This window comes from Somniosus microcephalus, chromosome 18 (genome assembly GCF_052327205.1).
Source record: "Somniosus microcephalus isolate GS21.2 chromosome 18, FLI_Smic_1.0, whole genome shotgun sequence".
Taxonomy (NCBI): Eukaryota; Metazoa; Chordata; class Chondrichthyes; order Squaliformes; family Somniosidae; genus Somniosus; species Somniosus microcephalus.
The window spans coordinates 17,371,315-17,659,672 of record NC_141004.1 but is presented as its reverse complement, the minus strand read 5'-3'; the positions used below and the strand labels follow the sequence as shown (position 1 = coordinate 17,659,672).

The 288,358-nt window shown below is 47.0% G+C and overlaps 1 protein-coding gene across 5 annotated transcripts; it reads left to right on the top strand.

The window, feature by feature from the left end:
* The first annotated feature begins 78,757 nt into the window (after positions 1-78,757).
* Positions 78,758-269,561, top strand: LOC147105059 (transcription factor SOX-13-like). 5 transcript variants are annotated; one of them, XM_086011115.1, is made up of 15 exons: positions 78,759-79,082; positions 203,782-204,007; positions 211,066-211,168; positions 220,397-220,483; positions 223,603-223,775; positions 238,189-238,257; positions 239,413-239,521; positions 244,158-244,234; positions 246,951-247,116; positions 250,883-250,921; positions 254,555-254,670; positions 257,845-257,941; positions 258,216-258,383; positions 265,532-265,748; positions 268,041-269,561. In XM_086011115.1, the coding sequence occupies exons 2-15, from the start codon at positions 203,783-203,785 to the stop codon at positions 268,324-268,326; spliced, it is 1,932 nt and encodes a 643-aa protein (XP_085867241.1). In that variant the 5' UTR covers positions 78,759-79,082; position 203,782; the 3' UTR covers positions 268,327-269,561. The 5 variants fall into 5 exon arrangements, with proteins under 5 accessions (XP_085867242.1, XP_085867241.1, XP_085867240.1 ...); XM_086011114.1 differs by having other exon boundaries at positions 239,413-239,530; XM_086011118.1 differs by lacking the exon at positions 78,759-79,082 and adding an exon at positions 208,619-208,692 and having other exon boundaries at positions 203,917-204,007; positions 239,413-239,530.
* Positions 269,562-288,358: the final 18,797 nt, after the last annotated feature.

Sequence of the window (288,358 nt, the reverse complement as noted above, 5' to 3'; positions counted from 1 at the left end):
ACGGCTGCTTTGCTTCAACAGGAATGTCCAGGTTTAAAACCCCAAACCATCGAGCAGTTGTATCCATTGTCAGGGCCGCGCCAGTCGGATTTCCTGAAACCCATCTTTCAACTGTGTTATACACGGAGGTGAGCGGATTCTGAAAGCAAACTATTCTTCTCTTCAAATTACATCCAAAGCCTAAACTGGGATATGGAGATCGGGCGGGAAAGTGGAGTTGAGGTGGAAGATCAGCCATGATCTCATTGAATGACGGAGCAGGCTCGAGGGGCCGTGTGGCCGACTCCTGCTCCTATTGCTTATGTTCTTATGCACGAATCAGACCACCTACCTATTATAGAAACATAGAAACATGGAAGATAGGAGCAGGAGTAGGTCATTCGGCCCCTCGAGCCTGCTCCGCCATTCAATGAGATCATGGCTGATCATCCAAATTCAGTACCATGTCCCTGCTTTCTCCCCATACCCCTTGATCCCTTTAGCCTTAAGAAATATATCCAACTCCTTCTTGAATATATTTAATGAATTGGCCTCAACTGCCTTCTGTGGTAGAGAATTCCACAGGTCCACCACTCTCTGGGTGAAGAAATTCCTCCTCATCCCTGTCCTAAATGGCTTACCCCTTATCTTTAGACTGTGACCCCTAGTTCTGGACTCCCCCACCATCGGGAACATCCTTCCTGCATCTAGTCCTGTTAGAATTTTATAAGTTTCAATGAGATCCCCTCTCATTCTTCTAAACTCCAGTGAGTATAAGCCCAATCGCCCCAATCTTCTTAATATCACCCGTCTTTTCCCTACCTCACCCCACCTGCTGCTGAAACCCTCATCCATGCGTTTGTAACCTCCAGACTCGACTATTCCAATGCTGTGCCGGTGGGGCTCTCGTCATCCACCCTCCCTAAACTTGAGCTCATCCAAAGCTCCAGTGCCTGTATCCTAAATCGCACCAAGTCCTGTTCAGCCATCACTCCTGTGCTCGCTGATCTACATTCCCAGTCCATCTACGCCTTGATTTTAAAATTGTTTTTTGAATCACTCCATGGCCTCCCCATTTCAGTAACCTTCCCCAGCCCTCAGAGAACTCGACATTCAGCCCTGGGCTCGCTGACCCATATTGGCTCCCGAGAACCCTGCGCTCCTCCAATTCTGGCCTCTTGCACAACCCCCACTTTCTTCGCCCCACCATTGGCGGCTGTGCCTTCATTTGTCTCGGCCCTAAGCTCAGGAATTCCCTCTTTAAACCTCTCCGCCTCTCTCTCTCCTCCTTTAAGGGGCTCCTTAAAACCTATCTCTTTGACCAAGCTTTTGGTCACCTGTACCTTAGATCTCCTTCTCTGGCTTGGTGTCAAATTTTGTTTGATAATCACTCCTGTGAAGCATCTTGGGATGTTTCACTACATTAAAGGCGCTGTATAAATACAAGTTGTTGTTGTTGTTCAGTTCACCGTGGTTATGTTGATAATGAGCAATTAGAGATGAGTCTTGCGATGCCGGTTTATGGCGCACTCGCTGATCACGACGACCATTTCACACCCGAAAACGAGCCTAAACAAATTTCTCCCCCCATTTCCCATATCCAGACTAATGGGAGCATGCACTCACCCCCGCCAGAGTACCATTTTAAGATAGATCTCAGACTGAATTGTCTTTTCTTGAATGTAACTCTGTGTGTTTATTGGATAACCTTCTCTATCTGAATGTAACTTCTATGTTTATTGAATAACAGTCTCTGCCTAAACGTCACTCACTCTGTCTGTTTGGTAATGGACCCTCCCTGAATGTAACTCTCTGGCCTAGAAATTGGGTTGGGGCGCCAAAGTGGCGCAAAAGTCGCCTGAGCGCAGGATTTAGCGCAGCGTTCGAGGCTTTAGCGATCGTCAGATATTCAGTTCCATTGCCCCTAGAGGGAGACGGGGCGAGGCTCGAGGCGCTCCGCGTCCCTCTTAGGGCGCTGAAACTGAATATCGCAGCGCAACGTGCCGCAGCGCCACACGCTGCGGCACGGCACGCTGCGGTACTGCAGGCCTTCCTCCCATTGTTAAGGGGGAGGGGCCTGCAACAGCGCGATCCCCGCTCGCGAGTGCCGGCAAACGAGCCCGGCACCAAGGAGAAGTGCCGGGCTCTCGGGAAACAGTCAGCAATGCCACGGGGGGGGGGGGGTTAGGAGGCCGGGGACGGAAGTGCTGGCAGGCGGCCGCCGAAAAAGGCAGCTGCCCCGCACCTCCACCTTAACTTGCGCCGCTGCCGGCACAGTAAGGCCCTGTGAACCGGGCGCGGGTAGCGAACGGCGCAACTGCGCCGTTTGCTACCAAATATCGCAAACGGGGCGCGAATGGGGCGTTGCGCACACCGATGACGTCATCGGTGGCGGTGCAGCGCAAATGGCTAACGCCACCATTAGCGCCCCTGCTGAATATTGCGGGAGGCGCAGCCAGTTGCGCTACAGCCACTGACTACCTCTTTAGGCGCTAACAGGTGGCGCTACTCACCCAATTTTTCCCCCTCTGTGTTTACTCGATAACGGTTTCTCTTGAAATTTTACTCTCTGGCCCTGAATTTCCGTGTGGGTTGTGATGGTCTCTCACTGTAGTTCTGGTGGGCGAGTGACTGAGCCCCAGGGAAATTACATAAATGCTTGAAAACTACCAATTCCACCCCGTGTCCTCCACACTCACCTCATCGTCACTGGGTCAAAATCCTGGAACTCCCTCCCTAACAGCACTGTGGGAGTACCTTCACCACATGGACTGCAGCAGTTCAAGAAGGCGGCTCACCACCACCTTCTCAAGGGCAATTAGGGATGGGCAATAAATGCTGGCCTTGCCAGCGACGCCCACATCCCATATGGGCAGCACGGTGGCATAGTGGTTAGCACTGTTGCCTCACAGCGCCAGCGACCCGGGTTCGAATCCGGCCTCGGGTGACTGTCTGTGTGGAGTTTGCACATTCTCCCCGTGTTTGCGTGGGTTTCCTCCGGGTGCTCCGGTTTCCTCCCACAGTCCAAAGATGTGCGGGTTAGGATGATTGGCTATGATAAATTGACCCTTAGTGTTAGGGGGATTAAATACGTGGGGTTACAGGGATAAGGTGTTGGTGTAGGGGTTACGGGGATCGGGTGGGATATGTGTCGGTGCAGGCTCGATGGGCCGAAATGGCCTCTATCTGCACTGTGGGGTTTCTGTGATTTCTGTGATACGAATAATTTTAAAAATAACAAGTGCGAGGAGCTCATGGACTTCTTTGTCTCTAAGATTAAGAATAAAATTTCAAGCATCCATTCAGCTGCCTCTGCCACTTCCCTTCCTTCTCCTAGCCCACCGGGCCAAAGTTCCTCTAAGGTTCACCCCTGCCCTAGCCCAGAACTCACATCTTTCTCCAGTTTCTCTCCGATCTCCCCTCTTGACCCCTCCACGCTCATCCTGTCCATGAGACCCACTTCCTGCTCCCTCGACCCTATTCCCACCAAACTGCTGACCACCCAACTTCCTTTTCTGTCTCCCATGTTAGCTGACATTGTTAGTGGTTCGCGATCCTCAGGTACTGTCCCCTTCTCCTTCAAATCTGCCATCATCATCATCCCTCTCCTCAAAAAAACAACCCTTGGTTCCATTCTTATCTATCTAATCGTAGCCAGAGAATCACTTGCAATGGCTTCTCTTCCCACTCCTGCACCGTTACCTCTGGGGTCCCTCAAGGACCTATCCTTGGCCTCCTCCTATTTCTCATCTACGTGTTGCCCCTTGGCGACATCATCCGAAACACAGCGTCAGTTTCCACATGTACGCTGATGACACCCAGCTCTACCTCACCACCACCTCTCTCGACCCCTCCACGGTCTCTAAATTGTCAGACTGCTTGTCCAACATACAGTTCTGGCTGAGCAGAAATGTTCTCTAATTAAATATTGGGAGGACCGAAACCATTAGTTTCGATCCCCGCCACAAACTCAGTTCCCTAGCCACTGACTCCATCCCTCTCCCTAACCTCAGTCTGAGGCTGAACCACACTGTTCGCAACCTTGGTGTCATATTTGACCCTGAATTGTGCTTCCGACCACATATCCGCGGCATAACTAAGACCGCCTACTTCCACCTCCGTAACATTGCCCGTCTCCGCCCCTGCCTCAGCTCATTCGCTGCTGAAACCCTCATCCATGCCTTTGTTACCTCTAGACTTGACTATTCCAAAACACTCCTGGCTGGCCTCCCACATTCCACCCTACATAAACTTGAGGTCATCCAAAACTCGGCTGCGCGGTCCTAGCTTGCACCAAGTCCCGTTCGCCCATCACCCCTGTGCTCACTGACCTACATTGGCTCCCGGTTAAGCAACACCTCGATTTCAAAATTCTCATCCTTGTGTTCAAATCCCTCCATGGCCTCACCCCTCCCTATCTCTATAATCTCCTCCAGCCCCACAACCCCCTGAGATATCTGCGCTCCTCTAATTCTGCCCTCTTGAGCATCACTGATTATAATCGCTCAACCATTTACTTTCTCCTGCAGGCTTCCTTCCTTCAGGTCTCGGGAGTCCCTCAGCTCACCGGCACAGAAAGCAGGATGGCTGCTGAACTGTCAAAAGCTGCAGCCTCTGCTTTCTGGTCTGGAGAGATCTCTAACTGAGTCTGAGTAGAAGGTGTTATGTATTGTGTGTTCTATTGTGTGTTCTCCTCCCACCTGTGGTGGCGCTGTCACAGGAGATAAATGATTGGGTGTTCTCTGTTAAGTTTTAGCTCTCTTTGTTCGGAACTTGCCAGGACTTCCTTTCCTTCCAATAAAGCACTTCATGTTTGAATCTCTGAGTTCTGAGTCCTAAATTGTGTCTAGGTAGAAAGGTACCGACACAACAAGTGGCGACGAGGATGGATCTGTTCGAATCTGCGGGGATTTTAAAGTGACTATTAACCCAGCGCTGTCTGTGGAACAGTACCCTCTTCCCCTCATTGATGATCTTTTTACGGGCCTGGCCGGAGGGCAAAAGTTCAGCAAAATAGACTTATGCCAGGCTTATCTACAAATGCATGTTGATGACAAATCAAAGGAGCTGCTGACAATTGTGACACACAAGGGGCTATACAGGTACTGCCGCCTTCCGTTTGGAATTACACTGGCCCCTGCTCTATTCCAAAGGGCAATGGATCAGATTTTGAGTGGACTGCCAGGAGTCCAGTGCTACCTGGACGACATCCTTGTCACTGGGACAAATGAGGAGGATCATCTTCTGAACTTGGATGCGACACTACAACGACTGAAAGAGTACGGACTCAGAGTTCGTAAAGACAAATGTGAATTCTTTCAGTCTTCAGTTGAGTACCTGGGGCACGTGATTGATGCTACTGGCCTGCATAAGGCGCCGCCAAAAGTCAAGGCGATCGTGGAGGCCCCAGCACCCCAGAATGTGAGCCAGTTCCGTTCATTTCTGGGGCTACTTAACTACTATGGGAAGTTTATTCCAGACTTAGCAACATTGCTGAAGCCGTTACATCAGTTGCTATGTCAAGGCAAAACATGGAAATGGACTGAACTGTGCAACGAAGCTTTCGCCCAAGCAAAGAAAGCATTGCTGAAATCGGAGGTCCTGACACACTTCGGCCCAAAGCTACCCATGCAGCTAGCATGTGATGCATCACCATATGTTGTGGGAGCAGTCATATCCCACATCATGCCTTCGGGTGAAGAGAAACCTATCGCCTTCGCATCACGCACCTTGAACAATGCCGAGAGTAACTATGCGCAGATCGAGCGCGAGGCCTTGGGAATCGTTTTTGGAATTCGAAAATTTCATCAGTACCTGTTTGGAAGAAGGTTCACACTCCTGACGGACCACCGTCCATTGACTTCAATCTTCGGGCCCCACACCGGAATTCCGTCTCTCGCTGCAAGCAGGATGCAAAGGTGGGCTTTACTGTTGTCAGGACACACATACGACATCAAATATCGCAAATCAGACTTGCACGGCAACGCAGACGGTCTCTCGAGGCTACCCTTGCCTGTTACTCCCCCAGAGCCTCGTCAGATAGACATCTTCTACTTTAGACAAGTGGAGGGAGCACCTGTCACCGCAGTTCAGGTGCGAAGGTACACCCACAACAATCCAGTCCTGTCTGAGGTAATGGACGATGTCATTTGAGGGAGAGCGATAGGAGATTCTCCTAGTTTGAAACCTTACGTTTCAAAAAGAAATGAGCTCTCCGTCCAGGCAGGTTGTCTTCTTTGGGGACGCCGTGTCATCATTCCGCCACCTCTGAGGGAACCTATACTGCAACAACTTCATACAGGCCACAGTGGGATGGTTCGGATGAAGGAAATGGCAAGAAGCTACTTCTGGTGGCCAGGTCTCGATGGGAATATTGAGGAGAAAGCCAAAACATGTTCCCCATGTCAAAGGGTCTGGAATGTTCCACAGCTGGCAACCCTACACCCTTGGGATTGGCCTGCAGAAGTGTGGCAGCGAGTACATGTGGACTTCGCCGGTCCTTTTGAAGGGAAGATGTTTATGGTGGTTGTGGACGCTCGTAGCAAGTGGCCGGAGGTCGCTGTGATGAGGTCTACCACGGCAGAGAAAACAATTGAGAAACTTGGTGAGATGTTCAGCCGTTATGGCTCACCAGAACAACTCGTAAGTGACAACGGTCCACAATTTGTATCACAGGAGTTTGCAACCTTCCTGCATGTGAATGGTGTCCAACACATCAGGTCTGCGCCCTATCATCCCTCTACTAACGGCCAGGCAGAAAGGTTTGTGCAAACTTTGAAGCACGCCTTGAAGGCATCGCAAGGTCAGGGCTCAATCCACCAACGTCTGAACAGCTTCCTGTTGTCCTACAGGAACGAGCCGCATGCCACAACCAAAACTTCCCCCGCTTCGCTCATGATGAAGAGGCAGTTGCGGACAAGTTTTGACTTACTTAAACCTCCAAGGGCAGAACAGGTTGTCCATTGTCAACAACAAGCTCAAGTTGAAAAGAGAGAGAAAAGAGCCAAGGAGAGACGGTTTCATCCGGGAGAGCACGTCCTAGCTCAAAACTACAACACTGGACCGAAATGGGTTCCTGCTACGGTGATCGCGCAGGCGGGCCCTGTGTCTTACACGGTTGAGACTGCTGAGGACGTCGTCTGGAGAAGACACACAGATCAACTGTTGCTAGGAGCAGAGACAGCCACAGAGGCTCCAACGGCTGGTTGGCCTGAACTGTTTCCGGATGATACCGCAAACCAGCATCCTTTGCCACAGTGCTCTTCTCCAACACAGGAAGTCAAAGAGACTGTTCCACCTGTGCAAACTCCTGACTTTCAACTGACACAGGCACCTTCTCCATCCAGGCCTGTGTCAATGCCTACTGCTGTGGAAGCCAGCGATGACCGCCGGTATCCTGTCAGAGAGCGGCAGCCTCCAAGACGCTTGGATCTGTAGGCTTAGTGACTTACCCACAAGACTGGGGCAGAATAAACCCCAGGGTAAAGTCAGGGGTTGAGGCAGTCTACCTCTACTCTTGGTTAGTTGAGTGCATTGAAAGTAACTTACCTGTTGAGGAATAATGTGGACCTTCCATTTAAGAGGGGAGGAAACGTTATGTATTGTGTGTTCTATTGTGTGTTCTCCTCCCACCTGTGGTGGCGCTGTCACAGGAGATAAATGGTTGGGTGTTCTCGGTTAAGTTTTAGCTCTCTTTGTTCGGAACTTGCCAGAACTTCCTTTCCTTCCAATAAAGCACTTCATGTTTGAATCTCTGAGTTCTGAGTCCTAAATTGTGTCTCGGTAGAAAGGTACCGACACAACAGAAGGACTCAAGTTAGAGGACAGATGGTCAGTGTTTGACAGCTTCACAGAGCTGTCAAACACTGATTTTTCTTCTGTCAAAAGCTCTTGACAGATGAAATGTCAATCGCTGACGTCACCAGTAACCACGTGTCCCTTAATTGGCCTGCTGAGCCCGCTGGGTCAATCAAGGGAAAGTAGCGTGGGTTGGCCACAAGTCAATGGAAGTGGGACTACACCCAAAAAGTGGGAGTCCCACCTCCAAAAGCTCCCCATTGACAAAATTGAGCCCATTGTGTTTCTCTAGGGCTTGTGACAGGTAATATTCTGTATATTGCTCCTTTAATTCTGTCTCTACTCTGTTTGTAGCCTCCTGGGCATCCTCCAGTTCCTTGCGCAGACAGTAAACCATTTCCACTAATTCCTCGCATCCCTTATCCTTGTCGGTATTTCTCTTTACTTAGTGTTAATAACCATTCCGCTTTGGCTTCTTTCTTTTTGAGTGACCCATCACCTAACCATCCCACCGCCCTGTCCCAAGCCAAGACATTCTGGGTTACATCCTTCCTATCTCTCTCCCTCTCTCCGATGTGTTTTGCCAGTTAAGTTTTAATAGCCTCCTCCATCTTAGTTCTCTGTCAGTTGCTACGTATCCGGTCAGTTTGCTCTACTCTACGAGCTCCGTTCTATCACCGCAACGTCAATATAGGTCAGCTACTTTAATGTAATTTAATTCTCCGCTCCACTCCCACTCTGACCTCTCCATCCTCGGCCTCTTACACTGTTCCAATGAAGCTCAACATAAGCTCAAGGAACAGCACCTCAACTTTCAATTAGGCACTTTACAGCCTTCCGGATTCAACATTGAGTTCAACAATTTCAGATCATCACCTCTGCCTCCATTTTCTCAGACAGCAGCTGTTGTTGATGATTCTGCTATTTCCATTTACACCTCCTCTAGACCCGTCTTTTGTTTCTTTACTTGTCCGATTACCATCTCCTTTCATCTTGCACCATCATCCCTTTTGTCATTTAATCTCTCCTGCCTTCCGCCCTATCACAGACCTTCCCTTTTGTTCTTTCCTCCCCTCCCCCCTTTTCCTGCCTCTGTACTTGCTTAAAACCGGTTACCTCTCTAACCTCTTCCAGTTCTGACAAAAGGTCATCGACCTGAAACGTTAACTCTGTTTCTGACCTGCTGAGTTTTTCCATCATTTTCTGTTTTTATTTCAGATTTCCAGCCTCCGCAGTATTTTGCTTTCATTGTAGGTCTGCTACTCTTATCCAAATGTATCTGTCAGAGTCCCTGTTCGGGCGCCAAGCTTTCCATCGGGTTTGTCTACACAATCCAAACACCAGACCTTACCAAAGGGTTGGTGAACTCTGGACGGTAACTTTGGGAAAGCACTACACAAACAAATCGTTTTAAGGCTAAACATCTTTATTTAGATGATTGGCAGAAGTTCATACAACCTTTCCAAAGTAGAGAGTGGTCTTTCAGTTCTACTGGGTGATCAGTCCGTCGCACTCAAGGCTGTTGCTTCTTCTTCGATGTTGTCCTCCTGCTGAGGCCATCTCCTGTTCCTCTGCCCTCCGACTGCAGTGCTCTTTTCTTCCAGATGTCCTCTTCTTATGCATTCTTCTCGGTTGGGGTGTGAGCACCATTTGTTAGGCCTCAATGATTGGCAGTTTAGGCTTCGATCATGAGCTTACTTTAAATGACTGACAGGTAATTCAACTGAGGCTAGGTGCCCCCATCTCATGTGACTCACCAGACCGATATGTCCTGATTTTGTTTCACGATTCTATTGTCCAATGATTCTTCATAATCACCTTGTTTGACAGACTCTACCACCTCCCTGGCCTCTTAATTGTCACTTTGTCTGATGTCGGATTCAATCACTTTGTCTATTGTCAGATTGAACTGTCCCCGCAATCTCTTAATTGCTTTGTCTGCTGGCCCGCTTTGTCGACGACATCAAACCCTGTTTGGGAACTTCTGGCAGTTTCTGTTGGCAGTTTTGAATTGACTGTAGCCTTTAGGCATGTCCCATCTTCAACAGCATTGTCTGGTTTCGAGATGGCTGTTCCTTTGTTCAATCTCTGTACCAGAAAATCAGTCTGCATGCAAGCCATTGTCTATTGCCTCTTAATCGTCTGTAAGTAGCAGGGGTTTGTACCTTGGAGAGTTAGAGTTCGAGTTATAGAGCTTTTTGAGGTTGTAACTAGCAGGATAGATAAGGGGGAACCAGTGGATGTGGTGTATTTGGATTTTCAAAAAGCATTCGATAAGGTGCCACACAAGAGGTTATTACACAAAATTAGGGCTCATGGGATTGGGGTAATATACTAGCATTGATTGACAATTGGTTAACGGACAGAAAACAGAGAGTAGGAATAAACGGGTCATTTTCGGGTTGGCAGGCTGTAACTAGTGGGGTACCGCAAGGATCAGTGCTTGGGCCTCAGCTATTCACAATCTATATTAATAACTTAGATGAGGGGACCGAGTGTAATGTGTCCATGTTTGCTGATGATACAAAGTTAGGTGGGAAAGTAAGTTGTGAGGAGGATGCATAGAGGCTGCAAAGGGATGTAGACAGGTTAAGTGAGTGGGCAATAACATGGCAAATGGAATATGATGTGGAGAAATGTGAAGTTATCCACTTTGGTAGGAAAAATAGAAAAGCAGAATATTTTTTAAATGGTGAGAGATTGGGGAAGGTTGGTGTTCAGAGGGACCTGGGTGTCCTTGTACAAGAATCACAGAGAGTTAACATGCAGGTACAACAAGCAATTAGGAAAGCAAATGGTGTGTTAGCCTTTATTACAAAAGGATTGGTGTATAAAAGTAAAGAAGTCTTACTGCATTTATATAGGGCCCTGGTGAGACCACACCCGGAGTATTGTGTACAGTTTTGGTCTCCTTACTTAAGGAAGGATATACTTGCCTTAGAGGGGGTACAATTAAGGCTCACCAGACTGATTCCTGGGATGGGGTGTTTGTCCTATGAGGAGAGATTGAGCAGACTAAGTCTATATTCCTTAGAGTTTAGAAGAATGAGAGGTGATCTCATTGAAATGTATAAAATTCTTACAGGGTTTGACAGGGTAGATGCGAGGAGGATGTTTCCCCTGGCTGGGGAGTCTAGAACCAGGGGTCACAGTCTCAGAATAAGGGGTCGGCCATTTAGGACTGAGATGAGGAGAAATTTCTTCACTCAGAGGGCGGTGAATCTTTGAAATTCTCTACCCCAGAGGGCTGTGGAGGCTCAGTCGTTGAGTATATTCAAGACAGAGATCGATAGATTTTTGGATACTAAGGGAACCAAGGGATTTGGGGACAGGGTGGGAAGGTGGAGTTGAGGCAGAAGATCAGCCATGATCTTATTGAATGGTGGAGCAGGCTCGAAGGGCCGAATAGCCTACTCTTGCCCCTAATTCTTATGTTCTTATCCTCTTGGGTTGACGTTGCTTAATCTGTAGCAGCATCAGTTTTTGCAATGGTGTCCAAAAGGTTTAACTTTTCAAATTTCACAAGTGTAAAACGGGTGATATCGATTCAGCCATTGAAGTCAAAGCAAATGATATATGGGAGAGATGTATAACTGGCGGCTGAATCGATAGCGCCCATTTTACATTATCACCCGGAGTCAAAATTATCCCGAGATCCCCCTGTCATGAGAGGAATCAAGTAACGCTATTCATGTAGCCAAGATAGTCTTCCAGTGAATGAGTCTGGAGCCGGTTGCCCATTTTATGAAAAGTCTTATGATGAGGGAAGACATTGTAGACAGATGTCATGGAAGCCGTGACTGAGAAGCAGAAGTTGGTATTGGCCAACAGCAGGAGATCGCCCATGGTTAGTCTGACTGGCAGAGGTCGCTGGCGCATCTGGCACTGGTGAAAATAGCTTTTTCAAACTGAAACCTCAAAATTTTTTTATTCGATCCTGGATTTTGTCACTGGGGAGCTTTTGGAGGCGGGACTCCCACTTTTTGGGTTGTAGTCCCGCCTCCATTGACTTGTGGGCAACCCATGCTATTTTCCCTTGATTGACCTTGTTAAGCCCGCCCAGCGGGGTCAGCAAGCCAATTAAGGGACACCTGGTTACTGGTGATGTCAGCGATTGACATTTCATCTGTCAAGAGCTTTTGACAGAAGAAAAATCAGCGTTTGACGGCTCTGTGAAGCTGTAAACACTGACAATCTGTCTTCTAACTTAAGTCCTTCTACTCAGACTCAGTTAGAGAACTCTCCAGACCAGAAAGCAGAGGCTGCAGCTTTTGACAGTTCAGCGGCCATTCTGCTTTCTGTGCCGGTGAACTGAGGGACTCCCGAGAACTGAAGGGAGGAAGCCTGCAGGAGAAAGTAAAGGTAAGTAAAACTTATTAAAACACTTTACACTTACGTCACACACTTATCTCTGCACACATGTACCCATCACTCACCTGCACAACGGAAATCTCGACCCCTCCAACCCCTGCAGACCGACGCTCCGCCTCGCTAACTTGGCGTGGTTCGGAGCTGTCGGGAAGCCCACACTTCAGGGCTAAAAATAGGGATTAGGCAAAAAACTGCCTGTTAACTACCTGTTAACAAACAGGCAGTTAATTGGCACTAATCCCCTTCCCGCCTCGGGGAGGCGGCTCCCAGCACAGGTCGGATAACCGCCTCCTGGGACGGAGGCGGGTTGGGGGCGGGATGGGTTCCTGCCCCCCGATTCTGCAATTTTCCCACCACTCCCACCTCCAAACCTGCCTCCTCGGGGCTTGGAAATTCGAGCCCTCAATGTCTGACTAATATAGAACAGCAATCAACAATCCTAATAGAATATTGAACTACATAGTCTTAAATAGTCAAAAAAAAGTGAAAGGAAGTTGCGATCAAATTATACAGTGCTCCGATGAGACTACACCTGGAGTATTGTGCCCAATTCCAGTCGTAAGACACGAAGGAGACATTCAAGCACTGGAGGCAATACAGAGAAGAGCCAAGAGGATGATCACTAGTGTCAAGGGCCTGAATTATAAAGAAAGATTGGACAAACCTGAGCACTTCAGCCTTGAAAGGAGGCCTCTGAGGTGATCTTATAGAGGTATATAAGCTAGTTAAGATAGATCCAGAGTATTACTTTAAATTAAAACATTTTAAAAATTAGTTTATGGGATGTGGGCGTCGCTGGCAAGGCCAGCATTTATTGCCCATCCCTAATTGTCCTCGAGAAGATGGTGGTGAGCCGCCTTCTTGAACCGCTGCAGTCCATGTGGTGAAGGTGCTCCCACAGTGCTGTTAGGGAGGGAGTTCCAGGATTTTGACCCAGCGACGATGAAGGAATGGCGAGGTATTTCTAAGTCAGGATGGTGTGTGACTTGGAGGGGACCTTGGAGGTGGTGGTGTTCCCATGCGCCTGCTGCCCTTGTCCTTCTAGATGGAAGAGGTTGCAGGTTTGGGAGGTGCTGCCGAAGAAGCCTTGGCGAGTTGCTGCAGTGCATCTTGTAGATGGTACACACTGCAGCCACGGTACGCCGGTGGTGGAGGGAGTGAATGTTTGACGTGGTGGATGGGGTGCCAATCAAGCGGGCTGCTTTGTCCTGGATGGTGTCGAGCTTCTTGAGTGTTGTTGGAGCTGCACTCATCCAGGCAAGTGGAGAGTATTCCATCACACTCCTTAAAGTGCGAGAGTAGAACAAGGTTCAAACTAGTACAAAAAAAAAGACTTGCATTCATATAGCTCCTTTCACGACATCCCAAAGCACTTTACAGCCAATGTAGTACTTTTGAAGTGTATTCACTGTTGTAATGTAGGAAATGCGGCAGCCAATATAGACACAGCAAGCTCCCACAAACTGCAATGTGATAATGACCAGGATAATCTGTTTTAGTGATGTTGATTGAGGGATAAATATTGGTCAGGACACCGGGAATAACTCCATTGCTCATCTTCGAAATAGTGCCGCGGGATCTTTAACGTCCACCTGAGAGAGCAAATCAGACCTCGGTTTAATGTCCCATCTGAAAGACGGCACCTCCAACAGTGCCGCACTCCCTCAATACTGTACTGGAGCATCAGCCTAGATTTTTGTGCTCAAGTCTCTGGAGTGGGGCTTGAACCCACGACCTTCTGACTCGGAGGCGAGTGTGCTACCCACTGAGCCACAACTGACACATCGTCTCACGGTCAATTTACAAAGCAAATTAAGGTTAGGGTTACAAGTTCTTCACACAAAACGTGATCAATACACAGAACATATGAACTCCCAGATAGAGTAGTCGAAGCAAACCTCCATTTAAGAAACAACTGGATTTTTCAATGAGGAGACTTTCAGATCATTCTTGGTGGATTAATTAATATAGTTGGCTTTTCTCATCTATAATTATTTGGGGAATGAAATAGTTACTCTGTTAGGTTCTTGTGTTGAACTAGTTTTAGTGATGAACCACAACTGTGTTGTGCAACTGCTGCTCGACTGTTTGGGAGTCTAGGGCTCGATTTTGTCAATGGGGCGCTTTTGGAGGTGGGACTCCCACTTTTTGGGTTGTAGTCGCGCCTCTATCGACCTGTGGTAAACCCATGCTATTTTCCCTTGATTGACCCTGTTAAGCCTGCCCGGCGGGCTCAGCAGGCCAATTAAGGGACACCTGGTTACTGGTGACATCAGCGATTGACATTTCATCTGTCAAGAGCTTTTGACAGATGAAAAATCAGCGTTTGACAGCTCTGTGAAGCTGTCAAACACGGACAATCTGTCATCTAACTTGAGTCCTTCTACTCAGACTCGGTTAGAGAGCTCTCCAGACCAGAAAGCAGAGGCTGCAGCTTTTGACAGTTCAGCGGCCATTCTGCTTTCTGTGCCAGTGAGCTGAGGGACTCCAGAGAACTGAAGGGAGGAAGCCTGCAGGAGAAAGTAAAGCTAAGTAAAGGTAAGTAAAACTTATTAAAACACTTTACACTTATGTCACACACTTACCTCTGCACACATGCACCCATCACTCACCTGCACAACGGACATCTTGACCCCTCCAGACCGACGGTCCGCCTCGCTAACTTGGCGTGGTTTGCAGCCGTCGGACAGCCCACACTTCAGGGCTAAAAATAGGGATTAGGCAAAAAACTGCCTGTTAACAGGCAGTTAATTGGCACTAATCCCCTTCCCGCCTCGGGGAGGCGGCTCCCAGCATAGGTCGGGTACCCGCCTCCTGGGACATTGGCATGGAGGCGGGTTGGGTTCCTGCCCCCCGATTCTGCAATTTTCCCACCACTCCCGCCTCCACGGGGCTTGGAAAATCGAGCCCTAAATCTGTGCGATTGGCTAATTGCTATATTGTCAGATATTGGTTATTTTTTCATTCTTCTTGATGTGGGCGTTGCTGTCAAGGCTGGTATTTATTGCTTATCCATAGTTGCCCTGATAGTAGTTTGATTCAGCTGAGCCACTTCATAGGGCAGTTCAGTGTCAACCACCTTTGTGTCGGACTGGAGTCACGTATGCGCCATGTTGGGTAAGGCCAGCTGGTTTCCTTCCCTAAAGGACATTAGTGAACTAGTTGGGTTTCTATGACAATCCGATAGCTCAGTCCGCCCTCCACCCCCCCCCCCCGAGATTTTTAAAACTGAATTCAAATTCTCAAACTGCCGATGGTGGGATTTAGAACATGCAATCCGCTGAGTTACTAGTCCAGTAACATAACCACTACACCACCATACCCAGTTCTTAAATATAAATGTTTAAATGACTTACTGACACTGATCCTTAATAAAGGGATCTGTGATGAAAATAGAGCTTTAGTCCCATGACAAATAAGGAACATTTCTGTATTATAATTGTCATAAATCTCATCCTCATAAAGAAACTATTCATGAAATAACGCTGGACGGCCAGCTGGTGGAGCCGTCCAAGGAGTATAAATACTCAGGCGTGGGCCCAGCTTGCCCAGGGACATTTTGTAAGACAGGAACTAGTGAAGTACAACTAGACCTCCATGCTCTGAAACAAGTTGATTAAAGCCTTGCTTTATACTCGAACCAAGTGCGTAGTGAGTTTTATTGCGTCAATAATTTTTTAAGTCTTTAGATAGGGAGAAGGTGATTTAAAAATTGGCTTCAGATAACTGTATTGTTAAAATGGTCCCTTTGTCTATGTCAGGGAGTGGCCCATACATGCAACTGACTTGATTTATCCCCATTATCAATGAGAGTCAATGGCCTTTTCCATTGGTGTAATCAGAGACAAGTTTACCTGGTGGCTGTGCAGTCTTTCTTCAAAATGTTGATGGGTGCGAACTTGCTGACTGGGCAAGTAAGCAACTTTATTGGGGGTGAATTTGGTCTTCGCCAGTAAGGTGATGCGGGCTCATAGCGAATCGCCAGCCCGTTTTACATCACACCCCATTTAATTTTCTATTTATGTCCCCAATCCTTTGTCAGCTGTGGCTCAGTGGGCAGCACCCTCGCCTCTGAGTCAGAAGGTTGTGGGTTCAAAGTCCCACTCCAGGGACTTGAGCACAAAAATCTAGGCTGACACTCCCAGTGCAGTGCTGAGGGAGTGCTGCACTGTCGGAGGCGCCGTCTTTCGGATGAGACGTTAAACCGAGGCCTCGTCTGCTCTCTCAGGTGGATGTAAAAGATTCCATGGCACTATTTCGAAGAAGAGCAGGGGAGTTGCCCTCGGTGTCCTAGCCAATATTTATCCCTCAATTAACATCTAAAAAAACAGATTATGTGGGAGCTTGCTGTGCGCAAATAGGCTGCTGCGTTTCCTACATTACAACAGTGCCTACACTTCAAAAAAGTAATTCATTGGCTGTAAAGTGTTTTGGGACGTCCGGTGGTCATGAAAGGAGCTGTATGAATGCAAGTCTTTCTTTGTTTCTTTCTCGAAAATTAGGTCAAACTCATGATTTTCTCAATGTCGATGGGTAATTCAGGCTTCCATTCCTCGTTTGCTGCTTTGCTGTTCAATGCTTGTCTAAGTAACCAAGTATATTCTTTTATCCACTTGCTCCTTGATGTTACCTTTTTGTGTCCCTATATCATAGACTCATAGGGGAAAAATTCAGTTGGTTTGCGCCTCCTGTTAGTGCCTTAAGAGGGCGCTAATGGGGCGCAAAGCAACTAGCGCCCAGGCGCGGCGATGTTTGCGACGCTCACGAAATTAACTAGACATTTTGCGGCGGCACTAAACACTACCGCCACGATCTCCTGTGCCGGCAGATCGTGACGTCAGTCGAGTGTGCAATGCCCCGGTACCGCCCCGGACTGGATATTGAGTGGTGCCTCCTGCCTTACTGCCTGCCGCTAGCAACGACAGGTTGAGGGGAGCGTTTTGCAGTCGGGAAGGGACTGGTGGAGCGCTATTTAAAGGCGACCGCTTCCTGCCTTTTTTTGTTGGTGACGTTTTTGCACCACGCATTCTGAGAGAGAGAGAGAGAGACTTCTGGAGAGATTCAACGCTGTGTGAAGGAGTTTTGGGTACTGAGCAGCACTTTGCAGGTTTATTTTGATTTGCCCTTCTTTGTATCGATTTAGAAGAGACTGTGGGGGCTGCACTCTGAGCTCTTTCCCTGGGCCTCTCCATTGATCTTTCCAGCAGATTTGATGTACAGGTCTCTCCAGGCCGAGATTCAAGGCTGCAATGAGCAGGATGTGGATGGAGAGCAAGATCGACCTCCCCTTTAAGAACTGGCCGGCGCCAGTGTGTCTGTGTTCCATCGCTGACTGACATCACATGAGCTTCGCCAGCGCTCTGAGGTAGCGCCTCGCTCCTCGGCCTTTGCACCTTAAGACAGGTGTGAAGCGCCTGATTTAGCGCTCCAATCACCTCCAGGGGCAATAAAAGCCAAGTTTGCAGTCGGAGGTGATAATTAGCGCCAGGCGGAAATCTTTGCGCCCGGCCGATAATCGCGCCCCAAACGGGGCGATACTGACTTTTTCCCCCATAGAATCTTACAGCACAGAAGAAGGCCATTCGGCCTGTTGTGGGATTTCTTTCTGCCCCAAAGCAGATGGAGTCGAGCGTGTACTGGTTCTAAGCGATCTTTATTCAAGCACATGCTGGGAGAGGCCCTCTCAGTCTGAGCTGAGACGGGAGTCTAATTTTTACATTCGAGCAGTTGGCTTATATACAATCTTACATCTTGTTTCCTTCAAATCTTCGGGACTTGGCCAATTAATTGTCCAAGTCACGTACACTTAATCACATCTCCACAAAACACATTTTGTTTATCTCATTTGCCCCGTTTCCACCTCTGCCATTGTTCTATCCAATTTACGTACGCTTAACCTCATCTTCGCAAATCACATCTTGGCAGCCCATTGTTCAATGTATGGCCTCCTTGATTCTTTTATTCCCCCAATCATCATGTAATATGCTTTTTCCCACTGTCTTTGTTCTGCCAGACTTCTCCTTTATTACATCAGCCAGCGAGTCAGTTAAGCCGCTAATCTAACTTATAGAAACATAGAAACATAGAAGATAGGAGCAGGAGTAGGCCATTCGGCCCTTCGAGCCTGCTCCACCATTCAATGCGATCATGGCTGATCATCCAAATTCAGTACCCGGTCCCTCCTTTCTCCCAATACCCCTTGATCCCTTTAGCCTTAAGAAATATATCCAACTCCTTCTTGAATATATTTAATGTATTGGCCTCTACTGCCTTCTGTGGTAGAGAATTCCACAGGTTCACCACTCTCTGGGTGAAGAAATTCCTCCTAATTTCTGTCCTAAATGGCCTACCCCTTATCCTTAGACTGTGACCCCTGGTTCTGGACTCCCCGATCGGGAACACCCTTCCTGCATCTAGTCTGTCCAGTCCTGTCAGAATTTTATAAGTTTCAATGAGATCCCCTCTCATTCTTCTAAACTCCAGCGAGTACAAGCCCAATCGACCCAATCTCTCCTCATACATCATTCCTGCCATCCCAGGTATCAGCCTGGTGAATCTTCGTTGAACTCCTTCCATGGCAAGAACATCCTTCCTCAGATAAGGCGACCAAAACTGCACACAATACTCAAGATGTGGTCTCACCAAAGCCCTGTACAACTGCAGCAAGACATCCTTGTTCCTGTACTCAAACCCTCTCGCTACGAAGGCCAACATGCCATTTGCCTTCTTAACCGCCTGCTGCACCTGCATGCTTACCTTCAGCGACTGGTGCACAAGGACACCCAGGTCTTGTTGCACTTCCCCTTCTCCCAATCTATTGCCATTCAGATAATAATCTGCCTTCCTGTTTTTGCCACCAAAGTGGATAACCTCGCATTTATCCACGTTATATTGCATCTGCCATGCTTTTGCCCAATCACCCAACCTGTCCAAATCATCCTGGAGTTTCTCGGCATCATCCTCACAGCACACACGCCCACCCAGCTTTGTGTCGTCTGCAAATTTGGAGATATTACATCTAGTTCCCTTGTCTAGATCATTAATATATATTGTGAATAGCTGGGGTCCAAGGACCGATCCCTGCGGTACCCCACTAGTCACTGCTTGCCACTCGGAAAAAGACCCGTTTATTCCAACTCTTTGCTTTCTGTCTGCCAACCAGTTCTCTATCCAAGTCAATACCTTGCCCCCAATCCCATGTGCCTTAACTTTACACGCTAATCTCTTATGCGGGACCTTATCAAAAGCCTTCTGAAAGTCCAAATACACCACATCCACTGGTTCTCCCTTATCTATTTAACCAGTTACATCCTCAAAAAATTCCAGTAGATTAGTCAAGCCCGATTTACCTTTTGTAAATCCATGTTGACTTTGTCTGATCCTGTCCCTGTTTTCTAAGTGCTCTGCTATTACATCTTTTATAATGGACTCTAGCATTTTCCCCACTACCGATGTCAGGCTTACCGGTCTGTAATTCCCTGTTTTCTCTCTACCACCTTTTTTGAATAGTGGGGTAACATTAGCTACCCTGCAATCCATGGGTACTGTTCCAGATTCCATCGAATGCTGGAAGATGATCAGCAAAGCATCACCTATTTCTAGGGCCACTTCTTTAAGTACCCTAGGATGTAGATTATCAGGCCCTGGGGATTTATCGGCCTTCAATCCCATCAATTTCCTCAACACCATTTCCCTACAAATACTGATTTCTTTCAGTTCCTCCCTTTCATCAGACCCTATGTTCCCCGGCATCTCTGGGAGGTTATTTGTGTCCTCCTTTGTGAAGACAGAACCAAAATATGTATTTAATTGGTCTGCCATTTCTTTGTTCCCCATTATAAATTCCCCTGATTCTGACTGCAAGGGACCTACGCTTGACTTCACCAATCTTTTTCTCTTCACATATCTATTAAAGCTTTTACAGTCAGTTTTTATGCTCCCTGCAAGCTTACTCTCATATTCTATTTTCCCTTTCTTAATTAATCCCTTTGTCCTCCTTTGTTGAACCCCTTCAGGCCCATTGTGCCTGTGCCAGCTCTTTGAAAGGGCTATCCAACTAGCCCCATTCACCTGCTATTTCTCTATAGCCCTTCAAATTTTTCCTTTTCAAGTGTATATCTAATTCTCTTTTGAAATTTACTATTGATTCTGCTTCCACCACCCTTTCGGGCAGTGTATTTTTAAGGCACACTTTATCATCAAATTTCAGTGCAGGAAGACTGAATGTTCTCTTGTAGGGAATCGAGAAGAAACTTCTTTACCCAGAGAGTGGTGAGATTGTGCAACTCACTATCACAGGGAGTGGTTGAAGCGAATAGTAGAAATGCATTTAAGGGGAGGCTAGACAAGCATATGAGGGAAGGGAATATAGGGTTATGCTGAAAGAGTTAGATGAGGAAAGATGGGAGGAGGCTCGAGTGGAGCATAAACACCGGCATGGACTGGTTGGGCCAAATGGCCTGATTGGGTCTTACACTCCTTCCCATGAGGGTCTTATACTCCTTCCCATGACTAGTTCTCCATGGCCTCACCTCTCCTTGTCTCTCTAACCTGCTCCAGCCCTACAAACCTCCAAGATCTCTGCTCCTCCAATTCTGGCCTCTCGCGCATCCCTGATTTTTAGCGCTCCACCATTGGTGGCCGTGCCTTCAGCTGCCGAGACCCTAAGCTCTGGAATTCCCTCCTTAAACCTCTCCACCTCTCTACCTCTCTCAGGTAGAGAGGCCTGAGAGGCCTCAGGTAGAGGGAAAGTCATCGCAAAAATCCTCCTCAATCGCCTTCGCCCAGTGGCTGAAGAGCTCCTCCCAGAGTCGCAATGCGGATTCCGCCCACTAAGGGGCACAATGGACATGATCTTCACTGCACATCAATTACAAGAGAAATGCAGGGAACCGCACCAACCTCACAAAGGCCTGCTCTCCTTTAAGATGCTTCTTAAAACCTACCTCTTTGACCAAGCCTGTCCTAATATCTCCTTATGTGGCTGGGTGTCAGATGTTGTTTGATACTGCTCTTATGAAGTGCCTTGGGACGTTTTACTAGGTTAAAGGTGCTAAATAAATGCAAGTTGTTGTTGGGGAAAGCCCGCTCTCTAATGGAGTACTGCAGTAAACTTGGAGACTCTTACACACGCCAACCAATCCCACTGTCTTGTGACTTCTTCATAGGATTCTTCACAGTCCTTACATGATTTTTCCCTGAGTCTATTTAAGCATTATGCACTGGCTTTGTATATTATGCATTGGCAGAATAGTAGTCAGGAACTATAAAATGCTCCTTCCCCGACCACACAAATGAATCAGTGCTGACATTTCTGGTACGATCATTATGGTACTGGGTGAGGTTAGTGGTTCTGCTTGTTGGCTTGGCAGATATTTTATACCGAAGGAGCAATTTGCTACAACATGAGAAATCTCCTGGTTTATTCTGGGCTGGTACATGATCTCATGCTTGTTTAAGTTAAAAATACTTTCTATGCCCATATGTTGGTCGTGAAACTTTGGCTGTTTTTCTTTATGTAATTCTAATCCTACTCCATTTGAAACTATTTCAGCTGCTACTGGTAATTCCTCTTTATAGCTCAAGCACTCCTGAATATCTGGACAGCAACCTTGTTTTACTTGTGTTTTTTTTCCCTCAATTACTATTTATTTGGGAATCCCATAGGTCTCCTACCTTTCAGTTTCAGTTCTGATTAACTTCACCCTTCAGGTGTAGTACTGATCCATTCTGATCCACTGCTCTTACATAGCATTACACGGTCTAGTGTCAGCCAGTGGCTCAGGTGGTAGCACCCTCGCCTCAGAGTCGGAAGGTTGTGGGTTCCGCTCCAGAGACTTGAGCACAAAAATCTAGGCTGATACTCCAGTGCAGTGCTGAGGGAGTGCTGCACTGTCGGAGGTGCCGCCTTTCAGATGAGATGTTAAACCGAGGCCCAATCTGCCCTCTTCAGCAGGATGTAAAACATCCTATGGCACCATAGAAAAATAGGAGCAGGAGTAGGCCCTTCAAGCCTGCTCCACCATTCAATACCTGATCCTCTATCTCAATACCATATTCCCACTCTCTCCCCATACCCCTTGATGCCTTTTGTGTCTAGAAATCTATCTCTCTCCTTCTTAAATATATTCAGTGACTTGGCCTCCACAGCCTTCTATGGTAGAGAATTCCACAGGTTCACCACCCTCTGAGTGAAGAAATTTCTCCTCATCTCAGTCCTAAATGTCCTTCCCCGTATCCTGAGACTGTGACCCTTGTTCTAGACCCCCCAGCCAGGGGAAACATCCTCCCTGCATCCAGTCTATTTCGAAGAAGAGCATGGCCTTCTGACCAATATTTATCCCTCAATCAACATCATTATCATATTGCTGTTTGTGAGAGCTTGCTGTGCTTTTCCTGCATTACAACAGTGACTACACTCCAAACAGTACTTCATTCGCTATAAAACGGTTTGGGATGTCCAGTGGTTGTGAAAGGCGCTATATAAATACAAGTCTTTCTTTATCTTTATATAGAATATACAGCACAAGAACAGGCCATTCGGTCTTACTAGTCTGTGCTGGTGTTTATACTCCACATGAGTCTCCTCCCATTCCATCACCTCATCTCAGCCTTTCAGCATATCTTTCTATTCCCTTTTCTCTCATGTACTCGTCTAGTTTCCTTTCGAAAGCATCTAAGCTATTTGCCTCAACCACTTCCGGTGGTAGCGAGTTCCACATTCTAACCACTCTCCGACTAAATAAATTTCTTCTTATTTCCCTATTGGATTTATAAATAACTATCTTGTATTTATTTTCCCTAGTTTTGGATTCTCCCACAAGTGGAAACATTCTCTCCACATTGACCCTTTCTAACCCATTCATAATCTTAAAGACCTCTATCAGGTTTCCTCTAAGTCTTCTCTTTTCTAAAGAAAAAAGCCCCAACCGGTTTGATCTTTCCCGATAGCTGTAATCTCTTGATAGTACACGAGCTATGTACACAAATATGTTTGGTGTATACGACATCCTTAGGTCACATTTCAGCAGTCTGATTATCATTATTTGTCTTTGAAAAGTAAAAACATGCAAAAATGTAACACATAGAACAAGATTGCAAGATAATTACAGATGAGGAAGGCCATTCAGCCCATGTTAATTCATTCATCCAGAAAGAAAGAACCTGCATTTCTATAGCGCCTTTCTTGACCTCCAGATGCCCCAAAGCACTTTACAGCCAACGAAGAACCCTAATGAGCTACCATTGCTGCATCTAATCGTTTCTCAAATGACCTCAAGGCTTTCCCTCCATCACTTTGTCTGGGACTCCGTTCCAAGTGTTGATCATTTTTTGTATTAAGGGGAACTTTCTGATATCCGTCCTAAATTAATCTTTTGCTAGTTTGAGCCTGTGGCCCCTTGTCCTACTCCTGCAATTTAGTTTCAAGTTGTATTCCTGATTTGCCTTTTCCATTCTCTTAATTAGCTCCTTGGCAACTGTCTGAGGCTGAACCACACTGTTCGCAACCTTGGTGTCGTACTTGACCCCCAAGATGAGCTTCCGATCACATATCCGCACCATAACTAAGATCGCCTATTTCCACCTCCAGAACATCATCTGACTCCACCCCTACTTCAGCTCAGCTGCTGCCGAAACCCTCCTCCATGCCTTTGTTATCTCTAGACTTGACTATTCCAACGCACTCCTGGCTGGCCTCCCACATTTCACCCTACGTAAACTTGAGGTCATCGAAAACTCTGCTGCCCGTGTCCTAACTCACACCAAGTCCCGTTCATCCCTGTGCTCGCTGACCTACATTGACTCCCAGTTAAGCAGCGCCTCGATTTTAAAATTCTCATTCTTGTTTTCGAATCCCTTCATGGCCTCGCCCCTCCCTGTCCCTATAATCTACTCCAGCCCCACAACCCCCCGAGATATCTGTGCTCCTCTAATTCTGGCCTCTTGAGCATCCCTGATTTTAATCAATCCACCATTGGTGGCCGTGCCTTCAGCTGCCAAAGCCCTAAGCTCTGGAATTCCTTCCCTAAACCTCTCTGCCTCTCTACCTCGCTTTCCTCCTTAAAATTTACCTCTTTTGTGTCAGCTGTGGCTCAGTTGGTAGCACACTCGCCTCTGAGTCAGAAGGTTGTGGGTTCAAGTCCCACTCCAGGGACTTGAGCACAAAAATCTAGGCTGACACTCCAGTGCAGTGCTGAGGGAGCGCTGCACTGTTGGAGGTGCTGTCTTTTGGATGAGATGTTAAACCGAGGCCCCGTCTGCCCTCTCAGGCAGACATGAAAGATCCCGTGGCACTATTTTGAAGAAGAGATGGGGAATTCTGGCCAATATTTATCCCTCAACCAACATAACAAATACAGATTATCTGGTCATTATCACATTGCTGTTTGTGGGAGCTTGCTGTGCACAAATTGGCTGCCGCGTTTCCCACATTACAACAGTGACACCACTTCAAAAGTACTTCATTGGCTGTAAAGCGTTTTGGGACTTCCGGTGGTTGTGAAAGGCGCTATATAAATGCAAGTCTTTCGTTCTTTGATCAAGCTTTTGGTCATCTGCCCTAATATCTCCTTATGTGGCTCAGTGTCAAATTTTGTTTTATAACGCTCCTGTGAAGCGCCTTGGGACGTTTTACTTCGTTAAGGGTGCGATATAAATTCAAGTTGTTGTTGTCTTATATTTCCAGACAGGGTGTGGAGATGCCGGTGTTGGACTGGGGTGGACAAAGTTCCTCAGAGTCCACATCACGGAAGACCTCTCCTGGTCCCTCAATACCTCCTCTCTGGTGAAGAAGGCCCAGCAGCGCCTATATTTCCTATGGAGGCTGAAGGGATGTAACCTGTCACCCCTGATCCTCTCTAACTTTTACCGCTGCACAATAGAGAGCATCCTGACGAACTGTATCACAGTATGGTATGGCAGCTGTAGCTACTATGACTGGAAAGCCCTGCAGCGGGTAGTCAAAACTGCCCAACGCATTACCGGCACCCGGCTACCGACCATAGAGCACATATACCAGAAACGCTGTTTACGGAGGTCACGGACCATCATCAAAGGCCCTACCCACCCCAGCCACAGTCTGTTCGCCCCCCTGCCATCTGGGAGACGCTACAGATGCATTCGCACCCGTACGACCAGATTTAGGAACAGCTTCTTTCCCAGGGCTGTCATCCTACTGAACTCCACAAATAAACTCTAAAGCCTGCACATCTGCCAATGCACTTTATTATGGTTATGTTTATGTTAATGTATTACAAGCCAAATGAATGTTGAATATTTAAATGTCTTAATCTAAATGTACACTCTCGGGAGCCGCAAGCCTACATTTCGTTGTACTGCACTTGTGCACTAACAATGACAATAAAGTTGATTATGATTATGAAATGTAAGAAGTCACACAACACCAGGTTATAGTCCAACAGTTTTATTTGAAATCACAAGCTTTCGGAGCGCTGCTCACCTGACGAAGGAGCAGCACTCCGAAGATGCAAAGCCTTTATCCTATCTGTTGATGCATTAAGCAAATCTTTATTGATCTTTCAGGGCTGTAGAATTTCAGTCCTTTTACATTGTTCTGTTTCTTCCAGTTCATGATTCCAGATCCATTCAGTAATCTTTCCTAACAGTTTTCGAAGAGATGATTTTTTTTTCTCCAAAAGATGTTTTTTTAACGAACTTACCCATATAATTGGCAATTTCTAGGAGCCTGTGTACATCCCTCTTGCCCTCTGGTCATGTCAGGTACTCAGTAGCTGAGACTTTCATCTTGTTGAGCTTAATCCATTCAATAGTGAAGATTTCAACAACAAATACCAGCTCAGTGACCCCAAATACACATTTGTCTTTATTAAGTTTCAATTTGAGCCTTCTACTAAATTCAAAAGTCTGATCTCATGTTCCTCTTTAGAAGAACCCTATACTATTAATTATGTTGTCAATTGACATATCAACACCATTGTTGTGCTCGGATATCATGTTTGTGATATGCTTCTAAAGTTAAAGCAAAGCCAAAATGAAACTATATACTTCCATTAAGGAGTATTGTATGTGTCGATCTTAAAACTTCATCCAGTCTCAATGAGTGAAACCTAAGCATGCATCTAACTTGCTAAAATATTTTGCATTAACAAACTGTGCCATCATTTCCACATGAGTTGGAAGTTTGGAATGTTCCCCTTTAATAGATTAGTTCATTGGTGTTCAAGAAAATTCTCAACTTGCCATTCTTTGTGTCAACAGTTACTAATGGTTTCACCCATTCTACTTGATTCTTAACCCTCCATTCTATCTCTTTTTAATTTCTCCCAAAGTACAACATTGTACTTGCTTATTAACGCCAACCCAGTTTTCCCTTGGAAAAGAAATCAGGCTTTGAAATAGGTTGTTATATTTCTGTTCAGGTATTCCACACAATATGGGGGCGATTTTCCCACTGGAGGCGAGATGGAGGTGGGTTTCATAGAAACATAGAAACATAGAGATAGGAACAGGAGTAGGCCATTCGGCCCTTCGAGCCTGCTCCGCCATTCAATGAGATCATGGCTGATCTTCGTCTGAGATCTTAGCTGATCTTACCAGTTCAGTACCCCGTCCCCGCCTTTTCTCCGTAACCCTTAATCCCCTTAGCCTTCAGAAATATATCCAATTCTCTCTTGAAAATATTTATTGAATTAGCCTTCACAGCCCTCTGTGGCAGGGAATTCCACAGGCTCACCACTCTTTGAGTGAAGAAATTCTTCCTCATCTCTGTTTTAAATGATTTGCCCGCTATTTTTAGACTGTGGCCCCTGGTTCTGTGCTCCCCTGCCATTGGAAACATTCTCTCTGAATTCAGCCTGTCCAGGCCTGCCATAATTTTATATGTTTCGATGAGATCCCCTCTCAATCTTCTAAACTCCAGTGAGTACAAGCCCAAACTATTCAATCTCTCCTCGTAGGTCATTCCCGCCATTCCAGGTATCAGCCTGGTGAATCGCCGCTGCACTCTTTCCATGGCAAGAACATCCTTCCGCAGATGGGGCGACCAAAACTGTACACAATACTCCAGATGCGGTCTCACCAGCACCTTGTACAGCTGTAGTAAGGTATCCCTATTCCTATACTCGAACCCCCTTGATATGAAGGCCAACATACCATTTGCCTTCTTAATTGCCTGTTGCACCTGCATGCTCTCCTTCAGTGACTGGTGCACAAGAACACCCAGGTCCCTCTGCACTTCCCCATCTCCCAATCTATTGCCATTTAGATAATAATCTACCCTCCTGTTTTTACCCCCAAAGTGGATAACCTCGCATTTATCCACATTATAGTGCATCTGCCACGTATCCGCCCATTCCCCCAACCTGTCCAAATCGCACTGTAGCCTCCTGACATCCTCATCAGAGCCCACCCCTCCTCCTAGTTTAGTGTCGTCAGCGAATTTGGAAATATTGCATCCAATTCCCTGATCCAGATCATTTATATATATTGTGAACAGCTGGGGTCCCAGGACAGATCCTTGCGGCACCCCGCTGGTCACTGCCTGCCACTCCGAAAACGAGCCGTTTATTCCAACTCTCTGTTTTCTATCCGCCAGCCAGTTCTCTATCCACGTTAATACTTTGCCCCCAATCCCATGAGCCTTAATTTTGCATGATAATCTTTTGTGTGGAACCTTATCGAAGGCTTTCTGGAAGTCAAGGTACACCACATCCACTGGCTCTCCCCCATCTATTTTACCAGTTACTTCCTCAAAAAATTCCAGCAGATTAGTCAAACACGATTTACCCTTTGTAAATCCATGTTGACTCTGTCCGATCCTTTCCCCATTTGTCAAGTGCTCCGCTATTTTATCCTTAATAATGGACTCTAGCATTTTGCCCACAACCGATGTAAGGCTTACTGGTCTATAATTCCCTGCTTTCTCTCTACCCCCCTTTTTAAATATTGGGGTAACATTAGCTACCCTCCAATCCACGGGTACTGTTCCCGAGTCAATGGAGTTCCGGAAGATGATCCTTAGAGCATCTGCTATCTCCAGGGCCACCTCCTTAAGTACCCTAGGATGTAGTTTATCAGGCCCCGGGGATTTGTCGGCCTTCAGTCCCCTCAACTTACCCAACACCATATCCCTAGAGATACTAATTTCTGTCAGCTCCTCCCTCTCATTAGTCCCTATGTTTGCCGATATTCCTGGGAGGTTATTTGTGTCCTCCTTTGTGAATACAGAACCAAAGTATGAGTTTAATTGGTCTGCCATTTCCTTATTCTCCATTATATATTCTCCCGAATCGGACTGCAAGGGACCGACTTGGGATTTTACCAGTCTTTTCCTCCTGATATACCGATAAAAGCTTTTGCAGTCTGTCTTTATGTTTGCTGCAAGTTTACTTTCGTATTCTATTTTCCCCTTCCTGATTAATCCCTTTGTCCTCTTTTGCTGTATCCTGTACTGCCCCCAATCTTCCGGTCTGGTGCTTTTTTTTGCCAGTTGATATGCCCTTTTTTTTGATTTTATGCTGTCCCTAATTTCCCTCGTTATCCACGGTTGAGCCACCTTTTTAGGTTTATTTTTATGCCAAACCGGTATAAACATGTTCTGGAATTCTTCCATTCTATCTTTGAATGCTTGCCATTGTCTATCCACTGTCAATCCCCCCAGAAACACCACCCAATCAATCTTACCCAATTCCCGTCTCATACCCTCGTAATTCCCTTTATTTAAGTTCTGGACCTTAGTCTCTGATTCAATTTCCTCACTCTCCATCTCGACTGAGAGCTCGATCATATTATGATCGCTCTGACCCAAGGGGCCTCGTACAAGAAGATTGTTGATAAGTCCCTTCTCATTGCACAATACCCAGTCTAAAATGGCCTGATCTCGAGTCGGCTCCTCGACATATTGGTCCAGATAACCGTCCCGAAAACATTCCAGGAATTCCTCCTCCTCAGAATTTTTACTAATTTGGGTAGTCCAATCAATATGTAAATTAAAGTCACCCATGATGACAGCTGTGCTCTTATCGCACGCTTCTCTAATTTCCCTTTTTATGCCTTCCCTCACCTCCATATTACTATTTGGAGGCCTATATATCACACCCACTAACGTTTTCCTCCCCTTGCTATTTCTCATTTCTACCCATACAGATTCCGTTTCATCCGAGTTAATATCCTTCCTTTCCATTGCATTAATCCCCTCCTTTACCAGCAATGCTACCCCACCTCCCCTACCTTTTTGCCGATCCTTCCTAAATATTGTATATCCCTGGATGTTAAGTTCCCAGCCTTGCCCACCCTGCAGCCACGTTTCTGTAATCCCAATCAAATCATACTTGTTTACCTCTATTTCCACAACTAATTCATCCACCTTGTTCCTAATGCTTCTAGCATTAAGATACAAAGCCTTCAGGCTTGCTTTTTTCACACTCTCATTATGAATTAGTTTGGCCCTTTGTGTTTCTCTCCTTTGCTTATTGCTTCTCACCTTTCTACCATCTATTTCTGACTTCATATGACTTCCCTCTTTTCCACTATCTAGGTTCCCATCCCCCTGCCAAATTAGTTTAAATCCTCCCGAACCGCCCTAGAAAATATTACCCCGAGGACATCGGCTCCCTCACAGTTCAGGTGTAGACCGTCCCCTTGGTACAGGTCACTCCTCCCCAAGAACTGGTTCCAATGCCTCAAGAATTTAAATCCCTCTCCCTTGCACCACTGCTCAAGCCATGTATTTAGCTTATCTATCTTACTCTCTCTAAACTTATTAGCTCGTGGCACTGGTAGCAATCCAGAGATTACTACCTTTGAGGTCCTACTTTTCAATTTAGCTCCTAACTCCCTAAATTCAGCTTGTAGGACCTCCTCCCTCTTTTTACCTACATCGTTGGTACCTACATGTACCACGACAACTGGCTGATCCCCCTCCCCCTTCAGAATGCTCTGCACCCGCTCCGAGACATCCTTGACCCTTGCACCAGGGAGGCAACATACCATCTTGGAGTCTCGGTCTCGGCCACAGAAACTCCTATCTATCCCCCTTACAATTGAATCCCCTATCACTATAGCCCTATCCCTCTTTTTCCCACCCTTCTGTGCAGCAGAGCCAGTCATGGTGCCCTGAACCTGGCTGCTGGTGCCTTCCCCTGATAAGTCATCTCCCCCAACAGTACCCAAAACGGTAAACCTGTTTTGGAGGGAGATGACCGCAGGTGACTCCTGCACTACCTTCCTGCCTTTACCCTGCCTTTTGGTCACCCATTTACTGTCTGAGCTAGCCTTTACCTGCGGTGTGACCAACTCACTGAATGTGCTATCCACAACATCCTCAGCATCGCGTATGCTCCAGAGTGAGTCCATTCGCAGCTCCAGCGCCGCCATGCGGTCTGCTAGGAGCTGCAGCTGGACACACTTCCTGCACACATAGTTGTCAGGGACAGTGTCCCTGATTTCCCACATGGCACAGGAGAAGCATGACACGGGTCCGAGCTGCCCTTCCATGACTTAACCCTTACAATACCCTTTTATTTACTACGATTTAGCTTAATTATTGAATTCTACTTAGAATAAGTTTGTGAAAGTACTCACCAACCAGTCACCTACCTGTTTTCTGGTGTTGTATTTTCACTGCCGCCTCCTGTCCTGGAACCTTCTCCACCTAGGTTAGGCTCCTGAAATAAAATAAATTGAACCTACCTTTTCAACTTCCCCTAACCCCTAAAAGGTTAGAGGAGGTGGAAGGGTGGGAGACACTACACTGTAGTGTTTCGGGTTTAGCAACAGCTCCACCTATATAAGAGTTACTGGCCTCCTGCTCTCCCGACTGCACCAGCTGTGAAAGAAAAAGCCCGCGAAAGGTGAGCTTTTAAACTCACCAGTTACTGGCCTCCTGCTCTCCCGACTGCCCCAGCAGTTACTGGCCTCCTGCTCTCCCGACTGCCCCAGCAGTTACTGGCCTCCTGCTCTCCCGACTGCCCCAGCTGTGGTCTCGGGCCTCGCCTCTCTCCGGTTTTTATACCGGGCTCTGACTCACTGCTCCCGACTGGTCTCGGGCCTCGCTGGTCGCCGGGTTTTTTCCCGAGCTCCTCCTCGCTGCTCCCGCTGGTCCCGACTGGTCTCGGGCCTCGCCTCTCTCCGGTTTTTATACCGGGCTCTGAATCACTGCTCCCGACTGGTCTCGGGCCTCGCTGGTCGCCGGGTTTTCTCCCGAGCTCCTCCTCGCTGCTCCCGCTGGTCCCGCTGGTTTCAGTTTGGGTGGGTTTGAAACTCGCCTCCACTGATAGGTTTCAAAATTTTGCGATTTTCCCCTGATTGTCCACTTGATTTCAGAGGTGTGGGATACCCTTGGTCAATTAGTGTTTTGGGACTGAAACTCGCCTCTGTTGACAGCACTTTTCCAGTCTGATTTTATGGCTTCTTGCTCCCTTGGCTCATTCCACAGCATTCCTACGTCTCCTGCACCACCTCCAACATCTTTTGAGAAACCACTATGTCCAATTCCAAGGCAAGGGCCTCCCCGAGGCTCTCGGATGAGGCGCTGCAAATGTTGTTTGAGGGGGTGACTGCTAGCATGGAGGTGCTCTTCCACTCATCTCGGAGGAAGAGGCCTGCCAAAGAAACCAAGGCTGTGTGGGTACAGCTGGCAAGGGATATACTGTGGCTACAAGAGCAGGCCAGAGGCTGGGAATTCTGCGGCGAGTGTCTCACCTCCTGACTCCCCAAAGCCTTTCCACCATCTACAAGGCACAAGTCAGGAGTGTGATGGAATACTCTCCACTTGCCTGGATGAGTGCAGCTCCAACAACACTCAAGAAGCTCGACACCATCCAGGATAAAGCAGCCCGCTTGATTGGCACTCCATCCACCACCTTCAACATTCACTCCCTCCACCACCGGCGCACTGTGGCTGCAGTGTGTACCATCTACAAGATGCACTGCAGCAACTCGCCAAAGCTCCTTCAACAGCACCTTCCAAACCCGCGACCTCTACCACTTAGAAGGACAAGGGCAGCAGACGCATGGGAACATCACCACCTACAAGTTCCCCTCCAAGCCACACACCATCTTGACTTGGACCTGTATCGCCGTTCCTTCACTGTCGCTGGGCCAAAATCCTGGAACTCCCTTCCTAACAGCATTGTGGGTGTACCTACACCATATGGACTGCAGCGGTTCAAGAAGGCAGCTCACCACCATCTTCTCAAGGGCAATTAGGGATGGGCACTAAATGCAGGCCTAGCCAGCGACGCCCACATCCCATCAATGAATTAAAAAAGAAACTCCAGATCTGTGTGCAGATTGAGAGAATGTTTCTGTGTATTGATGAAATGCCATCCCTGTTGGAAAGCATTAAAATGATTTGAAGCCAAAATGTTGGCGTTATGGCATCTGTTCTTTCACCTTAGGCAGCTCCACATTGCGGGCTCCGCCACACTTGCGTTGTCAGGTTGGTGGCCTGAGTGAAAGGACGCCAGAGAGTCCATTGTCAATGATGTCTTAGGATGGAGCCAAGGACATGTGCCAACTTGGGCAACCTATGCAAATCTGGCCATGATATGTTCATCCCTTGCATCCTGGGCAGCCATGTGCTCACGTGCTGCTACTGGGCGATACACCGGCACTCTGACCTCCTCCTCCAGATCCTCCTCCTCCTCCTCAGCCTCCTCCTCCTCCTCCAGATCCTCCTCCTCCTGCTCCTCCTCCTCCTCTTGCTCCTCCTCCAGATCCTCCTCCTCCTCAACCTTCTCCTCCTCCTCATCTGAGGAGGGCTGCAACTGAGCCACTTGCTCATCATGAAGCTACAAGCCATGGCGCTGTGCGATGTTGTGCAGTATACAGCAGACCACAACCATTCTGGAGACCCTGTGTGGTGTATACTGCAGGGCTCCACCTGATCGGTCAAGGCAACGGAAGCGCATCTTCAACAAACCAATGTGTGATGGACCTGGTCAATGTGTGGCTGGTGTTGTAGCGCTCCTCAGCCTCCTTAGCTGGCCTCCTGATCGGCATCATTAGCCACTTCTTCAGGGGGTAGCCTTTGTCATCAAGGAGCCATCCGTTAAGTTGGTTTGGTGGAATGAAAAATGAAGGAACACTAGAGTGCCGCAGGATGAAAGAGTCATGGTAACTACCACAGAACAAGGCGCAAACATGCAAGAACTCCTTCTTGTGGTTACACACCAGCTGAACATTGAGGGAGTGGAAGCCCTTTCAGTTGACAAAGATAGCTGGGTTGTGATGGGGTGCCCTAAGGGCCACATGTGTGCAGTCTATGACGCCCTGCCCCATTGGCATGCCTGCCATATTTGCAAAGCCAGCCAAACGGGCGGTTACACTTGCTTGATCCCTTGTGAACTGGATGTAATTTGTGGGCCTTAGCAAAAAGGACATCGGTAACCTGCATGATGCAACTGTGGGCGGCTGACTGGGAGATGCCGCTGATGTCTGCTGATGATCCCTGGAAGGAGCCTGAGGCAAAGAAGTTGAGCGTGGTGGTGACTTTGACAGCTACTGGTAAGGGGTGTCCACCCATTCCTCTGGGCACCAGGTCATGCTGCAGCAGGCCGCAGATGTCTCGGACAACCTCTCGCGAAAGTTTCAGCCTCCTTTGGCACTACTGTTCACTCATGTTGAGGTAGCGCATCCTTTGTCTGTAAACCCTCTGTCGGGAGTATCTCCTGCGGCAAGGTGCCTTGAAGCACTGGTGCTTTCTGCCCTGTGCAGCATCAGGTGGCTGAGCAGGAGGTTGGCGCTCCTGCTTCTGTTGCTGCTGAGCTGCCTGGTTCTGCTGCTGCCCTGGATGATTCCCATGCTGCTTGTAGATGCCTCCTTTGGGGAAGCGCTCATTGCAAGCAGGGAGAGAGTCTTCCAAGGAGGTCCCACAGTTGATTGACTTCGGAAGGCCTTCTAAAAGTGCTCAGAGACCTTTTAAAGCCAAGATCTGGCACCTGCAAGTAATCCTTGCTGCAATAAACGATGTCTTGTTAGACCTGCAGCAGTGAGGAGGCCACCCACGAGCGCGTGGAGCCCGTCGAAATGCTGGGAAAAATCACGAGGGCCTCCCGAAATAGGCTTAGAGAGGCCCTTAACGAGCATTTAAGGATGTTAAATAACGCAGTGGGCAGCTGGAGGCGGGAGCGTTTCCCGACCTCCAAAACCAGCACCGGCAAAATCCTGCGGAGGCAGGTTGGGGGCGGGTTCTGAACCCGACCTCATTGATCCTGATTTTCCCGCCTTACCCGCCTCCAAACCCGCTTCCTCCGACGTCAGAAAATCCAGATCCCCCGCCCCGTGTCACTTTTATCTCTTACAGGAGTCTTCTTTTGACTAGATCAGAATTTCCCACAAGCACTCAGATGTAAAATTGGCTGGACATCTATTGGCTACAACACAAATGAAAATTTATATTTGATGTCCTTACATGTGACACAGGCGAGGCATGCTAGCAGCACAGCTTCTCTTCACTTGTATGCTCCTGACTATCCCAACATTTTTACCTCAGTCTAGGTGTATTCTATAATCTCCAGTCATTTCACTCAGACATTACATTCACTTCTGCTCCTTCCCCTAATTGAAATGATATGACTTTTCCATTCATTACTCACAGAAATCACAGAAATCACAGAAACCCCACAGTGCAGATAGAGGCCATTTCGGCCCATCGAGCCTGCACCGACACATATCCCACCCGATCCCCGTAAACCCTACACCAACACATATCCCACCCAATCCCCGTAACCCCATGTATTTAATCCCCCTAACACTAAGGGTCAATTTATCATAGCCAATCAACCTAACCCGCACATCTTTGGACTGTGGGAGGAAACCGGAGCACCCGGAGAAAACCCACGCAAACACAGGGAGAATGTGCAAACTCCACACAGACAGTCACCCGAGGCCGGATTCGAACCCGGGTCCCTGGCGCTGTGAGGCAACAGTGCTAACCACTATGCCACCGTGCTGCCCTACTCATTCAGTTTGTCTCTTTTGTCTGATTTGCTGCTACTACATCCGCATAAAACTTCTCAAGTGACTTTTCTGCCACAGTGACTGTTTCATTTTGTGGTACGTTATTTGTCCGTGAATTGGGTGATCTGTCATTTTGGTAAGTGTCAGCCAGTGGCTCAGTGGGTAGCACACTCACCTCTGAGTCAGAAGGTTGTAGGTTCAGTGTCCCACTCCAGAGACTTGGGGGGGGAAATTCAGTATCGCCCCCTTTGGGGCACCATTATCGGCCGTGCGCAACGTTTAGCGCCCGGCGCTAATTATCGCCTCCAACGGCAAACTTGGCTTTTATCGCCCCTGGAGGTGATTGGAGCGCTAAATCAGGCGCTTCACACCTGTCTTAAGGCGCAAAGGCTGAGGAGCGAGGCACTACCTCAGAGCGCTGGCGAAGCAAGGAAGAGCAAATCAAAATCTACCTGCAAAGTGCTGCTCAGTACCCAAAACTCCTTCACACAGCGTTGAATCTCTCCAGAAGTCTCTCTCTCTCTCTCAGAATGCGTGGTGCAAAAATGTCACCAACAAAAAAAGGCAGGAAGTGGTCGCCTTTAAATAGCGCTCCCCAGTCCCTTTCTGACTGCAAAACGCTCCCCTCAACCAGTCGTTGCTAGCGGCAGGCGGTAAGGCAGGGGGCGCCATTCAATATCCGGTCCAGGGCGCTACCGGGGGTGTTGCGCACTTGACTGATGTCACGATCTGCCGGCGCAGGAGATCGTGGCGGTAGTGTTTAGCGCCTCTGCAAAATGTCTAGTTAATTTCACGAGCGGCGCAAACATCGCCGCGCCCGGGCGCTAGTTGCTTTGCGCCCCATTAGCGCCCTCTTAAGGTGCTAACGGGAGGCGTAAACCAACTGAATTTTTCCCCCTTGAGCACAAAAATCTAGGCTGACACTCCTAGTGCAGTGCTGAGGGAGTGCTGCACTGTCGGAGGTGCCGTCGTTCGGATGAAATGTTAAACCGAGGCCCCGCCTGCTCTCTCAGGTGGACATAAACGATCCCGCGGCCCTATTTTGAAGAAGAGCATGGGAGTTCTCCCCGGTGTCTTGAGCCAATATTTATCCCTCAATCAACATCACTAAAACAGATTATCTGGTCATTATCACATTGCTGTTTGTGGGATCTTGCTGTGCGCAACTTGGCTCCGTGTTTCCTACATTACAACAGTGATTACACTTCAGAAAGTACTTCATTAGCTGAACAGCACTTTAGCGTTCTGATGTTGTGAAAGGCGCTATATAAATGCAAGTCTTTCTTTTTCTTTCATGCACACGTGGCAAGAGTTATTTGGTATTCCACAAATGATCCTGTCTGTTACTAATCATTCTGTCCACGACCAAATTCACAGGTAGTGAATTTCCTTACTGCCTCGACCGGTGTCCAAGCTTTTGCCAAATGTTGTTCTTCCCGGGACTGGCGAGCTACCTCTGAGGTCATGACGTGAAGCTTGCAAGCAATTGCAGCCGACGGTCAGACTTAGCGTGGCGCTGCCACCACCGGCCTCATTAGGCATGCGCAGCGTGCGCTACACCAGGCTCGCGAGCCAATTTCTAGGCCAATGACTTTTGGTAACAATTTCTGGCCTGTGCACACACCAAGTTGGGGTCGTGGGTGGGGGCGGGAGGAATATCTGTGTTTACTCAATAATAATCTCTGTGTTTACTACTGAGCAACAGCAACAACTTGCATTTATGTAGCACCTTTAAGGTCCTAAGGTGCTTCATGGGAGCATAATCAGACAAAAATTGACACCGCACCACAGACAATCTCTGAATATAACTCTGTTTACTGAGTAACAACCTCTGAATATAATTCTGCTTACTGAGTAACAATTTCTGAATATAACTCTGTTTACTGAGTAACAATCTCTGAATATAAAATAACAACAGAAAATGCTGGAAAAACTCAGCAGGTCAGGCAACATCCGTGGAGAGAAATTTGAGTTGACGTTTCGGGTTGGACCCTTCTTCAAAACTGGAAAGAAAAGAAACTAGATCGGAGGCAGGGCTGCGATCGGACAAAAGAATAAAAGAAACAAAAGAAGTAAAAGAGATTAGAAGCTAGACGAGATGGTAATAGGCTGGGATTAGGTGTAAAGTGTACTGGCAGGGCAAAAGATAGCTGCCAGGTGTGAGAGAGAAACAAAAGGAAAGCGGGGGGGGGGGGGGGGAAAGGAGTGGAACAATTACAAGAGAATTACAAGAGAAAAAATCCCTGAATATAACTCTGTTTACTGAGTAACAATCTCTGAATATAACTGTTTACTGAGTAACAATCTCTGAATATAATTCTGTTTACTGAGTAACAATCTCTGAATATAACTCTGTTTACTGAGTAACAATCTCTGAATATAACTGTTTACTGAGTAACAATCTCTGAATATAACTGTTTACTGAGTAACAATCTCTGAATATAACTGTTTACTGAGTAACAATCTCTGAATATAACTGTTTACTGAGTAACAATCTCTGAATATAATTCTGTTTACTGAGTAACAATCTCTGAATATAACTCTGTTTACTGAGTAACAATCTCTGAATATAACTGTTTACTGAGTAACAATCTCTGAATATAACTGTTTACTGAGTAACAATCTCTGAATATAACTCTGTTTACTGAATAACAATCTCTGAATATAACTGTTTACTGAGTAACAATCTCTGAATATAACTCTGTTTACTGAATAACAATCTCTGAATATAACTTTGTTTACCGAATAACAATCTCTGAATATAACTCTGTTTACTGAGTAACAATCTCTGAATATAACTCTGTTTACCGAATAACAATCTCTGAATATAACTGTTTACTGAGTAACAATCTCTGAATATAACTCTGTTTACTGAGTAACAATCTCTGAATATAACTGTTTACTGAGTAACAATCTCTGAATATAACTCTGTTTACTGAGTAACAATCTCTGAATATAACTGTTTACTGAGTAACAATCTCTGAATATAACTCTGTTTACTGAGTAACAATCTCTGAATATAACTGTTTACTGAGTAACAATCTCTGAATATAACTCTGTTTACTGAGTAACAATCTCTGAATATAACTGTTTACTGAGTAACAATCTCTGAATATAACTCTGTTTACTGAGTAACAATCTCTGAATATAACTGTTTACTGAGTAACAATCTCTGAATATAACTCTGTTTACTGAGTAACAATCTCTGAATATAACTCTGTTTACTGAGTAACAATCTCTGAATATAACTCTGTTTACTGAGTAACAATCTCTGAAGATAACTTGGAATATAACAGCATGTTTACTGAGTAACAGCCTCCCCCCTGAGAGTAATTCCATGCGGCCAATTTTCACCCATTGTTTTAAGTCCATTTTAAGTGGTTAATAACTGGTGCATATCTTGCCTGAGTGGCAATTTGCTAACCATGCACCATTTCTGTGGGGCAGCCTATTTACATAATTATTCACAGCAGATTTGGACATGCGCAGCGAGCACACTATTGTGGGAGCAGAAAATTGCATATTATGTACAATTTAAAGAGATATTGACAATTAAAGGGAAGTGGTAAGATGGGGGACAAAAAATCCTTAATATTTTTTAAAAACGTGAGATGGCATCTCAATCCACTGACAGTCCTTGCCAAGTGAGAAAGAAAGACTTGCATTTCTATAGCGCCTTTCACGACCTCAGGACGTCCCAAAGCGTTTTACAACCAATGAAGTACTTTTTGAAATTTGTAGTCACTGTTGTAATGTGGGGAAAGCACAGCAAGCTCCCACAAACAGCAATGTGAGAATGGCCCGGTAACCTGCTTTAGTGATGTTGATTGAGGGATAAATATTGCCCAGGACACCCCGGGAGAACTCCCCTGCTCTTCTTCAAAGTAGTGCCATGGGATCTTTTACGGCCACCCGAGAGAGCAGATGGGGGCCTCAGTTTAACGTCTCATCCGAAAGACGGCACCTCCGACAGTGCCGCACTCCCTCAGCACAGCACTGGAGCGTCAGCCTGTGCTCAAGTCTCTGGAGTGGGACCTGAACCCAGAACCTTCCTTGGCACAGGCGGTGAGGGCACTGTCCACCGAGCCACAGCTGACACATCATTTCCAATCCTATAGAGCACGGCAAGAACGTCATACTACTGTGAAGGCCAGAGGAGATACAATCCACAAACGCATATTTGACTGCTAAGTGGTAACATTCTGAAAACTCTTTTAACCGGCACCTAAATAACCGGAAATCTCTGTTAACCGACAAAATTCATGAGTAGGTTCAGGTAAGTTTTACTTCATATTAGTGGCAGTTCCTGGATCTGTGGCTGTGTAACTGGGGTTTGTGCACTTGTTGCTAAGCAACAGGGATGCTTGGTCTGTGGCCGAAGTTCCTGCACGGTGGCATAGTGGTTAGCACTGTTGCCTCACAGCGCCAGGGACCTGGGTTCAAATCCGGCCTCGGGTGACTGTCTGTGTGGAGTTTGCACATTCTCCCTGTGTTTGCGTGGGTTTCCTCCGGGTGCTCCGGTTTCCTCCCACAGTCCAAAGATGTGCGGGTTAGGTTGATTGGCCATGATAAAAATTGGCCCTTAGTGTTAGGGGGGATTAAATACGTGGGGTTATGGGGTTACGGGGATAGGGCTCGTGTGGGATGGCTGTCGGTGTAGGGACCGGGTGCTAGGGTTTGGATGATCAGCCATTGAATGGCGGAGCAGGCTCGAAGGGCCGAATGGCCTACTCCTGCTCCTATCTTCTATGTTTCTATGTTGCTAAGCAACAGGGAAGCCTGGATTTGTTGCTGTGTACGGAGCTCTCATACTTTTTAAACTCTACCTCTCTGTAATCCGAACTTTTTGATAAACAGGCACCACGCCGGTCCCATTGGTGCCGGGTAATAAAGAGTTTCCTGTACCAGACATGAGTCTGCATGGAAGTGATGGAGAAGCCCAGCACCCAACCCCTGTTTGGTGACTACTGAAGTACCTTGCCCATGGGTCAGCACACCTGGAGCGAGGCCTGAGGCTGCAGCTGACCAGTACGGCCATCTGCTGTGTTAGCCCTATGCCGCACGGCGGCTGTGTCAAGCAGGTATTGGCGTGGCTCTGTATCCGACTCAAAGTGCGGGCCGCCGCCAGCCTATGTAACAAACGTCCGCAGGGCTCATCAGAGAGCTGGAATCGATTGTGGGAGCTCCCAATAATGTAGCTGGAACGTCTGGAGAACACTCATGTTGCTCGGCATCCGTTTCAAACGGGCAATTCAAGGGAAGGCTTGCACAAAAGCAAAATGCTGCAGATGTTGGAAACCTGAAATAAAAACAGGAAATGCTCAGCAGGTCAGGGCAGCATCTGTGGAGAGGGAAACAGAGTTAACATTTCAGGTCGATGAGCTTTCGTCAGAACTGGAAAGAGTTAGAGATGCAACGGGTTTTAAGCATGTGCAGGGGCTGGGAAAGTGGGGAGAGAACGGGAAGGTCTGTGATAAGGTGGAAGGCAGGAGAGATTAAATCATCTTTGGATAGTCCTTTCTTCAACCGGGCACGCCCTTCATTGCTGAACTTCCTGATGGACTTGGCTCTTCTTCTCCCAGCTAACATTGTTACGGCTTTAAGAGCAGCCAACAGCTTTTTAATAGCTGCTGGGGGCCCACTAATCCAGCAATGAGAGCATCACAAAAATATTTAATAAGCTGACCCTGTATTATTGGGGAGGCGAGATGAGCCCTGTGGGTGGAAGTGTAGGCAGTGCCTGAGGAGCAGTAATACTGACTGTGCTACATTTGATATGTAACAGTCTCTCTCTCGGTCATTATTTTTGAAGGACAGTCTTGCATTAACTGGGCATTCCATTCATACATACTTCAAAGCAATTTTTATGACTTTGTTTACATTGAGTTTTATTGGGTAACAACCTCCATCTGAATGTAACTCTCTGTTCACTGGGCAACGTTCTCTATATTTATTGGGCGACGTTCTCTCTCCAAATATAACTCGCTGGTTTATTGGGTGAGGAGCTCTCCCTAAATGACCTCTCCCTCTGGGCAAAGGTCTCTGCCTAAAACTTGTCTAAGAAAGGCAAGACTTGATTAAATCACAATAGGCCCTGTATAGGAAACCTCGGAGATCGTGTGATCTGTAACCACACGAGACTGAGCAGGAAGTTCCAATATTGTTGTGGTGTGTGGGCACCAACCTAGATTTTGTTATCTATTGTCTAGCACATTTGATTGTCTCACTGCACGGCTTTGTGCTCAAGCTGCAAGTCCAAGATCAGCACCACAGTGTTAACACAAAATAAAAACCACATCAGTCCGAGCTGACGCCAACCCTCAGAATCTGAACATAGCAACCACCTTGGAGCGTTAAGTGAGATGCAGAATAATGTGCAGAATAATGTGCAATACTAGTTAGCTGGGAACCTTGTGCTCTGCATGGGGATTGGTCAGACCCTCATACAGGATGCACAAACTGCCCAAATTAACCGTGACATATTTCAATCAAAACCAGAGCTGCAGATGCACAAAAGCAAAATACTGCAGATGCTGGAAACCTGAAATAAAAACAGGAAATGCTCAACAAGTCAGGCAGCATCTGTGGAGAGAGAAACAGAGTCAATGTTTCAGGTCGATGAGCTTTTGTCAGAACTGGAAAGAGTTAGAGATGCAACGGGTTTTAAGCAAGTGCAGAGGCAGGGAAAGCGGGGAGAGAACGGGAAGGTCTGTGATAAGGTGGAAGGCAGGAGAGATTAAATGACAAAAGGAATGATAGTGCAAGGCGAAAGGAGATGGTAATGGGACAAGTAAAGAAACAGAAAATGGGTCTAGAGGAGGTGTAAATGGCAATGGCAGAATCATCAGCAACAGCTGCCATCCAAAAAATGGGGGCAGAGGTTATGATCTGAAGTCAACATGGATTTACAAGAGGTAAATCGTGCTTGACTAATCTACTGGAATTTTTTGAGGATGTAACTGGTAAAATGGATAAGGGACAACCAGTGGATGTGGTGTATTTGGACTTTCAAAATGCTTTCAATAAGGTCCCGCATAAGAGATTAGCGTGTAAAGTTAAGGCACATGGGATTGGGGGCAAGGTATTGACTTGGATAGAGAACTGGTTGGCAGACAGAAAGCAAAGAGTTGGAATAAACGGGTCTTTTCCGAGTGGCAGGCAGTGACTAGTGGGGTACCGCAGGGATCGGTCCTTGGACCCCAGCTATTCACAATATATATTAATGATCTGGACGAGGGAACTAGATGTAATATCTCCAAGTTTGCAGATGACACAAAGTTGGGTGGGCATGTGTGCTGTGAGGAGGATGCCGAGAAACTCCAGTATGATTTGGACAGGTTGGGTGATTGGGCAGAAGCATGGCAGATGCAATATAACGTGGATAAATGCAAGGTTATCCACTTTGGTGTCAAAAACAAGAAGGCAGATTATTATCTGAATGGCAATAGATTGGGAGAAGGGGAAGTGCAACGAGACCTGGGCGTCCTTGTGCACCAGTCGCTGAAGGTAAGCATGCAGGTGCAGCAGGTGGTTAAGAAGGCAAATGGTATGTTGGCCTTCGTAGCGAGAGGGTTTGAGTACAGGGACAAGGATGTCTTGCTGCAGTTGTACAGGGCCTTGGTGAGACCACATCTTGAGTATTGTGTGCAGTTTTGGTCGCCTTATCTGAGGAAGGATGTTCTTGCCATGGAAGGAGTGCAGCGAAGATTCACTAGGGTGATACCTGGGATGGCAGGAATGACATATGAGGAGAGATTGGGACAATTGGGCTTGTACTCGCTGGAGTTTAGAAGAATGAGAGGGGATCTCGTTGAAATTTATAAAATTCTAACAGACTAGATGCAGGAAGGGTGTTCCCGATGGTCGGGGAGTCCAGAACCAGGGATCACAGTCTAAGGATAAGGGGTAAGCCATTTAGGACAGAGATGAGGAGGAATTTCTTCACCCAGAGAGTGGTGAACCTGTGGAATTCTCTACCACAGAAGGCAGTAGTGGCCAATTCATTAAATATATTCAAGAAGGAGTTGGATATATTTCTTAAGGCTAAAGGGATCAAGGGATATGGGGAGAAAGCAGGGACAGGGTACTGAATTTGGATGATCAGCCATGATCTCATTGAATGGCGGAGCAGGCTCGAGGGGCTGAATGGCCTACTCCTGCTCCTATCTTCTATCTTCTATGTTTCTATGTTCCTGAAATTGTTGAACTCTATGTTGAGTCCAGAAGGCTGTAAAGTGCCTAATTGAAAGATGAGGTGCTATTCCTCGAGCTTACATTGAGCTTCATTGGAACAGTGTAAGAGGCCGAGAACAGAGAGGTCAGAGTGGGAGTGGGGCGGAGAACATAAGAACAAACGAACATAAGAAATAGGAGCAGGAGTAGGCCAATCGGCCCCTCGAGCCTGCTCCACCATTCAATAAGATCATGGCTGATCTGATCCTAACCTCAAATCTTCTATCACTGTGCATCCACCCGAACCCATGTGATCTCCCGGGAGAGGCGAAAAACCAGATAAAGACCCAATGGCCAATTTGGGAGAAAAAAATCTGGGAAATTCCTCTCCGACCCATCTAGGCGATCGAAATTCTTCCAGGAGATCACTCTGTCCCTATATTTTCTACAGTACTTACCTTCTGTAAAGGCGATCTCCACCCCAGCCAGGAACAGGAATAAAACCATCTCCTGAAATCTAACACAGAATTAGAACACAAGAAGTAGGAGCAGAACCAGGCTACACGGCCCCTGGGCCCACTCCACTACCCACAGGGCCATGACCATTCCGAACCTAGACTCATGTCCAATTTCCTGCCCGCTCCCCGTAACCCTTAATTCCCTTTACTTCTAGGAAACTATCTATTTCTGTTTTAAATTTATTTAATGATGTAGCTTCCACAGCTTTCTGGGGCAGCACATTCCACAAACCTACCACCCTCTGAGTGAAGAAGTTTCTCCTCATCTCAGTTTTGAAAGAGCAGCCCCTTATTTTAAGATTATGCCCCCTAGTTCTAGTTTCACCCATCATTGGGAACATCCTCACCGCATCCACCCGATCAAGCCCCTTCACAATCTTATATGTTTCAATAAGATCGCCTCTCATTCTTCTGAACTCCAATGAGTAAAGTCCCAATCTACTCAACCTCTCCTCATATGACCACCCCCTCATCCCCGGGATTAACCGAGTGAACCTTCTTTGTACTGACTCAAGAGCAAGTATGTCTTTTCTTAAGTATGGACACCAAAACTGTATGCAGTATTCCAGGTGCGGTCTCACCAATACCTTGTACAACTGCAGCAATACCTCCCTGTTTTTATATTCCATCCCCCTAGCAATAAAAGCCAACATTCCATTGGCCTTCTTGATCACTTGCTGCACCTGCATACTAACTTTTTGAGTTTCGTGCACCAGGACCCCCAGATCCCTTTGTACTACAGTACTTTAAAGTGACAGGCGACCGGAAGCTCAGGGTCGCACTTGCGGACTGAACGGAGGTGTTCCGCAAAGTAGTCACCCAATCTGTGTTTGGTCTCCCCAATGTAGAGGAGACTGCATCGTGAGCAGCGAATACAGTATACAGAATTGAAAGAAGTACAAATAAATCGCTGTTTCACCTGGAAGGAGGTGTACAACTGTGGCCCCATTGATTCCAGCAGGATTCACTGGATAGTGTGTAAGAATTGTGACTGACATTTTCCATTCCCTAGCCCAGAAACACTCATGTGAACTGTAGCAATCGACATCCTTATTCCTTCATGCCCCCTCCACCCACTCACCTCAATACAAGACCAGGGATTGGACATGTGACCTGGTTTCTCATACCACATTGGCATTTACTCACTTGACCAATCTTTTTGAGTGAGTGTTGGATAGCATATCTCAGTTGGTTGAGTGCTGGACCTCAAGCCTTCAACCTCCTGAGGTGGATAAAATGTGTGCCATATCTTAGAATATGGGGAAAAGGCTGACTGCAGTGCTTGCTACAGACAGGTTCATGGTTGTATCAAATGTCCCGAGCTACTTTATCAGGGGAGTGGTATGAATTGAACAGAAAATAGGAGATGGGTGACGTAAGAAAACTACTCGGCACTTGGTCTAAGCGTGAAACAAAGCTTTAATCAACTGGTTTACAACATGGAGGTCTAGTTGTGTCCTTCACTAGTTCCTGTTAAGAATGTCCTGCGCAAGCTGGGCCTGTGCCCGAGTATTTATACTCTCCTTGGACAGCGCCACCCGCAGGCCGCTCAGTTGATTCATGTCAATGGGTATGGGGAAATGATCGAAGGGATGGTCAACGGGTTTTGAAGAGAGGGGGAGCCCCATAGTATACAGACCAGTGTCGGAAGATTGAAGGTTTGTGCTGGGCGTAGGGCAGGATAAGAATCCAGAGGTGGAGGGAGACCTTCAGAACTTGGGGCAATGTTGGCGGAGAACCAGTGGACCTACTTCCCCGGCAAGGATGGGGCGATGGTTGTGTGGGACTTGGACATGAATGGCAGGGGTCCGGAGGTGTTAATGCTTGTGTAAAGATAGAACTGGGGAATCCAATGAGGAGAGCATTGGAAAAATTGAGCATAAAGATGGAGACGGTAGGATGAAGGTAGCAGCGGGAATCGGGTGAGGTAAGGGTATAGTCGAGCGATGTTCCAGAAGGAGAAGTAAGGGCCCTTGCTGATGGACGGGATGTCTGCTCAGTTGCAGTGGATATTACTGAACTGATCAGAAAGGTCTCACATTTGATCCAATTCTGTACTGAGTCAGCTAACTAGGACAGCATTGCAAGTGCTACTGTCAGCATCAGCACCCCTTGGGTAAGGAAGGCAAAAATGTAACATTAGATCCTGCTCTTCATTATCATGTAGTGACCCATGTTGTGTATATGTGTCAGACGGGAATAGGATTGAGCTTGACGAAAGCTCATTGACCTGAAACGTTAACTCTGTTTCTCTCTCCACAGATGCTGCCTGACCTGCTGAGTATTTCCAGTTTTATTATAGGATTGAGCTTGACTGTATTGTCACCCCAACAGCTGAATAAACTGCTAATGGTCACTGCTGGGTTCATGAAAGAAAGAAAGTACTTATACAGAAAGTGCTCGCTGACCTACATTGGCTCCCAGTCTGGCAATTCAAACGTTCACCCTTGTTTTCAAATTCTTCCATGGCCTCGCCCCTCCCTATCTCTGTAACCTCCTCCAGCCCTACAACCCTCCACAGTCTCTGCGCTCCTCCAATTCTGGCCTCTTGCACATCCCCTATTTTAATCGCTCCACCATTGGCGGCAGTGCCTTTAGCTGCCGAGGCCCTCAGCTCTGGAATTCCCTCCCTAAACCTCTCCGCCTCTCTACCTCTCTCCTCCTTTAAGGTGCTCCTTAAAACCTACCTCATTTGACCAAGCTTTTGGCCACTTGTCCTAATATCTCCTTCTGTGGCTCGGTGTCAAATTTGATTTGATAATCGCTCCTGTGAAGCGCCTTGGGATGCTTTACTATGTTAAAGGTGCTATATAATGCAAGTTGGTGGAGTTATTTATAGCATCTTATCAAATCTCTGAGAATTGTCACAAAGCGCTTTGAATGAGTTACTTTCTGAAGTGATGTCACGGTTGCTAGGTAGGGAAAGCTAGTTTGCACACAGCAAGGTTCCACAAACAGCAAATAAGATGAATGAGCAGTAAATCTGTTATTTTTTGTTGATATCGCTTGAAGAAGGAATATTGAGCTCGAGGCGGGCTGAGTTCCATTCACTTCTTTGAACGGTGCCTTGGGATGACTTGAGTCCACCTGTACTGGAAGATGGGGCCTCGGTTTAGCATCTCACATCAAAGACAGCACCTCTGACAATTCGGCACTCCTTCCGTACCTCACTGAAAAAAAGGCTACTTGAGTGAGGTGGAGGAAGGCTGCCAGCAACTTGGATCTATCCATCTTCTTCTTCATCTTCGACAGTCCCTCGGAACTGAGGATGACTTGCTTCCACATTAAAAATGAGTTCTCAGGTGACTGATGAGTCCAATGCGGGACCTACAGTCTCTGTCACAGGTGGGGCAGACGGTGGTTGAAGGGATGGGTGGGTTGGGTGCTTGGGTTGACGTGCGCTGCCTGCGCTTGGCTTCCGCTTGCTCCCGGCGAAGAGACTCGGGGTGTTCGGCGCCTTCCCGGATGCTTCTCCTCCACTTTGTGCGGTCTTGGGCCAGGGATTCTCAGGTGTCAGTGGGGATGTTGCACTTTTTCAAGGAGGCTTAGAGGGTGTCCTTGAAGCGTTTCCTCTGCCCACCTGGGGCTCTCTTGCCATGTCGGAGCTCCGAGTAGAGCGCTTGTTTTGGGAGTCTCGTATCGGGCATGCGGACGATGTGGCCCATCCATCGGAGCTGATTGAACGTGGTCAAAGCTTCGATGTTGGGGATGTTGGCCTGAGCGAGAACACTGACGTTGATGCGCCTATCCTGCCAATGGATTTGCAGGATCTTGCGGCGGCAGCGTTGGTGGTACCTCAGCAGTGCTTTGAGGTGCCTGCTGTACATGGTCCATGTCTCTGAAGCATACAAGATAAGAGGAAAGTGGTGGCGTAAAAAAAAATCAGTAGCATGAGAGAATAGAAGATATTAAAGTGATATTTATTAATGCAGATTTCACTGAATTCGTCGGATAATAGTCAAAATGACACTCGGTGATTCCTGACACCAGCCAGTTGTTTTTTTACATGTATGGAGATGCTTCCAGTGTGGAAATTTTCATGCTGATTCTGACATATCCTGTTGTTTGCATAGTGTCATGACTGGAAAGTCGTATGCAAAAAAAAGTGCACGCAAGGGAAATGCCAATGAGAGAAAATACTGACGGCTTCGCAGGCTTCGAGGGACACCAGTCTCTGAAGACACAGCTGGTAATGTCCTAGGAGCAGAGTTTCTCCTGGCAGGCACCGGGAGTTGGGGTCCCGCCACGTGCCCCCATAAATCCTTCACAGCCCAACCTGGTAAAGACAGAAAGACTTGCATTTATACAGCTCCTTTTCACGACCTCAGGACGCCCCAAAGTGCTTTGCAGCCCATGAAGTCCTTTTTGAAGTGTGGTCACTGTGGAAAGGTACCTGAGTGAGCATATCTCAGTCACTCCTGATGCACGCCCGGATACCAATGTGAACACGGCAGACCTCCAAGTGGATACTTTGACTGACTGTACTAGAGGTGTACCTGGTATAAGTGTTAATACGTAGTGCAAATGCCAACCTGAGAATTTTTTTTAATTGCATTTATATAGCGCCTTTCACAACCTCAGGACATCCCCAAAGCACTTACAGCCAATGAAGTACTTTTTGGAGTGTAGTCACTGTTGTAATGTAGGAAACGCAGCAGCCAATTTGCGCACAGCAAGCTCCCACAAACAGCAATGTGATAATGGCCAGATAATCTGTTTTAATGATGTTGATTGAGGGATACCAGGGATAACTCCCCTGCGTGGGATCTTTTACATCCACCTGAGAGAGCAGACAGGGCCTCAGTTTAACATCTCATCTGAAAGGCAGCACCTCCGACACTGCAACATTGGAGCATCAGCCTAGATTTTTGTGCTCAAGTCTCTGGAGTGGGATTTGATCCCACAACCTTCTGACTCAGACTGAGCCACTGGCTGACTCTATATACTGCAGTCACACACTGTACTGATGTAAACCTTCACACTGCATGCCATGGCTGTGGCGTTATGCTTGGTCCTGGGTTGTGCATTTGCTTATGGCTATTTTTACTGACAATGTTTTTGCAAGGTGTGGTTAAATACTTTCGTATTGACGTAAGGGTGCAACCTTTAAAAAAAAAGAGAGCGGCATCGCACAAATGTGAGGCACGTGAGACCTGGCCACAGTAAGAAGGCATGAAGGTACTGCGCTATTCTAATCCTGTCTGCAATGGCTGCTGTCCAGAGCTCGCAGGGAACACTGACTCTCGGCCAATCGAAACCCTGCAGCAATGAAGCAGTTAAACCTAGTAAAAATAATGCCAGCGCACAAATCAAACAAAAGGACACTAAACAAAGACTGAAGAGACAAAAGGGTTGGGTTAACAATCGAAGAGAGACAAAAGAGACCATGGACAAAGGAAATAAAACAATAGATCTATTGGCAATGGGGGGGGATTACAAAGGGCCCTGTGACAGCAGGACAATGGTCCCACTATATTTACTCCAACATTATCTCTTTACAGCTGCTGGCTGTTCCATTTTTGCTGCTTCTATTTTTAATGGCTCCTTTGTTTGACATTGCCAGCTTTTTCTTTTGTTAGCTGCCTTTGTCTGTTTGCAGATAAACGATTTCTGTTCAACCAGGAATAAATTGAGGGTTTATTCAAAACATACTAATAGTTTCCACAGTGAAATATTTCAGTCCATTCTCTGTCTCTCCACCTCTCTCTGTCTCTCTACCTCTCCGCCTGTGTTTTTACTGTTATTCTGCATTTGTCGCACCTATTTAGGGTTCCACACAGGATTCGGGGGACTGGGATGTGAGCGGTCTCACATTAAAAGGATGTTTCAATAAATACTATGGGCCTGTGTCTGCGCTGATGATTCTGGTAGGGTGGTTTGAGCAAACTAAGGCCAATCGGTAGGGCACGGTTTGAATTGTTTGATTCATTTGAAAGATGAAAATGAATTGTTTCTTTGATGTAATTAGCAGACATATTCCTTTGATGGTGAAAAAACTGTTATGTTTAATTGTGAAGATTTGTTTATTTGATGCCAATTTGAGCAGTGTTCACATCTTCAAGGATATTCAGCCTCTGTTCATTATTGGTGCAATCTCTTTTCACTATTGTTAATTGTTAAGCGTTGTTGACACGGACAGGGAATTGCTACATCAAAGGAGTTGATTTTTGACAGCTAGAGAGATAAAAACAGGAGTTTGAAACAGTGCAAGAGTTCCACTGTGATCAGAGCAAAAGAGTTTTTATTCCCTAATTTGCAACGGGAATTTTATGCAAAGGCAAAACAGATCATTTTTGCCTTTCAGGACTGAACTTTGTTCATCGAATGTTCGGAAACTCTTAAATTCAATCTAAACTCTTGTTACACTGATACTGATCCAGCATATGGTCACTGTCCTATTACAAACATTCTGATAGATAACATGCTTTCTTGCCTCATTAAGGTGAGGGTTGTTAGTGCTGGGGAATAGAACACATTGGGGGAAAGATTCAGTATCGCCCCGTTTGGGGCGCCGTTATCGGCCGTGCGCAAAGTTTAGCGCCTGGCGCTAATTATCGCCTCCGACAGCAAACTTGGCTTTTATCGCCCCTGGAGGTGATTGGAGCGCTAAATCAGGCGCTTCACACCTGTCTTAAGGCCGAGGAGCGAGGCGCTACCTCAGAGCGCTGGCAAAGCAAGGAAGGGCAAATCAAAATAAACCTGCAAAGTGCTGCTCAGTACTCAAAACTCCTTCACACAGCGTTGAATCTCTCCAGAAGTCTCTCTCTCTCTCTCTCAGAATGCGTGGAGCAAAAATGTCACCGACAAAAAAAGGCAGGAAGTGGTCGCCTTTAAATAGCGCTCCCCCGGTCCCTTTCTGACAGCAAAACGCTCCCCTCAACCTGTCGTTGCTAGCGGCAGGCGGTAAGGCATGGGGCACCACTCAATATCCGGTCTGGGGCGCTAATGGGGCATTGCGCACTCGACTGACATCACGATCTGCCAGCGCAGGAGATCGTGGTGGTAATGTTTAGCGCCACTGCAAAATGTCTAGTTAATTTCGCTAGCGGCGCAAACATCACCGCGCCCGGGCGCTAGTTGCTTTGCATCCCAATTGGCGCCCTCTTAACGCGCAAACGGGAGGCGCAAACAACTGAATTTTCCCCCCTTTGCATTTTAGGCATCTATTGTCAGAATTAAGCACCTCCAGGTCTGGTATAGCAAGCTCGAAGCGGAGTAAAGCTCCCCGTACTGTGCCCTAACAATGTGCCTCAGCCCCATTCTCAAAGGAACAGCTTCTACTGCACCAGCATGGCATTTGTTTTCCATTTCCCACACTGTCCATCCTTAGGCCTTTCTAAGTGATACTGACAATTATTGTCAAATTAAGGTCAGTTTTGTACCATTGACCCATGCTCATCAGGAACTTGATTGAGATTGCCCGACTCTTATAGCCAGCAGACAGAGAAGACTATCATCCTACCTGGACCAACCACATAAATACTGTGGCAACACGAGCAGGTCAGAGGCTGGGTATTCTGTGGCAAGTGTCTCACCTCCTGACTCCCCAAAGCCTTTCCAGCATCTACAAGTAAGGAGTCTGATGGAATACTCTCCACTTGCCTGCATGAGTGCAGCTCCAACAACACTCAAGAGGCTCGACACCATCCAGGACAAAGCAGCCCACTTGATTGGCACCCCATCCACCACCTTAAACATTCACTCCCTCCACCACCAGCGCACCGTGGCTGCAGTGTGCACCATCTACAAGATGCTCTGCAGCAACTCGCCAAGGCTTCATCGGCAGCACCTCCCAAACCCGCGACCTCTTCCACCTAGAAGTTCCCCTCCAAGTCACACACCATCCTGACTTGGAAGTATATTGCCGTTCCTTCATCGTCGCTGGGTCAAAATCCTGGAACTCCCTCCCTAACAGCACTGTGGGAGTACCCTCACCACATGGACTGCAGCAGTTCAAGAAGACAGCTCACCACCACCTTCTCAAGGGCAATTAGGGATGGGCATTAAATGCTGGCCTTGCCACCGACACCCAGATCCTAATAACGAATAAAAAAAATGTTGGGTTTGAATTTGAACCAACAGGTCAGTGTCTGAGCCACTGTGCCATCCAATTCTCCAGATAAGCTTATTCTAAGGGAACCAAGGTAATAAACACCACAGCTCTGTTGGCAGGTGTGCATGTCACCAGAAGTGATATGGTGCTAGCCACGATCACAATCTTCCAAAATGAAAAGATAAAGAACAAGAAAAACAAGGCTGAGGGAAAGACACTTAGTATATTGAAGGTCATCTCTCTAGTGCCTTAATTCACCCAGCCGATCATCCAACTGTATTTTGAATCCCCCTTTTAACATCTAGGACGCTACAGCCTGTCCTGGAAGATTGTTCCAAATGTTTATCAGCCGTTGAATAATACATTTCTTTCTAATATCTGTTTTAAATTTATTCAAATTTCATTTAAATTTACATCCTTTGGCCTTGATAGCCTGACCCTCGTATTGCCATGAAGTAATAATCTTGGTACGGCCTCTTTTAACAGTTTCTCTTGCCAGGAGGCGGGTAACCGGCCTGCGCCGGGAGGCGGGAAGGGGGTTAATGCCAATTAACTGCCTGTTAACAGGTAGTTAACAGGCAGTTTTTTGGCTAATCCCTATTTTGAGCCCTAAAGTGTGGGCTTCCCGACGGCTCTGAACCTCGCCAGGGTCAGCGAGGCGGGCTGTCGGTCTGCGGGGGTTGGACGGGCCGAGATGTCCGGTGTGCAGGTGAGTAATGGGTGTATGTGTGCAGAGGTAAGTGTGTGAGGTGTGTGTAAAGTGTTTTAATAAGTTTTACTTACCTTCACTTCTTCCTGCAGGCTTCCTCCCTTCAGGTCTCGGGAGCCCCTCAGCTCACCGGCAGAGAAAGCAGAATGGCCGTTGAACTGTCAAAAGCTGCAGCCTCTGCTTTCTGGTCAGGAAGGCTTTCTAATTGAGTCTTGAGTAAAGACTCAACTTAGAAGACAGATTGTCAGTGTTTGACAGCTTCACAGAGCTGTCAAACGATGACATTTCATCTGTCAAAAGCTCTTGACAGATGAAATGGCACTCGCTGACGTCACCTGTAACCGGCTTTCCCTTAATTGGCCTGCTGAGCCCGCTGGGCGGGGTTAACAAGGTCAATCAAGGGAAAGTAGCGTGGGTTGGCCACAAGTCGATGGAGGCGGGACTAAAACCCAACAAGTGGGAGTCCCGCCTCCAAAAGCTCCCCATTGGCAAAATCCAGCCCTTTGCGTTTCTCCAGTTTTACTCAGACCTCATCCCACTTACATTTAGAATCAATCGAGCTGCTCTTCTCTGTTCCCCATGAAGGTCCTCCACCTGTAACATTAAACTGAAAGGTCTGTTCCAAGAACATTAACCTGCCTATTCTCTTTACAGACGCTGGCCTTTAGCTGCCGTGCATTTCCAGAATTTTTGTGTTTGTTACAATAGATGTGAGGGATTTAAAACTTGCTGCCCTTGTGTAATACTGGCCATCTTTTAAAGAAATTGCCCAATTTTCATTTCTATTGATTTTGATGGAAATGAAAGTCCAGAACATTCTCCAACAGGTGGCTAATCCACAATGCCAGGTTTACGCCCTGGCACCAAGCTTAAAATCTAGCCGTGACTCAGTGGGTAGCACCCTCGCCTCTGAGTCAGGAGGTTGTGGGTTCAAGACCCACTCCAGAGACTCGAGCACATAATCCAGGCCAACACTCCAGTGCAGTGCTGAGGGAGCGCTGCACCGTCGGAGGTGCCATCTTTCGGATGAGACATTAAACCGAGGCCCCGTCTGCCCTCTTACGTGGATGTAAATAAATCCCATGGCACTGTTTCGAAGAAGAGGAGGGGAGTTATCCCCGGTGTCCTGGCCAATGTTTGTTGCTCAGCCAACATCACTAAAAAACAGATGATCCGGTCATTCTCACGTTGCTGTTTGTGGGATCTTGCTGTGCGCAAATTGGCTGCCATGTTTCCTACATGACAACAGTGACGACACTTCATTGGCTATACCGCGCTTTTGGATGTCCTGAGGTCGTGAAAGATGTAATCCTAATTCCCTTTCTTTCCCTTTCCCTTCCTTCGATCCTTTTCCTTTCCTTCTCCCCATGTTCTCTTGAAACTGGAATTGAGAGCTCCTATATCTGATTTTGATGCTGATGCTGATACTGAATACCAAAAGTAGAAAATTGTCCCCTTCTGACATTTCTCAATTTCCTGATGTGCACAAGAATTCAGCAAGAAATAATAATTGTAAATAGAAGCCCTGAAACTCCTTCGCTCTTCTCCTTGCAATGTAATTTGGGTGGTAGGGAGGAATGTGAGGCAGAATCCAGTTCCACCAGGTATTCATGCCCTTTCTGGTCCCGATGCAGAATCCTGGCAGGAGGAAGAGTGGACGATTCTTCTGCCCAACTCCAACCCCCCTCCTATTTTGATGTTACTGAAAGAGACAGAACTGGCAGGATGAGGTATGATGCTTCCGTCAGTTCTCTCTATCGTATGGACCAAAATACAGAACGCCTGCTTGATATGCTACCAGTGAGCCAATGTCAGCCTTGCCTCAGTGGTAGCACTCACCCTCTGAGTCGCATGATCATGGGTTCAAGCTGCACTCTGGAGCACATAATCCAGGCTGACACTTCCATCCAATACTGTCGGCGGTGCCGTCTTTCAGATGAGACGTTAAACCAAGGCTCCATCTGCTCTCTCAGGCGGACGTAAGAGATCCCATGGCGCTATTTGAAGACGAACAGGGGAGTTATCCCTGTGTACTATCCAACATTTATCCCTCAACTCCAACACAACTAAAATTAGATTATAGTCTTGACAAAGGGTTTTGACCCAAAACGTTGACTCTATTTTCTCTCCACGGATGTTGCCTGGCCTGCTGAGTTTTTCCAGCATTTTCTGTTGTTATTTTAAAATTAGATTATCTTGTTATTTATCTCATTGTTGTTTGTGGGACCTTGCTGTGTGCAAATTGGCTGCCGCTGTTCCCTACATTACAACAGTGACTACACTTCAAAAGCATTACTTTGGCTGTGAAGTGCTTTGGGATGTCCTGAGGCCATGAAACATGTTATATACAGGAAACTCTTTTTACCGGCACCTAACCGGCACTTAACCGGCAAAATTCAGGAGTCGGTTCAGGTAAGTTTCACTTCATATTAGTGGCCGTGTAACCGGGGTTCCTGCACCTGTTGCCATGCAACAGGGACGCCTGGATCTGTGGCCGTGTACGGGGCTTTCGTACCTTAGTAAGTATACCTCACTGTAATCCGGACTTTTTGATCAACGGTCCCGTCGGTGCCGGGTAAAAAAGAGTTTCCTGTACATGGAAGATCTTTTGTCCTTTCTATGATACGGCTGCACTATGTGGTGCCCACAATGCCATTTCCCAATGGTGGTTGATTGGGCGGAGATGATCTACCATCAGGAAAGCAGCAGGAAGGTAGTCTGTGGCTTATATTCGTTCTTTTGCCAGTTCAGCCAAGTCCCCTACCTCCTCATGCTGAAATTCTTGACCCCACCATGCAGTCACCCGTCCCTCGTCTGCCGTCCCCTTTATGGTAATGATCCCATTTCCAAGATTCAGGAAGGGGTCTGTGCCAGGCAATCCAGATGGCACAGTGACAATGCACAGCTGCAGGAACATCTAGGCCAAAAGAGTCAATTAGGCAGCAACTAATCTCACTGGTTGTTGGAGTGTCAGGTGGCTTTGCTGCTTTTTAAAAATGTATTTATGGGATGTGGGCGCTAATGGCAAGGCCAGCATTTATTGCCCATCCCTAATTGCCCTTGAGAAGGTGGTGGTGAGCCGCTTTCTTGAACCGCTGCAGTCCTTGTGCTGAAAGTACTCCCATAGTGCTGTTAGGGAGGGAGTTCCAGGATTTTGACCCAGCGACGATGAAGGAACGGCCGATATATTTCCAAGTCAGGATGGTGCGTGACTTGGAGGGGAACTTGGAGGTGGTGGTGTTCCCGTGCGCCTGCTGCCCTTGTCCTTCTAGGTGGAAGAGGTCGCGGGTTTGGGAGGTGCTGCCGAAGAAGCTTTGGCGAGTTGCTGCAGTGCATCTTGTAGATGGTACACACTGCAGCCACGATACGCCGGCGGTGGAGGGAGTGAATGTTTAAGGTTGTGGATGGGGCTGGATTACATAGAATTTACAGCACAGAAACAGGCCATTCGGCCCAACTGGTCTGTGCCAGATTTAGCAGTGTAAATGCCGAGAGCCAGATTACAGATGCTGAATTCCTGCTCCTGGGACCGAGTATAAAAGTATAAAAGTGGCTGGTGGCGATAAATAGCCCCTCCCTAACATTGTCGCGATCCCCATCTCTGTAATCTCCTGCACTGCTGGTTGTTGTGCAGCCACTTCCTGTTGTCACACATTAAATAAATATACAGTCTGGTGAAGGTTCTTATCATCATCTAAACTTGACATCCTTTTGCTAAATTTGGTTACAGCTATAACAAAATCCATCTGCTGTGTTATCTTTATGCTTATCCTCAGTTTCAAGTTTTAAAAAAAAACAACTCATTTTGACTGCAGTCTACAGCTGCCGCAAAGGAAATAAAATTAATTCTATTTTACGTTCCTGGGCACATGTTTCCAACCAGTTGAACCCTGTTAGACGGCTACCTCGCTCCATAGAAAATCTGCATTTTCTCACGTTGGATTTAGGCGGCCTGCAAAAAGTTTGACACGGCAAAATTATATTATAATATGTGAACTGGAGCAAAGGTCCCTATTCCTCCATATCTGAGGTTTGAGTATTGTGCATTACTCTGCTGAAACCCTTTTTATTCATTCACGGGATGTGGGCGTCGCTGGCAAGGCCGGCATTTATTGCCCATCCCTAATTGCCCTTGAGAAGGCGGTGGTGAGCCGTCTTCTTGAACCGCTGCAGTCCGTGTGGTGAAGGTACTCCCACAGTGCTGTTAGGGAGGGAGGATTTTGACCCAGCCACGATGAAGGAACGACCGATATATTTCCAAGTCAGGATGGGGACCCTGGAGGTGGTGATGGTGTTCCCATACGCCTGCTTCCTTTGTCCTTCTAGGTGGTCGAGGTCGCGGGTTTGGGAGGTGCTGCCGAAGAAGCCTTGGCGAGTTGCTGCAGTGTATCTTGTAGATGGTACACACTGCAGCCACGGTGCGCCGGTGGTGGAGGGAGTGAATGTTTAAGGTGGTGGATGGGGTGCCAATCAAGAGAGCTGCATTGTCCTGGATGGTGTCGAGTTTCTTGAGTGTTGTTGGAGCTGCACTCATCCAGACAATTTTTTCCAACCTAGTGGGGTGTGTTCTAAAACCATCCTTTACCTTGCAGTTTACAGACCCTATTGTACAATGTGTACTGATGACTGTTTCTTCTTGTAGACTACATTGGAATAACACCATTAATGCTTTACTTTGCAATCTACAGTCCCTGTTTTATGTGCAATCTCCAGACCCGATTAGTGTGTGTGTTTCAGATATATCAGTCAATAAACCCTACTGGGGTATGTGTTGAATATTTTATATTGCTGTCAAAACATTTATTGGAGTGGGCACAAATTGATAAGTTGCATTGGCGTCTGTAGTCACCATTGAAGTGTGCGTTGATGCAGTGTTTTGCATTGCAATCTATGGGGCTGAATTTCCAGTCAGGCCTCCATCAGGTATTAGTGAGGTAGCGCGTTATTCGCACCCACCCAATATAAACATAGGAACAGGAGGAGGCCATTCAGCCCCTCGAGCCTGCACCGCCATTCAATTAGATCATGGCTAATCTGTATCTTAACTCCATCTACCCGCCTTGGTTCCATAACCCTCAATACCCTTACCTAACAAAAATCTATCAACCTCAGTTTAGAAATTTTCAATTGACCTAGCCACAGTAGTTTTTTGGGGGAGAGAGTTTCAGATTTCCACTATCTTCTGTGTGAAGAGGTGCTTCCAGACATCACCCCTCAATGGCCTGGCTCTAATTTTAAGGTTATGGCCATTTGATCTGGACTCCCCCCCACCAGAGGAAATAGTTTCTCTCTATCCACCCTGTCAAGTCCTTTAACCATCATAAACACCTCAATTTGATCACCCCTTAATCTTCTACACTTTATTTTTTACACAGCGAGTGGTTAAGATCGGGAATGCACTGCCTGAAAGGGTGGTGGAGGCAGACTCAATTTTATCTTTCAAAAGGGAATTGGATAAGTTTCTGAAGGAAAAGAAATTGCAGGGCTACGGGGAAAGGGTGTGGGAGTGGGACTAGCTGAGAGTCGGCACGGGCTCGATGGGCCAAATGGCCTTCTTCAGTGCTGTAACCATTCTATGATTCGATGAAGGGAATACAAGCCTAGTCTATTCAACCTGTCCTCATAATTTAACCCTTTTAATCATTGTTGTCCTGATTTTGCAGGGCCAACTTCAATTATGTAGCATGAGGCTCAAATTGGGCCCTGGTGTTGGGAGACGGCTGGAGAGGGGGCAGGAAATTGTATGTAAAAGGGGTGACAGGTAATTCAAATTGTTGCGGCCACTTAAACGTAAGTGGCCACATACAGGGACAGATAAGTTGGTGGCCTTTGCAAATGCTGCTAGTATTATTATTTTAGTATATATTTCAGCATTCGCAAAGGGTGTTTGGGTAACATAAATTGCCTGCCACATTCAATACCATGACAGGAGGCCAAGTCTGTGGCCAAGTGGAAATGCCACGGGTTTCAGCCAGTGGCTCAGTGGGTAGCACCCTTGCCTCTGAGTCAGAAGGTCGTGGGTTCAAGACCCACTCCAGAGACTTGAGCACAAAAATCTAGGCTGACACTCCCAGTGCAGTACTGAGGGAGTGCTGCACTATCGGAGGGGCCGTACTGAGGGAGTGCTGCACTATCGGAGGGGCCGTACTGAGGGAGTGCTGCACTATCGGAGGGGCCGTACTGAGGGAGTGCTGCACTATCGGAGGGGCCGTACTGAGGGAGTGCTGCACTATCGGAGAGGTAGTACTGAGGGGGTGCTGCACTGTCGGAGGGGCAGTACTGAGGGAGTGCTGCACTGTCGGAGAGGTAGTACTGAGGGGGTGCTGCACTGTCGGAGGGGCAGTACTGAGGGAGTGCTGCACTGTCGGAGAGGTAGTACTGAGGGGGTGCTGCACTGTCGGAGGGGCAGTACTGAGGGAGTGCTGCACTGTCGGAGGGGCAGTACTGAGGGAGTGCTGCACTGTCGGAGGGGCAGTACTGAGGGAGTGCTGCACTGTCGGAGGGGCAGTACTGAGGGAGCCCTGCACTGTCGGAGGGACAGTACTGAGGGAGTGCTGCACTGTCGGAGGGGCGGTACTGAGGGAGTGCTGCACTGTCGGAGGGGCGGTACTGAGGGGGTGCTGCACTGTCGGAGGGGCAGTACTGAGGGAGTGCTGCACTGTCGGAGGGGCAGTACTGAGGGAGTGCTGCACTGTCGGAGGGGTAGTACTGAGGGAGTGCTGCACTGTCGGAGGGGCAGTACTGAGGGAGTGCTGCACTGTCGGAGGGGCAGTACTGAGGGAGTGCTGCACTGTCGGAGGGGCAGTACTGAGGGAGCCCTGCACTGTCGGAGGGGCGGTACTGAGGGAGTGCTGCACTGTCGGAGGGGCGGTACTGAGGGAGCCCTGCACTGTCGGAGGGGCGGTACTGAGGGAGTGCTGCACTGTCGGAGGGGCGGTACTGAGGGAGTGCTGCACTGTCGGAGGGGCAGTACTGAGGGAGTGCTGCACTGTCGGAGGGGTAGTACTGAGGGAGTGCTGCACTGTCGGAGAGGTAGTACTGAGGGGGTGCTGCACTGTCGGAGGGGCAGTACTGAGGGAGTGCTGCACTGTCGGAGGGGCAGTACTGAGGGAGTGCTGCACTGTCGGAGGGGTAGTACTGAGGGAGTGCTGCACTGTCGGAGGGGCAGTACTGAGGGAGTGCTGCACTGTCGGAGGGGCAGTACTGAGGGAGTGCTGCACTGTCGGAGGGGCAGTACTGAGGGAGCCCTGCACTGTCGGAGGGGCGGTACTGAGGGAGTGCTGCACTGTCGGAGGGGCGGTACTGAGGGAGTGCTGCACTGTCGGAGGGGTAGTACTGAGGGACCACTGCACTGTCGGGTGGGCAGTACAGAGGGAGCACTGCACTGTCAGAGGGGCAGTACTGAGGGAGTGCTGCACTGTCGGAGGGGTAGTACTGAGGGAGTGCTGCACTGTTGGAGTTGCCATCTTTCGGATGAGACATTAAACCGAGGCCCCGTCTGCCCTCTCAGGTGGACGTAAAAGATCCCATGGCACTATTTTGAAGAAGAATAGGGGAGTTATCCCTGGTGTCCTGGCCAATATTTATTCCTCAACTAACATAACAAAAACAGATTATCTGGTCATTATCACATTGCTGTTTGTGGGAGCTTGCTGAGCGCAAATTGGCTGCCGCGTTTCCCACATTACAACAGTGACTATACTTCAAAAAAGTACTTCATTGGCTGTAAAGTGCATTTGGGACGTCCGGTGGTCGTGAAAGGCGCTATAGAAATGCAAGTCTTGCTTTAGCATTCCAATGTGACTGATGACTGACAAAATGCAGAATGATGTGGTAGCGAGGAGGCTGACCCTGCTTGGCCCGCCAGGGCACCTCCCTCATAGGGCAGGATTGAAGCCTGCCTGGAGGGAGGCAGAGGAAGAGGGTGCCACGGACTCTTACTGCTATTGCCACTAGTAACGCCAGCTTGTGGCGCATGCTTGCTGCCCATGTCCTTACAGGAGATGGAGCAGACCTGCATCTGGCTGTCTGCTGACTTGGAACCTGTGTAGCCAGTTCAGCAACAACAACTTGTATTTATATAGTGCCTTTAATGTAGTAAAACGTCCCAAGGCGCTGCACAGGAGTATTTTAAGACAAAAAATTTGACACCGAGCCACATAAGGAGAAATTAGGGCAGGTGACCAAAAGCTTGGTCAAAGAGGTAGGTTTTAAGGAGCGTCTTAAAGGAGGTAGAGAGGCGGAGAGGTTTAGGCAGGGAATTCCAGAGCTTAGGGCCTAGACAACAGAAGGCACGGCCACCAATGGTTGAACGATTATAATCAGGGATGCTCAAGAGGGCAGAATTAGAGGAGCGCAGATATCTCAGGGGGGTTGTGGGGCTGAAGGAGATTACAGAGATAGGGAGGGTCGAGGCCTTGGAGGGATTTGAAAACAAGAATGAGAATTTTGAAATCGAGGCGCTGCTTAATCGGGAGCCAATGTAGGTCAGCGAGCACGGGGGTGATGGGCGAGTGGGACTTGGTGTGAGTTAGGACACGGGCAGGTGAGTTTTGGATGACCTCAAGTTTATGTAGGGTGGAATGTGGGAGGCCAGCCAGGAGTGTGTTGGAATAGTCAAGTCTAGAGGTAACAAAGGCATGGATGAGGGTTTCAGCAGCGGATGAGCTGAGGCAAGGGCGGAGACGGGCAATGTTACAGAGGTGGAAATAGGTGGTCTTTGTTATGCCGCGGATATGTGGTTGGAAGCTCATTTCAGGGTCAAATATGACACCAAGGTTGCGAACAGTGTGGTTCAGCCTCAGACAGATGTTAGGGAGAGGGATGGAGTCAGTGGCTCGGGAACAGAGTTTGTGGTGGGGACCGAAAACAATGGCTTCGGTCTTCCCAATATTTAATTGGAGAAAATTTCTGCTCATCCAGAACTGGATGCCAGACAAGCAGTCTGACAATTTAGAGACCGTGGAGGGGTCGAGGGAAGAAGTGGTGAGGTAGAGCTGGGTGTCGTCAGCGTACATGTGGAAACTGACCTCAGTGTCGTTGCCCCCTGTCTGTAAATGTGGGTGGAAAGGTACTGCCACATGGGCACAATCTGCTCCTGGTACAGCTTGAGCTGCCTGGCATCCCTCTATTGCTTTTCCTCTTCAAAAAACATAAATAAGGAGGCATATCATTGACAGACCCCAAAAATGACCAGTGCCCAAACCCGTGGTACAATGCCTCCTGACCAACTAAGTAGAAATAGGAAAGTACCATAAAAGCAGGAAAAAGGTTCAGAACTGGCTTCAAAATTGCTGCCACAAACCTTAGTGTAGAGCTCTAAAAGGACACCACCGCAAACAGCACACCCTAGTAGCCATGGGCGCCCACTTTATATGGTTGGGTAGGGGACTGAGCACTGCATGAGTGCAAATTCCAGGCAATTGCAAGGGCATCTGAATGATGGCATTTGTGCTAATTTCGAGACCATTAACTGCAAGCTGGCTCAAAATTCTTGTGCCAGTGCAAAATCTAATGTCAAAACTGGATGGGATGCTAACTGGGCATAACTCTAGCATAACAGAATTTTCTGATTGGTTACCTCCACTTTATGCCTGTTATTTGGGTGTAAGCGATCAGAAAACCTATCCCTCTACGTCCTGTTGTACTGAGTGCTCAGTGATTTACATACTCTATTTGAGATTGTGGAGATTTTCTATAAAGGGTGTTGAATTGGTTATTAGACACCAAGGGTGTGTAGGGGGTTTTGTTCCAGGGGCTTATTGTAGGTCAGCCAGTTATGTTTTCCTGAGCTGCCCTGCCCGCTGTGCGGTTGCGAATCGCTTTCCCCTTCCTGATTCTGAGCTCAGGACTTATCGAGTGGTAACAAGGACAAACGAACAGACCAGTGGATTGGTGCAAGGAAAACCAATGTTTATTAATTAGAAAAGCTAACACTACAAGAAAAACAGTATTATACAGAAGATAAAAGAAATCGCTATGGATGCAATACAGTTTTACACTTAACGGGAGAAGAAACGGACACAACGAGGGAAAAATTCTAAAATCACAATTTTGTAATACCCCTTTAACTCCCACCCTTACACCTAGCTAGGTTGTCTTGTGACAGCCAGAAAGATAATGCTCACCGGTGAAACAGATGAAAAGGCCTGGCCCTTGTGCCCCGCTGCTGCTGTCGAAATGTGCTTGCGATGCTTTCTAGATGGTTTTCCTTCTTGGTTGCTAGCAGACAAACAGGACGCTGGGCCGAGGCGAAGAGAGAGAGAGAGAGAGAGGTGCTGGGCCGCCCCAGTTATATCCTCTCCTCTCGGCAATGGGTCATTATCGCGCCTCATCAGTCCGTTCCATTGTCCGATTTGGGCTCGAAAACGTAAGACAAGAGGACCTTGATTTTGGCCCATTTACGTTGATGGCACCGATCAGTACCACAACTGCCTTTCCATTGTTTTCTGAATGTCCTTAATTGTTCTGAATGTTCCTCAATTGTTCTGAATGTTCCTCAATTGTTCTGAATGTTCCTCAAGCAACTGGGACTATCTCCGCCCGAACTTAGATTGTGTCGGCAAACAATTGATAACCTGCCTCAGGGCGTGAATACAACGGAGCTTGCCTCACTGCATTGTTCAAATTAAACATGCAGTCTGTGAAGCTATCAGAAAATCCATATGGATGCCGCAGGCCCTTTGGCCATGTGTCTGACCGCAGCCATTTTGAGAGGCCCTGGATTTTTAAAACACAGTCACTCCAAGGTTTCTTTAATAACTCCAATTAATCTTCGGGGGGGAGGAACATATGAAATTTTGCGAATCCCTTCAGGTGAAATTCTTCCTGAGGGTGACTTGCATGATTCCAATCTTTAAAAAAAAAATCAGAAGGATGACCTTGGGAATTGTTAGCCTGATATCTACAGTGGGAAAAGTATTGGCGCCTATTATAAGAAGGTTATTCTCGAGCATCTAGTCAGCGTTAACACAAAGGAGCAGCAGCAGGGAATCTTGCCCATGGACAGCACATCAGAAAAATGTTCATATGCTGCCCATGACTATCATATATGAGCTGCTGGTTGGTGAGGTTCCCTGTGCCAGCTTGCACCCAATAAATCCAAGCCATCCTAGAACCTTGGTGTTGCATTTGACCCCGAGATGAGCTTCCGACCGCATATCTGCTCCATCACCGACACCGCCTACTTTCACCTCAGTAACATCGCCCGACTCCATCCCTGCCTCAGCTCATCTGCTGCTGAAACCCTCATCCAAGCCTTTGTTACCTCTAGTCTTGACTATTCCAATGCTCTCCTGGCTGGCCTCCCATTTTCCACCCTCCATAAACTTGAGCTCATCCAAAACTCTGCTGCCCGTGTCCTAACTCACACCCAGTCCCGTTCACCCATCACCTCTGTGCTCACTGCCCCGTGTCCTGACTCGCACCCAGTCCCGTTCACCCATCACTCCCTGTGCTCGCTGCCCCGTGTCCTAACTCGCACCGAGTCCTGTTCACCCATCACCTCTGTGCTCACTGCCCCGTGTCCTAACTCACACCCAGTCCCGTTCACCCATCACCTCTGTGCTCACTGCCCCATGTCCTGACTCGCACCGAGTCCTGTTCACCCATCACTCCCTGTGCTCGCTGACCTACATTGGCTCCCGGTCCGGCAACATCTGAATTTTAAAATTCTCTTCCTTGTTTTCAAATCAATCCATGGCCTCGCCCCTCCCTATCTCTGTCACCTCTTCCAGCCCCACAACCCTCAGAGATATCTGCACTCCTCCAATTCTGGCCACTTGCACATCCCCCATTTTAATTGCTCCACCATTGTGGCCTTCAGTTGCCTAGGCCCTAAGCTCTAGAATTCCCTCCCTAAACCTCTCCGCCTCTCTACCTCTCCCCCTTTAAATTTCCTCTTTGACCAAGCTTTTGGTCATCTGTCCTAATATCTTTATGTGGCTCGGTGTCAAATTTTGTTTGATAACGCTCCTGCGAAGTGCCTGGGGACGTTTTACTACGTTAAAGGTGCTGTCTAAATGCAAGTTGTTGTTATTGAGGTCATCCAAAACTTGGCTGCCCGTGTCCTAACTCGCACTAAGTCCCGTTCACCCATCACCCCTGTGCTCACTGACCTAGATTGGCTCCTGGTTAAGCAACACCTCGATTTCAAAATTCTCATCCTTGTTTTCAAATCCCTCTGTGGCCTCACCCCTCCCTATCTCTGTAACCTCCTCCAGCCCCACAACCCCCCGAGATATCTGCGCCCCTCTAATTCTGCCCTCTTGAGCATCCCCGATTATAATCACTCAACCTTTGGCGGCCGTGCCTTCTGTTGCCTGGGCCCTAAGCTCTGGAATTCCCTGCCTAAACCTGTCCGCCTCACTACCTCTCTCTCCTCCTTTAAGACGCTCCTTAAAACCGACCTCTTTGACCAAGCTTTTGGTCACCTGGCCTAATTTCTCCTTATGTGGCTCGGTGTCAAATTTTTTGTCTTATAATCCTCCTGTGAAGCACCTTGGGACGTTTTACTGCGTTAAAGGCGCTTTATAAACACAAGTTGTTGTTGTTGAATTATGAAAAGCAAATTAAGCCTCACTAGTTTATTCCATGTGTTTGTCGGTAACATCAAACTTCCTCTGTGTATGATGACCTTATCAGGGACTGTCCCCCACTTCTCCCCACACCACTGCCACCACTTCCCAGCTGTAAAGAACATTGAGCTCTTTCCCCCACTTCCCCTGGAAAGAAAAGTATCTCGTGGTGCTGTTTAATATCCCTTAAATCCCCTTCTCAATAGATATCGATTCACCTCCTTTTTAAATGTGTCACATAACCCTGAATCTACCGAGTCTCTGGACGTTTCATCTACATCGCTACCATCCTACGGGGCAAAGTGGCTTTTCCCAATCTCTAATCTTGTTTGAGGCTTGTGAATTCTGTACTTATGTCCCCATGTCCCCGAGTCATATGCCCACTGTCCACGTTAAGCAGCTTGTTTGCTTCGATCTTATCTAAACCTTTCACTATTTTAAAGAACTGGCTCACGAGCGTCTCCCTCCAGTTTTCTTTTCAATCACAAAAATAAGTGTCTTCATAATTAACTTCCCTAAGGTTTGAGTTTGTTCTAGTCACTCCTCGTTATCTTTCTAATGCAATCCTTTTTGAGATAGGGTCACCAAAACTGCCCTGAACTAGAAAATCTCATTCGCTTTGCTTCCAATTTCCACCCTTCCCTCACCTTCACATGGTCCATCTCCGACTCTCCCCTTCCCTTCCTCGATTTCTCTGTCTCCATCTCTGGGGATAGGCTATTGACAAACATTCACTATAAGTCCACTGACTCCTACAGCTACCTAGACTACACTTCCTCCCACCCCGCTTCCTGTAAGGACTCTATTCCATTCTCCCAGTTTCTCCGTCTCCGCCACGTCTGTTCTGATGATGCCACCTTCCATACTAGTGCTTCCGATATGTCTTCCTTTTTCCTCAATCAAAGATTCCCCTCTACTGTGGTTGACATGACCCTCGACCGTGTCCATTCTTTCTCCCGCACTTCTGCTCTCACCCCTTCCCCTTCCCTCCCAGAATCACGATAGGGTTCCCCTTGTCCTCACCTGTCACCCCACCAGCCTCCACATTCAACGGATCATCCTCCGCCATTTCCACCACCTCCAGCATGATCCCACTACCAAACACATCTTCTCCCCCCCCCTTTCACCATTCCGAAGGGACCGCTCCCTCCGCGACGTCTCTATCGCCCCAACTCCCCTTCCCCTTCCCACGGCACCTTCCCGTGCAAGCTCAGGAGATGCAACACCTGCCCTTTTACCTCCTCCCTTCCCACTGTTCAGGGCCCCAAACACTCATTCCAGGTGAAACAGCGATTTACTTGTACTTCTTACAATCTAGTATACTGTATTCGCTGCTCATGATGCCGTCTCCTCTACACTGAGGAGACCAAATGCAGATTGGGTGACCGCTTTGTGGAACACCTCCATTCAGTCCGTAAGGGTGACCCCAAGCTTCCGGTCGCTTGTCACTTTAATTCTCCCCTCCACTCCCACCCAGTCATCACTGTCCTCGGCCTCTTACACTGTTCCAATGAAGCTCAACGTAAGCTCGAGGAACAGCACCTCATCTTTCGATTAGGCACTTTACAGCCTTCTGGACTGAACATCGAGTTCAACAATTTCAGACTATAACCTCGGCCCCTATGTTTTCTTTTTTCTCTCACATGGCAGCTGTTGATGATTCTGCCATTGACATTTACACCTCATCGAGACTCATCTTTTGTTTCTTAACTTGTCCCATTACCATCTCCTTTTGCCTTGCACCATCATCCCTTTTGTCTTTTAATCTCTCCTGCCTTCCATCCTATCATAGACCTTCCCTTTTGTTCTTTCCTCCCCTCCCCCCTTTCCCTGCCCCTACACTTGCTTAAAAACTTGTTACATCTCCAACGTTTTCCAGTTCTGACGAAGAGTCATCGACCTGAAACATTAACTCTGTTTCTCTCTCCACAATGCTGCCTGACCTGCTGAGTATTTCCAGCATTTTCTGTTGTTGTTTCAAACACCATTGGTTACTTTTTGCTAGGCAGAGCACGTTCCATTTACTACCACCCTATTTGCTCTTCTGTTGTTGAGATCATTCTTAATCCATCTCGACAATTTGCCGTTCTGGTAAATGGCCTGGGCCCCAAAGAGGAATAAACTTGATAAAATGGTAACAACAACAATTTTTCTCCAGCCTAAAGTAACAACAACTTGTATTTATATAGCGCCTTTAACGTAGTAAAATGTCCCAAGGTGCTGACTTGCTTGCTGTTATTGGCTAATTGCAAGTTTTTGTGGTTTGTTGCTGATTGTTGCATGCTATTGCGGATGGTTGGATACAGTCACAGATTGTTGCATGCTATTGTGGATGGTTACGTACTGCTACAGATTGTTGCATGCTATTGCGAATGTTTGCATACTGTCACAGATTGTTGCATGCTATTACGGATGGTCACATACTGTCACAGATTGTTGAATGCTATTGTGGATGGTTGCATACTGCCACAGATTGTTTTTTAAAATTCATTGATGGGATGTGGGCGTCGCTGGCTAGGCCTGCATTTAGTGCCCATCCCTAATTGCCCTTGAGAAGATGGTGGTGAGCCGCCTTCTTGAACCGATGCAGTCCATATGGTGTAGGTACACCCACAATGCTGTTAGGAAGGGAGTTCCAGGATTTTGGCCCAGCGACAGTGAAGGAACGGCGATACAGGTCCAAGTCAGGATGGCGTGTGACTTGGAGGGGAACTTGTAGGTGGTGATGTTCCCATGCGTTTGCTGCCCTTGCATGCTATTGTGGATGGTCACATACTGCCACAGATTGTTGCATGCTATTGTGGATGGTCACATACTGTCACAGATTGTTGCATGCTATTGTGGATGGTCACATACTGTCACAGATTGTTGAATGCTATTGTGGATGGTCACATACTGCCACAGATTGTTGCATGCTATTGTGGATGGTCACATACTGTCACAGATTGTTGAATGCTATTGTGGATGGTTGCATACTGCCACAGATTGTTGCATGCTATTGTGGATGGTCACATACTGCCACAGATTGTTGAATGCTATTGTGGATGGTTGCATACTGCCACAGATTGTTGCATGCTATTGTGGATGGTCACATACTGCCACAGATTGTTGCATGCTATTGTGGATGGTCACATACTGTCACAGATTGTTGAATGCTATTGCGGGTGGTTGCATACTGTCACAGATTGTTGCATGCTATTGCAGATGGTTGCTGTCTGGTGCATGCTGCTGCAGATTGTTTCTGACTCTCCATGCTGTTATGAATTGTTGCTGACTGTTGCATATTGTTGTAGATTGTGTGCTGCTGCAGATTGTTGTTGACTGTTGCATGCTGTTAACCGTTTGTTTCTGCCTGTACTAGCTGTTGTGCACTTTAGTGCATCTTCTAAAACTTCGAACCAAAGCTGTAAAGTGAAGAGTTGATAGTGGGAGACTGAATGCAGTTGTCTTTGAGAGAAATACTTGATGAGTGATTGCCACACTTCCCACTTGGGTGGCTGCAGCCTTAGGAAAGCATCTGGGATCCTGGGTATGGAGCTGTCTAGAAACTGGTTAAGATCAACACTGAAAATGTCACATTCGACTCAAAGCCAGAGGCAACCCATTTTCATGCCCCCTCCATGGGTGAAAATCATTTTCCATTGCAAAATAGAATCCATAGCTTTTTCAGACCACTTGCTCATGAAGCTTCACGTAGACATTTTCATTATCCCTGGCATCCTGGCCAATATTTATCCCTCACTCAACATCACAATAATCTGGTCATTATTACTGTTATAAATCTCATCATCATGAAGAAACGACTCATGAAATAACACTGGACGGCCAGCTGGTGGCGGCGTCCAAGGAGTATAAATACTCAGGCGTGGGCCAGCTTGCCCAGGGACATTTTGTAAGACAGGAACTAGTGAAATACAACTGGACCTCCATGTTTTGAAACAAGTTGATTAAAGCCTTGTTTTATACTCGAACCAAGTGCGTAGTGAGCTTTATTATGTCAATTACATTGCTGTTTGTGCGCAAATTGGCTGCCACATTCCTTACATTACCACAGTGACCACACTTCAAAAGTACTTCATCAGCTGTGTACGGCGCTTTGGGACGTCCTGCGGTCATGAAAGGCGCTATAGAAATGCAATGCTTTCTTCCTTTATTAAAGGCAAAACAGTGAACTCTGTTGGCTATTTCTAGTCAGGCCTGGATTTTTACGATTTGCATAGAATCAGTTTAAAGACTTCCAGGAAAATAGCATCTGGAATATCCCAGTCATGCTGTGGGAGTCCTTCAAAGCATTTGTATGGGGCGATGTTACAAGCAGTGGTCAAAAAGAAATTTTTAAAAGCCCAATGCAACAGGAGGAAATAGGAAGGCGTGCAGTTGTCTTTGAGCGTCAGCACAAGCACAACAGGACCTCCCCTGTGGTGCAAGATTTAGGGAAGTACCAAAAGGAACTTGAGGCCCTGCACAAAGACAAACACAGAGGGTTCTATTGCAGTTCACAAGTGGAAGAAGAGTAGACTACTTCCTTATGTATGCCCCGAGACAAAAAGCTAGTGGGACAATCCCAGTGACGAAGCTTGTTTAGCATAGACTAAATGTTCATTAACTAAAAGCTGTGGATCCCATCAGAAGGGCCAACTCACAAACCCAGGGATCTCCTGACCGCACTCATTCCAACGGGCAGTATTTAAAAGTGACAGCATTTCAATCCATGTGTCAGCTTGTGAATGTTTCACTATATTTTTTTTCATTAGATTGAGAGGTTTTCAGTGTCAACCCATCAGACTTTACTTTCTGAAATAAAAACAGAAAAATGCTGGAAATACTCGGCAGGTCAGGCAACATCTGTGGAGAGAGAAACAGAGTCAATGTTTCAGGTTGGTGATCTATCATCAGAACGGGAAGAAGTTTGAGATTTTAAACAAGTATAGAGGCAGGGAAAGGGGTGGGGCCCGGGGGGTGGGGTACGACAGGAGGGGGGAGGAAAGAACAAAAGGAAAGATCTGTGATAGGATGGAAAAAAAGGAATGATTAAATGACAGAAAGACCATCGACCTGAAACGTTGGGGGGAATTTTCCAGGGTTTGGGGGGGCGGTCAGCGGGCGGGATCAGTGGCGGGTCGGGTGGGAAAGTGGGGTTTTTTTGGACAGCGGGTCGGGACCCCGCTGTCAACCCGCCGCCACGTGCCTTTCCCAATGTCGGGACTATCAGCGCTGAGCAGACCCAACAGGCAGCGGTGGGCGACCCACTTAAGCTCATTGTTGCCTTGTTGACAGATCATTAACAGGCTTTTTTAACTTACCTTTTCCCTTTAACTTCATGGCCAGGGGAACCACGCTGTTCTGGGACCACTGAGACGGGAGTTCAGTGGCCATTGCTCCAGCTGATTCCATGACAGCTTCAAATGTACAGTAAAAGTTCCCACCTGACAGATCTTCACTTTCCTCAGCCACAAGCTGTTTCTCAGTTCATTTCCAGCACAGATTCTGCAGGCTTTCCACTTTCCACTCCATCCAGTATCAACTCTTTGGAAGAACTCTCTCACCATTGACAGAATGCTTCTGTCATCTCTACTTCACCTGCCATCTATTCCATCAACATGGGTGCCATTTATACTGTCTCACCTTGGTCCTCAGAATCCAACCACAATCAGCCCCAACAACACCAGGCACACCAGCAGCACCAACAACAACAACAACCTTCTTCGCAATCACCTGATGCTGCACAGGACACAGGGCATCAGCACCCGACCACATTGCTGCCCAGGAGGCCAGGGATGGCCTCACCATGGCCAGATTTACTTCACCTGACACTGTACACCCTGGCTGCCACATGATGCGCCAGGTTGGCATCACCCCACACCAACACCATAAAGCATCCCCACAATGCCCAAGCCATTCCTTTCACACTCAGCACCACTGCGGGGTGGGGAGGGTGGGGGTGGCGGGGGGGGTGTCATCCATTTAGGGAGTTTGGAGTGGCGAGAGGCATGGAAACAGATCCTCAATGCTGGCACCTGTAGCAAAATGCTCAGAGACCAACTCGAGATTACACAGCGCACATACAGCATCCCACCCAAGCTCCACTAACGCCATTGCTCCATTCTGGGGGGGCTGCTTCCCTGACCGGCTTCATCCCGCACATATCCTGTTCTCCTTAGAGCCGAGAAGGTTAAGGGGAGATTTAATAGCGGTGTTCAAAATCAAGAAGGGTTTAGATGGAGTAAATAAGGAGAAACTGTTTCCAGTGGCAGAAGGGTCGGAAACCAGAGAACACAGATTTAAGGTCATTGGCAAAAGAACCAAAGGGGAGATGATGAGAATTTTTTTTTCCGCAGCGAGTTGTGATGTTCTGGAATGCACTGCTTGACAGGATGGTGGAAGCAGATTCAATAATAACTTTCAAAAGGAACTTGGATATATACTCGAAAGGAAACATTTACAGGGTAATGGGGAAAGAGCAGGGGAGCGGGACTAATCGGATAGCTCTTTCAAAGAGCCGGCACAGGCACGATGGACCGAATGGCCTCCTTCAGTGCTATGTCATTCTATGATTCATATCAACATAATCAGCATACCTTCAATCTGAATAATACCTCCCCCGGGGACTGGGACAAGGAGAGATTGTGTCTTATGACCATAGAATGCACTGGCAGTCGGGATTATTGTAGTTGTAAAAGATTTCAATTGACAAATTGTATCTGGGGTTAGGATCCCAGCGAAAGGAACTACATTGAAGTTCCTAAAATTTATTTTCCTGATTAAAACATCTAATGATTCCATTATAAAATATTTATGGCTCGAAAGCTAGAATTACTGAAGCGTGAACAGGGTGCGGAATTATTTTCCCGGGCTCCCCTAGAAAGGAAAATTCTCACCTTTAGCGCTCGCATCGCCATTCAGTAATTTCTAAAACCTCTACTGCTGCAAACTGCACTTTTGCGCAATAAATCTATACCTCGCCTTACATTTGTCCCACCACACTTTCAGTCTAACTCCTTGCCTTCACATGTCATGAGGCCGTAGTCGGTGCTGTTTTCGAGTTGGGAGCTGTGGCATCTTTCTTTCCCAGCTGTTGGGCAACGGTTGCTAATTTCCTTGGTTGACATGTCCGCCCCTGTCAGGCAGACCCGCCGAAACAATTCTCCATATATTCTGCCTGATCTTCATTCCCAAGGAGCTCCCCAAAAGAACAGAGAGGGAGGTAGGGGGAGAAACTAACACAGGTGAAAGAACAATGCCCTTTTGGATCTCGGTTGAACCCATCCACTCACTGAATAGAGACACTGAACATGACTGCTGCGCTTTGCAAAGATCCTAGTTAGTCTTTCATAGATTACAGATGTAAATCTGTTTATCATTAGGACCCATCATAAAACCAGTGGGTTGTAAATCTGGTACTCCTATAAAGGAAAAAATGTGGACCTCACTGCCTCTGACACTTCCAGTGTGCCAACTAACTTACCAAGCTTAATACTAGTTTACTGGATAGTCCTGTGATTTACCATAGGTGCCCTGCAGTTTAAGGGATTCTATGGCTAGAGTCTTGAGGTTTACTTATGGTGACGGTGGCAGTTCTGTGGTTTATTGAGGACCTGCTGTTTACTGTGGGCTCCTGTAGGCTTGTTATAATAAGCCTCTGGTTGCTGCAGTGTCTGTGTCACCAGTTGCTGGAGGGCCATTTTCTGTTTCCTGGATTACCTTAACCTCTAGTTCCTGAAACAAAGTTCATTCGTTGTTTATCTGCTTTTGATTCGAGTTTATAAGTAGCTGCCAGGAAACAAATTGAAAAGAAAAATACAAACACTCTCCGACTGCCACATTGCCAATGTCAATGAATCCCAATTCCAACCTCAATTCCAAGTCAGGCACACCCTTTGCTTAAGGAACACATTCATTGTATGTATATTGATTGTAAATTTTCAACACTCGAAATATGCTGGCGTAGAAGAGAGAGAGAGAGAGAGAAAGGGAGAGAAAGAGAAAAGGAGAGAGAAAGAAGGAGAGCGAGAAAGAGGGAGAGAGTGAGAAAGGGAGAGAGTGAGAAAGGGAGAGAGAAAGGAGAGCGAGAAAGGGAGAGAGATAGAAGGAGAATGAGAAGGAGGGAGAGAGAGAAAAGGGAGAGAGATAGAAGGAGAAGGAGAAAAAGGGAGAGAGAAAGGAGAGCGAGAAAGGGAGAGATAGAAGGAGAGCGAGAAAGGGTGACAGCAAGAAAGGGAGAGTTAAAGGAGGAGAGCGAGAAAGAGAGAGAGAGAGGGAGAGAGAAAAAAGAGAGCGAGAAAGGGAAAGAGAGAGAGAAAGGGAGAGAGAAACATAAAAAGAAAGGAATGCTCAAAGACCTAGATAGACAATGCCATGCACATATATACATATATGTACAAATAAAGAGGGACACAGACAGACAGGCACGTGCACATATACACACACAGAGATAGAGAGAAAGAAGGCAAATGGATAATTCAGAGAGACAGACTGTGTTTATACAGATATAACTTACACGGCATCTGTCCAATGCAGTATAGTTCCCAGGCTGTATGGAAAAATGTAAACATGTCAGCATGTCCTTGGCATTTGTTATTTATTGTCTTTAGGAGGTAGCCAGGATGGAGAGGTGGCCTGACCCAGTAAATGTAGTACTGCCTGTTTGCCAGGTGTACTATTTTCATAAACCCTCACAGACATATTTCAGAATCAGTGACATTACATTTACGATTCTGTTGACAACATAAAAGGAACCTAAAGGACTCGGAAGGTGCACGTGCTCCCGATTCTATTACCAATTCTTCTCAGCTCCTGTGCGTTTATATCTAAAAACTAGGGCTTGTCCCTATTGAACACTTCACTTTCCACTCATACCTACCATTAAAAGTGTCATGCGAGGAGGGGAGAAAGGCGGCACTCTTAGATCCATGGGAACTGAACAAACCAGAGCTGACAAGCCCAATATCATTGAACCTTATTAGATGAGCAGAGAGGTCCACACACTGTTGATGATGAGGCTTGTGTAATGACTTCTGTTGAATTCAAAGACGCTCATCTTTTCTGACTTAATATTGCTAATGGGTTTGCTTGTTGTCTGTGCAATTGTGTCATTTGTAATGTAAGAGGTGTTTTGAGGAGAATGAACTGTTTCAACTGAGGAGAAAATAAAGGTTTCACTTTCCGCTGCTTGACTTTGCTTACTCTAAAACGTGGAGTCACCTGGGAAAGAGTCACCCGGGACATCAGTGATGTAAACGGCAAATGAGCAACAACAAACAGAACCATTAAGCCAGCTTCACGTTAACTGGTTCATGCAGCTTGTTACTGAATAAGTGATGCAGAGATTGGAGCAAGAGTAGCCAAGTAGGCTGTTGCAACAGTCGAAACCAACTGTGCATCGTGACAGGTTGCTGGGGTGCTGTGTGATTTCCCCCAATGCTACTGAGTTGCATCCATGTGCCATGCGCAAGAGCTGGCACTTCCTCCAGGGTAATAGAATGATACAGCACAGGAGGAGGCCATTCGGCCCATCGTACGTGTGCGGCTCTTTGAAAGAGCTCTCCAATTGGTCGCACTCCCCTGCTCTTTCCCCGTAGCCCCCCAAATTTTTCCACTTCAAGTATTTATCCAATTCCATTTTGAAAGTTACTATTGAATCTGCTCCGCCACCCTTTCAGGCAGCGCATTCCAGATCACAACTCGCTGCGTCAGAAAATATTTCCTCAGGTCACCTCTGGTTCTTTTGCCAATCACCTTAAACCTGTGTCCTCTGGTTACCGACCCTTCTGCCACTGGAAACAGTTTCTCCTTATTTACTCGATCAAAACCGTTAATGATTTTGAACACCTCTATCAAATCTCCTCCTAACCTTCACTGCTCTAAGGAGAACAATCAGAGCTTCTCCAGTCTCTCCACATAATGGGGGGTTGGTTGGAAATTAAAGGGAGAATTTGAGGAGAAGTGCAGAGTGAAAATACAGAGATCTGCACTCTTCAAAACAAATGCACTGCCATGCTCTGCCCACTGGCAAAATGCTCCTGTGCACCAGGCCATAGTGCGGCTTATAAGTCATCCAGAAAGATCTCCAATCACTTGTGCCAGCTGCCAATTGCAGATGCTGCAGGAAAACCTCCTGGCCGCAGTATTCCACGCAGGGCGAGGCTGGCACAGGTGTCTGGAATGGATCAGGAGACCGGTAAGAATAATATGAGGTGGTTCGCCCACACTGAGTTCCTGATGTGACCTGGAAATGTCTGAGCAGGGGGCCTGTGGTGTGCAGCAGAGATACCTGGTGAGTGGGGTTGGGTGGGCCAAACCTGCATTATTCTCGTCCATCTATTTCAGGGCAATGTTGGCAGAGGTGTCGGTGCCAGTCGCTGGTACTCTTTATCGATGATCCTGTGGTATTTACAAAGCGGGAAGGCAAGAGACATACAAGAGGAAGGGAATGAAATGTGAAAGAAAAACTCTTGTAGTTGAACAGAGGATACAGCCGGCCCATCAAGGGGCGGAAGGTACATTCAAAGCTAATCTGCGGAAACAATATTTCAAGTATTTATCCAATTCCCTTTTGAAAGTTACTATTGAATCTGCTTCCACCACATTTTCAAGCAGCGCATTCCAGATCATAACAACTCTCTTGCGTAAATTTTTTTTTCCTCATGCCTCCTCTGGCTCTTTTGCCAATCGCCTTAAATCTGTGTCCTCTGTTTACCGACCCTCCTGCCACTGGAACCAGTTTCTCAGTTTCTCCACCAGCTATCTCCGCTGCACGAGTGAGCGACTGGTCAATCTATGGCGCAGGCTCCCCAGGTGGAAGCTGTTAGTTGATTCATTCAAAAGCAAATTCGATAGATATTTTTCCAGAAAATAACATTTTGGGGATACGGTATATGTGTAATTTCAAGACCTGACATGTGGGGGAGTGTAGCGAGCTCGGGAGCAACAGGTGACTTTGGGTCTGTGGTTCCCCAAAGCTCTCCACCACTGGGAGTTTTCCTTGAATCATGTCTGGGTCTGCTGTAGACTCATTGATCGAGATTGATTGCTGTGATCAGTCAACAACTCCATTGTCGTCGTATCGTGCGACTACCAGGATGGTAGACGGCGAACTAGATGGACCGTGGACTTTCTTCGTCTCGTGATTCCTATGTGCAAATTAGTAGCAGTTGTGACTGGATTTCACCTGAGGCTACAAGAGTTTTAATTAGCTTTACTACTGTAAACTGTGATTCTAACCAATTAATTTTAATGAAAGATGAGTGCAGTTAATCAAAATAGCTAGCGATGTTTTTGATCCCTGTAGACAAGTTGTCTATAGATCAAGGAGCTGCGCTCATCCCTACAGACAGGTTATCTAAGGCATCATCACGCTAAATATTAGAGACCGGTTGTTGCTAAGAGCCAACGCCGAGCTGCCAGACTTGAGTTATACTGCCAGCGCTGCATGCTTTTCCGAAACATCGGGGCTTTGCACTCAGCCGCATCCGAGTGTCAGTTGAATTTTAAAGTTTGCGGAGTCCGTCCCGCTGACAGCTCGCTGCCAACATTAAAAAGTTTAAAAATGAAGTTTTCGAAATCGGTCTGCATGCAACTCTTATCTTTTTTAAAATGCTTTGCTTTGCGCCGGTTGCAGTTGTACAAGGCTCGGTGTGGAAACACTGAACCGCAGTAAGACTTCCTGCTGCTTAAATTGTCAGGCAACTTTGCATCCAGTATGATTCACTTGGCCTTCGTGTGTACTACCTGGTCTGAGTGCCAGCTGTGGCTCAATGGATAGCTCTCTCATTCAGGGTCAGAAGGTTATGGGTTTACGCCCCACTCCAGAGCACATAAAAATCTAGACTGACACTCTTAGTGCAGTGCTGCAAGAGTGCGGCGCTGTTGGAGGTGCTGTCTTTTGATGAAATAAAAGGAAAGACTTGCATTTCTATAGCGCCTTTCACAACATCCCGAAGCACTGCATAGCAGGTGAAGTACTTTTGAAGTACAGTCGCTGTTGTAATGTAGGAAACACAGCAGCCAATTTGCGCACAGCAAGCTCCCACAAACAGCAATGCAATAATGACCAGATCATCTGTTTTAGTGATGTTGAGTGAGGGATAAATATTGGCCCAGGACTAACTCCCCTGCTCTTCTTCAAAATAGTGCCATGGAATATTTTTATGTCCACCTGAGAGGGCAGAGGGAGCCTCGGTTTAACATCTCATCTGAAAGACAGCACCTCCGACAGTGCAGCACTCCCTCAGTACTGCACTGGGAGTGTCAACCTAGATTTTTGTGCTCAAGTCTCTGGAGTGGGACTTGAACCCACAACTTTCTGCTCCTGAAGCGAGAGTGCTGCCCACTGAGCCACGGCTGACACTAAGGTACTGCCTGCTCTCTCAGGAGAACATTAAAAACCCCACAGCATTATATCAAAGAAGAGCAGGGGAGTTATCCCCGGTGTCCTGGCCAATGTTTATGCCTCAACCAACAATCACGAAAAAACAGATGATCTGGTCATTATCACATTGCTGTTTGTGGGAGCTTGCTGTGTGCAAATCAGCTGTCGCGTTTCCTACATTACTACAGCGACTACACTTCAAAAAGTGTTTCATTGGCTGTAAAGTGCTTTGGGACGTCTTGAGGTTGTGAAAGATGCTGTAGAAATGAAAGCTGATTCCCGCCCTCCTGTATGCCTCAAAGACATGGACCATGTACAGCAGGCACCTCAAAGCACTGGTGAGGTACCACCAACGCTGCCTCTGCAAGATCCTGCAAATCCATTGGGCAGGATAGGCGCACCAACGTCAGTGTTCTCGCTCAGGCCAACATCCCCAGCATCAAAGCTTTGACCACGCTCGATCAGCTCCGATGGACGGGTCACATTGTCCGCATGCCCGATACGAGACTCCCAAAACAAGCGCTCTACTCGGAGCTCCAGCACGGCAAGAGAGCCCCAGGTGGGCAGAGGAAACGCTTCAAGGACAACTCAAAGCCTCTTTGAAAAAGTGCAACATCCCCATCGACACCTGGGAATCCCTGGCCCAAGACCACACAAAGTGGAGGAGAAGCATCCGCGAAGGCGCCGAACACCTCGAGTCTCTTCGCCGGAACAAGCGGAAGCCAAGCGCAGGCAGTGCAAGGAGCGCACGTTAACCCAAGCACTCCACCCACCCGCCCCTTCAACCACCGTCTGCCCCACCTGTGACAGAGACTGTAGGTCCCGCATTGGACTCATCAGTCACCTGAGAACTCATTTTTAATGTGGAAGCAAGTCATCCTCGGTTCCGAGGGACTGCCTAAGAAGAAGATTTGTTTTCCATATCAACCCTCTCAGCAATTCAACCAAGTCCTTGCAGAGAGGTGGACTGCAGTGTCCCTACAGACTGGTCTCTCAGACCTATAGTACAGTGAACTATGTCTAACTACACATTTAAATGAACAATTCATAGCAGGGGGAGAACTAGCTGAACTGTTAATTCTCATACAATGTGCAGCGCTAAGTTATTTTTCAATGTACTCATTTTTTAAATAGCAAGCTGAAACAAGGAATGGATTGAATGACAAATATTCCTGGGTGGTCAGTATGGGTTTTTTTTGTTGTTGTTGTACGTTTCTTCCTTGAATGACAGTAGCAATACCGCGCCTTTAATTAGATTGCTGTCGGCCAAAGGTTCCGAGGGCTGCGGACCTGCCCCTTTAAGTGCCGCCGCTGGGTTACAATGGGAGAGGAGCCGGGCTCGGAGCAGACTCGCCGCCGACAGCAGCAGCTTTGATTTTTTTGTTGTTGTTGTTATTGCTGCTCCTTCTTCTCCCCTCCCTCCTTGAGCTGAATCGTGTGAGACCGCCTGGCTGCTCCCAATCCCGGGGAGGGAGGAAGGACCCAGGGCTGCTGCTGCTGCTGTTGTTTCTGAACCGGCACCAACCCAGCCCGGAGCCCAGAGCTAAGACGCCCGAGTCAAAGGGAACAAAAGGACAAGAGGAGGCGAGGAGTGTCCGCTGTAAGTGGGGCTGGGACCCGGGGGGAAGGGAAGGGAAGCGGGGGATACTGACCGGGGGTCTGGGGTCTGGTTCTTGGGTCTCTGCTGCTAAAGTTGCTTTAATCCCTTTCTGCACTCCCAATACTGGCTCCAGTGTCCTGTACATTTCATTTTCACTTTCACTGCCCTGTATTAAAGTTCAATGCAACACTTGCCTCTTTGACAACATCTGCACTTTTTAAATTCCCCCTCCTTCCCCTCTCTCTCAATACATGAAATTGTGTGTGTATGTGGGGTTTTTCTTAATATATAGAGATTGTTATTTTGCTTTTTGCATCTTTACCAATCAATGTAGTTGCAGAGTGAAACCTGACCAGTGGCTGGTCAGTTGCAGTTTAAGGGTTTAAAAAAAAAATTTAGACAAAAAGTTCTTCCCTGAAAACTTCTGCTGAGCAAAATATTTTTTCAGCACTCACGCACATTTCGTGAGTGGAGTTGGAAGTTGGGAGGATCTGATTATAACTGGGAGCCGTCAACAATTTTAGAACGGTAAATATTTTTTAAAATATTATTATTTATAAAATAGGCGACTTAGAGTGGGGGAAAAAAACCTCAAGAAAGTTGACAGGACGCTTGGCGCCATCATTAACTACAGGAACCCATTTATTATTTATATATTACAACTTTTTTTCTCTCCCTCTCTATAAATGGAACGATTGTTAGTGTGTTAATTCCTGTTCGTCTATTGATAGACCACAGAGTGACTCTGTTTCGACAGCACATTCCCGCCTGTTTTGGGGGTAATTATATATGCTTTCAGTTGATTTTAGTCCAGTGCTGTGTGTGTTGTCCACAAACACTGAACAAGTAGTGCCACCGTATTAATCTTCTGTTTTTTAATAAAATAACCAGGTGATTCCTGATCGAAGTTAGTGTGACAAGATGGAACTGCAGGGGATAAATCGCTGTTCATTTTTGTAGCTGAATTTGGTTGCCTTTTAATCTTGCCTGCTGTTCCCTTATTTATTTTACTACTTGCAAATTATTCATCTTAGAACCACACCGGTGATCAGTTTCCCTTTAAATTGGCAGACTGCTTAAATTCTCGACCAAACTGGCTTGTAAGTGAGTGACTTATTTTATTTAAAGGTTCCCCCTCTCCATTAAGCAGTGGTCCCTCTTCAAGCCTGTCTGTCCTTCTCTCTCTCTCTGACGGACGCTCCATCGTGTCTGATAGAAACTATTGTTTTACTGTAGGCTACAGTATAACCTTTTTAGATGGGGAAACTTGGAAGGGACTGTGAATATTCTCATGCCTCCGTCTCCCTGCTTAATCCCGCACATGTACAACAGATTACGTTGGGTTTAGATCCATCATTGTGCCCCAGATTTGCTCTCCGTGTACTTTCCCTTCTCTCAAACAGGATGTGCCCCGGACAATATTGTGTTCCTGTCGGACATGCTGTGGTATACGGGACCTAAACCCACACAGCTGCTTAAAGCCAGTTCTTTTTAAAAATATTATGAGTGAGTGACTGAATTTGTTTTATAATTTTTGCAGCTGATTTGGAGTTCTGCCTTTTAATTTTTTTTTAGTTAACTCTAGGGCCAGAACAGAAAATTCTTGCCATATACGCTTATGCATTCACTCAAAAAAACGTCTTCTATAATAACTGGGGGGGGGCCAGAAGTGACCAGTTCACCGTCCAGTGGGAGCACCTATCCAATCTCCTCAGCCTGACTCGAGTGTAGGGAATTTCAGGAAGAGCTGTGTCCCGCTCGGATAGTCACACCACAACGTGAAATACTCCTGTTGTCATGACCCCCTCTGCTTCCTTGCAAAAGGTTACTCGATCAGACAGAAATGTTGATTTGTGTGTCTTTTAGTCAGTCAGTGTTTTATTTGTCTAGCAAGAGTGGGAGTGGATTCCTCATCCCAATGCTTTGTGTATAACCCCCCTTCTCTGAAAACAACCCCAAGCCCCCCAAAGAAACAGGATAAGGGACATCAATTCATTTTAAAGCAGAAAATCTTTTGTAATCAGCGGCCAGTTTAGGGGAAAATTGAAAATGACTTGAAGTTAAGTGAGATATTTTTGAATGCTTTTCAAAGCTGTGAGTTTTCCTGCTGGGCACAGGAGTACCATGGAAGCCAATATTGGATTGAACACATCAAATATTGGAGCCTATACTTTGAAGTTTGTAATATCTGCTATAATGGTTGCTACGTGTAAAAAATAATCACTACTGTTTTCAAAATCACAATACTTTTCTTTGTAAAAAGTTTGCTGAGAGCATTCTTGTACATCTGGACTCCACTGGGACACGTTTCCGACCGTAAAGCTCCCATCACCTACAACAGAGAGTTTTCTGTAAATGTTTCCATTTCTGAATATCATTCTCCGAATTATTTATTTACAGTTTACACAGGGCCCCTTATCCAGTTCAAGTAGAGAGTTGCTAATCCAGCTAAGCTTCCAGTGGACAAACGAGTCTCAGCCATGGACTTCTTTACAACAGGGCTCCAACAGCAAGGGCCTCCTTTTTAAAAAAAAAAAAAAAAAATATATATATAAAACAAGAATTAGAGGAAAATAAAAAAGGACCACAATATGCAAGTGTGTGCAGAGCAATTGGGGGGCGGGGGGGAAAGGCACTCGTGGCCTACTGAAATAAAGAATTAGGTTGTGTGAGTAAGGCTTTGTTGACTCGTTTAAAAAGGGCCACAACTTAACAAATTGCAATGCTGTCTCTGAGTCCAGCTTCTGCTGCTCTGCCTTGGGATCTGTGTGTTTCGATGCTCTGTCCTCTCTCTGTGCCTCTCTCAGCAACCTTGAAGCTTTGGAGGGTGGGAAGGAGTTTCTTTATAAAAACCCTGGAGTTTCCGCGATTGATTGCAAACTTTTATTTTCTACTTCAGTGTCGCTGAAACACGGCTGCTTCATTTCGCCATCCTGTGGCTGGGAAATGTGTCTTTAAAAAATAAATAAATAAATATAAATATATATATATTAATTGTCACTCAATAAGTGCTCTAAACAAATATTCTGCAACTGATTGCATTACTGGCTGGCAGGCTTTTTAGTTTCAAGGCTGTGGTGTGATTACTTCAGGACTTTTTTTTCTCTCTCTCGTTGAAAAGACCTCCCTATTGTGGAAATCAGTAGGTGTTGAAAGAGCACAGGGGGAATGGTCTGAAAGGTCACGGAGTAATCTCGCTTCAGCACTGAGAACAATAGCCATGGGATTGTACATTCTGTGCATTTCTGAGACCTGAATGCTCACAACTGTGGCAGTGGCGCAGGATTCATCCGCCTCGCGACACTGGTCAAATTTGGAGCCTTGTAGCTTGTGGTAAACAACGACTGATTTTTTTTTGTGATCATGACACATTCGGAATCCAGATTAAAATGTCACCTTATTTTTAAAATTGGGGTTTGGGGGGTAATTGCACCAACGCACCCTCCCTGCATGCAGGTGCTGTGAAATCTTGCACTGAGCTCTGCTTTGAAAATAGGGATTTGGTCGTTAGAATGTTTATGTCTGGAGTTGGGATTTGGTTTTAGGCAGGTGCTGGATTGGCAAACGGCACTGAACCGAGAAGGATTTAAAAAAAAAATTTAAAAAAAATCTAATTTTATTTTTTTAAATTTAAAGACCGATCTGAAGTCTGTAGGTGGATTCAGCTGCTGTTTATAACTTTGCACCTAATTTGGGTTCATTTTAAAATGTCACCTTTCCCCTTCTCATTGATGATGATTTTTGACAATCCCAGTCGGGCTTGTGGTGTATCCTTCCTTTTAACCGGCAGGACTCCCTCTGCAGCTGGGGGCGAGCAGAAGGGTTTTGACTTGTCTGATGGAATATTGGAAAGTCTAGCTGGGATGTCATTGAGAGCCCTGAAAGGCGCAGGCTGGTTTTAATAAACCTACCGTGGGTTGATTCTAATAGGGCACCACTTCACACAGCAGGTCTCTTACCCAGCACTGAAATTAGTCCAGGTGGGGGTGAGCAGTGTAGGAGAAACGGTGCTTGTGTGTGCGATGTTGTTATTCCGACTTGTTTCAGATTGCGGGTAGTGTTAATTTTAGCCTTGCGATGTTGGGCTGGTGCTGTTGGGCGAGGGTAAAATGCATGGGCTGGCATTGTTGGGAGTGAAGGGGATTTAAAGCATGCAGGTTGGCACGGGGAGGGGGCTGCTCGGGTTGGAACTGTGGGACGAGGGGATGAGTAGTGTGAATGGGGCAACTGGGGTAAAATGTACAACAGGACAGACACTGCTTGGAAAGGAGAAGTGAGTGGGCTGGGTGACCAGGCTAAGCGCTAGACAGACAAGGCGCCGAATGAGTTTTCTGTTGGGGTGGAGATGGAATATGTATAGGTCAGTGTGTGGTGTCGCCAGAAAATCGATGGAAACTACCATAATGATATATAAAGTGGTAGGATGGAGGTGGGGCTCTCAGTTTGTCCCTGAGAGTTGGCTGTAAGTATCTGATTTACCACTGCTAGTAGATTAATATTGAAAAATACTATTGAGTCAAGTGAGGCGCTGAAAGTCTTGTTACTGTCTGGCGCTGTTACTGTGCTATACATTGTATACGGTGGCGTTCTGTTTACAGTGGGCAGGTATCGTGTGATCAGCGCTGCTCTTGATACTTGGGCAATAAACAATTTAGCTTTCGGGCGACACAAAAGCTCACTCGGCCCTTACTTTGCTACTTTTTGCATTGGGTGCGATTTGTTTCATTTGTAAAAAAAATAAAATAAAAACTCGCCATGTAGGGGCTGTCAGTACCCACACCAGTCCAGTTAAAAGGGGTTAGCAGATGATCAGTTGAATCCATCAAGCAATAAATAAGGAAGAACTTCAAAGCCAACTTGCCGGTGCTCAGAACTTAAATTTAGTGTTGTGCCGTGCCGTGGACTTGTCGGTGAGCAAGCCGGGGCTGGGGTGGGGGCTTTGCCAGCAGATTTTAGATTGATTTCAAGTAGTTCTGTCCCCTGATTGACTGACTAGCTCTGTTGGTTCAAAGAGTTGAAATCCTAGTTGGGAGAGGGTAAGATTTTGAGTAGGTTTTTGTTTCCATCCGATGAGTCCTGTTCAAATGCATCGACGGTGGAACTGTAAATGATTAATAATAATATCCTGGTATTTAACTAAATTGTGGTGCTTTTTCAACTCTTAATTTGTTCCTAGATGAATTTGTTTCAAATTAATCTTCTAAATTTTGGGCAACTGAATTTAAAAAAAAAAAAAAAAAAATATCTATTTCTACATCAAAAAGGGAACTTTAGATCCTGTGTTCACTTGAAAGCCGCTTGCTCCGAGTTGCGACCCACCGACGATCATTTTCAGCTTTTATTTTCTCACCGTAGACTCGACCGACTGTTCTGGAGATAGAAATGCCGTTATCGTAAGCGTGACCCGGGGTTTGATCTCGGCTGCCTGTTAAACCCGCACCTCTGCAGAGTTGGCCTGACGAGAGTTTTCCGGCGGGGCTGAGGGAATGAGTCATATCTTTAATCCCTTTGGGATCTACCTGTAGTAGCGACAAATGATCTGAAGCAAATTTGTCTTTTTTTGTTTATTTAAAAAAAAACCTTGCCTGTTTGCTTGCATATAATGTCGTTTGTGGTATTGCTTGACTTGCCTCTTGAGTCAAGTTTACAACTGGGCCTGCTGAAATGTGAGGCCAGGCTAGCGCTGTGTAGGAGTCTGAGGTAGAGAGTGCTGTTAAAAGTTAGAGGCTGAAAAATGTCCGGACCGCTTCCTTCTGGAGTTGAAGCTGTACGTGCAAGGAATCCAGAATACATAATGTAATGATTTTTTTAAAAACAGAAGCATTGTGGAGCATACAATGAAAGAGGTCCGCAGTTTGAGCTTATATGCGTACATTATTTACATGGTATCCGATACGGCCTCTTATCAGCAAAGTTCATTTCCTTTCAGTTATTTATTGGCTCTTCAATTTTTTTTTAATGCGTTTCAATTTTGACTCTCGGGGTGACAATGGCGGTGCGATTGGCACTGGTCGAAACCACAGCTGTTTGTATACAGTGCCGTGCGGGTGCAAGGGACAATATTTTTGTTGCTGTGTTCGTGATCCAGTCGGAAACAAATCCTAAGCTTTTATTTTTAACAATGAAAGTGAATCTGATTAACTTTGCTGACCACTCAAAACTATCCAGTTCCCCTTTGCAAATGGGGGGAGGGGGGAATAACCTTTTCCACAAGGAGGGTTTTTTTTTGGTCTGGGGCCTAGTGGCGCCAATTTTGTCTCCAATAGCTAGATGCGCCATTCTACTTTAAATTGTGTCTGCGTGCATTCTCCGCGGTTGGTTGGAATGGACGCAGAATCTGTCATGCTTCGATTAAAATTAAGCAGCACCCCGTTGCAGGAGCAGAGTTTTAAAACTCTTGCTTTGTTTAGAGCGGGCGTCAATGATTTGGTTTCTGGTGACAGCAGTCGATACCAGCCCAGCACACGGGTTATCGTCCTTGATATTCACCTGCACTGGGAAACCTTTGATTTATGTCGTCTTGACTTTGTTGAGGGGGGAAGGCTGGCACTGTGGAAACACTATATTAACTCTTCACCATCTTTAACCCCAACTTGTGTCTACACAAATTCTACGGCAGTTGTGCAGCTCGGTGACCTGAATTAATATTGAATGGGCGACTTTGATTTTTTCTTTCAAAAAGGAACAATGATCGATTATCATACACACAAATATAATCACACTTCTAAGCTGATACGAGGATTAAATAAACTAATTTCCCTTCACCCTCCTCCCCCACATTCAGTGCTAGCGTGCACTGCAGGCGCTTGCTGTAGTCACTTAGGGTCACGCTGTCTGTGTCTGCATGCGCTTCGAGACGTCTAGCCGCTGCCTCTTTGAACAAGTGATTTTTTTTTTTGTTGCCTGAAAGGTAGTTGTTTCAGTTTATTTTTGTTATTTTTTAAAAATTTGTCGTCATTAAGAGGAAATGACACCGTTTTTATTTGTCGGGAGCGTGGAGTGTTTTATGTGCCTTCGAAGCTCTGAGCCCAGCACGCGGAACAAACAGCTTTGAATAAACCAGTTCAAATTTAACATCGATTTTATTTGTCGCATATCGCCAGACGTGTGCCGAATTTTTTTTTAACGTTCCCCTTGCCCCCCCACCCCACGGCCCAAAATTGTGCTCTTCGTAAATCATTTTTGACCGCGCGGTGGAGACAGGCAGGTTGTGCATTAAATGAAGCGTCGCTCCGGAGCTGATATCGCTCCCGGTCGGATCGCGGAATCCAAACAAACAGGACAGGTTGACGGCGCTCGTCATTTCTCCGTACATTAAGCATGAATTTTGTGTTCTGAAGGTGGCAGCAGTGATTGTGTTGCTAAGCACGGCAAAGAAAGCAAAAGTTGGAATTTGTTGGAGCATGGAATGTTTTGTTACCGTGAGTCGCTGAGGCAGAGGCCGTTGCATCTTTTATCGGATAAATTGGATAAGTATTTGGGAGAGGGGGGGGGGGACGGAGGCTTTGGAGAGAGACTAGGACGGTGGGATTCATTTTTGGATTGCTCTAGCAAGAAAGCAGACGCAATGGGCCGAATGGCCTCCAGCTGTGCTGTAAACTTCCATGGTTCTGATAATGGCGATGGTTGTCATTTTGCTCCAGTTCGTGTTTCCGAAACTGTTGCCTTGGTTTGAATGCTGTTTCCCACAGCCCAAGTACTTTTGCTGTCGTTTAATGTTTGTTTAATCCTGTCTAAATATTCAGTAATTTGTGTGTACATACATGTACGGTAGTATCGCAACTTATTTATCTTTCTTAGCTTTTGCCCCCAAAATGTTGGTCGCTCCATATCCCAACCTGTTGTAGGAGCATGTAGTCGTTCAGATGGTGCGCATCCTCCTGAGGCATCACTGAAGCAGCTGATCAGATTCCAAGAGCCTTGCTGGGTTGTAATATTGTATTTGAAAGCAAGCTCACTTTCAGCTGATTAAACCTGATGTTTCACAGGTTCAGCTGTTTTAATTTACACTAATGAGATTCTGATTTGAGCGCAGGTCAAATTTGACCTTTTGCTTTTAAACAAATGTGTTTATTTATCCTCAGCTTGGATCATCTAACCTGTAGCTTCACAGCCTTTGTGACCTGTTTGTCCACAGTTTGGCAGCACCTCCCAAACTCGTGACTTCCATCACCTAGAAGGACAAGGACAAGGGCACAGGTGCATGGGAACACCACCGCCTCCAAGTCCCATCCAAGTTGCACACCATCCCAACTTGGACATCTATCAACATTCCTTCATTGTCGCTGGGCCAAAATCCTGGACCCCCCCTACCTAAACGCACCTTCACCACACGGGCTGCAGCGGTTCAAGAAGGCGGCGGCCCACCACTTCTTTCTCGAGGGCAACTAGGGATGGGCAATAAATGCCAGCCTCTCCAATGACATCCACATCTCCAGAATGATTATTTTTTTAAAAATGTTGAGTGTCCCCAAGTCATGTTCACCTAGAGTCTCGAGCAGGCAGAGATGAATTGTGGTTAAGTTACGAGGAGAGATTACACAAATTAGTGTTGTATTCTCTAGAATTTAGAAGATTAAGGGGTGATCTGATCAAAGTTTTCAGGATATTAGGGTAGATAGCGAGAAACTTTTTCTGCTGGTTGGGGATTCTAGGACTAGGGGGCAGAGTCTAAAAAATAGAGCCAGACCTTTCGGGAGTGAAAGGTGGTAGAAGTTTGGAAAAAAAAGAAAGACTTACATTTATGAAGCCTTTCACAACCACCGGACGTCTCAAAGCGCTTTACAGCCAATGAAGTATTTTTGAAGTGGAGTCACTGTTGTAATGTGGGAAACATGGCAGCCAATTTGCGCACAGCAAGCTCCCACAAACAGCAATGTGATAATGACCAGATAATCTGTTTTTGTTATGTGGATTGAGGGCTAAATATTGGCCAGGACACCGGGGAGAACTCCCCCTGCTCTTCTTCGAAATAGTGCCATGGGATCTTTTACGTCCACCTGAGAGGGCAGACGGGGCCTCAGTTTAACATCTCATCCAAAAGATGGCACCTCTGACAGTGCAGCACTCCCTCAGCACTGCACTGGAGTGTCGGCCTAGATTTATGTGCTCAAATCCCTGGAGTGGGACTTTAACCCACAACCTTTTCATTTTGGAGGCAAGTGTGCTGCCCACTGAGCCACAGCTGACACCTTGGAACTCTCTTCAGCAAATGGCAATTGATTCTAGATCAATTAATTTTAAATCGGAGATTGACAGCTTTTTGTTAACCACAGGTGGTAAGGGATATGGGCCAAAGGCGGGTATATGGAGTTAGATCGTAGATCAGCCATGATCTCATTGAATGGCGGAACAGGCTCGAGTGGCTAAATGGCCTCCTCCTGTTCCTATTTGGCATTTAGGAATTAATCTGGATTTGGTGTCTCTTCTGCCTCTGTACTTGTACAGCTCCTAGCGTCTGTGCCAGAACTACACTGTGCTACTTACGCCCTCTCTGAATCCTCAGTGGCCCTTTGGACATGAGTTCCTGGGTGATTTCAGGTAACGACCTGCAACATTACAGGTCTGAAGGGCCTTATCCAGTAAACACAACACAAGGCTGTTGTCCCTGTTGTGGCAGCTACATGACTGAGCTTCATTTGAATCGAGCATAGGGAGGATGCCTGCTTTGTATCTGTCTGTGCGAGCGAAGCAAAGGTCTTTGTCGCATCGTTGAAATGAAAAATGTTTTTTGTACCTGCCTGTGCCTTGTAACCACTAAAACCATAGTGTAATGAAAGATAGTATCCTGTAGAGATAAGTGCAAGGACTGAAGTGCCAAAGGAATGGTTCGGTGCTAAATATGAGCAAGTACTGTTTGCTCCAAACCACAAAGGTGAGAATTACATGTAGAATTTCTGGGTTGCAAGCCAGAAATTCCAGGTCATGGATGGTGGCCAATTCCGGAGAGTGAAGAATGACATCTGAGTCTAGGAGTGCAGCATGTGCACCGGTGTTATGGGGGATGGGTTTGTGCTTGTGATGCTGCTTTTAAAACCCTCATTTCTCCCCTTCTGCCCCATAGAATAGAATCATAGAATGGCCTCCTTCTGTGCTGTGACCATTCAGCCCGTGCTGGCTCTCTGCAAGAGCACCTCAGCTAGTCAGACACCCCCGTCCTTTCCCCGTAGCCCTGCAAATTTTTTTCCCCTTTGCGTACTTATCCAACTCCCTTTTGAAAGCCACGATTGAATCTGCCTCCAGCACCCTTTCAGGCAGTGAATTCCAGACCCTAACCACTCGCTGCGTTTAATAAAAAAAAAAAAAAAAAAAAGTTTTTCCTCATGTCACCTTTGGTTCTTCTGCCAATCACCTTAAACTTGTGTCCTCTGGTTCTCGACCCTTCCACCAATGGGAACAGTTTCTCTCTCTACTCTGTCTAGACCCCTCATGATTTTGAACACCTCTATCAAATCTCCTCTCAACCTTCTCTGCTCCAAGGAGAACAGCCCCAGCTGCTTCAATCTATCCACGTAACTGAAGTCCCTCATCGCTGGAACCGTTCTTGTAAATCTTTTCTGTACCCTCTCTAAGGCCTTCCCATCCTTCCTAAAGTGCGGTGCCCAGAATTGGACACCATACACCAGTTGAGGCCAAACCAGTGTTTTATAAAGGTTCATCATAACTTCCTTGCTTTTGCACTCTATGCCTCTGTTTACGAACCCCAGGATCTCGTATGCTTTTTTTAACTGCTTTCTCAACCTGTCCTGCCACCTTCAACGATTTGTGCACATATACCCCCAGGTCTCTCTGTTCATGCACCCACTTTAGTTTATATTGCCTCTCCTCGTTCTTCCTACCAAAATGTATCACTTCGCACTTTGCTGCGTTAAATTTCATCTGCCATGTGTCCGCCCATTCCACCAGCCTGTCTCTGTCCTCTTGAAGTCTATCACTATCCTCCTCACTGTTCACTATGCTTCCAAGTTTTGCATCATCTGCAAATTTTGAAATTGTGCCCTGTACGTCCAAGTCATTAATCTATATCAAGAAAAGCAGTGGTCCTCGTACCGACCCCTGGGGAACACCACTGTATACCTTCCTCCAGTCTGAAAAACAACCGTTCACCACTACATCTGTTTCCTGTCACTTAGCCAATTTTGTATCCATGCTGCCACTGACCCTTTCATTCCATGGGCTTCAACTTTGCTGGCAAGCCTATTATGGGGCACCTTATGAAATGCCTTTTGGAACTCCATGTACACCACATTAACCAAATTGCCCTCATCAGCCCTCTCATCTCATCTAAAAACTCGATCAAGTTAGTTAAACACGATTTGCCTTTAACAAATCCGTGCTGGCTTTCCTTAATTAATCCACACTTGCCCAAGTAACTGTTAATTTTGTCCCTGATTTATTGTTTCTCTTCTTCTTCTTCTTCTTCTTAGGCAGTCCCTCGGAACCGAGGATGACTTGCTTCCACATTAAAAATGAGTTCGCAGGTGACTGATGAGTCCAATGCGGGTCTACAGTCTCTGTCACAGGTGGGGCAGACGGTGGTTGAAGGGGCGGGTGGGTGGGGTGCTTGGGTTGACGTGCGCTCCTTCCGCTGTTTGCGCTTGGCTTCCGCTTGCTCCCGGCGAAGAGTCTCGAGGTGTTCGGCGCCTTCCCGGATGCTTCTCCTCCACTTTGTGCGGTCTTGGGCCAGGGATTCCCAGGTGTCGGTGGGGATGTTACACTTATTCAAGGAGGCTTTGAGGGTGTCCTTGAAGAGTTTCCTCTGCCCACCTGGGGCTCGCTTGCCGTGCCGGAGCTCCGAGTAGAGCACTTGTTTTGGGAGTCTCGTATCGGGCATGCGGACAATGTGACCCGTCCATCGGAGCTGATTGAGCGTGGTCAGAGCTTTGATGCTGGGGATGTTGGCCTGAGCAAGAACACTGACGTTGGTGCGCCTATCCTGCCAATGGATTTGCAGGATCTTGCGGAGGCAGCGTTGGTGGTACCTCTCCAGTGCTTTGAGGTGCCTGCTGTACATGGTCCATGTTGTTTCTAAAAGCTTCTCCACTACCGACGTTAAACTGACTGGCCTGTAGTTGCTGGGTTTATCCTTGCACACTTTCTTGAACAAGGGAGTAACATTTGCAATTCTCCAGATCTCTGGCACCACCCCTGTATCCAAGGGGGATTGGAAGATTATGGCCAGTACCTCTGCAATTTTTACTTCCCTTAGTATCCAAGGATGCATCTCATCTGGTCCTGGTGACTTATTTACTTTAAGTACAGCCAGTCTTTCTAGTACCTCCTCTTTATCAATTTTTATCACATCCAGTATCTCAGCTACCTCCTTTCACTCACTATGACTACCCCCATCATGTCTTCCTGGAATCGAGGATTGCAGTGTTGTCCTGCTCTTACTGGTGTTTGGCTTCAGAAGACGGTGCATGTGAGGTCACCTGCCCCTTCCCTCCTCTCAATGGGGGAGAGTGCATGCTAGAGAGAGGCATTCACTGCTCTGGGCAGTGTGTGATGGAGGGAGGCCCTCGTAGATGGTTATAGTATCAGAGGGGGAGAGACCCCACTGAGAAAAGAAGCAAAGGAAAAGCAGGGTTCAGCCATAAGAAAAGTGGACACTTTGCTTAAAACTCCCTACTACTCAAAAGAAAGTTCATTTTAGCAGGGTACGGATTACTCCACGTGTAACTGTACAGAAGGTTCAGGGTGCTGTAAAACTCTGTGGTTGTTAGTGGAGTGAGAGTTAACTGTTAGGATGGGCCAGTAATGCCAGGCTCCATGACCTTGGTGGGAGGGAGGAGGCGGGGTTGCGGGGAGGAGGAAGTGGCCTATAACCTGAGAGTTCCACTGTTCGTATCGTAAACAAAATGGTGCCCAACTTCAGCGGCGCGAGTGTGATTTTTTTTTTTCTTCTTCTTTGGTCATTGTTCTGAGGGAAGGGTTCATGGATAGACCCAATCAATCTTGTTCCTACTGCAGGCATCCATCTTGTCTCCTGACAGCTGTCTGTACAGACAGAGTGACAGCGGTATTGTCTGAATGAGCATGTTTTACGCTCCAGTTGGGGAACAGCGAGTGAATTGGAAGGGGCGCAGATATAGCTGGGTGCATATATTTTTTCTCTAAATGGAGTTTTACACCTCATTCTGTGTGCAGCAGGGAGAGGGGGCAAATCAGTTGGAGAAGGATCTGGGGCCCGGGTGCACCCGTCCTCCCGAGAGTCGCGTCACCACTACTACCTGGGCGATGACTGTATGAATTCACATGGGAACAGAGGACAATACCAAGAATAAGTTGGGTACAAAGCATGCCAACTCCAGTAAAACCTGAAATTAAAAGAATTAAAAATGAGCTGTAAAATAAGGAATTTGGAAAGAAGTGGAACAGTAAGGGAAAACTGAAAACTCTCTTGTATTTTTTTGGCAATCAAAATAAATTGTAGCCACTATAATGCAAATAGGGTAAAGGAAGAGGGGCGTGGGGTTATTCTTTGTGTTGAGCTTTGAAAAGTTTGCATTAAATTTTATGAATCTATTGTACTGTTTGAATACACTACATGTATTGGGCAGGGGAACATTATATTAAGGTTTAAGAACATAAGAATTAGGAGCAGGAGTAGGCCATACGGCCCCTCGAGCCTGCTCCGCCATTCAATAAGATCATGGCTGATCTTCTACCTCCACTCCTTTCCCGCCCGATCCCCATATCCCTTGATTTCCCGAGAGTCCAAAAATCTATCGATCTCGGCCTTGAATATACTCGAAGATTCAGCATCCACAGCCCTTTGGGGTAGAGAATTTCAAAGATTCACAACCCTCTGAGTGAAGAAATTCCTCCTTATCTCAGTCTTAAATGGTCTACCCCTTATCCTGAGTCTATGCCCCCTAGTTCTAGACTCTCCAGCCAGGGGAAACAACTTCTCGGCATCTACCCTGTCAGAATCTTATGTTTAAATGAGATCGCCTCTCATTCTTCTAAACTCGAGAGTATAGGCTCAATCTCTCCTCATAGGACAGCCCTCTAATTGAGTGAACCTTTGTCGCACCGCCTCTAAGGCAAGTACATCCTTTCTCCGATAAGGAGAGCAAAACTGTGCACAGTACCCATGGTGTGGAGATGCCGGTGTTGGACTGGGGTGGACAAATGTAAGAAATCACACAACACCAGGTTATAGTCCAACAGCTTTATTTGAAATCACAAGCTTTCGGAGCGCTGCTCCTTCGTCTGACGAAGGAGCAGCGCTCCGAAAGCTTGTGATTTCAAATAAAGCTGTTGGACTATAACCTGGTGTTGTGTGATTTCTTACACAGTACCCCAGGTGTGGTCTCACCAAGGCCCTGTACAATTGTCGCAAGACTTCCTTACTCTTATACTCCAACCCCCATGCCATAAAGGCTGACATGCCATTTGCCTTCCTTATTACTTTCTGTACTTTGGCTTTGAGTGGGTTGAGCATTTGGGCCTCCGTGTCTAGATTTCAGTTGCGTTGGCGGGAGCGTCCTGGGTGCTCGTAAATGTTGTTGGTTGGAACATAGGAGCAGGCCTGGGCTATTTAACCCCTTGAGCCTGTTCCACCATTCAATTAGATCATGACTGATCTGTACCTTAACCCACTTTACCCAGCTTTGCTCCATATTCCATCATTAGTCTTGAAAACCTAATTGACCCAGTATCTGTGGGAGAGATTTCCAGATCTCCACTATCCTTTGTGTGGAAAAAGTGGTTCCTAATTTGACTCTTAACTAGCCAAGCTCTGATTTTAAGATTATGCCCCCTTTTTGTTTAATGGATTTCCCCCACCAGAGGAGATCGGTTAGCTACAGAGAAACTATTGATTCCCTTTCTCATCTGGAAGATCAACCTTCTAAAGTCAAGGGGAATGCAAACCAAGTTTACACAACCTGCCCTCCGAATTGGTTGGGGTTGGCTTTGCCTGTCTACGGGTGGGTCATTGTTGATGCTTCGCATTGTCCTCCTGAGGTGGTTTGGGGGTAGGGTTTCCGTTCAGTGAGGCTCCAAGAATGGACCTGGGACCTCTTGGTCTTTCTCCAAGTGGAGGTTTTTCTGTTTTTTTTATTGTTTTATCCATCTCCTTTGTGGAACTCTTGAAGGCGCTGCCCTTGGGTCTGACTCTTGAGGTGCCAGTCAGTCCAGTTCGCCTGGCAGTGCCAGTTTTTGGGCTGTGCCGTGAGGTGCCACACTTTATCCGAGGCAAAATAACCGGCAGAGCGAGCGTGTGGCTGGCCAGCGGCTCCCGCGTAAGGGGCTGAGTGGGGATCGGATGGGAGTTCAGTGGGACGCGAGAGACTGTTTCACAGGCGATGTGTCTGACTCTGGTACAATCAATTTTTGTAGAAGAGCAGCGTAGAAGCGGGCAGAAAATGCACAAGCTCCCAGACCGAATTATGGGATGTCTGTAGGAGTATGGATTGCTTGTCGGGTATTTTGCATTCAGTGACTGACTGGGCTCTCTTCCGTGAGAACGTGGTGCATGCATTCTAGGTTTCTTGGCACGAGTGCAGAAAAGCCAGTATCCCTACACAAGTCAGTTATGCAAAATTTTCGGGCTCAAAATGAGTATGAACAGGAGGAGGCCATTCAGCCCCTCGAGCCTGTTCCGCTATTCAATTAGATCGTCGCTAATCTGTACCATAAGTCATCTATCCGTCTTGGTTCTGTAACCCTTAATACCCTTAATTGCCTAACAAAAATCTATCAGTCTCAGTTTTGAAATTTGCAATTGCCCCCCGGCCTCAGCAGCTTTTTGCGGGCAGAGAGTTCCAGATTTCCACTGCCCTTTGCGCGAAGAAGTGATTTCCCGACACCACCCCTGACCGGCCTGGCTCTAATTTCTTTTGTGTGTGTGTGTGTGTGGCCTCCCGATTATTTGAGCCTCACTTGAAATGGTAGGTGAGGCGGTACATAGCCGTGCGATCCCATTAAAGGGTGGGTGTGGTGGAGGTCGTCTGAGCAATCGCAGTGCGTGGAGCAGACAATGTGAAACCGCAGTGTGGTCATTTGCATTTCTTTAGCTGGGGTTACGGTTTACGCAGGTGGATTGATGAGCTCGATAACCGACCACCGAAGGAGGCTCTTTGGGATTCATTTGGTGAGCACTGAGGCTGTGTGTCAGTGGTTTTACTGATTGCACCACTCTGAGTTGTAAAAAGAAAGACTTGCATTTATATAGCGCCTTTCACGACCTCAGGCCATCCCAAAGCGCTTTACAGCCAATGAAGTACTTTTGAAATGTAGTCACTGTTGTAATGCAGGAAACGCGACCGCTAGTTTGCGCACAAGCAAGGTCCCACAAACAGCAATGTGATCATGACCAGATAATTTGTTTTAGTGATGTTGGGTGAGGATAAATATTGTCCAGGACACTGGGGATAACTCCCCTGCTCCTCTTCGAAATAGTGCCGTGGGATCTTTTATGGCCACCCGAGAGAGCAGACAGGGCCTCGGTTTAACCAATCAACTGAAAGACGGCACCTCCAGAGAGTGCAGCACTCCCCCAGTATTGGAGTGTCAGCCTAGATTTTTGTGCTCGAGTCTCTGCAATGGGATTTGAACCCACAACCTTCTGACTCTTCTTAGGCAGTCCCTTGGAACTGAGGATGACTTGCTTCCACATTAAAAATGAGCTTGCAGGTGACTGATGAGTCCAATGCGGGACCTACAGTCTCTGTCACAGGTGGGGCAGACGGTGGTTGAAGGGGCGGGTGGGTGGGGTGCTTGGGTTGACGTGCGCTGCCTGCGCTTGGCTTCCGCTTGCTCCCGGCAAAGAGACTCGAGGTGTTCGACAGCTTCCCGGAAGCTTCTCCTCCACTTTGTGCGGTCTTTGACCAGGGATCCCCAGGTGTCGGTGGGGATGTTGTACTTTTTCAAGGAGGCTTTGAGGGTGTCTTTGAAGCGTTTCCTCTGCCCACCTGGGGCTCTCTTGCCATGTCGGAGCTCCGAGTAGAACGCTTGTTTTGGGAGTCTCGTATCGGGCATGCGGACGATGTGGCCCGTCCATCGGAGCTGATCGAGCGTGGTCACTGAGGCACAGTTGTACCTTGAGTGTTTCAAAATATATAGAAGCATACACAAGTGATGGGCAGTGAAATACCAGCTGGTCCATCAAGGCTGCCCTGCACCATGATGGCCGGAGTTTCATGGCTAAACGCTTCCTCCCTCCTCGTCCGCCCCTTCCCCTCTCCAACCATGTAATCACCCGAGAGAGGCAAAAAAACAAGTTACGAGGAGGCTGAAGACCTTTCTAGTGAGCAGGGTAGCGTGTTAGTGTGAAATTCTGTCGTGTATTTTAATCATTTCCTTCACACGTATTTGAAGTAATCAAATAAGCTCAAATAAATAGCCCACGGTTCACCAACTTTCTTGCCGCCTTCAGCCATCTGTTGCGTGCCCAGTAATGACCACTTGAGGTTCCTCCCTAGAGCCCGCTTGTTCTGGTCTCTCATCTCCATGAGGAACCCTTGTTTATTTCGCCCCGGAAGTTGCAACCACTTCACAAAGCGCCAGCTCTTCAGGAAGTGAATTGCCGATGCCCAGGAACTTTTGATCGGTTTCGGTGTTGTGGCTTCACTCGTGGCTATACAAACCCATGCACGTCGGCCGCAGTCTACATAAGAAATAGGAGCAGGAGTAGGCCATACGGCCCCTCGAGCCTGCTCGAGGCTGACGCGTATGTGTCTGCCATTAACCACGCGCAGCAGCGACGACCAATTATAATTTCATACACCCCCCGTGAACCTCTTATTTCCTGGGGTTAAGAGAGTGTCTTAACTCGCACCAAGTCCTGTTCACTCACCACTCCCTGTACTCTGGGATCTACATTGATCCCTGGTCTGGCAACAAAATTCTCATCCTTGTCTCTGTAACCTCCTCCAGCACTACAACCCTTCGAGATCTCTGCGCTCCTCCAATTCTGGCCTCTTGCGCATTCCTGATTTTCGTCATTCCACCGTTGGCGGCCGTGCCTTCAGCTGCTTAGGCCCTAAGCTCTGGAATTCCCTCCCTAAACCTCTCCACCTCTCTCTCTCTCCTCCTATGACACACCTTAAAACCTACCTCTTTGACCAAGCTTTTGGTCACCTGTCCTAATATCTCCTTAAGTGGCTCGGTGTCAAATTTTGTTTGATAACGCTCTCGCGAAGCGCCTCGGGGTATTTTACTACTTTTTAAGGACGCTGTATAAATTCAATTTGTTGTTGTTGAAGTGCCTTTTAATTAGGTCCCTGTGATGTGGGTGCTTTTTTTTTCTAAACTGAAGAGCAGCTGACCGCAGCACTAACTTGGAAAACTGGCTCCATGGAGTGAAGCACCTTGGTGGATGCTTAACTCCGTTAAAGGCGCTATATAAATGTATGTTCACTAGGTTGATTCCTGAGTTGAAGGAGTTGTCTTGTGAGGAAAGTTTGAGCAGGTTGGGCCTATACTCATTGGAGTTTAGAAGAATGAGAGGGGATCTTATTGAAACATATAGGGGGAAAAATGCAGTTGTTTGCGCCTCCCGTTAGCGCCTTAAGAGGGCGCCAATTGGGGCGCAAAGCAACTAGAGGCCGGGCGCGGCGATGTTTGTGCCGCTCGCGAAATTAACTAGACATTTTGCGGCGGCACTAAACGCTTCCGCCCCGATCTCTTGCGCCGGCAGATTGTGATGTCAGTCGAGTGTACAGCGCCCCGGACCGGATATTGAGTGGCGCCCCCTGCCTTACCGTCTGCCGCTAGCAACGACAGGTTGAGGGGAGCGTTATGCTGTCAGAAAGGGACTAGGGGAGCGCTATTTAAAGGCGACCGCTTCCTGCCTTTTTGTGTTGGTGACATTTTTGCACCACGCAGTCAGAGAGAGAGACTTCTGGAGAGATTCAACGCTGTGTGAAGGAGTTTTGAGTACTGAGCAGCACTTTGCAGGTTTATTTTGATTTGCCCTTCCTTGCTTCGCCAGCGCTCTGAGGTAGCACCTCGCTCCTCGGCCTTTGCGCCTTAAGACAGGTGTGAAGCGCCTGATTTAGCGCTCCAATCACCTCCAGGGGCGATAAAAGCCAAGTTTGCTGTCGGAAGCGATAATTAGCGCCAGGCGCTAAACTTTGCGCACGGCCGATTAACGGCGCCCCAAACGGGGCGATACTGAATTTTTCCCCCATAAGATTCTGAAGGGGCTTGACAGGATTGCAACACCACATGTGACCAAACTCCCTGAAAATCCGCCCCCCCCCCCCCCATCATCACTGATCATTTAAAATATTTAGTCATCAACCTTTCCTGTTTCTTTTTCCCTGAATTATACTCATTGAGTGCGTGCGAATTCCTGACTCATGATGTTCCTTGAATCTCACGGCACTCCTGTTTTAAGAAAAGAGTGCAATTTTTTTTTTTTGTCTCTTTTTTTTTCTCTTTCAGTAACTTTCTGGTCGACTTGCATTACTGAAACCTTTTCAGACTAGTTTGTTGTTTCAACAAAGATAAAATTGCGACCTTTTTTCAAAAGATGTTTGCATTGTCTTCAGGGTAACATATGCCCTTCCCCACCACCCATCATTATGTATCTGATTTATCATATAAAGACTTGCATCTAACATGGACATCACATTCCAAAGTGTCATGTTTTGCTTACAGGTACAAAACCTTTATTTTCTTTAGAAAGCCTGTGTTTTTTTTCCATGCTAGGTTCTTCTGACCTGGAAGCAGAAATTTGCAAGCAGTTGTAATTGCCCTCGGGAGTTTACAGGCTATTAGCGTTCCGTGGGTTTGCCTATTTAGGTCACTTCCCCACAGGATGTACTTCAGTGACCTTACAGGGGTGGGGGCAGGCCAATCGCAGCTCATTCCGCAGGGGCTCAACGTTACAACCGTGCTCCCTATCGTCTGCGAGCAACTTCATTATAAAGCTGGAAGCCATTCACATCCTAGAATCATAGAATGATGCAGCACAGAAGGAGGCCATTCGGCTCATCGTGCCTGTGGTCGAGCTACCCAATTAGTCCCACTCCCCCCTGCACTTTCCCCATTCCCCTGTATTTTTTTCCCCTTCAAGTATTTATCCAATTCTCCTTTTGAATGTTACTATTGAATATTTACCACCCTTTCAGGCACTGCATTCCAGATCACCACAACTCGCTGTTTTTAAAAAAAAAAAAAAAAAAACACAAGTTTCCTTGTGCCTTTGTTACCTCTCCTGGCTGGCCTTCCACATTCTACCCTACGTAAACTTGAGGTCATCCAAAACTCGGCTGCCCGTGTCCTAACTCGCACTAAGTCCCGTTCACCCATCACCCACTGGGCTCGCTGACCTACATTGGCTCCCGGTTAAGCAACGCCTTGATTTCAAAATTCTCATCCTTGTTTTCAAATCCCTCCATGGCCTCGCCCCTCCCTATCTCTGTAATCTCCTTCAGCCCCACAACCCACCGAGATATCTGCGCTCCTCTAATTCTGCCCTCTTGAGCATCCCTGATTATAATCGCTCAACCTTTGGTGGCCGTGCCTTCTGTTGCCTAGGCCCTAAGCTCTGGAATTCCCTGCCTAAACCTCTCCGCCTCGCGACCTCTCTTTCCTCCTTTAAGACGTTCCTTAAAACCTACCTCTTTGACCAAGCTTTTGGTCACCTGCCCTAATTTCTCCTTATGTGGCTCGGTGTCAATTTTGTTTGTCTTATAACGCTCCTGTGACGTGCCTTGGGATGTTTTCCTATGTTAAAAACACTATATAAATACGTGGTGTGTCGCCTCTGGTTCTTTTGCCAATCGCCTTAAATCTGTGTCCTCTGGTTACTGACCCTTCTGCCACTGGAAACAGTTTCTCCTTATTTACCCTATCAGAACCATTCATAATTTTGAACAGCTCTATCAAATCTGATGCGCCATGTAATGGATGATATGCCATCAATGACTCAAAGACAAGGATTCAACTGAAGGCTTTTAATCACGAAGAACATAGCAGCATAGCAGGTCTTCCCACATCGGGTTCATCTGGTAGTGAGTGACTCATACAGCTCCTGAGACCTTTATATGGCAAAAGACAGGGGCGTAGCCAATACACACTATAGGAACAAAAGGGTGTGGTTCACACAATACAAGCAGGTCTGATGAAGGCATATTTCATCACATTCACCCCTTCTACAGATTTAGTCTGTCCGGGGGTGTGATAGTCCTTCCTGAACGTCGCAACAGTACCTCGGGTTCCAACCGGGAGTCCGTGGTGACCTCCTGGGCATACCCATGTGCCGGGGGTGTTGCAGGTACTTCTGGGGGTGGTGAGGATACCTCTGGGGATGGTGGAGGTTCTTCTGGGGGTGGTGGTGATGGGTCGTCATCGTCGCTTCCTGCCGAGGCGAGGTCCTTTATGGACACGGTGTCTTCATGCCCGTCGGCGTGCTTGACGTACGCGTACTGTGGGTTTGCGTGGAGTAGGTGTACTGCCTCCACGAGGGGATCCGTTTTGTGGCCCCTCACATGCTTCCGTAACAGGACTGTCCCTGGGGTGGAGACCCACGAGGGTAGGGATACTCCTGAGGTTGATTTGCGGGGAAAAACAAACCTCTTCTCGTGAGGAGTGGCGTTAGTAGCAGTACACAGTAGCGACCTTATCGAGTGGAGTATGTCTGGGAGGACCTCCTGCCAGCGGGAGGTGGGGAGGCCTTTAGACCTTAGTGCTAAGGTGACCGCCTTCCACACTGTCGCGTTCTCCCTCTCCACTTGCCCATTACCCCGGGGGTTATAACTAGTGGTCCGACTCGTGGCTATCCCCTTCGACAGCAGGTATTGGCGCAGTTCATCGCTCATGAACGACGCCCCCCTGTCAGTGTGGATGTAGTTAGGCATGTCGAACGTGCAAAACAGGTTGCCGAGGCACTTGATGACCGTGGCACTGGTCATATCTGGGCAGGGGTAGGCGAATGGGAAGCGGGAGTACTCGTCCACAATGTTGAGAAAGTACACATTGCGGTCGGTGGAGGGGAGTGGTCCCTTGAAATCTAAGCTCAGGCGCTCGAATGGCCGTGTAGCTTTGATCAGGTGGGCTCGGTCGGGTCTGAAAAAACGGGGCTTGCATTCCGCACAGGTGCGGCAGTCCCTGGTCATAGACCGGACCTCCTCAATGGAATAGGGCAGGTTAGGGGATTTTATAAAGTGGACTAGCCGGGTGACCCCCCGGGTGGCAGAGGCCATTGTGGAGGCCCTGTAGCCTGTCCCCCGGATGCTGGCACACATCCCTCGTGATAGGGCGTCGGGGGATTCGTTGAGGGCCCTCGGCCTATATATTATGTCGTACTCAAACGTGGAGAGTTCGATCCGCCACCTGAGAATTTTGTCGTTCTTGATCTTCCCCCTCTGTTTGTTGTTAAACATGAAGGCTACCGACCGCTGGTCGGTAAGCAGGGTGAAGCGTTTGCCGGCTAGGTAGTGCCTCCAGTGCCGCACTGCCTCCACTATGGCCTGGGCCTCCTTCTCTACCGAGGAGTGCCTGATCTCGGGCCCTTGGAGGGTTCTTGAGAAAAAGGCTACGGGCCGCCCATCCTGGTTGAGGGTGGCTGCTAAAGCGAAGTCGAACGCATCGCTTTTGACCTGGAAAGGGATGTTTTCGTCCATTGCCCGCAGCGCGGCCTTCTCAATGTCGTGTTTAATGCTGTTGAAGGCGGCGTGGGCCTCGGCTGTGAGCGGGAAGGACGTTGATTTCAGGAGGGGATGGGCCTTGTCGGAATAATTGGGGACCCATTGGGCGTTATAGGAGAAGAACCCCAGGCACCTTTTCAGGGCCTTGGGAGTGTTTGGTAGGGGTAGCTCCCGTAGGGGGCACAATCGGTCGGGGTCCAGACCGATTTCCCCATTTTCCACCACGCAGCCCAGGATACAGAGGCGCGTGGTGCTAAAGACACACTTATCCTCGTTGTAGGTGAGATTGAGTCTGAGGGCGGTTTTCAGAAATCTCGCGAGGTTCGAGTCGTGGTCTTGCTGGTCGTGGCCGCAGATGGTGACGTTGTCTAGGTATGGGTAGGTGGCTGTTAACTGGTTCTCATCGACCATGCGGTCCATCTCCCGCTAGAAGACCGGGACCCCGTTCGTTACCCCAAAGGGGACTCTGAGGAAGTGGTAGAGACGTCCGTTCGCCTCGAAGGCGGTGTATAGACGGTCCTCCAGCCTAATGGGGAGCTGGTGGTATGCCGATTTTAGGTCGATGGTGGAAAACACCCGGTATTGCGCGATTTGGTTAACCATATCCGCTATGTGGGGCAGAGGGTAGGCGTCTAGCTGGGTGTATAGATTAACCGTCTGGCTATAATCTATCACCATCCGCTTCTTTTCGCTACCCTTAACAACTACTACTACCTGGGCGCGCCACGGGCTGGTACTGCATTCGATGATACCCTCCCGCTTGAGTCTTTCTACTTCCGACGCAATGAACCGTCTATCCTCCCAGCTGTACCGCCTACTCTTGGTCGCTATGGGTCGACAGTTGGGTGCGAGGTTGGCGAACAGAGAGGGCGGCTTGACCTTCAGGGTAGCCAGACCGCACACTGTGAGGGGCGGCTGGGACCCACCGTAGGTAAGCGTGATACTTTGGTGGTGGCACTGGAAGTCCAGACCCAAGATCACGCTCACACAGAGATCTGGCATTATCAATAGTTTAAAATCTCTGTAATCATTGCCTTTTACCGACAACATAACCGCGCAGAAACCTGTAATTTTTGAGGTATGAGTCTTATCGGCCATGGCGATTTTGCCCTGTGTGGGGACTATCGTTGGAGAAAGTCATTTTACCAGGCTAGGAGGAATAAAGCTTTCGGTGCTCCCGCAGTCAATCAAGCATTTAACCTTGTTCCCGTTTACCTCTATGTCCATCATCGATTTAGACAACAGATGTGGCCTGGATTGATCCACTGTGATCGAGGCCACCAGTGGGTCCTGGAGGTCCGTGTAGTCGGGGCAAGATGGTGGACTCCATGAGGGTGGACAAGATGGCTTCCAAGATGGCCGCTCCCACGGCGCGCACGCGGCAGTGGTGGAGTCGGAGGCGGGGTTCCCTCTGCAGACTTTGCTGAAATGTCCTTTCTTCCCGCATTTAAAACAGGTGGTGCCCTTCGCTGGGCACAGATGCCTGGAGTGTTTGTCCTGACCGCAGAAGTAGCATTTCGGGCCCCGATGCATCGCGGCAGTAGTGGGGCTCCTGGGTGGAGGCTGGGGCTCCGATGATGCTGGGCTGGCCTGAGACCTGGGAGGTGAAGATGGCTTCCAAAATGGCGGCCCCCACGGCGCGCACGAGGCGGAGTGGGCCGCGTGGCCTGAGGAACAGGATTCAGAGTTCCTCTGGGCCATATCCTGCGATCGTGCTATATCTATAGCCTGTTTTAAGTCCAGCCCCTCCTTTTTCAAACAGTTGCTGCCGAATATAATTTGAACTGAGGCCCGCAATAAGGGAGTCTCGAATCAGCTCCTCCGTGTACACGATGGCAGACACGGCCTTACAGTTACAGTCTCTGCCCAGTACTTTTAGGTTTAGTATAAAGTCCTCTAGTGACTCACCATGCCGCTGCGTGCGAGTAGTCAGAAGATGCCTGGCGTACACCACGTTTATTGGCCGCGCGTAGTGGGCCTTCAGGATGGTGCAGGCCTCCTCGTAGCTGGTGGCATCTTGGATGAGAGGGGAGACCTGATGGCTCACCCAGTTTCGCAGGATTCCCAGTTTCATGTCTCCGGTAGCGGTTGCGGCTGCTATGGCGGTGGATGAGTTTGCAATGAAAAATTCGAAGCATTGGAACCAGTGTCCGAACTGTGTGGCTGCGTCTGAGGCATGGGGGTCCAGATCCAAGCGCTCTGGTTTCAGGAGTCGATCCATCTTGGTGTTTTAGTGATTAAAATTGATATGCCATCAATGACTCAAAGACAAGGATTCAACTGAAGGCTTTTAATCACTAAGAACATAGCAGGTCTTCCCACATCGGGTTCATCTGGTAGTGAGTGACTCATACAGCTCCTGAGACCTTTATATGGCAAAAGACAGGGGTGTAGCCAATACACACAATAGGAACAAAAGGGTGTGGTTCACACAATACAAGCAGGTAAAATACAAGCAGGTCTGATGAAGGCATATTTCATCACAATGGAATTACGTAGAATTGACCGCACAGAAACAGGCCATTTGGCCCAACAGGTCCGTGCTAGTGTTTATGCTCCACACGAGCCTCCTCTAACCCCATCAACATAACCTCCTATTCCTTTCTCCCCCGTGCTTAAAGAAACTGGGCTCGGTAGGGTAAATATTACAAATTTATGCTCCTGGTTTGGAGCACTGTCTCCTTGCTGCAGTATGTGCCTGTGGTCATTCTTGAGTAGAATGGGCCTATATTCTCTGGAGTTTAGAAGAATGAGAGGTGATCTAATTGAAACGTAAAAAATTCTTCGAGGGCTTGACCGGGTAGATGCTGAGAGGTTGTTTCCCCTGGCTGGAGAGTCCAGAACTAGGGGGCACAGTCTCAGGGTCAGGGGTTGGGCCTTTTAGGACCGATGAGGAATTTCTTCACTCAGAGGGTTGTGAATCTTTGGAATTCTCTACCCTGAAGGGCGGCGGATGCTCAGTCGTTGAGTATATTCAAGGCTGAGATGGATAGATTTCTGGACTCTAGGGGAATCGAGGGATATGGGGATAGTGTGGAAAAGTGGCATTGAGGTAGAAGATCAGCCACGATCTATTGAACGGTGGAGCAGGCTCGATGGGCTGTATGGCCGACTCCTCCTGTTTCTTATGTTCATGTGTGAGCCTAGACGACGAGCATTGGCAGGCTATTCAGTTGCTGTTTCAGCCCTGTCCTCACTCAGTGTCGATGTGTGGGTACTTTTTCAGGGTGCCGTAGCCAACTCCAGCATCCCAGCTGGTACCCTGAGATCAGCTTAACTCGACACAAGCTGGGGGGGGTCAAACCTGGTGTGTACGACACTGTGCGGTGCACTTGGCCATTGGGCCAGCAGTAAAAATATTCCTTTCCTTATTCCAGAACAGGCTCAACACTGTCATCTGCAGTGGATCATCTGGCTTGCAAGACTATTTTGACACTTTTTTGAAATTTATCTGGTGATCTGAGAAGAACAGTCAATCCAGTTGTGTTGTTTCACTGTTCTAGTGCTGTGTTGTGGAATAACTTTAATGTTGTGGACTGTTGCATGATGTTGGAACTGGATGAATATAGTCTAGATTCCATCCTCTTGGGACTCTTGATCCCTATCCGAGAGCGGAGTCTGCCACCTTCTGTGTGTGTGTGGGCTGGACGCAGATCAGGGCCTTGAGATAAAGGTCTGCGTATTTGGCTGCTGTGCTGCCCTGTTTCAAATAGTAAGATATATTTTTTTTAAAGTTCCTTTTCCAGATGTCCCTGTAAGAGCTATATTTGGTATCCTACCACAGCTATAGCAATGGTGGCATAGTTGGCCCTTCCAGACTCTGGTGAGTGCTTGGCATTATTCCAGATGACAATGGGACGGGAGATTGTGGCAATCTTTAAAAGCCTCTTCATAATAAAAGAAAATTGGATAAATGCTCCTGTTGGGTGGTGACAAGAGGACTGTTGGGACATCGTTTGGCATATTGGCGGGGATGAGCGTGCGTATTGTGCACATTGAAGAAAGAACTTGTATTTATATGGCACCTTTCACAACCTCTGGACATCTCAAAGTACCTCACAGCCAAGGAAGTACTTTTTTGAGGCGTAGTCACCGTTGTAACGCAATGAAATGCGGCAGGTGACTTGCGTGCAGTGAGGTCCCACAAGCAGCAATGAGATAAATGACCAGATAACCTGCTTTAGCAATGCGGGTTGAGCGCTCAATACTAGCACGCCATGGACTGCCAGGGCAAGCCAAAACTTTCCGCTGGCCTTTGAAAGCAGAATGAACGCAAAGGTTTCTCATCACTCCAAACCCTCCTTTATTCTCGCTCGCTAATGGATGGCCTTTCACGCAGTTATGCGAAGGTTCCGGATGACTATACCCCCTTTAAGAGACCCGGTGATATCCGGCTTACAGCATTTATACACAAAAAGTTTTCTTTTGTTCACCAACAATAGAGATGTTATCTCGCCAAAGAATCTGAACAACATTTTTCTGTCAGAACTGTAAATCTATGATTATTTTTCCCTGGTGAAGCGTGGAGGCTCGAGATGACTATCTTTCCTTTCTGAGGGAGTGGAGCGTGTTTTTGCAGAATATTGCTGCAGTTTTTTAGAGTGAGAAATGTTATAAATGTCAAGGCTGGTCCTTTGAACCCGTTGGTGCTGGCTTTCCATTTGCAGTTGGTATGCACGCTCCACTATATTTTAGCCTGCACAACTGGAGTGAAGGATGCCTATTGTTCTGCCATATTGGGGTGTGCACTGCTGATTGTTTCACACACTGCAGTCTGGTAAATAACATGACCCGGTACTTCACATTTAAAAAAAAAAAAAAAAAGAAAACCACACCGCAGGATCGAGGGTTTTCTTATCCAAATGATCTCGGTTAAATTGGAGAACTGCTCCGAAAGTGCAGTTAAAATGTGACCTCTCCCCCTGGAAGTCACGGTACAAACTCTGGAGAATTGAACAGGTCATTGTGTCAACCGTGTAACCTGCAAGGACTGTCAACCCAGTGGACAGACGGCATGGAGAACAAAGAGGCTTGAGGGGATGGTGGACGTAGCCAAGAGGGGATTTTTTTTTTAACCTGGAGACGGGTTGAAGGTAAATTGCTTAGAAGCAAAAGCTCTCAAGTTTTTTTTGTTGTGCATGTCCGTTGTCGACATGGGACCTGAACTCATGGGCCAGGATAAGATTTAGGAGGAGGCCATACAGCCCCTCGAGCCTGCTCCACCATTCAATAAAATCATGGCTGATCATCCACCTCAACGCCACTTTCCCGCCCGACCTCCTTATCCCTTGATTTGCCGAGAGTCCAGAAATCTATCGCTCTCTGTCTTCGTTAGATTCAAAAGACTCCTCATCCACAGCCCTCTGATGAGCATGGGTTGCGTGGCAGCCACATAGACGAAATGTCCCGTTCCTCCGTGACACCTCTTCTGCTGCACCAGTATGTCTAGTGCACGCTCCCCTCAACCCCTCGCCTTCCATTTCTCTCGCAGGTAATCTTTGTAAGATTGACATTACAACCTGTGGCAGTCTGTTTCCTGGTGTGGTGTTGCACCTCTGTCTTATCTCTACTGTCTTCAACCTTGTCCTGAATTATTGTCCGTGTCCCCTTGGCTTGCTTTCTCCATTTTAGAAAAAAACATAGGAACTGGATTAAGGTTGTTTCAAACTCTTTTTTTTCCAGGAAGGAGAAAAAGATTGTCCCATCAGCCTGGGCTGGAGTTGAACCAATTCTATCACCCTCTCCCTCACTCCAAGAACCCTGACTCCAGTACACCTGAAGGGGTAAAAGGAAAAAGAGGCTTTAGCTGGTGATAAAGAAAGCACTTTCATTTAAATAGTGCATATCACGTCCTCATGACATCCCAGAGCACTTCATAGCCAATTTAAGTACCTTTTGAAGTGTAGTCACTATTATAATGAAGGAAAATACTCCATTTATTGCCCATGTCTGGTTGCCCCTGAAAAGGTGGTGGCAAGGCTGAGAGGTGCCGTCTTTTGGATGAGAAGTTAAGCCGAGGCCCCGTCTGCCCCCTCGGGTGGATGTAAAGGATCTCGTGGCTCTATTCAAAGAAGAGCAGGGGAGTTCTCTCCGGTGTCCTGGCCAATGTTTATCCCTCAACCAACTTGGAAAAAAAAAAGATAATCTGATCATTATCACATTGCTGTTTGTGGGAGCTTGCTGTGCGCAAATTGGCTGCCATGTTTCCTACATTACAACAGTGACTACACTGGGAATTTTTACATCCACCCGAGAGGGCAGACGGGGCCTCGGTTTAACGTCTCATCTGAAAGACGCCACCTCTCAGGCTGACCACCTTTTCAGGGGCAACCAGACATTGGCAATAAAGGCAGCATTCGCCTACATTATAATAGTGACTACACTTCAAAAGTACTTAAAATAACAACAGAAAATGCTGGAAAAACAGAAAATGCTGGAAAAACTCAGCAGGCCAGGCAACATCCGTGGGGAGAAATTAAGAGTCGACATTTCGGGTGAACCCTGTTAAGTCTGTGTGTTATATTGAGAATTACTACACAGACCACAAGAGTAAAATTTAACAGGTCTTTACTAGTCGAAGGTCAGGGCGGAACTGCCCAATAAATCATTACACAGCACTTATATACCGGTGTGGTCACCACCGGTATTATAGTATACAGCAGCCAAGATAAAGTAGTGCAACCCTTAAAATAGTTCTCTTAAAGGTGGAACGGTTACATACACTACAAACCCTTTTTCAAAACTGGAAAGGAAATTAAATAGATCGAAGGCAGGGCTGCGATAGAACAAAAGAAGTAGAGACATTAAGAGGTATTCAAAACTAGATGAGATGGTAATAGTACAGTGGAGACAAAAGACGGCTCAGATTAGGTGTGAAGTGTACTGGCAGGATGAGAGACAGCTGCCATGTGGGAGAGGGGAAAAAAAAAGGAAAGGGGGCGGGGGGGGGGGAAAAAAATATAAGTAAAAATGTAATAGGGGCCGAGGTTATGATCTGAAATTGTTGAACTCGATATTGAGTCCGGAAGGCTGCAATGTGCCTAATCGGAAGATGAGGTGCTGTTCCTCGAGTTTACGTTGAGCTTCCATGGAACAATGCAAGAGGCCAAGGACGGTGAGGTCCGAGTGGGAATGGAGTGGTGAATTAAAATGACAGGCGACCGGAAGCTCGGGGTCACCCTTGCGGACTGAACGGAGGTGTTCCGCAAAGCGGTCACCCAACCTGCGTTTGGTCTCCCCAATGTAGAGGAGACCGCACCGTGAGCAGTGAATCCAGTGTACTAGATTGCAAGAAGTACAAGTAAATCGCTGTTTCACCTGGAAGGGGTGTTTGGGGCCCTGGACAGTGGGAAGGGGGGAGGTATAAGGGCAGGTGTTACATCCCAACATTGGACAAACTGGGGGCTATGGGGGGGAGGAGCTAAACATGATCAAAATCACTAAGGAAGTGGTACTCGGTAAAATAATGGGACTCGAGGCGGATAAATCACCTGGACCTGATGGCTTACATCCTAGGGTCTTGAGGGAAGTGGCGGTAGGGATTGTGGATGCATTGGTAATTTTCCAAAACTCCCTGGACTCGGCAAAGGTCCCAGCAGACTGGAAAACTGCTAATGTAACGCCCTTATTTAAAAAGGGCAGTAGACAGAAGGCTGGAAACTATAGACCGGTTAGCCTAACATCTGTGGTAGGTAAAATATTGGAGTCCATTGTTAAGGAGACAGTAACAGGACATTTGGATAATCATAATTTAATAGGACAAAGTCAGCATGGTTTTATGAAGGGGAAGTCATGTTTGACAAATTTGCTGGAGTTCTTTGAGGAAGTAACATATAGGGTGGATAAAGGGGAACCAGTGGACGTAGTGTATTTAGACTTCCAAAAGGCATTTGACAAGGTGCCACACAAAAGATTATTGCTTAAGATAAAAAATCATGGGATTGGGGGTAATATTCTGGCATGGATAGAGGATTGGCTATCTAACAGAAGGCAGAGAGTTGGGATAAATGGTTCATTCTCAGACTGGCAATCAGTAACTAGTGGTGTTCCGCTGGGGTCAGTGCTGGGTCCCCAACTCTCTACAATCTATATTAATGATTTGGAGGAGGGGACCGAGTGTAACATATCAAAGTTTGCAGATGATACTAAGATGGGAGGGAAAGTAGTGAGTGAGGAGGACATAAAAAACCTGCAAGGGGACATAGACAGGCTAAGTAAGTGGGCAGAGATTTGGCAGATGGAATACAATACTGGAAAGTGTGAGGTTATGCACTTTGGCAGGAAAAATCGTAGAGCAAGTTATTATCTTAATGGCAAGAAACTGGAAAGTACTGAAGTACAAAGGGATCTGGGGGTCCTGGTGCACGAAACTCAAAAGGTTAGTATGCAGGTGCAGCAAGTGATTAAGAAGGCCAATGGAATGTTGGCTTTCATTGCTAGGGGGATAGAATATAAAAATAGGGAGGTATTGCTTCAGTTGTACAAGGTATTGGTGAGACCGCACCTGGAATACTGCATACAGTTTTGGTGTCCATACTTAAGAAAAGACATACTTGCTCTCGAGTCAGTACAAAGAAGGTTCACTCGGTTAATCCCGGGGATGAGGGGATGGACATATGAGGAGAGGTTGAGCAGATTGGGACACTACTCATTGGAGTTCAGAAGAATGAGAGGCGATCTTATTGAAACATATAAGATTGTGAAGGGGTTGGATCGGGTGGATGCGGGGAGGATGTTCCCGATGATGGGTGAAACTAGAACTAGGGGGCATAGTCTTAGAATAAGGGGCTGCTCTTTGAAAACTGAGATGAGGAGGAACTACTTCACTCAGAGGGTGGTAGGTCCATGGAATATGCTGCCCCAAAAAGCTGTAGAAGCTACGTCATTACATAAATTTAAAACAGAAATAGACAGTTTCCTAGAAGTAAAGGGAATTAAGGGTTACGGGGAGCAGGCAGGAATTTGGACATGAGTCTAGGTTTGGATCGGTCATGGCCCTGTGGGTAGCGGAGCGGGCCCAGGGGCCGTGTAGCCTGATCCTGCTCCTATTTCGTGTGTCTAATTCTGTTAGATTCAGGAGATGGTTCTGTGATAGTAGATTGGCAGTTAGGATCAGATCAGCCATGATCTTATTAAATGGCGGAGCAGGCTCGAGGGGCCGATTGGCCTACTCCTGCTCCTATTTCTTATGTTCTTTTCTCCTGCGCTTGCACGGAAAGGTGCCAGGCGAAGGGGAAGGGCTGTTGGGGGTGATGGAGGAGTGGACTAGGGTGTCTCGGAGGGAGCGGTCTCTACGGAATGCTGAAAGGGGAGGGGAAGATGCGTTTGGTGGTGGGATCACTTTGGAGGTAGCGGAAATGGCGGAGGATGATCCGTTGAATGTGGAGGCTGATGCGGTGAAGGGTGAGGACAAGGGGAACCCTATCGCGGTTCCGGGAGGGAGGGGCAGGGGTGAGGGCAGAAGTGCGGGTGATAGAACGGACACGGTCGAGGGCCGTGTCAACCACAGTAGAGGGGAATCCTCGGTTGCGGAAAAAGGAAGACATGTCAGAAGCACTGGTGTGGAAGGTGGCATCGTCGGAGCAGATACGGCGGAGACGGAGAAACTGGGAGAATGGAATAGCATCCTTACAGGAGGCGGGGTGGGAGGAAGTGTAGTCCAGGTAGCTGTGGGAGTCAGTGGGCTTGTAATGAATATTGGTCGATAACCTATCCCCAGAGATGGAGACGGAGAAGTCGAGGAAGGGAAGGGAAGAGTCAGAGATGGACCATGTGAAGGTGAGGGAAGGGTGGAAATTGGAGGCAAAGTGAATGAAATTGTCTAGTTCAGGGCGAGAGCAGGAAACGGCACCGATACAGTCATCAATGTATCGGAAAAAGAGGTGAGGGAGGGGACCTGAGTACGACTGGAACAAAGAGTGTTCCACATATCCCATGAAAAGACAGGCATAGCTAGGACCCATGCGGGTACCCATAGCAACACCTTTGATTTGGAGGAAATGAGTGGAGTTAAAGGAGAAGTTGTTCAATGTGAGAACAAGTTCAGCCAGGCGGGGGAGGGTGGTGGTGGATGGGGACTGGTCGGGCCTCTGTTCAAGGAAGAAGCGGAGCGCCCTCAGGCCATCCTGGTGGGGGATGGAGGTGTAGAGGGATTGTACGTCCATGGTGAAAAGGAAGCGGTTGGGGCCAGGAAACTGGAAACTGTTTAAGTGGCGGAGGGCGTCCGAAGAGTCGCGGATGTAGGTGGGAAGACACTGGACAAGGGGAGATAGGAAGAGAGAAGTTCCGTGGGGCAAGAACAGGCTGAAACGATGGGTCTACCAGGGCAGTCCTGTTTGTGGATCTTGGGAAGGAGGTAGAAGCGGGCTGTGCGGGGTTGGGGAACTATGAGGTTGGTGGCCGCGGGGGGAAGATCTCCAGAGGAGATGAGGTCAGTGACAGTCTTGGAAATGGTGGTTTGATGTTCGGTAGTGGGGTCCTGGTCCAGGTGGAGGTAGGAGGAGGTGTCGGAGAGTTGACGTCAACTCCTCTTCCGATTAGGCACTTTGCAGCCTTCCGGACTCAATATCGAGTTCAACAATTTCAGATCATAACCTCGGCCCCTATTACATTTTTACTTTTTTTCCCCCACCCCTTTGTTTTGGGTCTTTCCCGCCCCCCCCTTTCCTTTTTTGTCTCTCCCACATGGCAGCTGTCTCTCATCCTGCCAGTACACTTTGCACCTAATCTGAGCCATCTTTTGTCTCCACTGTCCTATTACCATCTCGTCTGGTTTTGAATACCTCTTAATGTCTCTTTACTTCTTTACTTCTTTTGTTCTGTCCCAGCCCTGCCTTCGATCTATTTCATTTCCTTTCCAGTTTTGAAAAAGGGTTTCGACCCGAAACGTCGACTCTTAATTTCTCTCCACGGATGTTGCCTGGCCTGCTGAGTTTTTCCAGCATTTTCTGTTGTTATTTCGGATTTCCAGCATCTGCAGTATTTTGCTATCTTCAAAAGTACTTCATTGGCTGTGAAGTGCAAGCCTTTTTCCCTTTCCCTTTTTATATTCATTTTCTTCTTCTCTTCCTCCTTCTCTTCCTTTGCTTTCTTTTTAAGAACATAAGAATTAGGAGCAGGAGTCGGCCATTCGGCCCCTCGAGCCTGCTCTGCCATTCAATAAGATTATGGCTGATCTTCTACCTCAACTCCACTTTCCTGCACTATCCCCATACAGGTAGACTATCCTTTATCCGAAAACCTCGGGACCAGCCGTGTTTCGGTTTTCAGAAAATTTCGGATTTCGGAAGGTATTTTATAAGACTGGGAAATTTGTCCGGGGTGGGGGTCGGGTCGGGGGTGGGGGTCGGCGGGGGTCGGGGTCGTGCGCACGACTTACGCTGAACGAAAACACTTTCGGTTTTCAGAGGATTTCGGTTTTCGGAAGTGCGGATAAAGGATACACTATCCCTTATCCGAAAGGGGTCGGGGGTCGGGGGGGGAGAAAAGAATATCGGACAGGCCGCTGTATTGTTGGGTTCACTCTCCCGGTATACCTCCTTTACACTGCCCGGCTCGGCCTGCAATCTCCTACCCAGGAGGGAACTCTGACCCTCTGCCCTGCTCAGCGTAAGTCGTGCGCCACTCTGGTCATGTCGTGCGCACGACTTATGCTGAACGAAAAAACCTTCGGTTTTTAGAGGGTTTCGGTTTTCGGAAGTTTGGATAAAGGGTAGTCTACCTGTATTCCCTTAATATTCAAAAATCTATCGATCTCTGTCTTGAATATACTCAACCACTGAGCCTCCACAGCCCTCTGGGGTAGAGAATTCCAAAGATTCACCACCCTCTGAGTGAAGCAATTTCTCATCATCTGACCCCTTATTCTGAGACTGTGACCCCTGGTTCTAGACTCCCCTGTCAGAGGAAACCTCCTCCCAGCATCTACACTGTCGCGCCCTGTAAGAATTTTGTATGTTTCAATGAGATCACCCTTCATTCTTCTAAACTCTAGAGCATATAGGCCTAGTCTACTCAATCTCTCCTCCATAGGACAACCTCCCCATCCCAAGAATCAGTCTGGTGAACCTTCGTTGCACTCCCTCTATGGCAAGTATATCTTTCCTTAGGTAAGGAGACCAAAACTGTACACAATACTCCAGGTGTGGTCTCACCAGGGCCCTATATAATTGCAGTAAGACGTCTTTACTCTTATACTCAAATCCTTTTGTTATAAAGACCAACATTTGCTTTCCTAATTGCTTGCTGTACCTGCATCCAAGTCCCTCTGAACACCAACATTTCCCAATCTCTCACCATTTATAAAAAAAAAAAAAAAAAAAATACTCTGCTTTTCTATTTTTTCTACCAAAGTGGATAACTTCACATTTCTCCACATTATATTCCATTTGCCATGTTCGTGCCCACTCACTTAGTTTGTCTATATCCCCTTGAGGCCTCTTTGCATCCTCCTCACAACTTACATTCCCACCCAGCTTTGTTGTATCATCAGCAAACTTGGATATATTACATTCGGTCCCCTCATCCAAATCATTGATGTAGATTGTGAATAGTTGAGGCCCAACCACTGATCCTTGTGGTACCCCACTAGTTACAGCCTGCCAACCCGAAAATGACCCGTTTATTCCTACACTCTCTTCTGTCCGTTAACCAATCCTCAATCCATGTTAGTCTATTACCCCCAATCTCATGAGCCCTAAATTTCTTTAATAATCTCTTGTGTGGCACCTTATCGATTGCCTTCTGAAAATCCAAATACACCACATCCACTGGTTCCCCCTTATCTATTCTGCTAGTTACAACCTCAAAAAAATCTAACGGATTCATCAAACATGATTTCCCTTTCATAAATCCATGTTGACTCTGCCCAATCCTATTATTATTTTCTAAGTACCCTGTTAGCACGTCCTTAATAATAGATTCTAGCATTTTCCCTACTACTGATGTCAGGCTAACTGGTCTGTAGTTCGTCGTTTTCTCTCTTCCCTCCTTTCTTAAATAGTGGGGTTACATTCGCTACCTTCCAATCCGCGGGAACCGTTCTAGAATCTATGGAATTTTGGAAAATGACAACCAATGCATCCACTATCTCTATAGCCAACTCTTTCAAAACCCTAGGATGTAGACCATCAGGTCCAGGGGATTTATTGGCTTTCAGTCCCATTAATTTCCCCAGTACTATTTTCTTTTTTACTGATACTAATTTTTTTCAGTTCCTCATTCTTGCTAGACCCTTCGTTCTCCACTATTTCTGGGAAGTTTTTGCATCTTCTTCCGTGAAGACAGACACAAAGTATTTGTTTAATTTCTCTGCCATTTCCTTATTCCCCATTATAATTTCTCCTGCCTCAGCCTGTAAGGGACCCACATTTACTTTTGCTAATGTTTTCCTTTTTACATACCTATAGAAGCTTTTACAGTCTTTTTATGTCTCTTGCTAGTTTACACTCATTGTATTTTCCCTTTCTTTATCAATTTCATGGTCTTCGTTTGCTGAATTCTAAAATCCTCCCAATCCTCAGGCTTACTACTCTTTTTGGCAATATTATAAGCCTCTTCCTTTGATCTAATACTATCTTTAACTTCTCTTGTTAGCCACGATTGGATCACTTTTCTGTGGGGTTTTTGTGCCTTAAAGGAATGTATATTTGTTGTAAATTATGTATTAATTCTTTAAATGCTAGCCATTACTTCTCTACCATTATACCTTTTAATGTAGTTTCCCAATCTACCTTAGCCAACTCGCCCCTCATACCTAATGTAGCTTGCTTTGTTTAGATTAAGACCCTAGTTTTGGATTTAACTAAATCACTTTCAAACTCAATATAAAATTCTACCGTATTATGGTCACTCTTCCCTAAAGACCCCTTTACTACAAGGTTATTAATTAACCCTTTCTCATTGCACAATACTAGATCTAAAATAGCCTGTTCCCTAGTTGGTTCCTCAACAAACTGATCTAGAAAACTATCTTGCACACAATCCATGAATTCGTCCTCCACACTATTACTGCAAATTTAGTTTGCCCAGTCTCTATGTAGATTAAAGTCCTGCATGATTGCTGTATTACCCTTGTTACACGTGCCTCTAATTTCCTGATTTATACTCTGCCCTACATTACAACTACTGTTTGGGGGCCTATAAACAACTCCCACCAATGTTTTATGCCCCTTGCTGTTTCTTAGCTCCACCCAAACTGATTCTACTTGATTTTCAGAGCTAAGATCCTTTCTCTCTACTGCCTTTATCCCATCCTTTATTATCAGGGCTGCACCTCCTCCTTTTCCATTTTGCCTATCTCTTCTAAAAGTTAAGTATCCTGGAATATTTTGTCCCCAACCTTGGTCACATTGCAACCACGTCTCTGTAATGGCTATTAGATCAAACCTATTAATTTCTATCTGTGCTATTAATTCATCTATTTTGTTGCGAATGCTTTGCGCATTCAGATATAGTGCCTTTAGCTTTGACTTATTTCTATTTTTCCCTGATCACTTAAATCACCGATGCCTCATTACCTTTGCTACTCTCTCTCTGTCCCTTCCTGACCCAAAACTCTACTCTGCTCTAGAGCCTTGACATTTCCCTCGCTGCTTTTAAATTTACTCTTTCCTGAATCCTCCCCCCCACCCCCCCTTCATTAGTTTAAAGCCCTGTCTACTGCACTAGTTATTCGGTTCGCCAGGACACTGGTCCCAGCCCGGTTTAAATGGAGCCCACCCCCACAGAACAGCTCCCGCTTTCCCCAGGACTGATGCCAGTGCCCCATGAACTGAAACCCCTTCCTCCCACACCACGCTTTGAGCCACGCATTTAAACCTCTAATCTGTTTGCCCCTATGCCAATTTGCGTGTGGGTCAGGTATCAATCCAGAGATTATTACCTTTTTTCTTTTTCCTTGTCATTCACTGAACTAACATAAATGAAATAACAAAAGGAGTAGAAAATGCACAATCCACACTACTGGTACTCACTATTAATACCTGTTGCCCAAATTCCTCTGGCGAATAAAGCTTTGGCCAGATTAGAGACACTAACCAGGTTTAAAACCTGGTCAAGCTGCTGTGCAATGTGTTGCATGACTTCTGCTGTTCCTATTGTTACTGTCCTGTGCCAGAGATTGGGTACAGTGCCACGCTAGTGCAGCCGGCTCCTGCGGGCCGTCGCTCCGAGTAAACCTGCCCGATTGACCTCCTCGTCAATTCCTGAGAACAGGAATAGCCCGACCAGAGAATTGGAAGTTCTGTGTTCACCTGCTGCAGGAAGTGAGTGTATTTTTGTTTATTTCAAGTCTTTTTATAGCAGATTGCCGTACTTATTGAGGGGAAAGAAAAAACAATGAGGTCCCTGTGGCCAAGTTCAGGATGGGCCTGATTAGTCATGTAAACAGACGATAAAGCACCATAAAATATTAGACAAGGTAGGAATAGTGAGCCTCATAGTACAGTTATGTCAGTGGTATGAAAATGACAGTAAGTGCCAGTAAGCGTATGTTTCAGTAGTGAAGGATCACGTATGAGACTTATAATCACTGATAAGTTGAAGGGTTGTTTGATAACTGTGGGCGGGGACGTCAAAAGGCTGCCAATAGCAGGGCAAAGGTTGATTTTCACCCAGAGTTGTTTTGTACTTTGAGATTATGGGTGTACCCAGGCACATGAACAGAGTGTTCCCACGTACACTTTGTAACTTCCTTTGGGTGGCGATAACTAACTCGGCACTGCGCCCTGCCCCGTTGCTGCTGTTCGTGTTGCCCTGCGGGATGATGTGCTGCCGCAGGCTGGACTTCTTCCGACCGTTCTGCACGATCGGGAACCCGTGATTTCTCGAAACGACCACGAGAATTTCCGCCCAAAGCCACGTTTCATCCCTCGGGGGGAGTAGAGGGGACGGAGAAGGCCAGCGGGGACGGTTGGGGGAGTGACGGGCGCAGGCATGAACTGGGGAGGAGGAGAGGAGAGATCTGAGGGGGTTGAGGCAGAAGAATGGCAGCAGTGGGAGGGAGGACAGTCGTGTCAGCCGTGGCTCAGTGGGTAGCACCCTCGCCTCTGAGCCAGAAGGTTGTGGGTTCAAGTCCCACTCCGGAGACTTGAGCAAAAAATCTAGGCTATCACTCCAGTGCAGTACTGAGGGGGTGCTGCACTGTCAGAGGTGCCACCTTTCAGATGAGACGTTAAACCGAGGTCTTGTTTGCTCTCTCAGGTGGACGTAAAAATATTCCATGGCACTATGCGAAGTAGAGCAGGGGGGTTCTCCCCGGTGTCCTGGTCAGTCCCTCAATCAACATCATTAAAACAGATTATCTGATCATTATCACATTGCTGTTTGTGGGAGCTTGCTGTGTGCAAATTGGCTGCCACGTATCCTACATTACAACAGTGACTACACTTCATTGGCTGTAAAGCGCTTTGGGACATCCTGAGCTCGTGAGGTGCTATATAAATGCAAGTCTTTCTTTCCAGTAGGTGTAAGTACCTCTGAATTAGGGGGCAATGGTTAGAGAGGGGAGTGGCTTTATGAAGGGGAGAGAATGACTGTTCAGTTAACTTTGGGGTAATGATGTTCTGACCTGTTGAATTTGGGTAGAGCCACTTCAATATTTTTAGAGTAAAAATCTGTCAATTGTGAAGTAAAAAAACTTCCCTATTTTAACTGCACTGGAAACATCAGCCTAGATTTTTTGCTCAAGTCTCTGAAGTGGGAATTGTAAATAAATAAGACTTGCATTTCTCCAGTGCCTTTCATGACCACTAGACGTCTCGAAGCGCTTTACAGCCAATGAAGTACTTTTTGAAGTGTAGTCACTGTTGTAATGTGGGAAACGTGGCAGCCAATTTGCGCACAGCAAGCTCCCACAAACAGCAACGTGATGATGACCAGATCATTTTTTTTTGTTATGTTGGTTGAGGGGTAAGCATTGGCCAGTACACCGGGGAGAACTCCCCTGCTCTTCTTCGAAATAGTGGCTGTGGGATCTTTTACGTCCAACTGAGAGCAGACGGGGCCTCTGTTTAACGTCTCATCCGAAAGACGGCACCTCCAACAGTGCAGCATTCCCTCAGCACTGCACTGGAGTGTCAGCCTAGCTTTTGTGCTCAAGTCCCTGGAGTGAGACTTGAACCCACAACCTTCTGACTCGGAGGCGAGTGTGCTGCCCACTGAGCCACAGCTGACACTCTAATCAATAATATAAAATTGACAATGGCAGCTCATTGCACGTACACCAAGTGCTCCGGTATCTTTAGTGCGGTTGCGGATTGAGTGCGACAGCGAGCCTGGATTATGAAGTTTATCCACTGTTCTTCACAGACATGGGGAAAATGTAACTTGGCTTTCCAAGCCCAAAGGCAGACTCTTGGCAGTTCTGGTGCCAGGGGAGGTCCAGTCACCTATTGGTTCTTTTGATCTTCCGATTTGCCCGACACGGTATCGGGATATCAAAGGAAACCCTGGGATGCAGCCAGCATTCTAACTGAGATGGCAGTGTAACGTGAGGGGACTGAATAACACAAAAAGGGGAATTTCCCACCTTCCCATTGTTTGATTTGTTTTATTTTATGTTGTGCGCGTTTCTTCCGAAAGTGGACCTGATTGTTCAAAAGATTTTTATGCAACAAAATTTTAAAGTGGTTCCATTTGTTAGTTATTTTTGCATTGAGAGCACAAACAAACAAACAGCGACTTGAATTTATACAGCGCTTTTAACGTAGTTACATCATCCCAAGGTGCTTCACAGGAACGCTATCAGACAAATTTTGACACCGAGCCACATGAGGTGATAATAGGACCGGTGACCAAAAGCTTGGTCAAAAAGGGAGGTTTTAAGGAGCGTCTTAAAGGAGGTGAGAGGCAGAGAGGTTTGATTGGGGTGGGAATTCTAGATCTTGGGGGCCCAGGCAGCTGAAGGCACGGCCACCAATGCTGGAGCAAAAGAAATCGGGGCAAGAGGCCAGAATTGGAGTAGCGTTGAGATCTCGGAGGGTTGTAGGGCTGGAGGTGGTTAGAGATAAGGAGGGACGAGGCCATGACTCGTGGAGGCATTTGGTTTTGCATGAAGAGCATATGCTTCAATGGATAAGCTGCGTGCGGGATGGCTACGTTTCAAAATGACGGGCGTCACTTGGACAGGGATTTCAAATGAGGACCAAACTTAATCAAGCGCTATATTTCCTCATTAAACACTCCGTGCAGCCGGGTATCCAAGTTGGCGCTGCTGTCAGCTTCTCTGTTAGTCAAAAAAGCGCCCACATCACTGGGACTTGATTAAGGCGCTTAAACAACAACAGCAAATTGCATTTATATGGCACCTTTAATGTAGAAAAACATCCCAAGGAGCTTCACGAGAGCATTATCAAATACAGCTTGACACCGAGCCACAGAAGGAGATATTGGGACAGGTGACCAAAAGCTTGGTCAAAGAGGCAGGTTTTAAGGAGCGACTTAAAGGAGGAGAGAGAGGTGGAGAGACAGAGGGGTTTAGGGAGGGAATTCCAGAGCTTGGGGCCCAGGCAGCTGAAGGCACGGCCGCCAATGGTGGAGCGAAGGAAATCAGGGGTGCGCAAGAGGGCAGAATTGATAAGAGTGCAGAGATCTCTGAGGGTTGCAGGGCTGGAGGAGGTGACAGAGATAGGGAGGGGCGAGGCCGCGGCAGGACCTGAACATGAGGATGAGAATTTTAAAATTGAGGCGTTGATGAACCAGGGGCCAATGTCACACCTGCGCTCTTATGTAAACGTGCTCTCTCATCCTCATGGCATCGGAGATCCGCAGATGTGTAATGTGGTTCTACAATTCCGCTGCTGAGAATAAGGGAGCTGGAGGAGCGCACTGGCTATCCAGTATATGTAAGCTTGTTTTAAGCACTAGATTGTCAGCTCAGTAAAAGTGGGTCCTTGTGCACACCCTCATTGGAAAGTGGTAGCTGTTTATTGCTGTTGATTGTGCCTGGAGGGTTTTGCATATTTTACTGTGTACTTGTATTGTTTATAAAGGTCACCAGCAAGACTGCTGCGATAGGTCAGTCCTTTAGTCAAATGCCAAGAGAATGAGTTGTAGGTGTGGGATCCTGCTGGGAAAAGAGTGGGTGGGAGAAGAGGCGGAAAGACATGTGTGTATTGCAGCATTCCCACAACAATATGATGATTAATGCTATTTACACATCCACTCTTTTTGAATGACGGCATGTGTAGTGTGTTCTGCAGACAGTTTTTAATGGCAGTAAGTGGGTCTATGCCTGTGTAGCTGGGCTACAGAGAACCGAGAGTACCAGCTCATTGAAGCTGAGCGCCCGGATCAGGGTCAAGTGAAGTACCAGTTGTAGAGCAAATTGTGTTCAGCTCACTGCTGGTGAAGGGGCAGAGTGCTTTGTGCCAGTTCTGTCCTATTTAGGGTGTGCCGCTTGTGTCCACACCTTTCAGAGGAGGAGGAGAGCGCGGTTGAGCAAGAAACATACAGAAGAGATTTACTAGAATGGTTCCAGGGATGCGGGACTTCAGTTACATGGAGAGACTGGAGAAGCTGGGGTTGTTCTCCTTGGTGCAGAGAAGGCTAAGAGGAGATTTGTTAGAGGTGTTCAAAATCATGAAGGGTTTAGATAGAATAAATAAAGAGAAACTGTTTTCAATGGCTGAAGGGTCGATAACCAGGGGGCACAGATTTAAGATAATTGGCAAAAGAACCAGAGGCGACATGAGGAAAAATATTTTTACGCAACGAGTGGTCAGGATTTGGAATGCGCTGCCTGATAGGGCGGTGGATACAGATTCAATAGTAGCCTTCAAAAGGGAATTGGATAAATACTTGAAGGAGAAAAAATTGCAGGGACATGGGGAAAGAGCGGGGGAGTGGGACTAACTGGATTGCTCTTCGAAAGAGCTGGCGCAGACTCGATGGGCTGAATGGCCTCTTTCTGTGCTGTGTTGTACTGTTCTAAGATTCTATTAGACCAAGCAGCTGTGGCTCAGTCAGTAGTCTTCCCTCTGAGCCAGAAAGTTGTGGGTTCAAGTCCCACTCCAGAGACTTGAGCAGAAAATCCAGTGCAGTACAGAGGGAGCGCTGCACTGTCGGAGGTGCCGTCTTTCGGGTCCTCTCGGGTGAATGTCAAAGATCCCATGGCGCTATTTGAGAGAAGAGCCGGGGAGTTATCCCCGGTATCCTGGGGCCAATATTTATCCCTCACCTCCCTCACCTAACATCACTAAAACAGATTATGTGGTTATTGGCACATTGCTGTTTGTGGGAACTTGCTATGTGCAAATTGGTTGTCATGGTTCCTAAACAAAAAGTGACTCCACTTCAATGGCTGTAAAGCACTATGGGATGTACTGAGGTCGTGCAAGGTGCTATATAAATTATATAAATGCAAGTCTTTCTGTCTCCTCTCTTCAGTGGATATAAAAGAAACGCAGCTGCCAATTTGGGCACAGCAAGGCTCCACAAACAGTAATGCGATAATGATCAGATAATGTTTTTGGTGATGTTGGTTGAGGGATAAACATTAGCCAGGAGAACTCCCCAGCTCCTCTTTGAATAATGCCATGGGATCTTTTACATCCACATGAGGGGTTTAACATCTCATCCGTAAGATGGCACCCCCGACTGTGCAGCACTCCCTCGGTGTCGGCCTAGTTTCCACACTGCCCTTCCTGAGGGAAAGGCAGGACGTCGGGTAGGGAATGGGTTTCGGGGTTGGACAAAAAGGCATTGGCTTCAAGTAGGAGTTTCTCCCATTTCATTTCATTTATTCCCATTCCACCTCCTGCATGGTACATGTGTAGGCCTCATGGAATTGTTAATCTCCCAAGGAGTTTGTACTGATGAGCTTCTTAACAACCCAGCGATAATCATTCATTCACCGTTAAACCAAGCAACGAGTCTCTTGGGAAGTTTCCCGAAGGAGTTGTATCGTTCCATAATATTCTATCAGAACCATGTCTAGGGAGAAATGAATCATGCTGGTAGTAAACAGAAGGACTCCTTATCCTTGCTGACCTTAAATCAACAGTAATAACAACAGAAAATGCTGGAAAAACTCAGCAGGCCCGGGCAGCATCCATGGAGAGAGAAACAGAGTTAACGTTTCAGGTCAAAGACCTTTCGTCAGAACTGGGAAAAAGCAGGAAAGGGCCTTTTTTCTTCCCTCCCACATTCTGCCAGCACCATTCACATGATCACCGACCTTCCCTGTTGTTCTTTCATTCCCCCCTCCCCCTTTTCCCAGCCCCCAACTTGCTTTAAAATCCGTTCCCTTTCCTGCTTTTTTTCTAGTTCTGACGAAGGGTCTTCGACCTGAAACGTTAACTCTGTTTCTCTCTCCATGGATGTTGCCCTGGCCTACTGAGTTTTTCCAGCGTTTTCTGTTATTTCGGATTTCCAGCATCCGCAGTATTTTGCTATCGTATTAAATCAACAGTAATTGGGTTTATAGAAGGAAGCAGCTACTCTTCGTTATCATCCTCTGCTTATCCTGAATTCCAAAATGTCAAACCATTTCTTTTATTTCCCTTTTTTTGAAAGATAAGTTGAAGTAGTCTTTTAATATCGTACGTTGTTTGAGATCAAAGCATCTCTCATTGGCTGCAGCTACCTTGGGTTTAATAGTCCAGCAAAGCTTTCTCGCACCTTCTCTAGACTTGCGTTTCCTTGCCAACGACTGCGTAGGTATAGCGGGATGTGAAGAGCGCTGTCCATCAGAGGTGGCCCTTCAGCCCTGTTTCTCAGCAATGTTACAACCCCTGTCTGTCCAGTCAGCCAGTGAAGGTGGTCATCTTCTTTCGTATGGTAGTAGCAGCAAAGCAAATCAAATGCCAATATCCAAGTCTGATATCTAGGTCAAAGCTTCCGGTGTAACAGCGTGGATATCTCGTCAGCTGCCTGCGAATTTCCTCTGAGGGCAGTGCACAATGATGGGCTCCAGGGTCTGATCAGGGGCTCCAGGGTCTGATCAGGAGCTCCACAGTCACGTGATGGGGATGCTTTAATCTTCCATCTACGGAGAAGGTGGGCAGCCTCTACTGTGACCGGTTCTGAGGCGGTTGATGGTTGTTGCGGGGAAGGTTTGATCCTTCAGGTTGTACTGTGGGGTCCTCTGTAAGGAATCCACTCCGTATATGTCACAGTCCTTCCAGGCATTTTGGTGAAGGTGTAGAGGATGTTTGGCGGGGTCTCCCCAGGAGCTCGGCATGGAGAGGGCCCTTCCCCAGACTCTTCCAGTTCATTTAGACAGACTACACTTTCGGTGGTTTTTGCTGTGGTCTAGTTCTTGTCAGACAAGCCTCGCCGCTGCTTCGGCCGTGTCTTCCATGATTCATTTGACACCAATCTCAAAATCTTGGTTCGAAGCCTCCATTTCGTCACTGGAGCACTGCTGAGTTCAGCAAGATCATGACGCACTTTGAGGTCAGACAGCAAAGGTTTATATGGATGTATAATCTTCTCAATGGGCCCTCTTGTTCTCTTCCTTTTCCCTTTGTGGTTCGAGTGACTCCTTTTGCGGTCAGGGAGAGAGAAAGTTTTAAGTTATCAGTCAGAAAGTGGCAGAGGAAACCGAGTCAAATGTTACTTAAAAGTGCAATGCGGCATCACCGCGAGAGTGCACTCTATTCCAATATGCTTAATTAAAATGATCTTATTTATTACTTTTAGTGCTAATTTAACTTATTGGACATTTAATTTTTTTAATGCAGAAAATGACTTCAGGCGTAGATGGTTGTGTTGGAACCAGTCGTCCTCTCGGGCAAAATACCGTGGGCGCTGGAAATCTGAAATATAAACAGAAAATGCTGGAAATACTCAGCAGGTCAGGCAGCATCTGTGTTACATAGAAACGTAGAAGATAGGAGCAGGAGTAGGCCATTCGGCCCCTTGAGCCTGTTCTGCCATTTAATGAGATCATGGCTGATCATCCAAATTCAGTACCCTGACCCTGCTTTCTCCCCATATCCCTTGATCTCTTTAGCCTTAAGAAATATATCTAACTCCTTCTTGAATATATTTAATGAATTGGCCTCAACTGCCTTCTGTGGTAGAGAATTCCACAGGTTCACCACTCTCTGGGTGAAGAAATTCCTCCTCATCTCTGTCCTAAATGGCTTACCCCTTATCTTTAGACTATGACCCCTGGTTCTGGACTCCCCTGCCATCGGGAGCATCCTTCCTGCATCTAGTCTGTCTAGTCCTGTTAGAATTTTATAAGTTTCAATGAGATATCCTCTCATTCTTCTAAACTCTAGCGAATATAAGCCTAATCGACCCAATCTCTCTTCATACGTTATTCCTGCCATCCCAGGTATCAGTCTGGTGAATCTTTGCTGCACTCTCTCCATGGTAAGAACATCCTTCCTCAGATAAGGCGACCAAAACTGCACACAATACTCCAGGTGTGGTCTCACCAAGGCCCTGTACAACTACAGCAAGACATCCTTGCTCCTGTACTCGAATCCTCTCGCTACGAAGGCCAACATACCATTTGCCTTCTTAACCGCCTGCTGCACCTGCATGCTTACCTTCAGCGACTGGTGCACAAGGACACCCAGATCTCGTTGCACTTCTCCTTTTCCCAATCTATTGCCATTCAGATAATAATCTGCCTTCCTGTTTTTGCCACCAAAGTGGATAACCTCGCATTTATCCACATTGGGCAGATGCATGGCAGATTATGCAGTATAATCACCCAACCTGTCCAAATCATCCTGGAGTTTCTCGGCATCCTCCTCACAGCACACAAGCCCACCCAGCTTTGTGTCGTCTGCAAACTTGGAGATATTACATCTAGTTCCCTCGTCTAGATCGTGTGTATGTATGTATGTATGTTCAAGATTGAGCGATGACTTGTGGACCACGTCTACAGGTTATTTAGTATTAAAATACTAAATGGACCAGAAATTAGGTTTGGGGGCTTGCCGCGCGTGCAAGCCCCCGATGTGCACTTACCCGGCGCGCTGACATTTCAATCCTGGCCCGCATTGCATTTCCTGTCACTGGCCCACTTCAGGTCTTGCCGCGCTGTGCGTGCGTGACCCAGCGGCGTACTTAGTGCGATGAGCCGGCTGGGATCACGTGAGCACAGGGCAACCAATGGGAGGTTGCAAAAGTTCATTCATGAGTTTGATAGTAAGAACTGTCAAACTCATGAAAACTCCTGGCCCCAAAACACTACTTAAACTTGAAATAAAATTAAAAAAAACATTGCACTACTTAAATGAACTATAAATAACTGTTAAAAAAAACTATTTTAAACAATTTTAAATTTTGAAAAAAATTATTATATAAAAAATCGGGGCTAAAAATACACTTACCTTACTGTAAAGTCTTCAAAAATAATGAACCTGTGGAAAAATCTTCTAATTTTACTTAATAGACCACTTACCTGTTAAAAGTAAATACTTACGACTGCTTTTTCCACGCGTAAAAACCGGAGTCGTTTCCCCATGGGCAACTCTTCAAAAAAAAAAAAAGGGAAGTTCAGCGCGCACGCGCTACCTGAAACCTCGCATGCGTTCTGCCTCTTAACCCCTTGGGTCAGAGGAGAGGAAATGCCGGTTTTCCCCGCATGCGCTGTGCATGCTGAAAACCGGCAATTCCTCCGGGCACACGCGTGCGTACCCTGTCCGTACTCGCGCGTTGGGACAGGAATTACTGGCCCATTATTTCTGATGGTTCATAATTGGTTTGATCGGCGAATTCTTCATATCTCTCCATGTATTGCGTATAAGGGCACAGTAGCATTGTGGTTATGTTACTGGACTAGTAATCCATCTGGAGACATGTGTTCAAACCCCACCATGGCAGCTGGGGAACTTAAATTCAATGAATTAAATAAATTGGGAATAAAATGCTAGTGAAACTACCGGATTGTCGTAAAAACCCATCTGGTTTACTAATGTCCTTTTAGGGAAGGAAATCTACTGCCTTTGCCTGGTCTGGCCTTTTTGTGACTCCAGACCCACAGCAATGTGGTTGACTCCTAACTGCCCTCTGAAATGCCACTTATTCAAGAAGGCGGCTCACCGCCACCTTCTCCAGGAAAATTAGGGATGGGCAATAAATGCTGGCCTTGCCAGTGACGCGCACATCCCGTGTATGAATAAAAAAATATTGGTCTTTGTAATTAGTCATATGGCACAGAAGGAGGCCATTCAGCCCATCGAGTCCGTGCCGGCTCTCTGTAGAGCAATCCAGTCAGTCCCATTCCCCCGCTCTATCCCCGGAGCCCTGCAAGTTTATTTCCCTCGAGTGCCTATCCAGTCTCCCCTTGAAAACATTGAGTGTCTCCGCTTCCACCACTTCCATTGGCAGTGAGTTCCAGGTCCTCACCACTCGCTGCGTAAAAAAAGGTTTTTCCTCACATACCCCCCCTGTATCTCTTGCCCAAAACCTTAAATCTGTGTCCCCTGGTCCTTGTACCATCAACTAGTGGGAATTAGTAATGTATTTATTGTATTTTTACACTGGCCTGATTTTTATATGAAGAGTAAGTTGGCTTGTTAAATATGGCGGGTAACTAGCATTGCCACTGACTGGCTTATTCAATAGCTCTGCGCCAACTGTATTTGTTTGGCGAAACTTAAATCTAGAATCTTGAGGTATCATGTGGTTGAATCCATAAAATCAATCACCCAATACCTGCCACAAGCAAAGTACAAACTGGGTTAGGCTGCCATGATTTGTTGGTGGCCTGTAGACAACAGTAAACGGCAATGCCGAGCGTTTGAGCCGCTGATGCAGCTTTCCCATGTGGCCTGATGTAACGGGAGTTTTAAATGCTGGAATTTTTGTACAGTCCAAACCGTTGACACTGTAGAAAGTGATATGGGGGCGTTCAGAACGGAACAAAATGTGGTAGTTGGATTTCAGTGCGACGGATTGTACCACGTCAAAGTCAGGGAGTGGGCACTTGTTTGGAAACTCTGAGCTCTCTAGCAAGCACTGCTGGCATCCTGCATGCAGCATGTTATTGTGAGGGCACTTTAAATGGTTTCCCTCTAGTGAAGGGAGCTGCTTATCAGAAGTCTCAGTATTGCCAATTAAATCAGGCCATTCCTGCCCAAATGGGAGTGGCATTTATAGACCCATGAAGACGCTTATGGTGAAATTAATGTAGTGTAAAGAACATCTGCGTATACGATGTCTCTTTTTGCTAGTTAGTCTGTCTCCCTGGCGACCTTCACCATTGAGCAACTGCATGCAGAAGCATGTCCATGGACACGCACCCGTATTCCAGGATGTAATTGTTCTCGTGTTAGAAGCGGAAGACTAGTTCTGAGGTAAATGCAAGCAAGACTCTTAGAAACGAGCCAAAGCTTTTCAGCACAGATCCCCACCCCCACCCCTCCCGAGTAAAACCTCCTCACTTCTGTCGACTGCAGGTGAATGTTTTTGGACTTCAGTGACTGGCAATCGCATAGAAAAAGTTAGGTGGAAAATAACTTGGGTCTTTCTCTTTCCATTGAGTATTCCCTTGCTGGGCTTTGACGCGAATGGAGCTGGCAGTGTTTTGGTGGAATTATTGATGCTGTCTTATATAAAGATGGAATCTGTTATAAGACAAGTTGGGTTGTGCTGAGGGTTTCCATTCCTTGTTCTTTCCGTCCTAAGTGTGTCATCGCCTCGTCAGAAATGGAATGTTCCACAAGTATAAAGTAGGTTGAATTTCTGAAGGTTCCTTTTTAATGGTTTAGTCAGGTTTTGTATATGTTTGTGTAGCTTTGCTTGGCAAAGATGGTTTTTAATCTACAAGAAACTTGCGCTATTCATTCTGAAGTCAAAATGCAACTTGCAATTTATTGTCTCTTTTTTCCTTCTTGCTTTGTCTCTTTGATTTCTTTTACGCAAGTGCGCTGTCTTTGTCGTCGTCTTCTGTTCTCTCCTGACCGTTTGCTTTGGTACACCTCCTTTTCAACCCGTCACTCTCTACCCTCATTATTTCCCCCTTCTGCCCTCAGTATGTTCTCTCTCTCCTCTGTTTACTCTTTTTTTTCATCTTTCTCTTCTCTCCCTCCTCTCGCTTTTTTTTTCCTCTCTCTCTTTCTCTCATTTTCTTTTGTGCTATGTTCCTGCTGCATTCTCCGGGCTGCCTCCTTTTGCCTCATTACAATTGTTAGAGAACGTGAATACTGATTTTGTAATCCAAGAATTGGCCCACAACCTAAGAAAGTAAAAATAAAACTAAGTTGCTAAGCAGTTTCTCTTTTTGTGCAGATTGAATTCTCTACAGTCTCTAACCTTGTGGTCTTGCACCCTTTTCTCCCTTTCTCTCCTGAAGATGCTACCTCAAGTCCTCTTGATCTATAACAACAACAACTTGCACTTATTTAGCGCTTTTAACATAATAGGAGAGGCCATTCTTCATTTCTAGCATGGATGGCGAGTGTGTGCATGGTATTCTATATGAGCGTAGGCTAGGGCACAGTGGCTTCCAGCCAAGCCTAATCCTGTTCTAAACGCCTTAACACATGTCGGGAGGAGTTAAGTTTAGAGAATGTGTGGTCCCTTGGCACGCATAGAATTACATAGAATCTGCAGCACAGAAACAGGCCATTCGGCCCAACTGGTCTATGCCGGTGTTTGGACTCCACACGAGTCCCCCCTCCCAGTCTAATTTCCTGTTCCCACTCTGCTCCCTTATCTCCCTCCTCTATGCAGCAAGCTTTCCCCTTAAATGCATCGGTGCTCTCCGCTTCACCCTCTCTCTGTAGCAGCGACAACGTTCCCCCTAAGCTGGGCGGTCGGGCAGCGATCGGGAGGTCCCGCGCAGGCCACTCACCAGCTGTAACGCTGGACAAGATACCGCGATCGCGCACCTAAAATAAAAATTAGAGGCAACCTTGGTGGCGAGCTTGACATTTTCACCACTCTGTGCAAAGAAATTCCTCCTAAAAATTCTTTATTTAATCTATCAGTGGCGATTTTTATATTTATGCCCCTTTATTCTGAACTTATTCACCAGTGGAAACAGTTTTTCCATGTCCATCCTATCGAAGCCCTTCATAATTTTGAAGACCTCTATTGGGTCTCCTCAGAAGAGTCTTTTTCCAGCGAAATGAGCCCCAGCCCGCTCAATCTTCCCCGAGATTCTCTCCATTCTGGTGACACCCTTGTAGACCTTTTCTGGGCTTTCGCCAGTGCCTCGGTGTCCTTTTCGTAGTACGGAGACCGGAACTGTGCACAGTGCTCCACAAGTGCGGTCACCATCTCGTCTCGTTTTGAATATCTCTTAATCTCTCTTCACTTCTCTTTTTTGTTATTTCCCAGCCCCCAAACTGGCCTTTTAATCTGTTTCATTTCCTGTGTTTTTTCAGTCCTGACGAAGGGTTTCGACCTGAAACGTTGACTCTATTTATTTCTCTCTCCACGGATGTTGCCTGGCCTGCTGAGTTTTTCCAGCATTTTCTGTTGTTATTGCGGTCTAACTCTTTTGTAACATTGTGAAGGACCTGTGAGATTGCACTGTTCCAAAGTGAGCAAACATACCCCAACATGTCCTTGCACATCACAGCAGAATTCCTCACCATTTTGAAGCAGGATTTTTTTTCTCTTTCTGTAAGATGATCAGTTTATTTGCAAGAGTTCCATGGTTCAAACTTTCTAACCCACCTGCTGTGAGGGCACAGCCCCAGTACGTAATGAGGAATTGTGTAAAATTCGCGCGACGCTTAAAGGAGAAATCCTCGGCTCCGAAGAACTTGTGTACAATATGCAGAACACAATTCAATGTTATCACTGCATCTGCACAGGAAAAGCTGGTTTTTGTAGTGAATGTTTTCTGCTTGCTTATCACTGGGCAGAGATTAAAAGCCTGTGATCTCCAATTCAATGCGTCGCGCTGGCTGAATTTATATAGCAACCTGGGACTTGATCATGTCTTAATTTTTTTTTGTGCGCGCATTTAGAGTTCACTCCTCCTCTACAAATCTTTTCGTGTCCGTCTGTTGTGAAATCTTGCACAAATGTTGTCGTCGTCGTCAAGGTGAGAGGGATGTTGGCACCAGGGAATGGAACAGTTTCTGTTTCTGCCACCTGAAGTAAGGACTGATTTTTCCAAAATTGCCTTTCTGCTTGGGAGCCTCAACTGCTGGGCGCGCTTCCGGGAAATTCCAGGTTGGTTTCCCATGAATTTCTATTCGCACAGTTATGAATCGGTCCTCCAGTGTCCACTTGAAGCACTGCTAGGTCAGGTATAGTGACACAAAGTAGAACGCTCTCTGCCACTCAGTCCGACCAATTCTCATACCAGCCATCCTGTGGCCACTCTTGAGTGCCAGTTGGGAGCACTTTTGTGCTATGGGTCCATGTCCACCGAGCTTTTATAGTCATTTGATGGATGAGGGTTGCATCCATCTCAATCTGGGTTGAATTTGAACAGGAGATAAAAGGCCAGCCTTTAGGCGCAGGAGTAAGCCATTCAGCCCCTCGAACTTGCTCCACCATTCCAGTAGATCATGGCTGATCTGTACCTCAACTCCATTTACCCACCTTTGCTCCATATCTCTTGACACCCTTACCTAACAGAAATCTACCTACCTCAGGCTATTTTAGATTTTGTACTGTGTAATGAGACAGAGTTAATTAACAATCTCATAGTAAAGGATCCTCTGGGGCAGAGTGATCATAATATGATAGAATTTCACATTAATTTTGAGAGTGACTTGCCTAAGTCCGAAACTAGAGTCTTAAACTTAAATAAAGCCAATTGCATAGGTATGAGGGGCGAGTTGGCTAAGGCAGATTGGAAAAATAGATTAAAAGGTAATGGCGGTAGATAAGCAGTGGCTAGCATTGAAAGAAATATTTCATAATTCTCAACAAAAATACATTCCATTGAGAAACAAACTCCACGGGGAAAAGTGATCCATCGTGGCTAACTAAAGAAGTTAAGGATAGCAATAGATTGAAAGAAGAAGCTTATAATGTTGCAAAGCCTGAGGATTGGGAGAGTTTCAGAAACCAGCAAAAGTTGACCAAAAAATTGCTCCTTTAACATAAGAAATAGGAGCAAGGGGAGGCCAGGCGGCCCCTCGAGCCTGCTTCGCCATTCAATAAGATTGAATGGCATCATGCCGCCCTTCTACCTTGACCTTATTTTAAATAAAAAGTCTTTAATCATTGATCCCAGTTCCTCTGTGTATTGTAACCAGCAGTGAGCAGCACTAAGGCATCCTGATGTGTGAAGGCTGCCGAGGATTGCTCTGCAGTCATGAAACTCCCTGTTCCGAAACTTGTTTTTCCTGTGTAGGGGAAATAAATTGATGTTAGGCCCAGGTATGAGGGGAATGTTCTACATCTTAAACAGAAGATATTTAGAGGCTGGAGTTACCTTTTTTATAAATGGAATGTCGAATTGGAGAATTTTAGCTATGAGGAAACATTGGACGGGCTGGGGTTGTTTTCTTTGGAACAGAGGAGGCCGAGGGGAGACTTGATTGAGGTGTTTAAAATTGAGGGGCCTAGATTGAGTGGATAGGAAGGAGCTATTTCCCTTAGCAGAGAGGTCAATAACCAGGGGGCACAGATTTAAAGTAATTGGTAGGAGGATTAGAGGGGAGTTGTGGAGAACTTTTTTCACCCAGAGGGTGGTGGGGGTCTGGAACTCTCTGCCTGAAAGGGTGGTAGAGGCAGAAACCCCCATCACATTTAAAAAGTACTTGGATATGCACTTGAAGTGCCGTAACCTACAGGGCTACGGACCAAGAGCTGGAATGTGGGATTAGGCTGGATAGCTCTTTGTCGGCTGGCGCGGACACAATGGGCCGAATGGCCTCCTTCTGTGCTGTAAATTTCTATGATTCTATATTAACGACCCGGCTGGGTTCTATTTGCTTAATTCCTTAACGAGAGTTCAGTGGGTAGTGGTTTATGCCTGTTTAATTGGTTAGTGTGCAGTTTATACTAACCTGTTTGGGGAATTGTGGAGTCTGTCTGTGTCTGTGTCTGTGTCTGTGTCTGTGTCTGTGTCTGTGTCTGTGTCTGTGTCTGTGTCTGTGTCTGTGTCTGTGTCTGTGTCTGTGTCTGTGTCTAACCAGGTGGACTCGGTCAGGATCAAGTTGTCCCTTTTGGTGAGCAAGTGCCCGGATCGCATTTGCACATAAATGAAGTTCCTCATATCTGGTAATAAAATCAATGATTTGAGTGCAATGTGAGGCTGCTTGTGAGAACGGGACAGAGTTACCACAGGAATTTGGCGTGGAATTTGAATGCTGAGCCACTTAGTATTCCAACTGTGTTTGGGGGTTACCGGAGGCAGACTCCAGTAAATAATGGTGTGACCTTTCCATTGTCCGCTGCTGATGATGCAGATGCTCCCAGTACAGTGCTGAGATGTGTCTATTGTGACGCTGCCAATCGATGTTCTTGCTTTCCTTTTGTGTTGATCTGTAGTTACTGAGAAGAGGCTGTTCGGCAGAATTGTACAAATAATTGAATGAAATCTGCAGAAAATGGATGCCGGGGACACCGATGTGAAATGTTATTTCAACCAGGGACGTGAGCCAACATTAATCGAGGTTAATGTTGTGTAGCGTGCAGGTTTCGAATTTTGTTTGATAATGGCTCCTGCGAAGCGCCTTGGGACGTTAAATGCGCTGTATAAATGCAAGTTGTTGTTGTTGTTGTTTGTTTGTTCAAACTTGGAGCCGTATGTTTTCGAGGGGGTCAACACTACAACTTCAATTCCTGGGCCGAGTCAGACCTTTGACACGGAATTGGGCCTTTACCAGGCTTTCGGGTAACAAAGTGGGATTGACCCTGCATATTTTTTTCGGGTGGAGTCACAGTTGTGCCAATATTATCCACGCGCTCTTCAAAGATGGATTCCCCTCATCAGTATCACATCCCCTCAAAGCCTCCTTGAAAAAGTGCAACATCCCCACCGACACCTGGGAATCCCCTGGCCCAAGACCGCACAAAGTGGAGGAGAAACATCCGGGAAGGCGCCGAACACCTCGAGTCTCTTCGCTGGGAGCAAGCGGAAGCCAAGCGCAGGCAGCGCAAGGAGCGCACGTCAACCCAAGCACCCCACCCACCTGCCCCTTCAACCACCGTCTGCCCCACTTGTGACAGAGACTGTAGGTCCCGCATTGGACTCATCAGCCACCTGAGAACTCATTTTTAGTGAGGAAGCAAGTCATCCTCGGTTCCGAGGGACTGCCTAAGATTCCCTCCCTCCACTGCTTGGCCCCCTTCTCCCAAAACCTGGCCTCCCCATCTTTAAATTAGTCAAATAAAAAAAAAGAGAAAGAACTTGCATTTCTATAGCGCCTTTCATGACCTCCGGACGTCCCAAAGCGCTTTGTGGCAATGATTTACTTTTTGAAGTGCAGTCACTGTTGTAATATGGGAAATGCGGCAGCCAGTATGCGCACAGCAAACTCCCACAAACCGCAGTGCGATAATGACCAGATCATCTGCTTTAGTGATTGAGGGATAAATATTGGCCCAGGACACTGGGGATAACTTCCCCCTGTACTACTACAAAATAACGCAATGGGATCTTTTACATCCACCTGAGGCTTCGGTTTCAGGTCTCGCCCAAAAGACGGCACCCCTGACAGTGCAGCACTCCCTCAGCGCTGGACTGGAGTGTCAGCCTAGATGTTTTTTTTTTTTTTTGTTTGTTTTTTATCAAGTATGTGAGGTGGGTCTTAAACCCACGACCTTTTGACTCGGAGGCGCGAGTGCTACCCACTGAGCCACGGCTGACATTAAAATGGTTGATCGACTGATGTCCATTGGGATTTTCTCGGCATGCTGTGGCATTATCTGAGGAAGGATGTTGTTGCCATGGAGGGAGTGCAGTGAAGATTCACCAGACTGATACCTGGGATGGCAGGAATGACATATGAGGAGAGATTGGGTCGATTAGGCTTATACTCGCTGGAGTTTAGAAGAATGAGAGGGGATCTCATTGAAACTTATAAAATTCTAACAGGGCTAGACAGATTAGATGCAGGAAGGATGTTCCCGATGGCGGGGGAGTCCAGAACCAGGGGTCACAGTCTAAGGATAAGGGGTAAGCCATTTAGGACAGAGATGAGGAGGAATTTCTTCACCCAGAGAGTGGTGAACCTGTGGAATTCTCTACCACAAAAGGCAGTTGAGGCCAATTCATTAAATATATTCAAGAAGGAGTTAGATATATTTCTTAAGGCTAAAGGGATCAAGGGATATGGGGAGAAAGCAGGGACAGGGTACTGAATTTGGATGATCAGCCATGATCTCATAAATGGCTCAAGGGTCCGAATGGCCTACTCCTGCACCAATCTTCTATGTTTCTATGTAAACATGTCTGAGTGACATTGTAGTAGTTTCAATAGAAAATGCATGGGGCCAGAAACAAAACTTCAGGCCAAATAGATAATACAGATAGCAAATGGAGTTGGGATTTAAAAAAAAACTCTCTTCCTGGAAATGAAATGAATACATGCTTGAAGTCCAGTGAAATTAATTGTTTTATAAGGCCCCCCTCTCATCATCTGGCGCTATCTCCGAGGGGATCTTGTTTCGATATACAAGGGATTTAACTGGATAGAGAAAGTAAACATGAATAATACATGGGCAGTCCGAGCACTGAGACAAAAGGACACAGGTTCAAGGGTTGTGAAGGACGAGTTCAGGACAGACACCAGGAAGAATATAAGAGGATGACCAATGGGTTGCCAGGAAGGGTGATCAGGGCATTTAAGAAACAGCCAGATAAAGTCTGCTCACGATGTGGTCTCCTCTACATTGGGGAGACCAAACGCAGATTGGGTGACCGCTTTGCGGAACACCTCCGTTCAGTCCGTAAGGGTGACCCCGAGCTTCCGGTCGCCTGTCATTTTAACTCGCCGCTCCGTTCCCACTCAGACCTCACGGTCTGCGGCCTCTTGCATTTTTATCGGAAGCTCAGCGTAAGCTCGAGGAACATTAGGCACTTTACAGCCTTCTGGGCTCAATATCGAGTTCAACAATTTCAGATCATAACCTCGGCCCTGATTATATTTCTATATTTTTTATCCACACCTTTTTTCTCTCTCTCTCCCACACGGCAGCTGTCTCTCATTCTGCCAGTGCATTTCACACTTCATCTAGAGCCATCTTTTGTCTCTTCACCTTTTCCTATTACCATCTCGTCTCGTCTTGAATACCTCTTAATGTCTCTTCACTTCCCTTTTTTGTTCTTTCATCCCATTTCCCAGCCCCCAAACTGGCCTTTTAATCTGTTTCATTTCCTGCCTTTTGTTCTCGGTCCTGAAGAAGGGTTTCGACCTGAAACGTTTACACTCTTTCTCTCTCTCTCCACGGATGTTGCCTGGCCTGCTGAGTTTTTCCAGCGTCTTATGTTATTTTGGATTTCCAGCATCCGCAGTATTTTGCTGTCGTAAAGTCTTGGTAGGGTTGGTGTTCTGGGAGGATGAGATCAAATGAATTGAAGGGCCCCCTTCATCCAACTGCACAGAAACTATCCGAGCAACGAGGCTGGGTACGACCAAACTGTAAATTATGGACACCTAAGGGATTGGCATCAGCTGTCTTTTTTTTTGCAGGTGTCCTTATTTTCAAAATGGCCATTGTATGTACTGTGGAAAACAAATTTCCCCAACAATCTTGAAGAGCCAGCTGAGATGCTGATCATCAAAGTCAGCTGCAACAATAAGAGCTTGAGTTCATAAAGCAGATGCGACAAAGCTGACGTGACAAGTGCAGTACCTGTACAATGGCACCTATTCCGAATGATACTGGCAGACGATGGACAGCTGTACTGCATGGGGTCAGGTCCTGCTGGGGTCAGGAGCGTGGCCAGCAAGGTTACTGTTGGAAGCAGGGACAGCTGCAGGGGTGGTTTGAATCCCGATACCTTCATGGACAAAACGGAGTCCAGTAACACTCCGTCGGTCATCACGATCCTCGGACTCGGCTACAGTAGGTGCTCTGTCAGCCGTGCCTCAGTGGGCAGCACCCTCGCCTCTGAGTCAGAAGGTTGTGGCTTCAATTCCCACTCCAGAGATTTGAGCGCAGAAACCTAGGCTGAGGGAGTGCTGCACTGTCAGAGGTGCCGTCTTTCAGATGAGACGTTAAACCGAGGCCCTGTCTGCTCTCTCAGGTGGATGTAAAGGATTCCATGGCCACTATTTTGAAGAGCAGGGGAGTTGTCCCCGGTGTCCTGGCCAATATTTATTCCTCAATCAACATCACTGGAAAAACAGATTATCTGGTCATTATCACATTGCTGTTTGTGGGAGCTTGCTGTGCGCAAATTGGCTGCCGTGTTGCCCACATTACAACAGTGACCACACTTCAAAAAGTACTTCATTGGCTGTAAAGCGCTTTGGGACGTCTGCTGGTCGTGAAAGGCACTATAGACATGCAAGTACGATAGCAAAATACTGCAGATGTTGGAAATCCGAAATAACAACAGAAAATGCTGGAAAAACTCAGCAGGTCAGGCAACATCCGTGGAGAGAAATTTGAGTTGACGTTTCGGGTCGAACCCTTCTTCAAAACTGGAAAGAAAAGATAGATCGGAGGCAGGGCTGCGATCGGACAAAAGAATAAAAGAAACAAAAGAAGTAAAAGAGACAATAAAAGGTATTCGAAGCTAGACCAGCTGGTAATAGGCTGAGATTAGGTGTAAAGTGTACTGGCAGGGCAAGAGATAGCTGCCAGGTGTGAGAGAAACAAAAGGAAAGGGGGGTGGGGGGGGGGGAAAGGAGTGGAAAAATTACAAGAAAAAATGAAATAGGGGCCGAGGTTATGATCTGAAATTGTTGAACTCGATATTGAGTCCGGAAGGCTGCAGAGTGTCTGAAATTACATTGGGGAGACCAAACGCAGATTGGGTGACCGCTTTGCGGAACACCTCCGTTCAGTTTGTAAGGGTGACCCCGAGCTTCCGGTCGCCTGTCATTTTAATTCACCGCTCCATTCCCACTCGGACCTCACCGTCCTTGGCCTCTTGTATTGTTCCATGGAAGCTCAACGTAAACTCGAGGAACAGCACCTCATCTTCCGATTAGGCACTCTGCAGCCTTCCGGACTCAATATCGAGTTCAACAATTTCAGATCATAACCTCGGCCCCTATTTCATTTTTTCTTGTAATTTTTCCACTCCTTTCCCCCCCCCCCCCCCTTTCCTTTTGTTTCTCTCACACCTGGCAGCTATCTCTTGCCCTGCCAGTACACTTTACACCTAATCTCAGCCTATTACCATCTCGTCTAGCTTCTAATACCTTTTATTGTCTCTTTTACTTCTTTTGTTTCTTTTATTCTTTTGTCCGATCGCAGCCCTGCCTTCGATCTACTTTTCTTTCCAGTTTTGAAGAAGGGTTCGACCCGAAACGTCAACTCGAATTTCTCTCCACGGATGTTGCCTGACCTGCTGAGTTTTTCCAGCATTTTCTGTTGTTATATAGAAATGCAAGTCTTTCTTCTTTACTTAAAAGTGTGACCTTGGGCTGTGTTCCCTGTTTTAAAGTTGTAAAAGGGCTTGGTGCATTGAAGACTGTCTGTGGTTCATAATTTGCGAGTGTCCGTTGTTTCAGAGTGCCTCTTGTGTATATTTTACAATGCAAGTTATTTGGAACTGTCGATAAGAGTCTGTTTTTTGGGAGTGCCCATTTTTACAGGTTTCATTGTAAATGTAATAGAAAGTAATACAGCCTAAAAGTCCCATTGCTAGTTAAGTACTGTAGATGCATTCTGCCTCCTGCAATGAAGTGCTGATGTTGTGGTTTAATCCTCTAAGTTTAAAAGGCAATCTTGCTCGTGGTTCTTTTATTGAAAACATCTTAACTTTTGCACAATTAGTACTTTTTGCTTCCACCAACTTTAGAAACTTCTGTGCCTTTCGTAGCAAAGGTCTGGCTAGTTTTCATCGTGTTTTTTTTTCAGTAGCTTTGCCTTGAATATTTTTTTATTTTTGACCCCAACTCCTAGCAGTGGTCGTGCTGTTTGTTGGTGCTTGGTTACGACCTTGTGAAAATGCGTGGAACCGATTTTACAGCTGTGATATTGAAGCTGATTTTTTTTTTTTGTTGAGATTTGGGGTTTTGATAAAATGTGTTTATGTAAAGAGCACTTCTGGCGCAAACCCGCAGAGGTGCACTCCAACTGCAGCGATGCGTAGGGCAACACGGTGCGTGTGGGCAGATTGGCCTATCAGGTAATTCTGTTTCTAACAAGTATTTTCTTTTATGGTATTCCTATGGTCAGTGCTCCTCTCTCTGGTTCCTCCTAAGATTTGAATATACCCTCTTATGTGTTCTTCCTCCTCCTAGTATCCATACTCTTGAAATCACGTCTCATTGCTCTAGCCTTGTGACAGGAAAAAAATGGATCTTTTATGTTGAATTTTTAATGTGTATAATATCTTATTACTGGAAACAGCATGTGGGGGGTTAAGATCAATCGTGGCTTGCTATTTGCTGCAAAATGGTGGCAATTTCCATTTAACGTCTGACATGCAGAAGAGTCACTTCAGATGCATTGTTCCGAAGCAGCACTTGTGATAACTTGCGGCTTTATACAAGTTGCTCAGCTTTGACACTTTGTTTACAGACAGTCCGGTTAATAGATGTCTGCATACTTAACTGGAAGTGGCAATGCCTTTTGGATGGACCAGAATTCCAACTCCTTGATAACCCCATTTATAGAGTCATAGCGACACAGCAGGCTAGTATCAGTAATAGTGACCATGAAACTACCGGATTGTTGTAAAAACCCATCTGGTTCACTAATGTCCTTTTTAGGGAAGGAAATCTGCCGCCCTTACCTGGTCTGGCCTATATGTGACTCCAGACCCACAGCAATGTGGTTGACTCTTAACTGCCCTCTGCAATGCCACTTATTCAAGAAGGAGGCTCACCACCACCACCTCGAGGGAAAATTAGGGATGGGTTATAAATGCTGGCCTTGCCAGCGACGCACACATCCCGTGTATGAATTTTTTAAAAAATGGTCTTTGTAATTCGAGTCATACGGCACAGAAGGAGGCCATTCAGCCCATCGAGTCCGTGCCGGCTCTCTAGAGTAATCCAGTCAGTTCCATTCCCCCGCTCTATCCCCGTAGCCCTGCAAGTTTATAGAGGAATTAAAATCTAGCCCGCCTCGTCTGCGGTTTGACCCCTCGCATCTCGGCTGTGAAAACCCCAAAGCGAGAATCATACCCCTAGGCCAGCGAGCCACTGCCGCCGTTGATCTGGCGAGATTGAGAAAAACAGTTATTTGTTGCTTTTTGTTTCAGTACATCTTCAAAGGACATTGAATGATCCATCTGAGCTGACTTTACACCAGTAAACAGTTTTCAGCTTTCCGGCCAGCCGAGAGTTTTTTTGTGTTTTAAGTTTGTGCCAAGTAGCTGAAGTGAGGTCACTTCAAAAAAAAATTAATTTTTTTAATTAAATTTTAAAAATGAAGCCTCCATTTTAAAATTCTCATCCCTGTTTTCAAATCCCTCGCCCCCTCGCTATCTCTGCAATCTCCTCCAGCCCTATAATCTCCCCCAGACCTCCGCGCTCGGCCTCTTTGCACCTGCCCTAACATCTCCTTATGTGGCTCGGTGTCAAATTTTTCATTTATAACACACCTGTGAAGCGCCTTGGGACGTTTTATTACATTATAAAGGCGCTATATAGATAGATAGATATTATTTTGAACTCTGCGTATTGTGAAAGTGAGTTGCGTCTATTTTATGTATTGAGAAGAACAGCGAAGTGTATGATTCTCTGTATATTGTTCACTTATGTTTTTCTGACAGTCTCTCTTGCTTTAGTGCCTGGGCTTCAGTGTGATGGTATATATTCAGTCTGATGTTTAAAGAGAGGAGTTTCACACGATGGTCTGTGATATAGAAGCATAGAAAAATAGGAGCAGGAGTAGGCCATTCAGCCCTTCGAGCCCATTCAATATGATCATGGCTGATCCTCTATCTCAATACCATATTCCCGCTCTCTCCCCATACCCCTTGATGCCTATTGTGTCTAGAAATCTATCTATCTCCTTCTTAACTATATTCAGTGACTTGGCCTCCACAGCCTTCTGTGGTAGAGAATTCCACAGGTTCACCACCCTCTCAGTGAAGAAATTTCTCCTCATCTCAGTCCTAAATGTCCTACCCCGTATCCTGAGACTGTGACCCCTCGTTCTAGACCCCCCAGCCAGGGGAAACATTCTCCCTGCATCCAGTCTGTCTAGCCCTTCAGAATTTTATATGTTTCAATGAGATTCCCCTCTCATTCTTCTAAACTCTACTGAATACAGGCCTAGTCGACCCAATCTCTCCTCATACGACAGTCCTGCCATCCCAGGAATCAGTCTAGTGAACCTTCGCTGCACTTCCTCTATGGCAAGTATATCCTTTCTTGGGTAAGGAGACCAAAACTGCACACAGTACTCCAGGTGTGGTCTCACCAAGGCCCTGTACAACTGTAGTAAGACATCCTTGCTGTAGTGACAAACTACAGTTGCTGGAGTGCACAGTCTTGCTATTGTTTACCCAGGTATTCGACCGAAGACTCTACGCTCTGGATTGTAGGGGATGCAAGGTCTGCTTACAGGACCTGGTGACTCTGAACCAGGGAAAATATCTAGCGGTAAAAACTCCAAAAACACGACCCTACCACTCGTAACTCATTCTTCCCTAATGACGTTATATAGTGTCGGCCGTGGCTCAGTGGGTGGCACTCTCCCCTCGGAGTCAGAAGGTTGTGGGTTCCAGTCCCACTCCAGAGACTCGAGCACAAAAACCTAGGCTGACACTCCCAGCGCAGAGCTGAGGGAGTGCGGCACTGTTGGAGGTGCCGTCTTTCGGATGAGACGTTAAACTGATTATCTGGTCATTATCACATTGCTGTTTGTGGGAGCTTGCTGTGCGCAAATTGGCTGCCGCATTGCCTACATTTCAATAGTGACTGCACTCCAAAAAGTACTTGATTGGCTGTGAAGCGCTTTGGGACGTCCTGAGGTCGCGCTATAGAAATACAAGTCTTTCTTTTTCACAATACCTTTTAAAACTATAAACTTCTTGGCTCCCTCAGCCTTCTCATCCTCCTAAAATCAACAGGCTTTTACCACCCAAACTTGGTATCTGCGCTACTCATTTATCTCCTCTCCTGTCCATCTCTGCATGTTCAAGCTTCATTATCCTGATCACTAGGTGATTTTGCTGTTTTTGGCATCTCCCAATGGCCCCTGAGACAACCAGGAACTTGCTTCAGCTCCATTCTGTGGATCGATCTGTGCTGAAAGTAGCTGCCAAGCTAAAGGAAGTAATTTACTGATCTGAAGGAATTAGTCGCAGCTGGTCTAATGTGACCCGTTAGAATTAGGTCTTGTTGTAGATAATAGCTTTTTTATTTTCTGCTAATCTTCTGCTCAGAATTAGTTTTGGAGTTTTTTTTATGTCCGATTTAAGCTCTGGCGATGGTGCGCATTTCATTATGTTGGCTTTATCGGTTTAGTTATTCTGGTTCCCAGCTGCCCATCATGACTGGAAACACATGGCTCTGAGATCAATGCTGTACTCACCTGCCCTCTGGCCTTCCAGCAGGGGTGAACAGACAACAACAACTTGCCTTTATATCGCACTGTAAAACAGCCCAAGGCCCTTCACAGGACTGTCCCACCACTCGGATCTGGATGCAGACCGGATTGAACCTGGAGCATTCCTAATCTGTGTAGCTCGATTCCGCAGCATGGGTTCTTGCAGCAAGAACTACCAATACATTTATTGCTAAACCAGATGGAGGCCCATCATTGTGTTCAGTCTCCCACAGGCCATAGGTTTCCGTTGATCCCCCTGAAAGATGCCGATTGTTGCTGCTTGAACCATCATGGACTCTCCTTCCTTCCACCCTATCACAGACCTTCCCTTTTGTTCTTTCCTCTTCCCCTCGCCCCCCCCCCCTCCCTCTCCCTGCCCCTACACTTGCTTAAAAACCTGTTGCATCCCCAACTTTTTCCAGTTCTGACGAAGGGTCATCGACCTGAAACATTAACTCTGTTTCTCTCTCCACAGATGCAGCCTGCCCTCTAAGTATTTCCAGCATTCTCTGTTTTTATTACCATTATGGACTTGATTGGTCATAGTCATAACGACACAGAAGGAGTCCATTCGGTCCATCGAGTCCGTGCCGGCTCTCTGTGGAGCAATCCAGTCAGTCCCATTTCCCCGCTCTATCCCCGTAGCCCTGCAAGTTTATTTCCCTCCAGTGCCTATCCAGTCTACCCTTGGAAACATTGAGTGTCTCCGCTTCCACCACTTCCATCGGCAGCGAGTTACAGGTCCTCACCACTCGCTGCGTAAAAAAGTTTTTCCTCACATCCCCCCCCCAAATCTCTTGTCCAAAACCTTAAATCTGTGTCCCCTGGTCCTTGTACCATCAACTAGTGGGAACAGCCTTTCCCTGTCTAGCCTATTCAAACCCGTCATAATCTTGTACACCTCTATCAAATCATCCCGCAACCTCCTTTGCTCTAATGAAAACCAATCCAGTATTGGTACTCTTGACACATTGTCCGGCTCGAGTGGGATGCTACTTCACTGACTAGACCTCAGCTAGAGTATTGTGTCCAATTCTGGGCACCACACTTTAGAAAGGATGTCAAGGGCTTGGAGAGGGTATTAGACTGGTACCAGGGATGAGGGGTTTCAGTTATCTGAAGAGACTAGAGAAACTGGGGTTGTTCTCCTTGGAGCAGAGAAGGGTAAAGGGAGATTTAATAGAAGTGTTCAAAATTATGAGGGGTTTTGATAGTCGATAGGGAGAAACTGTTTCCACTGGCAGGAGATTCCGTAACCAGAGGACACAAATTAAAAAAAAAAAAAAATAACGGGGGAGACGAGACTGTTTCTTTGTTTTTTTTACGCAGCGAGTTGTTGTGATCTGGAATGCGCTGCCTGAAAGGGCGGTGGAAGCAGATTCAATAGTAACTTTCAAAAAGGAATTGGATAAATACTTGAAAAGGAACAATTTGCAGGACTATGGGGATAATAAGCAAGGGAGTGGGATAAATTGGAAAGCTCTTTCACAGACACGATGGGCTGAATGGCCTCCTTTCCGTGCTGTATGATTCTCTGACCTAGTACTCTACGGTGACTTGGGTGTGCGATGACGCAGATCGGGGGCAGGTTGCAAAGGAGACAGTTAGCTATTCTGTTTTGCTAAATATTTCAGTTGTTTGTGCAATTCGTAGCGGTTTTTGAAGTGAAATGAATGTTGTCACTGAGATAGATAGCACTTTTATTTTGTGTCTCGAACTGCTGTTCTTAATTGTATTGCGAGAGCCACTTCCGTTTCTATCAGATGTAAAGATACTTTGTGCTCGAAAGCGTATCTGTATCCTTGTATAAAATCTAGTCTTCAATCTTCCCATTAGATAGAACAGTCAACTTGTTTATTTAAATGTTTTTAATCTTTTTTCCATCGGGTAAAATTAGCTGCCATTTATCCAACTGCAATTAATTGAAACCTACAATTGATGGTGAAATAGACACAACTCTTTGCATGTCTTCTAAGCACCTCCATATTTACGCAAAACTATATTTAATATTGTATTCTCCAAATACAATGTGCAAATTGGCTGTCGTGTTTTCTACTTTACAACAGTGACTACACGTCAAAAATTACTTCGTTTAAAAATCATGAAGGGTTTATATACAGTAAATAAAGAGAAACTGTTTCCAATGGCTGAAGGGTTGATAACCAGAGGACACGGATTTAAGGTAAAAGAACCAGAGGCGACATGAGGAAAAACTTTTTACGCAACGAGAGGTTAGGATTTGGAATGCGCTGCCTGATAGGGCGGTGGATACAGATTTAATAGTAGCCTTCAAAAGGGAATTGGATAAATACTTGAAGGAGGAAAAAATTGCTGAGATGTGGTGAAAGAGCGGGTGAGTGGGACTAAGTGGACTGCTCTTTGAGTCTGCGCCGGCGCAGACTCAATCGGTCGAACGACCTCCTTCTGTGCTGTACTATTCTATAATTCTGTGATTTGTTATAAATTGCCTTGGAATGACCTGAGGTCGTGAAAGGTGCTATATAAATGCAAATTCTTTGTTTTCTTTCTTTAAAACAGGCTGTTCTGAATACATACTAGAATTGTGAATAATATTTCAACTGAAAGTTGTCATTTTGCGTAGTGTGGTCCTGGTGCCATGCAGGCCATCAGGGTCCTGGCTTGAGCTGGCTACTTGCAGCTGTAGGAGCACGGCAAATGCTGTCAATGTCCTTGGGCCAGGGCGGGATTGAGGTTGCTATCCAGTGAAAAAGAAAGACTTTCATTTCTACAGCGCCTTTCACGGCCACTGGACTCTTGAAGCGCTTTACAGCCAATGAAGTAATTTTTTGAAGTGTGGTCACTGTTGTAATGTGGGAAACACGGCAGCCAATTTGCCCACAGCAAGGTCCCACAAACAGCAATGTGATAATGACCAGATCATCTGTTTTTGTTATGTTTGAGGGATAAATATTGGCCCAGACACCGGGGATAACTCCGAAATGGTGCCATGGGATCTTTTACATCCACCTGAGAGCAGACAGGGCCTCAGTTTAACGTCTCGTCAGAAAGACGGCACCTCCGACAGTGCAGCACTCCCTCAGCACTGCACTGGAGTGTCAGCCTAGCTTTAGGTGCTCAAGTCCCTGGAGCGGGACTGAACCCACAACCTTCTGACCTTTGAGGCGAGTGTGCCACCCACTGAGCCACAGCTGACACCGTGAAGATGTGTGTGTGTGTGTCTGGTAAGGACAGCGTTCAGTTAGACTGTGATGTTTTCCAAAGCTACATCGCCTACTCGCCACCCTGGATCACATGTAGGGTGTGGTTAGAGATCATAGAAACATAGAAGATAGGAGCAGGAGTAGGCCATTCGGCCCCTCGAGCCTGCTTTGCCATTCAATGCGATCATGGCTGATCATCCAAATTCAGTACCCAGTCCCTGCTTTCTCCCCATATCCCTTGATCCCTTTAGCCTTAAGAAATATATCCAACTCCTTCTTGAATATATTTAATGAATTGGCTTCCACTGCCTTCTGTGGTAGAGAATTCCACAAGTTCACCACTCTCTGGGTGAAGAAATTCCTCCTCATCTCTGTCCTAAATGGCTTACCCCTTATCCTTAGACTGTGACCCCTGGTTCTGGACTCCCCGGCCATCGGGAACATCCTTCCTGCATCAGATCTATACAATCCTATCCTGCTCAATCTGCTCTACAACTGGTGCTCCATGAATTGCAATACCTGAGTGCGTAATAAAATTAGTGACCACAGTAACATGATGACCTATAGTCACCTTATTGGACCTCTGCCCCGTTGTGACTACATTTATTATTGCAGTGTGATTGGTAAGATCACCTCGTTAGAAGGCTATGCCCATATCTCATCCCGAACTTTGCCTAACCTATCCAAAGGGCTTTCCATACCATCGTGCGAGTATGCTGTCACCTCTGCCAAAAGTTGAGGGTTGAAGACCCACAGCAGGACATAATCCAGGCTGACACACCAATGCTTTGCTGAGGAAATGCTGCACGGTTGAGGGTGAAGTCCATTGGGTGAGGTGTTCAAGTGAGTTCTCATCTAATCTGTTCATGTGGACACTAACGATCCCATCCACTGTTTGGTAAAGGGGCAACAATGTATCTGGCGTCCTAGCCAATATTTGTCCTTCATCCAATAACGCCAAAAAAAGCGTTAACTGGTCTTCCATTTTACTGCTGTTTTGAGGAAATTGCTGGTGCAGAAATGCTGCCACAGAAGTCATTCGATTCATTGAGCAAAGTGCCTTGCGATATTTTGATTGTGTGATTAGGCACTATATTGGGCGCAAGAATTTTTTTTTTCATCCACTGCCTGAACCTTGATATCTGTTCCCCTGACCTTAATGGGGAAAGTTCAGGCCTGGCTGTTCGGTTATGGGTTGTGCAGTGTTCCTCCTGACGATTAATACTGGCCAGTGCTACAATGGAGCTTGTTTCATCCCAGCCAAGCTTTCTACCCCTTTGCGTATTCCATCATAGATACTTCTGTAGGCAGCAAGAGTATTGAGGGATAGGGAGATTTATTACTGGGATTTAAAGAGATGCAGCAGATGAAATGATGGAGGAGCTTTAAGGGGCTGAATGTCCTCTTGTTTCTATCTCGACCTACATTTTGCCTTGAATGAAAATGTTGCATGATGTGCTTTATTCCCCACGGCACCTTTCCGTGCAAGCGCAGGAGATGCAACACATGCACTTTTACCTCTTTCCTTCCCGCTGTCCAGGGCCCCAAACACTCCTTCCAGGTGAAACAGCGATTTACTTGTTGTACTTACAATTTAGTATACTGTATTCGCTGCTCACGATGCGGTGGTCTCTACATTGGGGAGGGCAAACGCAGATTGGATGACCACTTTGTGGAATATCTCTGTTCCGTCCGTAAGGGTGACCCCGAGCTTCCGGTTGCCTGTCACTTTAATTCTCCGCTCCACTCCCACTCTGACCTCTCTGTCCTCGGCCTCTTACACTGTTCCAAAGAAGCTCAATGTAAACTCGAGGAACAGCACCTCATCTTTCGATTAGGCACTTTACAGCCTTCTGGACTTAACATCAAGTTCAACAATTTCAGACTATAACCTCGACCCCAATGTTTTTCTCCTCTCACATGGCAGCTGTTGATCATCCTGCCATCGCTATTTACATTTCATCTAGAGTCATCTTTTGTTTCTTAACTTGTCCCATAACCATCTCCTTTTGCCTCGCACCATCATCCCTTTTGTCATTTAATCTCTCCTGCCTTCCAGCCTATCACAGACTTTTGCTTTTGTTCTTTCCTCCCCATCTCCCTTTCTCTGCCCCTGCACTTGCTTAAAAATCTTGTTACTTCTCCAACTTTTTGCAGTTCTGATGAAGGGTCACCGACCTGAAACGGTGACTCTTTCTCTAACCACAGATGCTGCCTGACCACCTGAGTGTTTCCAGCATTTTCTGTTGTTGCTTTTTTTTGCCTTGTTGGTTTGTGTGCGGGTGAAGTATTGGTAGATTTTGGAGCTTGATTCATTAAACTCGGGATTGAGAGGAAACATTTGGAATCTGGTCGTATTAAAAGAGCAATTCAGTGTGGTGCCAAGGTCTCGTTGAAAATAATCTCGTTAGTGCGCAGTAATGAATTCGGCGATGCAGCAACATGTCACTGATTATCTCTGGTGTGAATTTCTTCCCCTCTGCCGAAAGCTACTGAAGTGAATAAATGCATGTTGTAAAAGTTCATGCTGCGGCAGAGGCAAAGTCTGCTGCCTTATTATCAGTGTAGTAACTGGAATGTGTGGTCTTGGGACTTGAGTGAGGTACTGGAAGGTGACGGGCATCAGCTGCCTGAAAACTAACCTGTGCAGTATGGACAACCCATTGGGTGTGATGAAATGGAGAAGGCCCAAAGCATGATGTGTGTGCTATTGAATTTTTTTTTTTCAAATGTATAATCCTGTACCTTTTTACCCCCAGGGCATCTATTCTAATCTTGCATATAGGATCAAGAGCTGCTGCTCGGCTCTGCCTGTGGCTCAGTTGGGTTTATCGAAGGAATAGCTGACTAGTTCAGTCCCCAGTCTGGATTGAGTTAGCAGATCTGAACTAGAGATGTCAATGTGGATTGTCAATGTCAATTTTCGCTACAAGCCCACTGACTCCCACAGCTACCTGGACTACACTTCCTCCCACCCCGCTTCCTGTAAGGACTCTATTCCATTCTCCCAGTTTCTCTGTCTCTGCCGTATCTGCTCCGACAATGCCACCTTCCACACCAGTGCTTCTGACATGTCTTCCTTTTTCCTCAACCGAGGATTCCCCTCTACCGTGGTTGACACGGCCCTCGACTGTGTCCGTTCTATCTCCCGCACTTCTGCCCTCACCCCTGCCCCTCCCTCCCGGAACCACGATAGGGTTCCCCTTGTCCTCCCCTTTCACCCCACCAGCCTCCACATTCAACGGATCATCCTCCGCCATTTCCGCTACCTCCAAAGTGATCCCACCACCAAACGCATCTTCCCCTCCCCTCCCCTTTCAGCATTCCGTAGGGGCCGCTCCCTCCGAGACACCCTAGTCCACTCCTCTATCAGCCCTTCCCCTTCGCCTGGCACCTTCCCGTGCAAGCGCAGGAGATGTAACACCTGCCCCTATACCTCTCCCCTTCCCACTGTCCAGGGCCCCAAACAGCGATTTACTTGTACTTCTTGCAATCTAGTATACTGTATTCGCTGCTCACGATGCGGTCTCCTCTACATTGGGGAGACCAAACGCAGATTGGGTGACCGCTTTGCAGAACACCTCCATTCAGTCCGTAAGGGTGACCCCGAGCTTCCGGTCACCTGTCATTTTAATTCACCGCTCCATTCCCACTCGGACCTCACCGTCCTTGGCCTCTTGCATTGTTCCACGGAAGCTCAACGTAAACTCGAGGAACAGCACCTCATCTTCCGATTAGGCACTTTGCAGCCTTCTGGACTCCATATCGAGTTCAATAATTTCAGATCATAACCTCGGCCCCTATTACATTTTTACTTATTTTTTCTCTCTCCCACGTGGCAGCTGTCTCTCTGCCAGTACACTTCACACCTCATCTGAGCTGTCTTTTGTCTCTTTATATATTGCTTGGCAGAGCCTACAACACTTGTGGCAACAAGCTGCTGTGGATGTCTAAGTTTGAACAAAAGCCATGAATAGCCAATTCACATCTTGCCGTTGGCCCTTAGCCCAACTGTGCAGGCTACCGCTGGGCAAACTGCAACACCGGGCAGCATGGGTGGGCTGAACGGTCCACCTGCCTGGAACCAGAAAAAAATGGCATCTTTGCTGTTCTTGGTACAACCTTCGGAATCACCCAGAAAAGCAGAGCGTGGGGTGGGTGTGGCCTTCTCTAGAGATGCAGTCGTAGGCTCATTCACCTTGGCGTAGCCAGTGACATTGCAGGAGGATAAAGGCAGCATGCGTGAGCTATATTTGGATTGTCTGGAGGGCAGTGGCAGAATGGCACTGACTCGGGTGAGGGGGAAGGACTGAGTGCCACTGGTTGGAGCGGAGAGATTACCACTTTTTTTTGAAGTAGTTTCCAATTGTTGCTGTGCAGACAGACCATGGCCATATTAGACATAAAGTACACCAAGTACTTGAACTGCAGGATTCCTTTGGCTAAAGATTACTGAAAAGATTAGACCAGTATTGTTAAATCAATACTTTCTAAAAAGAAATGTCTTTTTTTATCTGATCTGAGTCCTTCCCACCCTGCCCTGCCCCAAAAGACCACTTACTCTATCCTACAGGGATCTTGGAAATCTTGGGGTTGAAACTCCACTGTGTGCTACGAAGGAGGCCAAAATGTTACATTAACTAATGAGCGTGGGAATGTTACACAACCCTGTTAACCAATACACTAAAAATAACAGTCAGTGGAATCTCAGCCTCTTGGTGTATGTAAGCTGGACTCGGATTAAATAAAACCTCCGCTGGTTGTGACTCCGTGATTGACCGAGCAATAATATTGTGCTTGCAGGGACTGGAAACGAGTACCACAGAAATGAAAAGCCATCACTTAAATAAGCTTCCCGTTAGAAACAAAATTGATTTGAAAGAATGATTCCTGTCTCGGGTGGGTGCAAATTCAATAATATAGGTTGGTGTCGTTTTGCAGCTTAATATCGAGCTGACTATTGCCTACGGTAAAGAATGACACTCCAAACTGAAGCAGCCTGCTGGGGCTATGTGCAATATATGAGGCAGTTGATGACACGCATGAGTTTATTGTTTGGGCAGCACTCTCGTTCAGTACTACTGCTGAATAATTCCTTCTCTCTCTCCTTGAGGACGGGGCCACAGTTCCGCAGGTACGGCCAGCCTGCCTCCCTAGTAATTCACTCAAGTGGCCACGCTTTATGCGTAAGCCTTGACGGTGAATGTTGGCAGGCTGTGGGGTGTCATCAGAGCCAAGCTCATTCCAGAAGAGATCATTGAAAAGCAATTGGGAACCACTGACTCTTTATTTTAACACTCTTTCCTAGCCCAAACCCACAAGAAAGATGGAAGAAAGAACTTGCATTTCTATAGCGTCTTTCACGACCTTGGGACGTCCGAAAACGCTTTACAGCCAATGAAGTACTTTTGAAGTGTAGTCACTGTTGTAATGTAGGAAACGGGGCAGCCAATTTGTGCACAGCAAGCTCCCACAAACAGCAATGTGATAATGAATCTGTTTTTGTGATGCTAAATTTTGGCCAGGACACTGGGGGTAACTCCTCTGCTCTTCTTCGAAGTAGTGCCACGGGATCTTTTACGTCCACCTGAGGGGGCAACCAGGGCCTCGGTTTAACGTCTCATCCGAAAGACGGCACCTCCGACAGTGCAGCGCTCCCTCGGTACTGCATTGGAGTGTCGACCTGGATTTTGTGCTCAAGTCGCTGAAGTGGGACTTGAACCCACAATCTCCTGACTCTCGGAGGCGAGAGTGCTACCCACTGAGCCACAGCTGACACCAATTGTAGTATTGTACTGGCTGAGTGAAGCTAACTTGGCCCGATCCGGGGATTGAACCTGTGACCTTTTATGACTTGTGGTTCAATACTACACCATGAGGTGCGCTTACCTACTTTGCCATGAGGGGGGGAGGGGGGCTGAATTCTTGCCCTTCCAACTTCCCCTGCTGTTGGAGACCGCCGTTTCTTGAGCAGTGCTTGTTCTCGGGCGATGTAAACCATCATCGTTTCTGGTATCTGTTTGGAGATCGATGAATAATCTCGCACAAGCCAGATACCATCTTGGTGGGAGCGCTGAATAGAGACGGAAGACTGCAAGAGGATGCTGTGGAGATGAGATTTCAGATAGTTAAATGTATGAACAAGTGAAAGATGGGTTGCTGTTTCCTTAGTGTTATTAGTTGTGTGGCAGAAAATGAACAAAAACATTGTTGAAAGAGTATGTGTTTATCTTTAAGTTTAACAAGCTGCTATCCCTCCTCCCCTCGTTCTAAAGTTACTTTTTGTGCTCCTCCCATCAGAAAAATGGTTCTTGTAAATTCCTGTTGAAGTCTCTTGCACCCCACCATTGGTGGCCGTGACTTTAGCCACCTAAGCCCCATGCTCTGGAATTCCCTCCCTAAACCTTTGCCTCGCCATCTCCCTCTCCTCCTTTAAGATCCTCCTAAAACCCAAAAGTTGTTTTTTTTTTGCCCCTATTCCATCATATTTATTAGGGCTGCCCCAGGATTGTCCATACATAACTGCAACAATCCGGGAAGGATTTAGATGTATCAAATACAGTTGAACATCAAGTACAAGTGTTTTGTGCAATGTTTTCTCAAAAGTAGCCATGGTGTGGAGATGCCGGTGTTGGACTGGGGTGGACAAATGTAAGAAGTCACACAACACCAGGTTATAGTCCAAATAAAACTTGGACTAGAACCTGGTGTTGTGTGACTTCTTACATTTCTCAAAAGTAGCTGTAGTTATCAGGTCTTCTGCTATAGTAATTGAGCTCTGTAAATAATGACATCAAATTATGATTTCATCATATTTATAAAAGCATGCCTTTAATTAAAAACTGCTTGCACTTGACCCTGTAAGTGACTGTAAAGGAGCACTGGTCTGCTTCATACAGTAGAATTTACCCAGCCTTTTTCAGTTTTTGCTGAAGCTTTTGGTCAACCCTCCTAACCTTTCATCCTTTTTCCTTTAATGGCATCCATTGCAAAGTATTTACAGCCCAGAAACGGGCCCTTCGGTCCATGCCAGTGTTTATGCTCCACATCAGCCTCCTCCCACCCTTCTTCATCTAACTCCAACATAGCCTTCTATCCTTTCTCCCTCATTTGTTTAACTAGCTTCCCCTTAAATGTATCGATGCTATTCACCTCAACTACTCCTTGTGATAGCAAATTCCACATTCTTGCCACTCTCTGGGTAAAGCAGTTTCTCCTGAATTCCCTATTGGATTTATCAGTGACTATCTTGTATTTATGGACCCTAGTTCTGGTCTTGCCCACAAGTAGAAGCATCTTCTCTGTCTACCCGATCATACCCTTTCATAATGTTAAAGACCTCTATCAGATCACCCCTCAGTATTTTTTCTGGAAAAAATATCCCCAGACTGTTCAATCTTTCCTGATGGGTATAATCTCCCAGTTCTGGTATCATTCCAGTAAATCTTTTTTGTACCTTCTCCAGTGCCTTTTTATAATATGGAGACCAGAACTGTGCACAGTACTCAAAGTGTGGTCTAACCAAGGTTCTTTCCAAGTTTAACATAACTTACGCTGCTGCATAACCCCTTGGGGCATTTCTTTCTACGTTAAAGGCCCTGTACATGTGTGGTTTGTGCTGCTGCTGCCTCACAAAGGTTAATAGTTTGTGACAAAGTGTTGCTGAGTATAATGGGCTGGATTCTATCCCTGGTATTGCTTCAACCAAGTGGAGAGAGTCAGAGAGGGAGGCATTAAAAATTTTTTTTTTAATGTGTTCCTGGGATGTGGGCGTCACTGGCAAGGCCAGTGTTTGTTGCCCATCCCTAGTTGCCCTTGGAAAGTGGTGGTGAGCCGCCGCCTTGAACCGCTGCAGTCCGTGTGGTGTAGGTGCTCCCACAGTGCTGTTAGGGAGAGCGTTCCAGGATTTTGACCCAGCGACGATGAAGGAACGGCGATATATTTCCATGTCAGGATGGTGTGTGACTTGGAGGGGAACTTGCAGGTGATGGTGTCCCCATGCATTTGTCCTTCTAGGTGGAAGGGGTCGCGGGTCTGGGAGGTGCTGCTGAAGAAGCCTTGGCGAGTTGCTGCAGTGCATCTTGTAGATGGTACACACTGCAGCCACGGTGCGCTGGTGGTGGAGGGAGTGAATGGTTAAGGTGGTGGATGGGGTGCCAATCAAGCGGGCTGCTTTGTTCTGGATGGTGTTGAGCTTCTTGGGTGTTGTTGGAGCTGCACGCATCCAGGCAAGTGGAGTATTCCATCGCACTCTTGACTTGTGCTTTGTAAATGGTGGAAAGGTTTTGGGGAGTCAGGAGGTGAGACGCTCGCTGCAGAATACCCAGCCCCTGACCTGCTCTTGTAGCCACAGTATTTATGGGGCTGGTCCAGTTAAGTTTCTGATCAATGGTGACCCCCCAGGATGTTGCAGGTGGGGCATTCGGCGATGGTAATGCCGTTGAATGTCATGGGGCGGTGGTTAGACTCTCACTTGTTGGAGACAGTCATTGCCTGGCACTTGTGTGGCACGAATGTTACTTACCAGTCCAAGCCTGAATGTCGTCCATGCCTTGCTGCATGCGGGCATGGACATCAGTCCATCAGTTTGAGTAGGAGCTGAGCTCATTTCAAAGGATAGCATTCAAGCCAGCATCATTTGAGAGAGAGGAGACCATCAGCCCATCAGCTTGGGCTGTTAATTATTGTCCTTCAGTGTTAACAGTTTTCTCACCACTTTGTTTTCGCAGTTAGAAGTTTGATGTTTTTAAGGTGAAAAGGTCAGAGTTTGGTAACCAGACCTACAGGATTCTGTTCTGAAAAAGGCAATCTGAATTTTAATAACACCTAGTTCAGATGTACAGAAGGTCTTATTATAATTGAATGGGCTCATGCAGTGGGCGCAGGCAGCAATTTGCATGGGTGAGTTTAAGACACCCTGGTAACCTAATATAATTAGACCGAGTGCCTGTGAGAGTCACCTGACCTAAACGGATCAGTCCTCCTGGCCCGGGGGCTCTGCTTTGTATTAACAATCTTGTTGGAAATGATTTAATTCGGTTTTAATATTTTAATTTGTTTAAGGTGACAGGTATCCGTGCCAGAGAATGAGGCCCTTTTGGGGCCTCATGTTGGCATCAATCACTCCACCCGGGCACAATATTACTAAGTACACAGTGTGCAGCTCTATATTCTGCCCCAACAATACATCTTAACCCCAAAGACACAGTACGCTCCCCTCTACAGCCTCAGTGATCTCTATTTGAGTGAGGTTACCAATTTAGTGCTAATTTGTGGTGAATTGTGTAGTTTTGTGTGAGGGGCTTACTCTCTCTAGGAAATTGTTGAGACCGTTCTCAGACATATCTCACGGGGTCCTTTACGGCTGACCGATAAAAGACCTTCCTCCCATCAGTCGGAGTTAGAATCAAATCCAAGTTCCAGAAATTATGAGATCACAAGAAAAATACTGATGGCAAAAGGTTAGGTACCCCATCTTGGTACATTTATCTAGAAAGAACCTACAGTTCCTTCATCCAGGGATGAGGGACTTCAGTTCTGAGGAGAGGTTGGAGAAGTTCAGACTGTTCTCCTTGGAACAGAGAAGGTTAATAGCTGAACTAATAGAGATTTTCAAAATGATGTGCGGTTTCAATAGAGAAAAATTATTACCTCTGGCGAGTGGGTCAAGAACCAGAGGTCACAGATTTAAAATCATTGGCAAAAGGTCCATAGAAACATAGAAGATAGGAGCAGGAGTAGGCCATTCGGCCCCTCGAGCCTGCTCCACCATTCAATGAGATCATGGCTGATCATCCAAATTCAGTACCCTGTCCCTGCTTTCTCCCCATATCCCTTGATCCCTTTAGCCTTAAGAAATATATCTAACTCCTTCTTGAATATATTTAATGAATTGGCCTCAACTGCCTTCTGTGGTAGAGAATTCCACAGGTTCACCACTCTCTGGGTGAAGAAATTCCTCCTCATCTCTGTCCTAAATGGGGAGATGAGGAGAAATATTTTCACTCTGAGTTGTTGGGATCTGGAACGCTCGACTCGAAAAGCTGGTGGAAGCCGATTCCATCAATAATGTTAAAAGGGAGTTGGACAGGTGCTTGAGGATGAGGAACTGACAGGGTTGGGGACAAAAAGCGGGGATGTGGGACTGAACACGACTGCTCCTTCACAGAGCCGGCACAGGCACGACGTGCCGAATGGCGGCCTCCTGTGCTGTAAGTTTTTATGATGCTATTATATGAACTTTTAAAAATAATTCCCAAGGATTTTGCCTTCGCTCCACTATCTAGCGGTTCATTCCAAGTGTTGCGCTCTCTCTCTCTCTGCGTGACGATATCTGTCATAAATTTGCCAGTTTGAATTCGTACTTCCTTGTCGTCTTCACCGTTTAATTTGTAGTGAAGAAAGAACTTGCATTTTTTTAATGTCGTTCACGACCTCCGGACCTTCTAAATCCCTTCGCATCCAGTAAAGTACTTTTGAGTTGTAGTCACTGATTTGTAATGTAGGAAAGATGGCAGCCAATTTGTGCACAGCAAGGTCCCACAAACGTCAATGAAATAACTGACCAGATGATCTGTTTTGTAGTAGCGTTGGTTAAGGGATAAATGTTGGCCAGGACAATGGAATAACTCCCCTACTGTTCTTTGAATGTGGCCATGGGATCTTTTACGTCCACTTGGAAAGACCAGACGAGGCTTCGGTTTAATGTCTCGGCCAAATGAGGGCACCTCCAACAGTGCAGCACTCCCTCAGTACTGCACTGACGTGTCAGCCTAGATGATATGCTCAAATCTTTGGAGTGGGGCTTGAACCCATGACGTTCCGACTCCGAGACGAGAGCACTACCCACTGAGCCAAGGCTGACCCCATTTGGCAAAGATTACTTTCAACGTCCATCTCTGAACTGGGTTGTCAGAATTGCTTTGGCTGACCTTCCAGATTTATCTTTTCTATACTGCTTTAATGCCTTGTATACTTCCTGAAGTTCCCCCTCAGTTGCATCCTTTCATATCCAAGTTTCTCCAGTCGCCTGGCTCATTCTCCTGACTCTTTTCTGAGCCACCTCTGGAACCTGAATGTTCCCCTTGTATCTGTGATGAAAAGTGGGCACTGTACCTGAGGCACTGTTTCACTGGAGCACTGTAACTTTTCAGAATGCCCCCCTCTGGCTTGTACTCGAATGGTTACGCAGTATCGCTCAACACTGTCATCTGCTTTGTTGTTTGATGTTCTGTCGTAACTGGACAGGTTAAATGCAGAGTCTACTGCCTCCCCATAGATCTCTTCCAAAGTAACCAATGGCTAATTCAACACCAATAAAGTTACGAAGAAAAGTTTTATTTTGTAGTTGTACTTAAAGTTACCATGAAATTCCCATGGAAAGTGATAATTCCTGAACACACTCAGCATTTAGGCAAAAGGTCATGAGGTATAAATCAAGTTTACCTTTCCTACAATCTAATATTTATTGACTTTGAGATGCTAATGCCTTGGTTTAATTGTGTGCTGAATAAAATCACTCTCTCAAACGTTCAGCTTTAGTGCTTTAAACAAATTTGAATAATTCTAGTTGCAGCGATTAATGTCACTGTTTCTCGGGGCAGATTCGAGATCAGATGCGGCCGGTTTGCGATAGAAAAGGATCGCAGGGGTTGCACAAAGTGACTCAACCTTCAGGCCAGTGAGTAATTTATGGGACCGAATATTGTCGCTGTGAGCTCATGGGTTGGTTGAACGGGGTAACTGTGGTCCAAAGGAATTAAATGTGTCCCCACTTCTAGTTTTGAAGATGTGTTGTAGAGATTTGGTGTTGTGATAAGTTCACCGGTTATCACGTTTCGCAGAAAAACAACAGAATGGAAAACGCAACCGAAGCATTTTGATTGACCTTGTGTTTTTCACATTGAAGTGAGGCGTTGCCGAGATGGAAATATTAAAATGGGGAGTTGGGTGGTGAGGGGCAGAAGGGGAGGTGGCGTGTTGCTGTTGTGATGGTGTACTCGTTCAAATTCTTCACAAATAGAAAAAGAGCCGTCGTTCCATGGCGTGCTTCAAGTTCACTTTTACTGGGGCAAGGCATTGCAAAACCAATTCCTGCATTTTTTTCATACCATTTTTTGTGGCCATGATTAATGATGGCTTTGGGCACCGTGCTGTCTGAAAATTGCTTTGAAACTTTAACCAAAAAAAATGTGATTTGCACTTTTGGTGCTGGCCTTGAGGTTACCATGTTGGTCGTGTATCATCACCTCAACCGTGCCTGAATCAACCAGTTGCCAATTGGGTGAAACCACTGCCTATTAACCAGGTGCTGGAACGTAACTGGGAGACTTTTTCCAGAAGTTTAACCTGCATTCAGTTGGGGAAGGCATACTCTGCGCAGTATGTTCATAACGTCCTTGGGTCTGGGAAGTTATCCAAATGACTCGGTGGATAAATGGGGCACGTAGTATTATACTGAGTCATCTAGATTTGGAAGGTCTCCTCTACGGTGCCAGATCTGTGCTGAGTTGGTTGACCCCAGCTCAGATGATGCTGGGAGTGATAGTTGATCTCCGTATTCCTAGAAGTGGGGAAAAGTCAGATGGGGTTCGCGCGCTCTCTCACTCTCTCTTTCTCTATTCCAGACCAGTGCTGGAAGGTACATGTGTGGATTTATTCTAAGGATGTGGGGAAAAGTCAGATAGGGCACTCGCTCACTCGCTCACTCGCTCTCTCGCTCTCTCACTCTCAGACCAGTGCTGGAATTATTCTAAGGAGCTGTTGAGCAACATGTTGACAGTCACTGCCTTAGGCTCATATATGGTCACTTGGGTGAGCTACCAAAGGGCTGTCGGCACCAGTGTAACTCAGCAAGAATCATTGCCGAGAGGAGGGAAGGAAACTTGGAAAAATGAACTCTTCCATTAAATATTTCACTAGATCAGGGGATAAACATGAACAAAGAAGACCATTCAGCCCATCTTATCTCATCTAGCTAGAAAAACCTACAGGGCCCCCCACTGTCCCCATCCCTCATTTCAGCTTCCAAAGATATCTTAGATGACTACCTCTGCTAATCACTCTTTACATTTAGGAGAACTTCCTGATGTTGATTCTAGGTTTGCCTTTCACCACATTGAACCCGTGACCCTTTGTTCTGGATTTGTCCTTTCTATTATTATATATATATTTGTATACCCCTCAGTCACCTTTTTGGTTAGGGAGCCAGAATTTCTCCAGTTCATGGTCATAAATAAATCCTTTGACAATACGGATCATCTTCATCACATTTCTGCGCTGTCTATTTTTTTGTGTCTTGATGAACTCTTTGATTGTTCTCAGCAACTTTGATTGTTCTCAGCAAGTCTTCCTTCAACTTAAAAACCCTACTGATTTAGCAGAACAGTTCGATATTCTGTGTGCTCTGTTGATTGGTACTTCATGTTAACTGGACATGTTAAATGTCAACTCTGCTAACAGCCCTAGGACTCTCAATATCGCCCTTGGCTGGTCTGAAACCATTCATAGTATATGTATGGTTTTTCTTCCAATGTGCAGTACCTTGTACGTATCCACGTTGTGCTTCATTTGTCTCTGTTCTACCCATTTGTAGATGTTACCCAGGCTCCTTGCCTGCTCCCATCCTGTTGGTGTTGTCTATGAAATGTGCATTGTATCCAAATCATTGATGTCAATGAAAAACTTTAGGAAACTTAAACTGATATTCGAAGCACTCCACTCATGACTCCCAGCGACCTCTTCACTACCACTCCTAGAAAATACCTGTTGCTTTTTACTGTCAATTTTTTTTTTACACCCATATTTATCCAAATTGACTTTCCACTGCTTTAAGCTTACCTTACCTGACAAATTTTTGTTAGTGGCTTTCTTGGTGTACCACACCATATGGTTTATCACTGTCCATTTGGGATGTCCCTTGTTCAGAAAGTCAAGAAGCTAGGCCAGGTCATTGCTCTTCTGAAGCTGTGTTGGGAGCTACCTACTTGCTTAGGTTATTATGCAGGCAGTCTTCTAGTTTGTTGCTAAATAATAGATTTCATTATTTTGCAAGTTGACCTGTAGTTTCCTGGGTCAGGTTTGTCTTTTTTAAAAACAAAAAATAATTCCGACTAAAGTCTACTGATGATTTAAAGTCAATTTTTGCATGGAGAACTTTGAATTAAGCAGTCTTTTAAATTAAGCAACTCTGAATGAAAACCAGTAAACTATACTGAAAGCAGCTTGTTGCCAATCCAGAGGGACCTCCCCAGCATTCACCGACTGCCTGCTCATGTTATCTCTCGCTTGTTAGTAGATCTTGTCTTGTGTCTCTCTCTGGGATTGTGGGATGTGTTTTTCTTGATCTCTTCCTCCATCTCATTGATACAGAAGTTGTTAAATCTCTTTGGATTATTCCCAATAATCAAGAACATGCTTCTCATGTTTTCTCTAGTGAGCACTTCAAGGAGGTAATATTGAGTATGTTAACTATTTTAATTCATCCTCCGCTTCAGACCTGTTTGCATCTTCACAGGGTAATCGATTCTTCATGGACAACCCACTTACTTTTATAGTCATGGGAGAATTTCTGGCTCTTGTGTTGAACATCAGTTTTTTTTTTTTATTTGGGGAAGTTGGGTGATGGGGATTAAATTCAAAATGAGGAACCTTTAGTTGAAAATTCCAATAAAACAACTTAAAGTACAATAACAACCTAATGTAAGCAAGTCAAGGATCCAAGTAGTGAGACATGCATTCTTAACTTCAGTTGCATTTTGGTGACCCTTAAGGAAGCTTTGTTATTGCTATTGGATGGAACAGTTGATGACTATCTTTCAGTCAAGTTAGTGGTTGCAGGAGCTTCTCAATTAAATTTGCTGCTACCTATACTGATAGGGTTGTGTTGCTGTTCTCTATTTCTGCCGTTCGAGTGCAACTTGGCAGTGTACCTTCAGCACTCCTTTCAAAAGTCCAATAGTTGGAGAGTTATAATTAACTTTGGTTTAATCACTGACCTCGAGAAATTGGCTGGGAGAAGACATAAATATAATACTCTAGAGACAGGATCGTTAACCCAGCCATCTTGTCTATTTGCATGCCTGACTCTATGTGCTGTTCAGTTTTCTCACGCTGGTCCAGTAATGCACGTTAGCCACTTCCACCAAAATTCTTGGGTTTCCTTTCACTCCAAGATCAGAATTAGATACAGGAACAAACAGTTTTTGTTAAATGCTAGTGGAGCTTCCCAAGATGTGTCTACCATCTACAAGATGCACTGCAGCAACTCGCCAAGGCTTATTCGGCAGCACCTCCCAAACCCGTGACCTCTACCACCTCGATGGACAAGGGCAGCAGGCGCATGGCAACACCACCACCTCCAAGTTCTCCTCCAAGTCATACATCATCCTGACTTGGAAATATATCTCTGTTCCTTCATCGTTACTGGGTCAAAATCCTGGAACTCCATACATAACAGCACTGTTGGAGTACCTTCACCACACGGACTGCAGCAGTTCAAGAAGGCGGCTCACCACCACCTTCTCAAGGGCAATTACGGATGGGTAATAAATGCTGGCCTTGCCAGCGATGCCAACATCCCATGAATGAATTTTTTTTTAAAAAGATGATAAATGTAATAATGTTGAGTGTATAAATAAATCTGTGCCCCTAACCCACCCCACTTATAGACACGCACACAGATACACACGCACACAGACACAGACCTCTCCATGCCAGCCACCTGTTCTTGTCATGAATTATATAGCAATTAGTTTAGATGGTACCAGAAGTATATAGAATGTAGTCGGGTGTTAATTCAGTCATTTTAGCTCAATAAAAATTCAAATTATCCAGTGGTTCGAATTAACTTATTTTAATGAAAATGTCTTCTGTGCTGTTTTAATTTGAATTAAGTAACTCGGAATTAAAATTAGACTAAGTATAAAAAAAAATCAAATTATATATTTGTATCAAATTACATAAAATGACACCAAAATATATAACTTTGTCTGAAATCTATCTTCTCCCAGTTTTGTATGATTCTCCCTCTAGTATATGTGATCTCACTATTTGCTTCATTTGTGTCGAATCCCTGAACCAGTGCTACTGAAACAGATTAAAACCAGGAAATGCTGGAAATACTCCGCAGATCAGGCAGCATCTGTGGCGAGAGAAACCGAGCTAACGTTTCAGGTTGATGACCCTTTGTACTATGCAACAGATTACCTGGTCATTTTAGCTCATTGGCTGTTTGCGGGACCTTGCTGTGCGCAAATTGGTGACCATGTTTGCCCACACAAGGACAGTGTTTACACCTCCAAATTAAATAATCGGCTATGATGTAATTTTGGACGGGCTGAGGTCATGAGAGTAGCTAAATAAATACAAGATTTGTTCTTTCTCTCTCCCCTAATATCCTAATCACAGAAACCGCTCTTGTGCCCTTTTTGGCTGGTTAGGAGCAGGAATGGGAAAATGTGTTTGCATGCAGGAAAAAGTCATGAACATTCAGAGAGGATGACTCTTGAGAAGGTAATCTTTTTGTGGCACATGTGGGTTATTCTTTAACAGGACCTGAGCACACAGGCCAGAATAAAGGAGCGTACTGCTGTTTGATTAATGCTTTATCCTTATCTAAAATGTGGGAAAGAATAGCCGAAGCCGCAGCAAACACTGACTACCTGTTTTGTTCTGGGTCGATCGGATGACTGTTTCCATGGCAATGGAATAATTGCACCTTAATTAAAAACAACAACTTGTATTTATATAGCGCCTTTAAAGTAGTAAAACGTCCCAAGCGCTTCACAGGAGCAATTATCAGACAAAGTTTGGCATAGATATTTGAAAGTGCTAAAAATACTCCGCGGGTCAGGCAGCATCTGTGGAGAGAGAAACGGAGTTAACGTTTCAGGTTGGTGACCATTCGTCCGAACTGGAAAAAGTTGCGGATATAATGGGTTTTAAGCAAGTGCAGAGGTAGGTTGGGGTGGGGGGCGGGGGGGTGCGTGGAGAAAAGAGCAACAGGGATGGTCTGTGATAGGGCGGGAAGGCAGGTGTGATTAAATGAGGAAAGGGATGATGGGACCAAAAGCTTGGTCAAAGAGGTCGGTTTTAAGGAGCATCTTAAAGGAGGAAGAGAGGTTTAGGGAGGGAATTCCAGAGCTTCGTGCCCAGGCAGCTGAAGGCACGGCCGCCAAAGGTGGAGCGATGAAAATCGGGGATGCGCAAGAGGCCAGAATTGGAAGAGTGCAGAGAACCCTGAGGGTTATAGGGCTGGAGGAGGTTAGAGATGGGGAGGGGCGAGGCCATGGAGGGAAACTCCCATTTACTGCTGGGGCTTCTATTAAGGTAGTCCCCACTCCCTTTGGCACGCTGATGGCCTTTCTGAAAGGAATTTAATTATTATTTAAATAGCGATAATTAAGCTTCGATTAATTCATGTTGAATAGAAAGGTGTTAAAGTTGAACTTGGTAATAAGGGATTCTGCGGCGTTTTTCCTTTTCCTTAACTTCCCTCCACTCCCCTATGTGGTTTTGATGTGCTGTCCATATTCTATTACTCACCGACAGCTTGCATGCCCTCTCATCTTCCCGTGTTTGGCTTGTTTCTGTGACGTTAGCCTCTGTTCTAGGGTAATGGGTTGTAGAGTCTTCTGTTGTGAGGTATGACCAATAAAACTACAGATTTGGTGCATGGCACGTTTTGATGCTTTTTGTTGTTGGGGGCCCTTCTCCATTGCCCAGAGAGAGAGAGAGAGAGACCACCCCCTCTTCTAGTGTCTGGGAAGCAGCCGCCCTCTTGCATGACCATCTCTGGGAGGGTTCTTCCCCACGGCCAATTTCTGGGCAGTGATCCTCTTGCATGTTTTCCCCTGCACCATGCCCATCTTTGTGGGTGAGTCTCCACTACCAGTAAGTGGAGAGTGACCCTCATGGAATATATCACAGGCCGCACATGGTGGTTTTGTGAATCCAAGAGCAGTGCTTTCATAGTCCGATGTGTTCAGTTTCCCATTCCCACTGAAAACAGTCGAGTGCTCGTGAAAAGGCCCTTTCTGCCAACTCTGGGGTGGGAACCTGTACTCTTGCGTTTCAGTGGGAATGAGCCACTTGGCTCTGTGGTTAAGCTCACCCATGTGACATGAATCAGTGGAAAACCAGTGCATATTTTCTCACTTTAAGAACATAAGAACATAAGAAATAGGAGCAGGAGTAGGCCAATCGGCCGCTCGAGCCTGCTCCACCATTCAATAAGATCATGGCTGATCTGATCCTAACCTCAAATCTTCTATCACTCTCCATCCCACCCGAACCCATGTGATCTCCCGGGAGAGACTAAGGACCAGTGTTGAACCAACAACTTCCACCAATTGGAATACAAGAAACTTTTTTTTATCTGGCACCGACTGGACCGGCGTGGTGCCGGTTTATCAAAAAATCCAGATTACAGAGAGGTATAGTTAAAGGTACGAAAGCCCGGTACACAGCAACAGACCCAGGCATCCCTGTTGCTTAGCAACAGGTGCAGGAACCCTGCCACAAGATCCAGGCATCCCTGTTGCTTAGCAACAGGTGTAGGAACCCCGGTTACACAGCCACAGATCCAGGAACAGCCACTAATATGAAGTAAAACTTACCTGAACCTACTCCTGAATTTTGCCGGTTAACAGAGGTTTCCGGTTATTTAGGTGCTGGTAAATCGAGAGTTTCCTGTAGTTGTTTATTTGAGAATTTAGTGATTTGATTCAGGGAGGGCTGATGTTTTAATATAATACCAGATGAATCGTGTCGTGGGCAAATTTCCTGGCCGTGCATGGTCTTTTGTCATGATGTGAGCAGCAATGTTTCCTTGTGTCCATGATGACTGCAAAGTTGTGTATTTATTAAATGATCCCTTGTGATCTGGTGGGCTTGTGCAGATCTGACATCTTACTCCATGGCAATCTAGTTCTGTGGCTAGCTGCCCAATTCTATCAGTCTGGTACGTGGGAGGAGGTGCAGTCAGCGGCCTTGCTGGCCTAGGAGTTCTGTCCCCCAGCCTTGTGTCCTACTTTGCTTTGGAAGAGAAAACTTAAAGAAGGTGGAAGAACCGGAAAGGACAAACTCTGTATCCTTCTGCTGTCTCGGCAGTGATAGGGTACCGGTGGTTGCACTATATTGGAGGTCACCTGGCAATAATGAGCGCAGTATCCTAGCCAGTTGCTCTACTGGCGTCTGCTTGCCCATTACTAGCGCTATATCCTGGCTGGGTTACTTTGGAACATTTTTAGTTTTGGCCAGAGCTGATGACTACCCATCTGAGGATCTACAGAAGGGTAGTCCTCAGCTCTGAGTGCAATGGTGCTAGCCTCCAAGGATATAACTAATGATCAAAGTCCATGAAATTTTAATAATGCTTCTTTCCTTTTTACTGTTGGACAATAACCTGATGCTTCACTGTTAGCTGACTATCATAAATAATGGAAGCAACGGATCTCCACCAGCTCCTTCTTCATTGGTGGCATGCCGAAGAATGACGACCACGGAATATCTCCAATGTTCGATGCAACGTTGGAACGTCTTACTGTTTGAGAGTGGAAACATCAGTGGACTGAGTGCAAGCCCAAAGGCCAGGAGGTCTTGGGTTTGGGTCCCAGCCAGGCTCACTCAGCTTTGCATAAAAATTGGATGAAATGAATAGCGTGTCTTAAGATGGGGTGGAAGAGCAGCAGACTGCAGAGACAAAGCAGCTGAGACCACACCATTGCAACATCTTGCTGTTAGGCAATGGAAAGTGGGCTTAACACCATATTCGATGGGCATTTCATGTCTAATGGCGTCTTTGAGGAGTGCATGCGCGCGCGTGCGCGCTCTCCTCTCAAGCGCTCTCTCCCTCTCTTCTCTCATTCCTACGGTGAACATAAGAAACAGGAACAGGAGTAGGGCATATGGCTCCTTGAGCCTGTTCCGCCATTCAATAAGATCATAGCTGATCATCTACCTCAACTCCACTTTCCCGTCCTCTCCCCATATCCCTTGATTTCCTTAGTTTTTGGTTCTGAACTCAAAGTCTAGAAAGCATCTCTTATGGGGATATGTTGGATAGCTGTAAATGGGGGTGGGGTGACACATGGAGAGTGCTTATGAGAGAGCGTTGAAGTGACTGCGTAATGTTGGATAGACTCCGATGAGTAGATACAGATACCTGTCCCCTTTCCTCGCCCTGCTCTGAAAACACTCTCTACAACAGTTGGATAAAACATTGTGCTCATCTACCCAACCTTAACAGAGTTGACGATATGACTTATTCAGAGATTGAGTTGCCTTTAAACCCTTGGGTTATTGAAGTAAAAACCAAAGTAAGATTGTTCTTACAAATCTCACGTACGTGAGTAAATGACAGATTCCTGCAGCAATTTCTTTCTTTCTTGGGAGGCACGGTGACTATTAAGATTATTCTCCTGCTGATTTCAGTTTGTACGGCGTGATTTTCGATAGATTGTTGAAAATGGCAGCGATCAGGCTATACGACAACAACAAATAATTGCATTTATATAGCGCCTTTAACATAGTAAAATGTCCCAAGGTGCTTCACAGGAGCGTTATCGAATGAAATTTGACACCAAGCCGCATAAGGAGCAGGACAGATGACCAAAAGCTTGGTCAAAGAACTTTTATGGACCGTCTTAAAGTAGGAGAGAGAGGCGGAGAGGTTTAGGGAGGGAATTCCAGAGTTTAGGGCGTAGGAACTGAAAGCACGGCCACCAATGGTGGAACAATTAAAATAAGGCTGTGCGCAAGAGGCTGGAATTGGAGGAGCGCAGAGATCTCTGAGGGTTGTAGGGTTATAGGTTATATGGATGGCGATGGTGTGTGAACTGAAAATGTAATGGACAAGAGTGTGCTGGGAGTGAATAACAATGAGCAGAGTGAAGGTGGTTTAGGAATTTTAATCTCTATCTCTTTTAGTGGGGGGTTATGATTATGGAAGGGCATGTAGACTACTTTCAGCCTGTATACTGACGACCCCCCACCACCTCCCCTGTACTAATTTTTTTTAAAGTTCAATATTTCAGACTGCTGCTCCTAGAGACCTGCCTCAAAGGCTGGTTCCATGGTTAACTACGCCATGTAGCACTGGCCATATAGTTGTGCCACCTGTGGCTCAGTTGGTCGCACTCTCTCCTCCTCCTGAGTCAGGAGGTTGAGAGTTCAAGTCCCAGTCCAGAGACTTGAGCACATAACCTAGGCTGCCACTCCCGTTTGACACGTAATCGGGTGGGATGTAAAACAGGCGTCCGATCTGATCTCCTCAGTTGCCCTCCTGGTGGATTAGGTTAAATAATCCCCAGACTGGTGGACTCGGGCCTGTCGGTCGTGGTGGTGATAAATGAGTACAGCACAAGTGCGTCACACAGCATTGACGTGTATGGGCTTGTGTTTTTCCTCCTTGTCCTGTATTGGTATCAGGACACTAAATAAACCTGAAAATGCTGCAGCATTGGAGTTGATTTATATACTTGTTGTACAGACTGGAGTGGCTTGTCTTTCACAGAATCACAGAATCTACAGTGCAGATAGAGGCCATTTCGGCCCATCGAGCCTGCACCGACACACATCCCACCCTATCCCGTAACCCCACGTATTTAATCCCCTAACACTAAGGGTCAATTTATCATAGCCAAATCAACCTAACCTGCACATCTTTGGACTGTGGGAGGAAACCGGAGCACCCGGAGGAAACCCACGCAGACACAGGGAGAATGTGCAAACTCCACACAGACAGTCGCCCGAGGCCAGATTTGAACCCGGGTCCCTGGCGCTGTGAGGCAACAGTGCTAACCACTATGCCACCGTGCCCCTCGTCTTTCTTGGGATCTGTGCTGAATTAGTGTTATATTAACCAGACTGGGGATGTTAATCTGGCAGAAGTCTGTTGATGGCCTTTCAAGCAGACAGGTTTACATGTGCAATAGTTAAGAAGGATCCTGCCTATCTGACTGACTGACCTCAGTGTTATCATTATTATTGATTTCCTGCGCAGTGCAAGGCTCCATAACCCATTGTGGACTGAATTCCTATCCGCCTTCCCCTGGATCTTTACCGGTTGAACTCTTGAAATCATAGACCCATCTTTCCAGTGCACCTCATAATTTCTCCAGTGAACGATCGATGTGGCTCCTCGGGTCGCGAGCCAGCATTGAGAACTAAAGCCTCAAGAGTTGCATCGAAATTACAACACGGGGAGGGGGAGGCCATGTTGACGTTTATCATCCAGGAGCGCTCGTTCTAATCCCAGGTGCCTGACCTGTTCCCATCTCCCTTTATCGCCATTTCCTTCCAATTACCCATCTAACCCATCATTAAATGTTGACCTGGTTGTTTCTTTCAGTCTCTAACTCTAGTAATGGAATACCCAGCCTCACGACCGTCTGGGTGAAGGAAAAGAAAAGTGTCGCTATCCTAAATCTCTTACATTTAATATTGTATCTATGGCCCCTTGTTTTAGACTCTCGCCCCCAACCACTAGGTACTGTTTGGACAGAACTTTCTACTTCACCGAGGGGTTGTGCAGGGGTACAACAGGCAGAAGTGGATTTGCCATCTTTTATACACACCGTCCAATTTTCCTTCCCCTAGACCTCAATGATAAAGTAAGACACCCTCTGTTTCTATCTCGCCTGCCCCCATCCCTGCACGATTTTAATCGCACCTATCAAATCACCTTGTAATCCCTTCTGTTCTAATGCGAACAACCCCAGTTTTTCCAAGCCGTTCTTCGTATTTATATTCCAAGGCAGCATCCCAGTGAATCTGCACTGTACCCTCTCTCTTGCCTCAACATCCTTCCTAAAGTATGGAACTCAAACCTGCACAATACTTGCCCAGGAGTCACCTGTGGATGATGAGTGAGTTGTGTGGGTCAGGAGTTCCAGTATAGCAGTGGTTATGAAACTTTTCTCTGTGTGGGTGAGGGGGCACTCCTGACGAGTATTGACACAATCCTCGGCCTTGAACTTCTTGAAGACACTGTCCGCTACCCAAAGCAATACGGTGCTATCGTTAAGGAGAGCATTTTTTTTACTGGTATACAGCACCACATGTAATGTGCTAGTAAGTCAAACGCTACAATAGGAATCTTGATGACCTCACAGACCCTCCCTGGGATCCCATGAGGTCTGGGGATCCCAGCTGGAAACCTATTCTCCTAATGGAGGTGGAAATTTGTCTTGGATAGTAGTGTGGAACGGGCGAGAGCGAAAGAGCCGCTCAGTTTACATTCTGTCTGAAATTTCTTCTCCATTGAGGTCAGTATTCCCACTTGGTGCTACAGGAAACTTTGGTTTATCCGGAGGTTATATGTCCGGAATACTCGATCTAACGGCAAAAATCAGGAGCCGTTTTCTATAAGTTTTTTTTTAGTTCTCGTTGCTTTTTTTTTCCCAGTCAGGCACTGCAAGGTCTGTAGCTATAGCAACAGCTTCAGCTAGGGACGCTTGCAGCTGCAGCCGACTGTTTTGAAGCACAGGTTTGTTGATTCACACGGAGTTTTTCAGTTCCGTATGTTTCAACATTAACGCTGGTATGTCCGTCACTTTTGATGGTACGGCACCAGCTCGGTCCCGTCAGTGCTGGATATCAAAGTTTCCTGTACATTACTCTCACGTGTAATGTGGCAGAGCGTGACCAACTCCACAAATTCCTACACCATGCGCTGCTGTAATTGTGCATTCAAAGACTAGGAGGCAATGCAAGTGCTGGTTTCCCGGTAAATCTGAGTGTAAGGAGCTCGCTAGTCTTGGTGATGCTTAAATGAAAGAAGGAAAAGAAAGAAAGACTTGCATTTCTATAGCGCCTTTCATGACCTCAGGACGTCCCAAAGTGCTTTTTGAAGTGCTGTCACTGTTGTAATGTCAGAAACACGGTAGCCAATTTGCACACAGCAAGCTCCCACAAACCGCAATGTGATCATGACCAGATAATCTGTTTGTGGTGTTGATTAAGTGATAAATATTGGCCAGGACACCAGGGATAACTCCCCTGCTCCTCTTCGAAATAGTGCCAGGGGATCTTTTGCATCCACCTGAGAGAGCAGACGGGGCCTCGGTTTAATGTCTCATCCGAAAGACGGCACCTCCGACACTGCAGTGCTGAGGGAGTGCTGCACTGGAGTGTCGGCCTAGATTTTTGTGCTCAAGTCTCCAGAGCGGGACTTGAACCCACAACCTTCTGACTAGGAGGCGAGGGTTGTTACCAACTAAGCCACTGGCTGACACACATCGTGTGGCTTTTATTAAACCGACGGAGGCACCTGATGGCCTACATCCTAGGGTCTTGAGAGAAGTGGCAATAGGGATTGTGGATGCATTGGTGATTATTTTCCAGAACTCCCTGGACTCAGGAAAGGTCCCTGCAGATTGGAAAACTGCTAATGTAACACCCTTATTTAAGAAGGGAAGTAGACAAAAAGCTGGAAACTATAGACCAGTTAGCCTAACATCTGTGGTTGGCAAAATGTTGGAGTCCATTATTAAGGAAACAGTAACAGAGCATTTGGATAAACATAATTTAATAGGACAGAGTCAGCATGGTTTTATGAAGGGGAAGTCATGTTTGACAAATTTGCTCGAATTCTTTGAGGATGTAACATACAAGGTGGATAAAGGGGAACCACTGGATGTAGTGTATTTGGACTTCCAAAAGGCATTTGACAAGGTTCCACACAAAAGATTACTGGTCAAGATAAGAAATCACGGGATTGGGGGCAATATACTGGCATGGGTGGAAGATTGGCTATCTAACAGAAAACAAAGAGTTGGGATAAATGGTTCATTCTCGGGCTGGCAATCAGTAACTAGTGGTGTTCCGCAGGGGTCAGTGCTGGGACCCCAACTCTTTACAATCTATATTAACGATTTGGAGGAAGGGACCGAGTGCAACATATCCAAGTTTGCCGACGATACAAAGATGGGAGGGAAAGCAGTGAGTGAGGAGGACGTAAAAAACCTGCAAAAGGACATAGACAGGCTAAGTGAGTGGGCAGAGATTTGGCAGATGCAATATAATGTTGGAAAGTGTGAGGTTATGCACTTTGGCAGAAAAAAATCAAAGAGCAAGTTATTATCTAAATGGAGAGAAACTGCAAAGTGCTACAGTACAAAGGGATCTAGGGGTCCTGGTGCATGAAACACAAAAAGTTAGTATGCAGGTGCAGCAGGTGATCAGGAAGGCCAATGGAATCTTGGCTTTTATTGCGAGGGGGGGTGGAGTATAAAAACAGGGAAGTCTTGCTGCAGTTATACAGGGTATTGGTGAGGCCACACCTGGAATATTGCGTGCAGTTTTGGTTTCCATATTTAAGAAAAGATATACTTGCTCTCGAGGCGGTTCAGAGAAGGTTCACTCGGTTGATTCTGGAGATGAGGGGGTTGACGTATGAGGAAAGGTTGAGTAGGTTGGGACTCTACTCATTGGAGTTCAGAAGAATGAGAGGCGATCTTATCGAAACATATAAGATTGTGAGGGGGCTTGATCGGGTGGATGCGGTGAGGATGTTTCCACTGATGGGTGAGACTAGAACTAGGGGCATAATCTTAGAATAAGGGGCTGCCCTTTCAAAACTGAGATGAGGAGAAACTTCTTCACTCAGAGGGTAGTAAATCTATGGAATTTGCTACCCCAGAGAGCTGCGGAAGCTGCAACATTAAATAAATTTAAAATGGAGATAGACATTTTCCTAGCAGATAAGGGAATTGGGGGTTATGGGGAGAGGGCAGGGAAGTGGACGTGAGTCTAGATTCGGATCAGCCATGATCCTATTGAATGGCGGAGCAGGCCCGAGGGGCCGTATGGCCTACTCCTGCTCCTACTTCTTATGTTCTTAAATGGTTAACGTGACTGTTTGTTTATCTCAGTCTCCGCTTCCTATTTCCTGAGTAATGCTGTTGGTATCGAGTGGGAATGACCTGTATTGTTCTCTATTAAGTCATGCCGCAGAACACTACCAGCGTTGGTCTGTCTGACTGGGTTCCATCCTCGCTCGAGAACTCTCTCTCTCCGGAAGCTTTGATTCCCCCGGCTTCAGATATAAAGTTGGCCGTAGCTCGCAGCAAAAGGGTTTTGTTGGGTATTTTCTGTAAAATGGTCTCGGCCGCTGCACTCTGTGCATTGAATGCAAATCTACGCCTGTTCCGGTTAGTGTTGGATTAAACATCTTGACTCTTTACTTAGGCTTCACTTACTTCCTTTACCTCACCTGTAACGTATCCTGACTGGGTCCACGCCATCAGTTGCTGATGACGATAAATGTGATTTTAGACTCTTTGGGGAGCGGGCAATAGGAAATGTTTTAAAAGTGTACTTTCTTCGTCTGTGAACTACTTTTAATCCTGTAGGTATTTATCTCGCTCTAGCTGCCATCCACTGTTACATCTCCATCTTTCTCCCAGCTCATGTTCACAGGAAAAAAGGGGGCTTCCATAAGGAGACCCACAACTCCTATGAACTAAAATTTGCACCCTTCTCCAAGATTCATAGGACGCTGCTGCACAGAAGGAGGTCATTCGGCCCATTGTGCCTGTGCCGGCTCTTTGAAAGAGCTCTCCAATTAATCCCACTCCCCCTGCTCTTTCCCATAGCCCTGCAATTTTTTTTTCCTTTATCCAATTTCCTATTGCAAGTTTCTGTAGGATGGCAATGGGATAATGTCATAGGCCTAACAGTTACCTTTCTTTAGCTTGGCTCAGTGGTAACGATCTCTCTTCTGAGTAAAGAGAAGTTGCAGGGTTAAGTTCTGCTCCAGGACATGATCACACAATCCAGACCGGTTCCTCAGGATAGCACCAAGGGAGTGCTGCATTGTCGGAGATGCCATTTTCTTCGGATGAGGTATTAAACTGGGGCCCTATCCGGCTGTTCCAATGGACGTAAAAGATCCCATGGCACGATTCCGAGAAGAGCAAGGAAGGTCTCCCAGTGTCCTAGCTAAGATTCATGCTTCAACCATCACCACCAAAAACAGCTTGACTGGCTATTTATTTCATTTGCTGTTTGCGAGACCTTACTGTGTGCAAATTGGCTGCTGTGTTTGCCGGCAAAACAGTGTCTACACTTCAAAAGTAATTAATTGGCTGTGTACTGCTTTGGGATTCATTGAGAGTGTGAAAGACATGATATGAATGCAAGTTCTTTCATATTTTTTATGATGGCGTTTTGCAGTGGTGACTACCCGGGCTACCGGCCATGCTGTTCTCTTCACTTTCTGAAAGATGTGAAATTCAAATTGTCACACTTTATTACACAGGCTAAAACTAATGGTCAGATTTATTTACAAGCAGGATAATTGCGCAGAAAGCACAGATAGCAAGTAAACTATTAGTACAATACTTGACTTGGAGAATATTTAAACTAATCTAAAAACAACCAAGTCCAAAATTTTTATACTTCAATTTAGTCTCTTCATAAGAACATAAGAAATAGGAGCAGGAATAGGCCACTCGGCCCCTCGAGCCTGCTCCGCCATGCAATAAGATCATGGCTAATCTTGGGCTCAAAGCCACTTCCCCGCCCGCTCCCCATAACCCTTCACTCCCTTTATCTTGCAAAAATCTGCCTATCTCCACCTTAAATGTATTTAATGACCTAGCCTCCACGGCTCTCTGGGGCAGAGAATTCCACAGATTTACAACCCTCAAAGAAGAAATTCCTCCTCATCTCCGTTCTAAAATGGCGACCTTTTAGTCTGAAACTATGCCCCCCGAGTTCTGGATTTCCCCACGAGGGGAAACAGCCTTTCTGTATTTACCTTGTCGAGCCCCTCCGCATCTTATGTTTCAATAAGACCACCTCTCATTCTTCTTATGAAACATGCGGATAATTCACACTATACCCCTTTCACTAGTTATTCAATGCAGATACTAGAGATATAGGAAACCCAATGCTTCTGAATCTACAAAGGGCAGATTTCCTTAAGATCAAAAGGTTTCTTGTTCAATAGGCAGACAATCGGCATATTAATTACTTCTCCTGAAATGGATATGGCGAGCAATCCCTTGATTGTCTGTTGATTTTTGTTTGCTCAGGACGTCTGGTCGCAACAGAAATAATTTTACCCGTCTGATTTGAGTCTGGAGGTTTATACATATTTAATATTTCAAAATCCATGAGAGACTAGTCAAATCAACTTGGTCTGAATAGTTCTCGATCAGGCAGTAACACCAGAAACAGTGGCTGGCCATCTCCCCGTGAAGCTAATAGTTTTCCAGACAGTTTCATGTTTTGGTTCCTTGTCTTTACCACAGTTCACCACTGTGGTCAGTTTTAAATGGCCTAACCCCGTCTTCCAGCTGAGACATTAAACCGAGGCCCCGTCTGCGCTCAGGTGGACGTAGAAGAACCCACTGCACTTTTTCGAAGAAGAGCAGGGGAGTTCTCCCCAGTGTCCTGGGGCCAATATTTATCCCTCAATCAACATCACTAAAAGCAGATTATCTGGTCATTATCACATTGCTGTTGGTGGGAGCTTGCTGTGCACAAATTGCCTGCTGTGTTTCCTACATTACAACAGCGACTACACTTCAAAAGTACTTCATTGGCTGTAAAGCGCTTGGGGACATCCTGGGGTTGTGAAAGGCGCTATAGAAATGTAAGTATTTTTCTATTCTAAAGTCAGATTAAGAACATGTAGTACATAAATGCTCGTATTTTGAGGCATGGCTGAACTTCCCGCACACCTTCAAAACAGTTTGTCTGTACAGTATTAATTTAAGTTATGTTGAATTAGTCTCTCTGTTAAACATCCTGGGATGAGAGGGTTGTCTTATGAGGGGAGATTGAGTAAAATGGGTCTATACTCTCTGGAGTTTAGAAGAATGACAGGTGATCTCATTGAAACGTCTACAATTCTTACAGGGCTTGACAGGGTAGATGCTGCGAGGATGCCTCCCCTGGCTGGAGAGTCTAGAACCAGGGGTCACAGTCTCCGGATCAGGGGTCAGCCATTTAGGGCTGATGAGAGATTTCTTCACTCGGAGGGTGGTGAATCTTTGGAATTCTCTACCCCAGTGGGCTGTGGAGGCTCAGTCGTTGGGTATATTCAAGGCGGAGATCGAGAGATTGTTGGGCACTAAGGGAATCGAGGGATATGGGGGTCGGGCGGGAAAGTGGAGTTAAGGTAGAAGATCAGCCATGATCTTATTGAATGGTGGAGCAGGCTCGAAGGGCTGAATGAACTACTCCTAGTCCTATTTCTTACATTCTTGTGTGTTAATACACCTCGGATCGCTGGTAGTGTGTGTGAGAGAGTGTCTCTGTCTTGAATGGTCACAAAGTGTAGGTTACATCCTTACTGTTTTCAATATATGGCTAGTTGCTCATGGGAGGTTGGTGTGCAGTGTTTGTCCTGCTCCATGGATGTACACAGTTCATTCATGCCATCCTGGAGTACTGTTTTATTTTGGCTTTTTCTCTCCATTTTGGTCATTTCTCCTCTCGATTTCATGTGTCAATCCTCGAGGAATGGGCCCCATGTTCATGACGCTCAGCAATGGTTGAAAGCGATGGGGAAGCCTGGGGTCGTCCTCTTCGGATTTCATTTTGCTCCTGTTCGCTGCTCAATGCACCTTGATATTCAGATAAACCACTGAATGGATGAGGAGCCCTCATTCACCACTCTTTTTCTCTCCCCCCCCCCCCCCCCCCCCCCCCCCCCCCCCCCCCCCCAACCACAACATGGCACAGTGCGGTGTTCTTCACTGTCCAGTAGCACTGTGCTATTGTGTCATGGTAAATAAAGAAAGATAGAACATGCATTTCGATAGCGCCTTTCACAACCTCGGGACATCCCAAAGCGCTTTACAGCCAATTAAGCACTTTTTGAAGTGTAGTCACTGCTGTAATGTGGGAAATGCGGCAGCCAATTTGCACACTGCTTTTGTGGGACCTTGCTATGTGATCATGACCAGACAATCTGCTTTTAGTGATGTTGGTTGAGGGGCACCGGGGAAACCTCTGCTGCTCCTCTTTGAAATAGTGCCATAGGATCGTTTGCGTCCACCTGAGAGAGCAGACGGGGCCTCGGTTTAACACCTTGCTTTTTAGTCGTGTGATGTTCCCTACTATGACTACAGTCATATTTGGATGGACCTACTTCTCCATCCGTGCTGCCGCCTGACCCAACTCCCAATCTAGGATTGTTATGCGGCTGTTTTTTCTAGCAGTGTGGAGACACTGAATGTACCTCCAGGTCGCTGATTTGGGTTCTTTTTCACTAGCAATGCCAGATCAGTAGCCTTTAGAAACTGCTGGCACGAGAAATGATTTACTCGCTTGCTCATCAATGAGAGTAGTATTCCCACACTGCCAAACGTTGGCCCTCCTGTTTGTCCGTGGACAAGGGAGATATTCCCAAGTATCTCTGCACCACAGAATTCGCACTGTGGCGTGTGCAGCTTTGTGTTGAATGCAAATACACATTAAGTGCCTGAAATGACATTTCACTCCAAAAGCTAACCGCTGGGCCCTTGTGCAGGTTCTACTGCAAGTATCAAAAGCTTAATCAAGGAAACATTATAGTGGACTTCAGCCTAAAGTGAAAAGGAAAGAGATCTGTAATCTGAATAGCAACCTTGTTACAGGGAGAGCAATATCAAGAGTGTCTCTGCAACCATGGGGTTGATTCCTGGCCTTATGCCCAGTGTGAGCCTGCAACTATTTATAGGGTCGCTAACTTGGCATTGGCAAGAGTTTTTCTCTGGAGTAAAGAATGATGCTGTCTGACTTGGTGCCTGCACAGGATGGGAGGTGCCCTGACAGGAATGGGCATTTCAAAGAATTCCAGGATGCTGGCTGGCAGAGGCGTTGTTTGCTAAGGGCCTGTGAAAAGGACTCTGTATAACAAAGCAGGTTTGGCACTGTTCTTGAGCCAGGTGCAGTGACAAAAGGTGTACAAATCTGCAATGCCGTCAAACACAAGCTTGTAGCAGAGAAAAACGTGGAGTGCGACGTGAACTCGGTGCCTCTCCTGGAATATTCATTTCTAAGCTCCAATCAGGTCTCTGGACACCCAGAACAGTACCATGGGGCCAGATTAGACAGAGACTGGCATTTAAATAGTGCCTTTCACGACCACCGGACGTCTCAAAGTACTTTTGGAGTGTAGTCACTGTTGTAATGTCGGAAATGCAGCAGCCAATATGCACACAGCAAGCTCCCACAAACAGCAATGTGATCATGACCAGATAATCTGTTCTATTGATGTTGTTTGAGGGAGAAATATTGGCCAGGATTCTAGGGATAGCACCCCCTTGCTCTTCTTCGAATAGTGCCATGGGATCATTTACGTCCACCTGAGAGAGCAGAGAGGGGCCTCGGTTTAACGTCTTGTCCGGAAGACGGCACCTCCGACAGCGCAGCACTCCCTCAGCACTGCACTGGAGTGTCGGCCTAGCTTTATGTGCTCAAGTCTCTGGAGTGGGACTTGAACCCACAACCTTCTGACTCGGAGGCGAGTGTGCTGCCCACTGAGCCACAGCCGACACTCGAGCAATGATTTGTGTTTTATTATTCTGTTAACCTAACCACATGGTGTCAAGAGGTTGGACAGAATGATCCAATGAAACCACACAGAAATTTCAGCTTGGTCAGGTTTTTAGTACATTACCCGCTGTCGACCATTGCTGGCTTTCACCCAACATTCTTGTAATAAAAGTTAAAATACAACAGAAAGAGGAGGTTATGATAAATGTCAAGAGCAAGATTCAGTTAATAACCAGGAAGATTATGGAAAGTACAGGAGGGAATTGAAAAAGTTAATACAGGAGGCAAAGAGAGGTTTTGAGATTAGTAGGCAACATTAAATTGAACCCTAAAACATTTTATAAACATATAAAGTGTAAGTGGTTAGCTGGGGAAAATGTTGGGCCTATTAAGGACCCATAGGGAAATCTTTATGTAGAGGCAAAGGGCATGGCAGAAGTATTAAATGAGTACTTCACAAAGGGAGTGGATGGTGGGAAGGTTACACTAAAAGAGGAGAGGGAAGTTATGGACAGGATAGTAATAGATAGGAAAGATGTGCTAAAAAGATTAGCATTACTGAAAGTTGGTAAGTCACCTGGTCCAGATGGAATGCATCCTAGGTTTCTGAAAGAGCAAAGGTAGAAATAGCAGAGGCATTGGTCACAATCTTTCAATCCTCATTGGATACAGGAGTAGTGCCGGAGGATTGGAGGGTTGCTAATGTTATACCACTATTCAAGAAAAGGGGAGAGGATTAAATAGGCCGGTCAGCCTAACATCGGTGGTGGAGAAGATATTAGAAACCATTATCAGGGACAGAGTAAACTTTCATTTGGAAAAGCATGGGTTAATCAAGGATTTGTTAATCGCGTCCGACTGACCTGGATCAGTTTTGGGTCCATTACTCTCTTCCATTTTTATAAACAACCCAGACTTTGGTGTAGGGAGCAGTGTTATAAAGTTTGCAGATGATACGAAACTTGGCAAAGTAGAAGATCATGATGAGGATAGTTATAGGCTTCAGGATGACATAGACAGGATGGTGAAGTGGGCAGGAGCACGGCAGATGGAGTTCAGTGCAGAGAAATGCGAAGTGGTGCACTTTGAGAGGACGAATATGGAAAGACCGTATATTATACAGTAAATGGCACGATTTTGAAAAGTGTAGATGTGCAGAGACCTTGATGTCCATGTACACGCATCCTTAAAAGGTGGCAGGGCAAGTTGATAAGGTGGTTAAAAAAGCATATGGGTTTATAAATAAAGGAATAGAACATAAAAGCAAAGAGATCCTGCTCGAACTTTATAAATCACTGGTTAGGCCTCAGCTGGAGTATTGTGGACAATTCTGGGCCCCACACTTCAGGGAAGATGTAAAGGCCTTAGAAAGGGTGCAGAGGAGGTTTACCAGGGATGAGGGACTTCAGTTATCGGAGAGGGTGGAAATTGCTAGTTAAGATTGTTGGATGAAAGCCAAAAATGCCAACTGCATGTAATGAACTTAAAACCGGAGCAAGCTGAAATTGCTGGGTGGTTTCATTGGGTCTTTCTGCCCACCCTCTTGGCACCATGTGGTCAAGAAAATGGAATAATGAAATTGAAATCACCACATGTCTGATCTAGCCCCACGGTACTGTTCAGGGAATCCAGAGGCACAAGTAAGGAGTGTGATGGAATACTCTCCACTTGCCTGGATGAGTGCAGCTCCAACAACACTCAAGAAGCTCGACACCATCCAGGACAAAGCAGCCCACTTGATTGGCACTGATGTGCCTCAATGAATCCGAGACTCGACGTTAACGGAGCAAAGCAAGGCTTTTATTAACTCAGAAAGTAATACACATTGGAGAAGTGTCTCTCATCCAGAGATCTGCTGTACTGCTGAGACACGCTGGGGCTTGCTTAAGTAGGGGCCAGGTATGGGCGGAGCCCTACACACAATACAATACAGGTAAGGAAATGAAACTGAAACTAAACTAAACACAGGGAATACAGTGCCTGATGAATGGCATATTTCATCACAGGCACCCCATCCGCCACCTTAAACATTTGCTCCCTCCACCACTGGTGCACTGTGGCTGCAGTGTGTACCATCTACAAGAGGCACTGCAGCAACTCGCCAAGGCTTCTTTGGCAGCACCTCCCAAACCCGCGACCTCTTCCACCTAGAAGGACAAGGGCAGCAGGTGCATGGGAACACCGCCACCTCCAAGTCACTCACCATCCTGACTTAGAAGTATATCGGCCGTTCCTTCATCGTCGCTGGGTCAAAATCCTGGAACTCCCTCCCTAACAGCACTGTGGGAGTACCTTCACCACACGGACTGCAGCGGTTCAAGAAGGCGGCTCACCACCACCTTCTCGAGGGCAATTAGGGATGGGCAATAAATGCTGGCCTTGCCAGTGACGCCCACATCCCATGAACAAATTTTTAAAAATCCAGAGAGGAGTGGTGGCGGAGAGGGGTGGGAGGGGGGCGGTGGGGGAGAGATCTAACTGAAGTTTAGAAATGATTGTGTTTCTTGGAATAGAGTTCACATTGTACTCTTGTGTTTCTGTGAGAACAGATCGTGTTTGATTCTGTTGTACGTTTGTGCACATTTGTCACTGACTGGATCAGCCACAGATAACAGAAAAAAATATATAAAAGATATGACTTTTTTTCCCCGTTATTGCTGTTTTTACTATTTGTTTTTACTATTTGTTTCGGACTGCGGAGGGCTATGTATTATTCCGTCTCTTCCAAAGTCCCATTTAGAAACAAATCCAATCCAGGTGTAGTCCTGTTTCTGACATGATGAAGCTCTGCTTTCAGCGCACTCCCATTACCCTTTAAACTATTACCCTGCTGAATAACCAAATGCTCTTCAGTTACACAGCAGTGACTAGCCCTTGTAGTTTTAAAAAAAAGAATGGACAGGGCAAAGGGGTAAAATCACTTCTGCCTAGTGATTTCCAATATGTTGTCCATGGTAACCAAACTACACAGAGCTGAGTGCCGCTATCGGATCAGTGAAAATCTCTCGCTATGTCTCTTTTTATTGAGCAGTAATAAAGCTTTGTTCCCCTCCCAATGATATGTCTCGCACCTTTTCCTACAGTACTTTTGTATCTCATGCCTTTATTCAGACAAAAAACACACACAAGGCCCTGTCAATGGCCAAGAAGTGGCATTGCATGAGGATGCTGTGTAGGTGCATGCACGTGACAGGGGTAAACAATCTGCCCATGTGCCATTTACCTCGGAGGGGAATTATGCCGGTCTCTGGTTGTTGGATCAGTTGCTGTCATGTCATTCTGCCCGGAGAGGTGGGGGGGGGGTGAATTTCCATTCTGTTCCTGCAGGGTCTTTGCTTTTTGTTTTAAAGATATATTAAGCTGTATTTGCAGAAGTAAAGACCAGTGTGTTTGTTGTGTGGTGGAGATTCATTATTTTTTTCAGATTGCTAGTTTGAAAGTGTTGCTTCCCTGTCAATTAGAGGGTTTAAAAAAAAAAAGTGAAAGGAGTGGGGTTGCAAATTGGAGAAAGTTGAATGCACTGTATCAGTGGTTGCAATGAACACCTGCTCGTTACTTTAAATGCAACATTTGGCTAATGTTCATTTCACTTTTGCAGTTCACTCTCTCCACACCCCCCCCCCCCCGCCAAATGTCTGTGTGAGACATCAAATATGAAATTGCTTCACTATGAAAGGCTGAGCTATGAGAAGCTTTCATTCTGAAAATGAGAAATTGTTTCGCATTTGATCTACTAAATGAGTTAGTTCCAAATCTCTGCTGTTCTGCATCGCCTGCTGTTCAATTCCAGTCAGTTTTAACTTGTTTGGGTTCTAATTCATTGAAGGTTACGCAAGATTCTCTTCGCTGTTGAGTATTCCCTGATTTATATAAATGACCATTTTTGACATTTTTATTAAGCTTGGATGAAGCCAATGTTGACAAGAACAGGAGAGAAGTACAGGTTAGGGAAAGTAATACTAGGCTTGTGTTTTTAAAAAAAGCTTGAAGATGGTAGGACGAAGAAAACCCTGAAGAGGTGAGGAGTGCCACGATTTTGGGAAAGATTGCGTTCAAATATGAGATAATACCTTATTAAACCCTTAGTTATGAATTCCTGATTTAATTCCCCAAAAGAGTTGGTAAATCTCAAACGCGCTGTGTCCCCATTTAGTACACAATTTGAGAAGGCACGTGTCTGCCGGCCGCATTCGAGGAATACACCGAATAGAAGGAACCTAAAGAGTAGGAGGAAAGATAATTAGATATGTCGGGGAAAGGTTTTTGAATATTGTAGATGCTGCTATACCAAAAGGTTATCTGCTGGTGGTACAGATGATGAGAGATAGATGGCTGGTTGGCTGTGCTGACTTGTAGCTATTCCAGTATCTTCTGGGTGAATCGAAGCTGTTGTCTTCAGGAAGCAACCTAATCGGGTGGAGGAGAGAAAAGGCATGAGGACTATAACAAAATGCCATCTCTCATAGTGCGAGCATCAGCAGAAACAAGCCACCGCAACCTTTGAAGAAACGTCTACAAGGCATGGTCTAATTTTGATACTTTCCCCCCCCCCCGCCACTCTAACAAGAATCTCCGAGATTACCTTGATGACGAATAGATTTTTTTGCTTTCAATGCGCTTTCTTGTATTTTCCAAACAGCAAGGTCCCACAAACAGCAACGCGAGAAACTGCTTTTTAATGATGTCGGCTGAGAGATAAATATTGACCAGGACACCAGAAGAACTCCCCTGCTCTTCTTCGAATAGAGCCATGGAATCTTTTATATCCAACTCAACCAGGCAAATGAGGCCTTGGTTCAACGTCTCGTCAAGAAGACAGTACATAAGAACATAAGAAATAGGAGCAGGAGTAGGCCAATCGGCCCCTCGAGCCTGCTCCGCCATTCAATAAGATCATGGCTGATCTGATCCTAACCGCCAATCTACTATCACGGAACCATCTCCTGAATCTAACAGAATTAGACACACGAAGTAGGAGCAGGATCAGGCTACACGGCCCCTGGGCCCGCTCCGCTACCCACAGGGCCATGACCGATCCGAACCTAGACTCATGTCCAAATTCCTGCCTGCTCCCCGTAACCCTTAATTCCCTTTACTTCTAGGAAACTGTCTATTTCTGTTTTAAATTTATGTAATGATGTAGCTTCTACAGCTTTTTGGGGCAGCATATTCCATGGACCTACCACCCTCTGAGTGAAGTAGTTCCTCCTCATCTCAGTCTTGAAAGAGCAGCCCCTTATTCTAAGACTATGCCCCCTAGTTCTAGTTTCACCCATCATCGGGAACATCCTCCCTGCATCCACCTGATCCAACCCCTTCACAATCTTATATGTTTCAATAAGATCGCCTCTCATTCTTCTCAATACTGTACTGAAGTGCCAGCCTAAATTGTGTGTTCAGGTCTCCGGAGTGGGGCTTGGTTCCAGGAACACCTGACTCCGGGGCAAGAGTGCTACCATTGAGCCAAGGCTGAGATTTACTTCAGGACACTGCGATCCTGACGTGTACCAGCTGGTGGAGGGCAGATGCAGCCCTTTGAAAGTTGCTTCAGTAAGGGAGGAGGGAGCTACCAGACGTGTGCATACTGTGTAGAGATTTTTATATACATAAATATTTATATGTATTTGTGAATATTCAGCAAAGTGCATTTTTAAAACGATTGTCTGAACACCCGAAAGGAGATCATTTCCTTGGAGTTTCTCCCAGTATCTGTAACTTGAATTTTCTGTAGATCCTGGGACAGGTTTTATTTCCCATTTTTGGGTTGAGTGACTTCCCCCCCCCCCCCCCCCCCCCCCACCCCCCAACCCCACCAGCCTGCTCCAAGAGTTGGTGTGCCGTTCTCACTGCAAGCTCAATGAACCATCGTCAAGTCCACGAATAAAACCAGTCAGTATATAACCGTTTGGTTGGGATATATTGCCCATTTGGTAACTGCATTCCTGTGACTAGCTGTAACGCTCTCCATGTTGTAGCTGAGAGAGTGTTGATGCTTCATTTCTGGTTGGGAGGTGACGAGTGGTGTAGATTCTTTGTGTGACACCTGCATATTTTTTCAGTGAGGGCTTCGAGGTGCGTTTCTGTTTGTATGATTCTTTTTATTTAAATGCCGCGAGTTGCAAGGAAAGAGAAACCAGAATTGAAAGGAATGCAAAGAGAAACAAGAGCTTGTATTTCAATAGTGCTCCTCGTGCAGGTGGACATTCTCGAAGCGCTTCTCAGTTAGAGGGCAAGCAATGGCGGGTGCTGAACGGAAGGGGGAAAGAGAGAAATGGAAAAAGGGGTGAGTTGGAGGATTGACGACATAGTTAACGGAAAATTTGTTTTTGGAGGTTGTAGAGCACCTTGGTTAGATCACACTTGGAGTATTGTGAACAGTTCTGGTCTCCATATTATAAGAAGGATGTAGAGGCATTAGAGAAAGTAAATTGTTTTTGCACCATCATGATACCAGAACTGAGAGGTTTTACTTATCAGGGAAGATGGAACAGGCTGGGGATCTTTTCTCGAAGAGAAGATTGAGGGCTGACCTGATGGAGGTCTTCAAGATTATGAAAGGGTTTGATAGGGTAGACGTAGAGAAGATGTTGCGATTTGCGGGCAAGACCAGAACTAGGGGCCATAAATATAAAATAGTCACTAATGGTTCTAATAGGGAATTCAGGAGAAATTTCTTTACCCAGAGAGTGGTTAGAATGTAGAACTCGCTACCACAGGAGTGGTTGAGGCGAATAGTATAGATGCATTCAAGGGGAAGCAAGATAAACACATGAGAAAGGAATAGAAGGATATGCTGATGAGGTTAGATGAAGAGGGGTGGGAGGAGGCTTGTGTGGAGCATGGACCTGTTGGGTCGAATGTCCTGTTTCCGTGCTGTAAAAACTTTGTGATACTTTGTAGTACTTCGTAGTACTTTGTCGATAGCAAGATGAAGGTAGGCAGGGAGGGCCTAGTGGCCACCGTTGGTGGAGTGTGGGATTAAAAGAAGCCCTGTGCTGGAGGAGTGGACAATGTGTGTGGGAAGAGGAGATCGCTAAGGTTAAAGCGTGGCTAGGCAAGGTTGTTGATTGGATTTGAAAGTGAGGATGAGAACTTTAAAATGAAACGTGCTGTGTCACTGACCAAATGGAGCGTGGAGAGGACCTGAACAATGGGAGTACAAGATGTTGTGTGGGAGAAGGCATGGACTATGGCATTTTGGATGAGTTGAAACTTGTGGGGGATAGCGCCACGAAGGTCATCTGGTAGAGTGTCGGAAAAATCGAGCCCCGTGTGGACTAGGGTTTCTGAGGGGGGGGTGAAGTTGGGCAGTGTTGTGAAGATGGAAGCAGGTGGCATTGGTAATGGAGAGGATATGGTGGAGGATGCTGAGCTTGAGCTGTACACCAAGGTTACGCACCTGGATTAGCCTGAAAAACCGAAAATGCTTCCATTGGTGGGTGACTGCAGCACTATGAGGCATTTGTACCTTCTCCATCAGCCAATGCATGGAAAAAGTCAGAGCCACAGGAATGTAGCTGTTAAATATGTCACTCAAAAAGAAAAGTTCCTTCCAACCTCCCAATATTGTTACAGCTGATCGTTTTTTGAAGACAATCTGATTTCAGTAAGGCTGAAACCCTGAAGGCATTCTGTCCACGGGGTAACTCTCAGGTCAGAAAGAGAAATGGATATTGTAGCTAAATTGTGATAATGTTGTAGCTTGCAGTATGATCTATCAGCAAGTGACGTTGACCGGATAACTTCGAGTGGAGATATTTTATCTTGTGACCTATTCTATTTTTAACTTTGATTTTACTCGCAGTCTGACGGTATCTGAAGCTGCTTGAATGACTCCCTTCACACACACGTTGTTTCCTTTCCCCTTCAGATCTGCTGTCATCAACCTCCTCACTTTCTTTAAAAAGCCCACTCTCCATCCCACCAACTTCTCCAACCATCGTTCCATCTCGAACCTCCCTTTCCTTTCCAGTACGCGAACGCACTGTTGCAACCCAGCGCTGTGCACAGCTCTCCAATCATTTTGTGTTTGAATCGCTTGGGTCTGGTTTCTGTCCAGCCGACAACATCAAGACCACCCTGGTCAATGTCCCATTGGTGTCCTCTGTGACCAATGGCTGCGACCATGGAGTGTTCTCTCTCCTTGTTCTTCTCTGCTTCTCCTCTCGATTTAACTCCATCCTATCTATCACCAAGACCTCATCTATCCACCTCCATATTTATCATAGAAACATAGAAGGCAGGAGTAGGCCATTCGGCCCCTCGAGCCTGTTCCGCCATTTAATGAGATCATGGCTGATCATCCAAATTCAGTACCCTGTCCCTGCTTTCTCCCCATATCCCTTGATCCCTTTAGCCTTAAGAAATATATCTAACTCCTCCTTCTTGAATATATTTAATGAATTGGCCTCAACTGTCTTCTGTGGTAGAGAATTCCACAAGTTCACCACTCTCTGGGTGAAGAAATTCCTCCTCATCTCAGTCCTAAATGGCTTACCCCTTATCCTTAGGCTGTGACCCCTGGTTCTGGACTCCCCGACCATCGGGAACATCCTTCCTGCATCCAGTCTGTCTAGTCCTGTTAGAATTTTATAAGTTATCTTCCCTCTACTGTTTAAGAAACCCTGCCAATGTCTCCAGGCTCAACATCTCCAATGCTTTTCTCACCAGGCTCCTGACCTTCATCCTATCTAATCCCCAACATGCCCAAAACTCGACTGCTCCCATCCTTCCCGACACTAACTTCTGCTGTCATCATTGACCTCCATTTGTTCCCCATCCTCCAGTATATTGAATTCAAAATCCTTGTTCTTGTTACAATTCCTTCCAGAAGCTCACTCCACCCTACTTCTGCAACCCCTATGTGCTAGCTTGCATCAATTCAATTCAATTCAATTTTTATTTGTCATATATGCAGCAGACGTGTGTACTGCACAATGAAATGTTGATTTTTACGAGTCCTCCCAACTTTGGAATAATATGGCATAGCAATGATAAAAATACTAAGAAATACAGTAATAATAAATAAAACAACAGTAATAAATAATAAATTATTCGTTCATGAGTCTTATGGCCTGGAGGTAGAAGCTGTTTCGAAACCTGCTGGTACGAGACCGTATGCTTCGGTATCTCTTACCGGATGGGAGCAGGGCGAAGAGGTTGTGGCTGGGGTGGCTCGCGTCTTTGATGATTCTCAGGGCCTTCCCCCGGCACCTCTCGGGGTAGATATCCTGCACAGCAGGTAGTTTAATTCCTATAGTATGTTGTGCAGCTTTCACCACCATCTGTAGAGCCTTGCGGTCTGTGGCGGTGCAGTTGCCATACCAGGTAGTGATGCAGCCGGACAGGATACTCTCGATGGTGCACCAGTAGAAGTTGGTGAGAATCTGGGGGGCCATTACAAATTTCTTCAGTCTCCTGAGGAAGAACAGGCGTTGGCATGCCTTCTTCGTTATGATGTCGATGTGATGGGACCACGTTAAGTCCTCCGTAATGAATACACCCAGGAATTTGAAGCTGCTGACCCTCTCCACCTCCGCCCCTTCGATGTAGATTGGGGTGTGTCCCTCCCCCTGCTGCTTCCTGTAGTCCACGATCATCTCCTTTGTTTTGCTGGTGTTGAGGGAGAGGTTGTTGTACTTGCACCATTCTGCTAGAGCTCTTGCCTCCTCCCTGTAGCCTGTCTCGTCACCATCTGTGATCAGGCCTACAACGGTAGTGTCATCAGCAAACTTGATGATGGAGTTGGAGTTGTGCGTGGCCACGCAATCGTGAGTAAACAGGGAGTACATCATCTGGTCTTCTGACACTGGTCTTGTGCATGTCCTCTCCCCCTCTCAACTCCATCATTGACGACAAAGCCTTCAGCCATCTCCACTCTGCCTTATGGATCTCTCGCCTTAACCCATCTGCTCTCCTCCCTCCTCTTCAAAAGTCTCCTCAAAACCTTTCTCTTTGATCATGCTTTCAGTCAACCCACCCTCCCAACTCTTCTATTGCTTGCTCTCAGCCTCTTCTCTGCAAAGACTTTGGGGCATTCTCTATATTTATAAATGTTTGTAGAGTAGATGTAGTCTTAGTGCTGTAGATGTTGTAGCTGCTGCTTTGTTATGTACCAATGGAAGCTCTTTTGCTTCCACTCCAAGACTTGAACGCACAATCTAGGGTGACCCTCCAGTGCAGTACTGAGGGATGGCTGCACTGTTGGGGGCACCATTTTTTGGATGAGATGTTGAGCCGAGGCTCTGGCTGCCTGCCTAGGTGGTTCAGGTGGACACTAGCGATCCCATTGGCAATATTCAAAGAAGAACCAGTGTGTCTTTCTGGTGCTCTGGCCAACATGCCTCCCTCAACCAACACTATGAAAAGCAGATTAACTAAATGTTCATTCATCTCATTGTTGTTTGTGGTATCTTGCTGTGCACAACATGGCTGCAATGTTACCCACGTTAAAGACAGTGGGGGAGAAATTGGGTGGAGCCGCAAACGGGGCGCCAAGCTCGCCTGGGCACCAGATTTTGCGCTGCGATTGGAGCAGCAGCGATCGCCGGAAATTCAGCTCGTGTGCCCCAGGAGGGACACGGGGCGAGGCTCGAGGCGCTCTGCGTCCCTCTTGGGGCGCTGAAACTGAATATCGCAGCGCAACGTGCCGCAGCGCCACACGCTGCGGCATGGCGCGCTGCGGTACTGCAGGCCTTCCTCCCATTCTTAAGGGGGAGGGGCCTGCACCAGCACGATGACCGATCGAGTGCCGGAAAAAGAGCCCGACACCGAGGAGAAGTGCCGGGCTCTCGGAAAACAGCCGGCACTGCCCGCGGGGGGAAGAACAGGAGGCCGGGGACGGAGGTGCTGGCAGGCGGCCACCGGAAAAAAAAAAAAACGGCCGCCCCACACCTCCACCTTAATTTGCGCCACTGCTGCCACAGGTAGGCCCCGTGAACCGGGCGCGATTAGTGAGCGGCGCTGCAGAGACGGGCGCTGCCAAATATCGGGGCGGTAGCCGGGCACTGCGCACACCGCTGACGTCATCGGTGGCGGCGCAGCGCAACAGGCTAACACTGCCATTAGCGCCCCAGCTAAATATCGCGGGAGGTGTGGCCAGTGGCGTTAAAGCCACTGAGTGCCCTCTTTAGGTGCTAACTGGTGGCGCAGCCCACCGAATTTCTCCCCCAGTGACTGCACTCCAAGGTAATTTATTGTATGGGAAGTGTTTTGGATGTTTGAGAGAATTTGGAGAATACATTGGTTTCTAATGACGGGAGTTCTGCCTAAATGCAAATCTTTTCCTCGCCTCATAACTGCACTGTTAGTCTAGGAACTTAAGCTAAATGCACCATGTAAACAGCCCTTGGGGTCCTGTGACCTGAATTTGGAGCAACCTAAATCTAAGCGCAAAACTGCCCAAACACGAGTTGGGACTTCCTCAGAAACCATAAGATAGTGTGGAAAGTGGAGGTGCTCATGCACTGGCTTAGAGTAATGGCAGCTTTCCTCTTCATACCATTCATGGCATAGTTGGCCCGGGGTGTTTGACGGTACTGAGCGCTAAGAGGGGAAACAACGTTCGATTCCTTTTTCATTTGAACTCTTAACTTTGACCAAAAATCTATTTATCTATCCATCTTGTATCTTGGCATGACTGTCATATTTCAAGGTTTCAAAAATATATTTATATTTTAAAAAAAAAGTAAGGCAGTCATTTTCTGCTGGTTTCTTCTGACTTGGAACCAGGAATTTACAATCAGCTGCCAACCTACAAACTTCTCTCACCAACAGCAGTTAAACTCTAATGGAATTCAGGATGTGGTTATTTATAGCAATTAGATTGTGTGCTCTTAAAGGCACAGACTAGATTCAAAACATCTGCGCCTTGGCAGCAAAGTAATAGTTAGTGGGTTACATGGTGTAGAGCTCCCATCAGTAGAAACCAGTGTATCCTTCAAATGATCTTGAGGGAGATCTAGTTTTATTTAAAAGAACATTGGCTACTGGGCACTTTTCCTTGAGGGTTCTCCCGATCAGCCACTGTAACTTCAGCGGGAGATTGGTGGAACCCCCCTTTGATGAGGTTTATCTGGGGTATTCCCGCTGAAGTTCGAGCAGCTGATCAGGAGAACCGGAGAAAATGACCAACGTATGTTGACATTCCATGGTTTGGTGTAACGGGAGCCCAAAGCAAAGTTTCAGCTAGGAATGTGGCACACCTCTTTGGAGAGATGTTCGCAAGCACTGCGGTGTGACGAGCCTGCCTGTCCCTCTTGTCGGCCTGAGGATTTCCCTCCTCCTTTCCCTCCCTCCCTTGCACAAATGCTGGTGTGTGGTAACCAACTGTAAGGGCAGGAGCCTCTTGTCTATGTGTTTGATGCATTGTCATTGGACGCTTGTGGACTATGGATAGTAAAAGCTGGGAGCTTTTTGTTTTGTGATGAATTACTAGAGCCTTGTTGCTTAGAACAGGCGGGCATGGCAAATAATCCTTTGTGCTCTGAGTATAGATTTGGGAAAATTAATTCCCAGTTATCCAGTCCACGATTGAGACACCATTGTTCTTTGCGATACAGAACCAGCTGCCGGTGAAAGACGAGTCTTTGAGGTTTCCTTGTAATTTATTCTTCTGAAAGGCACGTGGTCTCTCGGTGGCCTTGATGATGAGTTTAAAAAAAAAAAAAATTATTTTCAGGGAGTGGGGGAGGAATACGATGATGAACTTTCTTCGAACGAGGTAACGCCTTGAGGGATATCCAGGTATCCTAAACCGTGCAGTGGCCAAGGTTACAATGTTGGCAACGGTCCAACTTTATGGAGAAAAGGAAGTCGAAGCAATTGCAAACTCATCTGAACTGACACAGAGCATTTGTATTCCTCATTGAACTGCCCAAGAACAATGTTTTTTGTTAAAAGGTCAAATTTTGCTCATGGTAAGGAAGATTTGGCAATTTTGCAATAGTATTGGCGCTGTATTCTCTCTCTCTCCTCTCTCTTTCCCCCCCACCCACCCTGTACAGCTAGGGTCATTGCCCATTCTGTGCCCACTGGAGTGGCGCTGCAAAGCCTGGGGCAGCACTTTTGGCTGTGCTCCTGCAGTTTGTGGTGTAGCTGGGGGGGGAATAGCACTGATCCTCCTCTGCTCCCTTAGCTGCATTTGGAAAGGGAAGGGACGAGTCTTCGCTGTGCTTCTGCACACGCGCTCCAAATCCGAAGACCGACTTCCCCCCCCCCCCCCCCGTGCTCCCATATGTTGGTTGTGTAGCATTCCGAGTTCTTCACTGGCAATCACAGACTCTCCAATTATTAGAATGTGACGGTGTCTTTACCACCAGATTGTGCTGTGTGTGAATAGTATGATGGTGACATCTGGTGGTATCAAAAGTCTTAACAGCTGAACATTTGTAAAGAGTTTGATATTTGTAAATCGCCCCCCTTTTAAATGAAGATATTATTGCTCTTCAACCAAAACACCCACCCCATTTTCGATAGAAACATAGATTCTTTACAACAGCCAAGAAAGACGTTGATAGAATTATCTTTACAAGTTGCATTTATATAGCGCCTTTTAATGTAGAAAGAAGCTTCACAGAGGAGTAATCAGAAATAAATGGACGCCAAGCCACTGGAGCAGATATTAGGATGGGTGACCAAAAGGTTGGTCAAAAAGGTGGGTTTAAGAAGGTTTCTGGAGGAGAGGCTGGTGGAAAGGTTTAGGGAGGGAATTCTAGAGCATCGGGCCAAGGTGGCTGAAGACTCGGTGAAGGGGAGGAGGTGGTTGGGATGTAACCTGGAGGGGAGCTTGGAGGTGGTGGTGTTCCCATGCGCCTGCTGCCCTTGTCCTTCTAGGTGGTAGAGGTCGTGAGTTTGTGAGGTGCTGTTGAAGAAGCTTTGGCGAGTTGCTGCAGTGCTTCTTGTAGATGGTACACACTGCAGTCACGGTGCGCCGGTGGTGGAGGGAGTGAATGTTTAAGGTGGTAGATGGGGTGCCAATCAAGTGGGCTGCTTTGCCCTGGATGGTGTCGAGCTCCTTGAGTGTTGTTGGAGCTGCACTCATCCAGGCAAGTGGAGAGTATTCCATCACACTCCTTACTTGTGCCTTGTAGATGGTGGAAAGGCTTTGGGGAGTCAGGAGGTGAGACACTCGCCGCAGAATACCCAGCCTCTGGCCTGCTCTTGTTGCCACAGTATTTGTGTGGCTGGTCCAGTTAAGTTTCTGGTAAATGGTGACCCCCCAGGATGTTGATGGTGGGGGATTCGGCAGTGCTAATACCGTTGAATGTCAACGGGAGGTGGTTAGACTCTCGCTTGTTGGAGATAGTCATTGCCTGGCACGTCTGTGGCGCGAATGTTACCTGCCACTTATCAGTCCAGATCTTGCTGCATGCGAGCATGGACCGCTTCATTATCTGGGGAGTTGTGAATGGAACTGAACACTGCAATCATCAGCAAACATCTCCACTTCTGACCTTTATGTTGGAGAGAAGGTCATTGATGAAGCAGCTGAAGATGGTTGGGCCTAGGCCACTGCCCTGAGGAACTCCTGCAGCGATGCCCTGGGGCTGAAATGATTGATCTCCAACAACCACAATCATCTTCCTTTGTGCTAGGTATGACTCCAGCCAGTGGACAGTTTTCCCCCCCGATTCCCATTGACTTCAGTTTTATTAGGGCTCCTTGATGCCACACTCAGTCAAATGTTGCCTTGATGTCAAGGGCAGTCACTCTCACCTTACCTCTGGAATTCAGCTCTTTTGTCCATGTTTTGACCAAGGCTGTAATGAGGTCTAGAGCAGAGTGGTCCTGGCTGAACCCAAACTGAGCATCGGTGAGCAGGTTATTGGTGAGTAAGTGCCGCTTGATAGCAGCACTGTCGATGACACCTTCCATCACTTTGCTGATGATTAAGAGTAGACCGATGGGGCGGTAATTGGCCGGGTTGGATTTGTCCTGCTTTTTGTAGACAGGACATACCTGGGCAGTTTTCCACATTGTCGAGTAGATGCCAGTGTTGAAGCTGTACTGGAACAGCTTGGCTAGAGGCGCGCGCGGCTAGTTCTGGAGCACAAGTCTTCAGCACGACAGCCGGGATGTTGTCGGGGCCCGCAGCCTTTGCTGTATCCAGTGCGCTCAGCTGTTTCATGATATCATGTGGAGTGAATCGAATTGGCTGAAGATTGGCCAGCACAGAAGCCCCAATTTATCTGAACATGCATCCCATCTTGCGCTAAATTCAGAAAGAAAGACGGACTTGCATTTCTATAGCGCCTTTCACGACCACTGGACGTCCCAAAGCACTTCAATTAAGTACTTTTTGAAGTGTAGTCACTGTTGTAATGTAGGAAAAACAGCAGCCCATTTGCGCACAGCAAGCTCCCACAAACAGCAATGTGATGATCTGTTTTTGTTCTGTTGATTGAGGCAAAATTATTGGCCAGGACACCAGGGGTAACTCCCCTGCCCTTCTTCAAAATAATGCCATCCGAGCGGGCAGACGGGATCTCGGCTTAACGTCTCATCCAAAAGACTGCACCTCCAAAGGAGGGTCAGCCTAGATTTTTGTGCTCAGGTCTCTGAAGTGGGACTTCAACCCACAACGTTCTGACTCCAAGGCGAGAGTGCTGCCCACTGACCCACGGCTGGCACTTGGATTTACTCCGGGTCTATCCACCTGGTGGGGACTGGGGATTCAGAACCAAAATCAACACTTACACATAGCAGACTCAGTAATGCAATGTCCAAACCCAGCAAGTCTGCAATGCTCCATGGCACCCTTGAGGATTGAACAGCCGCCTTAGCTCACTGATGGGGCCTAGAGGAGTAGGCCCACCACTGGGAGCTGGAAACCTTCCCACTTGAGTCCAGTTAAGCCTGCAATCCAATGACCCAATGGGCAAGGTGGTTCTAGTTGGACAAGCAGTGGGAAGCTTCTGTGCTGGTAAGTTGCATATGCTAAGCTGGTTTAACTCCAGCAGTATCCCTGCACAAACTTGGGATTCATTGAGCCTTGACTCTGCCAGTCAATGCTTAAGCTGTCTGGCCTTAAATTGGTGGAGCGCGTCCCCATCACAGTGAGAGATTGCGCACTCCATATTGGGCAAACGGAGCTCCTAGAATCATGCAATTTTACAGCATAGAAAGGGGCCAGTTGGCCCATTATGCCTGTACTGGCTCTCTGAAAGAGCTGTCCACATAGTCCTAGTCCTATTCCCTTGCTTTTTCCCTACATCCTGTTAACGTTTAAATTTTCCAAGTATTTATCCACTTCTCTTTTAAAAAGCTATTATAAATACTGCTTCCACCACTGTTCCTGGTAGAGCATTTCAAATCCTAGCAACCCTGTGTAATATCTCCTTCCATTCATGTGGCGATGATCTTAAACTTGTGCTCTCTTTTACTGACTCACTGACCAGTCGAGAGATTTTTTTTTCCTCATTTACCTTACCGAACCGTTCAGAATCTTGAACATCTGTATTGATCGTTTCTTAACCGTCATTGTTGTGATTTGAAAAAAGCCCCAATTTCTATAATCTGCCTCATAACTGAAGCATCTCATCCCTAGTATCGCTTTAATGAATCTTCCCTTTTTCCTGCGCTGGAGAATCTTAAACACGGTGCTGGGTTTTCAGCACGTGTTTAGACACCCGTCTGACTCCGCTTGCAAAAAAGAATTCCCTCAATGCCATGAATTCAAAATCATCACCTTCATCTACAAATGCTTTCACTGCCTTGCTGCACTCTGCCATTTGCAATGTTCTCCTCCAACCCTGCGCGACAGCATTGGCCCTCCACTCTTCTGATTCCAGTTTTCCTTGCCACCTCTTTCCCCCCTCCCCACGGCACCAAAAAGCCAATTCTTTAGCTGTGCCCTCCGTCCCCTTCGCTTGATTCTTCCACTACTGCTTGCCGTCCAATTTTTTCCTCTGTCATCTACCTTGGAACGTTTGCTAAGATGAAGACTTTGTATATAACTAAGTTGCTGCTGCCTCTCCGCTGCTCTCCCTCCTTTTTAAGACGCTCCTTTTAAAACCAACTCTTTGACCAAGCCTTTTGGTCACCTGTCCTAATATCTCCGTATGTGGCTCGGTGGCAAATTTTGTTTGATAATCGCTCCTGTGAAGCACCTTTGGGTGTTCAACTACGTTAAAGGTGCTATATAAATGTAAGTTGTTACTGTTAATTGTAATGTGTGTGGGTGGAACAAATGAAGGACAGAGACACGACGAGCTGCTAGACGAGGTGCTTGTTTACTAGGCCAGAGCGAACTGAGCATGCTCATACAAAACCATGTGACAAACCATGTGATAAATCCAGTGTCATTAATGTAATGTTTTAACTGGAAGCTGCAGAGTCGGGTCTGAGCATACAGTTCTGTGTTTTAATCCTGATTATAATCGCTCCACCATTGGCGGCCATGCTTTCAGCTGCCTTTTCCCTAAGCTCTGGATTTCCCTCCCTCAACCTTTCCACCTCTCTCTCTCTCTCTCTCTTTCTCTCTCTTTCCTCCTTTAAGACGCTCCTTAAAACCTACCTCTTTGACCAAGCTTTGGTTATCTGTCCTAATATCTCTTTATGTGGCTCGTTTTCAAATTTTGTTTGACGACGCTCCTGTGAAGCGCCTTGGGATGTTTTATTCGGTCAAAGACGCTATATAAATGCAAGTTATTTTAGGCTGAAGTGTAACCTTCCCCTCTTTCCCTGAGGCACATTCCATCTGCAGGTGGGGAGGAGGGAAAATGTTTCCCATCCATTTAAAAAAATCATAACAATGATCTTAAATAACAACAGAAAATGCTGGAAAAACTCAGCAGGCCAGGCAATATCCGTGGAGAGAGAAATAGTCAATGTTTCGGGTTGAAACCCTTCGTCAGGACTGAGAGGAGACAGGAAATGAAACAAAAGACAGTTTGGGGGCTGGGAAATGGGGGAGGGGTGAGGAGACATTAAGAGATATTCAAGGTGAGACGAGATAGTAATAGGATCGGTAAAGAAACAGACAATGGCTCTAAACAATGATCTTGTTTTACTCTGCCTCTGTCGCTTGCCTGCCTGTCAGATTAAGTCTATACCTCCTGTTGTCCAGCATTTGGAAAGAGCTTGGCTCAGTTCTGGTCCCTCCTCACACCCACCCACCTCCCCACTCCGCAGCTTCCTGGCCGAGATTGTGAACTCGCCATGGAGATCTAGGAGCTTACCAAGACCAGGACAAATTCTCCATCGTGATTTTAAAAACCACAACAATCCTGCCTGTTAGAATGAGGATTTTTTTTTTGTTTTTGTTTTTCCTGAGTTTCGTGCAAAGGGCCGTTTGTAATGAAAACATTTTAGGAGATAATAGATTCCTCTTCACGATTCATCGTCGCAAGGGAGGCTGAAAAACACGACCACCATTTTGTGACTTGGATGCTTTCAATCTTGCGGACTATAAATCTGTTACTGTTTATAAAGGGTGTGTGTTTGTGTTTGCTTTTAAACAATGTCCTTTGCCAGCCTAAATCTTTTTGCTGCTCTATCGGGAAAATGTGCACCCATTGTAACTCAGTGAAACAGGCACCACTCAATTGGACGTATTGGAACTGCAGTGCAGACCATAAAGAGGTTATTCCCGGGGAGCTGGGCAGATTCTGTAATGGAGTTAGCAGCTTCTGATGGACTCTTCTGATGAAATGATTTCACCGCCTCGGCTCCTCTCAATTCCACAGACGTCCAGCCATTTGAACTCCCATTTTTCCCCATTAGATAAAAGTGAGCACAGTCGACCAGGAATGTGAGTCAGTCTCTCTCTCTCTTCAATTTGCACCTCTGCAACTGAAGATTGGCTGGCTGCTCTTCTAAAGAGCGAGAGGCTTTCAGAGTATTGATGAGTTTCTTACTGAGTGCACAGAACAGATCCTCTGTTTCAGTCCATTTCTGAAGACCATCTTTTTTTCTTGCTTCCCTGACAATGCCCGATTGTCCTGCGCTGAATGGAAGTTCTGGGTATGAGAGAGGAACCATTGTGTTTTCTTGCCAAATTCCTCTCTCCTGCTCTTTGTTTGTTTTGTTTGGTGCTCACAAAGGATTGATAGCATATTGTCAACCCTGAGCTTTCATTACAAAGCTCGTATGTTGGGCACAGTGACCATATTATCTCTAATATGGTCACCAGTACCTTATTTCTTGGAGTAGGGGCCTTGAATTCTAGGCTCCATTTGTGTGTCAGGATTCATCAGGTCTGAGCTTCAAACAGTCCCAGATCATCAACTCATTTTTAAGTCCCGACAGGTTCATTTGGGGGGGAAAAAGGCTTGGATTTATATACAACAACAACAACTTGTATTTATATAGCGCCTTTAACATAGCAAAATGTCCCAAGGTGCTTCACAGGAGTATTTTAAGATGCAGAATTTGACACTGATTCATGTAAGGATAAATTAGGGCAGGTGACCAGAAGCTTGGTCAGAGGTAGGTTTTAAGGAGCGCCTTAAAGGAGGAAAGAGAGGTAGCGAGACGGAGAGGTTTAGGGAGGGAATTCCAGAGCTTAGGGCCTCAGCAACAGAAGGCACGGCCACCGATGGTTGAGCGATTTATAATCGGGGATGCTCAAGAGGGCAGGATTAGAGGAGCGCAGATATCTAAGGTGGGCTGTGGTTGTGGGGCTGAAGGAGATTAGAGATAGGAAGGGGTGAGGCCATGGAGAGATTTAAAAACAAGGATGAGAATTTTGAAATTGAGGCGCTGCTTAACCGGGAGCCAATGTAGGTCAGCGAGCGCGGGGGTGATGGGCGAACGGGATATAGCAACTTATTCCATTTTTCCAAGTGTCTCAAAGCACTCTTTTTGTGTACCAAATCCGTGGTGTTATGTAAGCAACCACAGGAGCCATTTTGTGCACAGCAAGGCCCCACAAACAGCCATGAGGTGCATGGCCAGTTGGACTGATTTTTGGCGCTGTTGGTTGACTAAGGAACGTTCACTAGGTGCATGGAGGGACCTTCCTGTCCATCTCTGAAAAGTGCCATGGGAATCTTTAACGCCTGCCATAACAGGCAAATGAGGCCTCGGTTTAATGTCTCATTCAAAGGATGGCGATAAACTAATGTAAACCCACTGCCCATTCCTAAAGTTTGATGATGGTGTCAAAACTCACCCTCAGGCTGGGTTATTTTTTTTCTCCCTCACCAAACAAAATTCACAATGAAGCGGGGCTGAATTTAGTTTCTCCTCCAGCTTGATTGGATGGATGGAGTTTGATCTTGTCACACTCACACTCTCTCGCGCACACTCACTCTCTCGCGCACACTCACTCTCTCGCGCACACTCACTCTCTCGCGCACACTCACTCTCTCACACGTGACTTTAGTTTAGCTTGCTGACATCTTCACAGACAACAGTCATTGTCATTTATCCATCAGCCAAGCGACAGGTCTGATTAAACCGTGCAGGGGAGGGGTGAGAGCGAGGACGGATTGGTGGCGGGGCAGGGGCGCTGATAATGCAGCGTCATGGAGCCGTTTGCGGCGGTGTTCGGGATATCTCCCACTTTCTCATATGGCTAGTGTGCCCCTGGGTGAGGGGAAGCTCCCCTTACCCATGAGCTGAGCGATCATTGGCAAGGAAACCTTTTGTTCTTCAGCCACAAAGTACTATTTTTTTAGCAACGATTTTGACTAACTGGTAGCTTTATCCCACGTTACGGGAAGATCGAAGAGGCAGATTGTACATTTAAGACCAGGAGGTCCCAAGAGCTGAACAAGTTCTTCATGGCAAATCTATTCCCTTGTTCGTACATTTGAGCTTCTTTGGCTGTGTAAACATTTTTCCGCACTTAGCCTTGTCAACAGTTTCCTTGAGTTTCCCTGCACCTCTACTCGAGGAAGCTTGTTCTCTGTCATACTCCTGAGCGCTCCTTCCCCTTGTTCCTAAGAGGGGGAAAAAATCGAGTACTACAATTCTGAATTTTGGAAGGATTGAGGTTTATGTTCCTCAAGGTGAAGGATGTAGAATTTACAGCACAGAAACAGGTCATTTGGCCCAACTGGTCAGTGCCAGTGTTTATGCTCCACACCAGCCTACTCCCATCCCTACTAATCTAACCCTATCAGCATATCCTTCGATTCTCCCTCGTACTTATCCAAATTCCTCCTAAATGCACCTATGCTATTGGCCTCAGCCACTCCCTGTGGTAGCGAGTTCCACGTTCTCACCACTCTCTGGGTAAAGAAGTTTTCTCTGAATTCCTTGGATTTGTTGGTGACTATCGGTGTTGGCAAATACCATCTCCTCTCCAGTGCCAACGCCGGGAATTTCCTTGGGTGGGGGGCATGGTGGGGTTTATGGTTTCTCTTGGTCGGCTGCTGTGCCTTTGTAAACCCTGGATAGGCGTGTAAACGTGGCTTGGCCGAGGCAGGCTAACTCTCTCTCCTCTCTGTTTCACCTAACAGTGCACCTCAGTGCTGGCCTTGCTATTACTACTGCACTAGTGTCACAGTTCCATCCCGCACGCAAGCTGCTGTAATCGCCTCTGAGGGAGATTGCTAATTACTGCAGAATCATGGGCGGCTTCGTGCTTTGGGCTCTTTCTCACGAGTAACTGGTTTGACATTGTCTAATTTCATGTAGTGTTGCTGCAGCATAAGGTTTTGATACCGTCACTCCGGGCTGGATTCAGATTCGTTCCCTTTCAGTCTCTCGGCCATCACTACCGCCGCCTCCTTCATCTGGTGACTGAGCTCATTTTCAAGCTGATCTCTGGTTTTACATCATCCATGGAGAGAGAGAAATCTTACACTGTTGGAGAAAAGAAAGACTTGCATTTATATAGTGCCTTTCACGACCACCGGACGTCTCAAAACGCTTTACAGCCAATGAAGTACTTTCGAAGTGTAGTCGCTGTTGTAATGTGGGAAACGCAGCAGCCAATTTGCACACAGCAAGATCCCTCAAACAGCAATGTGATAATGATCAGATCATCTGTTTTTGTTATGTTGGTTGAGGGATAAATATTGGCTCCAGGACACCGGGGATAACTCCCCTGCTCTTCTTCGAAATAGTGCCATGGCATCTTTTACATCCATCCGAGAGAGCACTGGGGTCTCGGTTTAATGTCTCATCCGAAAGATGGCACCTCTGACAGTGCAGCACTCCCTCAGCACTGCACTGGACTGGAGTGTCAGCCTAGCTTTCTGTGCTCAAGTCCCTGGAGTGGGACTTGAACCCACAACCTTCAGACTCCGAGGCGCGTGTGCTACCCACTGAGCCACAGAGAGCATTCAACTACTTCTGTTGGACAGAACAGACCTCTGGTGCGCTAAGCTCTCCTCCCTCCCAACATTTAGATGATTGTCACCCTGCCTACCACACCAACCTTGGAATTACTGTCCTTGTCACCTCACCTAGGAATGCTGTCACCCATCCACAACATGTTAAAGGATCCAACGCTAGCCCTTCCCTATAGTCGTCGTCTTAGGCAGTCCCTCGGAACCGAGGATGACTTGCTTCCACATTAAAAATGAGTTCGCAGGTGACTGATTAGTCCAATGTGGGACCTACAGTCTCTGTCACAGGTGGGGCAGACGGTGGTTGAAGGGGCGGGTGGGGTGGGGTGCTTGGGTTGACGTGCGCACCTTCCGTTGTTTGCGCTTGGCTTCCGCTTGCTCCCGGCGAAGAGACTCGAGGTGTTCGGCGCCTTCCCGGATTCTTCTCCTTCCTATAGTACGTCAAAATCGACAAGACAGACGCACAATGGCTGTGCTGCTTCAATAGCTTGGGGTGTGATTTAAGGTGATTGGCAGAAGAACCACAGCCAACGTGAGGAAAAACATTTTTACGCAGCGAGTGGTTAGGATCTGGAATGCACGGCCTGAAAGGTAGATTCAATTGTGGCTTTCAAAATGGGAATTGGATAAGTACCTGAAGGAAAAGAATTTGCAGGGCTACAGGGCAAGGGCAGGGGGAGTGGGCCTAGCTGAAGGTCTCCTTCTGTGCTGTAACCATTCTATGATTCTAGTTTGCATCTGTTTTGGAAATTGGTTTGGTTGCTGTCAGGCTGCTATGCAAACTGCAGTGTGATGATGCTCATGACACAAGACAAATATATTGGATTTGCAATGAAAATGCTCTAAAGGACAGATGAGGCTACACTTCGGTTCGTGGAATCCTGGGCACATTGGCTCTAAGTCACATATAGAGTCTGTGACCATCTGCATGTACTTGCGCCCACCAGGATGGTACAGGAAACTTTCGATTTACCGGCATCTAAATAACCGGAAACCTTGGTTAACCGGCAAAATTTCAGGAGTAGGTTCAGGTAAGTTTTATTACTTGCCTTCCTCGATCTGTTGCTGTGCAAGGGTGTGGCTGCAGCTATTGCTAAGCTACAGAGACGCTTGGAACTTGTGGCCATTGTTCTGAACCTGTTGCTAAGCAACAAGGTTTGTTGCTTTATACAGAGCTCTCAGCTCCGTATCTTTTACTATAGCTTTTGGTTATCCGGAATTTTTGATGAACTGGCACCCCGTCGGTGCCGGATTTAAAAAAAAGTTTCCTGTAGATGGCAAGCTAGATGGACATTGATCCTTTGTCTAGCTGTTCCTATTTGTGGTTGCTTCGTGGCAGGGGAGTTCTCCTCCCTGGGTGTCCTGGGCAAATATTTCTCCCTCAACCAACATAACAAAAACAGATTATCTGGTCATTATCACGTTGCTGTTTGTGGAAGCTTGCTGTGTGCAAATTGGCTGCCGCATTTCCTACATTCCAACAGTGACTACACTTCAAAAGTACTTCATTGGCTGTAAAGTGCTTTGGGACGTCCTGTGGTCGTGAAAGGTGCTATATAAATGCAAGTCTTTCAAGTCTGTCTTTCTTTTGGTTACTCGAATTAACTGCAATGCTTGTTCTTTTTAAGTATTCAATTTGATTAGATATCGTAATAAGAATTTTTGTGTTGGCCCGGGATCAGTTGGTGGCACTCTCTCGCCTCCGAGTCCGAAGGTAGCGGGTTCAAGGCCCACTCCAGAGACTTGAGCACGTAATCCAGGCTGACACTCCCAGTGCAGTACCAATGGAGTGCCACACTGTCGGAGGTGCCGTCTTTCGGATGAGACGTTAAACGGAGGCCCCGTCTGGCGGGTGTAAAAGGTCCAATGGCACTATTCGAAGAAGAGCAGGTGAAGTCCTCCCGGTCTCTTGGCAACCATTTAATTCCTCAACCAACATTGCCAAAGCAGATTACCGCTCTTTTTATCTCACTGCTGTTTGTGGGACCTTCCTGTGGGCCAATTGGCTGCTGCTTTTCTGTAACCATCAAGCCTCCGTACTTCATGCACTTGGAGCGTCCTGATCAGTGCATGTTCATTGGCTCTTCCTATTGTGCTGGTTTTAACTGCGCCACATTGCAACTGGTGTTACTAGTTTGAAGCTCCACAGTTTTTTGGAAAATGGGCGAGTGACAGGGTCTTGCAGCCCAATGTCTTCCCTTGTTAGAGCCTGATGTTTACTACAACAACAACAGTTTGCATTTATATAGCACCCTTGACGTCATAAAATGTCCCAAGGCACTTCAGAGGAGTGATTATCAAATAAAATTCGACACTGAGCCACATAAGGAGCTATTAAGATAGATTTTTTTTTTAAAGTAGATAAATTTTAAGCAGCGTCTTAAGAGGTGAGAGCGGTGAAGAGGTTTAGGGAGGGAATTCCAGAGCTAGGGCAGAAGTAGAGCACAAAAGCTCTGGCGGATAGTAAAAAGATGGGAACATATTCAAAACGGGCCCTTCATTCACTGGAGGCTTTGATGGAAATATTCAAAAGTTCAAAGTGGTCTGGGGATGTGGTGTGTTAAGGAGGATTGCGTTTGTTATGTGATTATTCCAACGCACTCCTGGCTGGCCTCCCACATTCCACCCTACGTAAACTTGAGGTCATCCAAAACTTGGCTGCCCGTGTCCCAACTCACACCAAGTCCCGTTCACCCATCACCCATGTGCTCGCTGACCTACATTGGCTCCCGGTTAAGCAATGCTTTGATTTTCAAAATTCTCATCCTTGTTTTCAAATCTCTCCATGGCCTCACCCCTCCCTATCTCTGTAATCTCCTTCAACCCCACAACCCCCCCGAGATATCGGCGCTCCTCTAATTCTGCCCTCTTGAGCATCCCTGATTTATAATCGCCCAACCATTGGTGGCCGTGCCTTCTGTTGCCTGGGCCCTAAGCTCTGGAATTCCCTGCCTAAACCGCTCTGGTCTCTATCTCTTTCCTCCTTTAAGATGCTCCTTAAAATCTACCTCTTTGACCAAGTTTTTGGTCACCTGCCCTAATTTCTCCTTAGTACGATAGCAAAATACTGCAGATGTTGGAAATCCGAAATAACAACAGAAAATGCTGGAAAAACTCAGCAGGTCGGGCAACATCCGTGGAGAGAAATTTGAGTTGACGTTTCGGGTCGAACCCTTCTTGAAGAAGGGTTCGACCCAAAACGTCAACTCAAATTTCTCTCCACGGATGTTGCCTGACCTGCTGAGTTTTTCCAGCATTTTCTGTTGTTATTTCTAATTTCTCCTTCTGTGGCTCGGTGTCAAATTTCTCGTCTTGTAACACTCCTGTGGAAGCGCCTTGGGACGTTTGACTACGTTAAAGGCGCTCTATAACTACAAGTTGTTGTTGAATTCCATAATCTTGAACACAAATCAAGATGTTTCAGCACTGAGAGAGTTAACGGTTGCCTTCAATTCTGTGCTTGCTGTTGACTCACACACAAGAGCTTAAATTAAAACTTGCATTAACTCGATCACAGATTAAATCCAGTCCGGCGGACAAAGACATTTGTTGAAAGGAAACGAGATATGATGAAATCCAAACAGGAGGCTTTGGGAAGGGAAGGAAAGAGAGATAAACCTGCCATGAAAGCAGGAATGACGGAGCGAACTGTATGCCATTGTCCCCTTGTCACATTTCCCTTTTGTTTGATTTCTTTTGTCCAGGGGCCCATTGTTCCACTTCCTTTCGTTCACAGTTCTCTCCGTTCTCTTTCCATTACAGAATAGGTTCTGTTGTTTTACTGCCTTTTGTTTGACGCTCCTCTAACTGCCACTTTGCGTGGAGCTGTTTGACTTGTAGGTTGAATTATTTGAGTTACTTTTGTTTGCAGTGATATTGTTATCGCCAGAAATCTTTTTTTTTTGCGCCCATCGATTTCCGCACCCACACACCGTTTGCTCGGAGGAAAAGAAATCACGTGGTTTCTGTCATCTGTCAAGCGATGAATCCAATATTCCCCTTTTGTGGAGTGCAGAATGGGCTTGTGTGTTCCCAGCAACAAAAAAGAAATCCATTTCGCACTCATTCTTGCGGGCGGCCTCTCGCTTGCAGAAACCATCAGCTCCAGAAGAATTCGGGCAATGCCTGTGGAGTTGGATAAAGAAGTGTTTCTGGTGTCTTGGCTCTTGGGGTTTGTCGAAGTTTGAAGGCAACCTGCCACCTTTTTTTAGTTCGACCGCTGGAGAGATGGCGAAATACCTTTTCCGATTAGTCGTCCTAAATGCGCGTGACGGATGCCTTTTAAAGTATCGCCTCTTTCCCCTTTCCTCTCTGTTCACACGGGGATACCTGTGACCAATGTCTCTTTCCCCCCCCCCCCCCCCCCAAGCTGCGTGGCCTGCCTTCCTCCCCCAATGCGCGGCCCATTCAAATGACTGCGCGGTATCTACAATGTAAAAGCCAGAGAGCGGCCTGTGCGCGACCTAGCGGGGACATTGCATGTGGCCCCCCCCCCTCTTTTCTCGGATTCCATGGTTTTGTTGACTGTGCAGTTTCAGGTGGATCGGGCAGGTGGACTAGATTTCATCTCCAGGTTTGAGCTCAAGAGTGTGACCAAAATCGAACTGATGTTACAGCTTCTGCTTTATTTTGCCCTCCCCCCCCCCCCCCCCCCCCTCTCGTCTTGCAGAATGTCCGCTCGACAACTTGCTTCTTGTTGCATGGAAGTGAATGGAGACATGATCATGGTCCATGACCAGGTGAAAGTGGAGGAGGTGGAGGAAGAGCGCAGCTGTTACGCATCTCTCAGTGCTTCGTTTCCCAACAATCCTCATTCCGAGGGGCTTCAGAGCAAAGCGGCGCCGGGGCGAGAGCACCCTGACCTCGAAAGGTCAGGGGTTGTGACACAAACGCATGTAAGTTACAAACGTGGCCTAGAGCTTGAGTTTTATCCTAGTCAGGCTGACTTTTTGTTCCCTCGTGAATGAGTTTTGGTAAAAGCCCCAAAACGGCCCCACTGTTAGCTGAAGTTTGGACTGTTTCACGCAAGTGGTAGGCCAGGCTTGACTTGTGGTGGCAGGCAGCTAAGAATCAATCAATGTTGTATTCAAATCAAATGTAAAAGGCAGGATGAAATGAGTGCGTTGATACTTTCTACCCCTGGAGATCTCGAGCAGACTTGAAGCAACTACTTAATTCACTATCACCGACTCCTAAACCAACTGGGGGTGAAATTCCTCTTACAACACAGGCAGTGCATTAAGTGGGAGTTAAACATTGCAAAGTATTTACAGCACAGAAACAGGCCATTCGGCCCAACTGGTCTATGCCGCTGTTTATGCTCCACACGAGCCTCCTCCCGCCCCTCTTCATCTAACCTTCTATTCCTTTCTCCCTCATGTGCTTATCTAGCTTCCCCTTGAATGCATCTGTGCTATTCACCTCAGCCACTCCTTGTGGTAGCGAGTTCCACATTCTCACCACACTCTAGGTAAAGAAGTTTCTCCTGAATTCCCTATTGGATTTATTAGTGACTATCTTATATTTATGGTCCCTAGTTCTGGTCTCACCTGCATCATCTTACCTGTGTGAATGTGTCAGAGATGGAGGCTGAAGAAGGGCTGGCTGGTATTGAAAAGAAGCATAACAGTCCCACGGCCTCTTATCGAGTTTGGTTCCCGATTCATGGGGCCAGCTGTCAAATGGAGAGGACTTTATGGGCGCACTCTGTGTTGTGGATTCTGCTGTTCAGTTGAGTGCTGTAGTTAATTGAGGGTCCTCGGCTACTGAACATCATTAGTGACATCTGTAAGGTAGACCTCAGGACTTTGAGATGAACAAGCGCAGTTGGCGATGCTGAAGTCCGCTCTGTGTGAAGCATTAATGCCAGTTTCAATGGTGCCCGGGGAGAGAGAATCCAGCAAACAATCCCAGACCTCATAGAAGTGCAACACAATGTGCTAGAACTCAGCCGCGGCCAATGTGAAGACTTGACCTCCAGCTGGTACCGGAACCATACTCCAGACGTGCACCGTACTCATTGATTGGCACTCCCACCGCTTGGAGGCATGAAGCTTTCGCAGCTACTGCTTGCATCTCTGAAACCCAATTATAATAGGCACTGAACCGTGGATGTATGATCATGCTGCCTCAGTATTTCCTCATCAACTATATGCCTGGCATCTGCCTTCAGTGTGCTTGTGATGTGGCAGCCATCTTGATCCAAGTCCAGTATCACATACCAGGCAAACTTGGCACCAACTGCTTAATCTAGGTCCTTCTACGAGAAGTTTTGACCAAGTTGCCTGTCCACCATGAGGTTGACTCACCCCACCAGGGTGCTGAGGGCCCCGAGGGAAGCCAGAGTCATCCCTTACTGCAACCATTTCCTCTTTATTTGCTGCAAAACAACCTCGTACATAGCCCTTTGAAAGCTTAGGAACTCCAGACCATGAAGGAGAACTGTTTGGACACACTTCTTACATCCCCCATGCCATGGCTTGTTGCTGCTCAGCTTCCTCAAATGGATGCCTCTTTCAGTGCCTATGTGGTGCAGCATGTACAACACCACCGTCATTCTGTCATTTCATACCGAAACACTAGAGCCATTGTTTAGTCATGCCAGGTGGCCGCTTGAAGTTCCTACCTCTTGAATGAGCTTTGCTGGATGGTATGAAGATTGAGTAGCTAGGTCATGAGCTGTATCTTGAGCATTTCCCCTTCTCTACACCCTGGAACCCATGATTCTCGAGGCACAAGTAAGGAGTGTGATGGAATACTCGCCACTTGCCTGGATGAGTGCAGCTCCAACAACACCCAAGAAGCTCGACTCCATCCAGGACAAAGCAGCCCGTTTGATCGGCACGCCATCTACCACCTTAAACATTCACTCCCTCCACCACCGGCGCACCGTGGCGGCAGTGTGTACCATCTACAAGATGCACTGCAGCAACTCGCCAAGGCTTCTTCAGCAGCGCCTCCCAAACCCCGTGACCTCTTCCACCTAGAAGGCCATGGGCAGCAGGCGCATGGGGACACCACCACCTCCAAGTTCCCCTCCAAGTCACACACCATCCTGACTTAGAAGTATATCACTGTTCCTTCATCGTTGCTGGGTCAAAATCCTGGAACTCCCTCCCTAACAGCACTGTGGGAGAACCTTCACCACACGGATTGCAGCGGTTCAAGAAGGCAGCTCACCACCACCTTCTCAAAGGCAACTAGGGATGGGCAATAAATGCTGGCCTTGCCAGCAACGCCCAGGTCCCATAAGCAAATTATAAAAAAAAAAAAGAATTTGTGCATCGTAGGTATTCCCTGGAAACCATGTGCATAATGATCTGGTAGCAGACCATTCGGATGCCCATCAAATTAAATCCTTTTCTGTTGATGGGTGGTTTAGGATGTTGCACAGGTCCTTGAAAGACCACTTGGGTACAGTTGAGAGCGTTTGTATCCAGTGGATACCACAGCGTAGTCAGAAAACTCATCCGCCTCTCGCTGCTGCATGGAGTACTGATTCTGATGCATTTAACAGTCTGTTGAAACCGGGCGCGAGTGACCTGGTTAATGCACCAATGAACTGCAAACTGATTGATCCTTGACCGGTCTCCTGATCCTTGACCGGTCTCCTGCTGTTGCACAAGAGCCTGTGCCAAAGTCCGAGTGCCCTCATTCCTGTTGCCGTGCTGAAACTGGTCCTTCGTAGGACAATTCAATCAATTTCTGGGTGAGGTCCAGCTAACCGTATCGAGGCATGCTACCGGAAGTAATAATGGACCCCGGTGGCCCTTCACCTATGGCCTTGGACCTCCATCTCCAGCGTAAGGAAGACTTGCTGTTGCACCCATATTGCTGCGTGGACTGCACCAGTTGAGTCACCCTTTACAGTTGTGTCTTTTTCTACTCGATAATGGACCTCTGCCCAATCTTTTCACTGCCTTAACACTCCTGTTATGCAGGGTATCAATAATGTGATGCAAGTTGGCAAACCAACCATGAGCAAATTTGCCCGTTCGCCTTTCAATTGGTGCTTAATAAGCTCAAAAGAAGTTCAATGTGGGACCTGTGCATGAATCGCTTCAGTGGTTTGGGCAACACCAGGCTGGTGTCCATTAGTGTTCACTCACCAATTACTGCATGTTTAGAATCATTGGTTCCACAGAGTCAGTTCACCCCCCCACCCCCCCCCCCCCCCCCCCCCGAATATGAGCAATATGCCCCATCTTCAAAAAAAACAGAGTTTCAAAGAACGTTAGGCAGAATCATACAGCACAGAGGGAGGCTTTTCGGCCCATTGTGCCTGTGCCGGCTCTTTGAAAGAACTATCCAATCAGTCCCACTTCCCCGCTCGTTCCCTGTAGCCCTGCAAATTTTTCCTTTTCAAGTATATAACCATGGTGTGGAGATGCCGGTGTTGGACTGGGGTGGACAAATGTAAGAAGTCACACAACACCAGGTTATAGTCCAACAGCTTTATTTGAAATCACAAGCTTTCGGAGCGCTGCTCCTTCGTCCGGTGAAGTGACGAAGGAGCAGCGCTCCGAAAGCTTGTGATTTCAAATAAAACTGTTGGACTATAACCTGGTGTTGTGTGACTTCTTTCAAAAGGGAACTGGTTATATACTTGTAAGTTACTATTGAATCTGCTTCCACCGCCCTTTCAGGCAGCGCATTCCAGATCACAACAACTCGCTGAGTTTAAAAAAAACCTCCATCAGCCCCCTGGCTTTTTTTTACAATTATCTTAAAGCTGTGTCCTCTGGTTACCAACCACTCCTGCCAGTGGAAACCGTTTCTCCCTATTTACTCCCATCAAAACCTCTTCATGATTTTGAACACCTCTGTTAAATCGCCCCTTAACCTTCTCTGCTCCGAGGAGAACAATCCCAGCTTCTCCAGTCTCTCCACATCACTGAATTATCTCATCCCTGGTACCATTCTGGTAAATGTCCACTGTGCCCTCTCCAAGGCCTTGACCTCCTTCCTCGAGTGTTGTACAATAGTTGGCATGTTCATTTCCAGAACCAGCTGCCACGTGAAACAGTCTGACTGCAAGGTAAAGTTTTATCTCATTGCTCCAGGGCACTGCAGATTAATGTCCCGTCTTTTTTTTTTGTATTCCCTAATTTTAAAGGAAAATTGAAATAGTTGACAACTTTGAAAAGTTTTTTTTTGCACCCGCACCCCCCCAGTATTTAATTTTTCATTTTATGATTTAAAAAAAAAATTAATTTTAAGAAAATTGGGCTGTTTTTTCTGAGTATTTTATAAGTAACTTTAATTTCAATTGGTTTAGTTACTGAACAGGAATACGCCCCTGTTTTTTTTTTTGAAGGGTGTGGGATATGATCTCAATCAAACATTTTTGTTGCTTGATGCATGAAAAATTTACTGCATTTTTTTCCTCATTGAATTTTCTTTTTCTACTTTTTTCCTCTACCATCCTGGTGGTGTTTTTAACTTTTCTTTTTTTTAATTTTTTTTTTCTTTCTTACTGGATTTTCCTTCTTCTCATTCCACCTCAGTATATTAGCCCTCAGTTAAAAAAAAAAATGGGAGTCTCGGCCTACAGGCCATAGGTCTGGATGCAGCGCTAAAAGTAAGTAAGCAAGTTGTTGTCTCTGTGTTTTCTATCTGTAGTTGTAGCTGGTCCTGACAGAATGCGTTGGCCATTCACTTAAAAGGGGAAGGAAAGTTCGCAAATGGAGAAAGGGAAGTCTGGAGGGAGTCCTGGCTATTCCAAGTATTGCCCCATGGGCTTTTTATTAAACATATTTTGACATTTTTAAAGGCAAATTTCTTATCCCAAAGGAGACCTGCCATTTTGCATCTCCTTGTCCCTATGTTGCTCCTTGAGGTCACCGTAGGGGACCAACGTTCCCAAGTCTCACTGTGGTTCTAGCCGTTGGCTTTGGACCAGCCTGGGACCAGGTGAAGAGCTATCTGGCTCTGGAGAAACCTGCACTGCCAGCATGTATACATCCCTGTATAAAGGCAAAATACTGTGGTTGCTGGAAATCTGAAATATAAAACAAAAAAATGCTGGAAATACTCAGCAGGTCAGGCAGCATCTGTGGAGAGAGAAACAGAGTTAACGTTTCAGGTCGATGACCTATCGCCAGAACTGGAAAACATTAAGAGATGTAACAGGTTTTAAGTAAGTGCAGAGGCAGGGAAAGTGGGGGTGGGGGGCGCGGAGGGGGGAGAGGAAAGAACAAAAGGGAAGGTCTGTGATAAGGTGGAAGGCAGGAGTGATTTTTTTTTCACGTCCCTGAATATCTTGACCACCCCCTTTTGCCCTGCACCATCATCCCTTTTGTCGTTTAATCACTCCTGCCTTCCACCCGATCACAGACCTTCCCTTTAGTTCTGTAATCCCACGCGCCCATTCGATTTTTTTAAATATTCATTCACGGGATGTGGGCGTCGCCGGCGAGGCCAGCATTTATTGCCCATCCCGAATTAACCTTGAGAAGGTGGTGGTGAGCCGCCACCTTGAACCGCTGCAGTCCGTGTGGTGAAGGTACTCCCACTGCGCTGTTGGGGAGGGAGTTCCGGGATTTTGACCCAGCGACGATGAAGGATCGGCGATATACTTCCAAGTCAGGATGGCGTGTGACTTGGAGGGGAACTTGGAGGTGGTGGTGTTCCCATGCGCCTGCTGCTCTTGTCCCTGCCTCTGTACTAGCTTAAAACCTGTTGCTTCTAACATTTTTCAGTTCTGACGAAAGGTCATTGACCTGAAACTCTGTTTCTCTTTCCACAGATGCTGCCTGACCTGCTGAGTTTTCCATCATTTTCTGTTTATAAAATGTTAGATTGGGACTTTCCTTCCCTTTTAATGAGTCTCTTTGAAGTACAAAAAGTATACAGGCCGCTGGGGCAGGGAATGATTTAATGACCAACATACACTCCAGTAGAGCTGTACAAAATAATAAAACTCATTCTGCAGTGTTATTTTGGTGTGGGGTGGTTGAAGATGCGGAATCCTTAGTACTTCAATGAGACATTTTGAATTGCCATTAAGTTTCGCGAAGCCTCCTTAGACTCTGAATTAACAACTTTACTTAACGCTATTTTCTCACTTGTCACTGAATAGCATGAATCTTAAACCTTACAAATGAATGTTGTGCACCCTGGATGTTTAAGCTTGAAAACCCTTCATAGTGCTGTAACCGAGCAAACTGCACATTGGATGGAAGAATATGTGATGTGTGACGTAAGAAAACTACTAGGCACTTGGTCTAAGCGTTAAACAAAGCTTTAATCAACTGTTTTACAACATGGAGGTCCAGTTGTGTCCTTCACTAGTTCCTGTTAAGAATGTCCTGCGCAAGCTGGGCCCGTGCCCGAGTATTTATACTCTCCCTGGACAGCACCACCCGCAGGCCGCTCAGTATTATTTCATAAGTCTTTCTTTCATGAATGACTGATTCATGTCATTGTGTCTGAGGGAATACTGCATTTTGCCCTTAAAGGACAAGATAAATGGAGAACCGGATACCTTCAGTAGACATTTCCACCCCTCTTCCTTCCCTCTTTCCTCTCCCTTTCTCTCCCCCCACCCCCACTTCCTCTCCCTTTCTCCTCCCCTACTGTTAAATATCTGGGTAATTGTAAAAACAATGTCCCACCTTGTCTGAAATATTCCCGGTTCGAGTGGTATTCATACTTCCTGGAAGAAGATGCCATTCTTGGGGAAGTCTCTGTCTGACTGGTATCAGCTCTGGCATGAGACTGGTCTATGGGAAGTCACGTGAATTAGTATCCGTTTTATTTTGGGTTTAGTGCCCTTTATGTGGGCAATGGCTAAAAAGTAGGGTTTTTTGGGGGGGAGAAGGAGTACTTCAAATTGAAAGTATTTCCACCCCAGCAGTGACCTATTGAGCTGTTTGTTGCTGGGACCTGGTGTTATATTTGTGCTGTGTCTTGACAAATGGAAACTAACGCCGCTCTTCTATTTACGACCCAGGCTTCATCTTCACCAAGGGACGAGGGGCAGCAGGACCACAGTAAATTCACAATTGCACTAAGCAACCTAGAAAGAATGGATTTCAGTAAGAATTTAACCGAGGGTGAGTACAGCCGCAAAAGAGATCCAGACAGTGATGTAAAAGCTCATCTGGAATTCACACCCATAATTAAAGTAGTTCTCCATTGGGCTTCAGATGTTATTCGGAGATGCGCGCTCTCTCTCGCTCTCTCTCGCTCTCTCTCGCTCTCTCTCGCTCTCTCGCTCTCTCTCTCGCGCTCTCTCTCTCTCTCGCTCTCTCTCTCGCTCTCTCTCTCGCTCTCTCTCTCGCTCTCTCTCTCGCTCTCTCTCGCTCTCTCTCTCGCTCTCTCTCTCGCTCTCTCTCTCGCTCTCTCTCTCGCTCTCTCTCTCGCTCTCTCTCTCGCGCTCTCTCTCGCTCTCTCTCTCGCGCTCTCTCTCGCGCTCTCTCTCGCGCTCTCTCTCGCGCTCTCTCTCGCGCTCTCTCTCGCGCTCTCTCTCCTCTCTCTCTCTCTCCTCTCTCTCTCTCCCCTCTCTCTCTTCTCTCCCCTCTCTTCTCTCCCCTCTCTTCTCTCCCCTCTCTTCTCCCTCTCCTTCCTTACTTAAGTTTTGTGTGTGCTATTGCTTGGTCAAGAGAGCAGGGCTTGCATCTGACACCAGGACCTCTGGCCGTGCTGCGCTGTAACAGGGCGCTAGGAGGGAGTCCTGGACGACTTGTGCCTGGTTAGCCCTCCCTCCTTGCTCAGCCCTCTCCCTGCTAACCTCTTAGGAATGCTTTGTTTGCGGAATCACGGGTACGACCAGCCTGGTACGCCACTGTGCCACTTCATTGTAAACAAACTGGACGTAGTGAATCAGCTGGACAGAGGTTGGAAAAGTTAGGACTGTTCTCCTTGGAACAGAGAAGGTTTAAGAGGCGACCGATTAGAGGTTTTCAAGATGATGAGAGGATTTGATAGAGTAGAGAGAGAAAAACTATTCCCTCTGGCGAGTGGGTCAATCACCGGAGGTCATAGATTTAAAATCATTGGCAAAAGATCTAGAAAGAAAGAAAGACTTGCATTTCTATAGCGCCTTTCACGCCCACCGGATGTCCCAAAGCGCTTTACAGCCAATGAAGTACTTTTTGAAGTGCAGTCACTGTTGTAATGTGGGAAACGCGGCAGCCAATTTGTGCACAGCAAGCTCCCACAAACAGAAATGTGATAATGACCAGATAATCTGTTTTTGTAATGTTGGTTGAGGGATAAATATTGGCCAGGGCACTGGGGACAACTTCCCATCTTTTCTTCGAAATAGTGTCATGGGATCTTTTACGTCCACCTGAGAGCAGACGGGACCTCGGTTTAATGTCTCCTCCGAAAGACGGCACCTCCGACAGTGCAGCGCTCCCTCAGCACTGCGCTGGAGCGTCAGCCTAGCTTTATATGCTCAAGTCCCTGGAGTGAGACTTGAACCTACAACCTTCTGACTCAAAGGCGTGTGCTGCCCACTGAGCCACGGCTCATGCTAGAGGGGAGATGTGGAGAATTGTTTTCAATCAGAGAGCTGTCAGGATCTGGTTACTGACAAAAGGTGGGGGTGTGTGGGGGAACTGAGCACGACTGCTCTTTCACAGGGCTAGCACAGGCACGATGGGTGGAATGGCCTCCTTCTGTGCTGTAAGTTTCTATGATGCGATGTGAATCAACAGGCACATGTTCCTTTTGGGTTTGAGCCGTGCTGGGCTTTGGCCTTTGAGATGCTCCAATTATTGTCGCCAGCAATGAGACAGCTGACTCACTGATCCCAAGAGACCAGTGGCTTTGAGTGCGTCCCTTTTGATTATCTGCTGCCTTTCTCTAAACTGGTTATGACAGATGTATGAGTGTTTTCATTCTTGGACTGAAGGCTTGAGGGTGACCTAGTTAAGGGTCTTTAAAATTATGAAGGGGTTCGATAAGGTAGACGTAGAGATGATGCTTCCACGTGTGGGGAGTCCAAAACTTGATGCCATAAATAGAAACTGTTAGATCCGTGGTTCAGTGGATAAAGAATTACACGGATGCTGTATATAAACAAACAACAGGTCTTTACTGGAGGAGGGTCATCTCTAGACTGGAGTACAGAGGCATGCGCACAGCTTATATACCGGTGTGGTTACTGCCGGTACTACAGTATACAGGAGCTGTAAAAAGTAGTTCTGACTTAAAGCACATACACTACAATTCCTCCCTTTTTGGATTAATAATACCCCCTTAATATTCAAATAACAATTACATTTTTACATGTACATTCAATAACAAAAAGTCCATTTATAGATTCAGTCTTGGGGCGGCTTCCTGACTCTTTCGGGATAGTGCCTTTCCGGAGGTTCTTGTTCTTGGTGCAGAGGCGATTCTGACCCCTTTTCATCGGGTAGTTCATCAGGTTCCACTGCTACTGGGTCTGAAGTAGATGCTACTGGTATGTCGGGTTCATCCCCAGGTACTCGAGACATGGGGTTGATGCCTTCCTGTGACGCTAAGATCTGATCGACGTGGCATCTCACAATGTTCTCCCCGACATCCACTGTGTACATTAATGGCCCCTGCCTTGTACATATCGTTCCGGTGCTGGAGCCTTGACTACTGCCTCAATCTTGTCAGGGGACTTATGTAACCCCTCTTCATCGATGACGTGGCCGCAATACGAGATCTGTTTCTGGAAAAACTCGCACTTGTGGCGATTTAGCTCGTAGCCCATATTCCTTTTAATCTGGCGAGCACCTTCCCCAAGTTAGCGAGGTGATCACCGTCATTTTCGCCCGTGACCAAGATGTCGTCCAAATAACACTGGGTCCCTGGAATCCCTTGCAGGACCTGATCCATCGCCCTTTGCCAGATAGCCGGAGCCGAGGCTACTCCAAACACCAGCCGGTTGTATTGATCGAGACCTTTATGGGTGTTGATCGTAAGGTAATGTTTCGAAGCTTCTGCCTCCATTTGCAAGTACGCCTGGGCTAGATCAATTTTGGTGAAGCGTTTACCACCAGATAGCGAGGCGAAAATATCCTCAATTCGTGAAAGCGGATATTGCACAGTGTGAAGGACTGGGTTCACTGTCACCTTAAAATCCCCAGATGCGGACCTTCTTTGGTTCCCCAGGCGTATTACTCAATGACCTCTTCATTACAGGGACGATGGGTGTAGCCCACTCGCTCCAGTCCACTTTGGACAGTACTCCTGAACGTTCCAACCCTTCCAGCTCTGCTTCAACCGCTGGTCTGATCGCATAAGGCACTGGTCTGGCCTTCAGAAACTTTGGGCTTGCATTATCCTCTATTTTAATTGTTGCTGTTATTCCTTTTAGCGTTCCTCGTCCTTCCTGGAACACTTCTTTTGCGTCAGTTAGCATTTTTGACAGTCGTCCAGGTGTGACGTCGTCATCCTTTTTGGCCTCCAACTTCAGTGCCTGTATGGAATGTCAATCTAAATGTATCTTCCGGATCCACTCACGTCCTAGCAGTGGTGGTCCTCCATTTGGCAATACATATAAATCCATTTTAGGTATTTCCTGACCTTCATATGTCACTTTCACCCTTATTTTTCCTTTGGGGTAGACTTTTTGTCCTGTATACGTCTTCAAGACAATCTCTGTAGCTTTCAAGGGTATGTGTGAAAATAGCCGCTTGTAGTCTCTTTGATTTATGACTGTTAGAGCTGACCCTGTGTCCAATTCCATTTCCACTTGGACTCCGTCTATCTCGAGTGTAACCCAGATAGCCTGGTGATCCTCTATTTCGGTTACATTATGTAGTTTCAGACAACCCAGCTCCTTGCTTCCGGAGTCTGTGTCACTTTTCTGTTCGTCTGAACCACTGTCCATCACCTGGTGTACCTTTTTTGTATTTCTCCTGTGGAGATTTCTTACTGTTGGTTTTCTTCCCAGACCTGCAGACTCTTGCTATGTGTCCTGCTTTCCCACACTGTCTGCACACTTGGTCCTTAAACCAACAATCTTTCTGGTCATGTGTTGTTCTGCCGCAGCGATAGCACTTCCCTGTTCCATAGGTCATTTCATTGGTGCCGTATTCTTGCGGTCTCTGTTGTGTCTCTGCAGCGCCCCTTGCGGCTGCTTCATGTGATACTGCCATATTGAAAGCTTTGTCCAGCGTAAGGTCCTTTTCTGATAGAAGCCGTTTCTGGGTTCCTTCACTTTGTAGCCCACACACAAACTTGTCCCTTTAACGTGTCTGCTACTCCCGCTCCAAACTGGCAGTATTTCGATAGCTTGCGCAGTTCCGTTAGGTACTCAGCATTGCTTTCGTCTTTGTGTTGGTTCCTTTTATGGAACTTAAATCGTTCTGCTATCAGCAGCGGTGTGGGGCTTAAGTGGTCCTGTAGGATTTCTACTATGTTTCCAAAATCCTTGTTTACCGGCTTCTCTGGGGTTATTAGATTTCGCAGTAACCCATAAGTTTTTGCACCCATGGAATTTAACAGAACCAGTGCTTTATTAGCATCTGGCACTTCATTCGCCCTGCAGTACACCTCAGTACGTTCCACATATGTCGCCCAATCTTCGACTTCATTGTCGAACGTAGAGATACTGCCACTCTTCGGCATCCTTGGTTGTGCGTTAACTATCCCCAATGGCGCCTCCCGCGCTTCCCCTTCTTCTCCGCTGGCACAAAATGGCGTCTCCCGCACTTTCCTTCCTTCCCGCGCTCGCCCGTCTTCTCCGCTGCGGCTTCGCAAAATGGCGTCTCCCGCGCTCTTCCTTCTCAATGGCGCCTCCCGCGCTCTCCCTGCTTCTCCGCGGCTCAATGGCATCTCCCGCGCTCTCCCTGCTTCTCCGTGGCGTCTCCCCTTGCTTCGCCCCGCGGACCCTGATCAGCCCGTGATCCCTGGCTGTGCTCTGCGCGTTCTTCTCTTGATATTTGTCGACGCCGCTCAGTCTAGAACCCGGCTGTTTCTTACCCTCTCTCCGGTTTTGCAGTATTTTTCCACGACGCCGCTCGGTGATCAACCCCCGGCTGCGTCCTGCTCTCTTCACCCTTTTTCTTACCCCGTCGACGCTGCCCGGCTCTCTCTCTGCCGTCAGTCGGCTCCAGCTGCCGCTGCTAGGGAAGGGTCTGCTCAGGACCTGTCGTCGGTCTCTTACTGCTCGTTGTGGCTGGGGAACCAAGCCCGGCTCTCCACAGCCTCCCCAGCGAAGTTGGATCTCTGCCTGACTGCTGGGCGGATGCTCGCGGTCAACGCCCGTGTTCCTGGACTCGACTATTTATTTTTTTTGGTTAATGTTGCAGGTAGATTCGCATCAACACTCGTCGCTACTGTTAGATCTGTGGTTCAGTGGATAAAGAATTACACGGATGCTGTATATAAACAAACAACAGGTCTTTACTGGAGGAGGGTCATCTCTAGACTGGAGTACAGAGGCATGCGCACAGCTTATATACCGGTGTGGTTACTGCCGATACTACAGTATACAGGAGCTGTAAAAAGTAGTTCTGACTTAAAGCACATACACTACAGAAACATAGAAAAATCGGAGCAGGAGTAGGCCATTCAGCCCTTCGAGCCTGCTCCACCATTTAATATGATCATGGCTGATCCTCTATCTCAATACCATATTCCCGCTCTCTCCTCATACCCCTTGATGACTCTTGTGTCTAGAAATCTATCTATCTATCTCCATAAATATATTCAGTGACTTGGCCTCCACAGCCTTCTGTGGTAGAGAATTCCATGGGTTCACCACCCTCTGAGTGAAGAAATTTCTCCTCATCTCGGTCCTAAATGTCCTACCACATATCCTGAGACTGTGACCCCTCGTTCTAGACCCCCCAGTCAGGGGAAACATCCTCCCTGCATCCAGTCTGTCTAGCCCTGTCAGAATTTTATACGTTTCAATGAGATCCCCTCTCATTCTTCTAAACTCTAGTGAATGAAATACAGGCCTAGCCAATCCAATCTCTCCTCAAATATATATAAGATAGTCACTAATAAATCCAATAGAGAATCCAGGAGAAACTTCTTTTACCCAAAGGGTAGTAAGAATGTGGTATTTGCTACCACAGGGAGAGCAGTTGAGGTGAACAGCATAGATGCATTTAAGGGGAAGCTAGATAAATACATGAGGGATAAAGGAATGGAAGGATATGTTGATAGGGTGAGATGAAGAGGGGTGGAAGGAGGCTCGTGGGGAGTATAAACACCGGCATAGACTAGTTGGGCCGAATGGCCTGTTTCTGTGCTGTACATTTTATGTGAAGTACCTCGCGAGGGTAGAATGGCGTTCCATTGTCATGCCTCCACAGCTAAATAGCCTGCAGACACTTGCAGTCTATGTTCATGCACTGGGAACGGGCAGTCGAACGAGGTACAGGAGGGCGGCCGGAACCCATGGCACCATTACCACTGCGGGGGTGGGGAGGGGGGGGAGCAAACGCACAGAACAGAAACAATGCTGCATTTCTCGAGTCTCTTGAAAGAAAGAAAAGCGGGAATCCCGTTAGGTGCGGAACAATGTTCCCTGTGAGCTGTGCTTCGATCTGCGCAGCCTGTTTCCTTTAATGCGCGGTCCCTTTAAATTTCTGCGCCTGCGCGGAATTGCAGTGTAAAAGCCGGTGAGCGGCCTGCGCGGGACCTTTTGAGATTACTGCGCGGTCGCGCACCTTAGCGGGAACATTGGTGCAGAAGTGAGCCCAAAGGATTAATCCGTGTGTTTGGCTCTTGTTTCCTTCTCGGACTTTTTCCGATCTCTGATTTTCATTCTTCCCCGCCTCATTGTTCCCCAACGTTTTATTTTCCTAATGATTAGTTCCTGTTTGTACTTTACTCCCGTCACATGTTTGGGGTGGGGGGGAAATGGAAGAGACGCAGTGGCCATGTGACTACTGAATGAGTGGTAGCGGAAGACAAGAGTGACTAATGTTGGAGAAGGTGGAAGATCATCAGGTGGTCCAGGCCTTCGCTAACTTCGGAGGGAAAGGGATGGAGGGAAAAGAGAGAGAGCGAGAGAGAGATAACTGCAAACACCCACATATCCACTCCTTTTGAGGTGAAATTATGCAGTGTAATAGTAACATGCATGATTGTCTGCTGCCTGACTTCCTTTTATTTAATCTGTAATTCGATCGCTTTTAAACTTCCACAACTGTTGGTACAGATTATTGTGATTGTAATTAGAACAGAGGCGCCGTCATTGATTTTTAAGTGGGTTAATACCCTTGTTCAAATACCAGATGGCGGAACGAACACATTCACACACTGTTATCACCGCGGAGATTCAACCCATTTGTGTTGGCGAATGGAAGGGATAGACCACATGATTCCTAAAGAAATGACTGTTGCAATAATGGCAGCTGAACGTTTAACATCTCCATTAAAGTAACCAGTAATTGAATGTCCTATGAAGGCATTAAGCATTTGTGCCCTAATATCGCAAGCAGTTATCTCTAAGTTGATGATGTGATTGGTAAACCTGCCAAGCTCAGGTCGTTCATGTGCTCAAAATATTAGCTTAACCAGTTCAACCACTTTAAATGCGGTGTCTGCATGATACTTTCTCTCTCTCTCTCTCTCGTCATTTTGAGCCACTGTTTATGCCTAGATGTTCCCCTACCTTTACTTCTCTTATCTGCTCTGGTTCATTCCCCATTACTAGATCCAATAGCGAATCCTCCCTTGTTGGGCTTTTTACATATTGGGTTAGAAAGGAGTCCTGTAGACATTGTAGGAACTCTATTCCCTTATCCCCTTTACCTACCTCTTCTGTCCAATTAATATCGGGGTAGTTGATTATTCTGTTTTTTACTCATTTCCCTAATTTGTCTGCATATTTCTTCCCCCACCTCCCTTCCACTATTACGAGGTATGCAGACTACACCTATTAGTGTGATTGATCCTTTATTCTCTTTTATCTCTATCCATATGGATTCTATTTTTGTCTTGCTGATAGCTGCGTCACTTTCAACTACTGCCATTGTTATCCCTAATAAGTACGGCTACTCCATCTCCCCTTTTTCCCTCTCTCTCTTTTCTCTGTTATACCCTGCAATGTTTAATTCCCAGTCCTGATTTTTCTGTAGCCATGTCTCAGTAATCCCTACTTAGACTGGTTCCTCGCAACGCATGATTGCCTCCAGCTCCCCTGTTTTATTATGGACACTGTGGGCATTGCTATACAGATACTTTAACTCATTTTTAATAGACTTTCCTCTCACTTTATGTTTAACCATCTTTTTAGACTCCTGTTCTGTAACTCTATTTATTCCCTTGTCATCAATGTCCTCCCTTACTTTATTCTTTCCTATGCTCACTTTTCCTGTTTTGTTTATATTTAGGCTGGTTAGGTTTCTTGTAGATCCCTCCCCCCCATCTTACTAGTTTAAAGCTTTTGCCACCTCCTTATTTACCCTTTCCGCTAGAACAGGGGTCCCATCCCCCTTCAGGTGGATCCCGTCCCATCGGTACAGCCCCTTCCTGTCCCAGAACTGGTGCCAGTGTCCCATGAAAAGGAACCCCTCTTTCCCACACCAGCCCTTTAGCCATGTGTTAATTCTCCTGATCTATCTGCTTCTATGCCAATTTGAATGTGGCTCGGGCAATAATCCAGAGATTATTACCCTCGAGGTCCTGCTTTCTAATTTAGAGCCTAACTCCTGATAATTTGACAGGTCTCTGTGTGCAGTGAATGAGGTCAGTGATGTGCCACATTCCCTCAGGAATTCCTATGAGCAAGGAATGCTTTGCTGCATGTGTGATTGGCTGCTGCCCTGGTACTTCCATTTTGCATACAAAGTCCTCGTGACAAGAATCACTTGTTGCCACAAATCACTTGCCTGAACAATTAAATCATGACCAGAGGAAAGGAAGGATCGACCTCGAACTGTCTCCGTTTAAATGAAACACAGGACAGCAGGTCTATCGGGACCTCTGCTTGGAACAGGGCCACCTAATAAACAATTCCCTGGCAAATCCGTGCGCAGGCGTCCTGGTTATAGTCCTTGACAACATAATGTGGGCCAGGAAGCCTGCTGCCAAATGAGCTCCAATGCAGGGCTCCCAGAGAGCTGGCTCCTGTAGTTTCCAGGGTCCTAGGAGCATGACCTGTATCGAGCCCTGGCCCTCGCCCAAAGGTGCCCCCCGACACTTAGAGGTCCGTAAATCGATTCCCTGACAAAGTCCGGCAGTCAGACACTCGGAACGTCGGCTCTTACTCTTTGTCTTCGCCCGCTTGCCTAAGGGATGTTGGGACGGTCAGGGAACCTCTGTCAGCACTAATTATGTCCCAATACTCCAAGGGCCTTTCCTGACTCTCTGTTTGTTCCTCTCTCTTCCTGCAGTCATGCCAAATATTGAGAAGTTGCTGTCCAACGATTGGAAAGACAAGCTGCTGGAAAAGTGTTCATTGAGCAGCAAAGATATCAAAGGTACAATCTCCGTGACTAGCGCCATTACTTTTTGCAGTTGAAGCAAGCTCCCTCTATTGGCTGTCGAATATTTTCCGTGCACTTTGATCGAACTGTTAAACTCTGCAGTGTGCAGACCCTCCATAGGAACAGGAGGAGGCCATTCAGCCCCTCGAGCCTGTTCCGCCATTCACTGAGATCGTGGCCGATCTGCGATCTAACTCCATATACCCGCCCTTGGCCCATATCCCTTAATAGCTTTGGTTAACAAAAAGCTATCAATCTCAGATTTAAAATTAACAATTGATCTAGCATCAATTGCCTTTTGCGGAAGAGAGTTCCAAACTTACACCACCATTTGTGTGTAGAAGTGTTTCCTAATTTCACTCCTGAAAGGTCTGGCTCCAATTTTTAGATTATGGCCCCTAGTCCTAGAATCCCCAACCAGCAGAAATAGTTTCTCTCTATCTACCCTATCTGTTCCCCTTAATATCTTGAAAACTTCGATCAGATCAGCCCTTAACCTTCTAAATTCCAGGGAATACAACCCTAATTGTATTCACTCCAGCTGTTCATGTTTGCGAGCTCCCCGCAGCGGAATGTCCCTCTTCTCAATACTCAAGGCGAGTCCACTGAAAATGGTTAGCTCATAGAATGCTAGAAATTTATGGCACAGAAGGAGGCCACTTGGCCCATTGCGTCTGTGCCGGCCGAAAAAGAGCGATCCAGCCTATTTCCACTTTCCAGTGCAGGTTACGACACTTCAGGTGCATGTCCAAGTACTTTTTAAATGCGTTGAGGATTTCTGCCTCTACCACCCTTTCAGACAGTGAGTTCCAGACCCCCACCACCCTCTGGGTGAAAGAATTTCTCCTCGACTCCCCTCTAATCCTTCTGCCGATTTATTTTAAAAGATGGTTAGATGCGTTGCTGGTGAACGGCGCCTCTGCTTAAAGAGAGGGAGCTGGGCACATGGAAACATGTGGTGGTTGCCCTACGGCCGTCAGACAGAAGTAACGGCTCACTTCTACAATAAATACAGGAACTACACAGCAGGTCAGGCAGCTTCCGAGAGAAGGCGGTGTTATTTTGGACTCGAGTCTTCGTGACAAAAGCAGAGCTTCATGAGGCATCGTATCAGGAAAATGTGCTGTTGTATCATTTTATAATCCAGCTATTGAGATAGAGGTGATAGCCTAGAAATTTGTCCACACGGCCTGCTAAGCCTCCATGATGGCGGGGAAGAAGTGCACGCTAATTACGAGCCGGAAGCGCACCACCCGGCATATTGGTAAAAGGCCACAAAATCAGCGTGCACTGCCCACACTTGAAACAGGCGTTCGACACTTTGCATATGCAAATAAGGAGCCTAACACCTGTTTAAGGCTGATGTCTGCAAGATTGATTTGTCCCGAGGCACCCGGCGTGCCCGAATTTCTAAGCCTCTGTTTCTTTTCAATAACTAGGGTTAAGTTGGAAGCTGTCTTCAGTTGGTCATCTGCAAGATGTGAGCCAGAGCAGAGCTGTCTGCCCGGGCTAGGCGGGCCGTTTTGATCTGCAGATTAGCTTCATCCTGCTGTTAATCATATTCAGCATGGTCAAAGCATTAATATGTATCTGAAATCTGGATGAGGTACAAACCGTGACTCATCAAGTGGTTCTATGCACCAATTGCACCATTGTGCCTTTAAAATGGCTTGACTGACTAGGCCTGTTAACCTGGAATTCATACTACAGTCTTCACCTTACAAATCTCAGTAGGGAGTCTACAATACACTGTGTCCTCCTAAAGTCTTGCAGGTTCTTGGACCTTGTAAGAAATATACTCTGAAGAAGATGTTTGAACCCCTGAATAGAATTCAGTTTTTTTTTGTCTTTTAAGTGTTTGTACCATCAGTAACTTATTGTGGTTTTCTGCCTCTATCTAACTTGTAAATAAATCTGATTATTTGTTTTAACCTGAACCTGATAGTGATGCTAACTGCCTAGGCATTCCTAATACAGTGATTTAAAAAAATGAATTGCTAGCCTTTTCATACATCATTTCCTTACATTGGGCCCATTAAGGTACGGTTCATAAGGAACAAGGTTTGCTTCTAGAAATTGCCTTTTGTTGTGAACACATGCTAAAAGTGCTGGAAGAGAGCCTGAATTGCCACTCCCGCCACCAGCATGATTCTGCTGAAGGGTCGCAGACGACTGTTAATCCAGATTTTCTCTTTCAGATCCTGACTGACCTGTGCACTTCCAGAACTTTCTGTCTTTAATTCTCATTTCCGGCGTTTTGATTTTTCTCCTATGGGGGGGCACCCTGCGTGGCGGGAGGTTGTTTTTTTTTTTCGTTCATAGGATGTGGGCGTCGCTGGCAAGGCTGGCATTTATTGCCCATCCCTGATTGCCCTTGAGTGGCTCGCTAGGCCATTTCAGAGGGGCAATTGAGAGTCAACCACATTGCTGTGGGTCTGGAGTCACATATAGGGCCAGACCAGGTATGCGGATAATCTCGGTAAAATGGTCACAGCTAGGGTTGCCAACTCGGGTTGGGCATATTCCCGGAGATGTCGCCAACATGACCTTCAGCCTCCAGCTGCCCCGCCCTGTATTTCCCCCCCCCCCCCCCCCCCCCACAAATTGTTTGCCCGACACGCCCGCCCTCACGGCTCTCTGCCTCTCCGTGGCCAATGGGAACGGGACAAGACTCTTCGTTACCCGATTGACTGTCGGATAGTTTTATAACAAACAAACGTAAGTGCTCAAAGAAAATTTAAAAAATTAAAACAAAAACCACAATTGGCTCGGAGCAGTGTCCTGGAGATTAATCTTTTAATTCCTGAGACTCCAGGACAATCCTTAAGCGGTTGGCAACCCTAGCTTCCAAGTGTACTGTGCCTGGAAAGCCAATGATGACACCCATGTCGTCATCGTCTTCTTCTTGGGCAGTCCCTCGGAATCGAGGATGACTTGTTTCCACACTAAAAATGAGTTCTCGGGTGACTTTGAAAGGGCAACTGTCTGCAGTAGTTTGTTCATTCAAGCTGCCACAGAGCGGTTTTATGGTCCCCTGCTTGTACTGGTGTGTTTTTTTTTGTTTTTAAACCTGGAATAATTTGGTGTTTTTGTCTTTTTTTCTGATGGGCCAGGAACAGCAGAGAGTCTGGCAGAGAAGGAATTGCAGCTGTTGGTGATGATCAACCAGCTGTCCAACCTCCGTGAGCAGCTGCTGACGGCTCACGCGGAACAGAAGAACATGGCGGCCATGTTGTTTGAGAAGCAGCAACAACAGATGGAACTGGCTAGACAGCAGCAGGAGCAGGTAGGCAGGAAAAGAAAAGACGGCGGCAAAGGTGGGAGATCAGCACGGCCTCAGTAAAAGTCAGGATTGGCACGGACATTATTCACGTCAAAGATTGAATTTTCTTTGCAAGATTTTGTTTGGAGGTCTGTCCTCGGCCTATTACATTGTTCGTAAGCTCGAGGAACAGCACCTCCTCTTTCGATTAGGCACTTTACAGCCTTCCAGACTCAACATCGAGTTCAACAATTTCAGATCATACTGCATGAAAAATGGGGGCAGGGATTATGATTTTGCCATTCCCATTTGCACCATTTTCACAGTATGTTCTTTCAATTCCTTCCTCCCCCCGCATCTCTGCACCTGCTTAATATCTGTTACATCTCCAGCTTTTTCCAGTTCTGATGAAGGGTCCCAGACCTGAAACATTAACCCTGTTTCTCTCTCCACGGATGCTGCCTGGCCTGCTGAGTATTTCCAGCATTTTCTGTTGTTATTTTTGTTTGGAGGTTACTGGACTCCAAACAAAGAAAAAGAAAACTTGTATTTATATTGCACCTTAATGCATCTCTCAGAAATATCCCAAAGGGCCTCGGCAATCAATCAATTTCTTTGCAGTGTAGTGACTTTTATGGGGGGTTGGGTCATTACTGTATGAGACACGCTCAATGAGCCAGCTGGTATTTTCTGGCCCATCAGTTTCATATGTTCTTGTGGTGTTCTGTCGACCAATCATTTCGTGAGAATTATTTAACCCACAAACAGCGATGAAATGAATAGAAACATAGAAGATAGGAGCAGGAGGAGGCCATTCGGCCCCTCGAGCCTGCTCCGTCATTTAATGAGATCATGGCTGATCATCCAAATTCAGTACCCTGTCCCTGCCTTCTCCCCATATCCCTTGATCCCTTTAGCCTTAAGAAATATATCCAACTCCTTCTTGAATATATTTAATAAGTTGGCCTCTACTGCCTTCTGTGGTAGAGAATTCCACAGGTTCACCACTCTCTGGGTGAAGAAATTCCTCCTCATCTCTGCCCTAAATGGCTTACCCCTTATCTTTAGACTGTGACCCCTGGTTCTGGACTCCCCCCGCCATCGGGAACATCCTTCCTGCATCTAGTCTGTCTAGTCCTGTTAGAATTTTATAAGTTTCAATGCGATCCCCTCTCATTCTTCTAAACTCCAGCGAATATAAGCCCAATCGACCCAATCTCTCTCCATACGTCATTCCTGCCATCCCAGGTATCAGTCTGGTGAATCTTCACTGCACTCCCTCCATGGCAAGAACAACCTTCCTCAGATAAGGCAACTAAAACTGCACACAGTACTCAAGGTGTGGTCTCACCAAGGCCCTGTACAACTGCAGCAAGACTTCTTTGCTCCTGTACTCGAATCCTCTCGCTATGAAGGCCAACATACCATTTGCCTTCTTAACCGCCTGGTGCACCTGCATGCTTACTTTCAGCGACTGGTGCACAAGGACACCCAGGTCTCGATAGCAAATACTGCAGATGCTGGAAATCCGAAATAACAACAGAAAATGCTGGAATGGCTGGCCGGCCTGAGTTTTTCCAGCATTTTCTGTTGTTATTTTGGACACCCAGGTCTCATTGCACTTCCCCTTCTCCCAATCTATTGCCGTTCAGATAATAATCTGCCTTCCTGTTTTTGCCACCAAAGTGGATAACCTCGCATTTATCCACATTGGGCAGATGCATGGCAGATGCAGTATAATCACCCAACCTGTCCAAATCATATTGGAGTTTCTTGGCATCCTCCTCAGAGCACACACGCCCACCCAGCTTTGTGTCATATGCAAACTTGGAGATATTTAATCTAGTTCCCTCGTCTTGATCATTAATATATATTGTGAATAGCTGGGGGTCCTAGCACTGATCCCTGCGGTACCCCACTAGTCACTACCTTCCACTCGGAAAAAGACCCGTTTATTCCAACTCTTTGCTTCCTGTCTGCCAACCAGTTCTCTATCCAAGTCAGTACCTTACCCCCAATCCCATGTGCTTTAACTTTACACGCTAATCTCTTATGCGGGACCTTATCGAAAGCCTTCTGAAAGTCCAAATACACCACATCCACTGGTTCTCCCTTATCTATTCTACCAGTTACATCCTCAAAAAATTCCAGTAGATTAGTCAAGCACGGTTTACCTTTTGTAAATCCATGTTCACTTTGTCCGATCCTGTCACTGTTTTCCACGTGCTCTGATATTACATCTTTTATAATGGACTCTAGCATTTTCCCCACTACCGATGTCAGGCTTACCGGTCTATAGTTCCCCGTTTTCTCTCTACCACCTTTTTTGAATAGTGGGGTAACATTAGCTACCCTCCAATCCATGGGAACTGTTCCAGAGTCTATAGAATTTTGGAAGATGACCAGCAATGCATCTACTATTTCTAGGGCCACTTCCTTAAGTACCCTAGGATGTAGATTATCAGGTCCTGGGGATTTATCGGCCTTCAATCCCGTCAATTTCCCGAACACCATTTCCCTCCAAATACTGATTTCTTTCAGTTCCTCCCTCTCATTAGACCCTATGTTCCCTGACATCTCTGGGAGGTTATTTGTGTCCTCCTTTGTGAAGACAGAACCAAAGTATGTATTTATTTGGTCTGCCATTTCTTTGATCCCCCATTATAAATTCCCCTGATTCTGATTGCAAGGGACCTACGCTTGACTTCACCAATCTTTTTCTCTTCACATATCTATAGAAGCTTTTACAGTCGGTTTTTATGTTCCCTGCAAGCTTACTCTCATACTCTATTTTCCCCATCTTAATTAATCCCTTTGTCCTCCTTTGCTGAATCCTAAACTGCTCCCAATCCTCAAGTTTGCTGCTTTTTCTGGTCAATTTATATGTCCTCTCTGTTGAATCCGTGATTCTTAAAGTATGATGTTTTCCAATAACTAGACGGAGGCTGTAAATTAACAATCAACAGGTGTTTACTGGAGGAGGGTAGTCTAAAGACTAACAGTACAGAGGCATGCTCAAGGCTTATATACAGGTGTGGTCACTGCCGGTACTACAGTATACAGGAGCTGTAAAAGTAGTTCTCTCTTAAAGGTACATACACTACAATTCCTCCCCTTTTAGATTAACAGTACCCATAACATTCAAATAACAGTTAACACTTTAACATGCACATTAAACTGAAATAGTCCATTTATAGATTCAGTCTTTGGGGCGGCTTCCTGATCCTTTCTGGATAGCGCCTTTCCTGAGGTTCTTGTTCTTGGTGCGGAGGCGATTCTGGCTCCCTTTCATCGGTTAGTTCATCAGTTTCCGCTGCTACTGTTTCTGAGGTAGATGCTACCGGTATGTCGGGTTCATCCCCAGGTACGCGAGACATGGGGTTGACTCGTTCCTGTGACGCTAGGATCTGGTCGACGTGGCGTCTCAATGTTCTCCCCGACATCCACTGTGTATATTAGTGGCCCCTGCCATGTGCATATCGTTCCGGGTTGCCATTTCTCTGTTTGGTAGTCGCGGGCCAAGACTGGTTGTCCTACATTGAAGCTCCTTGTCGGCTTCTCATTGATGTGCTGGAATTGCTTATCCTCAACATTTCTTCGCACATTTGGTCTGAGCAAATCCAGACGAGATCTCAACCTTCGGTTAAAGAACATCATGGCCGGGGTCTGGTTGGTAACTGCATGTGTCGCATTTCTGTAGGCTAACAGGAAATTGTCCACCTTATGCTGTAGTGGAATTTCATCATCGCACATGGCCCTTATCGCCTTTTTAAAGGTTTGTACGAACCTCTCAGCCAATCCATTTGTGGCTGGATGATACGGGGCGGATGTGTAATGCCTTACCCCATTCCTTTTCATAAATTTCCGAAACTCTTCGGACACAAACTGTGGTCCGTTATCAGAGCAAATCTGCTCTGGCAAGCCGTTCCTGGCAAATATGGTCCGTAGGACTGCAATCGTTTTCTCCGTAGTGGTGGAGGACATTTTGGTCACCTCAGGCTATTTCGAGTGCGCATCCACTGCTATTAAGAACATTGAGTCCATGAATGGACCAGCAAAATCAATATGCACCCATTGCCATGGAGAGGAGGGCCACTCACATGGGTGTAGAGGGGCATGTGGTGGTGCATTTTGGACCTTCTGGCATCCTGAGCAGCTATTTGTTAGGTCCTCGATTTGTTGATCGATCCCCGGCCACCACACACAAGCCCTAGCAAGGCTTTTCATTTTCACCCCTCCCAGATGGCCTTCGTGAAGCTCATTGAGCACTCTCTCCCTTAACTTGGGTGGAATTACCACTCGGGATCCACACATCACTGTCCCCTGGCATACTGACAGCTGTTCTCTTCTGGATGAGAATGCTGGCACCAGTGAGTCGCCATGTGTTGGCCATCCCTTCACCGTCAAATCATACACCCGAGACCGTGTCGGATCATTGCGGGTCTCCTTCTCTATATCCGCGTTAGTTACTGGCAATCGTTCAATTATTGACGAATAAAATATTTCGATAGGGTCCACTGCTGGTGCTTCCTCCACAGTAGGCAGTGGTAGGCATGATAGCCCATCAGCATTTCCATGCTGTTTCGTGCCCTTATACTCTATTTCATATTGGTTCGCCCCTAGAAAAAGGGACCATCTTTGTAGCCGTTGTGCAGTCATCACCGGAACGCTCTTCTTTGGATTAAAGATGGAGACAAGTGGTTGGTGGTCAGTCAGCACGGTGAACTTCTGCCCATGCAGATAGTGGTTGAATTTTTTTACTCCCCATACTAGGCTGAGGGCCTCCCTGTCGATCTGGGCGTAGTTGCGCTCGGCTGAGGTTAGTGACCGAGACGCGAAGGCTACTGGCCTCTCCAACCCGCCTGGGAATTTGTGCGACAGCACTGCTCCAATACCATAGGGTGATGCATCACATGCCAACCGAATTGGTAGTGCTGGGTTGAAATGGGCCAACACCTCTTTTGATGTGATCAATTCTTTGCACTTCTGGAAAGCTCGTTTACATTCGTCATTCCACTTCCATGGTACCCCCGTTTGCAGTAGGGTGTTCCGTGGGTGTAATACTGTAGACAAATTTGGTAAGAACTTATGGTAGTCGTTCACCAGCCCAAGGAACGACCTCAGTTGTGACACATTTTCCGGTGCTGGAGCCTTGACTACTGCCTCAATCTTTTCAGGGGACTTATGTAACCCCTCTTCATCAATAACGTGGCCACAATACGAGATCTGCTTCTGGAAAAACTCGCACTTGTGCCGATTAGCTCAGAGCCCATATTCCTTTAATCTCGTGAGCACCTTCTCCAGGTTGGCGAGGTGATCACTGTCATTTTTGCCCGTGACCAGGATGTCGTCCAAATAACATTGGGTCCCTGGAATCCCTTGCAGGACTTGATCCATTGCCCTTTACCAAATAGCCGGAGCCGATGCTACCCTGAACACCAGCCGGTTGTATTGGTAGAGACCTTTGTGAGTGTTGATCGTGAGGTATTGTTTCGAGGCTTCTTCTACCTCCATTTGCAGGTACGCCTGGGCCAGATCAATTTTGGTGAAGCGTTTACCTCCAGATAGCGAGGCGAAAATATCCTCAATCCGTGGAAGTGGATATTGTACCGTGTGAAGGACTGGGTTCACTGTCACCTTAAAATCCCCACAGATGCGGACCTTCTTTGGTTTCCCAGGCGTATTACTCAACGACCTCTTCATTACAGGAACGATGGGTGTAGCCCACTCGCTCCAGTCTACTTTGGACAGTACTCCTGAACGTTCCAACCCTTCCAGCTCTGCTTCAACGGCTGGTCGGATCGCATAAGGCACCGCTCTGGCCTTAAAAAACTTTGGGCTTGCATTTTCCTCTTTTTTAATTGTCGCTGTTATGCCTTTTAGTGTTCCGAGTCCCTCCTGGAACACTTCTTGTGCGCCAGTTAGCATTTTTGACAGTCGTCCAGGTGTGACGTCATCCTTTTTGGCCGCAACCTTCAGTGCCTGTATGGAATGCCAATCTAATTGTATCTTCCGGATCCATTCACGTCCTAGTAGTGGTGGTCCTCCATCTGGCAATACATATAGGTCCATTTTGGGTATTTCCTGGCCTTTGTATATCACGTTCACCCTTATTTTTCCTTTGGGGTAGACTTTTTGCCCCGTGTACGTCTTCACGACAATCTCTGTAGCTTTCAAGGGTATATGTGAAAATAGTCGCTTGTCGTCCCTTTGGTTTATGACTGTTAGGGCTGATCTTGTGTCCAATTCCATTTTCACTTGGACTCCGTCTATCTTGAGCGTGACCCAGATATTCTGGTGATCCTCCATTTTGATTACCTTATGTAGTTTCAGACAACCCAGCTCCTTGCTTCCGGAGTCTATCACTTTTCTGTTCGTCTGAACTACTGTCCATCACCTTATGTACCTTTTTGTACTTCTCCTGTGGAGATTTCTTGCTGCTGGTTTTCTTCCCTGACCTGCAGACTCTTGCTATGTGTCCTGCTTTTCCACACTGTCTGCACACTTGGTCCTTGAACCAACAATCCTTCTGGTCGTGTGTTGTTCTGCCGCAGCGATAACACTTCCCTGCTCCATATGACATTTCATTGGTGCCATATTCTTGCGGTCTCCGTTGTATCTCTGCAGCGCCCCGTGCGGCTGCTTCGTGTGATACTGCCATGCTGAAAGCCTTGTCCAGCGTAAGATCCTTTTCTGATAGAAGCCGTTTCTGGGTTCCTTCACTTTGAAGCCCACACACAAACTTGTCCCTGAACTTATCTGCTAGTCCCAATCCAAACTGGCAGTGTTTCGATAGCTTGCGCAGTTCCGTTAAGTACTCAGCATTACTTTCATCTTTATGCTGGTTCCTTTTGTGGAACTTAAATCTTTCTGCTATCAGCAGCGGTGTGGGGTTTAATGGTCCTGTAGGATTTCCACTATGCTTTCGAAATTCTTATCCACTGGCTTCTCTGGGGTTATTAGGTTTCGCAGTAAGCCATAAGTTTTTGCACCCATGGAATTCAACAAAACCAGTGCTTTCCTAGCATCTGGCACTTCATTTGCCTTGCAGTACACCTCGATGCGTTTTACATATGTCGCCCCATCTTCGACTTCATTGTCGAACGCAGTGATACCGCCACTCTTCGGCATCCCTGGGTGTGATTAAACTGTCTAAAATGGCGTCTCCCGCGCTCTCCCTTCTTCTCCGCAGCCCAATGGCGTCTCCCGCGCTTCCTTTCTTTTCCCCGCGGACGCTGTTCAGCCCTTGAGCCCTGGCTGTGCTCTGCGCGTTCTCCTGTGCGCCTCTCTCGTTGCCGCCGCTCGGTCCTGAACCCCGGCTGCTGCTTTACCCTCTCTCTCTCTTTTTGTTTCCCGTCGACGCCGCTCGGTTTTCAACCCCCGGCTGCGCCCTGTGCGCTTCACCCTCTCTCTTACCCCGTCGACGCTGCTCGGCCTTTTTTGTGCCGTCGGTCGGCTCCAGCTGCCGCTGTCCGGGAAGGGTCTGCGCTGTACCTGTTGCCAGTCTGTTGCTGGATCGTCGTGGCTGGAGAACCAAGCCCAGCTCTCAACAGCCTCCCCTGCGATGTTCACTCTCTGCCGGATGACTGGGCGGTTGCTCGTGGTCGACGCCCGTGCTTCTGGCCTCGACTTTCTTCCACCGCCCTCCCGGAGCGAATCCTTGAAAGGAAATGCAGAGTTGCAGGTAGATTCGAATCGACCTCGTTGCCACTGTTGAATCCGTGATTCTTAAAGTATGATGTTTTCCAATAACTAGACGGAGGCTGTAAATTAACAATCAACAGGTGTTTACTGGAGGAGGGTAGTCTAAAGACTAACAGTACAGAGGCATGCTCAAGGCTTATATACAGGTGTGGTCACTGCTGGTACTACAGTATACAGGAGCTGTAAAAGTAGTTCTCTCTTAAAGGTATGTACACTACACTCTCCTTGGATCTTATGCTATCCCTAATTTCCCTTGTTAGCCACGGTTGAGTCACCTTTTTTGTTTTATTTTTATGCCAAACTGGGATGGACAAATTCTGTAGTTCATCCATGCGATCTTTAAATGTTTGCCATTGCCTATCCACCGTCAACCCTTTAAGTAACACTCCCCAATCCATCCTAGCCAACTCGCACCTCATGCCATCGTAGTTTCCTTTATTTAAATTCAGGACCCTAGTCTCTGAGTCAAATACTTCACTCTCCATCTTAATGAAGAATTTCACTCCGCCCCAAGAGGCCTCGCACAACAAGATTGCTAATTAATCCTTTCTCATTACATAACACCCAGTCTAAGATGGCCCCGTTTAACTTGTCTTTGGTTGATTTAAGGAGCGCTGGCCAGAAGAATTCCTGCTCCTCTTCAACCAGTGCTACGTCTTCAATGTCCAGCTGAACCATTAGGTGACCTCGGTCTAATATTTCCTCTGGTGGACAGCACCTCCAACAATGCAGCATTCTCTTGGTGCTGCTCTCCAGTGTCAGCCTAGTTCATGTGCTGAATCCGTGGGTTGAGAATATTACCAACTGAGCCAAGCTGACATACTGCAACTTGGAACAGGCTGAAACTCAGCCACTCTCACTCTCTCGCTCTCTCACTCTCTTCTCCTTCTTAGGCAGTCCCTCGGAACTGAGGATGACTTGTTTCCACATTAAAAATGAGCTTGCAGGTGACTGATTAGTCCAATGCGGGACCTACAGTCTCTCACAGGTGGGGCAGACGGTGGTTGAAGGGGCGGGTGGGTGGGGTGCTTGGGTTGACATGCACTCCTTGCGCTTGGCTTCCGCTTGCTCCCGGCGAAGAGACTCGAGGTGTTCGGCGCCTTCCCGGATGCTTCTCCTCCACTTTTTGCGGTCTTGGGCCAGGGATTCCCAGGTGTCGGTGGGGATGTTGCACTTTTTCCAAGGAGGCTTTGAGGGTGTCCTTGAAGCATTTCCTCTGCCCACCTGGGTTCTCTTGCCGTGCCGGAGCTCCGAGTAGAGCGCTTGTTTTGGGAGTCTCGTATCGGGCATGCAGACAATGTGACCTGTCCATCGGAGCTGATTGAGCGTGGTCAGAGCTTCGATGCTGGGGATGTTGGCCTGAGCAAGAACACTGATGTTGGTGCGCCTATCCTGCCAATGGATTTGCAGGATCTTGCGGAGGCAGCGTTGGTGGTACCTCTCCAGTGCTTTGAGGTGCCTGCTGTACATGGTACATGTCTCTGAGGCATACAGCAGGGCAGGTATCACTGCTGCCCTGTAGACCATGAGCTTAGTGCCGGGTTTGAGGTCCTGGTCTTCAAACACTCTCTTCCTCAGGCGACCGAAGGCTGCACTGGCACACTGAAGGCAGTGTTGGACTTCGTCGTCGACGTCTGCCCTTGTTGACAGTAGGCTCCTGAGGTATGTGCGTGGCATAGTGGTTAGCACTGTTGCCTCACAGCGCCAGGGACCCGGGTTCGAATCCGGTCTCTGGTGACTGTCTGTGTGGAGTTTGCACATTCTCCCCGTGTTTGCGTGGGTTTTCTCCGGGTGCTCCGGTTTCCTCCCACAGTCCAAAGATGTGCGGGTTAGGTTGATTGGCTATGATAAATTGACCCTTAGTGTTAGGGGGATTAAATACGTGGGGTTACGGGGATAGGGTGGGATATGTGTTGATGTAGGGGTTACGGGGATCGGGTGGGATATGTGTCGGTGCAGGCTCGATGGGCCGAAATGGCCTCTATCTGCACTGTGTGATTTCTGTGATTCTGTATGGAAAGTGGTCCACGTTGTCCAAGGCCTTGTCGTGGATTTTGATAATCGGGAGGCAGCACTGTGTGGTGGGGGCAGGTTGGTAGAGGACCTTTGTCTTACGGATGTTTAATGTAAGGCCCATGCTCTCGTATGCTTCGGTGAAGGTGTTTACGATGGTTTGGAGTTCGGCCTCCGAGTGAGTGCAGACGCAAGCATCGTCTGCATACTGTAATTCGACGACAGAGGATGGAACGACCTTGGATCTGGACTGGAGGCGACGGAGGTTGAACAGTTTCCCGTTTGTTCTGTAAATTAGCTCCACTCCAGTGGGGAGCTTACTGAGGGTGAGATGGAGCATTGCAGCAAGGAAGATTGAGAAGAGCGTTGGTGCGATGACACAGTCATCTCTCTCGCACTCTCTCTCTCTCTCGCGCGCTCTCTCTCTCGCGCGCTCTCTCTCTCTCTCTCTCTCTCTCTCTCTCTCGCGCTCTCTCTCTCGCGCTCTCTCTCTCGCGCTCTCTCTCTCGCGCTCTCTCGCTCTCTCTCTCGCTCGCGCTCTCTCTCGCTCGCGCTCTCTCTCGCTCGCGCTCTCTCTCGCTCGCGCTCTCTCTCGCTCGCGCTCTCTCGCTCGCGCTCTCTCGCTCGCGCTCTCTCTCTCGCTCGCGCTCTCGCTCTCTCGCGCTCTCTCTCGCTCGCGCTCTCTCGCTCGCGCTCTCTCTCGCTCGCGCTCTCTCTCGCTCGCGCTCTCGCTCGCTCTCGCTCGCTCGCGCTCTCTCTCGCTCGCGCTCTCTCTCGCTCGCGCTCTCTCTCGCTCGCGCTCTCTCTCGCTCGCGCGCTCTCGCTCGCGCGCTCTCGCTCGCGCTCTCTCTCGCTCGCGCTCTCTCTCGCTCGCGCTCTCTCTCGCTCGCGCTCTCTCTCGCTCGCGCTCTCGCTCGCGCTCTCGCTCGCGCTCTCGCTCGCGCTCTCTCTCGCTCGCGCTCTCTCGCTCGCGCGCTCTCGCTCGCGCTCTCGCTCGCGCGCTCTCGCTCGCGCGCTCTCGCTCGCGCTCTCTCTCGCTCGCGCGCTCTCTCTCGCGCTCTCGCTCGCGCTCTCTCTCGCTCGCGCTCTCGCTCGCGCTCTCGCTCGCGCTCTCTCTCGCTCGCGCGCTCTCTCGCTCGCGCTCTCTCTCGCTCGCGCGCTCTCTCGCTCGCGCTCTCGCTCGCGCTCTCGCTCGCGCTCTCTCTCGCTCGCGCTCTCTCTCGCTCGCGCTCTCTCTCGCTCGCGCTCTCTCTCGCTCGCGCTCTCGCTCGCTCGCGCTCTCGCTCGCTCGCGCTCTCTCTCGCTCGCGCTCGCGCGCTCTCGCTCGCGCTCTCTCTCGCTCGCGCGCTCTCTCTCTCGCTCGCGCTCTCTCGCTCGCGCTCTCTCGCTCGCGCTCTCGCTCGCGCTCTCGCTCGCGCTCTCTCGCTCGCGCTCTCTCGCTCGCGCTCTCTCGCTCGCGCTCTCTCTCGCTCGCGCTCTCTCGCGCGCTCTCTCTCTCGCTCGCGCTCTCTCTCTCGCTCTCTCGCTCGCGCTCTCTCTCTCGCTCGCGCTCTCTCTCTCGCTCGCGCTCTCTCTCTCGCTCGCGCTCTCTCTCTCGCTCGCGCTCTCTCTCTCGCTCGCGCTCTCTCTCTCGCTCGCGCTCTCTCTCTCGCTCGCGCTCTCGCTCGCGCTCTCTCTCGCTCGCGCGCTCTCTCTCGCTCGCGCTCTCTCGCTCGCGCTCTCTCTCTCGCTCGCGCTCTCGCTCGCGCTCTCTCTCGCTCGCGCTCTCTCTCGCTCGCGCTCTCGCTCGCGCTCTCTCTCGCTCGCGCTCTCTCTCGCTCGCGCTCTCTCTCGCTCGCGCTCTCTCTCGCTCGCGCTCTCGCTCGCGCTCTCTCTCGCTCGCGCTCTCTCTCGCTCGCGCTCTCTCTCGCTCGCGCGCTCTCTCTCTCGCTCGCGCTCTCTCTCGCTCGCGCTCTCTCTCGCTCGCGCTCTCTCTCGCGCGCTCTCTCTCTCGCTCGCGCGCTCTCTCTCTCGCTCGCGCGCTCTCTCTCTCGCTCGCGCGCTCTCTCTCTCGCTCGCGCGCTCTCTCTCTCGCTCGCAGCGCTCTCTCTCTCGCTCGCGCGCTCTCTCTCTCGCTCGCGCGCTCTCGCTCGCGCTCGCGCGCTCTCGCTCGCGCTCTCGCTCGCGCTCTCGCTCGCGCTCTCTCGCTCGCGCTCTCTCGCTCGCGCTCTCTCGCTCGCGCTCTCTCGCTCTCTCGCTCGCGCTCTCGCTCGCGCTCTCTCTCGCTCGCGCTCTCTCTCGCGCTCTCTCGCTCGCGCTCTCGCGCTCTCGCTCGCGCTCTCTCGCTCGCGCTCTCTCTCGCTCGCGCTCTCTCTCGCTCGCGCTCTCTCTCGCTCGCGCTCTCTCTCTCGCTCTCTCGCTCGCTCGCTCTCTCTCTCGCTCGCGCTCTCTCTCTCGCTCGCGCTCTCTCTCTCGCTCGCGCTCTCTCTCTCGCTCGCGCTCTCTCTCTCGCTCGCGCTCTCTCTCTCGCTCGCGCTCTCTCTCTCGCTCGCGCTCTCTCTCTCGCTCGCGCTCTCTCTCTCGCTCGCGCTCTCTCTCTCGCTCGCGCTCTCTCTCTCGCGCTCTCTCTCTCGCTCGCGCTCTCTCTCTCGCTCGCGCTCTCTCTCTCGCTCGCGCTCTCTCTCTCGCTCGCGCTCTCTCTCTCGCTCGCGCTCTCTCTCTCGCTCGCGCTCTCTCTCTCGCTCGCGCTCTCTCTCTCGCTCGCGCGCTCTCTCTCGCTCGCGCGCTCTCTCTCGCTCGCGCGCTCTCTCTCGCTCGCGCGCTCTCGCTCGCGCTCTCTCTCGCTCGCGCGCTCTCTCGCTCGCGCTCTCTCTCTCGCTCGCGCTCTCTCTCTCTCGCTCTCTCGCTCGCGCTCTCTCTCTCGCTCGCGCTCTCTCGCTCGCGCTCTCTCTCTCGCTCGCGCTCTCTCGCTCGCGCTCTCTCTCTCGCTCGCGCTCTCTCGCTCGCGCTCTCTCTCTCGCTCGCGCTCTCTCTCTCGCTCGCGCTCTCTCTCTCGCTCGCGCTCTCTCTCTCTCGCTCGCGCGCTCTCTCTCGCTCGCGCGCTCTCTCGCTCGCTCGCTCTCTCTCTCGCTCGCGCTCTCTCTCTCTCGCTCGCGCTCTCTCTCTCTCGCTCGCGCGCTCTCTCTCTCTCTCGCTCGCGCTCTCTCTCTCTCGCTCGCGCGCGCTCTCGCTCTCGCTCTCTCGCGCGCGCTCTCGCTCTCTCGCGCGCTCTCTCGCACTCCACTGCCCCCCGCAATCGGAGACCCGCCACGAGGCCTCAGAGTCCCACGTCCCCCATCGCCACGATGATCTTCAGGCTGCCCCTGATGTTCTCTGCCTCTCATCCTCCCTCCTCCAGCCCCCGATGCTCAAGTCCCCCCGCCCCTCCCAATCATCCTCCTGCTCCCACGCATTCCCTCCTCGCTGCAGCCTAGTGCAGCAGGCCTAGTCGCCTGCAGCCAGCCAGCCTCTTCATCTGGCTGGCTGTGGGTGGGGAAACAAAGGTTTTGAATGCAAATCAGGCCTTGCCATTAAATTAAGATGAGCTTTGTACAATAATATTTCATTTAGATTTGCAGAAGATATAATTATTGCTACTATTTTTGTTGTTTTCATGTTTTTCTCTCTTGGATAATGACCTAAAGTATAGGGGGAGTGAACAGCTGTGTACAATTCCCTTTCATTCTCATTAATATCTGTATTCTGATTCCCTTCTTTCCAAAACATCGCTGTTGTACACAATCTCATCAAATGCGCTAATTGAATCGAATTCGCATACGTAAATCACTCATTTGAAAATAGAATTTTCTTCCACCAGTTCCAAGATCACTAAGGCCAGTCAGACAGGTCCAGCACAGAGCAGTTCCTCTGTGTTCTGCACAGCCTTTGGAAACATTGACGCAACAAAAGGAATCAAACTGTGGTATCGACATAGCACCACATGCTCCAGCAACAGCTCTTTCCAGCCCATCTGCAGCAGTCAGCCACATCTCTTTCTCTCTCTCCTCAGAGTCACTAGGTCGTAGGTTCAAGCCCCACTCTAGAGACTTGAGCACATAATCTAGGCTGGCAGTGCTGAGGGAGCGCTGCACTGTCGGAGGTGCCGTCTTTTGGGTGAGATGTTAAACCGAGGCCCTGTCTGCCCTCGGGTGGACGGAAAAGATCCCATGGCCACTATTTCGAAGAAGAGCAGGGGAGTTATCCCCGGTGTCCTGGTCACTATTTATCCCTTAATCAACATCACAAACAGATTATCTGGTCAATGTTGCATTACTGTTTGTGGAAGCTTGCTGTGTGCAAATTGGCTGCCGCATTTCCTACATTACAACAGTGACTAGGCTACAAAAAAATAAGTGCTTAATCGGGTGTAAAGCGCTTTGGGACGTCCTGAGGTCATGAAAGGTGCTATAGAAATGCAAGTCTTTTTTTCACAAGGCGAATTTTATAGAGAGTTTCAATCTTTAGTGATTATATGTTCAGAATTCTTAGGAAAGCCCTATGCTGGTAGTCAAATCCTGAATAGGCAAGGAGTCAAGTGCAGAAATGGGAAATGAGCGAAGCTGCTGTCAGTGAAAGCAACGGACCCTTAACACACAGCTTCCTCTTCCAAAGCTCAGCCCTACATAACAATCCTGATTGATGATCTAAAGCTGTTCTAGTGCCGCTGGAAATTAAAATCATTGCCCATTTCTAATGTTGACAGATAGCGAGGCAGCAGCAGCAACTCATCCAGCAGCAGCACAAAATTAACCTCCTCCAACAACAGATTCAGGTAAGAGACCCAACAGCTGCTGTTTGATGTTGTAACCCCTGAAGCTGTGCTGGACTATGAACGGACCTACACACGCGCACATCTCCGCGCTCACCTCCACGCACACGCGCTCACCTCCACGCACATCTCCGTGCGCACCTCCACGCACGCGTCACTGCACGCGCACACCTACACGCGCACACCTACACGCACGCGCTCACCTCCGCACGCGCACACCTCCACACACACGTTCGCCGCACGCACACACCTACACACGCGCTCACCGCGCGCGCGTGCACACCTCCACATACCTACATGCAAGCGTGTGCACACGCATCCACCTCGGCCACCTCCACACACCTACACTCATGCTGTCACTTGGGATTCTCCATGTACTTTTTATTCATGATTATAGTACCAAGTCGCCGTTTGTTCTTGGACTCTATACCGTTTGACCGGGTATAGAATTTTGGTGTTGGTCGTTCAGCTGCTGTCTGTAAGGCTGGCTTTAAACTTTTTAGTTTATGTCGAGGTTTCCTTTGTTTGGTGGGTGGGTGGGGGAGCAAGTAGGTAACTGGCTGATTGTTTTATGTTAAGGGTCAATTAGCTTCTGCTTGTGCATCATGCAAATCTGCAGCTTATGCCAATGGGTTCAAATCATTCCAGCTGACCCTAAAACCAATGTGCGGACAACTGCTCTGGTGTTTTTTTAGATCTGCACTTGTTACCATTGAGAACTGCAAGTGGCATTTGGTAAATGGGTTGCTTCAAGGCTTGGGCTTTGCCAGGGGAATGTCTAGCGGTCCTGCTGACCTGCCTCTTTCCTGTTAGTTTTGATATGGTGTTGTGTGATCCTGATGCCAGTTTTGCCACCTCCTAGAGATGTACCGGTGAAGTCAGCTGCTTATAGCTCTCTAACCTGAGTGCTTTAGTAAGGGACACTTGGATGTGTGATGTGGTGGGGGCCCATGCCTCTGCTCAAGCTGTGGGGCAGAGTTGCACGATTCTGGGTTAGAGCCAGAAGGAGCCAAAGCCTTGGTTAACTGTGATGAAATGTTTAGTACCATTCACCTGGATGGTTGTAGAGTTGAGCGACATTGAACGTTCTGTAGTGATTGGTAGTCTTGTTTTACGACTGTTGATTGTGACTGGATTGTGTCTCTTTTTTTTGTTTAGCAAGTCAACCTGCCCTTTGTGATGATCCCAGCATTCCCTCATAGTCCACAGCCTCTTCCAGTCACAAGCGACCCCCAGCTCGGACTTCAAATACAGCCAGGACTTTCCTGTAAGCCAAGTATGTTCCCTCCAACCTCGCACATGGGGCCGCGCGTTTACAGTGAGGGCATGGCACGCTGCCTGGACGTCTGGCTCGAGCAGCAGATCTCATTTATAATATATATGCGCAGCTCTCTGGCCTTCAGTTGTGTCCTTTACTTCACGCTGATCACCTTGGCTGCCAGTAATTCGACTCCAACATCGTACACGGGCTGAACGAATGTCAAGCCCCAGTGTACACTTGCCTCATTCTGCACAGTAGAGTTCCTCTTTTTAAAAAAAAAAAAAAAAACTTCTCTCTGCAATAATAGATATTTCTTGTGACTCTGCTTATAGAGAGGGAGTCATAAATAATGTAGCTTATATCTTGTCATTGTGATAGCTTGAGAGAATTTTTTTTATTCATTCACGGGATGTGGGCGTCGCTGGCCAGGCCAGCATTTATTGCCCATCCCAAGTTGCCCTCGAGAAGGTGGTGGTGAGCCGCCTTCTTGAACCGCTGCAGTCCGTGTGGTGAAGGTGCTCCCACAGTGCTGTTAGGGAGGGAGTTCCAGGATTTTGACCCAGCGACGATGAAGGAACGGCCGATATATTTCCAAGTCAGGATGGTGTGTGACTGGGAGGGGAACTTGGAGGTGGCGGTGTTCCCACGTGCCTGCTGCCCTTATCTTTCTAGGCAGTAGAGGCCGTGGGTTTGGGAGCATAACCTCCAGAATAGGACATGTTAGAGATCATGTTCTACATGGATTCCGCCATTAAGGAGGGAGTTATCAACAGTTTGCATTGCTGTGGGTCGGAGTGTATCCAAGTGGGTTAGAATAGAAAAGTACAGCACAGAAGGAGGCCATTCGGCCCATCGAGTCTGCGTCTGCTCTTTTGGAGAGTAATGTAGTTACCCCCCCATCCTGGTCTTTCCCCATAATCCCTGCAATTTTTCTCCTTCACGTATTTATCCAATTCCCCTCTGAAAGCTAGCATTGAATCTGTTTGTGGTGAGGGAGAACGCTGTGAATGGTACCTTGCCCCCCCCCCCCCCCCCCCCTCTGAAGATTGGCAAAGACCCTCTCCTGAGCCATGGCAAAAACTTCTTAAGCAAGAAGCGAAAATGGAAGCCTGGCGCGGATATTTTTCTGGGCACAAATGTAAATTTTATGCAGATGTGGGGAGCAGAAAATTCCAGGCTAATGCATATTTACATTGAAGGCTGAAATTTATTTATGGAAAAAATGTCAGAAGAAAGCACCATACCTGTTCTCTAGCTGGAGGAAAGTTGGCATGGTCCCAACGTGGGAATATAAGAATTAGGAGCAGGAGTCGGCCATACGGCCCCTCGAGCCTGCTCCGCCATTCAATAAGATCGCGGCTGACCTTCGACCTCAACTCCACTTTCCCGCCCGATCTCCACATCCCTTGATTCCCTACGAGTCCAAAAATCCATCGATCTCGGCCTTGAATATACTCAACGACTGAGCATCTGCCGCCCTCTGGGGTAGAGAATTCCAAAGACTTACAACCCTTCGAGTGAAGAAATTTGTTGCAGACCAGCAAAACCTTGTATTAATGCAGCTTTTAAAACCACATAATCCTGTGGCATTTATCCAGAGTCCGGTTACAGGTTTACAACTGCTCACCAAATTGCTTAATTCAATTTTATTTAAATCCCATAATTACTGAAACATGATTTTAGCTCATTTGTTTTCTTTTGTTTATGTCATCTCGGTCCAAAATGGCCGACCCCTGATTCTGAGACTGTGACCCCTGGTTCTAGACTCTCCAGCCAGGGATGAAGGAATCTCCTGCATGTGACATTCTTCCGAACAAACTGTAGAAAAGGTTCCTTTTACCTGGTGCAGGTGGAATTCTTTTGTTAAATGTTTTGACACCTCACTGTTTGACAAACTTAACCATTTTGGATAGATAAAGGGAATGCAATGCGTATTGTGTGTATGGATTTTCAAAAGGCATTTGATGAGGTGACACTTGAGAGACTCGTTGGAAAAATAAAATCAGGTATAGGGTGTAAGCAGAAATGTAGCAGCATCAGTGCAAAGTTGGTTGACGGACAGGAAACAAGGAGTTGGGGTAAATAGGTGTTGCTTGGGTCATAGAAGGGCTAGAAGTGGTGTGCCCACTTTTTGGTGGACCCTACACTCCTCCGAGACTGCGTTCCTCCAACTGTGGCCTCTTGTGCATCCCCCACAACCTCCACCCCACCATTGACGCTCGTGCCTTCAGCTGTGGAGGTCCTAAGCTCTGAAAATACCTCCCTAAACCTCTCTGCCTCTTCACCTCTCTCCTCCTATAAGACGCTCCTTAAAACCTACCTCTTTGACCAAGCTTTTGTTCACCTGTCCTTTGGCTCGCTGTCAATTTTTGGCTCCCGCAAACCGCCTCGGGATGTTTTACTATGAAAAGGCGCTATATATGTGTGTGTGTGTGTGTGTGTGTGTGTGTGTGTGTGTGTGTGTGTGTGTGTGTGAAAATAATTAGGACTTGGGCATAGGGAGCACAGAACTTTGCACTGAGTACTAATATAAGAACATAATTTGTAAAATCTGTGTAAAATGAATGGACTGAGAATCCTACAGGGAGCAGACCCACTCCTTAATCCGTCGTCAATGATTTCTTATGTGCCAGAAATGAAAGCGTATGGAAAAAGACAAGAGGCCATTCGGTCCATCATGCTCAGCCCCTAACATCCAACTGTATCTTAATTCCACTGCCCTTCCTGATGGATTTAGCCAAACATTTTAAATTCCCAAGTTTACCAGCCACTTTATATGTACTGACCAGGCCCAATTTTGAAGTAAAACCAACTGACCCCCAAATAAGTCGTCTTCCGGCAGCTCCTCCCAAACCCGTGACCTCTACCACCTAGAAGGACAAGGGCAACAGGCGCATGGGAACACCACCACCTCCAAGGCACACACCATCCTGACTTGAAAATATATCGCTGTTCCTTCATCATCACTGGGTCAAAATCCTGGAAACTTCCTCCCTAAGAACATAAGAATAGGAGCAGGAGTCGGCCATTTGGCCCCTCGAGCCTGCTCCGCCATTCAATAAGATCATGGCTAATCTTCTACCTCATCTCCACTTACCCACCCGATCCCCATATCCATTGATTCCCTTAATATTCAAAAATCTATCGATCTCTGTCTTGAATATATAAGAACATAACCGCACTGTGGGAGTACTTCCACCACACAGACTGTAGCGGTTCAAGAAGGCGCCTCACCACCACCACCTTCTCGAGGGCAACTAGAGATGGGCGATAAATGCTGACCTTGCCAGCGACGTCCACATCCCGTGAATGAATTTTAAAAAAAAGTGGCTCCAAATGAATGTTACAAAGAGATTACACAGCTCCCCTGGTGGTTTAATGGGGAAATGCACTACCCAGTGTGGAATGAATTGTGGAGGCCAGGATTGTAGAGACTTGATTGCAACTCTGTGCTGAGCTAGGTGATCTCAGCTGGGGAAGTATTTAGGGTGCTACAATTGGTCTCTGAATACCCCTAGACCAGAGAGAGGAAGATCAGCAAGGGTTCCCACTCCAGATCGTTATCCAGTGACTGGTGCTGGAAAGTGTGGGAGGTTGGCTGAGGGTCAGGATTGAGCTTGGTTTGCGATGACCCAATTTGGAAGAGCCTCACTGTCCAGGCTTAAAGCTGGCCCATTGGGTGAGGTGCTGGGGACAGCCACTGCCCTTGGAATTCGAACCTAGCATAGGGTGACCATATTTTCTAAACCAAATCTGGGCACACACACAGTGGGAGCACAGCAAAGTAGCCAGGACAGGAAATGTTTTAGCAGCCTGTATTTTAACAGTTGCACATCGACACTACGAATGCAAAACAAATGTGCGTATAATTACCGAGGATGTGACGTCACACTATTGAAGCGCATTCAGACACTGATTATAAATGATACAATAACACTTTTCAGTCCATTGCTCTGAAACTGTGATTATGTCTAACAGTATCGTCGTACGTGTCTTCACACTGTTCCCTTTGGGGAACTGTATGAAGTGGTGGAAGGATTTCTGGCCGCGCTAACGCTCCTTCCGTGACCATAACCATCTACATACCAGCCATTAGGGTGGTTAGTCCTATGGCGGGAGGGTTTTACGGGCTCCCACAACTCATACGAGGGGGGGGGCCACCCACACCCACGGACGCAAGTATCCCGCTGGATGTCAACCCAGAATTTAGAGCCGGAGCTCCGACTCCACTTGCCGGGACTGTCTGGAGCGGGGTTTGAAACCCTACGCCTTCTGGCCCAGCGGCGGGGATGCTACCGCTACGCCAAAGGCCCACTCCGTCTAACAGTATGATGTGCATATATTCCGATGACTCTGGCTCTAGTCTATTCAGGGATGAGTTTCATGAAGCAGGGACTCTTCTGGGGACACAGTACCTCATCCAGGGACTATATCCCGGAAAACTGGAACGTATGGTCACCCTAACCTAGCACCTTCAAAAGGGGAGAAAATTGGAATGAAGGAAGACTAACTTAAGTGTTTGTTTTTAGTGCGTATAATTGGTGATCATTCGTCGGGCCTCTCAATGGCTTGTTTATTCATGTTACGAAATTTAATGAATTATAAATTTGATTGAATTTTCTCCCCCCCCCGCCCTCCCCAGGTGACTATGGTCTGCAGCTGATACCAACTCCCCCAGCAGCCAGGAGGACTCCGGGCCCAAGCCCTGCCCATACACAGGTGAGTCTAGTAGGTTTTGCATGCTGTAGCTGAAGTGAGATAACGTGAAATTCTTCGCTGGAGGTTGTAAAGATTTCATTTTTTTAAAACTCATTCCTCATCTCCCTTGCATTTATATAGCGCCTTTAACGTAGTAAAACATCCCAAGATGCTTCACAGAAGCGTACCAGAAAGAAAAAAAAGAACCACAGTCTTGCATTTGTATAGCGCCTTTCGCAACCACCGGACGTCCCAAAGAGCTTTACAGCCAATGAAATACTTTTTGAAGTGTCGTCACTCTTGTAATGTAGGAAACATGGCAGCCAATCTGCGCACAGCAAGCTCCCACAAACTGCAAGGTGATAATGACCAGATAATCTGTTTTAGTGATATTGGTTGAGGGATAAATATTGGCCAGAACGTCGTTCTTGTCAGCCAAAGAGGCAACAGGTCTAGGGTAGAACAAATGGCAGTGACGGTTAGCCGTGCGTACCAAACGTCTCAGTGGATCAAGCAAAGTGAGGAAACTGAGATTTGCAGACAAATCGGGCTTGATTACCCATCCGATAGCAAAATACTGCGGATGCCGGAAATCCGAAATAACAGAAAATGCTGGAAAAACTCAGCAGGCCAGGGCAGCATCCGTGGAGAGAGAAATAGAGTCAACATTTCGGGTCGAACCCTTTATCAAGGGTTTGATTAACCACCCGTTGACTATAAATGAGTGAAATCCAGCTCATTCTTCCCAGACTCCGAATCTGGTTTTCTTACTCCTCACCCCCCTCCCTGTGCCTTTACTCGCTTGAAACCAAGAATCTTTGCCCCATCCTTTTAGGTGAAGTATTAAATCAGGGCCTTGTTCAGGTAGACTGTGAAGATTTCGGAAGAGTAGGGAGTTCCCCTGGCGACCTGGCCTGAATTCTTCCCTCAAACGGTGCCACCAGACAATAAATATAATAAATGGCCACTCTTCTCATTTGTGGGACCTTGCTGCGTTCGAATGGCTGTCCAGTTTGTCTACGTAACGGTCACGACACTTCAGAAGTAATTCATTGATATTTCCATGTGATACTGATCTATACAGTGGGCTTTGGTTTCCTTTGTCAGCAAAGAGAATCCTTCACACCAGATCAGTGCCTTTGGCAATGTTGTTCACCTTGAAGTCTTGATTTACTTTAGATCAGAAATATAACGGGACGATCTCCATGTGAGTAAATTGCTTTAGTCTCTAGATATTTAAACAGAAACACAAGGTTGCATTGTCCATTATTTGTGTTCGATCCTTAGTTTAAACTGTGGCTTTGCTTTTGGTTCGTGGTTTTTCCTTCGTGATGTTCAAACATTGAAGGAGCTAGCAGCTTCCTCACACTTCCATTTCACATCACAGATAACTGTCAAAGAAAGAGACTGTTTCCACTTGTGGGGAGGAGCATAACTAGAGTCCATCAATATAAGATAGTCACCAAGAAATCCAACAGAGAATTCAGAAGAAACTTCTTTACCCAGAGAGTGGTGAGAATGTGGAACTCGCTACCACAGGGAGTGGTTGAAGCGAATAGTATGGATGCATTTAAGGGGAGGCTAGACATGCATATGAGGGAGAAGGGAACAGAGGGTTATGCTGATGGATTTAGATGAGGAAAGACAGGAGGAGGCTCGTGTGGAGCATAAACGCCGGAAGGACTAGTTGGGCCGAATGGCCTGTTTCTGTGCCGTATATCTTAAGTAATCCTATGTAAAAGCTTGGATTTATTATCGTGCCTTTCACGTCCTCCAGATTTCCCAAAGTGCTTCACAGCCAATTAATTACTTTCTGAAGTGTAGCCACTGTTGTTATTGCAGGCAAATGTGACTGCCAATTTGTGCACAGCAAGGTCCCAGAAACCGCAATGAGAGAAATGACCAGATAATTTGATTTTGGTGATGTTGGTTTAAGAATAAATTTTGGCCAGGAGGATTCCTCTCTCTGCCTGTCTTCGAATAGTGCCATGGGATCTTTCACATCTATCTGAACTGGCAGAGGGGGCCTCAGCTTAAGGTCTCATCCCGAAGAAGGCGCCTCCGACAATGTAGCACTCCCTCGGTACTGCACTGAAGTGTGAGCGTACTCTTAAGTCTTTGGAGTGGGGCTTCAGCACATAATGTACGCTGACACATAGGATGAGCTTAGGAACAGAAGTAGGCCATTCAGCCCCTCGAGCCTGTTCCGCCATGCAATTGGATCGTAGCTGATCCGCCACGTCTGTCCTAAATATATTGGCTGAGTGCTGAAGACATGACCATGACCACTCATTGTGTCGGAACTGTTATGCTTCTGATTTGAGTGACTTGCTTAAAGGCCACCCTCTTCCCCCAACCCCATTACCACCTGTCTTAACATTCAGATTTTGAATGTCAGCACTACCCACTGTATTCTCCTCCTTCATTATCTGTGCTCCCTCATCCCAGCTGTACCCAGGATGTCCTGTTGCAGTTGACCACCTTGCTGTCGTCTAGATACCGATGGACTTCTGTTTAACTGTAAGCTCACTGGTAGAGTGATTCGAATTATGGGGAAATTGCGTAGCATTCGGTTCTGATTTTGGAGAGGTCCGCAAATTCAGAGATTTTTCTTGAGTGTTGAGAAGGGGTTTTTCTTTATAGACTCTCCAATGTTCCTCAACTCCAGAAGATCTGTGGAAAAACCTGCGCCTTAGTTGGAAAATCTAATCTTTCCTTTTAATCCCCCTGCCTTTAGGAGGAAGCCTCTCAGCCGCTGAATCTGACAGCGAAGACTAAAGGTACAGACATTTTGAAGTCTCCCTCGTCTCCACAGGCCAAGCTGAGGAGAGGACCCTCACCGTCAAACTTTGTGATCCCAGTAGAGTTACAGTCCAGCACACCAACATCCTTGTTAACCAGAGGTAAGGGGAACCTTGCATAGGTCTTCACGATACTGCTGCCATTGATGAGTGATTGTGTGGGGGGGGTCGGGGGATCCGCTCCTGTCCATGAGATTATTGCTGGGTGTCGACCGTGGTTCAGCGGGCAGTACCCTCGCCTCCGAGTCAGAAGGTTGTGGGTTCAAGTCCCACTCTAGAGACTTGAGCACAAAAATCTAGGCTGACACTCCCAGTGCAGTGCTGAGGGGAGCGCTGCACGGTCGGTGGTGCCGTCTTTCAGATAAGACGTTAAACCGAGGCCCCGTCTGCCCCCTCAGGTGGACATAAAAAAGATCCCATGGCCACTATTGCGAAGAAGCACAGGGGAGTTATCCCCGGTGTCCCGGCCAATATTTACACCTCAATCAACATCACTAAAAAAACAAATTATCTGCTCATTATCGCATTGCTGTTTGTGGGAGCTTGCTGTGTGCAAATTGGCTGCTGCGTTTTCTACATTACAACAGTGACTACACATCAAAAAAAGTACTTAATTGGCTGCAAAGCGTTTTGGGACGTCCTGAGGCTGTGAAAGGCGCTATAGAAATGCAAGTCTTTTTTTTCTGACCATTGCAGGAACATTCAGCCAGTTGCTTTGGCTGTGATGCCCTCTACGGTCAAAGAGCCTGTCAACGTCAGTAGGCGTCACACATGACGAGTGGGTCATGTGGGCGAGGTACCGAAGGGCTGACTGCCAGTGCTTGTGGAACCAGTACCCCAACACGAGCCAGTGACTCCAAGTAGAGAGAGAAAGAAATTGCTGCACGTGCTTAACCAAAACGTATGCTTTGTGCTTTAAATACCTGCACAATACAGGAAACTTTGTGCTATCCGGCACCGACGGGACCGCGCTGTTGCCGTTCCCTCAAAACTGCCGGACACACCAGCGTTAATGTTGAAGCCTACGGAGCTTTTCATCTCCGTATCTGACAACAAACACTGTTGCTTAGCAACAGCTTCTAAACAGTCGGCCCATACCTTGGAAGTGTCTCTGTAACTTAGCAACAGCTTCAGAGAGACTTTCCAGAGCCTGGCTGTTGAAAGAAAAGCCACGAGAAGAAAAAAAAGCCACGAGAAGAAAAAAAAGCCACGAGAAGAAAAAAAACCTAACAAAACGGCTCCTGATTTTTGCCGGTGGCTCGAGCTTGCCGGACACTTAGCCTCCGGATAACACACAGTTTCCTGTAGATGGTTTAAATGTCACTTTCTGCAGCAGAGAGAAAGGGCCTCTATCTGAATGAAACACCAGCTGGCTTAACATAACCTTTTTGAAGAGCAGCTTTGAATTTGTTTTGGGGAAAACTTAATGATCATCAAAGCCCTGATTTAGACAGAGCTGCCCATTTAAAACCGCTCCTTAGGCAAACTTCACAAATTCTGACTGTGTACTTTTGAACCTCCTCTTCAAAAAGATCTTTCAAATTGTATTTGCACAAAGTATGTTGCTTCCCTGTGTGAATTTGCCAGTTCTAGTAGTTTGCAGCAGGGCCCAGTACAGTGAGGGTCAGTTTTAAACGGGGCATTTTCAAAAGGTTTGACTTAAAAGGTACTTTGCTGCAAAACCTCAGCTAACTGAACAGAGCTGGGATGGGAAGCTTCTCGCCAGAGACCTCCGCACTCCCAAGTACCAGCATACGTCTAGGTTCCTTACTCTCATCAACTTCTTTCAGATCTTCACACACCTTCAGTTCTCAAGATCTCCAATTCTCCCGCGATGCAACAGCCACATCTCTACCTTGATCACCTTCATTCCCTTTGGGACAAGGATCTTGTTTCTTTCTTTTCTTCAAAGACATCTTTCTACATGTCTCTCTCTTCAAGTCTGACCAACATCTAGCCGCTCTTTGCTTTTGATGAACCTACCATTAGTTATGCTTTGTTTATTGACATTCTTGGCTGTCTCCTCTGATCTCAAATGGAACTCCTACCTATCCTTTATTGTCGAAGTTGCCTTCAAGAAGATCCATTTCTTCCTTCATAACATTACTTTTCCTCAAAAGCTCTTGGATCCATCCAGGACTTGAACACTGCACCATATCTGGCAAGGTTCTTCCAAGTCCCCCTGACATGTTTTCCTGGATAAGATTGAAGACAAACCTTATCATGTGATGGGCAACCCAGTCTCTCTCCTTACCTGCAGGTGTCTCTCGCTCTTGTTTACTCATTTTTTCTCCTTTCGCATTGTCTCTACCTTTCTATTTTTTTTTGTTTTTATCAATGATGTTCTATCCAATGTTCCTCTGAATCGTTCTCCCCTCGGCAGCAAATATACTGTCCTGAATCCTATTCCTTCTCTCTGCATTCCGCACTCCCCCCACCCCTCGTATTTAGATCAATATTCACTGCACCTTCTGACATCATCAAAATCATAAACAGTAACAGCTTTCTGAAGACAGACTGAGTAGAGGAAGGGGAAGCAAAGCATGTACAGGAAACTTTCTGGTATCCGGCACTGACGGGACCGAGCTGGTGCCGTTAGATCAAAACTGCCATATAAACCAGCGGCAATGTTAAAACATACAGAGCTTTTCAGCTCCGTGTGAATCAACAAACCCTGTTGCTTAGCAACAGCTTCAAAACAGTCGGCTGCAGCTGCAAGCGTCTCTAGCTGAAGCTGTTGCTTAGCTACAGACCTTGCAGAGCCTGACTTGGGGGGAAAAAAAAGCAACGAGAAGTAAAAAAAACTTATAGAAAACGGCTCCTGAATTTTGCCGGTAGATAGCTTTCCAGACTTTTAACCTCCGGTTAAACGAAAGTTTCCTGTATTGTGTAGGAATATAGGACACAAGGAGCATCCTTTCCATCGGAATATAGGAGACAAGGACCATCCTTTCTGTAGGAATTGGGAGGGAGAATGCGAGAAGAAAACAAGAAGCATGGGAATGTTGTGGAGATCCAGGGGAACTGTCCAGTGTGTAGATTTACCAGTTAGATGTGTTGAAAGCTGCTGAATGTTATTGCTTTGCTATGGGCCTGGATTCTTTCAGTTGAAGCTGCTCTGCATGTTCCTGATCTCCTCCAATGCCATAGTCCAGACTTACTTTGGCTGTTTGGCTGGTTTGGGGCAGTGCCATAATTTAATTTCCCTGCTCGTCGAGCTGAGCGCTGCATCGTGTTGGAAACGGGGCACTCCGTTACCTCCAGGACGACCTAACGTTTGGGGGGAAATAATTATCTGTGGGCTCTTATGGGCATTCTTTATGTTTCTCTGTCCCACCTGCGAGAGAATGCCGTACTTGACAATCGGCATGCAGTGACGCACGGTTGACGGTGAAGTCTGTGTGTGTCGGGGCTCGTGGCCGTGAATCCACATCCCATCGCTTTGTGTGGTTCAAAACTATCACTGACTGAGGGAGAGGAGGTTTCCTCCTGTGCTCTGCACGTATTGAAATTGTAAACCTGTTTCTTTTATTACTCTGCCACCCATAGTGCACAGAGGAAACCCCCACAGGAAGGTTATTGATTGCTTGCAGTTTTTAAAAAAAACACATGTTGCCTCTTTTAAATCTGTTATGTTTTCAAATCTTTATTCCAAAGAAGCAAATCTGGAGTCAAGAGCTTGAACCATGTTCAAAGCAGACGCAAAGTCGAGTGTACAAGTGGCCATCCGTGTGCGCGACCGATGTGGCACTGGGTGGCTGGGTCTTTGTACATGACTGAGGCGCTGATGTGCTGGGTGGGGAAGAGCTCAGATTCTCTGTGTTTAATAGGATACTAACTCTCCTTTTCAACTGCCTTTCTTCAATAGAAATGATAAGTAAAGAAGTTTTCTGGAGGAATCACTGGGGTCAGTAACTGTTCATTTTTACGTTTTAACCTTTGTGTGTAAAGCCAATTGGATAGAGCACCTTTTGGCTGTTATTTTTCGGTTGATGTGATAGGAATGTAGCACATTTCCCCCAGCAGCTAGTCCAAGGCCATTGTCTAGCCGACTGTACCGCCCACCCAGTTACCCCCTCATATATATGGGTGACTTTCCCAGCAAGGGCACTGGGGAAGTGGGGGGGGGGGGGGAGAAAAGTCCGAGACCATTAGAAATGTGGACGGTGACAGCAGGACTAGCTTTATGAAGCCAAGCTGAACAGGATAGGTGGAGGGAATTGTGTGTGTCATGTAGGAATACAGTAGACAGCCGTGTCCTTCCTGCAGGCATTGGGAAGGAAAATGGGAGAAGAATAAAGGCACTAACCCCACAAACCTGAACCGATGGTACACACTGCTCAGTCATTGAGTCACACTACTTAGTGTGGTCTAACCCCTCCTAGATTTTCCTCTTCTTCTCTCCTACTCTTTTCAACTGTGGGCCTGGGGCTTTCATTTGGAGTTTTCAAGTTCTGCCAAGGAAAGTTCTAGCCTGGAAATTACTATAAGGGATATTGTACAGACACTTCAATGCGTTTGTTGCAAATTCCTCTCTGCCATTTGACCCGAAGTGGTAACCCCTTAAATACTGTGCTCTTTTTTGGGTCAAAGAATCAGTATGTTGAGCTGCTCACTAGCGACTGTCCCACTGTAGACAAAAACCCAGTGAGATACATCTATCCACGTTCTTGTGGTGGGATGTCGATCCAAGGCACTGCTGTATCTGGAAGGCTCGGCGCTGACATATTTCAACATGTGACCTTGCGTTTCATCTGCATTGAGTTGATGCGCAAGATGGCAACACACAAGGCACCGTGGAAGTGAGAGGCACAGACTCTGCTCCCCCTCTCTTGTGGGTTGGAAAATGTTACCGCCTGTGTACTTGCTCTCGGTGTTCAGTTTGGGTTGGTTAACCATCTTCCCAGTCAACGGTAGGATATATAGCCATGAATTGGAAGAGGGGAGTTAACGGACTTGTTTGAGTATGAGGGAGGCTGGGATAACTCTCGTTGTTAATAATATATAGAAATAATACTTTTTCTTTCTTTTTCTCTCCTCCCCCTCTCTTCCCCCTCTTTTCTTCTCTGTGTTCTCTCTCTCTCTCTCTCTCTCTCTCTCTCCACCTCCAGAGGCAAAGCAAGCCCAAGCACTTTGTCTACATGCTCTGGCAACTCATTCACTAATATCAACCTCCCTATAACTGGAGAGCTTGATAATGTGTGTGCAAAATGTCTAAGTACAGACTTGGACTGTTGAATCCGATTTCACTTTTGTTCCGTTATATGGATTTGTTCTTGCTGACGTTGCGGTCTCTGATCTCAAATGGAAATCCTATATCTCCAATGCTACTGCTGCCTCCAAAATGTTTGGTTTCCTTTCTCATCCCAAACATTTCCTCTCAACCACTTTTAACTCTCTGTAAAGCATAAGTCAGTGTACCAAGGACTTAAATATGGCTCCCATATCTGAGGTGGCCCTTTTAACGTCTCTAACTCTAAGGTATAAGAAAAAGCTTGTTTCTGATGGATGTTCCTTCTCTTGTCTTTAACATCCAACCTCTGTTTCCATCACACACTTTTCTGACCATCTCTATTTTATCAATGTTGCTACGATCACTGTTTCGGAACTTCTTTCCCTCTGTTCTATCTCAGCTGTAAATATGCTGTCCTGCACATTTTCCTCCCCCATCCTCTGAGATGAGCTCAAGGCTTGTTGCCCTCCCTCTTACTCTAACTCATTCTTTCTCAGGACCTCAAAAGAGTAGATCTGCTTGCCTCCTTCAGTCTCTAAATGCTCCTACAATCTTCAGCCATTGCTTCCTGATTTACCTTTTTCTCTCCAACTTTGATGACGCCCTGTATTGTAGACCTCGGTCCTTTGCATACGTTTTTTCAGTTAAAATAAACTGGAGATTGTACATTGATTGTAATACAACTGCAGCAACTCATCGAGGCTTCTTCGATAGCACCTCCCAAACCCGCGACCTCCACCACCTGGAGGAACGAGGGCAGCAGGTGCATGGTAACGCCATCACCTCCCAAGTTCTCCTCCCAAGCCACACATCATCCCGACTTGGCAATATATCGCTGTTTCTTCATCATCCCTGGAACTCCCTCCTGAACAGCACTGTGGGAGCACCTTCACCACATGGACTGCAGCGGTTCAAGAAGAGGGCCCTCCACCACCTACTCAAAGGCAACAAGGGATGGGCAATAAATGCTGGCCTTTCTAGCAATGCCAATATCCTGAGAATATATATATAAAATTAATTTAATGTAGAGACCAACCACACACCCACCACCTCCCTAAGTGCCAATCTCTTATTTTTTTTCTTTTGAACAAGGCCTTGTCCTCCAATATAACCTTTAAAATACTGCCCCAGATTTTAACCAATCTTGCCCGCTCGGTTCTTTTTGGAATTTGCCTTACCTTTGCTGAAATGCTCATCATAAAATATACACTACGTTTGGAAAATGTTACTCATGCAGTTGGTACCAAAGAGGAGCAATATTTCTGTTGCTGTTAAATTTGATTGTTGGGTTATTTCAGATGACTGGCCATAGTGGGCCTGTTCTTGCAGGTCCTTCTAAATTATTGCAATATTTTCTATTTTTAAAAATATATTGATGTGGGCATCGCTAGCGAGGTTGCCCACATAATATATAGTTGCCCTGAGAAGCTGGTGGTGGGCCGCCTTGAACCCCTGGTAGCGATTTTGATAGAACTCGGTGACTTGGCTTGGCCACTTCAGAGGCAGCGAAGAGTCAACCACTTTGGTGTGGGGACTGGAGTCACATACAGGCCAGACCGGGCAAGGGCGGCAGATTTCCTTTGCTAAAGGACATTAGTGAACCAGTTGGGTCTTTACGACAATCCGACAGCTTCATGGGCACTTTTACTGGTACCAACTATTTATTTCCAGATTTTTATTTTAAACTGAATTCAAATCCTGCCAGGGTGGGATTTGAGCACGAGCTCTCTGGATTATTAGTCCAGGGCCTCTGGATGAGTGGTCCAGTAACGTAACTACCGCACTACCAAATCTTGGCACCCGTTTACTTTTTGATGCTTTTTCTCGGCACTCCAATTCCCCTCGCCACTTCCCCCATGTCCCCCCCCTGTGGCCTGCTGCTGACGGGGGACAGATCCACAGGTGCCAGGAAGCCCTCTAGTACGTCGGCTAAGTGCTCATTCTTCACACATGGGCCTACTACACGGTGGGTGCCAGCAGGATATTGAGCTGCGACGAGTGTTGCAGCTGAGCCCAACCCTGTCCTCAACAGCTGTCCAGATACTTTCCAGCAGGACTCGCTGGGTAATGATCAGGAACGTCCCTACCCCAGGAACCCCCAGGTCCCTGCCGAGGTGCCCTTCCTACTGCCTTGACTGAAATCAATCTTTTAACTGATTTCCGGAAGCTTATGTCTCTGCACCTGCCGTGCAAGGACCGAGGGCCTTTATTCCTCCTTCTAATGGGTTTAATTTGAGTTTCTGGAATGAAAAAATCTGGCCAGGAATTGTCTCTCTGACTTTGTTTGGATTGTTTTGTGTTCTCCAGGCTATCCAATCGAGCAGGATGCCATCGGGAAGGCCATGCAGAGTCCAAAGCAGATGTTCCTTGGGAAGAGCCGGGCTATGGAAAGTCCAGTTGTAAATAATAGCAGGAAGGACAAGGTCAGTGTTGGGCGGAGGAGGAAGAGTTCGATTTGCCTGGCCAACTCCAGAAAAGCCTCATTCCATCAACTCTTACTCTAACGATGACTGTTCACGCTGTGTGTCAAGCTAACTTCTTCACCCTCCCCAACCCTTTCCCAGGGTGCTGTGAAGCTCATTAATTTTACCCCATTCTCCTCCCACTGCCTCCTCCTACTACTGCAACTTGCATTTATATACAGGAAACTTTGCGATATCCGGCACCGACGGGACCGGCGTGATGCCGATCTATGAAAACTTCCGGACAGACTAGCGCTAATGTTGAAGGATACGGAGGTTTTCATCTCCGTATCTGACAACAAACACTGTTGCTTAGCGACAGCTTGTAAACAGCCGGCCCGTACCTTGGAAGCGTTTCTGTAGCTTAGCAACAGCTTCAGAGAGGCTTTCCAGAGACTGTTTTTAAAAAAAAAAAAAAAAATGCTAGGAGAAGAAAAAAAAAAGAAATAAAACCTAACAAAATGGCTGCTGATTTCTGCCGTTAGATCGAGGTTTCCGGACATACAACCTCCGGATAAACCAAAGTTTCCTGTAGCGCCTTTAACGCTTGACAGGAGCGTTATCAACCAAAATGTGACACTGAGCCTCATGAGGTGATATGAGGACAGATGACTAAAAGCTTGGTCAAAGAGGTAGGTTTTAAGAAGCGTCTTAACAGAGGAGGGAGGGGCGGAGAGGTTTAAGGAGGGAATTCTAGAGCTTAGAGCCGAGACAGCTGAAGGCACCGCCGCCAATGGTAGAGCGACTAAAATCGGGGATGCTCAAGAAGCCAGAATTGGAGGAGTGCAGAGATCTCGGTGGGGGGGGGGGGGGGTTGTGGGGCGGAAAGAGGTTATAAAGATGGGGAGGAGCGAGGCCATTGAGGGAATTAAAAACAAGGATGAGAATTTTCAAATTGAGACGATGAAGGAACGGCTGATATACTTCCAAGTCAGGATGGTGTGTGACTTGGATGGGAACTTGGAGGTGGTGGTGTTCCCATGCGCCTGCTGCCCTTGTCCTTCTAGGTGGAAGAGGTCGCGGGTTTGGGAGGTGCTGCCGAAAAAGCTTTGGCGCGTTGCTGCAGTGCATCTTGTAGATGGTACACACTGCAGCCACGGTGCGCCGGTGGTGGAGGCAGTGAATGTTTAAGGTGGTGGATGGGGTGCCAATCAAGCGGGCTGCTTTAACCTGGATGGTGTCGAGCTTCTTGAGTGTTGTTGGAGCTGCACTCATCCAGGCAAGTGGAGAGTATTCCATCACACTCCTTACTTGTGCCTTGTAGATGGTGGAAAGGCTTTGGAGCGTCAGGAGGTGCGACACTTGCCGCAGAATACCTAGCCTCTGACCTGCTCTTGTAGCCACAGTATTTATGTGGCTGGTCCAGTTAAGTTTCTGGTCAATGGTGACCCCCAGGATATTGATGGTAGGAGATTCGGTGATGGTAATGCCGTTGAATGTCAAGAGGCGGTGGTTAGACTCTTGCTTGTTGGAGATAGTCATTGCCTGGCACTTGTGTGGTGCGAATGTTACCTGCCACTTATCAGCCCAAGCCTGAATGTTGTCCAGATCTTGCTGCATGCGGGCATGGACTGCTTCATTATCTGAGGAGTTGCGAATGGCACGGAACACTGTGCAGTCATCAGCGAACATTCCCACTTCTGAACTTATGATGGAGGGAAAGTCATTGATGAAGCAGCTGAAGATGGTTGGGCCTACGACACTGCCCTGAGGAACTCCTGCAGTGATGTCCTGGGGCTGTGATGATTGACCTCCAACCACCACAACCATCTTCCTTTGTGCTAGGTATGACTTCAGCCAGTGGAGAGTTTTCCCCCCGATTTCTATTGACTTTAATCTTACTAGAACCCCTTGATGCCACACTTGGTCAAATGCTGCCTTGATGTCAGGGGCAGTCACTCTTGCCTTACCTCTGGAATTCAGCTCCTTTTTCCATGTTTGGACCAAAGCTGTAATGAGGTCTGGAGCCGATGGTGAAGATATGTGGTCGGAGGCTCGGCTCCGGGTCAAGCAGGTCTCCTGGAGCAAGAAGCTTTGCAACTGGGTCACTGCTACTTTGGCTGGATGTCTGCTCGCCTCTTGTCTTTCCCACTCCAACCCCCTTATTTCCAGTTATCCGGATGCAGGGTGCTGTGCAGTTTCCCACCCCCCACTCCTCGTGTAGCATTACCTGGCTCAATCCTAAGCCGCCTTTCTCCTCCTTCCCCCCCCCCCCCCCCCCCCTGAATGTTGTGTCAATTGCTTTTATTGTTTCTCCCACAGGGCTAACCCCTCCCTCACCTGACCCCCTCTTCCCCAAGTGCTCAGCCTTTCCTCACCCTGGGTGCGTTGTGCTCTGTGACTCATTCCCTCTCCCCTGTGGTGCGGAGAATGAAAACCTCAAAAGTCCTATAGGCAAGGGCTAGTTCATAGAGTAGTGGAAGGATAAAAACACATTGGTAAATCTGTTTATATTTATTTTTTTTAAAACCTAGCTGAAACTCTTTCAAAATTTGGCGGTTAAATTTCTACAAGTATTTTATAATGTTTCTTAACAAACTACAGGAAACTTTTGATTTACCGGCACCTAAATAACCGGAAATCTCGGTTAACCGGCAAAATTCAGGAGTAGGTTCATACTTCATATTACTTGCCTTCCTCCATCTGTTGCTGTGCAAGGGTGTGGCTGCAGCTGTTGCTAAGCTACAGAGACGCTTGTAACTTGTGGCCATTGTTCTGAACCTGTTGCTAAGCAACAGGGTTTGTTGCTTTGTACGGAGCTCTCGTATCTTTTACTATAGCGCTCGGTGATCGGAATTTTTGATGAACCGGCACCACGTTGGTCCCGTCGGTGCCGGATTAAAAAAAAGTTTCCTGTAAGTGGTTAAAATAACGAGAAACTAAGCTCATAGTGAGGCCTTGTAGCCTATTCCCAACCTCAACGTTTTTTTCATTGAGCGGTGCGAGGTGATATGTTTTTGCCTGGAGGGATTCCGCTGTGTATTTGTGGTGCCATTGAATTTTTAATTTTAATTGTTGTGTCCATGGGTGTGGAGGTCGGAGCTCACGGTCTTCCCGCCATGATTTCCCAGCATTGTCGGCTGTCCCTGAAGTGTTGACTCTAACCCTGCGACCCTTCCTACTTGTGCCTTTCAGGATTCGCGAGTAACGGAGTCGCCACTGGCAAAACAAGGGGATGACGGGAAAGCAGCAAATGGGAACGAAGATTTTAACAGCAGCAATGACTCTGAAGGTGTGTAGCATGATGCTTCTCCCCACTGATGGGCATCAGTGTGCTGCAATGGGCAGCCATTTTAATTTGCCTCCATGCAGAGGAGGCTAACTAAAATGACTCCTCCATACACCTCACTGATTTGTGCGGTATACACCTGTGCTGGTTAGTGTCTCTATCCGAAAGAGCACTCTTTATTTTAATCTCCCTATCACGATACATTCCTGTTCCATTCCAGGTTGAAGAAAGCCCACTGGTATTCTAATGCATTCATTTGTTTATCTGTTTGCATCAGGAAATTTGACTCTGTCGGGGTCAAAAGGCTACGAGTCCAGAGGTGGCGGCAACCACGAACACATCAAGCGACCCATGAATGCATTCATGGTATGGGCAAAGGACGAACGAAGAAAGATTCTTCAGACTTACCCTGACATGCATAACTCCAGCATCAGCAAGATACTGGGTAAGGGGGCAGTCTTTCATTGAAATTGGATGCAGATTTGGTGGGGTTGATGTAGTGTGCGATGACAGTTCAGCAACTCTCTGGTTACAGTGGATGGGTGTGGCAGCTTCAGCAGTAAGGAGCTTGATTCTAACGTAGAAAGAAAGAACTTGTATTTCTACAGCGCCTTTCATGACCTCGGGACATTCCAAAGCGCTTTAAGCCAATGAAATACTTTTGAAGTGTCGTCCCTGTTGTAATGTAGGAAACTCAGCAGCCAATTTACACTTGGCAAGCTCCCGCAAACAGCAAGGTGATAATGACCAGATAATCTTGTTGTTGTGATGTTGATTGAGTGATAAATATTGGCCTGTACACCGGGGATAACTCCCCTGCTCCTCTTCGAAATTGTGTCATGGGATCCTTTACATCCACCTGAGAGGGCAGACGGGGTTTATCATCTCATCTGAAAGACGGCACCTCTGACAGTGCAGCACTCCCTCAGTACTGCACTGGGAGTGTCATCCTAAATTTTGTGCTCACTGGCCCCCATGTAAAAGTAGCTTCTGGCTTCAGAAAGATTTATTTTGTGTGTGTTCCTGCGCTTCAGAATCCAATTGGTGGAGATCCTACTGAGGGCACTACCCAGCACAGTTGGGTTTGGTGTAGCATCATATCGAGGGATCAGACTTGCATCTTTACAAGGATGCCCTTATGCTCTCGTACGATAGCAAAATACTGCAGATGCTGGAAATCCGAAATAACAACAGAAAATGCTGGAAAAACTCAGCAAGCCAGGCAACATCCGTGGAATGGAACAGTCTTGTCAAAGGGTTTTGACCTGAAACGTTGACTCTCTTTTTCTCTCTCCACGGGTGTTGTCTGGCCTGCTGAGTTTTTCCAGCATTTTCTGTTAGTCCTTATGCTCTCGTTGGGTGCAGTGTACACGAGTGATGATTCAGTGCAATAAATTATTTTATCAGCATCTAACGGGTGTGAACATTCTTAGCTACGGGTTTACTTTACGACGGCAGAAAGTTATTTGCATTACTTGTGTGTCTTTGTGTGTGACCTTTTGAGGAGACAACCCTCCTCTCCCATGGATTCCAAATCTCTCCGTTGTCTGACAAAACCTGCTCTGCCAATGACCCGCTGCAAAGAATGGAAGTCTGATCCTTTGTGTGAAAAGCACAAAACCTTGTATTTATATAGTTCCTTAATACATCTTTCAGAAACATCACAAAAGTGCTTCATGTACAATGACTAATGTTGAAGAAAGAAAGACTTGCATTTATATAGCGCCTTTCACGACCACCGGTTTCAAAGCGCTTTACAGCCAATGAAGTACTTTTGGCGTGTAGTCACTGTCGTAATGCGTATGTTGACATGTGAATGTCGAAGTGCAGTGATTGCTGTTGGGTAGGCAAATGCGGCAGCCATTTTGTGCCGAGCACAATCCCACGGACAGCTGAGAGATGAGTCGTTTAGTTACTCTGTTTTTAGCCGTGCTGGTTGAGGGAGGAATGTGTGTGTTGGTTGTGCACCTAGTTAATTGAGGGAACGTGCTCCTGTGTAACGGTGGTTGCGAGGTGTCAGCCGCAGTTCGGTGGGTAGCGCTCTCGTCTCGGAGTCAGAACTTCGTGGGTTCAAGCCCCATTCCAGAGACTTGAGCACACGATCGAGGCCGACTCGCCAGTGCAATACCGAGTGCTGCACTGTCGGAGGTGCCGTCTTTCGGACGCAACGTTAATCTGAGGCCACGTCTGTTCTCTCAGGTGGACAGTAAAGATCCCACGGCACCATTTGAAGATGAGTAGGGGAGGTCTCCCCACGTTCTGCCCAACCAGCATCACTAAAACGGATTACCTGCTCGTTAATCTCTCTGCCGTTTATGGGACCTTTCTGTGGGCAAATTGGCTGCCGCGTTTCCCTGCATTTACAACAGTGACTACACTTCAAAAACACTTCATTTGCTGTGTAGCGCTTTGGGACATCCTGAGACTGTGAAAGGTGCTACAGAAACACCAGTTCGTTCTTTGGCGAGTGGGTCAGTTTGCAGTAGCTTAGAGTAAGAGGGGTCGTGGGGGGGTTGGGGGAGTCATTCTCCAGTAACTGAACTGTGTAGGGGGCACAGAGGGCTTTCTGGAGCAGAGGATGCATGGGCATCCTGTACTAACAACCAACGGAGCATGTGCAAAGGGGTACTGTAACTTAAAACGGCAACTACAGGACCGTACAAAATGAGATGAGAGACTAGCAGAATTATCTCCTCGAAAGAGTATTTGAGAAGTGAAAGGACTCCCTACAAGTGGAACAATGTCAGTAGAAAATTACTAAGTGAATATGAAGGGGATTAAAGAAATGAGTAGAGACACAAGTGTACAAATGGAATTTTACTTGTCACGGCGCAGGAGGCAATTCATTGGAAAGTACTCCCTTCCCTTCTCCCACATTGTTTCCTTTATATCCTCCAGTGTTGAGTTCCTGCTGAGTGTGTCTCTGGTTCTGCTTTTTCGGTAGAAAAGAGACGAGTGAAACATTCTAAAAGTATATTAGTAATAGCTGAGGAAGTGCTACATCTATATGATAGCAAAATACTGCGGATGCTAGAAATCCGAAATAACAACAGAAAACGCTGGAAAAACTCAGCAGGCCAGGCAGCATCTGTGGAGAGAGAAATAGAGTCAACGTTTCAGGTCGAAGACCCTTCGTCAGAACTGGGGAAAAAAAGCAGGAAAAGGGATAGATTTTAAAGCAAGTTTAGGGGCTGGGAAAAGGGGGAGGGGATGAAAGAACAACAGGGAAGGTCAGCGATAGGATAGAAAGCAGGAGAGATTAAGAGACATTGAGAGATATTCAAGGAACCCCCAACAGCCCTGCTCCTTCACCTGGCACCTTCCCGTGCAAACGCAGGAGATGCAACACATGACCTTTTACCTCCTCCCTTCCCACTGTCCAGGGCCCCAAACACCACTTCCAGGTGAAACGGCGAGTTACTTGTACTTCTTGCAATTTAGTATACTGTATTCGCTGCTCACGATGCAGTCTCCTCTACATTGGGGAGATCAAACACAGATTGGGTGACCGCTTTGTGGAACACCTCCGTTCAGTCCGTAAGGGTAACCCTGAGCTTCCGGTCGCCTGTCACTAATTCTCCACTTCACTCCCACTCTGATCTCTCTGTCCTCGGCCTCTTACACTGTTCCAGTGAAGCTCAACGTAAGCTCGAGGAACAGCACCTCATCTTTCGATTGGGCACTTTGCAGCCTGCCGGACTCCGTAGAGTTCAACAATTTCAGATAATAATCCCTGCCCCCATTTTTCATGCAGTATGATTTTGCCATTTCCATTTGCAACATTTTCACAGTATGTTCTTTCAATTCCTTCCTCCCCTCCTAAACCCCACCCCCCTGTCTCTGCACCTGCTTAATATCTGTTACATCTCCAGCTTTTTCCAGTTCTGATGAAGGGTCCCAGACCTGAAACGTTAACCCTGTTTCTCTCTCCACGGATGCTGCCTGGCCTGCTGAGTATTTCCAGCATTTTCTGTTGTTATTTCAGATTTCCAGCATCCGCAGTATTTTGCTATTACACTCTGTATTACTGTTGTAAATTGTTTTGACAGGTGTCAATCCATTAATATTTGCCATGTAGCACACTGGCCATTGCAGGTCGTCATGCTGCCGCTCCGATTTGGGTTGACTCCAACCTAGTGGTGTGGAAGTCCAGGACACTTGGTTGCAGGTTAAGTGTCGGCTGTGGCTCAGTGGGTAGCGCTGTCGCCTCCGAGTCAGAAGGTTGTGGGTTCATAGAATCACAGAAAAGGCCCATCGTGTCTGCGCCGGCCAACAAAGAGCTAACCAGCCTAATCCCACTTCCCAGCTCTTGGTCCGTAGCCCTGCAGGTTACAGCATCCCAAGGGCACATCCAAGTACTTTTTAAATGTGGTTAGGGTTTCTGCCTCTACCGCCCTTTTCAGGCAGTGTGTTCCAGACCCCCCCACAACCCACTCAAGTCCCACTCCAGAGACTTTAGCACAAAAATCTAAACTGATGATCCAGTGCAGTACTGAGGGAGTGCTGCACTGTCGGAGGTGCCGTCTTTTGGATGAGACGTTAAACCGAGGCCCCGTCTGCCCTCGGGTGGACGCAGAAGATCCCGTGGCACTATTTTGAAGAAGAGCAGGGGAGTTATCCTCGGTGTCCCGACCAATATTTATCCCTCAATCAACAGCACTAAAACAGATTATCTGGTCATTATCACGTTGCTGTTTGTGGGAGCTTGCTGTGCGCAAATTGGCTGCCGCGTTTCCCACATTACAGCACTCCAAAAAAAAGTGCACCATTGGCTGTAAAGCGCTTTGAGATGTCCGGTTGTCGTGAAAGGCGCTATAGAAATGCAAGCCTTTCTTATAAATGCAAGTTGTTATTGTGGGAATGGGAAATGGAAATGGCCACGGTGGCTTGTCGTAAGGGCTAGTCCGCTGAGGCTGGTGGTTAAGTCACTTTAGTCAGTGCAGTATTACAGCAGATTTACTCTGCGTCTAACCTGTTCTGTTCATGCCTGGGAGTGCCCAGAGGCAGCTGCACGTTTTAGAAATCTAATCAGTATTGTGTAGAACCTGCTTGTTTTTTTTTGTCCGTGTTTGTGTGTGTGTGTGTGTGTGTGTGTGGTATTTCCCCATGGCTTTTGTTCAGAGCAAGCTGCTGGGATGAATGATTAATGGATTGAATACAAAGAGCTGCCAATTGCCTGCGTTTATCTGCAGTCTGTAGAATTCTTGAATTAAGTAGAATGTTTCCGCAGAAGCATGTTTGTCGAGATCCCCTGGATATCGGAGCCTTTACCTTTCAGAGACTAATCCGCCTCGAGATGCTAGGAAATGGTTTGAAAAATAAAATAAAAAAAGAAATCCCATCTAGATGGGGATGTTCCTGTGGGGGAAAAACTTCCTAAGGAGAGGATATTCTCTTAACCTGTGTGAGCTCACATGAGCTCAAAACTATTCTATTCCCTTGTGACGAGGTGGAATAATGTAGATAAGAATGCACAGGCACGATGGGCCGAATGGCCTCCTCCTGTGTTGTATCATTCTACGATTCTATGAAGGTGTCTCAGTGCTTTGGTCTCTCTTTTTTAAAGTAGAAACCTAGGTGAGGGGGGTTAAGGCCCATAGTGCTGGGCACCACCAAGGTGTAAAGAGTAGCAGAGAAGATGGGGCAAGAAAGAAAGAGAGACTTGCATTTAGATAGCGCCTTTCAAGACCTCAGGATGTCCCAAAGTGTTTTACAGCCAATGAAGTACTTTTTGATAATCAGTCACTGTCGTGACACCAAGCTTGTTTTTTTTTTTACACAAGTTTGTACGAGGACCTCAGGAAGGCTAAGGGAGGTAATGACTTCCACCATTTTGAAAAGGCTGAATTAGAGTAGGAGACCACATGTAGTGCCGTGGCAGTGGGGGGAGGGGGGGCTTCGCTGCTTTGATATTCCCCCGGCACTGAGTTGCCAATCTCGGTGGGTACCCTGCAGACTGGTTGCTCCTCCAGGGAAGGGGGCGAAGGATTCATCGCTTGGCCACTGTCGCATGCCCCCTAGTGGCTGGATGAGAGCCGCATGGCCAGGAGCCTGGAGCTGGGTCACCTGCTTTGTTGGCTTCAGGCAGTACATGCTCCAGAGGGAGCTGGAGAGAAACGAGAGGGATTGTTACAGAAATAATGTACCATGTGCACTGCCAGTGAAGCCATTGCTTTCACATAGCTGTGCACTCATGCACGAAGGACATGACCAGTATCTGCACAGGTGTGGCTGAACAGGTAAAATCATCAGTGGATTATGCTCACTTTACTAGCTACGGTACTCCTATGATCACATGCGGGAAAAAATTAGTGCTTTTCACCACCTCGGGCCTCCCAAAGCTCTTCCCAGCCAATTAATTACTTTTGGAGTACCGTCACCGTTATTTAGGTCAATTCAGCAGCCATTTTGTGCACAGCAAGGTCCCTCCAATGGCAGAGAGAGGAATGGCCATTGTAACGATTTGTTTTTGGCAGTGTTGGCTGTGGGGGGAAATGTTGACCACAATGGTAGGAGATCGCCATGATCTGCCGTGGAATCCTTTTACGTTCACCTTAACAGGCAGACTGAGGCCTCGGCTTAATGTCTCATCTAAAAGGCAGGCAGCACCTGTGGCAATGCAGCACTCCCTCAGGACTGCACGGAAGTGTCGGCCTTCATTACATGCTCAAGTCTTGGGAGTGGGGTTTGAACCCATTACCTTCTGACTGCGACATGAGCACGCTCTCAACTGAGCCGAGCTGGCTATAAGTAAGATAACCTCCATATATTAATTGCTGGCCAGGGTATATAGGAACAGGAGGAGGCCATTTAGCCCCTCGAGCCTGTTCCACCATTCATTGAGATCATGGCTGATCTATGAACTAACTCCACATACTGCCTTTGCCCCATATCCCTTAATACCTTTGGTTAACAAAAATCTAAAAATCTCAGATTTAAAAGTAACAATTGATCCAGCATCAACTACCATTTGCAGAAGAGAGTTCCAAACTTCTACCATTCCTTTGCGTGTAGAAGTGTTTCCTAACTTCACTCCTGAAAGGCCTGGCTCTAACTTTTAGACTCTGCCCCTAGTCCTAGACTCCCCAACCAGCGGAAATAGTTTCTCTCTCTCTACCCTATCGGCTCCTCTTAATATCTTGAAAACTTCGATCAGATCACCCCTTAACCTTCTAAATTCCAGGGACTACAACCCTAGTTTGTGCAATCTCTCCTCGTACTTTAACCCTTGGAGTTCAGGTATCATTCTGGTAAACCTACGCTGTACTTCTCCCAAGGCCAGTATATCCTTCCTAAAGTGTGGTGCCCAGAATTGCTCACAGTGCTCCAGGTGTGGTCTAACCAGGGTTTTGTATAGCTGCAGCATAAGTTCTACCCAGTATGTCCAGTCTACTTGCAGTAATCTCTCAATTAAAATTATTGGGAGTACTTTTGCAGTCCATGGAAATGTATCGGTGATTGTTGACATGCTATCCTAGCAGGAATCTAACCAGTTTCCCCGGTTATTCTCTGGATGAGTGCGGTTTAATGAACAGTCGGTCTTGTTGGCACCGGTGCGGTTTGAAGTTACGCTGGGGTAATCTCTGATTTCAGGCTCCCGTTGGAAATCGATGTCGAATGTTGAGAAGCAGCCTTACTACGAGGAACAGGCGCGGTTGAGCCGGCAGCACCTGGAGAAATATCCCGACTACAAGTACAAGCCTCGGCCGAAGCGGACCTGCATTGTGGACGGGAAGAGGCTGCGGGTTGGGGAGTACAAAGCATTGATGAAGTACAGACGGCAGGAAGTGCAGCAGTGTTACTCTGTTGGGTGAGTAGTTCAGGTGGCAAACTGTAGCCGCATGGCTTTCGCGAGACTGCACCTGCAATTTTATGCTGCTCTTTTTTTCTCTCTCTGTTCGGGTCACCTCCCCTCCCCTTTTTGAAAAGCAGTAGGGGTCACTTGACTTTGTGCGATAGTGTAAAAACGGGTGCCAGCGAATCGGCAGATTGTTTTTGCATCTCTCCTGCTTTTAATTCCACGGAAATAAAAATCGGGTGAGTCGTAAAACAGGCTGCCAATTCCCTAGCACCCGTTTTACACTGGCAGGAAGTCAAAATGACCCCCACAGTGACTCCTTGCCAGGTTGCACAGTCATCAGGCGGCGCTTTGCCCCTAAGTGGCTATTATTCACTTGCCCAGTGTGTGTGTCCGCTGGCTATTCCACCATATAGGGCATCACAACTGAGCCCCTGCCATTTTCCTCACCCGATAGTCATTTGTGTCCACTTCCAGTAGGTGTCGCTGATAGTCCCCTGCCATGGGGGAAGCTGTTTGCTCCAGCTTTATTGGTGCATCGAGCCCAACAGTTGTCCAGCCACTGCACTTGGCTTATTGATCACCCCGGTCATCTGTTGCCAGAAGAGTGTGTATATTCCAGGCTTCTATGACCCTTATCAAGTGCACTGCATGAAGGGGACAACGCGCTACACTTGTCAAAGGATTAGGTGAGGGCCACCGGTTCCTAGCATGCTCGGACAATTGGAGCTTTCAAGACATGAGATCGCTAAATCTTTGTTGGGGAAGGGTATCAAGGTATTAGGTGCAAAGGCGGGTAAATAGAGTTGAGGTACAGCCCAGCCGTGATCTAATTGAATGGCGGAGCAGGCCCGAGGTGCTGAACTCGTCCACTCCTGTTCCTCTGTATGCCAACTCAGTAAAGAATGGGGTTTTGTACACCGTATGAATGCTCAGTGATGATATAACTTTAGAACACCTCAGGGACTGATTTTGGTGGTTTGGGGATGGTTTTTCCACCTTGCGTTTTGCTCTAAAGTGCCCGAGGACGTGCAGTTAGTTGGTGCCAGCTACATTAGCAAAGAACTAACTGCAACCTCATCATCACCTTACGACAGTCATGCAGAAGACTCGAAGCTAACTTGGACCGGCCTTGTTGAAAGGATGAGGAGGAGAGAAGTGGAGGTCGGGTGGCATGAAGTTTTAAAAAGGATTTCATTTCCAATTTTGTGCTCCTGGCCGAGAACCTCACTCTGAGATTCCAGCGCTTGCCGCTCCAACCATTGGTTGGAAAGTCACGCCAGGTGCCTCCCAGATTTTCCGACTTGCGCTCCCGGTTGGGGAAAGCTCCACCACCAGGAGCCCAAAGTTGGACTTGACGCCTTAAAATCTTGAAGGTTGTAGGAAGGAAGAGAGGTAAGGAGTTCCCCCCAAGATTGAGTTTTCCATGGTAGACTCCCATTGGCACACCTCTCGGGCAGAGAGAGCTGCCGATCAGAGGTTCGGCTGTCTCTCTGCTCTTGGGACTTGCATGCTTGGCTGCAAGTGGAATGCTTCGCCCCTTCCATCACTTATTGATGCCAGGTTCTTGTTCAACACTTGGCTGTGGGGCAGTGGAAGGCTGGTGCTCTGGGCGCTCATCTGATATCAGAACCTCTCTCTTGCAATTACAAAAATGCCAACATCGGGCTGTTCCTGAATAACCGCTGGGAAAGAAAATCTTGAGTTAACATCGCGCCTTTCACAACTACAGGACGTCACAGGTCACTTTACAGCCAATTAGGCACTTTTTAAAGTGTAGTCACTGTTGTAATGTAGGAAACGTGGCAGCCAATCTACGCACAGCAAAGTCCCACAAACAGCAATGTGATAATGACCAGATAAAATGCTGCTGGTTGAGGGATTAAATATTGACCAGGACACTGGGGATAACTCCCTCCCCCCCCCCCCCCCCCTTCTTCGAAATAGTGGCCACGGGATCTTTTGCATCCACCCGAGAGAGAGCAGACGGGGCCTCGGTTTAACGTCTCATCCGAAAGACGGCACCTCTGACAGTGCCGCGCTCCCTCGGCTCGGCACTGCACTGGGAGTGTCAGCCTAGATTTTTGTGCTCAAGTCTCTGGAGTGGGACTTGAACCCACAACCTTCTGACTTCGAGGCGAGGGTGCTGCCCACTGAGCCACGGCTGGCACAGGGTGTGGTGAGACTCGAAGCTGCTTTTAAGTTCGGGGTACAAAAGCTTCCATCTTTCTATTTGCATTGTACATCGTGATATATTCACACGCAGAATTCATCCTGTTTTTTTTTTTTTGCTCATCCATGCAGGCAGCAGGACCAGGTTCACTTGCACCCCTCAGAAGTGATGTATCCCGGACAGATTGGAATGACATCCATCCCCGTACAGCCGGCAGTGTCTGAACACTATCGATCCTGCAGCCCCGATCCCAACATGCCTGTAATCCTCAACACTCGGAGTCTCAAATCGGAACAGGCAGACATGAAGGAAATTCACCTGAATGATGCCACTGGTGAAATGTACGAGTATGGTGAGGACGACGACTCCGACGTGGAATATCGCAGTGACGGCGAGCTCGTGGTCCTTGCGGACTAACGCCCGCCTGTGACTTTGTCGGCAGAGGTTACGGAATCGAACCTTTCAAGCGCAGATGGGCCAACGCATGTCCTGTCGTACCCTGGCCAACCATTTCAGCAGAGCTACTGGGGGGGAGGTCTCACTGTTCAGGTTTGGGAGCACATTGGTGGGGGAAGCGGAAAAGGCCACCCTCTGTCTCATCCCAAATGTGCCCATTTCATGGACCTTTTGATGAGATTACCAGGGATGAAGGTGGAGCTGGGCGAGCCTGTGCAGGACTGGGCTAATGTGAATGGTATCGGTACCTATAGGGAGCAAACACTGAACTTCAGTAACTTCACATGTTCATGTCCCCTAAGAGCATGACCACCATGGTCTACATTGTCCTACTTCAGTTCAGGTCATGGCTCTGTTGTCACCAGTTGTATTGTGAGTGGGAGGGGTGTGGGTGAATGAGCGCACACTGCCCAGGCGTATTAATGGTTTGCGGGTTTTCCCTCCGCACCGATTCCAATTCCATTCCTTAATCGTAGAATCAGCCTGCCGCCATTCAGCCCATCGTGCCTGTGCCGGCTCTTCCAAAGAGCTATCCAATTAGACCCACTCCCTTGCTCTTTCAACACAGCCCAGCAAATCTGTGTATCCAATTCCCTTTTTTGAAAGTTGTTATTGAATCTACTTCCACTGCCCTTTCAGACAGTGCAGTCCACATTGTAACAACTTGCTGCGTAAGAACAAAATTCTCCTCTCCTCGCGTGTTCTTATTGCCAATTACCTTAAATCTGTGTCCCCTGTTTACTGACCCTACCGCCAGTGGAAACAGTATCTTCTTATTTACTCTATCAAAACCCTTAAGGGCTCAATCTGTTAAGCTTTTAACATATATGCCATCAAGCCCGCTGCACTACAATCCTAATCTATTTGGTGCAGGATTAGTATAGCAATTTCTATATGGAGTAATTGGATAGCGAGTCACTGTTGCAAGTCGGCAAGGGGAAGATTCCCTCTTGGGCACAGAACAACAAAGCAACAGGAGAAGAAGGATCTCCAGAATAAGGTTGGGAGTCATTTCTTCCTCTCCTGTCTTTCCGCCCGTTATAAGCTACATTGGGGAACAGAAGAGAGAATGTGAGAAAGGACATGGGAGACTGCAGACTGCAATGTGATGAAGTGTGGGAGTCGAGCGGTGGTTTGGATAGCGGGGGCTGGGGGGGGTCATCAGTTGAGCATCTAACGAGAATTGCACTTACTGTGGCCCAGATGGACAATTCCATTTTCATCTTGTTGGATGCGAGGGGGGGTATCTCCTTGTCTGAGCTGTGAGCTAGTGAAAGCGAATGAAGCCAATTTGGACGCTGGTGGCCTGGCTACTGACTCGTTGAGCTTAGTCACCCAAAATCAACATTTGTAAAATTCAGTCCTCTCACTTGGCCCAACCCAAGTGAGATGGTGAAACACTGAACTCACTTTTGCGCGCTACAGAGAGACTTGTTCATGCAGACACACACATCGGCATATGCAGAGACACGCACACATACAGACACCAATGTTCCCTCGTGGCTGCGCAGTAAGGGAAAGGTCCCGAACAGGCTGCTCACTGGCTTCTCCATGTAAATACCACGCATGCACGGAAATTTAAAGGGACTGCGCGCTATAAGAAACCGACCACCAGAAAAAGCACCGCTTATAGGGAACATTGATACACACACACACACCCCCTGATGGGCAGGAAAAGACCAGCTGGCCTATCAAGCCTGCCCCATATTCATGATGGCTGGAGCATCAGGACTAGGCACTTCCTTCACTGCCCCCAGCATGTAATCTCCTTGGCGAGCCAAAAGAACATGTACCCCACTCTCCTAGTAATAAACTAATTCAGGTCCAGCTGTTTGCATCGGACTCTTGATACATTCATAGCTTTCACTTGCTGAACAAATTCAATTCTGCACCCACTCGCCTGCAAAAATTTTTTTCCACAAGTGGTTAAAAAAAAATTATTTAATTGCTACACTGTCCTGGGGCTTGCAACCTTGAGACTAGTCCACCTTTAGTTGTCTGCCTGCTCCCTGCCTGAAAGCGAATTGCCCTGGGATGTGGATTCCTGCTCTATCGGTGGTCACTCTACGCAAGAGACGGGCTGGCCTGCCTGGGAGGGAAAGGTGGTTTTTTTTTAAGCTGCGTGACAGACACGATGACTCTTCTCAAATACTTCTTTTTCCCTCAGGTACTCGGTAGTATGTTTTTTTTTGAAGTAGATGTCAATATTTGTATAAAGGAAAAAAAATTAACATTGCAAATCTGTTTACTGAGTGTGTGTTTTTTGGGGGAAAAAAAGAAATAGCAAGACTTTTCTGGAGTTTCTCATCCTCACCGAGGCTCGGCTGCGAAACGGCTGGTGACCGTGTTTCAGGACTTTAATTTATTTTCTTTCCAGGAGCAGTTCCTTCTTTTCCTGCCTCGAGCCTTTTGTTTGTTGCTGTTGTTGTTGATCAGAGAGAGTTTGGTGATGGGGAGGGGGAATGTTCGCCCAACACGTTCAATCCATTGAGCGGTCCCTTTTAGATGAGTTGGAATTGGGAGCAGGGAGAGTGGGTGGCCGCGAGCTACCTGTACAGGTGGTGAATCCCTCGGAGCCCCACATATTGAAGGCGTAAGAGGGAGGGGAAGGCAGCAAGGAGAGTCCACCAATTTTTTGTAAAAAGAAAGGAAGACTTGCATTTCTATAGCGCCTTTCACGACCACAGGACGTCTTGAAGCGCTTTACAGCCAATAAAGTACTTTTGGAGTGTAGTCGCTGTTGTAATGTGGGAAACATGGCAGCCAATTTGCGCACAGCAAGCTCCTGCAAACAGCAATGTGATAATGACCAGCTAATTTCTGTTTTTTGTTATGTTGGTTGAGGGAAAATATTGGCCAGGACACCGGGGATAACTCCCCCTGCTCTTCTTCGAAATAGTGCCACGGGATCTTTTACGTCCACCTGGGAGAGCAGACGGGCCTCGGTTTAACGACTCATCCGAAAGATGGCACCTCTGACAGTGCAGCGCTCCCTCAGCACTGCACTGGGAGTGTCAGCCTAGACTTTATGTGCTCAAGTCCCTGGAGTGGGACTTGAACCCACAACCTTCTGACTCAGAGGCGAGTGTGCTGCCCACTGAGCCACGGCTGACACTTGAGAAACATCTCCACACAAAAGGTGTTCCGGCTGACAGTTTTGTGAAGTGGCACCATCCTATAGACATGGAACCTAGTGTGATTGACAAGTGTCTGGAAAATGCTCCTGAATTCTTCAGTTTTCTTTTAAGTGAAAGCAACAAGCTCCAGAGGAGCCCCTCGTGTAACTCCGGCCGGCCGCCTCCGATCGTATTAAAAGTGGCTGCTGCCTCAGCTGGCAGTGATGTGCCTGTATTCTAAGGTTGTAAGACTCACCTGCCCCCCACCCCCCACTTTTTAAGAGGGATTTTTTTTCTATCGATTGGGTCATTTTTCTCCAATCTTCACATTTTCCAAATTATTTTTTTTCTTTTTCTTTGGTTGGTGATATTTTCCAGAAAACGGGAGGGAAAAAAAATTACTCAGTCATTTAGAAAAAATATATAGAGAGCATTGGCGTTTGAAGGGTGGCTGGGTGTCAAATTTTGTCCGATACCCGCTTTGGGATGTTTTACTGCGTTAAAGGTGCTATATAAATACCCCCCCCCCCCCCCGCCATCTTCCCATCCTTTCTTCCACCCTCCCCTCCCCTCTCCCTCCCCCCCTCTCTCTCCCTCCCCCTCTCTCTCCCTCCCCCTCTCTCTCCCTCCCCCTCTCTCTCTCCCTCCCCCCCTCTCTCCCTCCCCCCCTCTCTCCCTCCCCCCCCTCTCTCCCTCCCCCCTCTCTCCCTCCCCCCTCTCTCCCTCCCCCTCTCTCTCCCTCCCCCTCTCTCCCTCCCCCCCTCTCTCCCTCCCCCCCTCTCTCCCTCCCCCTCTCTCTCCCTCCCCCTCTCTCTCCCTCCCCCCTCTCTCCCTCCCCTCCCCTCTCCCTCCCCCCTCTCTCTCCCTCCCTCTCTCCCTCCCCCCCTCTCCCTCCCCCCCTCTCCCTCCCCCCCTCTCTCTCCCTCCCCCCCTCTCCCTCCCCCTCTCTCTCCCTCCCCCTCTCTCTCCCTCCCCCCCTCTCTCCCTCCCCCCTCTCTCCCTCCCCCCCTCTCTCCCCCCCCCTCCCTCCCCCCCTCTCTCCCTCCCCCCCTCTCTCCCTCCCCCCCTCTCTCCCTCCCCCCCTCTCTCCCTCCCCCCCTCTCCCCCTCCCCCCCTCTCTCCCTCCCCCTCTCTCTCTCTCTCTCTCTCTCTCTCCCTCCCTCCCTTCCTCCTCCCTCTCTCTCTCTCCCCCTCTCTCTCTCCAATCCTTTTCCTTTTTTGTTGTTTTTCTCTTTCATTTTCACCCTTGCTGTCTTTCTCTTTCTCTCTGTGTGACTCTTGCCCCCGCCCTCGCCCTCCCCATGTGGGCAGTTGCGCTACTCTTACCGAGCTCGAAAACCGTCTCGAAGCCCCTGCACTATTCCCCAACCATCAGGCGGGACTGAGTGGAGGCCCGGAGACTGAAGTACTTCATTGTTGGCTATCGCTCTGTTTTTCAACGACCCACTAATCTCATTTCCTCCCCTTCCCCGCGCACGTGCCCGTAAACCGTGTTGTATATTTCATCCTGGTTCCTTCAGTGTCAAAGTTGCCAAGTTCCTGGACCGTGTGTTCTTCCGCATGTGTTTTGCACACTTAAGTCGGCCCGTGCTAAGTGTGCGCAATAGTGACGTAGAGACCATTCAATGCAAGTCATTGCAGGATAATGTTACAGAAGTGTGAAATTCTTATTGTAATACTTTTTTAATCAACTTTTTCAGTGTTTTTATTTTTTCTTAATTGAGATGGGGGGGGGAGAAATTGGAAACAAATTGTGAAATGTAACCTTGGAAACTGGTCCTTTTGGAATATTGAGTTGGGAGGGGAAAAAAAATCAAGCTTCCTCCATTTAAAGTAAGACAATATTATAAAACTTTAATTTAAGTTACCTTAAGTGTACGTTAGTTCTCTTTGTGACCTGGTCCAGACAGGTGGCCGTACGTGGATCGTACTGGATTCTTTTTCAAGTACCGTCATGGTGCAATGGCATTTTGTTTAGCCCGGAGATTTAAAAATAAAAGACAATGTGAATTTGTTTTGATTTATACAGTGTAATATATGACCATGTTTCTGTTAACAAGAGGAGAGATGATCTCCCATTAGGGGCGATTTTAAATTTATTAGTACATCAGAATAAAGTGGAGTATCACAACCACGCTGCCTGGTTCCCTTGTCTTTATTTCATGACTTTAGTCACACGTTGAAACCTGTTTTGTAGCTGGAGATTTTTAAGATAAATACACTTCCCCTCCCCCACCCAGGAGATTACATGGCTGCGGGATGGGTGGGAGGTGGGTTGGTTTAGTCCTGATGCTCTGATCATCATGGTGTGCGGGGCAGCCATGATGGACCAGCTGGTCTTTTCCTGCCCGTCCATTTCGTATGTTGTGTTTAATGTTGTATGAAGCTCTGGTCAGACACCCCCCCCCCCCCCCACCCATCTGGAGTACACATTGAGTCCTGAGGGTCTAGAACGAGGGGTCACAGTCTCAGGATACTGGGTAGGACATTTAGGACTGAGATGAGAAATTTCTTCACTGAGAGGGTGGTGAACCTGTGGAATTCTCTACCACAGAAGGCTGTGGAGGCCAAGTCACTGAATATAGTTAAGAAGGAGATAGATAGATTTCTAGACACAAAAGGCATCAAGGGGTATGGGGAGAGAGCAGGAATATGGTATTGAGATAGAGGGTCAGCCATGATCATATTGAATGGCGGAGCAGGCTCGAAGGGCTGAATGGCCTACTCCTGCTCCGATTTTTCTATGTCTATATATTGGCTGTAGAGGGGTTGAAGCGCAGATTCACCAGAATACATCTGGGGCTAAAAGGGTTAAATCATGAGGACAGGTTGTATCGACATGGCTTGTATTCCCCCGAACATAGAAGATTAAGGGATGGTCTAACTGAGGTGGTTAAGATGATTAAAGGAGTTGATAGGATAGATAGAAACCATTTCCTCTGGTGGGGAGTCCAGAACAAGGGCGGCACAACCTTAAAATTAGAGCTCGGCCGTTCAGGGGGTGACGCCTGGAAGCACTTCTTCACACAAAGGGTAGTGGAAATCTGGAACATTTCCCCCAAAAAGCTGGCGAGACTGGGGTCAATTGAAAATTTCAAAACTGAGATTGATAGATTTTGTTATAAGGGCATTAAGAGATACGGAACCAAGACTGGTAAATGGTGTTAAAATACAGATCAGCCATGACCAAACAGGCTAGCGGCTCCTGTTCTTGTGTTTCTCCTTCAGAATTTAACCTGGTACTATTTATCTCTTCCCCTCCCCACCCCCCACACTCCCCTCCCCACATCACCTCCACTCCAAATGGAGTATTTAATTTCTCTCCCACCCCATTCCAAAGGTGCACCTCCTCAATTTTCTCCACTATCGTGAAGGTTCAAACTCATTACGGGAACGGCTCTTGGTATTGGCCGTGGGTCAGTGGATCGCACTCTTGCTTCGGAGTTGGAAGTTTGTGGGTTCAAGTCCCACTCCAGAGACTTGAGCACAAAAATCTAGGCTGACACTCCCAGTGCGGCACTGAGGGAGCGCTGCACTGTCGCAGGCGCCATCTTTCGGATGAGGCATTAAAACCCTCTCAGGTAGGCGTAAAAGATCCTGCAGCACTATTTTGAAGAAGAGCAGGGGAGTTCTCCCCAGTGTCCTGGCCATTATTCCTCCCTCAACCAACATCACTAAAAAAAAAACATGATTTGGTCATTATCACGTTGCTGTTTGTGGGACCTTGCTGTGCATAAATTGACTGCCGCATTTCTGACATTACAAGAGTGATTACAGTTCAAAGGTACTTCATTGGCTGTAAAACGCTTTGGGACGTCGTGAGGTTGTGAAAGGTGCTACGTAAATGCAAGTTCTTAACAGCTTCACCAATACTGGAAGCCTACTGGTACCTTGGCCCCGTGACTTCTTTATATCTGAGCCTAGATGCTGAGTGTTGTCCTCTTTCTTATTGATCAAGGCAGCGCAGCCAAGGTTAATCCAGTCTTCACTTAGCCCACACGCTCGCACTCCAGCTCTGTATTGATCGGCAATGGGAAGCTTAGCTTTTTTTCCCCTCTTCTGTATCCCAGCGACATTGAGACCAGTCACAGTAAACCTCTGCTCCAGATGAGATGACGAGCTGGCCCAGCATGGACCAGTGATTGAATCTGCAACCTCTGTCATCTGCATAGTTGAATAGCACACTAGCCACTGCATTTGTTCACGGGAGTAGGCCATTCGGCCCTTTGAGCCTGCTCCACCAGTCAATTAGATCATGGATGATCAGCACCTCCACTCCATTTACCCGCCTTAACTTTAGACCCCCTCGATACCCTTAACTAACAAAATTCTAACAATCACAGTCTTGAAAGCTCCAATTGTCCACAGCCTTTTGTGGAAGAGGAGTCTAGATTTCTGCTACCCTTTGAGTGAAAAAATGCTTCCGGATAGATATCGCTCATTAAAGGCCTAGCTCTAATTTTAACATTCTGTCCCCTTGTCCTTGATTCCCCCACCAGAGGAAATACTTTGATCAGATTCCCCCGCTTCAATCTTCTAAACTCGAGGGAATACATGCCAAGTTTATGTAACCTGGCCTCATTAACATAAATAACTTAGAGGGTTAAATAAAGATCCTGTGGCACTATTTGAAGATGAGCTGGGGGAGTTCTTCCCCTATTTAGAAGAAAATCTCAAGATACTGCCGCCCAGTTTAGTGGTCTATGTAGGTGGCCATATAAATGCAAGTTCTTTCTGTCTTTATTTGGTTTTGTTCACTAGATTGATTCCTGGGATGAGGGCTGTCCTATGATGAGAGATTGTGTAGATTGAGCCGATACTCTCTGGAGTTTTGAAAAATGAGTGGTGATCTCATTGAAACATACAAGATTCTGAGGGGGATTGACAGGGTAGATGCTGAGAGGCTGTTTCCCCTGGCTGGAGTGTCTAGAACTAGGGGGCATAGTCTCAGGATAAGGGGTCGGCCATTTAAGACTGAGATGAGGAGGAATTTTTTCACTCGGAGGGTTGTGAATCTTTGGAATTCTCTACCCCAGAGGGCTGTGCATGCTAAATCGTTGAGTATATTCAAGGCTGAGATCGATAGATTTTTGGACTCTTGGGGAATCCAGGGTTATGGGGCTAGGGCGGAAAAGTGGAGCTGAGGTTGAAATTCAGCCATGATCTTATTCAATGGCGGAGCAGGCTCGAGGGGCCGTATGCCCTGCTCCTGCTTCTTAAGTTCTTGTGTAAACCGTAGGAATGAGAGGAAAAAAAGAGGGAAAGGGAGAGATAGAGCGAGTGCAAGCAGTCCTCAAAGACTGGTCTTCGTTAGACATGAAATGCCCATCGAATATGGTGTTGCGCCCACTTTCCATTGCCTAACAGCAAGATACTGCAATGGTGTGCTCTCAGCTGCTTTGTCTCTGCAGTCTGCTGCTCTTCCACCCCATCTTAAGACACGGTGCTCATTTCATCCAACTTTTATGCAAAGCTGAGTGAGCCTGGCTGGGACCCAAGACCTCCTTTCCTTTGGGTTTGCACTCAGTCCACTGATGTTTCCACTCTCAAACAGTAAGACGTTGCATCTAACATTGGAGATATTCTGTGGTCATCATTCTCCGACATGCCACCAATGAAGGAGGAGCTGGTGGCGATCCGTTCCTTCCATTATTTCTGATAGTCAGCTAACAGTGAAGCATCAGGTTATTGTCCAACAGTAAAAAGGAAAGAGAAGCATTATTAAAATTTCATGGACTTTGATCATTAGTTATATCCTTGGAGGCTAGCACCATTGCACTCAGAGCTGAGGACTACCCATCTGAAGATCCCTTCTTAATTCCTCTGCCTTTGGGTAAACTAGAAACTGGAAATAGTCATTTAATCTCTTTAACCCAAGGGCCATCATAAAGGCTCTTCAAAACTATGCTTGTGTTGACACCTGTTGCAAGAATGAAAAGCAAGTTGGTGATTTACATCGCAGGGAAAGAGTCCACGCCTGTCTTTGTTTGAGGACCGGGTCATTTTCTCACGTTAGAAAAGAAAGATTTGCATTTCTATAGCGCCTTTCACGACCACCGGACATCTCAAAGCGCTTTACAGCCAATGAAGTACTTTTTGGAGTGTAGTCACTGTTGTAATGTGGGAAACGCGGCAGCCAATTTGCACACAGCAAGCTCCCACAAACAGCAATGTGATAATGACCAGATAATCTGTTTTAGCGATGTTGAGTGAGGGATAAATAGTGGCCAGGACACCGGGGAGAACTCCCCTACTCTTCAAAAAAAAAGTGCCATGGGATCTTTTACATCCACCCGAGAGGGCAGACAGGGCCTCGGTTTAACGTCTCATCCAAAACACGGCACCTCCAACAGTGTAGCACTCCGTCAGCACTGCACTGGAGTGTCGGCCTAGATTTATGTGCTCAGGCAGGACCTGAATCCACAACCCTTCTGACTCAGAGGTGAGTGTGCTACCCACTTTTTTTTAATACTTTATTGAACATTTACAACATCGTGATCATTCCATTGTATCATACAAATCAATTCCGCCGCTCCAACACATTTTAACATCAAAACCTGAAGTTTAATTTGTCTCCCGTAACATATTAATCGATTGCTTTTTAAAAATTGATAGTAAAATACTATCTTTAAATTCCTTTCTGAATAAAACATCCACAGAGCCATATAATGCTGTTTCAGCTTATATTTAAAATACTCTTTCAGATTGATTCTCCTCCCCTTAAAAAACAGAGCATTCCTTCTTTGCACAATCACGAATCTAGCCAAACTGAACATTAAATTAATTGCCACTCCACTAGACTCGGGCAGACTCTCCTACAATCCCCATCTCAAAATTGAGTCCCACAGGATTCCCATTCTCACTCTTCGGTCCCCAACCAGCAAAAAAACTTCACACAACTGTCGAACATAGTACTTAAAGTCATTTAACTGTGGACATAACACCAGTAAATGGGACAGAGTCTCATCCCGTGTCCCACACACTGGGCAAGTTGCCGCCTCCACTCGTCCAATCTGACACAAGACCGTCATGGTAAAAATCCGGTTATGAGCCAATTTGAAATCCAGTTCAATCCACTCTGGACATTTAAAATTCACCCACACTCCCTTCCAAATCCTGTTGAAGTCCAGCTGTGGGTATATACTCTGCCAAAACTCCTGACCAGCAGCTGTCTTGAATCTCCATTCTCTAAATACCTCATAGAAATCTCGAGTATTACAGTTGTCAAATTGGACCAACACTTCCCCTTTCTCCAGCAGAAAGCTTGGAAAAGCAGGACGCATTTTACTTCCTTTGGAGATTTCCGCATTTATTTCTTCCATCCAATCCTGTGGCATTGCCCTCACAACCTTCTCATACATGATCCCTATTGCTTTTTCCTCTACCTCCTGATCCTCCTCCCACACCATGTCCCTCACTATCGCTTCCGGCAACCAACCTGGAATTACCTCATATAGTACATCTTTCACAGATATAATCCCAGCTTTTATAAAAGCTTGATTAAATAAAACCTTTCCTTCAAAAAACCCACCTGTTCAAAAATAAGGGCTGTTCTAAAAATTCCCCAGCCCCCTTGGGCATAAACTGCACACTTTTTACAAATTGGGCCCAAGTCTCTACAACTCCCTTATAAAACCTAGGGAGAAGTTTAATCAATTTCAAAAATATATTATTGTATTCCATATACAATATCCCCTGCCCTCTATCCCACTTCGTTTTTAAAAATGCTCAAAACTCTTCCAAAAATTTGTATTTGACTTCTGAAGAAATCTCTTCACCCATTTGATTCTAAAGGATTTTTTCTTCAAATCACTATCTGGGAAATTGAGTCCTCCCTGATTTCTCCGTCCAATAATGGTATTGTAAGCAACGAAGGCTGGTTTTCCTTCCCATAAAAACCTCACACAAGCCTCTCGAATGGACTTTTCTGCCCACTCAGGAATATCCTCCACCGTCAATAAGTACCATAGCTTAGATAGCAGGAGAGCAGACACCACTGTCGCTCTTCCTTGCACTTTCAACCACCTTCTTTCCCATCTTCCCAAAATCTTTTTAATTTTCATAACCTTCGGTTCCCAATTTAATCGATCCACTTCATCCCTGTCTTTCTTGCACCCCATATGCACCCCCAGAACTTCCAAAACCTCCACCACCTTAAAGGAATTTTCCCCCAACCATTCCCCCCTACCCCTTCCTGCAACCAGGCATTGGGACTTACTATAATTCACTCTGGCTCCTGAAGCTCTACAATATTCCTCCACAACGTCCATAGCTTTCCTCACTGACTCCCCATTTCTCAATGTTAAGGTTGTGTCATCTGCATATTGGTGTATCACCGACACCAGCCCAGAACTGGGGACCACAATCCCAACTACACCTTGTTTCTTTCGCATCATGTAACCTAATGGTTCTGCTACCAATGTGTACAACAATGGGGACAGGGGACAACCCTGTCTCACTGATCTCTGTATCGGAAAATACTTGGATAAAAAACCATTACATTTAACACAGCTAAATATGTTTGAATAAAAAATCCTTATCCACTCAATGAAATTTTCCCCAAAACCAAATGCTTCCAAAAGCTTCAATAAAAACTCATGAGAGACCCTATCAAAGGCTTTCTCTTGATCTATCTTTAATACATAAGCCTCCCTCCAACTCTCTTCCATGAGCGCTATCTCATCTCGGATTGAGACCACAGAGTCTGCGATGTCCCGGCCTATGACTCCATAGGACTGAGAGGGCAAAACACCTCCTTCATACGATTTGCCATAACCCTTGCCAAGATCTTATAACCCACGTTTAATAATGTGATGGGCCTCCAATTCTTCAGATCCCTTCTATCCCCTTTATTTTTATAAGCTAAGCTTATGACACCTCTCCTCATAGATGGGACCAGGCTTCCCTCAATTTTAATCTCCTTAAAAACTTCTAAGAGCAATGGACTTAAAATCTCGAAAAATTCTGCACTTAGTCCATCGGACCCTGGGCTTTTCCCCCCTTCATTCCACTTATTGCTACTTTTATTTCTGCTAATCCTACTTCTTTGTCACACATGCTTCTCTCATCCTCCTTTAAACCCTCTTCAATAAAAGCACTAACCTTCTCCATTGCCAAATTGGAAATGTCTTCTTTTGTATATAACTCTTGATAAAAGCTACTAGCCACCTCCAAAATCTCCCCACTTTCATTAATGATCTTCTCCCCAACCTTCAACTCTCCAATTAACGATAATCTCTGTCACAGCTTTTCTTGCTCTAGAAAATATCTAGTGCATCTTTCTCCCTCCAATGCATCTTTAGCCTTTGCACGGAGAATGGCCCCCTTGCATTTTTCAGCTTGCAATAATTCCCACTCTTCCTTTAACACCCAGAACTTAGTGTCAGCTCCCTTATCTCCTCCGTCAACTGCTTTACAGACATCCGTAAACCTTTTGTTAATATTCTCTTCTCGATGCCGGTTAGCTGCCGCTCTCTTTTTCCCATAACGTATCGAAAAAACTTTTACCTCATATTTGAAATTGTCCCACCAAACTCTTCTTTCTTTCAAGAACAAAGGTTCCTTCCGAGCATTCTTTATTATATTTAAAATCCCTTCTTTATAAGCAATTTCTTTCAGATATTGATTGTTTAAAATCCACACCCCTGAACCGATCTTAATTCTGCTGTTCCAAATTCTAAGAACCAAAGCCGAGTGATCACTAAAAAATACTTTTTATAATAAACCTCCATCACCTCAGAACTTAACCCTTCCCGCATTAACACAATATCTATTCGGCTCTGTTTTAAAACATCACCCACCCAACCTGTTCTGGAGAACTCCCCTTTTATGGGGTTCCGGTCCCTCCATAAGTCTCTCAAATTTAAATTTGCCATATTTACAATCATCCCTCTGGAGTTATCATCCTTAAAAGGTCATCTGGGCTGAAATGTCCATCCGAGATAAAAATACATTAAAATCCCCCACTATACAAGGATTTTCCACCTCTGCCACTTCAGTGAATAACCCCAAAAAAACTCGCAACACTTGCAATGGTCGCTCGGTACATAGATATTAAAGAGATCGCAATTAAATTCCTCCGTTTTTACCCTTAGCCGTAAAAATCTCCCCTCAGTGTCCTTGTCTACCAAGGCAACGTTCTCTTTTATGGACGGACTCACCAAAACAGCCACCCCTCTACGGTTATTGTTTGCACAACTTGCAAACACTTCTCCCTTCCAAACCTTCTGAACTCTTTCTAGGATATCCTCATCCCAAAAGGTTTCTTGCAGACACAAGTCAGTGCCTTTAAAACCCTGCAACAACTGCTGCAATTTCTTCTCACCCCTCAGTCCGTTCACATTAATCGAGACCAGTGTAATCATGGCTCCGAATAAGGGAAGTGTGCCTGATAATCTCCCCATCATTTAATCTCTGGTCCTTCCCTCCTCTCATGCTCCTTCCCAACTTTTCAGCCAGTTGTTGCTTCTTCCTGCAGCCTCCGGCTCTTTTTCACCTCCTGTTTGAACCTTCTCTGCTGTTTCAGCCTCTTCCTTGCATTAAGTTTGGGCCCAGGAGCTGCCCTTTCTCCCTCCTTCTGCCCCTCACTAACCTTTCCCTTTCCACACGATGCCACCCCACCCCCCACTTCCATGTCTCTGTCCCCCTCTAATTCCTCACTCTCGAGCTCTTCTGTAACCTTCTGTTCCTGCTCCCCGTCAGATACATAATCCTGCTCCCCATCAGATACTTCATCTCCCATAGAGAGTCTTCCTGCTATCGCAGTTTCTCCAACAGTGCCGCTCCCTTCGACCTCATCTCCACCGCTGACCCTTGCTCCCTGATCCTTCTCTCTCTGGGACAATGGCGCACCTATATTGCTCCCTTCTGGCGTCTTTGTCTCGCCGCTCCCGTCCTGCTGCCCCTTTAAGGCTCCTGCCTCTTGCACCCTCTCGTCTTTCCCCCTCCTGTTCACCGAGATGTCCAACTCCCCATCTTTCTTTGGAGTACTTACATTTACCACGCACCCCGCTCCCGCCCCCTCTCCCCCCGCGGACACCAGATTCTTTAGGGAGAGCTTAACCGTATTATGGCTTGAGTCTGCCCTCTACCGCCTTTGTTCTTTTCCACTGTACTTGGTGTGTTTTCCACCATCCCCATCCTGTTCTCTGCTCTGCAATTTTCTGCCTCTTCCTGTGTTCTTTTCTCCTTCAATTCACCAGCTGTGTCCTCCGACTGCTCCGCTCACATCTCCTGCTCCTTCTCCCATCTCCTCGTCACTCATAGAGCTTCCTTCTGCCTCACACTTACAGCGGGTGGGGCCTTTGTGACACACCCCACAGCTCTCCGCCTTGCAGCTCCGAGCGATGTGTCCAGATTCGCCGCAATTATAACAGTACAAGTCCGGACAGTTTCTTACAAGATGGTTGTGTCCAAGACAATAATAACAAACCTTCACTTGGTTATCATGCAGTACTCGGAAGTACTGCACTCCTTCCAGTGTCTCGAATTTCATGCTGTACGGTAATGACTTCACCCCCTCTGGCAACCGCACCTTTATGTAACGGGTTCCATCTGCTACCCGTGTTCCTGGATAGTATCTCCTCTTTATTGCTGAGCAAATTTTAGTGTCCCACGACTCCAACTTCTTGATTAGCACATTGTCCTCAATATAAACTGGCAAGTTTAAGAATGAGATCACCACCTCTTCCGAATATAGCAGAGATACCTCCAAGAACTTATCGCCAACTTTCAAACTGAGTAAAAGTCTTTCCACCTCCTCTTGGCCACTGACCATCACCTCGAACCCAACATTCAGCTTTGGTCGGCAGGCAAAGCAGCTTCCCTCACCGCAGTCCTCATGTACCGCTTGGATAATATCCCAAGCTCGTATCTCCTTATCTCCGCACTGAACCACCACCGTGTTTTCTTTTCCAAACCTCCTAGGATCCCAGCCCAAATCCTTGGGCCTTTTTCTCTCCCTTCCAACCACAGTTTCTCCCCTGATTAAATTAATCTTGGGAACACTGTCCTCTGAGGGTCTCAGCACTCCGGACCCCTCAGCATCCATCTGGCTGCTGTTTATGGGCCAAACAGGCCCTAAAACCTGAAAAAAAAACCCACCAACTTTTTCCAAACTCACTCCAATTCCCTGCAGCAATCAGGCAACCAGCAGCACCTGACCACTCCTAGCCACTCCCACCTAGAGAGTGCTACCCACTGAGCCACAGCTGACACTAGTTAGTTTACAGCACACAGCTCAAGGAAAGATCACTGCCGACCAAAACAGGAATCTCCGTCAGTTGGATCTAGTCCCATATGATGTTTGTTATAAGTATTGTTTATTAATAAACGTGTTTAAAATAAAAGGTGGTGTCAAGTAACCGGCCTCTTCTTTGGGATGCACCTTGCGACTATTGCTAACCCAATAATTTTCTCAGAATAGAAAGCAGCTTTGGGAGAGGTGCAATTACAGTGAAGCAGAGATCGGGCGGGGGGCGGGAGGCGGGGGAAGGAGGTGACGAGAAGGAGCACGAGGTGTACATAGAAGTACAGATACAGCAAGTCTGAGAGGGATTAGACTGTGCAAGCGTGATGGGATTGCTCTCGCACTGCATGTGGTTAGTCTGACTCTCCGGTACCATGCTGAGGGAGTGCTGCACTGTCGGAGGTGCCGTCTTTCAAGTGAGACGTTAAACCGAGGCCCCGTCTACACTCTGAAGTGGACGTAAAAGGTCCCATGGCCACTATTCCGAAGCCCTGGGCCAATATTTATCCCTCAATCAACATCACTAAAACAGATTATCTGGCCATTATCACATTACTGTTTGCGGGAGCTTGCTGTCCGCAAATTTCCTGCATTACAACAGTGACTACACTTCAAGAGCACTTCATTGGCTGCAAAGCTCTTTGGGACGTCTTGAGGTCTTTCAATGCAAGTCTATCTTTCTTCTTACATCCAGCCCAGTTCCACTGTGGTAGTGGCAGTGCGCGCCAATTGCCTGCCGCGTTTCCGACATCACAACAGTGAACTACACTTCAAAAAAAAAGTACTTCATTGGCTGCAAAGCTCTTTGGGACGTCCAGAGGTTGTGAAAGGCGCTATATAAATGCAAGTTCTCTCTTTAGGGTAGGAGAGGGGGATCAACTTCAGCTGGGATTGACAACCCTGCAGGAATTAAAGATTGATGATCTGGACACTGCTGTGAGCAACCCAGGAGAAAAATCAGCATCATCATTGGGGTTTTTTTTTAAAATTCTTCCATCATTCTTATTAGTTATAAAAATTTTGGAGATGGGGAAAAAGGGCTTTTTGACGGAGTCATCCAATTGGGTAATGAAGAGTACGATAGCAAAATACTGCAGATGCTGGAAATCCGAAATAACAACAGAAAATGCTGGAAAAACTCAGCAGGCCAGGCAACATCCGTGGAGAGAAATTAGAGTCGACATTTCGGGTCTAACCCTTTTTCAAAACTGGAAAGGAAATAAAATAGATCGAAGGCAGGACTGCGATAGAACAAAAGAAGTAACAGAGACATTAAGAGGTATTCAAAACCAGACGAGATGGTAATAGGACAAGTGGAGACAAAAGACGGCTGAGATTAGGTGTGAAGTGCACTGGCAGGATGAGAGACAGCTGCCATGTGGGAGAGAGAAAAAAAAAGGAAGGGGGGGGGGAAGGGAAGACCCAAAACAAAGGGGTGGGAAAAAAAAGTGTTCGCTATCTCAATTGGCCGTGGGAAGGCGGGGCTCCGTGAAGATGGACGTCTCGGGCGACCATTGGTGGGGGGGCGGGGCAGTTGGAGACGGGAGGTCATGACATGAAACCGCCAGGAGTACGTCCAATCAGAGATGGCCAGCCCTAACTTTAATTCGCGGCGTGGTCTTCTTACGCCTTTTGACTGTGTCTCAGCCTGGCGTGATGTGGCAGTTCCACATATGCCGCTCCCTGTGGAGACGTTAGACGGGGAACTCACCACTCGGAGAACCTGAGCTACGAATTCCTGATGTGACCTTTTAACTCCAGCAGGGGCTTCAGAAAAAAAAGTCTCTTTCTTCCCAATGTTGCTGACTGAAGCATGGCTGCCCTCTGGTGGGCAGTGTAGTCAACTACAGGACAATCTAAATACAGGTCTACAAAGAGAAAATGCTGGAAATACTCAACAACAACAATTTGTGTTTATATAGCACCTTTAACGTAGTAAAACGTCCCAAGGCGCTGCACAGGGGCGATTATCAAGCAAAATTTGACACCGAGCCACATAAGGAGAAATTAGGGCAGGTGACCAAAAGCTTGGTCAAAGGGGTAGGTTTTAAGGAGCGTCTTAAAGGAGGAAAGAGAGGTAGCGAGGTGGAGAGGTTTAGGGAGGGAATTCCGGAGCTTAGGGCCTAGGCAGCTGAAGGCACGGCCACCAATGGTTGAGCGATTAAAATCAGGGATGCTCAAGAGGCCAAAATTAGAGGAGCGCAGATATCTCGGGGGGGTTGTGGGGCTGAAGGAGGTTACAGAGATAGGGAGGGGGCGAGGCCATGGAGGGATTTGAAAACAAGGATGAGAATTTTAAAAGTGAGCCGTTATTTAACCGGGAGGCAATGGAGGTCAGCGAGCACAGGGGGTGATGGGCGAACAGGACTTGGTGCGAGTTAGGACACGGGCAGCAAAGTTTACATAGGACAGAACATGGGAGGCCAGCCAGGAGTGCGTTGGAATAGTCGAGTCTTGAGGTAACAAAGGCATGGATGAGGGTTTCAGCAGCAGATGAGCTGAGGCAGGGGCGGAGAAGGGCGATGTTACAGAGGTGGCTTGTACTACTCAACAGGTCAGGCAGCGTTCTGTGGAGAGAGAAACAGAGATGTATTTCCAGCATTTTCTGTTTGTGTTTCAGATTTCCAGCATCCGCAGTATTTCGCCTTCCTTAAATACAGGTGACTGGCAACAAGTGTTGTCAAAAGTAGGGTCATATCAGACACGTTGACTGTTGATGTTGACTGCCACACAAAAGTACTGATACAAAAGCAAACTACTGCAGAAAATGCTGGGAACACTCAGCAGGTCAGGCAGCGTGTGCGGAGAGAGAAACCCACCTCAAACATTAACTCTGTTTCTCTCTCCACAGGTGCTGCCTGACCCGCTGAGTATTTCCAGCATTTCCTGTTTTTACACCAAAGTACAGGTTCAGGAAACTTTCGATTTACCGGCACCTAAATAACCGGAAATCTCGGTTAACCGGCAAAATTCAGGAGTAGGTTTTACTTCATATTGTATTTGCCTTCCTCCATCTGTTGCTGTGCAAGGGTGTGGCTGCAGCTGTTGCTAAGCTACAGAGACACTTGGAACTTGTGGCCACTGTTCTACAGTTGTTGCTAAGCAACAGGGTTTGTTGCTTTATACGGAGCTGTCAGCTCTCCGTATCTTTTACTATAGCGTTCGGTTATCCGGAATTTTTGATGAACCGGCACCACGTCGGTCCCGTCCGTGCCGGATACAAAAAAGTTTCCTGTACTTCACCGGCTGTGATTGGCTTTGGTATTGTCCTGAGGTCGTGAAAGGTGCTTCAGAAATGATTGCTACTCACGAGTCCGAGCCACTTGGTGTCCAGTGATTATCGCGCAGTATGGTTTCACATTGCAATTAAGTCTTCAAAATAAATGATCAACACTGTTCTTTTATAGCACAGTTGATTTTTGGGACATCAGCCAGCCATTGTGTGACAATTCAACACGAGCTCGCGCTGCGGCAGTATATAAAACAAGCAGAGTCATAGAATGGTTACAGCACAGGAGGCCATTCGGCCCTTTGAGCCCGTGCCGGCTCTCCAAGAGCACTTCAGTTAGTCCTCCTCTCCCCCGCCCCTCCCCAAAACAAAATAAAGTGTCTCAAAAGGGAGCTGGATATTATTTTTAAACTTTTGATGCAAAAACTGCAATTTTAGCCCTCAGTAAATTTTAGTGGGTAACAATTGGCGCCGAGGCACTACCCCCACGGCCGATTTTCCCAGGTATCGCCCCGAGAGGGAGGAAGGGTGCTATTGGAAGCACCCCGGGTCCCTCTTGGGGTGCTGCAAGCCAATATCGCGCCACTACGAGCCGCGGTACTGCAGGCCTTCCTCCCCTTATTAACGAGGGGAGGAAGGCCTGCAAACGAGCCCGGCACTCACGGTGAGCAGCCGGCACCCCGCGGGGGGGGCTTCACGGAGGCTGGGGACGGCAATGGGGGCAGGTGCTGGCAGGCAGCCAGCAACAAAAATGGCCGCCCGCCACCTCCCCTTTAACTAGAGCTGCCCCGGCCACAGGTAGGCCCCCCTGACATAGCGTTCAGCGGTAAGTTGGGGGGCGCCACCCAATATTACAACCGGGGCGCGAGCGGGGCGACGATGTCATCGCCGGCGGCGCAGCACCGCGTGGCACTAATAGTTAGCACCGCCGCCAACCTCCCGCTGAATTTCACGGGAGGCGTTAGCGGCGCCGCGCCCAGGCGCTAGTTGATTTGCGCCTCCTCTTAGGATGCTAACGGGAGGTGCAAATCAACGGAATTTAGCCCCCTAGGAATTTTAATTATTCTCTCAACCTTGCAATCAACAAAATATATTTAGTTAGGTATTGTCAATGCAGTTATAGGAACCAACAAACCAAAACTAGTTCATTTTTCACTTGCACATCAAATTGCATTTTATTACAGTAACAATATAGTCTTGTAACATTACTCATGAACTTCAACCCTTCGAGGGTGAGAACGGTCTCGTCATGTGCAGCGTGGGAATGTGCCTGTTCATAAAGCTCCTCTTGTATTATCATCAGCCTGTGATGTCTGCAACATCTTGAAGCAATAACAGATGCTCTGAGGTACCTCAAGGAATGAACAAGATAGATGGAGAAGCCACAAAAATGTCTTTTGC

Bases quoted from the DNA above. Each gene is read 5' to 3' on its own strand.
- LOC147105059 (XM_086011114.1), top strand. From the start codon at position 203,783: ATGTCCGCTCGACAACTTGCTTCTTGTTGCATGGAAGTGAATGGAGAC. The intron at 247,117-250,882 runs GTAAGGGGAACC...TTTCTTCAATAG, and splicing joins AACATCCTTGTTAACCAGAG to AAATGATAAGTAAAGAAGTT. The intron at 250,922-254,554 runs GTCAGTAACTGT...TGTGTTCTCCAG, and splicing joins TTTCTGGAGGAATCACTGGG to GCTATCCAATCGAGCAGGAT.